This window comes from Schistocerca americana, chromosome 4 (genome assembly GCF_021461395.2).
Source record: "Schistocerca americana isolate TAMUIC-IGC-003095 chromosome 4, iqSchAmer2.1, whole genome shotgun sequence".
Taxonomy (NCBI): Eukaryota; Metazoa; Arthropoda; class Insecta; order Orthoptera; family Acrididae; genus Schistocerca; species Schistocerca americana.
Window position 1 is genome coordinate 549,166,642 of NC_060122.1, and position 272,857 is coordinate 549,439,498.

At 40.9% G+C, this 272,857-nt stretch overlaps 1 protein-coding gene across 2 annotated transcripts; it reads left to right on the forward strand.

The window, feature by feature from the left end:
- The first annotated feature begins 109,939 nt into the window (after window positions 1-109,939).
- LOC124612999 (piwi-like protein Siwi) lies at window positions 109,940-243,573 on the forward strand. Of its 2 annotated transcripts, none has more exons than XM_047141551.1 (17): window positions 109,940-110,062; window positions 146,548-146,788; window positions 168,781-168,883; window positions 169,096-169,209; window positions 169,297-169,508; window positions 181,815-182,009; window positions 182,100-182,267; window positions 182,399-182,554; window positions 182,640-182,891; window positions 196,022-196,172; window positions 200,479-200,620; window positions 213,279-213,433; window positions 216,412-216,539; window positions 218,090-218,258; window positions 229,782-230,052; window positions 239,357-239,504; window positions 242,736-243,573. In XM_047141551.1, the coding sequence occupies exons 2-17, from the start codon at window positions 146,549-146,551 to the stop codon at window positions 242,850-242,852; spliced, it is 2,721 nt and encodes a 906-aa protein (XP_046997507.1). In that variant the 5' UTR covers window positions 109,940-110,062; window position 146,548; the 3' UTR covers window positions 242,853-243,573. The 2 variants fall into 2 exon arrangements, with proteins under 2 accessions (XP_046997507.1, XP_046997505.1); XM_047141549.1 differs by lacking the exon at window positions 109,940-110,062 and adding an exon at window positions 110,397-110,422.
- Window positions 243,574-272,857: the final 29,284 nt, after the last annotated feature.

Genomic DNA, 272,857 nt, shown 5'->3' on the forward strand with positions numbered 1-272,857 from the left:
ATTTTAGTCCTCAAAATGCTTTTATATAATGGGGATCTTCCCATCGCGTCGCGTCTGCGTCACCCAGTTAATGTATCATTCTGGTCTTATGTCTTTCTGCACTGAAGCTCGCTGTTATCTTGTTAGATGGGGTTTTCCGATGTCATGAACTACTCAGTTTGTCTCCAAAATGTGTTTCACTTTAACTTGTTTATTCATGCCCCTGTCCATATATTGGTAGATATTGTTTTGTTAGTTTTTGGTACATGAGATTACTGCAATTGCCTTTTGTTGATATAATAATTTTTTCTGAGAATCTCATACTGTATACTACTGTTATTATGGATCAAGTTCATGTAAGGTCCGTAAAATCCGTATGCCTTACAGAGTAATTTGAGTGTTATACTGATGTCACATGTCTATGTAAATAAGAGCCAAGTCACCTTCTGGGCTGTGCACACGTCTTCACCTAACCACTGTGGTTGAGGCATACCTGCCAGTCCAGAGCCGAGAGAGATGTTTGCATCATGTACCAAAAACTAACAAAACAATATCTACCAATATATGGACAGGGGCATGAATAAACAAGTTAAAGTGAAACACATTTTGGAGACAAACTGAGTAGTTCATGACATCGGAAAACCCCATCTAACAAGATAACAGCGAGCTTCAGTGCAGAAAGACATAAGACCAGAATGATACATTAACTGGGTGACGCAGACGCGACGCGATGGGAAGATCCCCATTATATAAAAGCATTTTGAGGACTAAAATTGCTAGATGTCTCTCTCGTCTCGCAGAGGACCACACAAGTGTGTGGAAAATAGCGAGCGCATTGAGAGCTTTGCTTTCTGTTAAGTGTGGACACAGCTAAATGGTTCTCAATGTTATGCTGATGTCAGGTCGTGCTATAGAAATCTGTGCCAATGCTTCCCAGAATAGCACAGGATGCATTGTTACTAGCGATCCTAATTGGACATGCAAGGTGCATCTAGCAATACAAGGCATTTACCTGCCCAGTATGGTTGATGCATCGCTGCGAAATGTTCGCATGGTGACTCACCATCGCAGGCGCAACTAAAAGGTTCTCAGTATAATAGTGACATCACATGGCTGTGTAAATAAGAGCCAAGTCTACACCTCGGAAATAGCCCAGAATAATGTCGAATGCATTCCTCCTGATGGTCCTAACGTGGCACCCCGTCCATCACGTGTTATCCTTTCTGGAAATCATTAAATCTTGCTTTCAACATGATGCACGCACCACGTTCGATGTCCCTTCAACTAAATAAAACAGAAAACAGAGCAGACGCACAGCAAATGTGGAATATGTGGGGAGGAGGCGAATGGATGCAGTCGAGTACAGTGCTATACTACGGATTCCAATCAGAAAAATAGTGCATTTGCGCTTGGTGTTGGCAGCTGTACTACATTTACAAGCAATTTTAGAACATGGACCGAGAAGTGATGTCATGATCACATGGGTAGAACTGACATAAAATCCATAGAATTGCGAGAAATGATGGAAAATATGTATAAATTGAGGGAATATACATCGAAATGCTGGGAAATTGAGGAAATACTTGTGTGTCTTCTGGTAGGTGCAGAAAAATTTGTACATGGGAACAAGTATGTGACAGCAATAGGACTCCGAGAAAATGTCGACATGGAAGCGAAGGGAACCAGGGCAGCATTCTACTGTATGTCTATTCAGGTAACAGTGATACACGCGAGTTGTCTACTGTATTTGTCGCTTTTCAGGAAAACAGAGAACCATCTGCCTCTAAACTTACATGCATCTGCATTGAAGGACAACAGTGGACGGAGTGATCGATTGAGATAGAGCTGTAATGAGGTACGATTTAATGGTAGGCTGATGATGCATTCTAGAGAGGGACATGTTGGTGCAGTTCGTTTGACAATTTTTTCCACTGTTCTGTCAGACTGCATCAGTCGCGTGACATAGCCTGTGTTTGACTCGTATAAAATCACATGTCCTGTACGTTATGACGCTGAGCACTGTCTGCTTGTGATCATTAACAGAAAACCTCTTGGTCATCAGAGGACTTCCAATTCATGTGTGATGAAACGTGACCATCCTGCTTTGACACATTCCTCTATCCGAACGAAGACTTACGTGATGTATGCCATTCCACTATCGTATCTTGGGTATAAAATCGAGGCTTTAGTTTCATAACTAAGATGATTCTAAGTTAGCAATGGGTGTGTGACAATGGGTGTGAGACACTACAATCCCCATGTACATATCTGCTTGACAGATGTGCTGTTTACAGTGTTAGTGGAGGCATGACGCGTAATTTCACATGTCGGACACCACTGCTATGCGTTTATCTGTTGTCTTGTAAGAGGTATTCTCCATTACAAACGATTGTTTTATATAGGACTGATGCAGCCACAGTAAAATATCTGAACTGTGATCGACTGTGATCAGATGTAAACAGTGGACGCTACACATCTCTGGAAAGCTATATTGTGCACATATCACACAGAATCGATATTTTAAGGAAGTAGTTTTGTCATTTTACAGTTTGTTGCCAGAATAGCTTTTGTGATCACGTGGAAATTTTAGAAGATTCAATATGGACGTGTGTTTCTGCTGAAACATTATTCCCTCTGAGGTAAATTGTCAAGTAGATTGCTTCTACACATTTCGCGCCTTTATTTAGTTGAGGAGACATCGAATGTGGTGTATGCATTTAGCAGGTGAAAGACAGGTGGAGGACACATTTGCAGGTTCTCTAGACATGATAATCGCCTTCGTTGACTTTGTAAATTATAGGGATGATTTGGAATCTGTTCCATCACCGACACTGGTATTTGCAAGTGGAAATATTTCCTCTATTTCTTTCGAGTTTTGACGTAAAGGTCTTTGCAGATGGGATAAGTTTCTGGTTAGTTGTTTACAGCATTCTCCACGTCGCTAAAGTTTCGAGTTTCTAGAGAAATAATTTCGAGTCTATATCTTCAGAATTATATTGTGTTGGCGATACTGTTATGCAAGCGATATTGTTGTGTGTTTGATATCGAGAAGTATGGCAAACCATGTGAAAATACATGTGTTCTTTTACTCCCAGAGTCCGTAGAGCGGTGTAGAAGGCAAGCAAGCAAGCAGATTGGGACCAGAAACAGCAACGCCTTTATGCCAAGGGGAACGAGCCCGAATTTGTACAACAGTTCTGAGAGTGACTTCGGTCCGCTGAGGGCGCTCTGGTCACGTGTTGGGAGAAGATGACTTGTGACCATCGGCTACACTGGATGACCGCCCCACCTCGCAGAAAATATCTAGTGCTGCGAGGAGTATACCTATGAGTAGTGGGGCTACAGGGGTGCCACCCTGGTTTACGATTATTCAAGATGGCGGCCGTGACATCAGCTGATGATGCAAGTATGTGACACCACATGGCATCAGTTGATGATGTCATCCTAGATGGCAGCCGTGATGTCAGCTGATGACCCAAGTACCATTATCCAAGATGGCGGCTTTTGGTGAGAAGTTTGAATTTTGGTGGGAAGATAGGTCAATTTGGCTTCCACTAACCTAAGCCCCTCCCCTTCCCCAGAAAATGGTGGGAACTTAAAATTCTATCAGGACAATGCAACACACCATGGCTACCTCCACTAATCTATGTCACTCGACCTCTGCCTCTTACTAGGAATTGGTGGGAAAAGGACTCAGCCTGTGCTGGAGATAAGTCTTTATTTTGCATGCATTCTGTATTTAAGCAATTAGAGGCAGTACCACCATCAAGTGTGTTCTCCAAGAGGTAAGAGGTCTCGAATCCAACTGACGTTGTGCACAGTACACCACCAGAGAGTGCTGTCATCCCTTCAGTGACGTAATCATAGCTGGTGGTCTATGTGGAAAAATGATTTAGCCTGTGTTGGGCTGCTGGAGAGAGGAAGGAGTGTACTTTATTTATTTTCGAGCAATTTATGTAGCTACGGATCTCACATAGTTTATTTATTACACTGATACAAAACACGTGGTTGGAGTCACGCCACAAAGACTACAGACCTGCAAACCACTCGTAAATTAGAGAAATAACGCATGTTAAACGCTCTGCAGACACGCAAACAACTCCTAAATTACCGAAATAATGCACTACAAAGCACACAGACATTCAAACTACTCGTAAATAACGCAGTACATTGATGTGCAGATACTAAGTCAACTCATAAATTGTCAAAATAATGTAGTACAGAGCATACAGACCTGCAAAATACTCGTAAATCACCGAAATAATGCGGTACACTGATGTGCAGACCTGCAGACTACTCGTAAATAACTGAAATAATTCATACATAACGCTCTGCCAACATGCTCACAACGCTTAAACAGCTGGAAATAATGTAGTGCACAAACAGTCATTGCATGTAAAACGCTTTTGAACTACTGTCAACATATCATAGGCTCCAAGGGCGTCCATGCTTCGACGCCGCCGGGAGCCACCACCCTACACCAGCCAGCGCGAGTCATCACTCTCACGCCACTGCCGCCTACAGCAAGCAGGTGAAAGCCGCGTCTATTTTCGGGCATATATTTACGAGTTCTTCGAGTGTTATACTGACGTCACAGAACTCCAAGGCTCTCTCATACTGGTTCCATATGGGAAACACCTCTGGGCAGCACATGTGTTTACTGTTGCTGACGCTATACCTATGGATACTGACGTCACAGATGGCGCCATAGAAATCTGTTCCAGAATAGCACAGGCTGCTTTCTCCCTAGCGATCCTAACAGGACATACAAGCTGCGTATATGATAGTTCTACATGGCGACTTACCGTCTAAAATGTTCTCAATGTTATACTGATGTCACATGGCTATGTAAAAGAAGAGCCAAGTCGACCTCTTGGAAATTGTATAGTATCCTATAAATAGTTAATGTTCGCTTTTGTACGAGCTCTCGTGATGTCTCAGTTTGTCTGCATGAAAATTCTTACCCTATAAGAACCTGTTTACGAAAATAGCCCAGAATTTCATCTTTTCCGCTGTACACCATTCCTAAATACTAAAATTCTCCGTTTTATCATCTCAAGACTTTCTCAATCATTTGCTTCAGCGTTTACGAAGCTAAGCTAAATGTAAGAAACACTAGTCTTGATATGCGATCTGAAGTTTTCACGGCGTATTTCCAATTTCAACAGTTCTCGGGTATCCGACCGGGTAGAGTCGTAATTTCTCCACAATATTTCGGCAGACGTACATGCTGCCATCTTGAGGCAGATGGCAGCGTGCACATATGACGAAATATTGTGGAGAAATTACGACGCTACCCGGTCGGATACCCGAGAACACTAGTCTTAATACCTGTAACTAGAATTTCTCGTATATAACATTCACCTTCGAAAATCATTAAGCTTGCAGACTTTGAGTGAGATGCAATAAAAATACCTCGCCGGCCGATGTGGCCGAGAGGTTCTAGGCGCTTCAGTCTGGAACCGCGAGTGGAACCGCGTGACTGCTATGGTCGCAGGTTCGAATCCTGCCTCAGGGCATGGATGTGTGTGATGTCCTTAGATTAGTTAGCTTTAAGTAGTTCTAAGTTTTAGGGGACTGATGGCCTCATATGTTAAGTCGCATAGTGCTCGGAGCCATTTGAACCATTTTTGAAAAATACCTCCCTTCCTTGATCAAGAATATATCTAATTGCATTCTCCACAGCTGAGCTTGTAATACACATAATGACTCCAGATGCAAAGGCTAAAATCAATATCATCCAGCGTGTATTTCAAATAGCATCTTCACTCATAGTATGAATTCTTTTGCTTTAAATCCATAAATTGTCAGAGACTCAGGTCTACTCTAGGTACTGGAAGCATCTGCCTAGTTTAGCTTTCAGTCACTAGGACTATTAGTAAGCACACCCCCAATCACAACTCTCCCCCAAAGATGCTCACCACCTATTCGTTTACACTGAGATCATGTGATCCTGTGTCATCACATCTATATAAGGAATCGCTTTCCAACAGTCTTTCTCACTCCTCTTTAGTTTGTCTCAGCATTCGTTCGTGTGTGAGTGTGTGTGTCTCTGTTCGAATGGTTCAAATGGCTCTGAGCACTATGGGACTTAACATCTGAGGTCATCAGTCCCCCTAGAACTTAAAACTACTTAAACCTAACTAACCTAGGGACATCACACACATCCATGCCCAAGGCAGGATTCGAACCTGCGACCGTAGCGTGTGTGTCTCTGTATTCTTACACCATGAAGAGTAGCAGAAATGGTCTTGCTCACGGTTCCAATGAGGTCAAACGCGTCTGCTCATTCGAGAGCCCCGGAAGTTATGCATATCTTTTTTTTTCTGTGCGATCAATCTTCAGCATGTGGAACTGGAAGTTGTTTTAGTTCTTGTGTGTTTGTGTCACGGAAATTTTATTTCTCTCTCTTTCTCTCTCTCTCCCTCTCTCCTACACTATATTCGCTTGTTTCATTTCAGCATTCGGACTAGATATGTTGACAAAAATAAATCCAAAGTTTGCGGAGCAGATGAGAGAGCAACAGAAGTCTTCCTCACTTCAAAGAATTTATCTTGTAATATTGTGGTTCTGTTTGTAGATCCAACTTTAGAGTAAATGCACAGACATCAGGTGGAGATCATATTACCTTGCGCAGTTATGCTTTAGAGCATGTTTGTTTAACGAAGTTCCTTTGCTGAATTTATGTGCTTCACATAACAGAGACTATTGATGAGGATACGTCTGTAGATTCGCGTCGATCCACCCAGTGCCCGAATGGGTACATGAAATGGCCGAGGAGTGGGGATACACAGCTCCAAACCGGATGCAAGTCATCCTCCTGGAAGCAGATATTTGGGAGGAGATGCAGTCCTGGCAGCAGGGTGAATCAGGTAATTAGCATTATTATTATTATTGCTATTATATGAACATATGTTCTCTTCCTCATATAATGTGGATGTGTGCACTTATTGCTTCCATCCTATCTTTACAGAACCACCTTCTCAGCACACTTTGTGTGCTCCTGCAGCCTCCACAGACGTATGTGGGGCTGTGAAAGTGACAGGTCCCCGCCGGCATGCATCGCCATCCCTCACCCCTTTGCCGGCTGCTCAACAGAGGTTGCAGGTGGCTGCAGGCACCTCTGCAAGTGGTTGCAGGCTAAGTGACACTGGGACGAATCAACAGAAACGAGATAGCGTCATCTGTTATGCTCCGCCTGCACGCAGCCCAGTTTGCTCTCACTGGGAGGAGGACAGAGCCGCTGTCCCTGACACCGCCACCGCCACTGCCTCTGGCACCAACCCTGACCCGGCTGCAGCCTCCACAGCATTCCTCTGGTGTCCATGGGCCACCATCTCTCAGGTCAGCAGGTTAGGGCTGCAGCAACAAGGCTTCTCACAGCGGTCCGATTCCGCAGCGTCTCCTCCTCCACTGTCACATCCTCACCAGTCATGTGAGGTACAGCATATACCTCTGTCCACCTTGCCAACTCCATCAAGTAGTTGTAGTTATAGTATTAGTAATTGAGAAGATCCTATGGCGAGTGGCAGTTCCCTCTCCCGTCCTTTTAGTGAAGGGCATCAGATCAGTGATACCCTACCGTAGTTAGAGTACTTGGTGATTGCAGATGCTTTTGAGGAGCAAACCTCGTTCACCAGGATCAAGCACCCGGCAGGAAGGTACCGCGACACTGTTGGATTTCTAAGGGTGTGCCTTCCTGTCGTGGAAACGGAGCTCCTCACCATAGTCAATGATCTGCAGTATCCTGCCATTAAATGCAGTGCAGTGCTTTGCATCGAATTATCGCACCCCCCCCCCCCCCCAAAGCTGAGTCAACTGTTGAAGAGTCATCATTATCTTTGGAGGGAAATGGCGTGATAAAGTGGAGCACATCAACCACCGAGTGGTTTCGTAAGTCCGCCTTGAGTGCTATATTGGGCTGGTTTTCCGAGATGGAAGTGAGAGGCTCAGCCAAAGCTCTCAGCAGAATTCTACACCTGGACATTCACACATGTCTACAATCTGGTAAATGAAGGGTCTAGCTGCATCAATCTCCCTAAAGATATAGCTAATAAGCAGGCATGTATTAATGTCGAAAATTGATATGATCAGGCTTGTTTTGTATGGTCAATACTGGCTAGTGAAAGGAAGTACAATTACAGAGATCATCCTGAGCATCCAAATTTATATGATTTAGGTGATAATGTACGTGGGTGTTATAGAGTGGCATAGAGTTCCCTGTCAAGATCCAGGACATTCCTAAATTTGAGGCGCAGAATACTGCTACATCAGTTCATGTTGATGGCCTGGAGAAGAAAAGCAAGTCAGATGAGCAATACAAGCATATCGCTGTCAGCCCCCTCCATTTCTCAAAATTTTCCGGTGAGCCTGAGCTGCTTGTGATCAACGACATGTCCCGACTTCTTTACAGCCAATTGAATAACTATAAATGTAAAAAGCATATTTGCTTAAGATGCCTGAATTATTTCTCCTCAGACAAGTTATTAGCAGCGTATCTAGTAGACTGCACTTCCAAGGATCCGGTACGTGTTATTATGCCTAATGAGGGCAACAGATTCGTAAAGTTCAAGAATGCTCACCACCAGCAGCGATGCATGATTGTATTGTATGCCTACTTTGAATGCGTCCTTGCTCCTGTGACCCACTGTGAAGGTGAATCTACAGCCTCACATACCACCTTTACAGAAAAACACGTACCATACGTGGCAGGGTACCAAACTGTATTGTCATGTGATTCCAGCCGTAACTGCTCCAAATCTTACGTCAGGAACAGCCTTGCAGTTTGGCTACTCACTGAGCTCGAAAAACTTTCATGGGAGATTGATACACTTTACAGCAGCAACGTGCCCATGACCAAATCGAAGGAGAATGAAAATTTGTATAGTAACTTGCTTGATTGTCGTATTTGTGGGTTGACGTTAGATGAAAACTTGGAACTCCTTGTAGGGACCACTGTCATCTTAAGGGGGAAGTTCCATAGTGCAGCTCACAACACAAGCATTTTGAAGTACAAGCTACCTAGACACCCGTTTTCTTCTACAATTTAAGTGGGTATGACGCTCACTTTCTAGTTGAGAACTAGTCTGATTTCGGTTTGGAGAAAGATCAGGTTAGTGCCCTACCTGAGAGCATCGAGAAAAACATTTCGTTCTCCAGACGAATGACGCCAAGAATTATGCTCCCCTTTCTTAATACGCTACGTTTTATGTAGGCACCACTCCAGAAACTCGTTGAAACTCTACCTTGTGTGGATATGCATATCACTCGAGCTGCATTTCCCAATGAGGAGAAGTTTCAACTTGTGAATAGGAAGGGGTTTTCCCATATGAGTATGTGGATAGTATGGCGAAACTCAACGAAACCAGGCTGCCCGACATAACTGCATTCTCCAGCAACTCTACAGGCGATGCCATATCGGATGCTGTGAATGTCTGGTGGGAATTCAATATTTCCACTTTAGGAGAGTACACACGGCTTAACATGGAGACAGAAGTGCACTTGTTTGCGGACGTTTTCGAGAAATTCCAGAGTTTATGTATGACCACATATTCCCTGGATCCCACATTTTATTACACGGCACTTGGGTTGTCTTGGGACGCAATGCTCAAGAAAATGAAGTCCAGCATTGCATTATTGACCGATACAGACATGCTTCTTATCTTTGAGCGAGGGATCCTTGGGGGACTTTGCCAATGTGTCCATAAGCACACGAAGGCAAATAACCCGCAGATGGGTGTCAGATTCAACGTGTACCTGGACGTGAATAACTTATACGGGCACGCCATGCAGCAATCACTGCCGATTGGTGAGTTTCAATGGGTACCTGAAGACGAATGCAAGGGATTAGGTGGAAAAATTATGGGGATATGGCAGCTGATTATGATGTAGGGTATGTGCTGGAGGCAGAACTCACATACCCTGTTAGTTTGCCTGATGCGCACGCCGATTTGCCGCTGTGTCCAGAGCAACTAGTTCCACGAGGAGGCCCCATGCCAAAACTTATGACAAAGCTGAGGTATAAGCGGAGGTACATCATTCATTATCGTAATCTCCAGAAGTGTCTCAGTTTGGGTATGAAGCTGTTTAGAATCACCTGGGCTATCTCCTTCAAGCAGTCCCCCTGGCTGAAGGAGTATATTGATTTGAATATGAGACAGAGAACTTCCACGACGTGTTACTTTGAGAAAGATTTTTATAAATTAATGGATAATTCAATTTTCGGTAAAACAATGGAGAATTTGAGAGAAAGACGTGAAATTTTGTTTAGAACCGAATGGAATGGGCGTTGTGGCGTAAGAAAATGCGTTGCCAGACCAAATGTTAAGTGGGTCACCATTTTCAATAAGAACTTTGTTGCTGTGGAGATGGCAAAGACTGCAGTAGAGTTTATGAAACCTATTTATGTGGGGATGTGTATACTAGACCTATCCAAACTCCACATGTACCGCTTTTATTATGAGTTTGTGAAAACTCATTTCGCAGATCCTAAATTACTTTATATAGATACAGATAGCTTCATCTATTGGATGAAGAACTGTGATCCATATGAAGTAATTATGTGCCATGATAATGACTTCGGCACATCCTCATACATGGCCGATAATCCTCATGGTATTATTCCACAGAACAAGAAGGTTATCGGTCTTATGAAAGACGAGGCAAATGGATTGCTCATTGTGGAATTTGTAGATCTACGCTAAAAAATGTATGCGTATCGCACATTGGAATGTGGCACCCAGAGGCGGGCTAAGGGTGTGTGTCATATGGGATCAAGAGCCCTCTCTATCAAAGACAATTTGCAGTCGTGTTCGCAGTGCTGCACCACAGCCACCTCATGTGGTACGGCAGACCAGTATTTGATTGAGACGGCATGAGGTGTACACTGTGCTGCAATCTAAAATCGGTCTGTCGCCTCATAATGATAAAAGGGTCATTTGTGATGATGGGACTGAAACTCTCCAGTACTTACTCTTATTGGGTGACAGTGAGAGAGAGAGAGAGAGAGAGAGAGAGAGAGAGAGAGAGAGATTCTGCAGAGTAGTAATATGACCCTTTAATCATAGTGTGTGTGTGTGTGTATGTGTGTGTGTGTAATGTGAATATTTTTGTGTACTATGTATATATGGATATACATACATAAAAAGAATGTGTGGAAAAGAAGGGATAAAAATAAAACGAACAAAATTTACTAAAAAAGAAAAAAAATAGTAAAAATATTTATATATTGATATATTTGTTCATACACAACGTATGTGTAGCCTGTAAATAAATAAATATATATATATATATATGTCTCTACATACCATGTGCATGTTGTAAATAGAATAGCTTTTAAGTTTTTTAGCTGCCGCTACCCGTCCAAGTCAGAATAGCTTTTAAGTGTATATAGCTCACTGTCCATCAGAATTGTTATTGTAAAAACTTTTGATAATGTGGACTGTTGAAATTAGATTCTAAGCTTGCACAGTCCATCAGAATTATTGTAAAGGCTATGCTACTTGGGCTGTGGAGTTTAGTTGTAGTAGTGAAGAAAGTATCTCCACATTAGTTTTTAGTGTAGATTTATAAAAAAAATTTCCTACCAGTGTCGTCAGTGTTATAGCATGTAAGTTAAAAGTATTTCTGCATTGGAATAGCAGAGTTAATTTGAACCTCAAGAATACTATATTGTACCTCAAATAAAAACTTCATCATACCTCAAGAATTATATTGTACCTCAAGAACTATATTGTTTTTGTGTGAACTGAATAAACCAAGAAAAAATTAGTCACCATTCATCTTTGTTGTTGTTATTTACAAAAACCCTATCCCCTATTGCATTATATATATATCTGGGATATATATATATGGGATCTGGCCGCGTGGCAGCTGCCTTACCCCTTTCCAACAGGTACGGGGTGCTTCCTAGTGGTGATGACATCGTTTCCGAGCCACCACAGGGTGCCTCGCCTGTTGGGCCAGTGGCCGATTCTCCGGCAAGGTCCCGACAGTCACAGAGGGCGGGCCTATTAGTTATAGGGAGCTCCAACGTTAGGCGGGTTATGGAGCCCCTCAGGAAAATAGCGGGTAGGTCGGGGAAGAATGCCAGTGTGCACTCGGTGTGCTTGCCGGGGGGTCCCGTCCGTAATGTGGAGGAGGCCCTTCCGGCAGCTATTGAACGCACTGGGTGTGACCGGCTGCAGATAGTAGCACATGTCGGAACGAATGACGCCTGCCGCTTGGGTTCTGAGGCCATCCTTGGTTCCTTCCGGCGGCTGGCTGATTTGGTGAAGACAACCAGCATCGCACGCGGAGTGCAAGCTGAGCTTAATATCTGCAGCATAGTGCCCAGAGTCGATCGCGGTCCTCTGGTTTGGAGCCGTGTGGAGGGTCTAAACCAGAGGCTCAGACGACTCTGCGACTATAATGGTTGCAAATTCATCGACCTCCGTTATTGGGTGGAGAACTGTAGGGCCCCCCTAGACAGGTCAGGCGTGCACTACACACCGGAAGCAGCTACTAGGGTAGCAGAGTACGTGTGGCGTGCACACGGGGGTTTTTTAGGTTAGAGGGACCCCCCCTTGGGCGAAACGATAAAATACCTGACGGCTTACCAGAGAGGACATTATCATCGTTGATAAAGAATGTCCGTCCTCAGAGACCAAAAACAGGAAAAGTTAACGTAATATTGGTAAACTGCAGGAGTATCCAGGGCAAGGTTCCTGAATTAGTATCTCTTATTGCAGGAAATAGTGCGCATATAGTATTAGGAACGGAAAGTTGGTTAAAACCGGAAGTGAACAGTAACGAAATCCTAGACACAGAATGGAATATATACCGCAAGGATAGGATAAACGCCAATGGTGGAGGAGTATTTATAGCAGTAAAGAATTCAATAATATCCAGTGAAGTTATTAGCGAATGCGAATGTGAAATAATCTGGGTTAAGTTAAGTATCAAAGGTGGGTCAGATATGATAGTCGGATGCTTCTATAGACCACCTGCATCAGCAACCGTAGTAGTTGAGCGCCTCAGAGAGAACCTGCAGAACGTCGTGAAGAAGTTTCGTGATCATACTATTGTAATAGGGGGAGACTTCAATCTACCAGGTATAGAATGGGATAGTCACACAATCAGAACTGGAGCCAGGGACAGAGACTCTTGTGACATTATCCTGACTGCCTTGTCCGAGAATTACTTCGAGCAGATAGTTAGAGAACCAACTCGTGAAGCTAACGTTTTAGACCTCATAGCAACAAATAGACCGGAACTTTTCGACTCCGTGAATGTAGAAGAGGGTATCAGTGATCATAAGTCAGTGGTTGCATCAATGACTACAAGTGTAATAAGAAATGCCAAGAAAGGAAGGAAAATATATTTGCTTAACAAGAGTGATAGGGCACAAATCGCAGAATATCTGAGTGACCACCATCAAACGTTCATTTCTGAGGAAGAGGATGTGGAACAAAAATGGAAAAAATTCAGAAACATCGTCCAGTACGCCTTAGATAAGTTCGTACCGACTAAGGTCCAAAGCGAGGGGAAAGATCCACCGTGGTATAACAATCATGTACGAAAGGTACTACGGAAACAAAGAAAGCTTCATCATAGGTTTAAGAGTAGTCGAATCATAGCTGATAAGGAAAAGCTGAACGAAGCGAAAAAGAGCGTAAAGAGAGCAATGAGAGAAGCATTCAACGAATTCGAACATAAAACATTGGCAAACAATCTAAACAAGAACCCTAAAAAGTTTTGGTCATATGTAAAATCGGTAAGCGGATCTAAATCCCCTATTCAGTCACTCGTTGACCACGATGGAACCGAAACAGAGGACGACCGAAGAAAGGCAGAAATACTGAATTCAGTGTTCCGAAACTGTTTCACTGCGGAAAATCGTAACACGGTCCCTGACTTCAGCCGTCGCACGGACGCCAAAATGGAAAATATTGAAATAAACGATATCGGAATTGAAAAACAACTGCTATCACTTAGTAGCGGAAAAGCATCCGGACCAGACGAGATACCCTTAAGATTCTACAGTGATTATGCTAAAGAACTTGCCCCCTTTCTATCAGCAATTTATCGTAGATCGCTGGAAGAACGTAAAGTACCTAGCGACTGGAAGAAAGCGCAGGTCGTTCCCATTTTCAAGAAGGGTCATAAATCAGATGCGAATAATTATAGGCCTATTTCGCTTACGTCAATCTGTTGTAGAATAATGGAACATGTTTTGTGTTCTCGTATTATGACGTTCTTAGATAATACAAATCTCCTTCATCATAACCAACATGGATTCCGCAAACAGAGATCATGTGAAACTCAGCTCGCCCTATTTGCCCAAGAAATTCACAGTGCCGTAGACACTGGCGAGCAGATTGATGCCGTATTCCTGGACTTCAGGAAGGCATTTGATACGGTTCCGCACTTACGTTTAGTGAAAAAAATACGAGCTTACGGAATATCGGACCAGGTTTGTGATTGGATTCAGGATTTCCTAGAAGAAAGAACACAACATGTCATTCTTAACGGTTCAAAATCTGCAGATGTAGAGGTAATTTCGGGAGTACCGCAGGGAAGCGTGATAGGACCTTTATTGTTTACAATATACATAAATGACTTAGTTGACAACATCGGTAGCTCCGTGAGACTATTTGCAGATGACACGGTTGTCTACAAGAAAGTAGCAACATCAGAAGACTCGTACGTACTCCAGGAGGACCTGCAGAGGATTAATGCATGGTGCGACAGCTGGCAGCTTTCCCTAAACGTAGATAAATGTAATATAATGCGCATACATAGGGGCAGAAATCCATTCCAGTACGATTATGCCATAGGTGGTAACTCATTGGAAGCGGTAACGACCGTAAAATACTTAGGAGTTACTATCCGGAGCGATCTGAAGTGGAATGATCACATAAAACAAATAGTGGGAAAAGCAGGCGCCAGGTTGAGATTCATAGGAAGAATTCTAAGAAAATGTGACTCATCGACGAAAGAAGTAGCTTACAAAACGCTTGTTCGTCCGATTCTTGAGTATTGCTCATCAGTATGGGACCCTTACCAGGTTGGATTAATAGAAGAGATAGACATGATCCAGCGAAAAGCAGCGCGATTCGTCATGGGGACATTTAGTCAGCGCGAGAGCGTTACGGAGATGCTGAACAAGCTCCAGTGGCGGACACTTCAAGAAAGGCGTTACGCAATACGGAGAGGTTTATTATCGAAATTACGAGAGAGCACATTCCGGGAAGAGATGGGCAACATATTACTACCGCCCACATATATCTCGCGTAATGATCACAACGAAAAGATCCGAGAAATTAGAGCAAATACGGAGACTTACAAGCAGTCGTTCTTTCCACGCACAATTCGTGAATGGAACAGGGAAGGGGGGATCAGATAGTGGTACAATAAGTACCCTCCGCCACACACCGTAAGGTGGCTCGCGGAGTATAGATGTAGATGTAGATGTAGATATATATATATATATATATATATATATATATATACACACTCCTGGAAATGGAAAAAAGAACACATTGACACCGGTGTGTCAGACCCACCATACTTGCTCCGGACACTGCGAGAGGGCTGTACAAGCAATGATCACACGCACGGCACAGCGGACACACCAGGAACCGCGGTGTTGGCCGTCGAATGGCGCTAGCTGCGCAGCATTTGTGCACCGCCGCCGTCAGTGTCAGCCAGTTTGCCGTGGCATACGGAGCTCCATCGCAGTCTTTAACACTGGTAGCATGCCGCGACAGCGTGGACGTGAACCGTATGTGCAGTTGACGGACTTTGAGCGAGGGCGTATAGTGGGCATGCGGGAGGCCGGGTGGACGTACCGCCGAAATGCTCAACACGTGGGGCGTGAGGTCTCCACAGTACATCGATGTTGTCGCCAGTGGTCGGCGGAAGGTGCACGTGCCCGTCGACCTGGGACCGGACCGCAGCGACGCACGGATGCACGCCAAGACCGTAGGATCCTACGCAGTGCCGTAGGGGACCGCACCGCCACTTCCCAGCAAATTAGGGACACTGTTGCTCCTGGGGTATCGGCGAGGACCATTCGCAACCGTCTCCATGAAGCTGGGCTACGGTCCCGCACACCGTTAGGCCGTCTTCCGCTCACGCCCCAACATCGTGCAGCCCGCCTCCAGTGGTGTCGCGACAGGCGTGAATGGAGGGACGAATGGAGACGTGTCGTCTTCAGCGATGAGAGTCGCTTCTGCCTTGGTGCCAATGATGGTCGTATGCGTGTTTGGCCCCGTGCAGGTGAGCGCCACAATCAGGACTGCATACGACCGAGGCACACAGGGCCAACACCCGGCATCATGGTGTGGGGAGCGATCTCCTACACTGGCCGTACACCACTGGTGATCGTCGAGGGGACACTGAATAGTGCACGGTACATCCAAACCGTCATCGAACCCATCGTTCTACCATTCCTAGACCGGCAAGGGAACTTGCTGTTCCAACAGGACAATGCACGTCCGCATGTATCCCGTGCCACCCAACGTGCTCTAGAAGGTGTAAGTCAACTACCCTGGCCAGCAAGATCTCAGGATCTGTCCCCCATTGAGCATGTTTGGGACTGGATGAAGCATCGTCTCACGCGGTCTGCACGTCCAGCACGAACGCTGGTCCAACTGAGGCGCCAGGTGGAAATGGCATGGCAAGCTGTTCCACAGGACTACATCCAGCATCTCTACGATCGTCTCCATGGGAGAATAGCAGCCTGCATTGCTGCGAAAGGTGGATATACACTGTACTAGTGCCGACATTGTGCATGCTCTGTTGCCTGTGTCTATGTGCCTGTGGTTCTGTCAGTGTGATCATGTGATGTATCTGACCCCAGGAATGTGTCAATAAAGTTTCCCCTTCCTGGGACAATGAATTTACGGTGTTCTTATTTCAATTTCCAGGAGTGTATGTATATATATATATATATATATATATATATATATATATATATATATATATATAAAGGGTGTCCATGGTTACATGGAATTGCACCTATCATGCAGCACGAGCTGGTTTACGGGAGCAGGAGGTACGTGACCATGACCGTGTCTGCTTCCAAAGATATGTAGCTGACATGTTTAAAATTATATCTCCTGTACTTGAAGAAAACCACAGACATAGCATGTTTGAAAAAACTATACACTGTCACAGCAGGAACAGGGTTGAGAAAAAAGAGCAAAGAGGTTGTAAGGTAAAAATTCATTTATTTCTCATCCAATTTAAAAGTAATTTTACATTTTCATAAGCAGATACAGCAACCCTTTTTTCATACATGTTCTTCAGTCAATGGAGAGAGCGCACCCGTAGAATTCCAGGTCTTGAATAGCAGCAAACTTAAAGATTCGACGGATCTGTGAGATCTCCTTCTTCCCCTTCACACAGACGATGGTATCTGTGTGATCGAATAATTTAAGCACAATCACCATATCTTTATAGGGTATGCCAGGATCATCCCAGTGAATTCCATGGTAGAAATGTGTTAACCACTTTGCACTCTTCCGTGTCTAAGCACACTTCACATACTTGAAAGACCTCGGTGATGCAATGTTTGCTGAGAATGTCTCTATTATTCAAGCATCTTGTGTGTACGTTACAAACGCAACATCTTTAATTATGAACTGTCTACATTCACCATCATAGAAACCCTGAGCGTCTACAATGATTCACACCTTGAGACGCCATTGTGAAATGCTCTAGGTGTGATGCAGCACCTATTCATTTATACAGCTCGTTGCACAACACCAGTGAGAGGGCAGTAGTTGATCACACGGTCATGTAGAACTAGAGCATGCTTAGCAGTGTGTTATGGGAAATTTATCGAAGATTCAAATTCAATTCGCACACCTATATGTCCACACTCAATTACATAGGTCTGTTTCGAGCAGTCTGTTATGATGATCAGTGAAAGCTCCTTGAACTTACATGGACTGAGTCGACACCCTCCTCCCTCTCCTTTGGCAATTTCATAGTAAGAAGCATGAAACCTTGCATACATGTCATAAGCTAGACTTATACATTTTGATTCTACTGCAGATGTAAATTGTCATATGGGTAGAATTCTGCATTGAGGTAGACTTTGGCATTGGTTAACTTGCAGTTGTCCAACACAGTGGAAGCATTTGCTATATTACCTCTTTTACCTGTCTGAAACACGAGTTTGATGAATCTCGGTGTCTCTACCTGCGAAGAGGTTTTAATAGCCCATGTTTGTCCGCTCACAGTCAGTAACACTGTGTACTCGAAAACCTTCCACGAGCGAAATGTCAGTGACAGAAATGTACCAGAATTCAGAACTTTTAAAAGCTTCAAACACTCCTTTTCAGATACACTGATGTGAGGCATTTTCCATATTATCTTGCTGATTGTGATCATATTCTCCTCTTGAGCACCTTGAATGTATAAATTATTGTCCGTCGCACTCCGCACAAGAATGAGTTCCTGTTTAGCGTTCACAATAATCTGTCTCAAGTCCTCAAAGTATCCCATAAGCATTTTTAGAGGTATGCATGCAGTAAATCGCTTGTTCTATCCTCTGGATCGTCTATGAACCATCCCGCATTTTCAAAACTATGCAAATCTGCGGGTGATGCAGAGACATACGTTTTAAGAGTTGATGTTATGCCAACATTGCGTGTGTTGTCGATCTCAGACTACTGAGTTCATAGTGTAACTCTTGGAACAGGAATGCCAAAGCATTACGTGTAAGCTTGGATCCCACTGTATCGCTGCCGTCGGTTTTCTTGAATGACCCCTCTAGATATATGAAACTTTTGCATCGAAGCGTGAGTGCGTCTGGGTACTGGATGACAATTCTGATTTCATCGTTCTTGCTAAATGTGGTTCAAGCGTAACTTTTATGAGAGAAGTATACCTGACGTATAAATTTCTCATCATACTCTACCAGACTGGTTATACTGAGTGAGGACGTCATTGCGCGGTTTCAAGCCAACTGATTTAAGAAACTCGTAGTTTGCGCATGTTATCACTTTGCTGTTCGGTAGCGAAGTGAAATGCTGTGGATTGCGTGCACTTGTTTTATACTGTACACCCATGCTGCCTTAGATTTTATCGTACAATGATTTCCTCATCATGAAAGTCAGCACGTTGGTTATTCTTTTCCACAATACGCAGCTCCAAATAATCCAATGTCTGAGCTGTCACTGGAAGGTATATTGCATTTCAGGGGTCTCAACCATCTTATACCCAGTTCCAACTGAGGGGAAGAATCCGTAAATAGTATGAATCGGACTATCGTTGAGATAGGAGTTCGTTGCCATGTGACAATCAACTCGGATCGTGCTGAGGGGAAGTATTTCCACGGTCTGATCTGACTTGTAAAATTTACTTGGATCCTTCTTCAAAACCTGCCCTTTTGTGAAACCCCGCAAGCGCCCTATTGAACCTTTCTAGTTAAAGTCAATCGTCCATTTACAGTCCTTATTTCAGATTTACGTGTATTGATGTTTGCACGTAGTTCAATACCTTTTCCAGGCTGTTTTAAGACTTCGTTTAAATCGGCAATATCATATGCATCCGGTTCTATTTCCACAATGTCTTTTTGACCATTAATATCCAGATGCAGTTTGTTGTTAGTCTCAGTGATATTTGGGATGCTGTTGTGCATCTCCAGTCCAATCAATGCAATACTCCATTCATCAACGCTCAAATCAATTAGCGGGAAGTAATTTGCACGCAATACAGATGATCGTTCTTTTAACGTCAAAGTGTACGACATTGCATCTGAACCTCAACTGATGAAGGAATGTTTAAAGCTCTTCCTTATATAGCATGCTCCTTCTTCTTTGCAAACGTCAAGATAAACATGATGCATAGATGTCCACAGAGGTATGTATTTAAGTCCTGATAGCGCCGATAATTGTAGAACACACGTCTTCTGTGAGTGAAGTATCGTTGTAATTCTTCTGGCGGTTGCAGATCACCAAATGAGTCGAAATAGTAGACGGTATCCGCATTTTTCATAGCATATGATACCCAGTCCAGCAACATCTAAATTCACAATGCCACATTCACCAGTTTTTCACATAGTCTTCTGTAATGTATCCCGCATAAACACACCACGGAATCTTGGTATGTTGAATTTGTTTCTAACAAACTTAAGATCAGTATTTGTGAGTGGTCGATCTGGTAGGACCGCTAATGAGCTTTTTTTATTTATGAACAGACCAAGCCCTTTGCTGAACTGTTTCAAGTATAGTCCTTTTCCAATAGCTGCGGCATCCATCATGCGGTTATGTCTTCTTGCCTCTTCTAACTGCGCTTGGGAGTTTTGAGCGTTCTTCACCGTTCGAGCGATAGCTGCAGCACCACCAGCGAGGGACCCTACTGCCGAGAGCGCGGAATGAGAAATGGAAGAAAACCGCCAGCTGTCTTGGGTATTGGTAGAACTAGAGGTACTTTAACCGATCCTCTTCTTCTTCTTCCCGCATCTTTGTACTTCAGTGCGTTTTTAGCTGCATACATCGCTGTCAGGATACAGGTCTTCAAACAGCTCTGCTTCCCGCCTTGTCCTTCTTCTTGGTTAGTGCACAAAGTGGAGCATTCATAACTTGCTTGAAATTCATCACTCTTAAACCCAACTTGATTTTTCCTCGCATGGTTTTATCAACTGCAAATGCTGCGATGCGTTGACCTATACCAATATCCTTTCTCCTCCGTATCGCCTTAGCCTTATCAGCTAAAATTCTTTCTGCAATGTGACGACTTGACGGATCTTTCTTCGCAGCGTACGCAATTTCATGTTCCACACACGCTTCGTCGAGCAGATTAACCCCCGTATCACCTTGTGCCAAGCGTTTCTGAAGCTTTGTCCCAGGTCCACAGTAGCTACACTACTGGCCATTAAAATTGCTACACCAAGAAGAAATGCAGATGATAAACGGGTCTTCATTGGACAAATATATTATACTAGAACTGACATGTGATTACATTTTCACGCAATTTGGGTGCATAGATCCTGAGAAATCAGTACCCAGAACAACTACCTCTGGCCGCAATAACGGCCTTGATACGCCTGGGCATTGAGTCAGAGCTTGTATGGTGTGTACAGGTACAGCTGCGCATGCAGCTTCTACACAGTACCACGGTTCATCAAGAGTAGTGACTGGCGTATTGTGACGAGCCAGTTGCTCTGCCACCATTGACCAGACGTTTTCAATTGGTGAGAGATCTGGAGAAGGTGCTGGCCAGGGCAGCAGTCCAACATTTTCTGTATCCAGAAAGGCCCATACAGGACCTGCAACATGCGGTCGTGCATTATACTGCTGAAATGTAGGGTTTCACAGGAATCGAATGAAGGGTAGAGCCACGGGTCGTAACACATCTGAAATGTAACGTCCACTGTTCAAAGTGCCGTCAATGCGAACAAGAGGTAACCGATACGTGTAACCAATGGCACCCCATACCATCACGCCGAGTGATACGCCATTATCGCGATGACGAATACACGCTTCCAATGTGCGTTCACCGCGATGTCGCCAAACACGGATGCGACCATCATGATGCTATAAACAGAAGCTGGATTCACCCGAAAAAATGACATTTTGCCATTTGTGCACTCAGGTTCGTCGTTGAGTACACCATCGCAGGCGCTCCTGTCTGTGATGCAGCGTCAAGGGTAACCGCAGCCATGGTCTCCGAGCTGATAGCCCATGCTGCTGCAAACGTCATTGAACTGTTCGTGCAGATGGTTGTTGTCTTGCAAACGTCCTCCACTGTTGACTCAGGGATCGAGACGTGGCTGCACGATCCGTTACAGCGATGCGGAATGATCCCTGTCATCTCGACTGCTAGTGATACGAGACCGTTGGGACCCAGCACGGCGTGCCGTATTACCCTCCTGAACCCACCAATTCCATATTCTCCTAACAGTCATTGGATCTCGACCAACGCGAACAGCAATGTCATGATACAATAAGCCGCATTCGCGATAGGCTACAAACCGACCTTTATCAAAGTCGGAAACTTGATGGTACGCATTTCTCCTCCTCACACGAGGCATCACAACAACGTTTCACCAGGCAACGCTGGTCAACTGCTGTTTGTGTATGGGAAATCGGTTGTAAACTTTCCTCATGTCAGCAAGTTGCAGGTGACGCCACCGGCGCCAACCTTGTGTGAATGCTCTGAAAAGCTAATCATTTGCATATCACAGAATCTTCTTCCTATAGGTTAAATTTCGCGTCTGTAGCATGTCGTCTTCGTGGTGTAGCAATTTTAATGGCCAGTAGTGTATATCCAGGGGTGTGTAATTCCACTGGCAGTTTGTCTAGAATACCACCACCTCCTCTAATGCATCTCCTAGCGCACAAGTTATGCTACTGCAGTGGTTCTGGACTATGCGCGCCCATTATATAGCAAATCATCGACACCAATCCAACTGTTTTGTGTGGCAAAAAAACCAAGCCATTTGACTAGTGCTTTATTTCCACGATGCTTTATGCCATTTGACTAGTGCTTTATTTCCACGATGCTTTATGCCTCTCTCCACGAGAAAAACATCCTGTTCTGAGCTTTTCCGTAAGTCCTCGGTGTAGAAGCAGCCTGCAATTTCTTCACCTTTACTATCCATCAATATATAAGACCTAGGATTTGTTCTTTGCACCTCTGTTGACCTGTTCGGTAGGTATGATTTCTCAAATGCCATCTTGTGTTTTGAGATACGTGCCAAATCACCTACATTAAAGTTCTGTCAGCGTGGATCCCGCATTTTAATGCGATAGTACACCGTATCCATGAGTCCATTATCACCAACATCGATTGGTCTCATTTTTGTTGTGGTATGTTTAGTTCGATTATACTGATCAATTATTTCTGGGAGGATATCTGTCCATTTGTATGAGCCACGAAGGCTAAAACGCATCCACATTCGACCTTTTACTGTTCTGTTCAGACGCTCCACGATACTTGCCTTCAGGTGAATGAATGTTGAGTAGTGATGTATTCCATACCGCTGCATCACGGTCTTGAAATACCTATTGTAAAACTCTCCGCTGTGATCGGTTTGGAGGTTGTCTGGGCATCGATTCGTCCCTGTCTGTAGCAAACACTCAAAAACATCCGCGACATTTCTACCCGTTTTTGTACAACAGGTAAGGCCCAAGCAAATATGGAGTATGTATCATTAACCATTAAAATATATTTGAATCCATTACTCTCATGTGAATATTCCCCCATATATACAACATCAGCTTGCCATAAGTGATCCAAACCTTTAATCATAACATACCTACGAGGGTATGCTTTGCATGCTGGTTTGTGCAGTTCTCGAACTACTGTCTCCATACTTATTCGATGATACCTCTCTCTCTAAGTTGAGAGATCACTGAAACAACCTCATTCGAATGAGCTGTATTACCTGCAGAGGCTGATCCCATGAGCAGCCGCAGTCCATCTGTTAGCTCGTTGGGGTCGTCATAATATATACAGGGGTTTCGATTGTTCACTGCTTTATGCTCAATGTCAATACCATCAGCGCTGCTGCTGCTGTTGTTGTTGGTGTTTTCGCCATCAAGTATTGGTTTTATAATGATTTTATATTTCTTGTTGCTGAGGCTTTTCGCGATCTTATGTACATCAGTCATGTGCAGTATTTCACGGTACGTTTCCCTATCATTAACTGAATTATTTATAGGTTTTTTGATAGGTCTTAGGAAAAGAAGATTCATTAAGCCAGGTGTTCTCTCAAACCGCCTATTACCAGTCTGTATTGTGTCATCAGTTACAGTTATAGGATGCATACCCAACATGTACGGTCTTCCCCTGCTAAGGCCGAATCTGACCAGGGGCCTGACGGATAATGAATTCGTCAATGGTGTTTTTGTTTTTGTGGAGAGCTGTTGGAGAGATTCAGTAACCGGCTTAAAGGTCTCTCTTAGTGTTTGCTGTCGATCCACATACCCTAAACTCAGCAACCGTAATTTCTCACGAACTACTTTCCGCGCTTGAATCACTTTCCGCTTCGTTGACATATCGGTGTATACCAATCAGACATTTCTGCAGCGTGAGACTTTATATATCCGCTCATTTTCTTCCTCTTACTCTGTACCTGCTCTCCCTTCTCAACAACAAGGAACTCTACATCTATTTTCCCCTCAGTAGCCTTGACCTTTAAAGTTAAGTTACTTTCTTACCGACTTTATTAACTAACTCATTCAGCGCATTCACCATTCTCAGAAGAGTCTGTTAATAAGTCTCTAGTTCCATGCGCGTACCTTAACTTTATGCTCAATAGCCTGAATTTTCGCATTCATGTACAGGCGAATATCCTGTCTGTGTACATCCATTCTCTCGGGTTGAGAGCTAGACGTGCCCTCGAATTTGTCCAAGGTGCAGCTTATACTGATGTACCGTCCTCTCTTACCGTGCTATAGTCCGCGGCTCGTCGTCTTGCGGTAGCGTTCTCGCTCCCCGCGCACCGGGTCCCGGGTTCGATTCCCAGTGGGGTCAGGGATTTTCTCTGCCTCGACATGACTGGGTGTTGTGTGTCTTTCATCATCATTTCATCCTCATTCACTCGCAAGTCGCCATAGGGGCGTTAAAGAGCTTGTGGAGCGGCGGCCGAACCGCCCCGCGAGGGGTCTCTCGGCCACCAATGCCATACGCTCATCACTACCGTGCTATATATGCAGAAGCTCTTGAAAGATTCGCCTTTACCTACCGTCACTCAGTTTTCTTGTTTCATCAATAACGAGAAACTCATACTGTGAATGAATAATTCCAGCAATCAGCACATATCTTTACAAAATCATTGAACGACATGTCAGTTCCGAAATGTGCCTTGTAAATGTGTTTTAAATTCAGATTGTCTTGTTTGAAGGCAATAATGAGGTTTGCATTATCCCTAACCAAATGTTTTGGGATTCTGGAAGATGTTTAGCTTAGATAAAATACATCACCACTCATACAACGACCGAAACAGAAATATTTTCGCATTTGGTCTTGGTTTTCCACAGCAACATTGTCAAATATGAAAACAGTGTTTGGCTTTGCTTTTTCAGGTGGAGGGATATCACCGCTTTCACTGAATGTCGACTATGTAACACCGTCTACACCGCACAATATCTCCTGCAATAGCAAATAGTTGAGTTGAAACGTGTTTTTGAGAATACACAAACATGTTCAAATCATACTTCATCTACATGTCTTAGCAGCGTCATGAGGAGATTATTCTTCCTGCAATTCGATGGACCTACAATAATTGTTTGTATATTATCAGGAAGGAGAATTCCATTCTTCTTCTTCTTCAGGTCTTCATTTGCATCTTCACAGGACCAGTCACCGACAACGAAGTCCTTTTGATAAGGATGTTTCACCCACCCTGCTATGTCACTAACTATGCAACATACTGACAAGTAGTTGGCATGTATAGAAAGATACACTTGAAGGGACGGTAATACAATGTGTAGCCACTATAGCTCCATCACTTAACCAACTGAGCTATATTGGCTACACAGAGAAATCATATATATATATTATATTTACATATCATACATAGGATGTAGTATTTCAAGACAATCATCAAACTTCATTATGAGGCGAAATTTTTCAATGCCATACCCATCAGTTCCACACAGATCTTCCAGGCTTTATCTGTTACTTTTGTTAACAACAGTTTAAAACAAGAGGCTGATGAAGGCTTTCATTCCAATAACATCTATTTATTTTTCCCCACTCTCACGCTCTCTCTCTTTGACGCTCTCAAAATGCTGATTTGAATACAAAACTACAATAGACAAAGTATCGTCATCTATGAGACAATTACAGCTCACAAAGGCGCCTATTGGTCCAGGTAAATTTCGTATACTATTATCCTCATCGAGCAATGTGCTTTACATTTCTTCAACATGATCTAGTACATCTCATTTAAAATAATAAAATTCCTATAAAATAACGCAAACAGGCGCAGTGTATTAATTTGATATCTGACATTCAGACAGTGGACACTGACGATTAAACAGTTCAAAAAGAGTTTAAGTGCATTTTACATTCTGGATTAGCTTTATACTACTTACTACGATGATAAACAAATAAATTAATTGTTGAAACGAAATACGTAATGGTGCAGTGGATAAAAATGAGCAATCAGCTCGTATCTCATCAACAGAGCACTAGCGTCGATACTGAATCATACAACAACGAAAAGCATACAGAGGAAGGAAGCTATAACGAGAAGGTGACAGTGCTGCTAATTGTTGACAAGTAATCTACAGAAAATTTCGACGTATATCAATCTGAACAGCTGTGCCCGATGGAAGGATAATAAAAACCATGATGCCTCCCTGAGACCTCTCAAGACCAAAAAATAATAAACAAAGCACAGCACTACATCTGCAAACAATGAACACGTGAACTGCCGGTTTTAAACACTCGGCAAGTGACGCCAGCGTAGCAGTTACAATAGTAGTAGCATCAAAGCTTCTCGCTGTAGCATCAAAGCAAATGACAACATGAGCTGCACTTTTTGGGCGGCGTGAGCCGCCTCGTATGAAGGCGCCCGCCAGCGCTGCATTTCGCTCCTTGACCTGCCGCTAATGAGCATACGCAATAATACTACTCACATTCATGCGAATAATCATTATGTTCGTTCAGTCAGAGCTCTTGTGCAGTCGGTGCCTGTTGTGAGTCGATGCTGTTGTGTAAGGGATATTTATGAACCGTAATACCCATAAAAATTGAAACGTCTTCTCAGGATGGAGGAATTTAAAGTGATCGGTGATGGAGGCATTCATTTCCCTACGTCTCATCTGGTCTTCCAAAAACTGTCCGTTGCCATGGCCGACATCGGCTCGAAAATGTCTTCAAAACATATTTACACAACAATTAAAGAAGATCTTCATGTTCTTCTTACTTTTGTTAGAAACACCTTCAGGCTGCAATGTTTCGTTGTAGAAAAAGATGACGATAGCAAAGATGAGTCGTGGAATGTTCTTGGTTCTTCGTGCAACAAGGACATGACAAAGCAATTTGACCTTAAAAAATGGTTTACCATAAAACCAACAAACGGGAAGCTTGGGTAGCCTTCAAGACTGAAAATAGGGAAATGGACCGATTTGATGGCTGATAAAATTTATGAACATCACAAAATTCCATGTGCCTTTTCTTTCAAATACGTGGAAGTGTGTGAAAGCTCAAGTTCAAAGTACTTCTTGAAGATCAAAGGGAGATGTACAGAATGCGGAGCCACTTTCGAAGGGATTGCTCTGAAGAAGCCAAAAAAGGACAACGAATTATTCTAAACTGCAGACTTTCAAATTTTTCAGACGACAGTAATCACCTGGAAACAAGACACTTTCGTGGCACGAGAAGAGAACAATTAGCTGCTAAATTGATTGATAACAGGATGCCTGCAGCTCTTTGGCGAAAGGATGAAGCGAAAAATATGTCTTTCAGAGAGATGATTCCTCCAAATTTATCAAATGCTGGTGTCTTGAGAAAGGCTAAAGAAGAGGAAAGGGACAAACGATTTGGTATAACAACTAGTAAGCCTGTTGAAAACCTGCAAATCGCCAACATAGAAGCCATCGGGACGAAATTCACACAATCGGATTGGACCCATTCTTCTGTACTTATTGGCTGAAAGATCAAAGTCAGTTGTACGAATATTGTCATTAAATCAATAGCGGTATGCAATTCAGTAGATGCTACAGGTGGCATTGCATTTCGAGTTATTTCACGATTCGGCGATCTGTCAAACAGAGCTGACTGTTTGGAAATTAAGTTAAAGTACATATACCTGCATCAGTACATGTGCATCCGCGAAGTAAACGTCACTAGTAAAGATCCAAATATCGTCAATCGATCATCAATCAGTTGCCCAACTTATCAGATGATATCCTTTAGGCATGAGTATCATTCTTGTCATTTTTCTTTATAGAAATCGTCAGATCTGGAGCTCCCAGACCAAAAGTCATGGTAACTGATTTTCGTGAGGCGTTGTTGGTTGCCATTTCTAGAGCAATAGCCAATTGCTCGGACTTAACAGATTATTTAAATAGGTGTTATATTGTTTTGCATGAAAGAGTAATTCTACCCTCGTGTTGTTTGAGAATAGATTTAAACCATTTTATGGTCATGATAGCGAGGTGGAAATACTTCTCAAGACTAAATCACAAGTCAAACAACTTTATCTTCGCATTTTGGCCCATATTTACATGGTGACAGATTTTCGTGATATCGAAAGTGCTTTGTGCTCACTTTTGGTTGTTGCATTGAGTGAATATCTTGGTATTGATGAAGAATATTCATCAATGGAACATCAGTGCCACCTTGATAATATTATCAGAGGTGGTCCACGTCATTCATATATTGACGAAATGGAAGATGATGACAAGTAAACTGATGATGTTGAAAACAATGATGACAGTCTTTTGGAATCAATTTTGAAGTCTTAGGAATCTGCTGCAATCGCGTTTACTGATAGGGCAAAACGTATCTAAAATGAAGCTGAAGTCGTCGTGAATCAGACTAAGGATGACAATCTCTTTGATGTGAATCCGTACAACATTCCTAATGCTGCAGAGATGCTGAAAGAATTGATGTACTATATACCACTGTGGACAGCTGTGATGTATCCTTCTTTCCATATTCCTTTATCTATTCGTTCGTCAGCAGCGACTGAAGGAAAATTTTCAAAATTAGAGACAATGGGCTTTGACAAGCTACCTTTACGAGTAGACAAATTCATTTTTCAATGTCTGAACTGGCTGCATGAGGAAACAAAACTGTTAGCGCCACTTATGATGGAAAAACGAGATTCAAAGCAAGCTGTGAAGCACAAACCAACTGAAGCACCACTGCCTTGCCATGAAGAAGAAAACTGGAGAGCAAAGAATAAGAAGTTGAAGATAACAAATCCCAAACAATACCTTACAAAGTAAGACCCAACACGAACATGGCAATGAGACAGAGTTAAACAAAATTTTTAATAGTTTTGAGTACAGATTTTATCCTACTTCGAGCTCACTTGTTATGAATGGGGAGAACAACAGTCTCTCAGTCAAGAGTGACAGTGTGTGTTTTCAGCGCTCTTTAGATGATAATTTACTGCCGGTTTGGTCTATAAAGAGATATTTAATTCCACAAAAGACCATCACGAATTATACTTTACCAGAGGTGTCACTGAAATTTCATCCTATGGTTCGAAAACAGATGAAAACCGAGAGACCTGTAACAATAAAATGGAGGAGAGTGCAATGCTGAAAAAGCTTCAAAATGAAATCATTGTCAGATCGAGCATGCAAACTAAGAGCAAGAAAAACTACTTAGATGATTGCCCAAACTGGAAATTAACAAATTCATAGACATTAATTGGCCACTTTTCCCAAATGGGTCCTCAAGCAAATTCAGACCTGCTACCTACAACTTGAAGGGAACGTGCGCTTTCGATTCTTTGATGACCTTATTCATGCAAACAATATCACTCAGCGATGATTTCAAAAGTACTATTCAAATGATGAGCCATCCATTTTTGGATCTGGCTTTGGATGTTTTGGACAAAAAAATCATAAACTCCCAGCATTTTAAGCAGAGATTTGATATTTTGTATGTGATACTGTTCCTAAAAACAGTAGAAATCTCTCGAAATATATTGTCTCTGAATACAGAGTCGAATGTTGGGGAATTATGCGAGACAATATTAAAAGATATCCTGATTTCCAACAAAAACATATCGTGTGTGACGTGCCTAAATTTACGCTGTGTGAAACTACATTGTATTTCAGTTGATACGCGTGTGCTTTTCAGACTTGGTTATAACTTCATGAAAGAGGCTGTATATGCAACAAATGGAGGTCTAAAGACTATCATAAAATGCAAGAAATGTAAAGGAGAAGCAGTCGAAGAAATGGAATTCGGATGCCACTTGATGGTGGATACTACTATAACAACTTGTCCACTAACTAAGAGCAGTTTCCTCCGAATCAAAGGAAGAAATGTATGTTGCAAACAGTCACGAAAGAAATCGTAGTCAAAAATCAAGAGTAGGCCTACAGTCTCATTGGTGCCATTCATTATAATAGCTCCATCAAACACTATACGGCATATGTCTTTGATGGAAGCTCCTGGAAGCAGTACGATGACCTGTATAAAGATGTATAGAGAGTTTCAAGAGAAACGATAATTTCTCCACACCTGTTCGTGTATGCCAAGACAGGAAAATTTTTACTGGCACTTTGAAATTTAGTAATGCAAGACTGTCAATACATTCAGGAATGAAACTTTTATCAAACAATTAGTACATTGTGAGCTGTAGGTGAAAAAAATTGTAAATCTGCTGAATACTTTCTACTGTGAATATTGATGTTTTTCTTACATACTTAATTACATGTAATTGTTATTTTAGGTTCAATGTTCTTACACACTGTTCCAAATAAAAAACTGAAAACAAATTTTGTTCTTTGAATTATTACATTGTTGAAACAGTAAACTAGTATTATTTACCAGTTTTATGTTTAGTTTATTTTTTAAAAAAATGTTTTATAAGAGTCTATTTTTTCTCCCAATAATTTGAGACAATAATATGACATGCTATAGCTTAAAATATTTAATCCGTTGTTGAATAATGTGGTTTAGTGTGTAGGCAAGCACTATATTATTGTTCATCCATAACTTTGTTGTAAGGGGTTCATTACTATTCACTAGCGCACTTGAGTAGATGTAATTTCGATGGATTGGTCATGCGTTATCTGCGATATGGAATATCTATGCTACAATAGAATCCCAGGTCAGAGCAGTGTTGGCAGTAAGTTGAGTTTAGTAGCTCGCAGAGAGCAGTCATATTTTGTAGCTCGCAGAGAGCACTTGAGTTCTGGAGTTCGGACAGGGCAGTCGACAGTTGACTTGTGTTGGGCCGGTCGTGCAGAACGATGGCACTGCCTGAGCGATGTAGTATAAGTTAAAAAAAAAATTGTTCTTTGTTGCTGCGCACATATGTTAATTGGCACAACTGATTTAACCACAATTTTAATGTTAAAGTCCCGTGTAATTCCTTGCAGAAATGTTTCAATAATAAATTTTGTTCTGGAGAAAACTTTTGCCAGTCATTTATCTGGGTGTAAAGATTTTACGAATTTTTCCCGTGCATTCTTATGTTGATGAAGCAAAAAAAAAAAAAAAAAAATCAGTTGTTTTCCTACAAATGAAAATCTAGTGGCCAGCATTGCACTGGGCTGTGCCAAAAATTTCTTATAGGAGCAGATATATAGATAGCATTATCCGGCAAGATAATTGTGAAGTAAGAATTTTTCAGTTTATTCAGTATGATTTCACAGGGCCATGGCACAGCGCTGCTGACGTCAAAACTTATTAATCTCGATATGCAGTCAGTCTGTAATGGAAGGTCACATTAAAACTTGAAATTTTATTATTGTAAAGAAATTTTTCTGTTGGGAACGTAAACGAGATTTTTTTCTGTTGGGAGGCTATACTAAATGTGAATATTATAATTGTATTTTTTTCTGTTGGGAGGTTACATTGTTTATGTATCTTTAATAGTGGATGATATACCGGTAACAATATCTCTGTATGCAAACACGTTGATTACAGATAACTGAAACTGAAGATTTGTATGTCTTTTCTTATCAATCACGATATTTCAAACCATTCCTGCTCCATAATATTGTTGATTACTTTCGTGTCCTTTTCATTTTATTTAGTATTACTTCTTTTCTTTGTTATTCTGGCCTCCTTTTTCATGCTTTCAGCAACTTTTTCAATTTCTGTGACAAGTTGCCTGTCCGCTCATAGCGGCACAATTTCCATGTTGTTCCTAGTTTTGATGCCTGGTCTGCTCATTGTTTTTAATCTTTTTACTCCATCATTAAAACATAATATGACAGCCATTCCACCAATGTGATAAGCTGCAATGCCAACAAAAACATATTTCAGTTAGTGTTCCCAAATGCAATTGTTGAAACACATTCTGATTTTGCTTTATGGCGGGCAAACATTTATCCTGCACATACGACAGTCGACAGGTTCTTCAAAGAAATTATATAAACGAGTTTCTACGGAAATTGCGGCACCCAAATTAAACAAAATGGCATTTAAGCACGAGAATGACGACGTCCTGTACACGAAGTGTATATTTTTGGAATCAGGAAGAACCAGAAGAATTTTATTAGGTAAAACTGTAATTTCTTTGAACTCTCAGGACATCTAGGACCCACTAAATTCTAAATATATGCCCAGAACCCTCATGGATGAAAGTCAGGTGGCAACATCAACAGACTCTAGGATACAAAAAAACATGTGGTGTGTGTAACGAGTAAATTTGAAGTTGCTATCGTTTATATTGTTGCAAACATTTGTTCTAGTTAGAAAGGAAGTATGGAAGTTTGATGAGTTACGCTACAGCGAGAGTCAAAAGTCTGTACAATGTATAGAAATATAAGTACATTTAAATGAATATATTGTACAAACGAACTAAGTAGTATGTTAAAATCCTAATTCAGTACATGACTGATAGAGGTGTTATTATGTTGAGGGGATACAGTATTAACGTTAATAAGGAGTTCGAAATTTGTAAACAAGAACCTCGTTTATTTGGCCCTCACTATTCCGGATTTCCGGTTTATCTAGATTCATATTTTGTGTCCCTTGGTCTTTTGTTCTTATAACACGAAGATATGTAGTCGGTGGGGTACATAGGCTGCTTATCACTAGGCCAGTAATTTAGTCTAGTGCCGAGTGATTAAGGAGCTCAGAGTGTGTGAATGACATTTTTTCTCAAGTGTTGTACATTAATATAACGGTTTATTGGGGCCCATCAAGTAAGTTGCATAGCAACGACACCAACAGTTCTCCCACCACAGCTCATTGTACCTCTAGTGCGCTTCTCAAGAGGTGTGACACCATAGGTTAGTGGCGTATGTGAATGTATCCGCTCTCTCATCCACCTGTTTGTTTTGCACTGACGAGCCTTCTCTCTTTGAATCATCTAAGCATGCATATCCCACGCTTCCACCTACAGTTACTACAGTCAGTGATAAGAAGCTGTACCGGCATTTGTACTTTGCTGAGCATTTAGACTTTTTGTATTTAGTAGAATATTTCCGGATTTTAGGTAATCTGGATTACATCCGGTCCCAGCTAGTCCGAATAAAAGAGTTTCTTGTGTACTGCACTGCACATTGTAGCACTGTTTATGTCTCACATAATTCCAAAGTAAAAGTGAGAATTCACGATCTGTCCTCACAGCTGTACTTGCGGCAGTACCTCATCTCATGCGTTCCAAACTTCACGGAAGTTGCCCTACGAAAATCGCAGAAGTAGCACTCCTGGAAGAAAGGACATTGTGAAGCTATTGCTTCGTCACAGGCTGGGGTTAGAGACCCGGTCCGGCACACACTTTATATCTGCCAGCAAGTTTCACATCGGCACACACTCACTGCAGAGTGAACAGGCAATCTATTTCACAAACTATTGACACCACAAAAATGTGGTGCTATCCAGAACTGTCAACAAAAGGGTTGTGCCAATTTGTTATAATGTAGACCATGTGGCTCTATCGTAAATGATATTATCTCATTAACTATCCCCGCAAAAAATGTTATTACAGTTTTCGGTAAACCTCTTAGGGTCCTATTAAGAAATGCCATCAGACCTTTTATACGAATTTATTACTTTTACTTAACAAAAGTTAGTCCCACATTAAAGTAATTACCTCATGTAATGTTATCGTCACAAAAAATGTTATAGTTTTCGGTAGAGCTCTGTGGGTGCTATTCAGAACTGTTATCAGAACTGCTCTACAAATTTTGTTTTCGTAGAGAAAGTGAGTATCAGATTAAAAGAATTATCGTACAAACTATTAGCACCACATAAATGTTCTTAACATTTTCAATACAACTCTTCGCGTGGTGACCAGAACTGTTATACAAATTTATTTTTTTCCAAACTGACAAATTATTTTCTACTATACCAAAATTTTGCAGAGTTATTGTTTCCTTCCCGCAATTCTGCAGAACGTGTTTTGAGCGGGGAACTCCAGAACTATTGCATAAATATCAAGAACTATGAAAAAAATGTATATTTCTCGTAAAAAGTGTACAAACGTCACAGGAAATGCTCATAAGCATTCCTTATTAAATGTAGTTACTTCGTAAACAATTACCTCCACAAAATATGTTACTAGCATTTCCGATAGAACTTTTACAATGCTATCCAGAGCTGTCATCAGAAATCAGAACTGTTGTACGAATAGATATATTTTTATTCTTGTAGAGTAAGTGAATCCCACAATTAATAAATTATCTTACAAACTATTATTACCACAAAAAAATGTTATTATGATTATCGATAGAAGACTTGAAGTGTTATTCAGAACGCTCATCAACACTGTTGTACGAATTTCTATGGAGATAGTGGGTTTAACATTAAAGCAATTATCTTATATACTATCATCGCCACAAAAAGATGTTATCAGGATTTTCGATAGAAATCTTGGTGTTCTGTTCAGAACTGTCCTCAGAACTGTTGTACGAATTTGCATTTTACGGAAATCGATAAAGAATGTTTTCGATACGAAAATTTTTTTGAATACTGTTGTTTTCATCGCTAAAATCTGCAGAACTACGGAAATTTCGTACAAAGAAATCTAGAACTGTGGCATATCGATCAAGAACTCTGAAAAAAATATACATTTCTCAAAAAAAAGTGCCAACTTCACAGTAAGTGAAAAGATTTCCTCACATTGCAATTATCTCTTAAACTATTAGCTGCAGAAAAAATGTAATTAGGATTTTCAATAGAACTCTTGGAGTTCTGTTCAGAACTGTCCTCAGAACTTTTGTACGAATTTGCATTTTGAGGAAATTGGCAAATAATGTCTTCGATACGAAAATTTTTTTCGAGTATTGTTGTTTTCTTCGCTAAATTCTGCAGAACTATTGAAATTTTGTGCAGAGAACTCAAGAACTATGGCATATCTATCAAGAACTCTGAAAAAATATATACATCTGAAAAGAGGGTGCCAGCTTCACAGTAGGAGCTCTTATGAGATTCCTAATTAAGTTGCAGTTGCCTCATTAACTAATACCTACACAAAATAATGCTACTAGGATTTTCGATAGAATTCTTCACGTGGTGTCCAGAACTGTCATCAGAACTGTTGTACCAATATACACTACTGGCCATTAAAATTGCTACACCGCGAAGATGACGTGCTAAAGACGCGAAATTTAACCGAAAGGAAGAAGATGCTGTGATATGCAAATGATTAGCTTTTCTGAGCATTCACACAAGGTTGGCGCCGGTGGCGACACCTACAACATGCTGACATGAAGAAAGTTGCCAACCGATATCTCATACACAAACAGCAGTTGACCGGCGTTGCCTGGTGAAACGTTGTTGTGATGCCTCGTGCAAGGAGGAGAAATGCGTACCATCACGTTTCCGACTTTGATAAAGGTCGGATTGTAGCCTATCGCGATTACGGTTTATCGTATCACGACATTGCTGCTAGCGTTGGTCGAGATCAAATGACGGTTAGCAGAATATGGAATCGGTGGGTTCAGGAGGGTAATACGGAACGCCGTGCTGCATCCCAACGGCCTTGTAACACTAGCAGTCGAGATGACAGGCCTCTTATCCGCATGGCTGTAACGGATCGTACAGCCACGTCTCGATCCTTGAGTCAACAGATGGGGACGATTGCAAGACAACAACCACCTGCACGAACAGTTCAATGACGTTTTGCAGCAGCATGGACTATCAGCTAGGAGACCATGGCTGCGGTTACCCTTGACGCTGCATCACAGACAGGACCGACTGCGATGTTGTACTCAACGACGAACCTGGGTGCATGAATGGCAAAACGTCATTTTTTCGGATGATCCAGGTGCTGTTTACAGCATCATGATGGTCACATCCGTGTTTAGGGACATCGCAGTGAACGCACATTGGAAGCGTGTATTCGTCATCGCCATACTGGCGTATGACCCAGCGTGATGGTATGGGATGCCATTGGTTACACGTCTCGGTCACCTCTTGTTCGCATTGATGGCACTTTGAACAGTGTACGTTACATTTCAGCTGTGTTAGGACCCGTGGCTCTACCCTTCATTCGATCCCTGCGAAACCCTACATTTCAGCAGGATAATGCACGACCGCATGTTGCAGGACCTGTATGGGCCTTTCTGGATACAGAAAATGTTGGACTGCTGCCCTGGCCAGCACATTCTCCAGATCTCTCACCAACTGAAAACGTCTGGTCAATGGTGGCCGAGCAACTGGCTCGTCACAATACGCCAGTCACTACTCTTGATGAACTGTGGTATCGTGTTGAAGCTGCATGGGCAGCTGTACCTGCACACGCCATCCAAGCTCTGTTTGACTCTATGCCCAGGCGTATCAAGGTCGTTATTACGGCCAGAGGTGGTTGTTCTGGGAACTGATTTCTCAGGACCTATGCACCCAAATTGCGTGAAAATGTAATCACATGTCAGTTCTAGTATAATATATTTGTCCAATGAAGACCCGTTTATCATCTGCATTTCTTCTTGGTGTAGCAATTTTAATGGCCAGTAGTGTATATATACAGAGTGGTCCATTGATAGTGACCGGGTCAAATATCTCACGAAATAAGAATCAAACGAAAAAACTACCAAGAACGAAACTTGTCTAGCTTGAAGGGGGAAACCAGATGGCGCTATGGTTGGCCCGCTAGATGCGCTGCCATAGGTCAAACGGATATCAACTGCATTTTTTAAATAGGAACCCCCATTTTTATTACATATTCGTGTAGTACGTAAGAAAATATGGATCTTTTAGTTGGACCACTTTTTTCGCTTTGTGCTAGATTGCGCTGTAGTAGTCACAAACGTATAAGTACGTGGTATCACGTAACATTCTGTAAGGGCGGTCGGTATTTGTTTCGTGGTACATTAGCCGTGTTAAAATGGGCCGTTTACCAATTGCGGAAAAGGTCGATTCGTGTTGATGTATGGCTGTTGTGATCAAAATGCCCAACGGGCGTGTGCTATGTATGCTGCTCTGTATCCTGGACGACATCAACGAAGTATCCGGACCGTTCGCCGGATAGTTACGTTATTTAAGGAAACAGGAAGTGTTCAGCCACATGTCAAACGTCAACCACGATCTGCAACAAATGATGATGCCCAAGTAGGTGTTTTAGCTGCTGTAGCGCCTAATCCGCACATCAGTAGCAGACAAATTGCGCGAGAATCGGGAATCTCAAAAACGTCGGTGTTGAGAATGCTACATCGAAATCGATCCCATCGGTATCATATTTCTATGCACCAGGAATTGCATGGTGACGACTTTGACTATTTAGCGACGAAGCGTCATTCACCAACAGCGGTAACGTAAACCGGCATAATATGCACTATTGAGCAACGGAAAATCCACAATTGCTGCGACAAGTGGAACATCAGCGATCTTGGCTGGTTAATGTATGGTGCGGCATTATGGGAGGAAGGATAATAGGGCCCCATTTTATCGATTGTAATCTAAATGGTGCAATGTATGGTGATTTCCTACGTAATGTTCTACCGATGTTACTACAAGATGTTACACTGCATGACAGAATGGCGATGTACTTCCAACATGATGGATGTCCGGCACATAGCTCGCATGCGGTTGAAACGGCACTGAATAGCATATTTCATGACAGGTGGATTCATCGTCGAAGCACCATACCATGGCCCGCACGTTCACCGAATCTGACGTCCCCGGATTTTTTTCTGTGGGGAAAGTCGAAGGATATTTGCTATCGCGATCCACCGACAACGCCTGACAACATTTGCCAGCGCATTGTCAGTGCATATGCGAACATTACGGAAGGCGAACTACTCGCTGTTGAGAGGAATGTCGTTACACGTATTGGCAAATGCATTAAGGGTGACGGACATCATTTTGAGCATTTATTGCATTAATGTGGTATTTACAGGTAATCAAGCTGTAACAGCATGCGTTCTCAGAAATGATAAGTTCACAAAGGTACATGTATCACATTGGAACAACCGAAATAAAATGTTCAAACGTACCTACGTTCTGTATTTTAATTTAAAAAACCTACCTGTTACCAACTGTTCGTCTAAAATTGTAAGCCATATGTTTGTGACTATTACAGCGCCATCTATCACAAAGCGAAAAAAGTGATCCAACTAAAATATTCATATTTTTTACGTACTACAGGAATATGTGATAAAAATGGGGGTTCCTATTTAAAAAAAACGCAGTTGATATCCTTTAGACCTATGGCAGCGCTATCGTGTGTATTTTCTGTAGAAAAAGTGTGTGCCACATTAAATCAATTTAGCTCATAAACTATTATCGCCACAAAAAAATCTTATGGGGGTTTTCGATAGAGCTCCTGGGGTTGCGTTCTGATCTGTTCTCAGAACTATTGTACGAATTTGCATTTTGCGGAAATTGACAAAGAATATTTTCGATAGGAAAATGTTTTCGAGTATTGTTGTTTTCTTCGTTAAATCTGCAGAACTATTCAAATTTTGTGTAAAGAACTCTCGAACTACGGCACATCTATCAAGAATTATGAAAAAAATGTATATTTCTTGAAAACGGGGCGCTAACTTCTCACGACTCTTGGTGCTGGACGTTGACCGAAGCAAGAGGGGTCCAGCCCAACCGCGTGGCTGGGAACCTAGCCATACAACGGCCTGACCACGTGGCTGGGAATTCCATGATGACACTGTAACGAGGATGGTGCTTTGTGTCAATGAAAGAGGCTTGTATATCGAGAGTGCCAAAGATGACGGACTTTGTGAAACCATCATGGCAGACATTTCACAGATCGTGTAGAAATTAATAGTTGCCAAATGAATCATGATACCCCAAAAAGAAACATGTACATTACTATTATTTGGACGACGATTCTGATGGTGTAAGCAGATTTTTAATGTCTTTATTAGTTTAAAGTTTAGCACCTGACAGTAAATTATACAAGTAACACCCAGCAACGAATTTCCAAAATTTAAACGCTTCATCCACTTTCGTAGATCTACGTGTCTTTAGAAAGCTATTAGTGTAAACCTAAAATGGTATGAATTACAGGCATGTAACTTGAATAGTACATAAGTTATTGGAGGTCAAAGTGGCCGATTACTATCGGTCGCGTCAGACCATGAGTACTCCACAGTTACACGAAAAAACGGTAGGAGCATGCTTATAAATATATTTATTCACATATGACTTTGTTTATATCCGATATATACTATTCATGAAGAAATTTGTCAAATAATTACTGTGTTTTAGAAAGCACAGAGACATTAGGCTACTGGCCTACCTTTTGTTCTATTCCTTTGATATATGTTTATTTAATTTATTTATGTATGTAATAATGCGTGTTAGAGCGTGTTTATGGTCCAGCCGTAGGTATATTTATTTAATTTCAAGTTATTTAAATGTAAATCCAATATTTCGAATCTGTTTCATATGTTTGTGAATGTGTGTTGGGTTGAAGAAATGGCGGGACCGCTCTAGCCAATCACATCGCTCATGAATGGAGGTGATGGAGGTGATAGCGCGACGGACGCACGTGGGAGACTGATTTGGAGAGTGTGGAGCGGCTTGCGCGTGGTCGCGGCAGATAGAAATATTTCGTAGTGCTGACTTGTGCCCTTGTGAGATTTCCGTGGCTTCTTCAGTGAAGACGTAGTGTGCGTTTAGAAGTGAATATCTCACGAGCTATGTTGTCATTCATAACTAATTACGTGCAGTAGGAATCTATTGTTTCCTTGTTATTCAACTTATATTTTATTTAATTGCTGGACCATCGAAACCAATAAGTGTTTGCAGAAATATATGGCATTTTCAAAAGTACTTCTGCTATCGTACTCATCATTTAAATTCGTTAAAATAGCACCTGCGGATTTTATTTAATTGCAATCTTTCATTTATAAATTTCTGCATTAATTCCCAATTGCCGAGTGATAGAAACCTTCAACCATTCAATTCATGTGTGTATTCTTATCGCATACTGTAGATTTGGCCTGTAATGTGGCAACTACGTATCCTAGCCCCTCGACAACGAAACCAGGGAAAACTTTTAATATCGCAACTCTGAGACGGAGGGTACGTAGTTGAGAGCCGTTTCATCATTTAATTCTGTTTTAATTTGAAAGCCCACAATTGGGGGCTCTTCCAGGATTTGAATTCTGGACCTCTCACAAAACTCAGTGTGAGATCGTTTTTATTTATTTTATTTTATTTTTTGCAAATAGGTTTCTGGAAATTGCGAAATTACGAAGTAATTTTCACAACTAACACATGTTATCGATAGAGGTCCTAATCTATCACGTTAAAGGCAATTTGTGTGGGGGCTCAGAGTCTAAATAAGTTGAGTGCAGGGAACAGAAGCGGTTAGCGCGTTTAATCGAAAGTGGTATCGGAGACGGTTGGAACACGCGGTAACCGTCGGCAGCTAAAATTACTTCAGGCGACTTCAGTGGCGGACACAGATCAACAGCTGTACAGTGGCACCTTCTTCGAGTACCCCAGTGCAGTCTTCAATGTCGAGTTCCACTACAACCGACGGCATCACCATGGCAGAGGGAACCATCTCAAATCAGATAAGTGCCTGCACAAATACTGAAACACTGTTTAACTCTGAAATTCAAGCTCCACTTACAGATGTCGCAAACAAAACAATCACCTGAAAACGGAAGTGAGCCGATTAGTCCGAAATCAGAGCGTGGAACTGTAAATAGTAGGAATTCAGGCAAGGGGAATGAATGTGGGGGATATATGATGTTTCAGCTAAAGCAAATGATCCAGGGAGTGGCAAATAATATCAGCACTATTCGAACAGATATTGGTACAATACGAACTGAAATAGGTTCCGCTGTGAAAGAGGAAGTTGCAAAAATTATGGGTAACCTTGAAAAAGAAATTGACGATAAATTAAAATGTGTCCGAGTGCATATGAGGAAAATTACAGTCGAAGTTGTAATAGTAAAATCTTAAATCGAATCAGTGGAAAAAGATCTTGAGGGAAAAATCGATAAGATACAGACGGAACTTTTGGGACAAGGTAAGCGACTGTATAAAAGCACAAGATGCTCATAAAATCAATATAAATTTAGCAATTAGTGACACTACCAATCGAGTAGGGGGGGGGGGGGAGAAAGAAGTGGGCAAAATTAAAGATAAAATAGAGTCCAGTATCACTAGTGAAAGTGAATTTAAAAAAAAAACGCAACAGATAAAAAGTGAATTAAATTCGTTATCTTCCTAACAGGCCACGGCGGTTAAAAATGTCCCATGGGCAAATACCGGATCTGTGAAATGTTACTCAGATGACGGAAGATATCACCCAGTAAACTTCTTGGCTGTGTGTAGGGACGCTTTTGTTCACGGCATGTCGGACGAAGCGAAAATAGAATACGTTAAACGGCATTTGAAGGGAGACCCACAGTCTTGGGCAAATGTTAGATGTAGTTCATGCAAATCGTTTGAAGAGTTCGAAAACTGTTTTTTGAACAAATTTTGGAGCGAGGCAAAACAGACGCTGATCCAAAATGAATTCTTAAACGGGCCGAGTTACAGGTACGCTAATGGTCTAACATTCTGCGTGGTGTCTGTCTGTTCTAAGTCGTGTCTCCCTACGACGCCCTGAGCGTGTTTTTTAGGGAATTGACTAGTCTGAACCTGGGACCTGTTGCTGGTAAGGAGACGCCAGACCACACATGGCATGTAGAGTTCAGAAGAGTTCAGTGAGACTAGCGATGATATAACCAAATACTTAATGATTTCAGCGTCAGCTCCACTACACTCCCTGTAAAAGAATCTCAATACTAACTAAATTTAGTGGAAGGGGTTCAAGGCTTTCCTATTTTTAGTTAGCTGGTAAAATAACGTCGAAAAATCAGTTAAGTTTACCATTGGAAATTTTATTCCACTCACAAAACATAGTTTATAAATTGCACTATTGATAAAAGGAAATGTTTTAATACAGGATGATAAAAACCAACTGCGTTCAACAAAAATGTGAACAAATATTCCCTAAATGGGTTTCCAAGTTCTACAATGCCATATCACATCTATAATCTAGGTTTAAATTAAGTTTCACAAAAGAGAAAACTTTCAAAATGGTCTACAGTGATCCTCAATTATCTTTAATTACTTATCTAACTTGTCGTAAATTACAGTGGCTGATGTGGCTTCTCAATAATTATATAACAGAAAAATCATCACGTTTCAGATTTTAACTTACATAGCAAATGTGAATACCATGAGCTTTAATTGACGATCGACACTAGTATTACGCAAAACAGCGGTGTAACAGATGAGACTTCTGCAGTTCTGAGTGAAGCCTTATGGGCTCAAAAATGCGGCATCACGTGCGTTCATTACCTTGTCGGTGTTCGTCAGGGGGTGGCGGCCGGCACAGCTTCATCCAGCTCGCCGTCCGGAAGCAACACTTTTCTAACTACTCCTTACTACAATTTACCGAAGTTGGTTTAAAAAAAAAAAAACTGTCAGGCTGTGTTTTCATCTGACCCATCAGGGTCTCAATGTTAACCTTAAGCTCCGCCTACAAAAATTCTGTCCATCCAGTGATAAACGTTATACTTTTAGTGGTGGGGCAATGTTTTAAAGGTTGCAACGTAACAGAGACGCGAAAAAGTCTCACGCTAAAACTTGCAGCTGGTGTGGCCCTTTTTGTGTTATTGTAAGATCTGTACTGTCCTTCTGGAGGGCTCTAGCTTTTAACATGGGCTGGGGGGTGGTCCTGGTGGTTAGCTGGCGACGTGGGTGTCCGTCCCTTATCGTAGGGCCTTCTAGCTAAACACGGTTCTGCTCTCGGCTTCTGTTCTCGTTTCTCCCCTCGGAACTGCGTCTGTCTCACGGTGGGAAGGTATGACATGCATTTAGGCATTCTTGTGTTAGTCTGTGGTATTCCATTTGCTCACTCATTACTCGTATTAATTTGGTTAATTTAATGTCACGATTTATTCAGAGGTATGTGACACATTTTCTAAATATCATGTACAAGTAAAATGTTTTTGTTTCTAGACACTCATTTCAACATTGTTACACTAACAAATAAGAATTATTTCCAAGAATTGCTTTGACAAAGAAATATACATACAGAAGTATTGAGATATTATCCTAACAAATGGTACAAATGTTTAAAAAAAAGGGAAAACATCTAACATGGTAATTTTTTATTCTTTGTTTTTATAAGGAGAAAATAAGTAAAATACAGTTATTCTTTTATTTTTATGAGGAGAAAATAAGTGGCATATAGTTTTAGTGTTTATTATGCCTTACTTTTGTTCTTTATATACTGTCCATTTCAGAACTAATGACTTATTTTTATCGATAGTCTATTTTTTACTTAAGTCCATAGTGAATGACTGTTATTTTGTAGTTTACTACTGTCTGGTGTGCTTAACTTATTTAGTTTTTCACACGTTTCTTTTGCACAATTCCTACATCACATAATTTGATTTTACACATTCACACAATCCTATGAATGTTTAAGCATAAGGTTGGCGAATGTTTTTGCACGAAGGTGATGGACTTGAGCGAGATGGATGTGGGCAAGTATTTGATGTACAGCTTCGTTCGTCGTTCCTTGTTGGCTTTGCAAGTTTGTGTGGCTGTTGTGGAGGTCCCATAATGGAATGGAGCTGTGAGTGCAGAATCTCGTGGTTTACTGGCTTTGTATGTGTGAAAGTCATGGTTATGTGCCGCTGAAAGTGGTCGTTTTTTGTAGTAATACTTCGCAGATGACTAGTTTGCAATAGGATAGGGATTTGGGAAGGTATGTCATCTACTCTTCACCCATCTTCTTTCTTGGTCTCAATCTTGCGAATCTTCAACTTCTGTTCTTCCTGTTTTCTCTAAAATGGTTCAAATGGCTCTGAGCACTATGGGACTCAACTGCTGTGGTCATCAGTCCCCTAGAACTTAGAACTACTTAAACCTAACTAACCTAAGGACATCACACACATCCATGCCCGAGGCAGGATTTGAACCTGAGACCGTAGCAGTCGCACAGTTCCGGACTGCGTGCCTAGAACCGCGAGACCCTGCTTTCTCTCTGCTTCTTACTTGATTCTTAGTTCTTCTCTGGGCAGGATATGGAAACATTTATTGATAACTAGTCGCTTTGAAGTTCTCCTCTTAGTAACAGTTTGATAAATTGTTTGGGCGTGTCATTTTTACTTTGTGGAAGGTTTCTCAGTTTCGTGCATCAGCGTGCTGTTTAATAGCAGTATTGTGACTTTTACACATATTTTTTTGCCAGTGGTGGCTTGCCCAAGCGGTCTTCTCGTCGGGCCGTTTTTTGCTCGCTCCGCTGAGTCGGGGCGTCCCAAGACCCTCTTGACTTTCGTGTTCCACCACTCTGTGGTTCTGTGCTCTGTGCCAGCATGATTCCGCCACCCTGTGGTTCAGCAGATTTACTGTGCCCACTTCGGCTACAAGGGCCCTCTGTTGGTCTCGCTGTCCTTTCCCTTCTCTCGACGCTTCTGCTTTGTGGGAATCGTGTCTTGCTAATTACGTCCTTTTCTTTCTTGATACTTCTTGCATTGCAACTTGTGGGTTGTTGCATCTGCTCTTTGCTGGAGTTTTAACAATGGTTCTTACAAAAAGTTTTACTTATAATCATCTAACATTTGTCTAGTACCTACATTGTTTTACACCTTCTTAAAAAGCTTTACAAATTTCGGCGCCCTTTCCATGTTACAATTCTAAGATATTTTGAGTCTTAACTTCTACAAGAATCCTCAAATTAGTTTTTATTTTTGTGTAGTGTTGTGGTGTATAGCATTTTAGTATTTCATGCTGTTAGACTATCTACGCTTTATCCCTTCACCTTAATCTATGGTACTATTGGTGTTATTTTTGTTTTTGTTTTTATTGAAACTACTTTCTTTTTCCCACCTTCCTCTATCTTCATTCTTCTTTCTCCTGACGATCTTATCTGCAGCATAATCTTGAAATATTGTGCTGATGATTTACCAGTAATAAAATTAATCTTCAAACTTGTACTGAAAGTGTTTAATACTGCCAGTCTTAGGTAAAAATACCTCTGCTTTATCTCGTAAAATACCCTCTAATTCTCTTTTACTGTCTTCCAAAATACCTTGAACTTCTTGCAATTTTTCGTCGATTTCTTTATGGATTTCTAACATGAGTTGAGGCGATTCCCCCTTTGGTGCATACCTTTCTAATTCTTCATCCTCTTTATCTCACGTCATTCTTAATTGTTTGTTTATAACTGGTATTTCTTCTAATTTTAGCTTTTGCTCAAAGAGAAGTGTGACATTCCCGAATGTTACGCTGCCTTCCCCATATCTATTATTGCTCGTCTCTCATTTAAAAAATCTGCACCTATAATCAAATCTACAGTTAGTTTAGATATAATCACGAAGTTGGCTTCGATCTTTCGACCTTGACACGAAGGAGTTAACCTTGTTTGTCTCGTAACTTCCGCAGCATTGTTTCTAGCAGGACTCTCTTATTTTAATCTTACATGTTTTCAGAACTGGCAATTCCTCATTGGCATTACACTGCATGAATAAATTTTCTGAGATCGCAGTCAGTTCACTTCCGCTATCAATTACAATATTGACTGGGATATGCTTTAACATGGCCTTCACAATTGGTTGAATTTGAAAGGGTTGGTTCTGTTCTTCTTCTTCTTGCATCAATGAATCCTCCACTGAATCATACATGAGTCTTTTCAGGAATTTCCCTTGTGAATTCGGACTTTCTATAGGATAAGCTTCGACTGCTACTTCTCTTTTATTTCCTCTTCTCTATTTCTTCCTTCATTTGCGCTTTTTTCGACATCCTCTACATTTTCCTCATCCTCGTCTATCTTCTTCTTCGTCCCAACTTCCACATAATCGCATCTAAATGCTCTAATTAGCGCTTCATAACTTCCTCCATTATATACGTTGGGTTGTGTGCCCACTAGTAACTTATTTTCAACTTCTGTCGACTGTGCATTATCCTCATTGAATTCGCTTTCCCTGGTTTCCATCTCAAATAGCTCTGCAATACTCATTACTTCGTCCTTTCCTCCTACATTCGTTGTGCATGCCTCTGGTAATTCATCTTCCTTGTCAGTATTCTCCCAATTAATTTCGTCCCAACACGATATTGTTATTTTCCTGTCTTCGTTTTCATCTGGTCGCTGTGGATTTGTTTCTTCCTTCTTCCTTCTTCTCTTCTCGTGATAAGGTATTTACTTCTCTGATCAAGGTGCTGCAATTGTCATGGGTCGGTGCGTCACATTCCCTTTGGCATGGGCGCTTAGCTGTCAATTCGAACGGTTTTCGGGGTTTGGTGGTCTTACCTCCACCTCTTCTATCTGTATTCTCTTTTCTTGCTCCGCTTGTTGATATTGGTTTCTTTGTTGATAATTTGTCGGTCTATTGGCGCTCCAATACCCGTTCTGGTTGTCGTTATTCCCTCTGTAATAGTTGTTGCCGTTCCTGGGTGAATTGTAGTTATTCCATATTCTCTTCTAAATCCATAACCGGTTCTTTGGTGAAATCTATTGTTTCTTGGTGCGAAGTTATCACGTGGTTCGTAATTATTGTTTCTTCGTACTGTGTCTTGTGGATTCCACTGCTTTTTGCTTTCGTTTTCACGTGCACTTCGTCTTTTTCTTGCATCATCTTCAGAAAATATGAACTCTAGTTCCCTTAGAATACCTTTAAATGCTTCGACGTCATTGCCTCCGCGACCGACTAATGATTGCTGGTAATTCAATGGTAACTTCATCGCGCATAATTTAATCAACTCTCCATCACTGTGTGGTACATCTAAGCATTGATTTTTCTTTGCCATTAATTCGAAAAATTTCACAGGACTCTTCTCTCCTGAATTTTCAAAATATGGGTTCTGTAATAATTCGTACTTCACTCGGTTCTGTGCTTCGCTGGACCATCGTGAGAGAAACTTCTCTCTGAGATCTTCGTACGATCGGCACGTCGCTGCAACATTTTGCATGGTTTCTGCGACTGTTCCTGACATGTGTGCACATACACTCCTGGAAATGGAAAAAAGAACACATTGACACCGGTGTGTCAGACCCACCATACTTCCTCCGGACACTGCGAGAGGGCTGTACAAGCAATGATCACACGCATGGCACAGCGGACACACCAGGAACCGCGGTGTTGGCCGTTGAATGGCGCTAGCTGCGCAGCATTTGTGCACCGCCGCCGTCAGTGTCAGCCAGTTTGCCGTGGCATACGGAGCTCCATCGCAGTCTTTAACACTGGTAGCATGCCGCGACAGCGTGGACGTGAACCGTATGTGCAATTGACGGACTTTGAGCGAGGGCGTATAGTGGGCATGCGGGAGGCCGGGTGGACGTACCGCCGAATTGCTCAACACGTGGGGCGTGAGGTCTCCACAGTACATCGATGTTGTCGCCAGTGGTCGGCGGAAAGTGCACGTGCCCGTCGACCTGGGACCGGACCGCAGCGACGCACGGATGCACGCCAAGACCGTAGGATCCTACGCAGTGCCGTAGGGGACCGCACCGCCACTTCCCAGCAAATTAGGGACACTGTTGCTCCTGGGGTATCGGCGAGGACCATTCGCAACCGTTTCCATGAAGCTGGGCTACGGTCCCGCTCACCGTTAGGCCGTCTTCCGCTCACGCCCCAACATCGTGCAGCCCGCCTCCAGTGGTGTCGCGACAGGCGTGAATGGAGGGACGAATGGAGACGTGTCGTCTTCAGCGATGAGAGTCGCTTCTGCCTTGGTGCCAATGATGGTCGTATGCGTGTTTGGCGCCGTGCAGGTGAGCGCCACAATCAGGAATGCATACGACCGAGGCACACAGGGCCAACACCCGGCATCATGGTGTGGGGAGCGATCTCCTACAGTGGCCGTACACCACTGGTGATCGTCGAGGGGACACTGAATAGTGCACGGTACATCCAAACCGTCATCGAACCCATCGTTCTACCATTCCTAGACCGGCAAGGGAACTTGCTGTTCCAACAGGACAATGCACGTCCGCATGTATCCCGTGCCACCCAACGTGCTCTAGAAGGTGTAAGTCAACTACCCTGGCCAGCAAGATCTCCGGATCCGTCCCCCATTGAGCATGTTTGGGACTGGATGAAGCGTCGTCTCACGCGGTCTGCACGTCCAGCACGAACGCTGGTCCATCTGAGGCGCCAGGTGGAAATGGCATGGCAAGCCGTTCCACAGGACTACGTCCAGCATCTCTACGATCGTCTCCATGGGAGAATAGCAGCCTGCATTGCTGCGAAAGGTGGATATACACTGTACTAGTGCCGACATTGTGCATGCTCTGTTGCCTGTGTCTATGTGCCTGTGGTTCTGTCAGTGTGATCATGTGATGTATCTGACCCCAGGAATGTGTCAATAAAGTTTCCCCTTCCTGGGACAATGAATTCACGGTGTTCTTATTTCAATTTCCAGGAGTGTATAAAGTCTAATTTGTGTGCTAGCGTCTAGTGTTCTGGTAATCCTACTCGGAATTGATCAATAAAAGTCCGTGGATGTAATGAGTTTCCTTCTCGAAAGTGTTGAAATTTTCTGACTGTGAGGAAATGATCGTTGTCGTACTTCGTCATAGTTCCATATGAAATTCGCGATTCTTCGCCACTTTTGTTTCTGATCATTTCTCCCGTCGTTCTTTCCGGTTGTGGTAGATCCATTGGATATTTTCCACTGTAACTTTCGCCTACCCTTGCCTAGTATCGTTGGAGTGGTACCCAATAATTTTCTTCCATCGGTTGTGAACGTGTAGCTGAATGCATTGCACTGTACTCTTCGCGACCTGGCTCTCCATTGTTACGTATTGGTTCGGAATCTTGTCTGGCTAGCCTTGCTGCTTCATTGCACGATCCAAACTGTCTTGAAACATACATTTGTGGTTCCGCATGTGTTTGTGATGACGTTTGTTCATCAAGAATTTCGAAACGTGTTTGTTGCTGTGCAGGCTGTCTGATTTAACGTATGTTACTTTCCGCCTGTGATTGGAATCGAAAATGCATGATATCTTCGTTAATTGCTTGTTTTTCCGGTGCTGTTACAGATACGAATGTGGTTGTAGACTCAGTGCTTGTTCGATCTTGTTCACTACGCTCTTCAATGGTTTGCAACAACTCTGTTCGCAATTTCCGAAATTGTCGCTTCGTTTGCGCTTCTATTTTGATTATGCGGTTATCATATCTTTTCAGCGTTGCTTTTGTGATACGTTTGTGTAGCACACTGTTTTCAACAATTTCACGCGCTGTACCTGCTGCTTGTCTAGTAATAACGTTTATCTGTTTCTCTAGTTTCTTGACTTCTCCCTGGGTGTTGTTACGTAATGTTTTGATCTCGTCCTGAATGTCATTACGAAATGTTTGTACGTCCACTTGTACCTTGTCAATGTCTGTTCTCAATTGATAGTGACCTGATACTAAGTTTCCTATCACTTCTCGAGATTCTTTTGCCTCGTCTTCAATATGACTTAGGTGTAACTAAATATTTTTGTTTTGTTCTTTAATCTCACGCATTTGTCTCGTGGTTTCTGCAATTTGTTTCGTCGTTTCTGCATTCCGAATTTTAATTTGGTTCGCAATTTCTTTATTTTGTCTTGTCATGGTTTCCGTCATTAATTGTAATAATTCTGCCAGATTGGTGGGTCCTATTGCGTTTTCTTCCGACGTCCTACGCTCTGTGTTTTCGCCCAAGTGTTGGTTTGCAACCGATTGCATTGAACTGTGCGGTGACACGTTTCTGCTCGAATTCCTTGTACTCTGTGGTAAGGGAGCTCTGATTACTTGTACTATGGGTTCTACGTATTCAAGACGTAAGTTATAATTCTCATCGGCTGTCTCTCTACTTTCCTGCTCCTCTGTCGTATGCTGACTTATGTTTTCTATGCCGTGACGTACATTATCCTCGTTATGGTGCGTTGTCTGTCCTATTTCTCGCGATACTGCATCGTCTGTTGTACTGTCGTCTATTCTCTGTCCGTCTTCATGTTGGGTCTCTACCTCAATTCGGTCAAGGTCTCGATCTGCCATTGCTAATCTTTCCGAATCCCTTATTTTCTGTTTTAAAAGCAATCCACGCGGATTACTTCGCGTCAACATGCGCTCATACGATCTCACGCGTTTCATAACCTTTTTGCACACATGACTTGACAATCAATTCACTTACTTGTTGGGTCAGAACCAACTTATCAACGATGTATCCGCCACCTGTGCGCTTGCATTGGAGAGAAAACTTAATTCTAACAATATTAAAATTCATAACTTAATTATGCTATTGTCTCTGCCAGAATGTCTCACTTTCTATTGAATACTTTATTACTATCTATCGCTGCAGCTACTGTTTTCAACTATTTATGCCTTTAAAAAAATAATTTTCTTCAACAGGATATTTTTCTGACCTAGTTAGGCATGTGGTCGACCTTCAGTCATGGTATTTTACCATCCTGGCAGGGTCGCCATTCTCTAACATTCTGTGTGGTGTCTGTCTGTTCTAAGTCGTGTCTCCCTATGACGCTCTGAGCGTGTTTTTTAGGGAATTGACTAGTCTGAACCTGGGACCCGTTGCTGGTAAGGAGACGCCAGACCACACATGGCATGTAGAGTTCAGAAGAGTTCAGTGAGACTAGCGATGATATAACCAAATACTGAATTATTTCAGCGTCAGCCCCACTGCACTCCCTGTAAAAGAATCGTAATACTAACTAAATTTAGTGGAAGGGGTTCAAGGCTTTCCTATTTTTAGTTAGCTGGTAAAATAACGTCGAAAAAGCAGTTAAGTTTACCATTGGAAATTTTATTCCACTCACAAAACATTGTTTATAAATTGCACTATTGATAAAAAGAAATGTTTTAATGCATGATGATAAAAACCAACTGCAGTCTACAAAAATGTGAACAAATATTCCCTGAATGGGTTTCCAAGTTCTACAATGGATCGAAGGATGACCTATGCCATATCACATGTATAATCTAGGTTTAAATTAAGTTTCACAAAAGAGAAAACTTTCAAAATGGTCTACAGTGACCCTCAATTATCTTTAATTACTTATCTAACTTGTCGTAAATTACAGTGGCTGATGTGGCTTCTCAATAATTATATAACAGAAAAATCATTGCATTTCAGATTTTAACTTACATAGCAAATGTGAATACCATGAGCTTTAATTGACGATCGACACTAGTATTACGCAAAACAGGGGTGTAACAAAATGGTTCAAATGGCTCTGAGCACTATGGGACTTAACTACTGAGGTCATCAGTCCCCTAGAACTTAGAACTACTTAAACCTAACTAACCTAAGGACATCACACACATCCATGCCCGAGGCAGGATTCGAACCTGCGACCGTAGCGGTCGCGCGTTCCAGACTGTAGCGCCTAGAACCGCTCGGCCACCCCGGCCGGCAGGGGTGTAACAGATGAGACTTCTGCAGTTCTGAGTGAAGCCTTATGGGCTCAAAAATGCGGCATCACGTGCGTTCATTACCTTGTTGGTGTTCATCAGGGGGCGGCGGCCGGCACAGCTCCATCCAGCTCGCCGTCACGGAAGCAACACTTTTCTAAGTACTCCTTACTACAATTTACCGAAGTTGGTTAAAAAAAAAACTGTCTGGCTGTGTTTTCATCTGACCCATCAGGGTCTCAATGTTAACCTTAAGCTCCGCCTACAAAAATTCTGTCCAACCAGTGATAAACGTTATACTTTTAGTGGTGGGGCAATGTTTTAAAGTTTGCAACGTAACGGAGACGCGAAAAAGTCTCACGCTAAAACTTGCAGCTGGTGTGGCCCTTTTTTTTTATCGTAAGATCTATACTGTTCTTCTGGAGGGCTCTAGCTTTTAACATGGGCTGGGGGGTGGTCCTAGCGGTTACTTTTCGTGGTGGGGCAATGTTTTTTAGGTTTGCAACGTAACAGAGACGCGAAAATGTCTCACGCTAGAACTTGCGGCTGGTGTGGCCCTTTTAGTGTTATCGTAAGATCTATACTGTTCTTCTGGAGGGCTCTAGCTTTTAACATGGGCTGGGGGGTGGTCCTGGTGGTTAGCTGGCGACGTGGGTGTCCGTCCCTTATCGTAGGGCTTTCTAGTTTAACACGGTTCTGCTCTCGGCTTCTGTTCTCGTTTCTCCCCTCGGAACTGCGTCTGTCTCACGGTGGGAAGGTATGACATGCATTTAGGCATTCTTGTGTTAGTCTGTGGTATTCCATTTGCTCACTCGTTACTCGTATTACTTTGGTTAATTTAATGTCACGATTTATTCGGAGCTATGTGACATACTACTGGATTTGCTTATCATGTCAGGGTTTTCATGGAAGGTGTTGGATTTGCCTGACACCTTACAATGGGACGAGGAGAGATTTTTGCAAACGCGAACTTGGCAAACTTGTGCTAATGAAAAATCCGTTGGGAGTTTTAATGGAAATCACCACATTAAAAAGGCGATTACCCGAAGATTTACAGTGGGATCTTGTCCATAGTCCATGTGATTCCGTGGACGAATTTCTAGAATTTGTAAAAAAATTAGAGAGGGCTTTGAAGTTCAAACCTCAGAGGAAACTGGGTGGTAGTTATCAAAATCGGAATCCAAATAATCACCACCAAAATACTAATCGAAAGCGAAGTCAAAGCAATTCTCAGGGAGATAGTAGCTGGCATGAGCAGAATGGTCGGAGAACGAACAGGAATGATAACCTCTTGGAATGGGACCCAAGTAAAGAACGTAGATTTGACGGTGGAAATTCGCGCAAAGTGCAATCGCGTAACAACCGGTCGGTAAACTGATGTTCGCCACATCTCAGCTCTGGGGATGGCAATCTGAACAGGCGGTGAAAAGGACTGGAGATAATGGTAATGGTAGAAATGATGATAGGTTTGGAGAAAGGCAACCAATATGTAATATGGAATATGTTAAAGAGGAAGGCTATACAGATGGCTCTTTCAATAAAAGCAGGCACGAACGGCGGAAGCATAGATTTGTGAGAGATTTAAGTAATGGGAATAAATTTGCGGGGAATAATGTAAGTTATGAATGTGTAACGAATTCGTGTGTGAATGGTGACGAATGGAAAGATTCAGCGGTTCAAAAAGAACTTAAAGAGGAGATGAAATTTGTGAAAGCAAATTGTGTGGAGAGTTCTGAAGAGGTATCAGCAAACAGTAGCAATTGTAGTAAGGAAGACGTTGTCGTAGCAAGTATTTGTGAGTCGGCGAAAAGCGTCGATGTTAGTGACGGCGGCGTAGCTTTGGTCTCGCCAGTTGCAAGTGAGGATGATTGTGTTTCGGCGGAAAGTGTCAATGTTACTAAGGGATGCTTAGCATTGGTCTCGCCATCAGTTGAAGTTAAAAATGTATCTGCGGAGGTAGATGATTTCTGTTTAAAGGAAATGAAACTTATTGATGAATGTGTGGATCTAAAACATTTGTCAGAGTATGAATGTTAAAATATATGTAACGTAAGGTCGGGGGTTAATCTGGATGAAAAGTGTGTAGAAATTGCAGAGTGTGCTGATTTTTGTCCGATCAAAGCGGAATGTAGCAAGTCTGGAAGTTCCAAAACTGTACGACAAAGTAGCAGCAATTTGTATAATGTAGCGGCGGAGGATAAAGTTGTGTACGATTCACGTAAAGTTAAGTTGCCGACGGAGGAAAGTAAGGTTTCTGACGTGAATTTATGTAGTGATTTAAATGGTGAATCAGCAGATAAGGTTGCTGAGATGAATATTTATGGTGATGATGGCTTAGGCATCGATGTATTATTTCAGGAAGGTAAAGTGTTTAACAGTGAACTGATGTGTAATTTTGTTGACGCTGCAAGTGTCGATATTTTGGAGGGGAAAAACTGTAAAGTTGTGCATGCTGTGCGTAGTGAATCGGTGAAATGTGTGGAAGAACTAACAGATAATTTAGAGAGGGCTGAAGTGAATAGTGTGGATGGGGATAGTTTGTGTGATGAAATTCATACAAATTGGTATGTGAAGTGTCACGGTATAACTGTATATGGATGTGTGGCCTTATCAAGGGATAATTATATATTTTATGATATTAGTTAGGGTGTCTTTAAATATTGTGGGTTAGCATGAGACTTTTAATTAACTTATACCGCCATAACGATCGTACGGACATCAACTGCCCCGATGTACGTATGATATAATATGCTTAAAACACAACGCGCCTTCTAATAAATAGTTTGCGTGAGCGCTGCTATTTAAAAAAGAAAATATGCGTATTCTTACGCAAACTGAACTATTAATATGGGTCTCCGGGGTTACTGGTTATTTATGTACCAAACTGCACAAAGATTAACTGAAATATTGCTGAGCTTGCTGAATGGAATGATTTTCAATATTTCTTGTTCATTATTTGCAAGGCAAAACTGGAAAGAACCTCATCTGTCATTAGGTGGCCAAAATGAAACATACTGAACTCATTCATAGCTGTGAATTTTAGTAAATGATATCTATCACTACTCTTGCTTGCACAGGATAGAGTAGCATGGAGAGCTGCATCAAACCAGTCTCAGGACTGAAGACCACAACAACAACAACAACAACTCTTTTTAACCTTGAAATTAATGAAAGATCAAAACTGAGAAGTCTCTCGCATTTACATTTAATATTATGACATGAAATTTTAATTAAATAATAGAGTCAGCGTAATGGCCGACTAAATCCTGCTGGGGAAAAGATGAGCTCCCTGCACTACGAAATTCTGTAAAAACTTTGTTAATTATAATTAATGGTTGCGATCATGGGAGGCGACAAATAAGTCAATAATACACACTTTTTAATAACAATTATAAGTATATTTTACTAAATTACAACCAAACTTAGATTAAAAATTATCCAGCGCTACAATGGCGGCCTACCTATAGACGAAACAAAAACAGGTGAGAGAGTTCAATCAAAGCATTGTCTCTGATCTTCGTGGCCTATGTTACACAGAGATTATACAAAAAATGTTCTGTTTTTAATATCGCACCACTGATTGTGATTTTTGGTGATATTATTTAACTTTTTTTAAATTTTTCTTATACAACGCGCACACATACACAGTCTCGAAATGAGTTACAATTCACAAGTGACACAAGCAAAAACCTTTTTTCTTTTACTAAAATGTCAATTTATGTGACGTACCGTCACATGGGCCCCCTAGTGAGGGTGTATTTAATGTGGTTTACTACTTTATGTACAGTCTCACTACCGTCTATCATCTTTGTTTAAGTGTTCATGTTTGCATGAGTAAGGTAGGTACATTTGTGTTCAAGTCACAGTTACATGTATGGTTATATTCGTACTATATCGTTCGTATGTTTTAGATATGTTTCTATCTCACTATTACAGGTGAGTTCATCAACTAGTTCCAAGTGTCGGCAGCGGCGTGAGGGCGATGGCTTGCGTCCGGCGGTGCCTCACAGCGGCGTCGACGCACGCGCGCCCTTGGAGCGTTTGACACGTTGACGATAGTTCGAAAGTTTTTTTACGTGCAATGAGTGTTATTTCCGGCTTGGATTACGTCACGGAACGGACGACACTGCCCGAACATGTTTGGCTTAGATAAAATACATAAGCACCCATATGACATAGGATTGTCGGGGGGCAGGGAGTATATAAAGACCATTCTACCCCCAGTCGTCCTCATTCTTTGGTCAACCACCGTAGTGTCGTCTTGTTCTCGCTCGTGCACGTCAGTTTGCTCCTTTCTTGCGTGCTTGTTACCAGTTTAGGTACAAAAAAATGAAATGTTCAGCAGCATGATCAAGCACCGTCAGTATCGCCAGTGGCGGTAAACGGCAAAGACCGTTAGAGCATCATGGGGAATTACCTGGTAAGTATAGATTCGAATCGGTAGCTGTAACTTATCTCTTCCACAAAGAATTTCATAGTATTGAATCCATTTCTTCTTCTTATTGTTTCAGTGCATATCCACTAACACCAAAGCCTGGATTATATAAACCCTGTCGTGCAACAGCAAACACAGTGGCATCAGCTGCTCCATCAGCAGCAGCAGCAGCAGCAGCAGCATCGGCAGCATCGTAAGCATGTATACCACCTTGATAGTAGTGGTGTGATAGAGCTGTAGATGATTTGGAGAGGGATCAAAATCGATAACGATAACTTTTTTCACTAAGAATTTCGTATTGAATACATGTCTTATTGTTTCAGCTTATATCCACCGAGCAATTGATGAAGCTGAGAGGCAACAGCAACAGCAGTGGCAGCGACAACAGTGGCTGCATATGCAGCAGCAACACCAACAGCAGTGGCATCAGCTGCACCAGCAGCAGCATTCGCATGAACTGCAGCACCAGCAGTAATATCATCGTAAGCAATATAAATGTCTTTCATTGTATATGTAATGTATTGTGACCAACGAGTCTGAGGTTGTTGTAGATGATTTAAAGGGGTCAAAATCGATAAATGTTACTTTTTCACTAATAATTTCCTATTCGTGCAGTATACGTCCTGTATAAGTAATTTCTTTCTAAAATAAAATTATCGTTTACGTAATGTGTTGTAGATGGTTGCGAGGATCAAAAACGATAAAACGTTCTTCTTTTCTTTTCACTAGGGAATTCGTATAGTACTCTGTACACGCAATTAAACTGCATCATATACGTTATATGGTGTATATTCTTTGTTGTTGTAGATGATTTCCTGACATACGAAGAAGGGGCACAGCGAGGAGTATGGGCTGGAGATATCTGCCATCGCAGATCTCATGTAAGCGTGTATTCTAAAAATACAGGGTGGTCCATTGATAGTGACCGCGCCAAATATCACACGAAATAAGTATCAAACGAAAAACCTATAAAGAACGAAACTCGTCTAGCTTGAAGGGGGAAACCAGATGGCGCTATGGTTGGCCCGCTAGGTGGCGCTGCCATAGGTCAAACGGATATCAACTGCATTTTTTTAAAAATAGGAACCCCGATTTTTTATTACATATTCGTGTAGTACGTAAAGAAATATGAATACTTTAGCTGGACCACTTTTTTCGCTTTGTGATACATGGCGCTGTAATAGTCACAAACGTATAAGTACGTGGTATCACGTAACATTCCGCCAGTGTGGTCGGTATTTGCTTCGTGGTACATTACCCGTGTTAAAATGGACCGTTTACCAATAGCGGTAAAGATCGATATTGTGTTGATGTAAGGCTATTGTGATCAAAATGCCCAACGGGCGTGTGCTATGTATGCTGCTCGGTATCCTAGACGACAGAGTGTGGCAGATATGATACGCGAGTTGGGATGGAAGTCATTAAAGCAAAGACGTTTTTCGTCGCCGCGAGGTCTATTTACGAAATTTCAGTCACCAACTTTCTCTTCCGAATGCGAAAATATTTTGTTGAGCCCAGCCTACATAGGTAGGAATGATCATCAAAATAAAATAAGAGAAATCAGAGCTCGAACAGAAAGGTTTAGGTGTTCGTTTTTCCCGCGCGCTGTTCGGGAGTCGTTCGATGAACACTCTGCCAAGCACTTAAATGTGAATTGCAGAGTAATCATGTAGATGTAGATCATCCAAGTGTCCGGACTGTTCGCCCGATAGTTACGTTATTTAAGGAAGCAGGAAGTGTTCAATATGTGAAACGTCAACCACGACCTGCAACAAATGATGATGCCCTAGTAGGTGTTTTAGCTGCTGTCGCGGCTAATCCGCACATCAGTAGCAGACAAATTGCGCGAGAATCGGGAATCTCAAAAACGTCGGTGTTGAGAATGCTACATCAACATCGACTGCACCCGTACCATATTTCTATGCACCAGGAATTGCAGGGTGACGACTTTGAACGTCGTGTACAGTTCTGCCACTGGGCACAAGAGAAATTACGGGACGATGACAGTTCTTTTTAGTGACGAAGGGTCATTCATCAACAACGGTAACGTAAACCGGCATAATATGCACTATTGGGCAACAGAAATCCACGATGGCTGCGACAAGTGGAACATCAGCGACCTTTGCGGGTTAATGTATGGTACGGCATTATGCGGGGAAGGATAATAGGCCCCCATTTCATCGATGGCAATCTAAATGGTGCAATGTATGGTGATTTCCTACGTAATGTTCTACCGATGTTACTACGTTTCACTGCATGACAGAATGGCGATGTACTTCCAACATGATGGATGTCCGGCATATAGCTCGCGTGTGGTTGAAGCGGTATTGAATAGCATGACAGGTGGATTGGTCACCGAAGCACCATACCATGGGCCGCACGTTCACCGGTTCTGATGTCCCCGGATTTCTTTCTGTGGGGAAAGTTGAAGGATATTTGCTATCGTGATCCACCGACAACGCCTGACAACATGCGTGAGCGCATTGTCAATGCATGTGCGAAATTTACGGAAGGCGAAGTACTCGCTGTTGAGATTAATGTCGTTACACGTATTGCCAAATGCATTGAGGTTGACGGACATCATTTTGAGCATTTATTGCATTAATGTGGTATTTACAGGTAATCAGGCTGTAACAGCATGCGTTCTCAGAAATGATAAGTTCACAAAGGTACATGTATCACATTGGAACAACCGAAATAAAATGTTCAAACTTACCTACGTTCTGTATTTTAATTTTAAAAACCTACCTGTTACCAATTGTTCGTCTAAAATTATGAGCCATATGTTTGTGACTATTACAGCGCCATCTATCAAAAAGCGAAAAAAGTGATCCAACTAAAACATCTTTATTTTTTACGTACTACACGAATATGTAATAAAAATGGGGGTTCCTATTTAAAAATACGCAGCTGATATCCGTTTGACATATGGCAGGGCCATCTAGCGGGCCAACCATAGCGCCATCTGGCTTCCCCCTTGAAGATAGACAAGTTTCGTTCTTTGTAGTTTTTTTGTTTGACGCTTATTTCGTGAGATATTTGGCCAGGTCATGATCCATGGACCACCCTGTATATATATATTTTGTTCCCCATAGTTTCTGTGTGTGTATGTTTTGTTATTACTAGATTATTATGTTTCAGGTGATATAGGGGAAATGAATCGATGAACCTTCCCAAATTCAGGCGAGGACGAAATGCCATAGTGGATGGAGGAGATGGAGAGAGTCCTTCGTCGTCGTGAGGAGATGAGGGAGATGTCAAGGAGCCAGAGCCAAACAGGTAAAATATATATTGACTCTGCTTACAAATAATCAGTATCCTTTCTTTCCTTGTCGCAGTACCGACACCTGGCGATGTCTAGAACGTTTTATTTAATTTTTATTTTTTCATTATTCTACAGCGGCCGAGTCTGGGGAACAATTCCCACACGCCGTGGCTCGGGCACCGTCACCGACTCTGCCCCGGCCGCCGCAGTATAGCTCTGGTGCCCATCTGGCGCCCTCCCTCAGGCTAGCGGTTTAGGGCTGCAGCAACCAGGCTGCTCGCAGTGGCCCGATTCCACAGAGTCTCCTCCTCTGCTGTCACGTCCCCGCCGAACACGTGAGGTACAGCACACGTCCTTGTCAACCTCGCCAACTCCATCGACTAGTTGTAGTTATAGTATTAGTAATAGAGAAGGTCCTATGGCTAGTGGCAGTTCCCTCTCCCATCCTATCAGTGAAGGATAACAGGTCAGTGATACCATACCACAGTTAGAGTACTCGGTGATTGCAGATTCTTTTGAGGAGCGAATCCCGTTAACCAGGATCGAGAACCCAGCAGGAGGGTACCGCTATACTGTTGGTTTTCTAAGGTTGTGGAAACTGAGCTCCTTAAGGTAGTCAATGTTCCGCGGTAGAGCCGGCCGCGGTGGTCTAGCGGTTCTAGGCGCTCAGTCCGGAACCGCGCGACTGCTACGGTCGCAGGTTCGAATCCTGCCTCGGGCATGGATGTGTGTGATGTCCTTAGGTTAGTTAGGTTTAAGTAGTTCTAAGTTCTAGGGGACTGATGACCACAGATGTTGAGTCCCATAGTGCTCAGAGCCATTTGAACCATTTGTTCCGCGGTAACCCACCATTAAATGCAGTGCGGTGCTTTGCATCGAATTGTCGCACCCCCCTCCCCCAAAGTTGAGTCTCGTGTTGAAGAGAAGAGCCTTCATTCTCTTGGGGGGGGGGGGGGGGGGTTTCTCTGCAGAAACCTTGAAATCACACAAGAGCACAGGTCGGCACTCCGAAATATTTCTATTCTCCACGACCACTCGCAAACTGCTCCACTGTCGAAGTCTTTCCGCCAACTGTCCGTCCGTCGCACTGTCGAGTCCAGCACTTCCCGTGTCCAGGGCCGTACTCTCCGTGTCCAGCACTCACTCTCGTAACCTGCGCCGTACCCTCCGGAACTACCTGTGAACTGCCTCATGTCCTCTCCGGAAACAATCCTCCTTCCACACTTCCATACAGTCGCACCATTAACGAGCGCTGTGATTGGCTAGAGCGCTCCCTCCATGTCTCCAAGCGAACGTACACTCACAAACACAGTTAAGCACATATGAAATACTGGATTTACACTTAAATATCTGAAATTAAATAAATATCCCTATGGCTGGACCAAAAAACACGCTCTACCACACATTATTAAATATATAAACAAATTAAATAAACATATATCAAAGGAATAGTCCAATAGCCTAGTGTCTCTGTGCTTTCTAAAACACAGTAAATATTTGACCAATTTCTTCATGAATAGTATATATCGGATATAAACAAAGACATAGATGAATAAATATATTTATAAGCATGATGCTACCGTTTTTTCGTGTAACTGTGGAGTACTTATGGCCTGACGCGGTCGAAAGCAATCGGCCACTTTGACCTCCAATAACTCAGATACTATTCAAGTTTCATTCCTGTAATTTATACCAATTTAGGTTTACACTAATAGCTTTCTAAAGACATGTAGATCGACGAAATCGGATGAACCGTTTAGATTTTGGAAATTCGTTGCTGGGTGTTACTTGTATAACTTATAGTCAGATACTAAACTTTAAACTAATAAAGATATTTAAAATCTGATTACACCATCAGAATCGTCGTGCAAATAATAGTAACGTACATGTTTTTTTCTGGTATCATCATTCATGTGGCTACTATTAATTTCTGTACGAACTGTGAAATGTCTGCCATTAAGGTTTCACAAAGTCTGCCATCTTTGGCACTCCTGGCATAGACATCTCCTTCATCGACACAAAGCACCGTTCTCGTTACAGTGTCATCATGGAATTCCCAGCCACGTAGCCGATGGACCACGTGGTCAGGCCGTTGTGTGGTATCACGCGATTGCTAACGAGCTGCAGCTTGCCCAGCGGCCCGAGTGGTAGCCACCAACTCTGAAGCTAGAATATTTCCTGGGCGCCACAACTCGTCAGATACCTCAAACACCTCCACTTATTAACATTCTGGCTTTCCAGAATGTCCAGAAGTAGCACCCTTCAATTCACACTAGTACGTGTAAACAAATTACAAAGAATGGAATTAAGCGATTAAAACGCCAGGCCTATAGTGTTTACGAAATTTTTGTAGTGGTGTGGGAGCAGCATGAATTTCGAAATAAACTAACACAAATTACGAACGAAACTGCATATTGAATAAATGCCTGCATGTAATTTTTTTTTTGGACAAGAAATAAAATTTTTACATGCACTTTCACTTATGTGCCATTTTGTAAGCACTTCTTATGCTACTCACTCAGCGCTAAGGCGCCTTTTTGCACTAATATTTTTTTCGTCGCACCACCAGGAGTGATGCACGTTTGTAGTGTACACCGACTTCGAATGCGTCCTTGCTCCTGTGGCCCGCTGTGAAGGTGACTCTACAGCCTCACATGCCACCTTTACAGAGAAACACATACCATATGTGGCAGTGTACCAAATTGTATCGTAATATGAGTCCAGTGTTAACCGCTACAAATCTTATGTCGGGGACAGCCCTGCGGTTTGACTTCTCACTGAGCTCGAAAAACTTTCATGGGAGGTTGATATGCTTTACAGTGGCAACGTTCCCATGACCAAATCGAAGGAGAGTGAAGATTTATATAATAACGAGACTGATTGTCATAGTTGTGGACTGCCGTTAGATAGAAAAGCGGAAACTCCTCGTAGGGACCACTGTCATCTTATGGGGAAGTTCTGTGGTGCAGCTCACAACACTTGCAATTTTAAGTACCAGCTACCTAGACACATACCCGTTTTATTCCACAATTTAAGTGGGTATAACCCTCACTTTCTAGCTGAGCACTTGTCTGATTTCTGTTTGGAGAAAGAGCAGGTCAGTGTCGAGAAATACATTTCATTCGCCAAATGAATGACGCCAAGAATTACTCTCCGCTTCCTTGATACGCTAGATTTTATGCAGGCACCACTCCAGAAACTCGTTGAAACTCTATCTCCGGGGGATATGCTTATTACTTGAGCTGCATTTCCCGATGAGGAAAGTTTCAGTTTGTGACTAGAAAGAGGGTTTTCCTATATGAGTATGAGGATAGTATGGTGAAACTCAACGAAACCAGGCTACCCGACATAACTGCATTTTCCAGCAACCTTACAAGTGATGCCATAACACATGCAGAATATGAGCACACCATGAATGTCTGGTGGGAATTCAATATTTCCACTTTAGGAGAGTACGCACGGATTTATATGGACACAGATGTGCGCTTACTTGTAGACATTTTCTAGAAATTCCGGAGTCTATGTATGACCACATATTCTCTGGATCCCGCCTTTTATTACACGGCACCTGGGTTGTCTTGGGTCGCAATGCTCAAGAAAACGAAGTGTAGCATCGAATTATTGACTGATGCGTGGTGGAGGCAGAACTCACATACCCTATTAGTTTGCCTGATACGCACGCCGATTTGCCTCTGTGTCCAGAGCAACTAGTTCTGTGAGGAGACTCCATGCCAGAACTTATGACAAAGCTGAGGTATAAGCGGAGATACATAATTCATTATCATAATCTCCAGCAGTGTCTCAGCTTGGGTATGGAGCTGATTAGAATCCCTGGGCTATCTCCTTCAAGCAGTCCCCCTGGTTTGGAAAGAGTATATTGATTTGAATACGACACAGATAGCTTCCGCGACATGTTACTTTGAGAAAGATTTTTATAAATTAATGAATAATTCAATTTTCGGTAAAACAATGGAGAATTTGAGGGAATGACGTAAAATTGTGGTTAGAACCGAATGGGATGGGCGTTATGGCGTAAGAAAATGCATTGCCACACCAAATTTTAAGCGGGTCACCATATTCAATAAGAGCTTTGTTGCTGTGGAGATGGCGAAGACTGCAGTAGAGTTTATGAAACCTGTTCATGTGGGGATGTGCGTACTAGACCTATACAAACACCACATGTACCACTTTCATTATGAGTTTGCGAAAACTCATTTTGCAGATCCTAAATTACTTTATATGTATGCAGATAGCTTCATCTATTGAGTGAAGAACTGCAATCCAAACGAAGTAATTAGGTGCCGCAGTAATGAATTCGACACGTCCTCATATACGGCCTATAATCCTTATGCTATTATTCTTCAGGACAGGAAGGTTATCGGTCTTACGAAGGACGAGTGGAATGGATTGCCGATTGTGGAGATTGTAGGTCTACGCTCAAAAATGTATGTGTATCGCACAGACGCGGGCTAAGGGTGTGCATCTCATGGCATCGAGATCCATTCCTGTCGAAGACTATTTGCAGTGCCTAAGCAGTGGTGTTTGCGGTGCTGCACCACAACCACCGCATATGGTACGGCAGACCAGTATTCGATCAAGAGGACACGAGGTGTACACTGTACTACAGTCTAAAATCGGTCTGTCGCCTCATGACGATAAAAGAGTAATTTGTGATGATGGGATTGAAACTCGCTCATATTCATACTACTCACTTGTAGCGAGAGAGGGGGTGGGGGACTCTGATTGAGTAATAGTGAAAGAGAGAAAGAGAGAGAGAGAAAGAAAGAGAAAGAGAGAGAGAGAGAGAGAGAGAGAGAGAGAGAAACAAAAAGAGAAAGAGAGAGAGAGAGTGCAGAGTATGAGCCTTTACCATAGTGTAGGTAGTTGTGTGTGTGTATGTCTAGTAAATAGTTTTATGTACTATGTACATGTGTCTATACATACATTGAGAGAGAGAATGTGTGTAAAAGAAAGGATAAAAAGAAAAAAATTATGATTATATATGCACACAACGTGTATGAAAAAATGAAAAAAACGTAAACAAAAAATATTAAAAAAGCAAAAACAGAAAAAATTATATATTATTTGTTGATACATATACGTGTTTTAAATAGAATAGCTTTTAAGTTTTTCACCTGCCACTAGCCATCTAAGTCAGAAGAGTATTTAAGTGTATACAGCTCACAGTCCATCAGAATTGTTATTGTAAGAATCCTTTGCTATTGTGGACTCTAGATATTAGATTCTAAGCATGCACAGAACATCAAATTATTGTAAAAGCTGTGCCGCTGGGGATGTCGAATTTAGTTGTAGTAGTAAAGAAAGATTCTCCACATTAGTTTTAAGCAGAGATTATTTTAAAAAAATTTCCTACCAGTGTTACTGTTGTAGTGTGTAAGTTAAAAGTATTTCTGCATTGGAACAGCAGAGTCAATTTGTACCTCAAGAATACTATATTGTACCTCAAAAACTGCACTGTACCTCAAGAATTATATTGTATTTGTGTGAACTGAATAAACCAAGGAAAAAACTATCCAACATATGTCTTTGTTGTTGTTATTTACAAAAAAAAACCTGTCCTCTATTGCATTATGTATGTATATGTATATAAAGGCTGTTCATGTCTCAAATGACAATAGTTATGCTGAAGATGAGTGCTATTAGGGAGTTGAAGTTTAAGCAGTCGTAATACTTAATTGTAGGTACACTGGTAAATATGTTCCTGGCTCCCAATATTCTTGTGAGTCTTGTGTGTATTTGATCATCTGTAGACAACTTTTGCAGGGTTTAACTGTCGGTGGAATTTAGCAATCTGCACAAAATAATTTTGCCGCTGAAAGTCTTGTCTGCAGAAAATAATGGCGGACGACGCTCCCACACCATCAGCAACAGCAATTTGATGTGATAAACGGGTTGTCCCTTTACGATTTCTAGGTACAATGTACTCTGTGCTATTCTGTGATGTCAGTATCTGCAGGTACAGCGTCAGCAATGGTAAACACACGTGCATCCCAGAGGCGTCTCGCATATGAAACTGGCGTGAGCGTTCCTTGAAGTTCTGTGATGTCAGCATAACACTTGAAGAACTCCAACTGTATACCCGAAAACAGACCAAACTTTCACCTGCTCGCTGTAGGCAGCAGTGGTGTGAGAGCTGACTTGCGTTTGCCGGTGGCTCACGTTGGCGTTACTGTGCGTGCGCCCTTGGAGCGTCTGTGTTCTGCAAGTAGGTCTTAGCACCCGTCCGGTCGCGTCAGCAACATTATCTAGGTGATCACGTATTTCGAGAGGAATTTCTCAGGTGTCAGGTGTCACTTCACGAGGCCACTGGTGCACCCCGACTCCAGTGTCAGTTCAAATGGTTCAAATGGCTCTGAGCACTATGGGACTCAACATCTTAGGTCATAAGTCCCCTAGAACTTAGAACTACTTAAACCTAACAAACCTAAGGACATCACACACACCCATGCCCGAGGCAGGATTCGAACCTGCGACCGTAGCAGTCCCGCGGTTCCGGACTGCAGCGCCAGAACCGCTATCCAATGTCAGTCTCGGGCACTGAGTGGCAGGATGTGTTTTTTTACTAGCGATCTTTTGTTTAAACTATATTCCATCGATTTCACCGACCAATAGGATGCTGTGAATTAAAAAAAATTAGCCCATACACGTGAAGAATATCGATTAAATTAATTTGCATAATTTTTTTATATCAATGTGGTGTTAACGGTACAGCAGTTAAGGGGAGGGTGTGTGTGAGTGGGTGAGATGGAGCAGAATAGCAGGTTAAGTGCAGAACACTGTGTTAGTTTGCATAACTTTTGTGTAAAACGCAGTACAATAGTTTAAAAGAGTTGGTGACAAAGAAGATTGCACCAGAAATTGCGTTGAAAAGCATGTGAAATTCGAAAATTGTGTCAGAAAATGGTGGGAGGACATAACTGATTACTTAATTTGGTATCAAAAGCGGTACAATAGTTTAAGGAAATGGGGGAGACAAGGAAAACCAATTAATAGAACAATAGGTTAAGTGCCAACAAAGGCTCAAACATTATGTTAAGACACCCAGAGTACAGAGTCGAACATTAGGTTATGCAACATCTTTGCCTCATTTAATTGCTTCTTGCAGGACCTACACGTTTGCAAACAGCAGAGAATGATGAGCAAGAGAAATCCAAGCCCACAAACTGAATTTTTTATAAATAAACAATATACCATTGAATTTCCTGTTATGAGATCCTTCCTCTCCACCAATTTTCATATATTCCATACACTGCCTTGAACCCCCTAAAACAATATTCCATACACAGCGATCGATTTCCCTCCAAATAACCGATCAACAGAGTCTTTTCCCGCCAATTTCCGGGAGGGAGGATGGGAGGGGAGGGAACTTACCAGAGGACGAGAGGTTAATTAATTGAATAATTTAATTAAGTAGTGAATGAAATTGATAAGAGTGATAGGGACCTATTCCAATAACTCAGACCTGAAAGTGTACCTGTAGCAGTGAGGGGGGAGGGGAAGAGGGAGGTGCTGGGGAACAATAGGTTGAGTGCCTGAGAATCAAAAGGAAGGATTCTTTTAGCAGAACAATAGCTTAAGGACCTGTCAATCAAAGGAGAACAATAGGTTTGCCCCTGAGTGCGTACCTGCCCCTGATGTAGGCAACCCATACTAACAAAATGCGCCACAAACCAACTTGCCACACTACTTATATATATTTGTGGTTTGTGTGTGTGTGTGTGTAATTTGATGTGTAGTTTTAAGAATTTTGGATTACTTCTATTTTGTGTAAAGCATTGACGAATTTAAAATGCATGTGATAGAGTAGAGAGGCACAACTTTGTTCAAGGAAAGTGTCGATAATGGCAGCGCAAATGTTGGTCCAAGGAGATCGGCAAAACGTAAATAAGTTTCATCATTTGTGAAAGAGAGAAATATGAATTGTTTGTACATAAGGTCCAGGGGGAAATTTCAAGGGGTTATTTAAATGTTACTGTAGTATTTTGGATGTGTTTCTCATCTGCTACGTCCCTATGACTATGTCGAGCAATTCATTTTAAACAGAGCCGTGCATAGCCCAACTGCCTAAGACGCAAGCAACATCGGGTAAAGTCGCAACTGTTTTGCTCATATGTGATGCTTTTTATAAGAGCAACTACTTAGCAGAAAACAAGTAGGTAGTGTCCCATACATCGTAACCTCCCTGCAACTGAACCAGTTTCTGCAGAGTCAAGCGAACAGGACTGCTTTGTAACCTATGTTTTGTGATTACGTCAAATGACTATAAACACTCAATCAATTGAAATACAGATTCTAAGAAGAAAATCTCTGATTTTAATATCACTAGCATGGTCTCTGAAAGAACAAACACCTCAAAATATACAGCTAATAAGGAACTTGTCTACACCATCTGTCAATATCGTAAACAATAACGAGAAGGCAGCACAAAGTATTAGTAGTGCCTACCAAGACTTTATAGATGTATTGATGTTCACCCATGTTGTTATGTGGTCACGGAGTGATATTTTGTAAGTATCAGTAGGTATAAAGCTGTATTTAAGATACAAGTGTAGTCAGCTATCCACATGTTGTTTTTTGTAGTGTACATAAAAATAATGGTTTTGGTAGCCAATATTGTCTTCGTTAACATTTGGAAGAAGTACAGTTTATTGATACTCTGTCTGGATAGTGAGATTTTCAGTCCACACCAACAATAAGAGCATATACATTTACAATATAGACAGATATTCAAGGTGTTTATCAATGAACAGCGTGTGCACTTACAGAAAATATCATTATATCTTTAGTCTGTAGTAATTCCGTTTGTTGCCCTTATCAGAATCGACAGCAAACTAACACCGACAATAATAGTTCAGGTATACATGCTGATGACGCAAGCTGAAGATGAAGAGATAGAGAAAGTGTGTGAGGATACTGAAAAGGTAATACAGTATATAAAGAATTACAAGAGGAGGTGGTGTACTTGGAAAAGGCTGGGCGATACGGGAAGATTTCAGTTACCAGAATGAGATTTTCACTCTGCAGCGGAGTAAGCGCTGATATGATACTCCCTGGCAGATTAAAACTGTGTGCCGGAGTGAGACTCGAACTCGGGACCTTTGCCTTTGGCGGGCAAGTGCTCTACCATCTGAGCTATTCAAGCACGACTCACGTCCCGTCCTCACACCTTTACTTCTGCCAGTACCTCGTCTCCTACCTTCCAAGCTTGACGGAGAAATGAGCTACTTCTCACACATATACTTCTAGAGGAGGGCACTGAAACAGGTTTTCCATTGATAGACGTATTTCATGACACATGAGTTGGAAGTCCTCTGACGACTGTGGTTTGGAGAGGTTTGCCGTCGAGTCTTCATTTCATATAGGTAGGAAACGACTGTTACTATGCTTTTCATATTTGTCATATCCTAAATGAATGCAAGTGGACCATTGGGGAGAGGGCAAGTCACACACACCTGGAAATCTATATGGTGGTTGTATTACAAAGAATCGATATTTTCTTTGGTGTGGGAGGTAATAGTTTTAGCACTTTAGATTTGTTGCCATAGTTTACTGTAGAGAAACTTGCATGGAGTATGTATGCACTGGGGGTGTGCTTCTTACATTGGAGTATTGACAGCATTGAATTCAGCATGACTAACAGGTCAGAAGCCGCACCGCCCTAGCGTTATAGCATGTTTTAAGTGCTGAACTTTGTATGCTTAGGAATTCGTGTGTGTATGTTCTCTCTTACCAATACCTCCTTGGTACAGACCTCAGTCACTAGAACAAAACTTCTGAATTGATAGTACTGTAGATTTATGTAAAATGCTTCAAACTATGTCCTTCTGGAGCTCCATCATGCATAAATCACACATTCCTTCTTCATAAGCGTCTGTTATATCATCATAACACTTTCATATCTACTACACACCGATAAGGGACGCTAATCTACTCAACATGCGCGCATCTGGAGAGATCTTGTGCAGTGGATGTATTCCGTGAGTAAGATTGGGCGTAACAGCAGTTATGGACTCGGCACCTTCTACTCCCGCACGAGACGTGGAATATAGTGGTCTACTTCTGGTCAACTGTAAATTAAATCGACGATTATCCTAAGAATGTGAGAATGCTCCGTGACTCCCATCCATACAGTGAAAGACGGACAATTGTAATCGTGAATTAAGCACTATGATCGAAGTGCTAGAAAATATGTAGATCGCTGTATTGTATATCTTGGTGTATACGTTCGAGAATTATCAATGAACGGACGTACTGCACAGCCATCTATCTACTACTACAATCTAGTATATGGTACTCGCAAAGTAATGGTGGGACGCTTTAGCGTTGATACAGAAACTGGGAAGCATGCTGCAGCATCATTGATTGGTGCAGAAATTTCGAAAAAACTGGTAAAATTGAAAAATTGGTCACAGTATCAACTGTGAGGCTTATTACAGTACAACAACGGGGCCTTTTCCATCCCATCTGTCCACTGGTACACTTTTGATTACCACATATTGATGGACCAACATCAGTTGTCTGAGATGGAGAAAGAGTCTTAGTGGAGGGGCGATACCTTCCAGGGATGGCTAGCACTGAAACAGTGATTACTACATGACTGCAATATGAGGAATCAATCGAAATGGAATATTGAGCCATCTGCTATCCTGTCACAGTGAAAGACGAGTTTGAATGTAGAGGTCGTCAGTCACCTTCGGACAGCTGTTTGGAAACGCTATACAATGCCGCAAAAGTCTCCCAGTTTCCACATGTTGTGACTGTCTTTTACTTAAAATCATCGTGTGCGCGTGTTGTGGGAGCCGCAGCATAACTTACACTGTGCAATTTCCAGCTTTTAATCAGAGCCAATGGATCAAACCTTGTTACTGCCACTTTATAACCTGACACAGACCTAGAAGTCGTGGTGGAGAAAACAAAATGTATGGCAGTGTACAAAGCTGTGTCATATGCTACGTGCACGTTTTACAGCAGGAAAAAAACATTGTATCAAACAACAAAACAGGGACCCCTCTCTTGTGACTGATAGTCTGCGGGATATGGCCCTCCTACAGTACGGGCGATGACACTTTACACTAGTGGTGTTTTTATAGTTCATAGTTTTTTATTCTCTGTTAAAAAACTAAACGCTGCTCAAACAATCCATGAAGGCCCTACGGCACTGACCAGGCGCCCGCCGTATCATCCTCAACCCCCAGACATCACTGGATGCAGTTATGCAGGGGCATGTGGTCAGTACACCACTCTCTTGACCATATTTCAGTTTACGAGACCGTTTATTCTCTGTTGCATGGTGCAAAATACCGAAGAGAGAGAGAATGCACCCTGATGGACGCAGATCTCCTTCAGACTGCAATACCTGTCTGTAGTTAGAGACACACTGCAATGCGGTAGCTAATCCTCATCCTTATTCCAGTTCCCATACTGTCTTTTCCTACTACTATTCGTGTTGCGGGAGAAAGCTTCATTCAGCGTTGGCCTTACACATCGTAAAGTGTTGCTGGAGCTACGACAACAAGTTCTCATTTCCACCAAATGTTCAGAGCATGGTTCTGTCACATTAACTCAACTTACCCTGTTTTTACACAGGATGCAGAAGGTGGTAGATATAGCATTGTCCAGTTTCTGTTCAGTTCCGACTTAAATTGGAGCGATCACATGCACAAAGCTGCAGGGAATGCAGGACAGAAACTGACGATGCATAGGGGCTACCTAAAAAACCGTGTTGGAGTTTTTCTGTAGCAGATAGGTTCGAAAAAGGTGACTCGATTCGAGATATGAGAGTGGCACGAATATGATTCACTAGTGGCTGTAATCATTAAGAGACATCTTCATAGGATCCAACGCAGGTGTGTGGTTGAATGGAGAGACTTGATTCCAAATTGCAGACAGCATTTCTGCAAAAAATCCTAACGCTATCAGCGACTCTTGTGTGTGCCTGTGGAACTAACACTGCTTTTTATGCAGGGTGATGGTAAAATAGTCGTTGTGATCGTGTTTGTTGGTTCAAATGGCTCTGAGCACTATGCGACTTAACTTCTGAGGTCATCAGTCGCCTAGAACTTAGAACTAATTAAACATAACTAACATAGGGACATTACACACATCCATGCCCGAGGCAGGATTCGAACCTGCGACCGTAGCGGTCGCTCGGCTCCAGACTGTAGCACCTAGAACCGCACGGCCACTCCGGCCGGCTCGTGTTTGTAATAGTGTGGTCCTTACGTGAAATGTATGTTGCTGGCAGCATAATCCTTCTGTGGTCAGTTTCAAATGTCGGTCCTCAATAGTGTTCCTGAAAAAGAACATCATCTTCCCACCAGGGATTCCCATTTCAGCTACGTGGTGAGTGTAATCCGACTACTGACATAGAAAAATTACTCGCCATGCAAAGTGATTCTCGTGATCAATTTAATTAATTAGCCTATCAATTTGATATCAGTGACATGTCACCTAGTAGGTGGAGGTGATGGACAGGGCACCACAGATACAATTCTTGACTTTGCATTTTTTTCATTTGCGGCGATATCTTTCAACAATATTTGAATCTCTCACCTACAAAATGAGAGACGACCATCGTAATAAAATAAGATGCATTACCGAATTTATAATGTGATACGTATTATAAATCTTATACTAACAATTCCTCTGTGCTGCTACCTTGAGAGAGAGTCCAAAAGTGAGGAGGCGTCCTGTGACGGTGGTATATCTTAACACTCCATCATCAGCCCAAACTCAGGTTAATATTCTAGTCCCATGAAGCAGGACATGAGAGATAAGATATGACATTTTTCTGCCTGATGAGAGAACACTTCGAAGGAATATAGCCTATGAAATAGTCCTGTACAGGATTTTCACAACAAGTAACGATACGTTATCGATGTCAAAACGTGTATATTGTGCAATTTCTTATATCTTCGAAAATAACTCGTATACAAAGGAGAAACCTACAATTCGCATGAGGAATTTCAGGTATATGGTCAACAACATCGCTGCCTTGGATTGGGTAAAGTAGATTTTTTAAACTGGTGGGTCTATGTCAGAGTGGAATTTTTTAGAACTACTGTATACGTCCAGACTGCAGCTGCTTGTTTCGCACTGCACTGCAACTGGCTGCAGCGTCAGTCACGAGGAGTTGACAACTGGAAGTAACGGGTTAGCTCAGCCTGGGCAGGGAACAGGGTATGCGCCGACCTGTCTGATCTTGGCCATGGCAGCAGAGGCTGGCGAACTGACCAGTGTGCTGGATGAGATAGAAGCGGACGTGTGTAAGTTGCGAGAGAGAAGACTCTAAATGATGGATGTTTGCACTGAACGCATTGATAACATCCGAATTCCTACCACTGCAATCATTCCCGGATGCTCTCGATGGCCGGAGTTGGTGCACTCTGACATACACACGTGTCCACGACTGCTGCTGTGGCCACGGCTGTAGTTTCCTCTGGTCTTAGAGCATTGGCGCTGGCGGGGTATGAGTGGAAGGTGGGCTGTGTATGGACGTCTGGGAGGTGACTGTGCAGGATGTTTGAGTGTCTCAGCGATCTTTGACATGTACCAACGGCAGCTGCTGCTTGGACTGGGTTGTGGTTAAAGTGTGTCGTGTTTAACGCTTCTCAATACATTGCACTGGACTATCTCTTGCAGTGGTATTTGCTGTTGTTCTATGAGGCAGTAGAACCATCCTCTCTCCTTGTGAATGTAGCAGAGAGAACCAATGTAGGAACTCTACTGTTCCCTTAAAAACCCAACAGCGCTGTCAAATTCCCAACTGATCAATTTATTCTTTGTGGTAGTTGTATTGCTTAGACACATGCGTTCGATGTGAGCGGGCATGGCCGGCGCGAGTGTGGGTCTCCCCCTACAGTCGGCGGACGGCGCACGTCGTGATCACCAGTTTGTGTGATCATCAGGATTATTTTTTTCACCAGATATGTTTAGTAGAAACGTTGTGGTGGAGGAGGGAGCGTACAAGGTCTCAGATATATTGAAACACGTATGTAACATAGCAGCGATGGCGAGGCATTGTAGCATCTGTGACCAGAGAGTATGCGCTTGACCGCGCGAGTGTTGCGAGCGGTTCTCAGTCTGTCAGTCAGTCGTTGCGAGTCTGTAGCTCCGTCTAGTTGAGAGCAGTATTCTGTCAGTAGTCGTCGCGAGCAGTAGCTCTGTTCAGTGGCGTGCAGTACGCCAGTAGTCGTCATGCAGAGCGGTCGATCAGTGGTAGCAGTCCAGTGGGATTGCGTGATGTGGTCTGGCGACAACACTGGTCAAGATGCTGAATGAGGTATACTGTTAATTAAGATAATCATCGGATAATGTAAAGTTTAACTATTGTAACTAATTTTCAACAAGTGACCCCAATAATAACTTTGATTTCAAAAGCAATTTTACATAAAATTTTCATTTAATTGAAGTAACTATTTCGTTCCACTTCCCTTAAACAAAAGTTTCAGTTTTCAATTAGATTACAAAAAAAAAAAAAAAAAAAAGGAATATTAGTATTTGCAATGCAGTTCCTCCAAGCGGTGCGCAAGAACAAGAGCAGAAATTTGATTAGGTGTTGTAATGAGGTAAGAATTTTAATTTTGATTTTTTGCACAGGGCCAAAGACCGATATTTCGGTTTAATTGAATCATTATTATCAGTGAGATTTTCTTATCACTGAATGGACTTTAATTTTTTGTGAAGAGCTTACACCAGAGTCAGATTGCGAATTTCACATTTTTGTTGCCTTTGTCAGTACATTTCATTGCAGGGAGGTTACGTTTGGCTCCTATTCATTTATTATTTCTGTCTTTAAAATTTCAGTGGAGAGGTTACACTTAGCGCAATGTCCATTGGCATTCCTAAATAATATTTCTGTCGTATAAATTTTTTGTGGGGAGGTTACACTTGGCGACACCCAGTCCAGGATCGTATTTCGTTGAGAATCTTTTGAGCGACAGTCAGATATCTGCTCTTATTTGCTTAGATATAATTAGGATTTAGCGCAACGCTTTTATTAACTTGTGACTTTCTTTCTACAGGTCAACGGCAATTCGTTGCTCTATTGTATTTGTGTGTTGCTTTTGCATTTGTGCTTATTTATTTTGTGAAAAATTGTGACTATTGTAAAAATGCCGCGAAAGACTGTGAATAGTGTATCGCGAGGTATTTTGAATGAAATTACCGACTTAAACAGCGTGACCGATAGTAATTGTGACACGCAGTGTAATGATGACAATCCTGCTTTCACTGACAATCAGTGCATTCCAACCACTAATGATGATTTTTGTCTTAATGACGAACAAACGAACTCGGTTATGTCCTCTGTTGATTTGTCGACAATCGATGACGCGGAACGCACTATTGTAATGAGCGCTGCCCAGCTTAACACAACTGGTTTAATAAATTCACGTGAGGAACAGACAAATTTGTCTAACGAAAATGGACAGTGTTCTGAAAGTACGACGGATCCATTTAATTCAGAAATAATGACCGACAGTGTACATTCGTCTGGCAAACCTTTTTGTAAATCTCAGAATAACCAAATGGTTACAGAAAGCGAGAGAATTCCAGATCCACCACTAAACAGCACAGAGAGTATAAACGCTAATTTTGGCTTTGATCGATTTTTGGCACTAGTGTTGCAACGACTTGACCAAATTTGTGAAAAATTTGATGAGCAGCACAAAGAATTTATAGAACGGAACAAACAATTTTCTGAAAATTTTAAACAGCAGAACGAAAAACACGACAACGTTAATGAACAGAAGAAACAAGTTAGTGAACAGATTACAGCTGTTACCGTTCAATGTCAGGACAATAAAGAACAATTACGTGAGGATACTGAGGATTGTGCTAAAAACAGTAATAAAGAAGTTGGCACTTTTGCACAAGAATTAAGTAGCACACGTGTAGACACAACAGAATCACATAAAGACGAGATTATTGCAGTCACCGAACAATGTTCGGCAAACGCAACATTGATACACGAAATTAATGCAGTCACCGAACAATGCCGTAAAAACGCAGTACAGATTCGCGACGAGGTTAATTTAGAGTCAGTGGAAGTTTCACACACTCCGAATACGGAAGTTGACGAGAAATTTGCACGACAGATCAACCAAATTGACGAAAGTGTTACAGTAACAGAGTTGAAAACTATTCCAGTCACCAATACGTCACAGAATCCGCCAGTTTGCGAACATTTGTCTGACTCACGCAGCGTGTATAATGCGAACAATTTACAGAGAATACGCGAATTAAAATCCGGAAAGCCACGCGACTTAAAATCTGAAAAGCTATGCAACTTGAAATCCGAAATGACACAGACGAACAGATTCACTCACAAACCCGAACGTGTTATCAAACCGAGTGACGAGAACGTAGATTTCAAGCAATTTGCATTTGTAAGAAAATGTAAGGAATTTAATAATGACAGCGTACAGGTACACGATTTGCACTGTATACGACAATTTATCTTTGTACATTCACCGCTATTACCTGTAATGGAGAAGCTAGCTTTGAACCAGATGCGACAATTTATTTTTGTATTTACAACAGCATTGCCTATAATGAAGAAACTAGAATTAGCATGCAGACAGCAATTTATTTCTGAATTTGTACCGCCATTTCCTGCAACGCAAAAGCTGAAATTGATTTGCAGTGCGTAAAGGACCTCAGGGGATTCATTACGCTTTAATGAATATGTGCCGTAGCGAGCATAGGGCCCCGAGCTGTAGTAGTGCTATTTCATCTTTAGTTTTCTGCACTGCTGCCTTTTCTTCTACTATCCTTTATATCTATCAAAACTGCTCTTTAACTATTGCTCTATCTAGGATTAAGAATATGTAAAGAAAACCCGATGTGACAAATTTTTACTGAAAGTGACAACATTCTTTAGGCACTCCAGAACCAGCGTAATTTTAATAACAAATAAAATCGTAATCATCAGTATGTACAAAATTCTCGGCAGTCGCAACCACATTTTTGTAACAATAGATGTTTTTCACCACAATAGCATGAAAGTCAACCGCTTAGCATACCTAACCAACAATGCAGTCTACAAGGTCAACCAGGCTTTAATGTTTTGCCGCGTGCACGTATAGTACCAGCTCCAACAAATAGTAACGTACGTCAGCAAAGAAATAACTACGTACAGACAACACTCTATTTCAACTCGTATCGCAATACACCGTATAGGAATGACTATTACGACAGACGTAAAAATAATGACAATTTTCAGCGTACATCTAACAACAGTCGGTCATACCAACAGCAAAATTATGCACGAGAACCTATTCTCATGAACGAACCCGACAGTAGGTACCATCCAGAGCGTAACACGTCTGGAAGAAGTAATAGAACAGTTCAAATAGTAGAAATGCCACAGAATCCTCCTAATAATAATAACACGTCAGATAGAATCTGACTAAATACTGCACAGGACGCATCTTCCAATAACACAAGCACTACCTTTGACACGCAAAATGTTGTTCACGAAAACGTAATTACTTTTGACGACATCAGAGACACTCTCTTGCAGGAAAGACCATTTGTTCAGAAATCTATTTCACATCCTGTTATCGAAATTAAAATTGATTCATCGAAATTCTCAGCAGTAATTGATTCCGGCTCACCTATATCAGTAATAAATGAGGAGACTTTCAACGAGTGCAACAAAGAGAATATTTATCCGACATTACCTTTAGGCAAAACAAAAGTGAAAGGAGCAGTATCGAGTAAAGGAGTAGACGTTAAATTACAGACGCATTTATCATTTTGTATTGGTGGTCATACTTTCCACTCTAATTTTTGGATTGTTCCTTTATTGACAACAGACGTAATTTTAGGTACTAATTTTCTCGTACAACACGATGCAGTGGTTGATTTTCAAAATTCTTATTTAAGGTTAAAGGATGAAAATATACAATTGGCTTTAGAATTTCAGTACTCACTATCTGCGGAAGAGCAAACAATTAACCGCACAAAGGTCATTTCCGCAACACGTAACATAGCCTGTAATCCCACATTGTTCACAGATACGTACGTACACAACTATAATACTCCAGACGAAGTTGACTACGACGTAATGCAAATGATTTCCGATAAGGTTAAAGAGAGCAGTGCAACTACAGACGACGAACGAACGCAGTTACACAAAATTCTTTTACAGCAAGCTCCAGTTTTTGACAATGTTCCTGGTACTATGTCCGGATTTATGTATGAATTTCAAGTGAAACAGCACGATACATTTAAAGCAAAGCATTATCCTATTCCATATATCCACAGAGAACAGGTTAAAAAAGAATTGCAGGATATGCTTGACCAAGGAATTATAGAACCGGCAGTTAGTCCGTACATAAACCCGTTGCATATTGTTAAGAAAAAAGGTGGCTCACTTCGCCTTGTACTTGATTCACGTCACATTAATGACATTATTATTAACGAAACAGATCGACCACAGACACTAGAGGAACTTTTACAGAAATTTCATGGTACAGCTATTTATTCTACACTAGATTTGAAATCGGGATTTTGGCAAATTCAACTTCATCCGAATTGTAGAAAATACACAGCATTTCTCTGTTTTGGCGACTGTTATCAATTTTGCAAATTACCGTTCGGCTTAACTATTTCTTCTGCAGCTTTTATTCGCGGTTTGAACACAATACTTCCGATAGAACTTAAAGACAGAATTACGACGTACGTAGACGATATTCTTATCGCAGAAGCTAACTGGTCTGAACACAATCTGATTCTTGAACAACTGTTACAAACTTTCCATGCACAAGGACTTACAGTTAATCTTAGTAAATCGCACTTTGGTAAAACTTCTATAAAATTTCTTGGACACGTGATTTCAGCAGAAGGCATTGCACCTGATCCGGAAAAACTTCAAGCTCTACGTGACATTACTGTTCCTACAACAAAAAAGCAATTACGCAGTTTTTTGGGCTTAATTAACTTTTTTCGTAAATTTATTCATTATTCCGCTTTAGACACGCCTAGACTATGCCAATTAACAGGTAAAAACACTATTTGGTCTTGGGATAAGCAAGCACATTCTAAATTTGTGAACCTGAAACATGCTTTGTTGAATGCTCCACTTTTATCGCACCCAGATCTTACTAGAAATTTTTCCATTGCCACCGACAGTTCTAACACCGCTTTAGGCGTACATATTTTCCAGGAAATTGAAGAAGATGGTTCAACAGTTATTAAAAACATCGCGTTTGCAAGCCGCATTCTGTCACCTGCTGAACGAAATTATTCCGTTACAGAATTGGAAACATTATGTGTTGTATGGGCTTTTACGAGATTTAGGCACTTTCTTTATGGCAGACATACCACCGTCTATACAGACCACAGAGCAATACAATTTTTACTTTCAGCTAAATTTACTCACGACAGATTAAGCAGATGGAAACTTTATTTGCAAGAATTTAATTTTACGATTGTTCACATTCCCGGCACACAAAATGTTATAGCAGACGCACTATCGCGTTCTCTCGGCAACAATCAACAAGACGTAGCAACTAACTTCTGCAAAACAAATTTCAGTGTCATGTACATTCAGCAAGTCGCATTTGAAAACTTTATTTCATCGTCACTACAGGACATAGCGCAAGAGCAAAATAAGGACAATGTGTGGAAAGAAATTAAACACCTTTGGCAAGATAGGAAAAATGTTACGATTAGGAACCACTACACTGTACGCAATGACATTCTGTTTCGCCGCTCTCATCCTGACAGCAACAATTGGTTATTATGCATTCCTGACGAACTGGTTAACAAATTAATTTGGTACACTCATTTAAGTTACGCACATTACGGAGCACGAAAATGTTTTCTTATACTGAGACAGAACTCTTATTTTACTAACATGGAGAAACGTATACGACGAGTTTTAGCGTCTTGTAAAATTTGCCAGAAAGCTAAATCAGACACCACTTCACATATTCCTCCATTATATCCCATTATACCTGTTAAATTAAGACACATGGCCGCAGTAGATATTTTTGGTCCGATTCCGAGAACTAACAGAGGTTTTTGCTACATCTTTGTCGCTGTTGAACTCACTTCAAAATTTGTTACTTTCACTCCGTTACGTAAAGCTACTGCTAAAACTGTTTCGAAAGCATTTGTAAAACATTTTCTATTTCATGTAGGGCATGTGATGAAAGTAATTTCTGACAATGGATCTCAATTTCGTAGTAGCGTATGGACACGCATGTTACGAGCTAGAAACATTTCTCCGATTTATATATCCAAGTACCACGCTTCTTCGAACCCCTGTGAAAGATTAATGAAAGAAATTGGTAAACTGTGTAGAGTATACTGCCACAGAAGACATATTGATTGGGCTACACACATACTCTCATTCCAAGATGTAATTAATTCCATTCCAAATGAATCCACTATGTTATCTCCGTCTATTATACTGAAAAACGTTGAACCACCAAACAAAATTAAAGAATTAGTAAACTTCCCTAAAGGTCGTCGACTAAGACACCACGAAATAATTGACATTGCGCTGAACAACATCAAACGTGCCGCAGAGCGCCGGAGAAGACGGCAAAAACAGGTTTGTAGACGCCGAGACTTTCACGTTGGACAGAAAATATTAGTACGTACACATTATTTATCCAGTAAATTAAAAGGTAAGTGCAGTAAATTTGAACTTCTATACGCAGGTCCATATCGGATTCGCAGCATCCCTCACCCCAATGTTGTACACGTCGAAACTTTGAGAACTAGAAAATCGAAAGGCAACCACCATATCTCAAACATTAAACCGTTTATTGAATGAAGACACTTTATGATTCAACACACTATGATGTCATTTATTAATGCAATTATTTCACTTGACTAGTTACTGATGATTATCGCATTTTTTCTTGGCAAGTGCCCGGCAAGGTAAGGTTAGCAGGTCGCTTTTCTTGTCGTTACACATCAGACCGTGCACATTTTCCACTTTTTTTGTGTATATGATTGTACTCCAGTTTTGTTTGTATGCACTGTGAAATAGTTAAGATATAACACACCTGTTGACTTTGACATTTTTTGCCTTATGACATCTCAACATCGTGACTGTTTTACATTTTTTGCTGCTGCATTGTGATATTATCTGTACATTTCGCCTCTGAACACTGTCAATGCCTTTGACATATTACGTTTTCTGTCATGTTATGCTGTATGGTTAATTATGTTACCATAAACCAGTCGTTATTTAGTGGGTATATGATTTAAATGCAGGACATTAATCTCTGTTCATCAATTTCAGAAAGAAATGATGCGTGTAAGAAATAAATTCAACAGAAATGGGAATTTCACCTACGGAATAAACGATAGAAGATGCAATAACTTTATGAGGAAGAGTAAATGGATCAGGATTAACAAGCATTAACAAGAATATACTATACTCATCGTAGAATAGCAGTCTTAACTAATTTTTTCTTTCAGAATACAAGGTGATTGATGCAGGCTGTCAGACTGAACTACACATCTTAGTTTTAGTGATGAAATATGCTAGAGATAAGGAATAGTTGTATAATGAGTAATGAAGTGATTTTTTGCAGATGATAATGAATACTGATGAATAATGATGAAGGATATGGTGTTATGAATAATGAAGTTTTTATTTACAGGTGATGATAATAGTGAAGTTATGATAATATGGATAATGAAGTGATTGATAATGAAGTTTTTTCTTTACAGATGAGGATAATGTTGGAGTTTTATATTTATGCTATGTAGTTATTTAAGTATTTGTTGCAGTTTGTTTTGACAGCAGGTGTTATATTGCATAGTAGGATGACGGAAAGTTTTGGAAAGGACAGCTATGGAACACATTTTATACACATTTCACTACTTGTTAATTCGAATTTACTACTTTTCAGCATAGTGTGCATTTCTTCTTTCAGGTCAATAATCCATTTTGTATTTTTTCCAGGAGAAGCTTTTCATGATACTTACTAAAACTGTTACTTATTATACCTGTTCTAGTACTTGCATTTTTATTTTTTACCCATTTGTGTTTACCATTTATAAATGTAATCACATATACTGCCTTGTTACATAACCTTGCTACAGCTGACTCATGACGAATGATGTTACCTATCCTCATTGGCAGCAATAGGTCAAAAGCAAAAAGTGTTATGCCTCATCAATTAATTATCGATCCCAACGCAATGCATTGCTAACAAAAAGAAATGTATTAACAGTCCCAAATAGTGATACCAGTTTGAGAAAATTCTGAATAATACTGATTAGCTCTGAATAGTATGTCACTTGAGTAATGACTTCTTAATGAGACAACACAAATACACATATATATAAAATAACGCTTAGTAACTGGCTAGTAATTGCCACTGTTATTGTAATGAGACTACTTATAATCCCCATGATTATTAATGCTATGACTATAATTAACTGATTTTTAATAATGACTTCGTAATGATCTGAATAATACTGAATGAGGAACAATGCTTTATACTATTCGATACCTGATGGCCACTGAGTGCCAATAATTAATGTCACTTAATGAATTGTTAATAATTATGCCATTAATTAGCTCTTGTTTTCAATGTTCATTCTTTGTAATTGGAAATGAATGTGACTGTTTAGGAACAATGCTTTATACTATTCGATACCTGATGGCCACTGAGTGCCAATAATTAGTGTCACTTAATGAATTGTTATTAATTATGCCATTAATTAGCTCTTGTTTTCAATGTTCATACTTTGTAATTGGAAATGAATGTGACTGTTCAATAATGCTTTGTAATTAGAAGAAGGCTAATGATTCTTACTAGATTGGAATGACACATAATTAATTAACTATGCTATTGTTTCATAATGCTTTGTGATTAGGAAAAAGCTAATGATTATTACTATTGGAAGACAAATGATTAATTAATTATGCTATACTTTATAACTGGAAATGAATGCGATTGTTTCATAATGCTTTGTAATTAGAAGGCTAATGGTTCTTACTATATTGAAATGACAAATGATTAATTAACTATGCTTTATAATTGGAAATGAATGTGACTGTTTAATAATGCTTTGTAATTAGAAGAAGGCTAATGATTCTTACTAGATTGGAATGACACATAATTAATTAACTATGCTATTGTTTCATAATGCTTTGTGATTAGGAAAAAGCTAATGATTATTACTATTGGAGGACAAATTATTAATTAATTATGCTATACTTTATAACTGGAAATGAATGCGATTGTTTCATAATGCTTTGTAATTAGAAGGCTAATGGTTCTTACTATATTGAAATGACAAATGATTAATTAACTATGCTTTATAATTGGAAATGAATGTGACTGTTTAATAATGCTTTGTAATTAGGAAAAAGCTAATGATTATTACTATTGAAATGACAAATGATTAATTAACTATGCCATACTTTGTAACTGGAAAAGAATGCGATTGTTTCATGATGCTTTGTAATTAGGAGAAGGTTAATGATTAATACAATATTGGAATGACAAATGATTAATTAACTATGCTATGCTTTGTAATTGGAAAAGAATGCGATTATTTAATAATGCTTTGTAACTAGGAAAAGAAGATTACTGATTCTATGTAAAACAATTAATGAACATTTTTCTGTAATACTACATACATGGTACAGAAATGTTCAATAACTGGGCTATGAATGCCGCAAACTACTACTGTAATTGACAATATTATGTGACTTAATGTCCTTCACCTCATGAGCTAACTACCCTGAATTACTGCGATGTCCATTTGTCCTGTTTATCCTAGTGATCATGGAGCACTATATTTGGTTTTGCACTAATTCTACGTTGATGTGCCGTGTAAGAGCGTGGTGTTGACACGACATGCTGTCCACCACCGTGAGCGATGAAGACGTTATTATGGTCCCACTGTTTGGTGTACCTAATATACTGCCGAAATAAAAAAAAAAAATGGAATATTACTACGACAGTTCAGTGTCTTGGCTACGCTGATAAATTCTGAGGGGAAAAGAACTTCAAGTTGTGTCACTTGGTGTTGTACTTCTGTGGAAAGATATGGACTTTCAGAACAGCTGTGTGCAATCTAAAGTGCTACAACCATGATGCAATCCTTCCCTTTCCTATCCTAATTCTTGTCACATAGTGAAAATCATTTTTGCTAACATTATTTATGTTCATGGCTATACATTTTTTTTCGATTCGCTAAACTCCAGTGCGAGTACACTTATGTCACTGGTCGACATGATATTTTTTTGCTATTATGTTTATTTATTGCCAAAATGCTAAAGACATTTTTTTGATTTGTTCTGAAGTACAGTATATGTGCACTTTTGTCTTTTATATTGTATATACATTTTTTATTTTCTGAACTACAGTGCATGTGCACTTCTGTTAGGTGTTAATATGTTTTCTACTGAACTTCAGTCCCTGTACACTTTTCTTATTTTTCAATATGATTTCTACTATTCTGTATATTCAATACTTTAATGCGTATGCACTTATGTCATTTGTTACTAATTGTACATACATTTCATCAATTACTGATATGTTCTCAACTGCAGTGCATGTGCACTCATGTCACTTGTCAACATAATATTTTGCCAGTCTGTTTATTTGTTCTGAATATGCTAAAGAATTTTTTTTCAGTGCCTGTGCACTTTGTTATCTGTCAAATAATTTGTATATACATTTTTCTGATTTGCTACTATGTTTTGTACTCACATTTTGTCTTTGTCTGATATATTTTGTACTTAGTGCGTGTGCACAACATTTAAATATTCTGTAAGTTGTAGAATTTTGTTAATTAAAGAAAAATTTTGCCGCGCTTGGCAAGTCCAAATGACTCACCATCGCTGCCAAATTTTTGCCCCCCCCCCCAGTGGAGGGTTATGAAACATGTATGTAACATAGCAGCGATGGCGAGGCATTGTAGCATCTGTGACCAGAGAGTATGCGCTTGACCGCGCGAGTGTTGCGAGCGGTTCTCAGTCTGTCAGTCAGTCGTTGCGAGTCTGTAGCTCCGTCTAGTTGAGAGCAGTATTCTGTCAGTAGTCGTCGCGAGCAGTAGCTCTGTTCAGTGGCGTGCAGTACGCCAGTAGTCGTCATGCAGAGCAGTCGATCAGTGGTAGCAGTCCAGTGGGATTGCGTGATGTGGTCTGGCGACAACACTGGTCAAGATGCTGAATGAGGTATACTGTTAATTAAGATAATCATCGGATAATGTAAAGTTTAACTATTGTAACTAATTTTCAACAAGTGACCCCAATAATAACTTTGATTTCAAAAGCAATTTTACATAAAATTTTCATTTAATTGAAGTAACTATTTCGTTCCACTTCCCTTAAACAAAAGTTTCAGTTTTCAATTAGATTACAAAAAAAAAAAAGGAATATTAGTATTTGCAATGCAGTTCCTCCAAGCGGTGCGCAAGAACAAGAGCAGAAATTTGATTAGGTGTTGTAATGAGGTAAGAATTTTAATTTTGATTTTTTGCACAGGGCCAAAGACCGATATTTCGGTTTAATTGAATCATTATTATCAGTGAGATTTTCGTATCACTGAATGGACTTTAATTTTTTGTGAAGAGCTTACACCAGAGTCAGATTGCGAATTTCACATTTTTGTTGCCTTTGTCAGTACATTTCATTGCAGGGAGGTTACGTTTGGCTCCTATTCATTTATTATTTCTGTCTTTAAAATTTCAGTGGAGAGGTTACACTTAGCGCAATGTCCATTGGCATTCCTAAATAATATTTCTGTCATATAAATTTTTTGTGGGGAGGTTACAATATTTAGCACTACGTTCTATTTGTGGCGGAAATTTCATTACATGATTTACATAATGTTTGCGTGTGACACCCAAACGTTGAAAATACGTTTTATTATCAAGAAGTATCATTGTAAGGTGGACGTGAGCGCTTTAAGAGACCTATTTGACTCCTGTAAAATGTTAAACAATTAATTTGAGAGGGTAGTGCAAGTGGATTATTTAACTGTATTTTTGATATCGAAATTTTTCCAGCTTTCCCTTTGTCTCCAGCGTTAGCCAATAGGAATACAGTATTCTGAGGAGAGATAAAAACCTCCATTTTCGTGTTTGAAGACGTTGGTTCATGCAGGAAAGCAGGGAGTGGCCTCTTGATAGAGACAGAGACAGGAAGCAAATCTGGCATTTGCTGATCAACAGAATGCCGCCACTTGATGCTTTGTTTGGGGAGCACAAGATTAAAGGAGGCCTCTATCCAGGTCATGGTTGGCAATCTGTAATTAGGACATTGGGCTGTTTTGGCCTTTGTGATCGCGGCCTAATGGTAGCCACCCATGTGGCTAACCCCAAATGGTGGCTACTATACTGCATGTCATTCAATTCCCTGGTGATTACAGTTATTACGCGATGGGGAGCAAGGGTGGGGAGGGGTGCAGACACGATGTCTACCCAAGTGAGGGGACGCTGTCTCCCGCAAACTGATGTGTAACAATATTTTATTGACTTTGATTTGAATTGCGTGTCATGTGATCCTTCCTCTCCGGCACAGAGTGAGTCTTTTTCCTACCAATTTTTTCTTGGTTAGTGGGAGGGGGCGAAGAGTAGGAGTGTTGGAATAAAGCAGGCACAGCCCCACTTTCCATTGTTGCCAGATGTATCCAAGATGGCGGCGATGACGTCATCCAAGAAGGTAGCGTGTAGACTTGGCAACAGCACATCGTTCAAGATGGCTACCATAACGTCATTCAAGATGGCTGATTTTGGAGAGAAAGTGTCACACCCCCATCCCCCAGAAAAATGACAGGAAGTTCAAATTCCAAGAGGATAATGCAACACACCACAATTATCTCTACTACACTAAGAAAATCGCGGGAAGATAGGCCACTTGGGCTAACCTAAGTCATTCGACTGCAACTTTTTCCTTGGAACTGGCCCCAAGTTTGATTTTAGCAGTAAAGAAAGCTCACTTGGAGTTTTGCTACCAACCTAAGAAAATTGTGGGAAACAAAGCTCACTTCCATTAACCTAAGTCACCCAACCACCACTTCTTCCTATGAATTGGCTCCAAGTTTGAATTTTGCTCGTAAAGAAAGGTCAATTCACGTATCTCTACTAAGCTAAGAAAATGGCGCCAAAGAAAAAACACTTGGACTAACCTCAGCCACCTGACCGCCACCTCCTCCTTGGAACTGGCGCCAAGTTCGAATTTTCGCAGTAAAGAAAGGTCACTTGGGGTTTCGCCACCAACCTGAGAGAATTGCGGGAAACAAAACTCACCTCTACTAACCTAAGTCATGGAGCTGCCACTTCTTCCTAGGGGTCGGTGGGAAAAGGATTCAGCCTGCACCAGACAGATGGAGAGAGGAAGGAGTGTACTTTATTTATTTTGGAACAATTTATTTAGGGATGGATTATATTTATCACAGTGATACAGAACACACACTCTGACATGCCCCATGGCATACAGACCTGCAAACTACTCCTACATAGCTCATGTATAATGCTCTACACACGCGCTTGCTAATTGTAAACTGTCACAAATAACGTATTGAACAGCCTACAGACATACAAACCACTCTTAAATAATGCAATACGTTTATGTCCAGAGAGCCAAACAACTCGTAAATTGTCAAAATAATAATGCATCTAAAGAACTCTGCAAACATGTTTGCTAATCGTCAACTGTCGAAATCATGCACCAGCCTTTATTTAAACAGCATGCAGTGTGTTCGCCACGAGGTCTGCACTCCAGCTGACCTACTACACACAACCACCTGCAGAGGGCGCTGTCCTCCAAGATGGCGGCCATGGCATCAAGTACAGACACAAGTACAGTTATCGAAGATGGCGTCAAACAGTGTGTTCACCACAAGGTCTGGACCTAGTACTCACTATCACCACCAGAGAATGCTGACGTCCGTTTCATGGCAAGATGGTGGGGGTAAATGGAGGAACAACAACCCTGCCTGTGCCGAACATGAGGTTTTAATTTTGCAGGCAGTGTCTCCACCACAAGATCTACACTCCCACTGACCTAGTACGCCTGCTGCGAAGAGTAAGGAAGGGGTGTATTCTATTTATTTTGGAACATTTTATTTAGGGATGGAGTATATTTATCACACTGATACATAACACACGCTCTGACATGCCTGGGGTCACGCCACACAGCCTACAGATCTGTAAACTACTCCTAAATAACACTCTCCAGACATGCAAACAACTCCTAATTTACCAAAATAATTCCAGTACAGACATACAGACTCCTCCTCAAAAATGCAGCACAGTGATGTGTAGACACGCTCAGTACTCATAAACTGTCCAAATAACGCACAGCGCAGCTTACAGACCTGCTCTCAAAACAATGCAACAGAAACACAATCAACGTGCATAGACACCATCCGCCACCCCCTGTCCAGTAGTACGCACAGGAGGTTAGCGGTAAGCCCTGCGAAGTGACGTGGCCGTCAGCTGTCAAACTACATGCAGGTGCCCTCACGCATCAGATGGCGATATCCTTTTCATACTTGACACCAGAGAAATTCCTATTCAAATGAGTGTTTACCTTGACACAGGTGCTGACATGATCAGGCGGGAGCGTACCCGCGAGCCGCCGCCAGACGCAGGTGAAAGTTGCCTCTATTTCCGAGTATACAGTCATGGTTATACTGACCTAACAGAACTTCAAGGCACAGCCCCCATATGCGAGACACCTCCGCGGAAGACTTGCCTTTACTGTTGTTGACAGAATAGCACAGGCTACTTTCCCCCTGACGGAACATACGAGCTGCGTTCAGTAGCGCGTACCCACCACGAAACGCCCACGTGGCGACTCGCCATCTAAAAGGTTCTCAATGTCATTCTTACGTCACATGGCTTCGTGAAAAATAGCAGCCAAGTCGACCTCTCGGGAATTGTATAGTGTCCCAGAAACAGTTAACGCTCGCTTTCTTGATGTCTCAGCTTGTATGCACGTAAACAGAACCTGTTGACGTAAATAGCGCAGAATAACATCAAATGCACTCTTCCCAGTGCTCCTAACGTGATAGCCTTCCTGCTGTCAACATACTCACCGCTATGTAGAGGCTCCTATATCCCAGCACAAAGGATGTGAATGAATCTAGCGTTATGATTGGCTCTTATCGAATTTGCGAACCGAATTACTGATGCCGCCGGTATCGAAACACCGTCCGCCTTTTTTCCTTCTGCAGACGAGACTTTCAGCGTTTATTTTACACTGATCAGCGTATTGCACCAACAACTAAACCTCGCAAAGTGCCATACATATCGTCAAATACAGAAAGACTCTTACTCAATTACGCTGCTCTCACAATGAGGACAGAAGCTTGAATATTGAACTACAATGGCTACACGTTAGAATGAACTCCAAGTGGTATATCTCAAGGGAAGAGTGTCACATACATTAACGTGTACTAACGTGTACTAAAGCGTACTAACGTGCACTAACGTGCATGCGTTTCCCCTCGGCACAAACACATTACTGTTTCTGGTCCGAACCTGTTTCTATGCTTGCTTGCTTTTCTACGCACATCTCCAGACTCGCGGATTACAAGAACATACGTATTTTTGCATGGTTCACCATAATATTATACCATTTTCGCGGAACTTCTCGATATCAACCAATAGGCGGCATCCTACCGATCCCTAGCGCAACATAATTCCCAAGATATAGACTGCAAATTATTTATCTACAAACCCCAAACTTTAGCGAGGTGCAGTGTGCTGTAAACCACTGAGTAACTAGAAACAAATGGAGGGAACTGTTATTTCCGCTCTCGAATATCGGAGATGGTGATGTAACAGACTTCAAATCATGCCTATAATTTACAAGCCAACTAAGGTCTTCCCCATGTCTAGACAACAGGCAAAGGCGTCTATCGCATGCCAGATGCACGCACCACAATCGATCTTCTCTCAACTAAATAATGGCGCGAAATGTGCAGAAGCAGTCAACGGAACAATTTATTTGGGAGGGAATTACAGCCCAGCGCAAACGCACTTCCATACATAACCTTCTCAAATTTCCTCTTGATCACGAAAGCCACCCAAAACATACAAGTATTAGTTCGCTATTCGGTCGTCTAGAGGACGGCATAGTTAACTCAGATACATTCCTACACTCCAACAGGCCTCTGCATTCGGACAGCTGCTGCCGTTAACGGAAAATGTGAATCATTCCCACCACAGGCTATGCTTACACGCAATCATTCCTGAAAACCGGTGACATATATGTTGTATCATTATACTTACAATTAAATGTTATGATCGCGGTCTCAATTGAACGACATTCGACAATGAGCGACGTATCGGAAATACACCCTGCTGAACGCTGTGGCTCCAGAAATGGAAATATATGTACCTTCCTTACGACTGGACATAGTCATTTCCTTTACACAAACACATACTTTATAAACCTGATGCTCAAATGCGAACATATCATGCATCCCCTACTATTAAGTATAATACTTCGTCAATAGCTGATTGCCTACGATACGAAATAATACCGAACGAAAATCAATGATGAGTGTGCATGTCTCCTAGATTTCTTCCTGCGAGTGCTACCACTGTCTCTTAGAAAGAGGGACTAATCGACCAGACGTTAAAAAAAACCCGGTCGCAACAACTGCTGCATGTTATTGTCACAAGAGATCTTGGTTCTACAAGTGCACACAAGTATCCATGTTAAAAGCTATACCCTCTTTACGAATCGGGGTACGACATTACCTCTGAATCAGATGGTTTTTTCGGGACAAGTACCGCTTCGGTCATCGTAGGAATGAGTATTATCAGACCACGATGCAACCTCGTGATAAAATTACCACATTTTGAAAGTGTTTTGGCTAAGGAACATAGTATGTAAGCGGTATTTGCGACTCCCTCAAACCGCCCCCAGCTAGATAATTCTATAGTATTTGTAGCGCATTCTGTCTCGAGACCATATCAGAGGTTCCGCGATATATCAACTGAGTTCAGGCGATGACTGATTGGGAAGGAAAACAAACAGTAGTAGTAGATGATGTGCCGATTGAAGTCGTAAGAAAAATAACAATGTACACCAGCTTCTCAGATCTCTAGTGTTACGCTATCTGCTAGAAATGATGTCCATAATTTGGAATCGAGTCTTTCCATTCAAGCACATGGCTGCATTGAATCCAACTACAGTTCCTTTAATGATTATAACAACTACTCAGTCATATTTCTGGCACTATCACATCTCGAAAAGATACACCTAGCTGCTACAGAAAAATTCCAACGTGGTTTTAGTCACCCCCTTCGCATCTTGCAACTACTCCAATTTCTACAGCTTTCTACAGCTTTCCGCATGTGATCGTTCCAATTTAAGTCGGAACTGAGCATAAGTCGGAGATAGACAGCTCCACCACCTTCTGCCATCCATGTAAAAACAGAATGATCTGAGTTACTGCAACAGGACCGTGTTTCGATCATTCGGTAGAAATGCACGAAATATGATAAATCTCCAAACTAGATACAGATACTACAGCCCGAAGCAGATCCGTGTCCATTCTAATCAGTCAGCCCAACATGCTATCATCGTTATTCTCTACTCCCCAACAGAGAAAAATTACGAACTATAAAAGCTCAACTAACTTCATCCGATATAGTAGTCACCTAGGCATCGATGCTGGCGCGATGATGCAAAGTTGCGGCGGGGCTCCAGCGTGGAGAAAGAAATTTCGCAATACTCCCCAGAATAGAGCAGCGTGCAGCCATCCAAGCATTCCTAACGGTATACACAGTCCCTCACCGTATTTACACCTCAAACTGCTGCTGCTACTGCCTCCTGTGTGGCACTATCCTATTAAATATACAGTCACTGCAGAGGCCACTTTACAGTTTGATCACCTATACTCTAGGCGAATTATCGTATCACACAGACTATACTAAGTCGCAAAAGACGCTCCCCCTGGTCCTGTTTACCTGTTTGAAACACTGTTTTCTAACACGCTTTTGTACGATGACAAACACTTCGTTTTTTTGCCATGAATTCGAGGCCTGTGCCAGCTTCTAAACTGACATTAAGGAACTCTGATCCACGGCCTTTCGCAGGAAACTAATGTGCTCGTCATTTACGACGGCGGCCGAGTTTAGGTTCGTTCTGCGCATCTGACGTCACAAAACACAGTCAGCCAATGAACAGAGAACGACTGCAGTGCAGAGCATGGAGTGTCTTCAGTATTAGAAATGTTAAGACTATACTCCCGGTTTCCAGGGAGTATAGTTCAGCTGATCAAGAGCTATCTCACCAATAGGACTTTCTCCGTCAAAGTAGAAACTGCCACCTCCACCAGAAGGCGTATTCGTGCTGGGGTGCCACAGGGATCGGTCCTGGGGCCCGTACTGTACAGTTTGTACACTGTGGACACTCCAACGGCCCCCACTGGTGCACACTGCACAGTACGCTGACGATACAGCCTTCTACACGAGAAACGCGAACAAGGACCTGGTCATTCGTAGGCTACAAAGGGTTTTAGATGACACAGAAACCTGGGCCCGTCGCTGGCGCATCACCATCAACTCGGAGAAGACACAGGCAATGCTGATTACCCGCAGGCTCGGAAGGTGCGAACCTCCTCAACGTCCCCCCCCCCTCCACCTTCACCTAAATGGAACCCAACTCTCCCGGCGCAGAACCGCCAAGTACCTTGGTGTAACCTTGGACTCTCGTCTTACATGGAAACCCCACATAGACGAGGTCCACAGGAAGGTCTGCGCCAGAATGTCCATCCTATACCCTATCCTGAACACAACCAGCTCCCTTCCTTGCCCAGTAGCAGAAAATGTATACCAGGCCCTGATCTGGCCGGTAATGGAGTATGCGTGCCCTGTCTGGGGATACGTGGCAAAGCAGCACCTGGACAAACTCCAGAGGCTGCAGAACTGCGCCCTCAGAAGGGCACTGCATCTACCTCTTGGATTCCCCACAGACGACCTGCACGCCGCAGCCGAAATGCCATTCCTGAAAGAGCGTTTCCAGGATCTGGCGAGGGCCTTCTATGAAGGTTTTTCCAGATCCGGAAATGCACTCATCCACTCCCTAGGTCGGTATGACATGTCCTGCGATAAGCATAAGCGCCCTATGACGATCTTCGACGATTAAGTCGAAGAGAAAATCCCAATACCCAATCCCTAATCCAGTTCCTTCTCATATAGCACCAATCTTTTCGCCTACCTCAGGCAAGTACCAGACTCACTCACAACAAACATCACAGTCACAGACACCAAAAAACTATAGAAAAATCACACACACACGTTCACAGGGGAGTAAAAGCTGAAAGGCTACAAACTCCCCCTCACACTTCCCCAAAGAGGGGAAAGTAATAGATGTGAGCAGCAGTCAGACATAAATAAAGTAATTGAACAAAAGCAATGTCTTGATAGCAGACTTTCTTTTATAGAAAGTTTCGAGAAAGCATTCTTTATACCAATTGCTTCATATTCTACTAATTAATTAAACCAAACAAGCAATAAGCATCCTAATTCAGGCGATAGCAAGGACAGGGGTGTTTGCATCATTCTCACTAACTGCTTTTTCGCAATAAAGAACAGCGATAATTGTTTATTTCCTATCGTACTTCGACGAAACGTGACTAATTCATAGTCATACCAACAGTGTATGTCGGTATTTTACGTAATATTTTAAAGTCCTCCAGGACGACTATTGAATGATGAGCTGCGTTAGCATAATGGTTAAAGTGTTGGGATGCTACCTGAAGGGTTCTGAGTTCACACCTTGTTTGGTGTTTAATATTTTCTTTATTGAAAAACAATATCGAAGTGTCTTACTTCATGAATTTTATTCGTTTAGATGTAATTTTTTGAGATTTCTAGTGGCAACTAAAATCGACCATGCAGAAAGTATACGCTATGGACTTTTACCTCTGCAAACTCTTCAAAATTGCGTGCAATGGTTTACTACATTTAATGCCGCACAATAACTGCGTTGAACATCGAAACATAATTAAGTCATTTATGGGGGGAAGGTATCAGTCAAGAAGATGTGTAAAAATCAAATTTTTGGGTCAAATAGTTTTTGTGAAATCGAATGATAAAGTGTGGCAAAGCAGTTGGAACACCATGTGTCTGCACCGCGAGCAGTGCAGTGATGGCAAAATCGCGCACAGCGCGGAATGCGGGGAGCACGTCTCTGTAGCAGCGAAAGGGTTAATGCGGCCGTGGTAGCTTTACTTCATAAACTGCGCGCTCTCCTCTAAACGTAAGTTTGCGAATTATACTACACTGTGGCGCTGCGTCTCTTGGCGCGTGCAACTGGCAACGCAGCAATCTCCCGCGTCTGGGTGGGCATGCGCGAACCGCCAAGATAAAAGAATTCAACTATAGACGTTGCACAGTGTAAATCGTGTTCTTATAGCGGATACCAAAACATGCAACACATCGGCTGATTTTAAATAAAATGTGCTTACAACAAAAGGAAACCGGAAGAGCTTGCTCACGTTGTGTAGAGTCACCAAACTACAGTCCGAACGTGATTCACGAGCTCTACATTTAGACTCACAGCGTTCAGCAGGGCCGGCCGCTTGTTCGAATCCTGCCTCGGGCATGGATGTGTGTGATGTCCTTAGGTTAGTTAGGTTTAAGTAGTTCTAAGTTCTAGGGGACTGATGACCTAAGATGTTAAGTCCCATAGTGCTCAGAACCATTTGAACCATTTTCGTTCAGCAGGGAGTATTTCCGATACTTCGCTCATTGTTGAATGCCATTCAATTGAGAACGCGATCGTAGCATTTAATTGTAAGTATAATGATAGAACATACAGGGTGTTTCAAAAACGACCGGTATATTTGAAACAGCAATAAAAACTAAACGAGCAGCGATAGAAATACACCGTTTGTTGCAATATGCTTGGGACAACAGTACATTTTCAGGCGGACAAACTTTCGAAATTACAGTAGTTACAATTTTCAACAACAGATGGCGCTGCAAGTGATGTGAAAGATATAGAAGACAACGCAGTCTGTGGGTGCGCCATTCTGTACGTCGTCTTTCTGCTGTAAGCGTGTGCTGTTCACAACGTGCAAGTGTGCTGTAGACAACATGGTTTATTCCTTAGAACAGAGGATTTTTCTGGTGTTGGAATTCCACCGCCTAGAACACAGTGTTGTTGCAACAAGACGAAGCTTTCAACGGAGGTTTAATGTAACCAAAGGACCAAAAAGCGATACAATAAAGGATCTGTTTGAAAAATTTCAACGGACTGGGAACGTGACGGATGAACGTGCTGGAAAGGTAGGGCGACCGCGTACGGCAACCACAGAGGGCAACGCGCAGCTAGTGCAGCAGGTGATCCAACAGCGGCCTCGGGTTTCCGTTCGCCGTGTTCAAGCTGCGGTCCAAATGACGCCAACGTCCACGTATCGTCTCATGCGCCAGAGTTTACACCTCTATCCATACAAAATTCAAACTCTCAGCGCCGCTACCATTGCTGCACGAGAGACATTCGCTAACGATTTAGTGCACAGGATTGATGACGGCGATATGCATGTGGGCAGCATTTGGTTTACTGACGAAGCTTATTTTTACCTGGACAGCTTCGTCAATAAACAGAACTGGCACATATGGGCAACCGAAAAGCCCCATGTTGCAGTCCCATCGTCCCTGCATCCTCAAAAAGTACTGGTCTTGGCCGCCATTTCTTCCAAAGGAATCATTGGCCCATTTTTCAGATCCGAAACGATTACTGCATCACGCTATCTGGACATTCTTCGTGAATTTGTGGCGGTGCAAACTGCCTTAGACGACACTGCGAACACCTCGTGGTTTATGCAAGAAGGTGCCCGGCCACATCGCACTGCCGACGTCTTTAATTTCCTGAATGAATATTTCGATGATCGTGTGATTGCTTTGGGCTATCCGAAACATACAGGAGGCGGCGTGGATTGGCCTCCCTATTCACCAGACATGAACCCCTGTGACTTCTTTCTGTGGGGACACTTGAAAGTCCAGGTGTACCGCCAGAACCCAGAAACAATTGAACAGCTGAAGCAGTACATCTCATCTGCATGTGAAGCCCTTCCGCCAGACACGTTGTCAAAGGTTTCGGGTAATTTCATTCAGAGACTACGCCATATTATTGCTACGCATGGTGGATATGTGGAAAATATCGTACTATAGAGTTTCCCAGACCGCAGCGCCATCTGTTGTTGAAAATTGTAACTACTGTAATTTCGAAAGTTTGTCTGCCTGAAAATGTACTGTTGTCCCAAGCATATTGCAACAAACGGTGTATTTCTATCGCTGCTCGTTTAGTTTTTATTGCCGTTTCAAATATACCGGTCATTTTTGAAACACCCTGTATATGTCACCGGTTTTCTGAAATGATTCCACGTATGGATGGCCTGTGGTGGGAATGATTCGCGTTTTCCGTTAACGGCAGCAGCTGTCCGAATGCAGAGGCCTGTTGGAGTGTAGGAACGTATCTGAGTTAACTTTACCATCCTCTAGAGGACCGAATAACGAACTAATACCTAGTATGTGTTGGGCGGCTTTCGTGATCAAGTGGAAATTTGAGAATGAATATGGAGGTGCTTTTGCATTGGACTATTATTCCCTCCCATGTAAATTGTTTGGTTCACTGCTTTTGCACCTTTCGGGCCTTTATTTAGTCGGAGAAGATCGATTGTGGGATGTGCATCTAGCAGGTGAAAGAGACGTTACTTTGTACTCTAGACGTGAGAGAAACATCTTAGTTGGCTTGTAAATTATAAGAATGATTTGGATCTGTTACATCAGCGAGATCGGTATTCGCGGGCGGAAATATCATTTTTCATCTGTTTGTTTTTAGTTACGCAGTGGTTTAGAGCACGCTCCACTTAGCTGAAGTTTGGGGTTCGTAGGAAATAATTTCTAGTCTATATCTTCGGAATTATGTTGCGTGAGCGATCAAGAGACTACTGCTGTGTGCTTGATATCAAGAAGTACCCCGAAAATGATATAATATTATGGTAAACGATGCGAAAATACTTGTGTTCTTGTATTCAAGTTCCTGTCATCGGTGGGAGAGCAGTTTAATTGAGTAAGAGCCTTTCTGTATATGACAATGAGTATGGGAGGTTTAGCTGGCGCTGCAATATGGCGATCTGTGTAAAATAGTTTATTGTCGCTGAAAGTCTCGTCTGTAGAAAGAAAGAAAAGGTGGATGGTGCTTCCCTAGGACTGAAGAACATCGTGACATATAGCCGGTGTGAGTGTAGGTATACCATAATTTTTTCGGGTGCTTTACAGATATAAAAGATAACTGTACTGTTCGTGTAAAATGTGTATATATTGCATTGTAAAGTTACTGTGGTTTATGTTGTGGCGTGACTTGAGAGGATGACTGTGTGTCTTATCGTGAGGTATGTATAGATTCAGCACATCGATAACCGCGAGAGATTTTTTACGTGTAAAATTATGTGCAGCATAGATACTGAGATTCGTTCCAGAAACACGGCCGTCAAGAGGAGACATTACCTGTACATGGATCGGTGTCAGACTGTAGCAGCAATCGTAATATTTAATTGGACTTACACTGGTAAATATGTTCCTGGCTTCCAAGATCCTTGTGTGTCTCGTATGTATTTGATGTTACAGGTCTGTGACTAAAAAACTGCATAGGATTTTTTAGCATTTTCTTATAGAGTTTGACCTCCCAAAAACAGAAAAAATATTCAAAAAATTCTATCACATAGGTTTTTATGTATATTGCAGTATTTATTTTCATTAGTAATAAACCTATGTGGTTTTTTAAAATTTGATAATTATTAAAATTACATTAATTGTAATTGATAAAATAAACTTAAATTTAAAAAATTTACAATGTTAACTATTCTTTGTTACCACTTGCGGGTTTTATCTTGAACTCCTGGGTGCCAGAAGCAAATGCAAACAATCTTATTGTTCAGTTTTATCATGTTGCGACAAGTCAAATGACGATTTGTATCTCACATGAAATGTAGAGAAACTCTCAGTAGACACATTGCTATTTAAGTGAACAGTGCTGTTGTTTCTGTCTAGTCATGGCTATGAGAGGTTGTGTTATTTCTCCAAACAGTTTTTGTTATATCTGTGGTGAATACACTATTAAAAGTCAACAGAGAAACATAAGTGATTTTGTGAGGAATAATTATTTTGCTTACTTTAAATTAAAATTTGGTGATCAACATAAACTATGGGCCCTGCATAAGGTGTGTAGAAGATGTGAAGAAAATTTTCGTTTGTGGTTTAAAGGTAAGAAAAATGCATTTCGATTTGGGATTCCTATGATATGGCCTGAGCAGAAAAACCATACCACTGAATCCTACTTCTGTTCAGTTGATGTAAAGAGATTCAATTCAAAAAGCAAAAGAAACATAAATTATCCTAACCTTGATTCAGCTACACATCCAGTGCCCCATATCTCTGAAATACCTATCCCACAGACACCTTCCAGTTTGGATGAATACCTGAGTGAGTTGGAGGACGAAGTTACATTACCTACATTCACCAATCAAGCTCAGATTTTTCTACAAACGAAGATGAAAGGCCTCAACTATTTTCTCAAAGTGAGCTCAATTATCTAGTAAGAGATTTAGGTCTTTCAAAAGATGCAGCCGAACTGTTAGATTCCAGATTAAAAAATAAAAACCTTTTATCATCTGCACCTAATTTTCATGGTACAGCTAGAAAAAGAATTTACCCAGTTTTTCTCAAAAGAAGGAAATTTAGTTTTTTTCAATGTTGTGGATGGACTTATGCATTGCTTTGATATGCAGTATGACTCATCTGAAGGGCGCCTATTTATATTCATCCAAAACTAGTCTTAAAGTAGTATTATTGCACAATGGAAATAAATTTGCATCGCTTCTGATGGGACATTCTGCGCATATGGACGAAAACTATAACGATTTGGCCATTATCCTGGAAAAAAATCAAATATCAGGAACATCAATGGATAGTTTGTAGGGACTTGAAAATACTATGCTTTTGGGTCAGCAGGAAGCTATACTAAATACTCATGCTTCTTATGCTTATGGGATAGTAGAGCCAGAGAACAGCACTGCATTAAAAGTGATTAGCCACCCCAGGAAACTTTCAGACTTGAAGAGAAAAATGTTATCAATACTACTCTGTTACCACCAGAAAAGGTTTTGTTGCCCTCTCTCCATATCAAATTGGGGTTGGTGAAACAATTTTTAAAATCGCTGCAAAAGGATGTGGACTGTTTTCAATATCTATGTACAAAGTTCTCGAAGTTGGGAGAAGTAAAGTTGAAAGAAGGAGTTTTCATTGTCCCTGACATAAGAAAACTTTTAACCGACACCCTCATAGCGGAAAGTATGTGAAGGAAAAAGAAGCTTGGGTATCGTTCAAGGATGTATTGCGAAAGTTTCTGGGATATACTACGGATCGTGACTACAAAACCATTTTTCAATGGATGCTAGCAGCTTATGAAGCTCAAGGCTGCAAGATGAGCTTGAAGGTCCATTTTTACACTCCCACAAAGACAGTTTTCCTGAAAACCTGGGAGCTTACAGTGAAGAACAGGGGGAGTGGTTTCACCAGGATGTCCATGATATCGAGAGATGGTACCAAGGAAGATGGGATGTCACTAAGCATGCTGACTACTGTTGGATGCATAAGTGGGAGACTACAGATGGAAATCGGAAAAGGACTCAGCTAAGTATCAAGGAAAAGAGAAAAAGGTTTCACAAAAAACCTGAATGAGTATAATATTGTTACTATATGTCTCAAAATAATGTTTCATTGGTTGTAAAAAATATTGTGTTTAAAATTTTGAATAAATGAGTGCTTTTACCAATCTTTTGTGTTTGAACTTGCAAAAAATCTTATGTGATTGAAAAAAATGGATATCACTTCTGAAATCAGCGCATTCTAAAACATAATTCAGTAAAAATATCTCATGCAGCTGACAAAAAGAATTTTTTTGCAGACCTGTGTGATCTATAGACAACTTTACAGGCTTAACTGTCAATGCACTTCAGCGATATGTGCAAAGTAATTTTATCGCTGGAAGTCCAGTCTGCAGAAAGAAAGAAAAGGTGGATGGTGCTTCGATAACGACGACAACAGTAATTAGGCGGGTAAATTCGATAAGAGCCAACCATAATGCTCCATTCATTCACATCGTTTGTGCTGGGATATAGGAGCCTCTACATAGTGGTGAGAACATTTGCGTATGTTGAGAGCAGGAAGGGTAGCACATGGTGGAGTGGGTACCACGTTAGGTCCGAAAGGAAGACTGCATTCGACGTTATTCTGAGTTATTTTCGTGAACAGGCTCTTTTAGGACAGGAATGTTCGTGCATACAAGCTGAGACATCAAGAAAGCGAGCGTTAACTGTTTTTGGGACACTATGCAATTTCCGCGAGGTCGACTCAGTTCTTGTTTTTTACATAATCACATAACATAAGATCGAGGACATTGTTAGATGGGTTTGCGAAGGTTTGTAGCTACTCTGTCATCAATGGTAAAGACAAATGCTGTCCGGAGGTGTCTCGAATATGGGGGCTGCGCCTTGGAGTTCTGTGACATCAGTGGCTGTATGCCTGAAAATAGATGCAACTTTCACCTGCGTTCGGTGGTGGCTCATGGCTGTGTTCCCGCCCGACCACGTCAGCACCTGTGTCTAGGTGAACACGTATTCGGATAGGAGTTGCTCAGGAGTCAATTATGAAAGGGATGTCCCCACCTCATGCATCTGGGCATCTGTGCGTGGTTTGACAGCTGACAACGAAGTCACTTCGTAGTCCAGTGGACAGGGTGTGGGGAGGTGGTGCTTGCGTGCATTGATTGCATTATTTTGTGAGCGGACCTGTAGGCTGTTCCACACGCTATTTTGACAGTTTACGAGTACTGAGCGCGTCTACACGTCACTGTGGTGCATTATTTAGCAGCAGTTTGCAAGTCAGCACTGAAATTATTTCGGAAAATTAGGAGTTGTTTGCGTGTCTGTAGACCATTATTTAGAAGTAGTTTACAGGTCTGTGGGTTGTGTGGTGTGACCCCAGCATATGTTTTGTACCAGTATGATAAAAACAGTCCATCCCTAAATAAAATGCTCCCAAATAAATTGAGTGCACTCCTTCCTCACTCCCCACAGCACCCCAGTGCAGGCTGAGTCATTTTCCCACCATTTTCCCCCTACAGACCACCATCTGGGGTTAGGTAACAGGAGGGATGACAGTACCCTCTGGTGGCAGTAATGTGTACTAGGTCAGTTGGGACATTGCCTGCAAAATAAAGACTCATGTCTCGCACAGGCAGAGTCATTTTCCCACCATTTACCCCAACCATCTTGGTTTACATCACGAAACAGTCGACAGCGCTCTCTGATGGTGGTACTGAGTACTAGGTCCAGACCTTGTGGTGACCATGCTGTTTGAAGCCATCTCAGACAACTATAGTTGCATCATCAGATGATGTCATGGCTGTCATCGCGGACGACAGCGCCCTCTGCTGGTGGTTGTGTGTACTAGGTCAGTTGGAGTGTGGACCTCCTGGCGAATGCACGACATTGTTGTGCTGTCTCTAATTGTTTAAATAAAGACTGGAGCATGATTTCGATAGTTGACAATTAGCAGGCGTTTTTGCAGAGTATTTTAGACGGATTATTATTTTTACAATTTACAGGTTGTTTGGTTCTCTAGACGTAAATTTATTACATTATTTACGAGTGGTTTGCATGTCTGTGGGCTGCGCAATGCATTATTTTGACAGTTTACAATTAGCAAGAGCACATGTAGAGCATTATACATCAGTTATTTAGGAGTAGTTTGCAGGTCTATATGTTGTGTGGCATGTCAAAGCGTGTGTTCTGTATCAATGTGATAAATGAACTCCATCCATAAATAATTGTTCGAAAATAAATATACTCCTTCCTCTCTCCAGCAGCCCAGTGCAGGCTGAGTCTTTTTCCCTCCAATCTCTAGGAAGAGGTGGCGGTAGGGTGACTTAGGTTAGTGGGGATAGCCCAAGTGACCTATCTTCCCGCGATTTCCTTAGGTTAGTAGATGTAACTGTGGTGTTATGCATTATCCTGTTGGAATTTGAACTTCCCGCTTTTTTTAGGGGGGGGGGGGGGGGAGTTGGCAGTCGGGTGACTGAGGTTAGTACAAGTGTCTTTTCTTTCGCGCCATTTTCTTAGGCGAAACCCCAAGTGATCTTAGTTTACCGCCAAAATTCAAACTGGGCGCCAGTTACAAGGAAGAAGTGGTGGGCGGGTGACTTAGGTTAGCCCAAGTGGCCTATCTTCCCTTGATTTTCTTAGCCTAGTAGAGATAACCATGGTGTGATGCATTATCCTGCTGGAATTTGAACTTTCCGCCATTTTTGGGGGGGGGGGGGTTAAGTTAGTGGGGGTAGCCCAATTAACCTTCTTCCCACCAAAATTCAAACTTCTTGCCAAAAGCCAGCATCTTGCATGATGTCATAGCCACCGTCTTGGATACATCTGGCAACAATGGAAAGTGAGGCCATACTCTCTTCGTTCCAATACTGACTCTGACCGAGAGAGACGGAACCTGCTGGTTATCTGTGGCTGCTAGCAGCATCCTCCTCTCTTGGAGCAGCATTGAGATTTTGCAATACTCAGTGGCATGATCTGTAATCTGAACAGTACACTTCTCATATGCTTGGATGTGCAGTTTACCTTGCTGGCTTAACTGCAGCTGAAATTTAGTTTCTTAAAGCTTGCATCAGTAAGCTGCAGGGGCAAGGAAATATTGGTAGTGTTACTTCCATACAATCTTCCTTCCATAGGTGTCCTTGTAGTGTTAATTTCGAAGTCAACTGATTTATTACTTTCATTGTCAAAGTTCGTTTAATATTTGCTCAATTTAAGAGCTAAATCAGATTCTCCCCAATGCAGATTAATTGCATACTTCATTATCAATGTTTGTGTAATACTTGTTTAATTTAGGAGCCAAATCAGATTCCACTAAGAGTAGAGTGATTTTAATTAACCTCTGTTTTGTAAAAAATAAAACTAGAAATTCTGTAAAAGGGAAATAGTAAAAAAATTGTTTTAAAGTAGATCTGACTTACATTGCAAGACCCTTAACTTGTCCTATAGCTTTCCTGGTCAGGTAGGATGATGATAGTATGGTGTACTATCAAGTTGTCTTTGCTATGTCAGCATTATCCTTTGTGCACAGTACCCAAATTTAACACTAGGACATCGTTATTTCACCAGCTGCAGCAGAACTTCCTTGAGCACACACGGTCTACTAAGCATGTAGTTCTTTAATTTATAAAGTTCCAGTAACCTTAGAGACACTCAATAGCCAATGTGTTCTCAAACCATACTGCATCTTTACAGCTTTTTCCTGTACTGAAAATATGCTCACATCAATATGAAATTTCAATCAACATACGCCACAGAGCAAGAAAGTGCTGAAGTTAAAGTTTGACAATTTTTGATCAAGCTGTTCATGATGTAAGACTTTTCGTTTCTGCCAGTGTGTTACGAGCTCATATAGTGTCTTGAAAAGATGTTTCCTTCTTACCAAATGGAATAACAGTGAAGACAGACATGGCTGTCTCTGTGCAGCACGAAAGATGATTTTTTAAATATGAAGAATTTTTAAATATGAAGTAGTAATTGTAAAAAAAAGTTAATTATATCTTGTGAACCTTATGTCACACTGACATGATTAGGAAATGTTGTATTCGTGATCTATGGAACAAGAACTTGCCAAAACTGATTAATTATTTTCCCAATCATGCCATTGTAATAGGGGGTAACTTCAACTTGCCTAATATAGATTGGGAGTGTTAAGCTATCAAAACTGGTGCCAGAGACAGGGATTCCTGTGACATTGTTCTGGATGTCTTGTCCGAAAATTACAAAATTGCTTCAAGCAGAATCAACTCGTGAGGGTAATGTCTTAGACATCCTAGCAACAAACAGGCTAGAACTTATTGCAACAGTTAATGTAGAGGAAGGTTGTGATAGCATCTATGACAATGGGTCTCAGAAAGAATTTAAAAAAGGTCAGAAGATTTTTACTCAGCAAGTATGCCTGCTCGATCCAGTGAGATTTGGCGTCTGTTTCCCTGTGAACAAACATAACTTTAGAGACACCTTTGGTGGCATACTGCCCACCATGGCGACTACAGGGATGATTTCTCATACTGCTCAAGTATGCTCATGAGATACGTGTGAAATAACAGCAGAAAAATGACATAATACTACATAGTCATATGTGACAGTATCATCACATTGTGACAATAACGTCATGACTTGGTATGTTTAATAGTCACAGGATGTTGTGCTAATTTACTATTGTATGTTTGTCCTGCATTAATTGTTGATCAACATGCATATCTAAAATTTCGCTATATCTAAATATGCTATGGTCTCATTATGTATGTAGTTTAAATCTTCTGTATTAGATGTTTTACTTTTAAAAGTTCGTGTTATTAGTGTTTTTTAAAATTGATTGTTATCACTTTGTTTGTTGACCATTTGTATATTGCCATTGGTGCCTTGTCAGCTTTTACTCCTAACATCTCTGGTACTCTATCTATTAATTAGTATATGATTGTTATGAGCTAATAACACTGTTCCATGTTATGTGATAGTCTGTGGTAAGACTGTAGTATAGATAAGAAACGATATTGGACCTAACGTAATACTTTGAGTGAATCCAATATTTAAATATTTTGGATCTACTCAAAAACTGGGAGATCTTTACCCACTGCTCTCTGTTTCCTAGGTAAGGCCTAAACAGTTATTTTACAAACCTCTTCCTCCCCCCTCCCCTCTTACTCACAGTGCTTCAAGTTTACATAGAGGTATTTCATAATCAACTGTGTCAAGTAATTTATTGAGGTCTATGAAAAGAAGCTGTTATATTCTGTTTATCCAGGAATTTTAAAACTGCTTTTGAAAATTTTGCTATAGCAGCTTCTGATCCCTTTCCAGATCTGAAACCAATCTGTTCTTTAGGCACAGATCTGTATTTGTTTAAATAATCCATAAGTCTGTTTATCATAATGGTATCTATATTTTTGGAAAAGAAGACACTACTACAACTGGTCAGTAATTCTACATACTTTCTGTATCATCTGTTTTGTTGCTGGGAAGAACTTTAACATGCTTTGGGTAATCTGGGATATATTTGTTTTTGTTTATTGGTCCTGTAAATCGTGTTTAGGTACATATTTTGCTCAAACGATGTAGGACAAGTTAGGTTGGTACAGTATAGACATCATACACATTGTTATTTTGAAATGATAAATAATTAAAAATTATTTAATACATGTCGAATATTGATGACAAAATTAATATAATGAAATAAAATGATAGATTGGTTAAGAATATTTGAGCAGTTACACTATATTTTGCTGGTAATTTAAAAACTCAGAAACAGAATAGAAGCAGTGGTTAAGCAAGTACTCTTTCAGTTTCACTTTAAACTGTCGTAAATTTTGCTCCTGTTTCAAATAGGATGACATGTGATTGTACAGCATTATGCCAGTATGATACACTCATCTCTTACAAATGTTTGTACTTACTGTATTTACATGCAAATAATGCTTCTGTCTAGTATCATGAGGGTGGCAATCACAGTTATACTTGAAGATATTTCCATCTTTTAAAATGATTTGTTTTGTGAAATTTAGTATTTCATTCATATATAAGCAAGGAAGAGGCAGTATATTGAGATTTTTAAATATTGGTCTACAGGAGTCTCTGTATTTAGCATGTTTTATTGTTATAACAATCCTATTCTGTAGCCTAAATGTTTTTTTGTACCTACAGAGTTCCCCCAAAAGATAACACCGTACATCAACAGTGACTGAATACTGCCATGGTACCTTGTGATTGCTGATGAATGGCTTGTATTTTGTGAGAGGATTCTTACTGCATATGTAAAAGTGTGTAACTTTTTATATACATTATTAAGATGTGTCTCCCACTTTAGGTTTTGCTGAATATGTATACCTAAAAATTTTGTGTCACTCACATATCAGACAGGTTTTGCATCAATTTTAAAATACGGTCTTGCAGGATGTGGTTTCGGTGAATTGTGGAAATTGACTGTCACTGTTTTTTCATTATTTATTATTAGATTGTTTGTTCTGAGCCATTGTGTTAAATGTTGTATTATACCTGTAGCTGTTTTTTGTAGGCTTTCCTCATCACATGATTTGATTAGGATATTTGTGTCCATTTATTTTTTCTGACAAATTATTAACATAAAGAATGAAAAGAATTTGCCCAAGGACTGATCCTCGAGGGACTCCATATGTAATGTTTTGTGCATTACTATAAAAAATTACAATTTTTGTGTTTTTATGTCTTTGTATTTTATTTGTGTGATCTGTAGACGGCCATGAAGGTAGTAATGTATCCATTTGTTTGACAGGCCTCATATTCCATAATTACCTAGCTTCTGCAACAGGGTGTTATGAGCAGTTACATCGAAGGCTTTACTAAGATCAAGAAATTTGCCAGACACATGTTTCTTATTATCTACTGCAGTTAAAATTTCATTTAAGAAGATAGAAATAGCTGACTGTGTTGATGTGCCAGTTCAGAATCCATGTTGCGCATCACTTATTATGTTTTATTTATTTAGAAAGGTTGGCAGCCTTCTAAGAAATAATTTTTCAAGAATTTTGCCAAAGACTGACAATACTGCTACAGGTCTATAGTTTGCAGCTTCATGTTTGTCCCATTTCTTGTACAGAGGTGCCACTTTCACTATTTTCAGATTTTTTGGGAATATGCCACTCACGAATGATGAATTGAAAACATCCAAACATCCGTTTATGGATCTACGATAGATGTTACACTTGCTTTGATGATAATATCTGGTATTTCATCAGTACCTACTGAATACTTATTGGGTAACCTTTTTATAATGACAGATAATTCCTCAGGCGGTGTAGGAGACATGAATAACGTTCTTGTAAGAATTTTTGTTTGTGACTGGAGTGTATTGCTGTCAGGTTGTGAGTTGTAATGTTTGTTAATCAGGTGGTGTGCTACGTTAGAAAAGTAATTGTTAAAATTATTGGCCAATACTGTGGGGTTGATTATTTTATTGTTGTTTCCATGAAGTTCTGTTTTTTGTGGGCTAATGATGTAGTACCTGTTTCTCTTTTTATGATACTCCAGGTTGCTTTAGTCTTATTCCTGGAATTTTTTATTTGTTTGTCATTTTCCAGTTTCTTTGCTATTGTTATAACTTGTCTAAGTATTTGTTTATATTGTTTAAAGTAGTTGATAAATATAGGATTTGTGATTTGCTTTGAGTATTCATATAAGTTTTTTTTTCTGGCATGATATTTTTTATTCCTGTTGTGCTCCATTTATTTGGTTTGTGTACTGAATTTATAAGAGACGTTTCTTTAGGAAAAGCTATTTCAAAAAAACGTTTGTATATGGCCATAAATTTATCAAACTTGTCATCTGTGTTGTTTGAACTGTAAACATCAGTGCAGATTTCTCTTCTCAAGAAAGAACAAACGTAATCTATGTTTTCATAATTTAACTTCCTGACAATAGCTCTAGTTTTCTGGGCTTTTGTGTTTCCTGGAATAGCGATTGTTAGTATTTGGGCATCATGATCACTAAAACCAGTGTTTGCAGTCTGTGTGTTGCAGATATATTTATCTGTATTTGCAAACACCTGATCTACGGTTGTTGCAGAAGTAGTGGTTGTATGAGTTGGGTTAGTTATAGTTGGTTTCAGGTTAAAGGACTTCAGTAAGTCTTTGATTTCATCTTTAAATTTACTGGGTTTGGAGAAATCAACATTGAAGTCTTCACATATGATAATATTTTTTTTGTGGGTGTTGAAATCCTCTAACAGCTCTTCCATATTACTATAAAAAACTTTTTTATTATCATCTGTTGACCTATACACACAGATGATTACAGAATTTCTAGTTGGCAGTTCTTCTATTGGGTTCTATGTCTCTTTCTTTAGATAAGCTGTCAAATTTGGTTATGTTAGTGAAGTCTGTATCTTCTTGAACATATATGCACCAATTACCATGCCTGAGCACTTCTCTAGAAAATGTGGCAGCTAGTTTAAACTGAGGTAGGTGTGTTACTTCTATCATGCCTTTATTTAGCCAGTGCTCAGTAAAATATATTAAAGAGAAATATCACTCATATCATTTAACAGGATTTGTATTTCTTTCAGTTTATTGAGAAGAGACTGAACATTCTGATGGAACAATTTGAAGTATGAAGCAGTGACTATATTGTGTCTTGCTTGACCACTTATGTATTTTTTACATCTACTATTGTTAGCTGTAAAAAATCCTCCTTGTTTTGAGGTGTGGGTGGTGTCTTCTTGCTAGCTGGTTTGCTGTGGTGCTTCTAATGGTAATCCACTTGTCAAATAGAATTTGTTTGATTTTAGGCAGGTTTTCACTGTTTTCACTGGTTTTCACATTGTATTTGTTTTGGTGAAACACTGATGTCTTCAGGTAGACTGGTCGATTCAGAGATAAATGCATCTCGTTTCTACGATTGTTAATTTTAATTAACGAAGACAGTCTTGCTCCTTCCTCTGTCTGTTCAAGTGGAATCCATGACGTGTGAATTTATCATGAGACAGTCTTTCCATTTCAAAGTTTATGGATATTCCACCATTGTTGCAAGATTTTGAACAGTTCACTTTTTGCACTAAATGATGATTAACCACATTGATTTATTTGTTTATATATCCTTTGTCGAATATCTTGGGAACTGGATGCAAAATGATATTTGTCTTGTTACTGAGTTGGAGAACACTTGGTAAAACGTTATCAATACTTTCCATAATGTTGTTGTAGGACTCTTCAGTATCGTTCGACCCAGCCATTAATATAATAGTTTCACTCGCATTCAAGTCTTCTGCTAACTAGTCAATTCGATTAAAAACTTCACGTAGAGGAGCATTTGGTTTAATAAAACTTTGAATGTCATATTTTGTGTCTAGTTTTGTCTCCAGAATCTTTCTGCAGTACCTGCCTTGTCTGTCACTCACCATTAAAACTTTCGGATTCCGTACTGCATTCCTTAACTCGTAACTTTGTTTCATATGTTCAAGTGCTTTATCTTCTGGAACACTATTGGTATCGTTCATTACAGTTTCGTTTTAGCTGATTGGCATGTAAACACTGTCTTCAGTTGCACGTACACATTGCACTGGCTTTTTACCAGCTGACATCAGAACAGTTTCTTTGTCTGAAAGTGCACTTACTTGTTAGACGCACTTTTTCTGGATACCGTTGACGTTGCATATACATTACAACAAGAGTGCATCTGTAGTTGCGATTTGAAATTGTGAGTGGCCGACGCACTTTTTACTGTACACCATTTTTCACTGCTTACAAATTTGCTTATTTCTTGTTCTAACTCGCTGATTCTCGCTAACAGAACGTTTCTATCCTCTTGCAACACTTTAATTATTTCGTCTTTCGATACTGAGTCCGTTACGAGTTTGTGATCGCCATGTGGCACCAAAACACATTTCTTCGTTTTTGTTCGTGTAAACATACCTTTACAGTTATTTAATTTTACAGCACATGAGTAGCACAGATTGTCTTTATCACCACCATTTTTTACGCATTTCGCGCATAATAGTCGCGTATCTATATCAGTTTTCGTGAGCTTTGAATACGTTACAGTTTTACTCTGCGCCATCTCGTAATTGGATGTAAACAGCGTATTTATTGTAACTATCAGGGGTTCTTTTATGCTGCTAATGGATGATCCCCCTGGTTTCCTCTTCAGTGTTGCATAGCAGCAACTAGCAACTTTTGTATTGCACATTTTTATTTGGAGCTGTGTAGTTTTTTCAGGGAACTTTTCTTGAAGTTTGATTTCTATACTACTAAAGTAATAGGACACATGGTTGACCAGCTCATTCAGGTTATCATTAAGGCATATTTACATCTGACTTCTGTGTTTATCTGTTTCGGCTTTGTTGCTGTATTCCAAAATGCATTGTTCTCCATTTTTGAGATCGTTGTGGGACTACCATTGTACTTGCAATGTAATAAAATACAGTCCAAATTGCAACTTCTTTATTTTTCGTTCCGGTAATCAGTTTCGGTCTATAGGGCGTAAGGAGTTGTGACATGTAGCAATAGGTACTATTCAGCATCTGCACGAACCAACTCTTCACGTCGTCTAGAACCTCGGGTCTGAAGTTGGTGTTATAGTCCTAAACTCGTCCCTGAAATTAAAAATTTAGAAATTATTGCGATTTGGACTGCTTTATGTTGAAATTGCCATGCTGTTATTTTATGAGTTTCGTATTTCTTTCTTATATTGTTTCATTTTTTCTGAGTCCTGCATAAATTTCTTGTATCGGTATATCTCTTTGTGCCTTCCATCCTTTTGGATAAATTATGGCTGAAGTAACTTATGATGACCAATTTTGGTTTTCAGAAGGAAAAAGTGAGATTATTCAAAGAGCCAGACAACTGTAAATGGAAAAAAATAAGAAAATAAATACTGCGGGTTGAACTACTGTATATCTGTTGTACGTGTATTTCTTTAATAGCAGAATACTAATTCAAGTTAATTGTACATTGAGGTCTGCGTTCCTGAATTTTATTCTATGGGAGAATTGCTAGTGAAGTAACGTAGTGGAATGGACTTACGGAAGATTTTTGTATAGTTGAGAGTTACATCGGTTACGGTTATTTTTAACAATCGATTTTTTGTCGATTCGCGAAAAGAAACTCATTTAGTCGGTTTATATATGTAAACGGTGTGTCTAAAATTTCCGCTACGTAAAATGATTACAGCTTTGTTACTAAAATCAGTGAAATTATTTTCTATTATTTATTATTCTACTTTGTAGGCTTTTCATGTCTCTGATTTTAAAGCGTGAAAAGAATGAAGTAGTACGGTTTACTGTGGCCATCTTTAGTCAGTGTTACCGCGCGGGATTACAGAGTAGAGTTGTATTTTACCTTGAGGTTGAAGGGTGGAAGTGGTTGAGGTATGTATTTGTTGAAATGTGTGTACTTTTTTTTTTGTATCAAACGTTGTCTTGTCATTATTGTTGCTTTTATCGTCTGTCACCGATTTAGTTTCTCCACTCCAATAAACTACAATACATACATATATATAGATACACATCGTGCGCCATTGTATTCTAGTGAGTTGTAAGGGAAACAGGTGGAGGTAACTGCGTAAGCGTGTATGTTGATGATCGGAAGTGATTGTAAGTGCTGTCAGAAATTCGATGCGGAATTTACATGTAAGGAAGACTGTTGTCTGTTCGTTGTGTACTTATATGTGTATAGGAACTCTTGATGTGAACGCCGGGTGTATTTGGCGTGCTGTTGATGGACGCAAGGTTTGCAGCAAGATTTGAATATTTTTATTTACATTACATTTAGGGCGTAGCATACAAATGATCGTACTTGCATGGAGCTAGAAAGCCGAGAACCATCAACTATTTTTTTTACCTTTGCAAGAACAGTTTCATTACTTAGTGTATCTAATAAATAAAACTAAAAAAAACTGTTGCTCTGTAATAGGTGAGATAAAAATTTGCAATGGCCTTTTCCATTGGATTCTTCGTAAACGACTGTTAACTTCAAACATTGCAGAACTTCGAACATTGCAGGGCACAGGATAGGTTAATAGGCTACTTGCAGATGCAGAATAGTTCCTTATATGGCCCATAACAGCAATTATTTTAAAAAAATTGCTGTTCGTGTGTTTTCTCCTGTTATATTTACCAAAGAGATGCAGGTCTGTGTGGTGGTGGTGGTGGTGTTTGTGTACTCAACAGGTACACACATACATCATACATACGTACCAGATACTTTTATTTTTGGTGAGTGTAACATGAGGGTGCCTGTGCTAACCATTTAATACCAGGATATGAAATCTGAACTCTGAAGGCACAGAGTACTGAAGTCCATTTAGTGTGAAATATTGCATGTACTCTGTCTGTAATCATTGTTTTCATAATTTCGAGTAACTGTGTGACTGTTTTTTATATTTTATTTATTTTTTATGTTCATTGCATTTTATGAGTCAGACTCCTGTCGTCAGTAGAAATATGCCTGTTACTTAAAGTGTCTCCAATTTGTTTTGTTTCTGTGTAGGGGCAGATGGAAAAGCTTGACTTGCTTTTGAGTTTGCCACCAAAAACTTCTGTTGTTGGTGTCTACAATCATCAGGAGATACAGTGGAACATAACTATACTTTGTGTGGGGGGACCAGATGTTTAACATAATTTGAGCTCTTGCTTGAATGTCCGTGGGAAAATTTTACATGGGCATGAAGACTATTTCAGTTTGTGCACTGATAAATTCATACACATACAAGCCCCGTGTCATACTGTGTGAAACAAATTAACTGCACAGTGCAGGAAAAGTTTATTCAAAATGTCTGAAAGCTAGCCTTACTGCAGGAACATTAAATGGAATGTGTGTTACACTAAGCCAAAGAGATGCATATACCTTTTTTTAAGATACAAAGCAATTATCTCTATCACCCTTCTATTAAATTTACCACAACCAACTAAAGGAGCCAAAATATCAAAGGTATTCACTAATCTGGGATAGGGAGAGATTGCAGATACGTATATGAGGTTTCATAGCCGGATGAGCTTGGGAGAAATTGCGGTATAATTTTCAGTCGTTGGTGTGGTGGCACACTTTTGCCGATGATGATGATGATGATGATGATGATGATGATGATATACTGCTTATTAAACAGGAGTGTTAAAGAATGATAGGTCCAAATTTCGTCCATTAATTTGGAAATACCAATAACTATGCCAGTCATGTAGATATATCTTCAGTTCAGTTTAGTTTGATGTTTTTCCTGTCATCTACCAGTCTGTCCACCATGCACAATGCTTATTTATTGTTCCTTCCCTGCATCACAACAGAAACAAGCATATTGTCATCCTCAGAGCACCACATATTTGAATCGCATATTAATGCATGTACAAGCAAGCTTGGCTTGTGTGAAGACGAATGGGATTCATACAGGCTTGTCGAGCTTGTGGATGCCTTTAGAAATTAGAGTGGATACTAAGTTTTGCCTGTGCTGCGCATTTCTGAAGATTTTTCAAGCCATTTGTGTCAGTTGCATCTTCCTGTATAGGCCTAAGACATTTTTCGAAATATACTAGTATGTGAACACATGTGATTGAAACTTCCTGGAGGGATGACTGTGTTCTGGACTGAGGCTTGCACCCAGGGCTTGTGCCTTTTGGGTACTTGTGTTCCACCAACTGAGCTACCTGAACATGACTCATGACTGTTCTCACAGCTTTACTTCTGCCAGTACTTTATCTCCTACTTTCCAGACTTGTAACTCTTTCGTGATTGTGTAATTTCAAACAAGGGCTTCTTGTCTGTTGAGGACTTATTGAAGTCAACCAACAAAAGGAAGACACACTGATACACTCCCAGGATGATGGCTAAAGATGCAATGGGTTCTGTGCCAAAAGAATGAAGGAAACTTTCAATGAAAATGGAATTCTACATGTTGGGACCTAAAATTAGGATGTAAGCCATTCCATGCCAAGTTGTGTCGGAACATTGGTAAAGTTTTACTTTGATCTACTTAATATTTGCAGGGATATAGCCAGTTGTTAAACTCCTAAACACAGTTTTCAGCAGTGCACCCTTAAATTTTAGGCAGCTTCGAGACGTAATCTCAGGCAATATTTTTTTGAAAGGGTTGAAACAGTGCCACCCTGTAAAACTTCTTACATGTTCTGATGAGATATTTTGTGATCAGTTTTCACATGGATGATCTGAAACTGGCCGAGAAAATAGCAGCTTAGCAGCTTTTTTTTAAAAAAAAGAGAGAGAGAGAGAGAGAGAGAGAGAGAGAGAGAGAGAGAGAGAGAGAGAGAGAGAGAGAGAGAGAGGGGGGGGGGGAGGGGTGGTTAGGATTTCAATGTTCTGGAAGGAGGTGTGGAGGTGTGCGATTCCGTCACAAGGCCCTGGAATATAAACTGCTTTCCAAGAGTATACAAGCTGAGGGCAATGTTGACATTTTTGTAGAAATGTCGGACATTCTTCGCAGACTTTTACAAAAACATATTTGCTGCAAATGCTTTTCAGTGATTTTCACTATTAACGCCTTGCTTTAAACCACCTAAGAAAGTCATTTTGTTTTGAATTGCGAGCATATAAGGCACTGAAAACATAAGATAAAGACACAGCGAAAACATGACTGTGTTACACTGGTACTGAAAGTAAATCTAACACATTTTATTGTGTTTTGAAATTATTTAATAATGTTAAGGGAAAAGTAAAGACAGAAGGTGTAATGAGTAGGAAGTCAGCTGGAAGGGTCAATCTGTACCAAGTGGTCAGCACTGGTTGTTTGACCATCCCAGAAAAAATCGATATTCATTGGGTGAATTCCCCAATGTTTGTTGGACTTGACCAATAAAATTTTTTTTAAAATGTTTTTGAGCCCACTAGACATTAGGGAATCAAATATCAGAATTTTCTGAGATGGTCGAGCTGTCTATTATTTTTTTCTGGGATCACTTGGTATGAAATGACCCTGACGTATAAAACCTGAAACACCGTAAAGAAAGTAGTAGGCCTATTTCTTCATTGAAGAAGTTGGAACAAAAATTTGTAGTTCAGTCCATCATTACATTGTTAAACATCAGTGTTAGTGTCTCAGTCTTTAAATTTGATTGAAAGAAGGATGAATTTTTATCCCAATGGATTTCATAGAAAATTATTCATTTATCTTTCAGGATGGTGAGTGAGGTTTCCACAGGTTAAATAGTCAAGCATCATTCCTTATATATGTCATCTATTTTCTTCAGAATCAGAAGATAGAATCTGAATTTTTTTCACTGTTGGTGACATGGCACAATTACGCTGATGAAATATATAAAGCAGCTCATACAGATTTTCCACCTGAATTATTCCAGTGATGACTCCAGTGTCCAACACCAAACTTATCAAAAATTTTGTTGATTTATGCCGTAATAAGAGAATCTGGAATGACGACAGAATGAAATTTTTTGCTAGAAGTCAAGCGATGGGATAAAGTGATGTTCAGTACTGAAAGCATTAATGGTGGTAGAGTGGCTTTCATCTGCAAAGAGGGTATTGAAGGAAATGAAGTGCCACAAGGGGAGAGATTTAAACATGGGCATAGTCTATCAGGAACTGGAGAAAACCATTTTTGTAAACAAATGAAACAGTAATTCAGATTAAGAGTTAAAATGATGCAGCATCAATTCTGGCCAAAAGTAGTGATAGTGGTAAAGGAAGTACAGGGTGTTTATAAATGAGTATCAGGGTTTTTAACACTTTATTATATTTATTATATTAAACTTGCAGTTATAAATGAAATGTCAAATGAAAGAGCAACTCAGCTTTACCAAGAAACTTATAAATGTTCAATGTGAGCACCATTTGTCACATGGCACACATCAAGTCTATAGCCGAATTCTTCCCAAACATTGATAAGTGTGTCTTCAGTGATTGTAGCAACAGCTGCTTCAATCTGGTTTCTTAATTCAGGGAGGTCTGCTGGTAGCAGAGGCACGTATGCATGATCCTTGATGAAGCCCCAAAGGAAAAAAATCGCATGGTGTTAGGTAGGGTGAATGTGGACACCGTGCAAAGCTAGCTCTGTCATTGGGCCCCTTGCGGCCTATCCAGTAAACCCTGACATTCATTTATAAACACCTTGTATATTAACATCAGACTTTAGCAGGATGGTTTAATGTGCTTTACGAACTATCGTAACTGAACAAATTCAGATTGCTGCCCATCAAAGAGTAATGAGTGTTGGGTTCTAGAACAGCTCGTTGTTGCAGTTACTCTAGCTTCACTGGTAACACTGTATGGCTGTCGGTATAATTTTCTGTGTGATATTCAATAGCAAATTATTGAAAGCATTAAAAATTTCAAGTAGCTTGGAGTAAATGTAAGCTTCAGATCCTAAAAGAAAACTCTTCTAGGTTTGACATGGGACCCGTAAATAAATGTCACCAGGTTTGAGACCCCATGGAAACAAACCCTTAAGGCATAGTCCATATCAATTCATGCAGGCTAGGAAACAATGTTACTTCTATAGCCCCGGATATTATTGAATGTAGCGTATGTTAAAATGAAGGAGTAAGTAAGGAACATGTATTTTGTTTTCTCCAAAAAAATTTCTGCTCCAAGATACAGCCCTCCAAAGATAACACTGCTCATACCATTTTGAAGATGTGAGATTTGGAAACAATTTTAAAATGCTGTATCTCTGGAACAGTTCTAGATATTTTGTTTTTTTATTTTTTTTATTTTATTTTATTTTTTTTATTTGAAAGATAATTGCTTTATGGTTACAAAGAAATCCTCCATTTGGACTTTTACAGAAAAGTTCCTTTACTATAGCTTTCTGAATTTTTTTGTAATTTATGGAAAAGCATTTTTTTTTAAAATGCCAATCCATAAAATTTTGAATTTTTTTCAGTTGATTAGTACCCTGTAGTTCTACATTCCCTGGAAAGGATAGCTACTACTATAAGATTGAACAGGTTTTATAAACAATTGAAATTTTTGCCATACATAAAACCTGTTTCATTGCCACATTATCATCTAACAGGCACATAAAAATCAAAACCTAGCCTTATTTAACATAATTTTAGTTTTAAAAGATAAGTAAGAAACTCATTTTTCAAGCATTTTAAATGGTTCCAAAATGTATGTGAAAGGACCAAAGACTTAGATTTCAATTTGTACAACTTCTGTGCTCTCCGTTTTGTACTGAAGTTCGCCAGTCAATGAACTAAACATGTGTTCCACTGCTTCAGTATGTTCCTTTGATGTAGTGATGCCTTCCTGTTGAACCAATAGGAACTGGAGCAGTTACAATCTTCAAAACATTGTGAACAGGAAGTGAGCACTGATTGGGTTGTTGCTGTCCTATAGCTGGAAACCTATATCCAGCAGCTGGTCCATGTCTTAGCATAAGTTCACTACAATTTCATTTAACTCGTAACTGGTGTCTATAATCTCTGCAATCCACCATCAGTCACACACACCTGCCACAAACATCCCCCTTTTTTCAGGTTATGAATCTGAATATTATCCAGCTGTTTCTGAGGTGTTGGCCGAATGAACGGAATTTCTTCTTTTTTGCTCTTTACAGTGTGTGCAATATGAGTTCGCCCATCACTTTTGAGTCCAAAAATGTGTCTTCTGACTTCCTTTAACAGTAGTGGTTTGTTTGGACCATTCTTCATTTTTCTGCTCATGGAATTCTTAGACTTCCTCTTTAGACAAAAGAATGAGGGCTGTGGAAGTGTAAGATTTCAGTAACTCTCTCATGAAAATCCTCGGCATTTTGAATCGCAGCTGTATTTGATCTGGAAAGATTGTTTTGTAGCTTGGTGCTTCACCAGGCCTCCAGTACCATCACAAGGCCCCTTCCTGTGACCAGTAGCACTGTATATTCAGTCAGTCGGCACAAGCGACATACTCAGTTTGAACAGCTGGTACAATTTTTAAAAATGACATGGAGCACCGTCAGAAATAATGATCTTCACTACCCCTGTTTGCAGTTGAAAAATTTTGCGATTGCTAGCAAAGCATGGGCTGAGTCGTGTCCTATGTCATCACTTATAACTGCAACACTTGTGGTCTTGTTTTGAAAATGTGTTACTCTTGTAAAAATTGAAACCTGGTCGTTACTCCAATGATACCCTTGTACTTCTTGTGGGAGAATTACGTAGGAGTTCTCAGCAAAATTACAGTGAAGCACTAAACACCCTTTCACTTCTGCAATGTGGTGTTGTTGCAATTTTTGCAGATGCTGGGGTGTTACTGCTTTCACTGACCATTTACCAAGTTCATTGATGAAACTGTCAAAGGCAACAGTTTTCTTAATTAGTTTATATTCCTCCCATGTCACATGTGTAATTTCTGCAGAGTTATCTGCCACATCTTCCAGGCCAACTGTCTGCAAAGACAGCCCTCCATTTCCAGGGCAGTCACCACATTCTTGAAACAAACAAGTCTCTTGCTTTACATCACAGACTACTAATGAATTCACACACCCAGCCAAGGTGTCATACATCATGTGCTCCAGTAAGTTCTTCAAAGTTACCACACAAAGTTCAAAATTCATGCAGGACTCACATAGACATCTCTAGGTGGGTGTTGAACCCACTTCGCTCCTAGTGCATAAAATTTTGATCTTCCAATATGTGAAGTTGTATAGTTGCTCTAATAAATTGCAGAAATTTCTTTAATACTGCAAGTCATATACCTCTTCACTTTCACAACTTTTGACCTTCATCTGTTACACTTGGTGTCTTTTTTGTTGGCCTTCTGGTTAGAACAGTCCCATTTATCTTCCAAATAGAATGACTGCACTATTTGAACTTGAGCTGCTTCTTCAGTATGACCATAGTTGGGATCTGGTCTTCCCAAGACTCCTTTTACAGACCTCACATTTCTTGATATGTCCACCATGTACTTCTGTAGTGATGGAATGAGGTTTAAAGTTGTTTTCTTTGAAAATGTGTCTGGGGAATAACAGTTAAAACTTGCACTTTTTCACTTTAGGGTGTACAATACTCAACAGCTGAATTGATATTTGGCAAAAGGAGCATCCATCTTCTGAAGATGGAATTTGTACTTTGAAGAGTGTGGTCAATTTCGCTGTAGTATATTCATCCATAGCTTTAGTGAATTCTCTGATTTCTTGATGCATGACTGGACTTCACTGCCGGTTCCTTAACAGGACTAGCACCTGATTCAGGGTATTTAATTCTTCCTCTATTGATGGAAAATCTGTATTATCTCCACCACAGGAGGCTTCACCTTGTTCAGATACTATCATTGCTGTTATTCTCTCAAAACATTTAGAACACAAAAAGTTGTCACTGGAAACATCTTCACTTTGAAACAAGAGTCTTCTAATGAGAACACTTGTTCCCAATGTGAACAAAGTCTGTTTTTTTAATAGATATCACTCTTTTATGGATATGAAAATAGTCGGCTCACTTCACTCTCCTGTGGCCCCAGTCAGAAGACATTTCAAACAGTCCTTTTCACAAAACACACTGCAACTGTGTCAACAGGCAAATTCCTCACGAAAACACAGAACTCACTGGATGGTCTCAATTTCTTAGAAGCCTCTTCAGTAAACAAATTAGCACTGAACAATTACAATACAGAAACGTGCAATGAACAACCACAACAAAGAATCTGACAAGCAAAGTAAAAAATATCTGGCAACAGTGAAAGTGTAAGAAATATCTGGCAACAAAGAAAGTGAAAAGAAATAACTGCAGAGACAATGGAAATAAACACTGTAACAAAGAAATTAGTAAGAAACAACTTCAGTGAAGACATAAATTATCCTTGAAAGTTTAAAAAAAATGATTTTTTAAAAATAAAACCTGTCCAACTTAAAAGTGCAAGCTTTGCTTTACAGAGACTGTAGTACTACATGGTACTAATCAACAGAAAAAAATCTAAATTTTCTGTATTGGAATTTTCGAAAAAAAAAATTTCTCTAAATTATAAAAAAATTCAAAAGGTGACAATAAAGAACTTTGGCAGAGATGTCTAAAAGGAAGATACCATTGTAATCATGAAGCAATTATCTTTCAAATAAAGACTCTAACAAAATATTCAGAACTATTGCAGAGATGCAGCATTTTAAAAAAAAATTTCCAAAATTTGCATCTTCAGAATGGTGTTCACAGTGTCATCGTTGGAGGCCTGTATCCTGGGGCAGGAATTTTTTTTTTGAGAAAATAAAAAATGTGTGTTTCTTAATTATTCCTGAATTTTAACATGTGCCAAATTCAATAACATCAGAGACTATGAAGGTAACCCCCCACCCCCGCCTGAAGTGATACGGATTGTGTGTTAACAAGCTTGGAATCCCTGTGGTTAAGAAACCCACCCTAGGCTGCTGTTGCACACTTCTGCGGGCAGGGCCCCTATGATATTGAGATTCCTCATTTTTAAAGAAATCAATAGTGGTTAAGCCGCTATTTACCATAACAATAAATTTGTATCATTTTTAATTGGTGCACTCATGTTTCACATAAACCATGTTGTTGTTGTGGTCTTCAGTCCTGAGACTAGTTTGATGCAGCTCTTCATGCTACTCTATCCTGTGCAAGCTTCTTCATCCCCCAGTACCTACTGCAGCCTGCATCTTTCTGAATCTGCTTAGTGTATTCATCTCTTGGTCTCCATCTACGATTTTTACCCTCCAGTGCTAAATTTGTGATCCCTTGATGCCTCATAACATGTCCTACCAACCGATCTCTTCTTCTAGTCAAGTTGTGCCACAAACTCCTCTTCTCCCCAATTTTATTCAATATCTCCTCATTAGTTATGTGATCTACGCATCTAATCTTCAGCATTCTTCTGTAGCACCACATTTCAAAAGCTTCTATTCTCACGTAAACCATACGCTAATTTTGAATGTGAAGAATTTGAAAGTGGCTTCTTACTTTGCAATATTACACACATGCTACTGTAATTCCAGTATTAAGTTCAGCATAACGTAAACCATATGCTAAACTTTACACTGGAATTAAAGTAGCACGTGAGTAATATTGCAAAGTAAGAAGCCACTTTCAAATTCTCATTAACGTGAATTCTTTTTGAAAAACTATCACACACTGCTACGAACTTCATCAAAATTTACACATACGACAATGGTGTAACACTCGATGGCACTTCCTAGAATTGTTTTGCAGCTCTTCTGCAACAACTTTACTACCATGTTATCTCCAGTGCCTTGGTAAAGTGCAGTTAAATTTTGAAATTTATAACTAGCTTGATTCGGAAGTTACCACAGCAGGAAAACTGGCTGGAATATTTAATGAGACACAACAAAAAATGTCCTTTTTTGTACTTGTCAAGTTTTTTGATTTGAGCTCACTTTATGTTCATTAGGAGACCCGATTTTACTTTCCCCTGACACATCTAAACAATTCTAAAACATATTAGGTTTAATTTGTGCCAGTGGATCGTGGGTGTATTTGCACTCCTTGTCGTCATTGGGCCTTATACTCGTATCCCAAAGAAAGCCGGTGTTGACAGGTGTGAAAATTACCAAACTATCAGTTTTATAAGTCACAGCTGCAAAATACTGACAAGAATTCTTTACAGACGAATGGAAAAACTGGTAGAAGCCGACCTTGAGGAAAGATCAGTTTGGATTCCGTAGCAATGTTGGAACACGTGAGGCAATACTGACCCTACGACTTATCTTAGAAGCTAGATAAGGAAAGGCAGACCTACGTTTATAGAATTTGTAGACTTAGAGAAACTTTTGACAATGGTGACTGGAATACTCTCTTTCAAATTCTGGAGGTGGCAGGGGTGAAATACAGGGAGCGAAAGGCTTTTTACAATTTGTACAGAAACCATATGGTGGTTATGAGTTGTGGGGCATGAAAGGGAAGCAGTGGTTGGTAAGGGAGAGAGACATGGTTGTAGCCTATCCCTGATGTTAATCAATCTGTATATTGAGCATGCAGTAAAGGAAAAAAAAGGGAAATTTGGAGCAGGAATTAAAATCCACGGAGAAGAAATAAAAACTTTGAGGTTCACCGATGACATTGCAATTACGTCAGGAACAGCAAAGGACCTGGAAGAGCAGTTGAACGGGATCGACAGTGTCTTGAAAGGAGGATATTAGATGAACATCAACAAAAGCAAAACGAGGATAATGGAATGTAGTTGAATTAAATCAGGTGATGCTGAGGGAATTAGATTAGATGATGGTCGAAGTAGAGGCTATAAAATGTAGACTGGCAATGGCAAGGAAAGTGTTTCTGAAGAAGAGAAATTTTTTGACCATGAGTATAGATTTGTCAGGAAGTCGTTTCTGAAAGTATTTGTATGGAGTGTAGCCATGTATGGGTGTGAAACATGAACGATAAATAGTTTAGAAAAGAGAGTAGAAGCTTTCAAAATGTGTTGCTACAGAAGAATGCAAAGATTAGATGGGTAGATCACGTAACTAATGAGGAGGTACTGAATAGAATTGGGGAGAAGAGGAATTAGTGGCACAACTTCACTAGACGACAGGATCGGTTGGTAGGACATGTTCTGAGGCGTCAAGGGATCACCAGGTTAGTATTGGAGGGAAGCATGTAGAATAAAAATAGTAGATGGAGACCAAGAAATTAATACACTAAGCAGATTCAGAAGGATGTAGAGTGCAGTAGTTACTTGGATGTGAAGAACTGCACAGGATAGAGTAGCATGGTGAGCTGCATCAAACAAGTCTCTGGATTGAATACAACAACATACTCACATTGTCAAACCAAATACAGTTTTTTTAGGTGGTTAGCAACATGGTCTGTCTAATGAAAATGGTAAAAAGAGTTTACAGAAATTAGTTTTTCTGTAAAGGTGGGTTGAAAAATACCCATTTCTGGCATTTTTATGAAAATTGTCAACTTTGCCCTGTATCTGTAAACTATCGAAAAGTTGTAAGAGAATGAAATGTAGTGTTCTAAGCTGTTCTGATGGTTAGTTATGACTAGACCACAGATTTTTAGGTCGTAAAAAAGTGTGTTTTAGGCACCTAAAATAGGATCCTTCAGTAGTTCATTTAGGCTACATAAAACCTAAAATAGGCTCTAATAAAAATGATGCAGAGAAAATAAAAATAAATTAAAATAAACTGTGTTGACAGTATGAACATCTTATTAGTCATTAAAACAAGAATGAATATTTACACAGTTAAAGAGCACAGCAATCTACAACATTAATGTTGAACATAATTCCAAATATTTTTGAGTTCCTGCAAGTAGAAAAAAGATGTGGCTAAGGTTTAATTAATACATTCGTAGTTTCACATATTCTGACCATAGTCCGCTTCACAATAAATAACCAAATCTTTTCTAGGTTTTCTAGTGAAAAACTGTGGCGCTTGTCAGTCAGAATCAGTTTATACGCTGAAAAAGAACGTTCTGCATCAACAAATGTGACAGGGGCATACTTCATTTTCGGCACATGTTGGACAAGAATGCTGCAGTTAGGAGTGCTGGATTTTCCACTAAGAATGTTGGCAGCTGCACACAACTCCTTCAGGCCAGTGTTCTTCTGCAAAAAACGTTTGCATTTTTGTCCCTACTGTTTCCCCTACTTCACCTGGCGCTTCATTAATTTTCATTTTGACTTCTTCAAACAAAGAAATATTGTCGTAGATAGGTCTCCCTGAGCCTTCTAATTGTGAAATTATTCTTGCCATAAATGTGTAGTGGGCCCTAATGTAAGATAAGTCCCGTTTTAAAGAAGAATTTTTGAGTAACCCCATTGCTGCAGTTACAGATGCAGCATCCTCCGGTATATTTTCAACCACCTTCTGGACAGCTGAGAGATGCGTACTATAGTATTCTGCTGCTATCAGCCACGTGCCCCAGCAGGTGACAACAGGCTCTGGTGGCAATGGGACATCTGGAAGCTGTTCTTTGAATGCCTGTATTCTTGATGGTGCCTTAACAAAAATTTTCTTTACCATAGAGATTACTTTATTTACTTTAGGAAATTGTAGCCTTACTTGCTCTGCTACGCGGTTGATCCTATGCACTACACAAGTTACGTGCAGCATCAATGGGTAGAATACTTTTAATGGTTGAAACGCTGCTATCATATATGCAGCAGCATCAGTGACAGCCAGAAGCACCTTATTCTCATCCACTCTGTTTGGGTGTAGCACCTTAAGCCCATTGTTCACAAACTGTGCTGTTGTTTGTTGGTTAGTTTTTGCAAGCTGTTTTGAGTAAATCAAATGAGCCCTGGATGGAGCATCTGGATCTAGCTTGCCAATAATCAGGTTTGCAATGTAACAGCCAAGACTGTCAGTAGTTTCATCCACAGAAATCCATATGCAAGATTCTCCAACATCTTCTCGGATTCTGTGCAATGCAGCATTGTAAGCTGAATCCACATAAATCTTACGTCAAGTTGACTCTGAAGGAATAGATTGATGGCAGTACCTCTCAAGAAAACCTCTGAAAATAGGGTTTTCTAGTTTCCGAATGGGGATGTTTGCTGCCACAAGTGCAGGACACAAATCACTGCAGAACTTGTTCTTTTTTTATTTTTTTATTTTATTTATTTTTTTTTTTTTTCGGAGGATTCACCAGATTTATTGGTTAAGAGTTTGCTTCAATTTTGACTTTCCTTCAACATTAGCTTTATGTGCGATTCCATCTGCATGCTGAGTTAAGTGAGATTTCTTAACACTCAAACCTAATAAGAGAGAAAAGGGAAATGCAGTTTAGAATCGTATATAAAGAGTATTTAGAGTATTTCGTATTACTAAAGGATAGTGATAAAAAAGAATACTAAGTGACTGGAAAATAAGAAGTCTAAGAAAAACTTCAACTAACCTCCTTGTTGCATGCTTGGCAAAAAATAATTTTCCCATCTGTTGTATAATGCGCGGAAAATCTTGCAGCCACTGCCTTATATGAGTAGACTTTGAACTAGCTGTTTTCGGCATGGCGTAGTATTCTCACACAGAAACTAGAATTTATTTTGCACTTACAACGTCGGTCGCTACACAATGTACTGATTTGTTTTCGCTGGGAAAAAGTGAACAATGACCTGTCCTCCCCCTGCCCCCCCTCCTGCGGTGCATGGGAGCGGTAGGGGAAGTACTGTACTCGTTGCTGGACATATGGCACCTGACAGATGGCCACCCCTTCTGAACAAGTGAGTGGAATCTACCGGTGCTTCAGATGAAAACATCTCACTACTGGCAAATTATTTTTCGAACCGGAAAATTCACGTATAATACCTTTCACGAAACGGAGTAGTTTGTTAGGACTGCCTGTAGATAGCAGTGAGAAAATGCGCGCAGGGCAGTAATTTAGCTATAGAGGGCGTCTACGATTAACATTGTGATTTTTTAATCCGTGCTCAGCTTAAGGCCTATGAAACCGTTTGTTTGTGAAAATATACAGGTGGCCAGAATCCTATGAACGAAATATTTTCAAATATAACATTTAGTACTCCCATGTTTGATTCTAATGTGTAACTCAAATCTTTGAGTTACGCACTGTCGCGCTCGGCGTGTACTTGGGTGGATGACCATTCAACCGTGCCGAGTTGGTGGTAAGGCAAGCAAAGGAATTGTAAACAGTCTCTGACGACCTTCGCCTTCGGCGAGACGTAAAGCCGTAAGTTTACTTCCTTTTTCAGATCCTTGAAAAGACAAGAACTGTCAGACTAACGAAATAGGTACTTTTTAGAATTTTGATGCCGAAATAGGCAAAAGTAGGCGTCAACGTCGAAATAAGCAATTTTAGGTCCTATAGAACTAACGGTTTTCAGTTTAGTTAGTCATGAAACGCATAAGTACCTATTTTTATGCAAATAGGAACTCAGGAACAAAATAGGTTTTTACCTAAAATCTGCGGTCTAGTTATGACAAAGTTTTGTGATTATTAAACACTTAGTTCCGGAGATATAAAAATCTAAACGTCACTTTTTTTCATGTGGCTATTATTTTGCCTGACTTCACTTTAAATTATCTATATGAAAACTGCTCATGAAATATTTTTATTACTCCTAGTAGTAGAGTGCAATGAGTTGTAAATGAAACCTCAGTTTTGGTTCCTTCAAGATAATGTTGATGGAGATATTGTCTGAGTTGCCAAAACCTCGCGCACACACACTGTTTAAGCTGTGTTATGGGGTCAATCAAATGACTGCCTCCAAAAATTCTGAATAGATCATGAAACTTAACTACTGTCTATTGGGCACATGGGCTAATGTTGATGGGCCATTGCTTGCCAGGAGGCAATTCCCACACGACCTTCACAAATTTTTCTCAAATTTTTGTGAACATTTGCACATGGTCCCATAAATGTTGGTAAGATTTCGCAATTACTAGTGCAATACTTGCAGAGATAGTCATTTGTTTGACCACATGGTGGAAGGTGATTTTATCTCAAATCATACAGGTCATGTAAACTCGCGGTCATGAATTTCACTGGAAAAATTATATATTAGACATCTGTATCATAAGTGTTAAAGAAATAAAGTATTTTCATTTTACCTTAATTTTTGTAAATGGTGCGGCTCTTTGCAAAATGTATATTTTGTAAACAATTTTTAAAACAGTAGTAAACAAAAAATATAGCTAATAAGCCAAAAGTAATAGAGACCTGGCAGATCTTTTGCGTTAAAAAGACGAAAATATGAAATTTGAGTTAATTTTTCCGCTTAAAATTTTTTTTCCTCTGATTTGAAAACTCACAGAATACCATCTTTTCTGTCATAGTATTAGATACTAGTGATGTAATTATAAACAGCATCTTCTGTGCTCCAGCTATCTGTTTACTAAAAATGTAAAAAACTGCACTTTTATGAGTTTTTATGAATTATTTACTTGAAAACCCTCACCTGAAAACTTTTGAGAACTAAACAAAATATTGTTTGGTTAATATGTTACACTGACTAGTGTAAACACAGTGGGCAGTATTTTTCTGTGTGAAGTGTTAAATTTTTCAACATTGTACTATTTCCCAATTTTGCATCACTGAATTTCTAACGTAAAATATGTATGGTGGCAACACTGAGTTCAGTGCTTTTGTGTTTATAACAAATGAGTGAGAACTTGTACATAAACCAATCTGAATTGAGTTTTATGTTTGGTTTGAACTCTTTGTTAGATACAATGCCAGTGAGAAAATACAGTAGTGGAAGAGTGAGGCATGTGGACTATGAAAGAAGATGCAAAAATGTGGTGTTAAAGAAAAGTGAAAAATATTTCACAGTTGTTGGAAATCTGTCGGAGGTATTGCAGAAATATCTTGTTCTCAGGTAACGGAATTAGCATTACATCCATTGCGCAGGAATTGCTACACTCACCACAAGAAGAAATTTTGTTACAAGCCACCTGAATGATCACCATCACCCGAATGTGAAACTGATGATGATTTTTATATTCCTGGGTGTGAAGTTGTTGATGTGGTGAACGTTAGCACTTCTGCTGTGGTGCCTAGAATATCTACCCTTGATCGTCCAGGAAAAGTAATTAGCAGAAGAAGAAAATAGCATGTAAAAAGAAAGTGGGAGGTACAGTTTACCGACACTGATAACCAGGTAGCTACCCTAAGCAGCTGATACAGGAATACACACTTCTTCACATTATTTGATTTCAGAAGCTCATAAAATAAAGAATCGGAAAGGTATTTGGTCATGCCCAGATTCTTACTATGGGTGTCCATTGCAGGATGATACTCTGGGATTTTACCTAAGATGACAAAGATTACAGCAAAGTCCTAAGAAGGTTGATGTTCTCTGTTAGCGAAAATTGTGAAAACGTTATAAAGGTAAAAAGATGTATGACAAGATCAATAAGAGAAGCATATCTCCCAATGTAAAAGGAGAATCGGTATTTAAAAGCGGGTCTCACAAAATTCTACTCCTTACCACCAAAATGGGTAAAATGCCAGCCAATGAAGGAAGTCTGCACATGTGTTTACAGCATTAATTAGAAACTTGCTTATTTTGCCATAACCAGAGTGACAGGAAAGAAGTACAAAGAGGTGGACCTGATGCTTCTGTGTATATGTCGAGCCGCAAGAAAAATGTTGGATGCATGAGGGTGCAAATGTGAGCTGGTGCTCAAGTGACGACTGTTGAAGCATTACACCTTCAGGGTACCGCCAATGACAATAATCTGTGTATTGTGGGAGGGAGGAGAGTTGAAGACAGTAGCCAGAGAAATTTGTTAGAGGTTAGGCATTGGGTCATGAAAGGAGTCACTCACCATCATATCTGGAGGATTCAGACAGGCAACATCAGATTTAAAATCAGCAATGTCCCAGAATACTGACACGTTAGTTCTTCACATTTTGACTTTGCTGAGAACTGACCTGTTGTTTTGCGGAATGAAATTCAAAGTTATCTCTGGCATACTTCACAGGTATCAATATTAATGTGTGTTGCTCACATCCTTGGACCATTACACTGTTTTCCTATTGTCAGAGATGATGTCATTCATGACAGTGCACGTGCATGCTATGCTGTCAGCATGATTTGATGACATAACATCTAGAGGTCATGCATTTCATAAATATGTGTATGTGACTGATGGAGCAGCATCTCATTTTCAAAACTGCTTTCAGCTTTATCTTGGTCATTTGGAATTATGACAAAAATTTTCAGCAACAGGTCATGGAAAAGTGCATGTAATGGGTAGGAGGTATATGCTATGGGGTAGGAGGTACCTGTAAACATCTTGTAACAGGGTTTACTCTCCAGCATGAAGCTGTTGATGGTATAAGAGATACTACTGGATATGTACACACCATATCAACATTAGTACCAAACATGAAACTCTTAGTTCTAAATGAAAGTACATTAAGGGAATTGCATTTGAAGAGTGAACAGTGGTTTGCTATAAAGCCTGTGGTAGGAAGTCAATCAAGTCACTACTTGATTGCATCCTGGTGTGGCACATACATTCCAAGAATGGTTCTCCACGAAATGCAGCATGTTGCTGTTTGTGAAATGCAGAGACCACAGTGTACATTCGAAGACTTTGTAGTGAGCCACTTCATTTCTTGTGTGAATGACAATCGGTGGTGGGTGGGGCAGATAAGTGTCTCTACTGAGCTGCAAGATGGCAATCATCAAAAGATAAGTGTGCAGTTCCCATTTCCCAAGTACTGCTCTTGTTGGACCATTCTCATCCATGTGCAAATTCAGCTCGGCTATACAGCTTCAAAGAGAAGCAGATGAAAAAAAGAAATGAACACTTTTCAACAGTGCAGTGTTATTTGTTACATTGTTGGCAATTTTAAATCCTATAAGTCATGAAGAAGTAAAATCATGACAGAAGACTATAATAATTTGCGGATAATATAATAATAATTTGCGGATAATGTCAAAAAAGAAAAATGGGTATAAATATTCTATCTCATTTTTGTTATAAAATTCTTTCAAACAAAATTATGAATTGTTTTCCTACTTATAATGTTTTAATTATTTTGATTCAGAAATATCAGTTTTGCATGACATTCACTTAAAATCAGCAATCAATTTAATTTTTTTTTTTTTTACCTTGAGAGTAGAGCTAGGTCTACCTAAAAAATTTCTCACATCTTGTACAGACCAGTATTGCCACTCTGATTGCACATTCTGTTAAGTACAATGACCAAGCAACGTACCATGAAATTTGTAGAACGTTTAGGATGGGGGTTTGGGAGAAAATAATTTCTAAATAACCAAAAAATTTCAGATCCTTTCACGTTTATGCACGAATATTTTGACAGTTCAAGAATTTCATGCATTAATGTCATAGCTGACAGTTAGCAATCCTTCCACTCTTTTAGTTCTCAAGATAGTTAATGTCCTATGACAATTCATATTTTCAAAGCATGATTTTGAAATTCACAAAAAGTTACAAATTTTCATGTATTAGTCATGTCTCATAGTATTGGGAATAAATATTTATTGAAAATAAATTCAGATTTCTATCACTTTTGGTTTCTTTATTACAATTGTTCAATTTTCCATTTCATCTTGACATTTTCACAAGCATTTAGAGGTCTGTAGCATTTTAACAAATCATCAGAAAATCAAAATATTGTAGTTTCAGAGAACTACCATGTGGAACTTCAACATATATTTTTTTCAGCAAACTTCGAAATTTTGATGTGACACATTTAGTCTTGACCTGTATGATTTGAGATGAAATTGCCCTGCAGCTGTCAACATTACAACCATGAGTTTTCAACAACTTTGAGACATAAAGTCTCTGGCAATAATTTCGTGAAAGCAATGAAACTAGGCCATCTTGTACAATGTTTCGCTCTCTCTGTAGCAAAATAATAAAGTTTTGCTGAGCAATTTTCATGTGGGTAATTTGAACCAAAGTTGCTCAACAAATTGACACAAAAATTATTGAGTTTAGCTTTCTGTATCTCCATAAGTAATTGCAGTGTAAACCTGAAACTTTGAATGTGATAACTTACCAATACAAGGTCTCATAATGTTAAAATTTTGTTCTCTTACTGCCTTTCTGTAGTTGAGAAATTGAGGGCAAAGTTGACAATTTTTCTTAACATCCCAAAAATGGCAATTTTTGGCTCACTTCTGAGAAAGTCTTCTTCAAACTCATTTAAATTTTTCGTTAGAAAGTCAGTGTTCTAAACCACCCAAAAAACTGGATCTGGTTTTGAAGTGGAAACAAGTAGGACCCTAAAAAATGACAAGGTGGCATTATATTGAAAATGGGCGTATATTTTGCTGGTACTTGTATTAAATGTGACACCTTTTATTATGTTCTGTAATTGTTTAGTACACTTCCCAGTGGAAAATATTTGAAAGTGCTGATGACTAGTGGAAGAGCATGTGTCAGAAAAACAACAAGTGGTCTTTTTTGTTTTTTAGGCATATCTAAAGCAATCAGCCCTACAATTTTCTTATAAAAATGGAAAGGAGTAATGAATCTAATAACAGAATAGTTTTCTTTTGCCTCTAATAATTTTAGGCAATCACAATTTAAAAGTGTAATTTTTTGCTTTCTATCTTTTCAAAATTTCTTCCCAAGCGATCCCATCAGTGACATCATATGGCTGGCAGTATTGTTTTCTTAATAACTGTCTACAGCAAATTAATGAAACCTGTAAAAAGAATTCAAATAACTAAAAGATTAGGATCCTAAAAGAGATTTTCTAGCTTTGGTCTCATTACACTTTTAGAAATGTCTCGTCAAGCTTGGGAACTCAGGAAACCCTTATCAGGCTTGGAACTTGTGATAAAGAAATGCACCCATGGCTGCTGTTGCACAGCTATCGGGAGTGGCCTCCGTGATGTTGATTTTCTCCCTTTAAAAGGAACCAAACCCGGTTAAACTACCATGGACAAGCAACACATTTATACATATTTTCATTGGTAAATTAAGGTGTTGCCAACACAAATTATGCTCTCTCTTAAATTGGAATTCAACTAACACATCAATAGCGTACACACTAAAGATGTACTAATAATTCTTTGTAACGTGCATCCATTCCAAAGAAATGTCAGGGAGACTGCTGTGAACTTGACCAAAATTTACACAATGGGCAATTCCATGTCAAATCAACAAGTGCTACAACCTGACCCTCTCAGATTTTTTGAAATTAAGTATGCATATGTTACTCATAAATCATGACACAAATTAATTTTTTCACATTTTTCTGACGAAAAGTTACAAAGTAATGGACCTTCAAAAATTGAAAAAATGTCAAATTTTTGACTCTCAGAACAATGTTGTTTTCTTTACAACTAGTGCTCTAGTTAAGCTAGAACAATAAAATTTACTTCATTGGAAAGCTCTTTTAAAGAGCTTTGATGTGATACCAAACATCATTAGTTTAATATACAGGGTGTTACAAAAAGGTATGGCCAAACTCACACACAAATAAAGAAAATATGTTATGTGGACATGTGTCCGGAAACGCTTAATTTCCATGTTAGAGCTCATTTTAGTTTCGTCAGTTTGTGCTGTACTTCAGTTCACTGCCAGTTGGCTCAATTGAAGGAAGGTAATGTTGACTTCGGTGCTTGTGTTGACATGCGACTCATTGCTCTACAGTACTAGCATCAAGCACATCAGTACGTAGCATCAACAGGTTAGTGTTCATGATGAACGTGGTTTTGCAGTCAGTGCAATGTTTACAAATGCGGAGTTGGCAGATGCCCATTTGATGTATGGATTAGCACGGGGCAATGGCCGTGGCGCGGTACATTTGTATCGAGACAGATTTCCAGAATGAAGGTGTCCCGACAGGAATACGTTCGAAGCAATTGATCGGCATCTTAGGGAGCACGGAACATTCCAGCCTATGACTCGCGACTGGGGAAGACCTAGAACGACGAGGACACCTGCAATGGACAAGGCAATTCTTTGTGCAGTTGACGATAACCCTAATGTCTGTGTCAGAGAAGTTGCTGCTGTACAAGGTAACGTTGACACGTCACTGTATGGAGAGTGCTACGGGAGAATCTGATGTTTCCGTACCATGTACAGCGTGTGCAGGCACTATCAGCAGCTGATTGGCCTCCACGGGTACACTTCTGCGAATGGTTCATCCAACAATGTGTGAATCCTCATTTCAGTGCAAATGTTCTCTTTACGGATGAGGCTTCATTCCAATGTGATCAAATTGTAAATTTTCACAATCAACATGTGTGGGCTGACGAGAATCCGCACGCAATTGTGGAATCATGTCTTCAACACAGATTTTCTGTGAACGTTTGGGCAGGCATTGTTGGTGATGTCTTGATTGGGCCCCATGTTCTTCCACCTACGCTCAATGGAGCATGTTATCATGATTTCATACGGGATACTCTACCTGTGCTGCTAGAACATGTGCCTTTACAAGTACGACACATGTGGTTCATGCACGATGGAGCTCCTGCACATTACGGTCGAAGTGTTTGTACACTTCTCAACAACAAATTCGGTGACCGATGGATTGGTAGAGGCGGACCAATTCCACGGCCTCCAAGCTCTCCTGACCTCAACCTCTTGACTTTCATTTATGTGGGCATTTGAAAGCTCTTGTCTACGCAACCCCAGTACCAAATGTAGAGACTCTTCATGCTCGTATTGTGGACGGCTGTGATACAATACACCATTCTCCAGGGCTGCATCAGCGCATCAGGGATTCCATGCGACGGAGGGTGGATGCGTGTATCCTCGCTAACGGAGGACATTTTGAACATTTCCTGTAACAAAGTGTTTGAAGTCACGATGGTACGTTCTGTTGCTGTGTGTTTCCATTCCATGATTAATGTGATTTGAAGAGAAGTAATAAAATGAGCTCAAACATGGAAAGTAAGCGTTTCCGGACACATGTCCACATAACACATTTTCTTTCTTTGTGTGTGAGGAATGTTTCCTGAAAGTTTGGCCGTACCTTTTTGTAACACCCTGTATATACACAAATTGTTAAAAAAAACAACAGTTCAATTTACTGAATTTTGAAAAAACTGTATTTTTAAAATTCTTAAAGTATATGTGAAAGATACACTTTACATCTACATATTCTGGAAGTTTCAACTTTGGATGAGCATAAGATCACTATCAACAGAAATTTTACGTTAAGGGTGGTGCTTTAAAAATTCGTAAAAAAACAATTTATTTTAGATATTAGGCCTACTTCTCACCACCTGTATGTTGTTGTAAAATGTGGAAATTAAAAATAACGTATAATTGACAAAAGAACATATGTTTTATGCTTCTGTAATTAATAAATGCAAAAAAAACCACACAGAAAGATGAATACCTGAGATCAGACCTAAATTCAGTTAGTAATTACTATTATTTACAAATAGGTGTCCTATTAGTGCACTTCTTCATACTTTGAACTAATCAGTCAGTCTGTTACACATCAACATTTCTGCACTGGATAACTTACATGTTCGCCCTGTAGCAGTTGAGGGTTCACGATTGCCACTACTTCCCTACTGCTCATGGAAAGATTGTCTGGATGACTTGGAAATGTAAAAGATGGTGGCGGTCCATGTGGATGTAAGAAACTGTGATTTCATCCTTCTCCTGATTTTTTTCAAGTACACAGGTTAACCACCAGTGTCCATTATAATCACAAGCAACATATCCTTTTATGTCAGTAACTGTCACCAGTTAAATTTTACTATCAACAGTGTTTGAATACACTTCTGTTATTATTTTGTCCTTGCTAAAAGGAATAAAAGTGAAGTTTTTGTGTCCCTACAATTTTGCAGCATTTCTCAAATCTCTCCATACATTTCATTTCTTCATTTTTGTGATCTTCTTTAGTAGCATACTTAAAGTTCATTCCTTCTATGTTATCCTTGGCAAACATATAAAGTTGTTTTGGTATCATTATTTGATCACTGTATGGCCGTTGCAGACTTGCTTGAGGTGCAAGTTGTTTAACTGTTCCACCAACACCATCACTAGCTCCCTTCCCATGCGAGGTGGCTGAAAAATGCCATTCAGCTTCAGTTTGGAAATCATCTTCATGATGGCACAGGTTGATAAAGTTCTTCCAATTTTTATAATGAGCTGCTGCTCATTCAGAGAAATAATATATTTTTCTTGGTTTTCTACCGCGTATAACAGTCAGGAAGTCCACAAGTACGATTGGAACAAATGTACAGCAACAGTGTCATGTGTTAGGCATTCTGATATGATTACAAGACTTGGGTGCTAGAGTTTGTTCCCATCCTTGTAATAAGCAACAATGGGATGAATTGTTGCTTGCATGTTTGTCCAGTGATAGCCTTGAACTGCATCCTGGATGACATAGGAGTAATTCTCAAAAAAAGTCACAGATCGCTAAGACATCGCCTTCTTTAAGTTCATTTCTCAGTGTCTTTTGGAAGGTTGATTGTTGACTAGCAACAAATGAATGTCGTGTAAGCAATTTTAATTTATCAAAAAAGCAATCAATAAAGTTGTCAGATGATTTTATGATTGTTTCTATAGAAGTGTGATCAACGGAAACCCATTGCTGGTAAGTTATATTATCAATATCATTAGTATTAAACAAATCTTGTAACTACATCTTAAATGTTTCTGGGCCAGGGCAGAATTTACTTTCACCAAAATTACAAGCAGATAATGACGGGTTACATACAACTCTTGCAATAGTTTTTATTGGATTATCTTCATCCTTCGTCAGCTGAGGAATGTTACATCCAGTCAGCATGAGTTTGAAGTTTTGATGGGTAGTACACACACACACACACACACACACACACACAGACACACACACACACACACATACTTATGTGTACCACTACTTCCAGCTAAAACACAACTTTTGGGATGTAGGTCTGCAAACTTCGAAAATCCAATGTGGAGCTCTGGGTTGTTGTCTTTAAAGTTCGTGTGAATTTCTTTCAAATTACTTAAAACTAGCCGTTTTTGTACTTGCAGTTTATCTCCGTTATCTCTCACAAGCACAAAATCTTTTTTCCCAGGCATTGCCCTGCTTATCTCATCAGAACAAAAGTTTCTAACAAAATCAGCAGTTGTTTGATCAAGAGTCTTGGCAGGTTTTGGGTTTAGTGAAGACAAAATTCCCTTAGCCTTCACCAAATCTTTTACTCTTTGAGCCATGTAATTTGTTACAGTTAAATTCATCTGGAAGCTTCTTAACACGCCAGCTTTTAGGAAAAATGGTAAGAATTTCCATCTGTTTACTTCGAGATGTACATGTAAGAAATTTATCTTTTAGCTGTCTGATCATCTCAGATACTGCATGATCATGCACCTCTTCTTCTTTTTCGGAAGGAAGTAATAATACCTTTGTTTGAATTGTTGAAGTTAATTTAATTAGTTTTTGCTAAGGATATTTTGCTTCACACAGTTGTTTCTTCTTAATTGGCGATTCACCAACGGACTGCAAAGAAGCATTCAACCTTTCTAAGGCCTCACTTGCTGCAATGTCTTGTACATCACTATAACATGAAACATTTTTGCTTTCTTGTTTCACCACAGAATACAGTAGATCATCATTTTCTGTGCTAGACGTATCACAAATTTCTACTCGTGCAATTTTTTTATGGTGGTTGTCACACACTTTTTTATTTAAAGTTAAGGAAGGTTTTCTTGTTATCATCCATTGTGAAACAGGCCTTAAGTTTTTCTTGTGGTTGTTGTGGCCCTTTTCATTAAATGGATTACAGCACAAAGCTGAAATTTTAGGCATTTTATATTTCTCAAGTGAACAAACTAATTTAAAAAAATGTTTTTGAAGTTGAATGCCCCAGCTTTCTATATTTAACACTACACAATATTACTTCTCTATTCTTTCACTTTGTGTAAAAAAAAAAAATTCATTATGTTAATAGTATGCAAACATTAACTGGTTGTAGGCATACAAACTTACAGACTCTTGTGAGGTTTGTACAAAAGTACCTTTAAGCTAGATTCAAAACACATTTCAGAGTTAATCATGTAATTTCACTACAGCTGTCTTACAACAAAGAATGTGTGGCTCACTTTCAACAGTAGGTGAAAATTGCTGAAAATATTAACCAGAGATAAAATACTGAACAGATTGCAGATAGTAACACCAAAGAATCATTTTATATATAATCTTTAAAAGAGAGATAGCTTCCTTTTCTCTTTTTTCCTGTGGTTTTACAGCTATTAATGAATAGTTAGTGCTAAAGTTTAATAAGCAGTTACTCGTTTCAAAAGTACAATTTGTGGACCATGTAACAAAATCTAACAGTGTAATATTTTCATGTGTAGCAAAATAATAGAAATTCACCTATCTGACTGTGATTTTGGAGAATCGTGGTAAACATAAAATTGCTTTTGATAGTGATCCCATGTTCATCTAAAATTGAAACTTTCAAAACATGTAGATGTAAAGTGTATCTTTCACATATATTTTTTGAGAATTTTAAAAATACAGTTTTTCAAGAAAAATTCCACAGGAGAAAAATATATCTAAAACATAGATGATGTAACTTACCAAACGAAAGCGTTGGAATGTTGATACACACACACACACACACACACACACACACACATATCCATCCCATCCGCACATATACAGACACAAGCAGACATAGTAAAGGTAAAGAGTTTGGGCAGAGATGTCAGTCGAGGCGGAAGTACAGAGGCAAAGATGTTGTTGAATGACAGATGAGGTATGAGCGGCGGCAACTTGAAATTAGCGGAGGTTGAGGCCTGGTGGGTGACAGGAAAAGAGGATATATTGAAGGGCAAGTTCCCATCTCCTGAGTTATGATAGGTTGTTGTTAGTGGGAACTATCCAGATAACGCAGACGGCGTAACACTGTGCCAAGATGTGCTGGCCGTGCACAAAGGCAGTTTGGCCACAGGGTGATCCTCATTACCAACAAACACTGTCTGCCTGTGTCCATTCATGCGAATGGACAGTTTGTTGCTGGTCATTCCCACATAGAATGCGTCACAGTGTAGGCAGGTCAGTTGGTAAATCACCTGGTTGCTTTCACATGTGGCTCTGCCTTTGATCGTGTACACCCTCCGGGTTACAGGACTGCGGTAGATGGTGGTGGGAGGGTGCATGACAGGTTTTACGCCGGGGGGTGGTTACAAGGGTAGGAGCCAGAGGGTAGGGAAGGTGGTTTGGGGATTTCATAGGGATGAACCAAGAGGTTACGAAGGTTAGGTGGACGGCAGAAAGACACTCTTGGTGGAGTGGGGAGGATTTCATGAAGGATGGATCTCATTTCAGGGCAGGATTTGAGGAAGTCGTATCCCTGCTGGAGAGCCACATTCAGAATCTGATCCAGTCCCGGAAAGTATCCTGTCACAAGTGGGGCACTTTTGGGGTTCTTCTGTGGGAGATGCTGGGTTTGAGGGGATGAGGAAGTGGCTCTGGTTATTTGCTTCTGTACCAGGTCGGGAGGGTAGTTGCGGGATGCGAAAGCTGTTGTAATGGTTCAGGGATTCAGGACAGGAGCAGAATCATTTGCCACGAAGACCTAGGCTGTATGGAAGGGACCGTTTGATATGGAATAGGTGGCAGCTGTCATAATGTAGGTACTGTTGCTTGTTGGTGGGTGTGATGTGGACGGATGTGTGAAGCTGGCCTTTGGACAGATGGAGGTTAACGTCAAGGAAAGTGGCATGGGATTGGGAGTAGGGCCAGGTGAATCTGATGGAACCAAAGGAGTTGAGATTGGAGAGGAAATTCTGGAGTTCTTCTTCACTGTGAGTCCAGATCATGAAGATGTCATCAATAAATCTGTACCAAACTTTGGGTTGGCAGGCTTGGGTAACCAAGAAGGCTTCCTCTAAGTGACCCATAAATAGGTTGGCGTATGAGGGGGGCCATCCTGGTACCCATGGCTGTTCCCTTTAATTGTTGGTATGTCTGGCCTTCAAAAGTGAAGAAGTTGTGGGTCAGAATGAAGCTGGCTAAGGTAATGAGGAAAGAGGTTTTAGGTAGGGTAGCAGGTGATCGGCGTGAAAGGAAGTGCTCCATCGCAGCAAGGCCCTGGACGTGTGGAATATTTGTGTATAAGGAAGTGGCATCAATGGTTAGAAGGATGGTTTCTGGGGGCAACAGATTGGGTAAGGATTCCAGGCATTCGAGAAAGTGGTAGGTGTCTTTGATGAAGGATGGGAGACTGCATGTAATGGGTTGAAGATGTTGATCTACGTAGGCAGAGATGTTGTGTGGGGGCTTGGTAACCAGCTACAATGGGGCGGCCGGGATGATTGGGTTTGTGACTTTTAGGAAGTAGGTAGAAGGTAGGGGTGTGGGATGTCGGTGGCGTCAGGAGATTGATAGTAAGGTGAAAGGTTTTGTAGGGGGCCTAAGGTTCTGAGGATTCCTTGAATCAGGAATGGGATTACCTTGGTAAACTTTGTGTGTAGTGTTGTCTGAAAGCTGACGCAGTCCCTCAGCCACATACTCCCATTATCAAGTACCACGGTCGTGGAACCCTTGTCCACTGGAAGAATGACGATGGATCGTTCAGCCTTCAGATCATGGATAGCCTGGGCTTCAGCAGTGGTGATGTTGGGAGTAGGATTAAGGTTTTTCAAGAAGGATTGAGAGGCAAGGTTGGAAGTGAGAAATTCCTGGAAGGTTTGGAGAGGGTGATTTTGAGGAAGAGGAGGTGGGTCCCGCTGTGACGGAGGACGGAACTGTTCCAGGCAGGGTTCAATTTGGATAGTGTCTTGGGGAGTTGGATCATTAGGAGTGGGATTAGGATCATTTTTCTTCGTGGCAAAGTGATATTTCCAGCAGAGAGTGTGAGTGTAGGACTGTAAATCTTTGACGAGGGCTGTTTGGTTGAATCTGGGAGTGGGGCTGAAGGTGAGGCCTTTGGATAGGACAGTGGTTTCGGATTGGGAGAGAGGTTTGGAGGAAAGGTTAACTACTGAATTAGGGTGTTGTGGTGCCAGATTGTGTTGATTGGAATTTTGAGGTTTTGGAGGGAGTGGAGCTGGAAGTGGGAGATTGAGTAGATTGTAGAGACGGGGTCTGTGTGCGATGAGAGGAAGTTGAGGTTTGCTGGAAAGGTTGTGGAAGGTGAGTGAGTTGCCTTTCTGGAGGTGGGAAACCAGGAGATTGGATAGTTTTTTGAGGTGAAGGGCGGCATGCTGTTCTAATTCGTGGTTGGCCTGTAGGAGAATGCTCTGAAGAGCCGGTGTGGATGTGGGAGAGGAAAGATTGAGGACTTTTATTAAGGATAGGAGTTGACGGGTGTGTTCATTGGCTGAGTTGATGTGTAGGTGAAGGATTAGGCGGGTGAGGGCAATGGATTGTTCAGTTTGGAACTGGTATAGGGAGGGACTGATGGAAGGAAGGGTTGCAGCCAGAGATGGGAACTTTAAGTGTGAGGCCTTTGGGGGTAATGACAAATGTCAGACAAGCCTGAGTAAATAAAATATGGGAGCGTAATCTGGCTAGGGCGAAGGCATGTTTGTGGAGGGAATGTAAATAAAACTTAATGGGGTCGTTGTGGGGATGTTGTGAGGGTGGCATGGTATTAAGTGTAACATGAGGCTGAAATGAAAATGAAAATAATAATATATGGGGAGAGATAAAGGTGAACTGGAGAGCAACTGGAGATCTGGTGTGAAAAAAGTCGAAAAAGAGTAGGTTAAAGCTGAGCTATGTTGATCCTGTGGTGAACTTGGGTTGGTAAACAATGATGTGCACAAAGGTTAGGTAGTTGTGTTGCCGCCAAAACACGTAAAAGGTGGAGAAATTTGGGAAAATTTCGAAAAAACTGCGTGTAAATATATTAAAAGGAGAGCGGTTTTGTGGTGGCAGATAATGAAAATGAGGCTGACAATTGTCTGACGAAGAAATAATGACGTTAAAACCTGTGGGGAGCGGCTAAAATGATCGATGATGTGGGAAAAACAGAAATGGAAATAAAGCAAAAGTTGTTAGAACTATCCGAAATGGTTGTTTAATAGGTGAAAAGAACTGTTTGTGAACTGGGAACGGTGGATTTTATAGCAGCGGCAGTGTTGAAAGCGGAAAAAAATTTTTTGGTTATGGTTTGGAAGTGGGTTACATATTATTGAGTATATATAGACAGGATAAAATTGTATGGTCGATTACGGTGAAAAGGAGAAGGTGAATACAAAGTGAAACTACTTGCACAAACAGAAAGAGAAAGTAAGATGACAGAAAAGATTTTGAAATGCAACAGTGACAATAACAAACGTACGTGTTGGGTTCATATTAATGATATGAATATAATAGAGGGAAACATTCAATGTGGGAAAAATATATCTAAGAACATAGATTATGTAACTTACCAAACGAAAGTGTTGGTATGTTGATAGAGACACGAACAAACACAAACACACACACAAAATTCAAGCTTGGCAACCCTGAATCCCTGAACCATTACACCAACAACCTGAAAACAGCTTTCGCATCCCGCAACTACCCTCCCGACCTGGTACAGAAAGAAATAACCAGAGCCACTTCCTCATTCCCTCAAACCCAGAACCTCCCACAGAAGAACCCCAAAAGTGCCCCACTTGCGACAGGATACTTTCTGGGTCTGGATCAGACTCTGAATGTGGCTCTTCAGCAGGGATACGACTTCATCAAATCCCGCCCTGAAATGAGATCCATCCTTCATGAAATCCTCCCCACTCCACCAAGAGTGTGTTTCTGCTGTCCACCTAACCTTCGTAACCTCTTGGTTCATCCCTATGAAATCCCCAAACCACCTTCCCTACCCTCTGGCTCCTACCCTTGTAGCCGCCCCCGGTGTAAAACCTGTCCCATGCACCCTCTCACCACCACCACCACCACCACCACCACCACCACCATGTGGGAACGACCAGCAACAAACTGCCCATTCACGTGAATGGACACAGGCAGACAGTGTTTGTTGGTAATGAGGATCACCCTGTGGCCAAACTGCCTTGGTGCACGTTCAGCACATCTTGGCACAGTGTTACACCATCCATGTTATCTGGATACTTCCCACTAACACCAACCGATCAGAACTCTGGAGATGAGAACTTGCGCTTCAGTATATCCTCTCTTCCCGTTACCCACCAGGCCTCAACCTCCGCTAATTTCAAGTTGCCGCTGCTCATACCTCACCTGTCATTCAACATCATTGCCTCTGTACTTCCGCCTCGACTGATGTCTCTGCCCAAACTCTTTACCTTTACTATGTCTGCTTGTGTCTGTATATGTGCGGATATATATATATATATATATATATATATATATATATATATATATATATATATATATATGTATATATATATGTATATATGGTTATAATAGAGGGAAACATTCCACGTAGGAAAAATATATCTAAAAACAAAGATGATGTGACTTACCAAATGAAAGTGCTGGCAGGTTGACAGACACACAAACATACACACAAAATTCAAGCTTTCGCAACAAACTGTTGCCTCATCAGGAAAGAGGGAAGGAGAGGGAAAAGACAAAAGGATGTGGGTTTTAAGGGAGAGGGTAAGGAGTCATTCCAATCCCGGGAGTGGAAAGACTTACCTTAGGGGGGGAAAAAGGGACGGGTATGCGCACGCACACGCACACGCACACGCACACGCACACGCACACACACACACACGTATCCATCCACACATATACAGACACAAGCAGACATATTTAAAGACAAAGAGCTTGGGCAGAGATGTCAGTTGAGGCAGAAGTGCAGAGGCAAAGATGTTGTTGAATGACAGGTGAGGTATGAGTGGCGGCAACTTGAAATTAGCGGAGATTGAGGCCTGGTGGATAACGGGAAGAGAGGATATATTGAAGAGCAAGTTCCCATCTCCGGAGTTCGGAAAGGTTGGTGTTAGTGGGAAGTATCCAGATAACCCGGACGGTGTAACACTGTGCCAAGATGTGCTGGCCGTGCACCAAGGCATGTTTAGCCACAGGGTGATCCTCATTACCAACAAACACTGTCTGCCTGTATCCATTCATGCGAATGTGGGGCACTTTTGTGGTTCTTCTGTGGGAGGTTCTGGGTTTGAGAGGATGAGGAAGTAGCTCTGGTTGTCCTACTGGAAGTATCACTTTGCCACGAAGAAAAATGATCCTAATCCTACCCCTAATGATCCAACTCCCCAAGACACTATCCAAATTGAACCCTGCCTGGAACAGTTCCGTCCTCCGTCACAGCGGGACCCACCTCCTCTTCCTCAAAATCACCCTCTCCAAACCTTCCAGGAATTTCTGACTTACAGCCTTGCCTCTCAATCCTTCTTAAAAAACCTTAATCCTACTCCCAACATTACCACTGCTGAAGCCCAGGCTATCCGTGATCTGAAGGCTGACCGGTCCATCGTAATTCTTCCGGCGGACAAGGGTTCCACGACCGTGGTACTTGATCGTCGGGAGTATGTGGCTGAGGGACTGCGTCAGCTTTCAGACAACACCACATACAAAGTTTGCCAAGGTAATCCCATTCCTGATGTCCAGGCGGAGCTTCAAGGAATCCTCAGAACCTTTCACCTGACTCCATCAACCTCCTGACCCCACCGACACCCTGCACCCCTACCTTCTACCTTCTTCCTAAAATTCACAAACCCAATCATCCCGGCCGCCCCATTGTAGCTGGTTACCAAGCCCCCACAGAACGTATCTCTGCCTACGTAGATCAACACCTTCAACCCATTATGTGCAGTCTCCCATCCTTCATCAAAGACACCAACCACTTTCTCGAACGCCTGGAATCCTTACCCAATCCGTTATCCCCAGAAACCATCCTTGTAACCATTGATGCCACTTCCTTACACACAAATATCCCGCACGTCCAGGCCTCGCTGCGATGGAGCACTTCCTTTCACGCCGATCACCTGCCACCCTACCTAAAACCTCTTTCCTCATTACCTTAGCCAGCTTCATTCTGACCCACGACTTCTTCACTTTTGAAGGCCAGACATACCAACAATTAAAGGAAGCAGCCATGGGTACCAGGATGGCCCCTTCGTACGTCAACCTATTCATGGGTCACTTAGAGGAAGCCTTCTTGGTTACCCAAGCCTGCGAACCCAAAGTTTGGTACAGATTTATTGATGACATCTTCGTGATCTGGACTCACAGTGAAGAACAACTCCAGAATTTCCTCTCCAACCTCAACTCCTTTGGTTCCATCATATTCACCTGGTCCTACTCCAAATCCCATGCCACTTTCCTTGATGTTGACCTCCACCTGACCAATGGCCAGCTTCACACGTCCGTCCACATCAAACCCACCAACAAGCCACAGTACCTCCATTACGACAGCTGCCACCCATTCCACATCAAACGGTCCCTTTGCTACAGCCTAGGTCTTCGTGGCAAGCGAATCTGCTCCAGTCCGGAATCGCTGAAGCATTACACCAACAACCTGACAACAGCTTTCGCATCCCGCAACTACCCTCCCGACCTGGTACAGAAGCAAATAACCAGAGCCACTTCCTCATCCTCTCAAACCCAGAACCTCCCACAGAAGAACCACAAAAGTGCCCCACTTGTGACAGGATACTTTCTGGGACTGGATCAGATTCTGAATGTGGCTCTCCAGCAGGGATAAGACTTCCTCAAATCCTGCTCTGAAATGAGATCCATCCTTCATGAAATCCTCCCCACTCCACCAAGAGTGCCTTTCCGGCGTCCACCTAACCTTCGTAACCTCTTAGTTCATCCCTATGAAATCCCCAAACGACCTTCCCTACCCTCTGGCTCCTACCCTTGTAACCGCCCCTGGTGTAAAACCTGTCCCATGCACCCTCCCACCACCAGTTACTGCCGTCCTGTAACCCGGAAGGTGTACACGATCAAAGGCAGAGCCACGTGTGAAAGCACCCACGTGATCTACCAACTGACCTGCCTACACTGTGACGCATTCTATGTGGGAATGACCAGCAACAAACTGTCCAATCGCATGAATGGACACAGGCAGACAGTGTTTGTTGGTAATAAGGATCACCCTGTGGCTAAACATGCCTTGGTGCACGGCCAGCACATCTTGGCACAGTGTTACACCGTCCGGGTTATCTGGATACTTCCCACTAACACCAACCTTTCCGAACTCCGGAGATGGGAACTTGCTCTTCAATATATTCTCTCTTCCCGTTATCCACCAGGCCTCAATCTCCGCTAATTTCAAGTTGCCGCCACTCATACCTCACCTGTCATTCAACAACATCTTTGCCTCTGCACTTCTGCCTCAACTGACATCTCTGCCCAAACTCTTTGTCTTTAAATATGTCTGCTTGTGTCTGTATATGTGTGGATGGATATGTGTGTGTGGGCGCGCGAGTGTATACCCGTTCCTTTTTTCCCCCTAAGGTAAGTCTTTCCGCTCCCGGGATTTGAATGACTCCTTACCCTCTCCCTTAAAACCCACATCCTTTTGTCTTTTCCCTCTCCTTCCCTCTTTCCTGATGAGGCAACAGTTTGTTGCGAAAGCTTGAATTTTGTGTGTATGTTTGTGTTTGTTTGTGTGTCTGTCAACCTGCCAGCACTTTCATTTGGTAAGTCACATCATCTTTGTTTTTATATATATATATATATATATATATATATATATATATATATATAGACACACACACACACACACACACACACACACGATGTGACTTACCATACGAAAGCGCTGGCAGGTCGATAGAAACACAAACACATACATACACACAAAATTCTAGCTTTCGCAACCAATGGTTGCTTCGTCGGAAAAGAGGGAAGGAGAGGGAAAGACGAAAGGATGTGGGCTTTAAGGGAGAGAGTAAGGAGTCATTCCAGTCCCGGGAGCGGAAAGACTTACCTTAGGGGGGAAAATGGACAGGTATTCGCTCGCGCTCGCGCGCACACACATCCATTCACACATACACAGACACACATATATTTTTCCCGCGTGGAATGTTTTCCTAATATATATATATATATATATATATATATATATATATATATATATATATATATATATATATATAATAGAGGGAAACATTCCACGTAGGAAATATATATCTAAAAACAAAGATGATGTGACCTACCAAATGAAAGTGCTGGCAGGTCGACAGACACACAAACATACACACAAAATTCAAGCTTTCGCAACAAACTGTTGCCTCATCAGGAAAGAAGGCAAGACTGATGAGGCAACAGTTTGTTGCGAAAGCTTGAATTTTGTGTGTGTGTATGTGTTTGTTTGTGTGTCTGTCGACCTGCCAGCACTTTCATTTGGTAGGTCACATCATCTTTGTTTTTTTTTATATATAATCTGTGTGTGTGTGTGTGTGTGTGTGTGTGTGTGTGTGTGTGTGTGTGTGTGTGTGTGTACCTGTCCTTTTTTTCCCCCCTACGGTAAGTCTTTCTACTCCTGGGATTGGAATGACTCCTTACCCTCTTCCTTAAAACACACATCCTTTCGTCTTTCCCTCTCCTTCCCTCTTTCCTGATGAAGCAACCTTGGGTTGCGAAAGCTTGAAATTTGTGTGTGTGTTTTTTATTTTTATTGTCTCTATCAACATACCAACACTTTCGTTTGGTAAGTTACAGATTCTTTGTTTTTAGATATATTTTCCCACGTGGAATGTTTCCCTGTATTGGTATCGTATAAAAGCGCTCTAAAAGAGCTTTCCAATGAAGTAAATTTTATTGTTCTAGCTTAATTAGAACACGATTTACAAAGAAAACACCATTGGTCCGCGAGTCAAAAATTTGTCATCTTTTCAACTTTTCAAAGTCCATTACTCTGAAACTTTTTATCAGGAAAATGTGAAAAAATTAATTTATGGTACTATTTATGAGTACTATAGGCATACTTAATATCATTTAAATCCAAGAGGGTAAGGTTGAAAACGATGGTTTCATTTGTTGATTTGACGTGGAATGACCCCAATGTAACAGTAGTGTAAAACTTGAAGGCTATTTACATGACGTGTGCTGCAGCTGTTACGCAATAATTTTACTATTATGTTCGCCACAATCTTGGTAGTACAGAAATTTATTGTGAAGTTTATTACCAGTTTGATTGTGAAGCTATAGCAGAAAAACAGACTGAAAAAATGTCACTGAGTTGTGACAATATACCCCCATTTCTTTTTTTAAGTTATTAGTTATTTGGACTTTACCTCCCTCCTAGTCATCAAGACTTTTGACATTGCCTTCCACAGGTAGTACAAAACAATTGTAGAACACAAGAAAAGATGTCAGATTTGAGTACCAATGGAATAAGATCCCATTTTCAATGCACCTCAAACTTGTCATTTTGTATGGCCTTATATGCCCACATTGCAAAACCAAATCTAGTTTCTAGGTTCTTTAGAACATAGTCTTTCTTGTGAAAAGTTTTTAAAAGATTTTACAGAAGACTTCGTGTAAAAGTGGACCATTGGTGATTTGTAGAAAATCTTCAACTTTGCCCTCAGTTTGTAAACTATTGGAAAGCTGGTAGTAGAATGAAATTTTATATTAGTAGATTGGTTGATTTGAGGGAGGGGATAAAACAGTGAGGTCATTGGTCCAATTGGGTTAGGGAAGGATGGGTAAGGAAGTTGGCCATGTTCTTTCTAAGGAACTATCCCAATATTTGCCTGAAGTGATTTAGGAAAGTGATGGAAAACCTAAATCAGGATGGCCGGAGGCAGGTTTGAACCGTCGTCCTGCCGAACAAGAGTCCAGTGTGCTAGAAATTTTATATTGTAAGGGCTTGTATTGGTAAGTTATTACGTGCAATGTTTCAGGTTTACCTGGCAGTTATTTCTATAGATATAAAAAGCTAAACAATTTACTTTTTTGGCCAACTTTGCTTCATATTATCCATTTGAAAATTGCTCGACAAAACTTCATTATTTTGATTAAGAGAGGGCAAAAAGTTGTAGAAGATAGATAAGTTTTGTCTCTTTTAAGAAAAATTACCACAGCTATCATGTCTCAAATTTCCTGAAAACTCAAGGGTGTCCTGTTGGTAGCTGTGTTATGGTGTCTAACAAATGACTATGTCTCTGAAGGTATTGAATTAGTGATTGTGAAACTTAATTTACATTAATTGGGAACATATGCGAATGTTTGTACAAAATTTCATCAAAATCCATGATGGTTTTGCAGGAATGTTGAGACCACGTGGCATGGAATGGATTCCAAACATTTTAATGTGCATTTGATCTTTCTAATTTTAGTGTGTGTGTGTGTGTGTGTGTGTGTGTGTGTGTGTGTGTGTGTGTGTGAAAAAAGGTATTTGCCACCACCTGTTGGCCAATGAACAACGTGAAAAGTTCATTGATTCAGATCTGAAGGCCAATTCGGTGAGGTTTGGGCCAAATGCTTTTAAATGTTAGTTTTACTCTCACATTAGATGTTTGTAGATATAAACATTTTAACACCACATATCTGTGGACTGAAAAAGGTTTCAGTGTTTTTTATGACATAGTATTGATGTCTGACAGTAATGAATGAGTTTTTACAGTTATATTTCATAACTGATATTTGTGTTACTTGAACATAATTTTGTGCTTAAAATAGTGAATATATACTTTCCTCAGGATGGAAGGTACTGGGAGACGTGGAAGGGCCCGAGGAAGGGCAAGGGGCCAGACACAGCCACAAGAAGGAGGTGTGGGAAGGATGCAGCAGGCACGTGGCCCAGGTGAAGGGCCTCCACAACCAGCACCTTCTCAGCCTGGTATTGGTAGAGCGGCTAGAGCTGCTGCAACCATGCATGCTAGGCGCCCTGGGGAAGGCCCTGTGCAGCCACCTGAGACATTCACTCCCCCTGAAACTGGAGTAAGTAGAATATCGATGCCTCCTGTCTATTATTGAACTGTACTGTAAATGGTTTGATTTCAGGTGTTTTTCTCTTCCTCCAGGATGTATATGCCCCAGGACATGTGGTAAATCCAGTAAAATGTGGGAATTTCTTCGGCGGGGAACTTTTTAGAATTACATGAATTTTACATTGTTTTGATTTTCAGTCAAATTTTCATTATTTTGTCTGGTAAGAAGTGATACTCTAACCAAGACTTTCACTTCAGCTTGCTGCTGCGGACTAATACTGCAGCAATAAAGACATAAACGAGAGAATAACACCTAAATAAAACTTCAGTTGTAAAGAAAATGGACCATGTACTACTACAAGCCACAGTGGACATACAAGCATCTGCCAACAGCAAAGTGTGTCAAAATCTTTAGGATGAAGACCGCACAATACTTTGTAACAACAAACTGCTTTCGATGAGTAAGACATCACAGCTGTCTACATTTCTAACAGGTTGTGGGAAAATATTGTGAATGGTGGTTTAAAAAGTGTTAGTTTCAAAGTAAATTTCCTTTAATGCAAGATGAATTGTTACCTGTGAAAATGCGCGATGAATTTCTCGAATCGTGGAGTGTTTGACTCTGAATGTGCCGATTGGTCCCTCCGTCTGTTCCTCCGGAGGTGTGACCTGAGGTGTCGATAATAACTTAAGGCGGTAGTACTTTCAGAGAGGGCCTCCACTAGGAAGTAGTGTGCCATCAGAGACGCCGGTAATCATGGGGGATACTTTCACAATGGTCTCTTCTACTTCTAAAACTTATGCCCACAAAAGAAACCTAGATGAGTCTCAGCCACAGAAAATTCTTCTCTGTGTTGAAGTTCCTAGTTGTTTCTCAGTCCAACGAAGGTCAAGACTTCCCAACAGTAAACCCCTTTGATGCAATTGCAGGTCCTGTAAAGTCTTGTTCCCAGTTACAAAATGACAACGTATCATTATGAACGGACAGTGACCTCCAGGCACAAAAATTTATTTGAACTACACTGCTACACACCATCCCTGTCCATACGTTAAACTCGCCATTGTGCGGGGTGGTTTATATCAAATCACTCGATGGATTATCAAATGAGGACATTCAAAATTACCTGTCTGATCTGGGAGTTACGGTCATACATAGAGTAATGAAAAGGGTTTAAAGGGAATTGGTAGTGACCCGCACTCTCTTCTTGACGTTTGACAGAGTGCAACTTCCATCCAGCATTAAAGCGAGATATGAAATAATTTCAGTTCGCTCTTGCATCCCCAACCCTATGCGTTGCTATCGGTGTCAGAGGTTTAATCATACCAGCCATTCGTGTTCCAATACAGCCAATGTGTTACTTGTGGCAGGGATGCCCATGCGGGTGATTGTCCACCCCCATCCTCTCACTGCATCAACTGTATGGGCGACCATGCTGGTTCCTCTCAAGATTCATATTCTTGATGAGAAAAAAATGTAGTTTTATGAAGTGCCTAGCATTCATTGCATGTTGGTCTATCGATTACTCATATGATTTTGATGCGCATCCCTGTTAGGTTTTGAGCACACTTTGGAAGTTGATTTCTGAATGAATCATAAGCCGCACGGGGTAACCGTGCGGTCTGGGGGCGACTTGTCACGGTTCGCGCGGGTGCCATGTCGGATGTTCGAATCCTCCCTCAGGCATGGGTACATGTGTTGTTCTTAGCGTAAGTTAGATTAAGTAGTGTGTAAGCCTAGGGACCGATGACATCAGCAGTTTGGTCTCACGGTAAAAAAATTAAAAAAAATCATAAGTTGATTCTTGAATGCGAGCATAGTGTACGTGATGCAGGCAAAAGGGTACCGGGCTATACAAGCTGAGCAGAGTAAAGCCGAATGAGTGAACACCAATCGCTGTCTGATTAAGTGATTGATTGAGTTTGCAAATGGTCAGCATTGTTATAATTACTAGGCAAATCCATAGATTCAGACTACCATAGTGGAAATAAACGACTAGCAGGAATAACAGGTAAGAAAGATTACGTATTATCTTCTCTGTGTATCGAGGAAAATTAAATTTCGTCGAATTTTTGGCCAGATTGGCACACAAGAAAGGGCCAGTTGTACAGTCCCCGTTTAGCAGCTGCGGAAGTTCCACTCTGGAAGTAGTGCGGAAAATGGTTTGTATGAACATAAAAATGTATAATCAGGGATAACTAAACTGGTGATTCTGGCAGGATTAGTGAAGTTAACTGGCGAATAAGTTTTGACAAAGGCAGGAATAGTTCCAGAATTAGTCATGACAAGATTGCTTGTTAGAACGAGGAAAGAGAAGAAACAGGGACATCACACAAATTAGGGTAGAATATGATGATTCCAAATTTATATAAAAATCTCGTACTACTACTTTTAGATCTACATCAACATCCATACTCCGCAAGCCACCTGATGGTGTGTGGCGGAGGGTACCTTGAGTACCTCGTATCGGTTCTCCCTTCTATTCCAGTTCCGTATTGTTCACGGAAAGGAGGATTGTCGGTATGCCTCTGTGTGGGCTCTAATCTCTCTGATTTTATCCTCATGGTGTCTTCGCGAGATATACATAGGAGGGAGCAATATACTGCTTGACTCCTCAGTGAAGGTATGTTCTCGAAACTTTAACAAAAGCCCATACCGAGCTACTGAGCGTCTCTTCTGCAGAGTCTTCCACTGGAGCTTATCTATCATCTCCGTAACGCTTTCGCGATTTCTAAATGATCCTGTAATGAAGTGCGCTGCTCTCCGTTGGATCTTCTCTCTCTTCTATCAACCCTGTCTGGTACGGATCCCACACTGCTGAGCAGTATTAGAGCAGTGGGCGAACAAGTGTACTGTAACCTACTTCCTTTGTTTTCGGCTTGCATTTCCTTAGGATTCTTCCAATGAATCTGTCTGGCATCTGCTTTACCGACGATCAACTTTATATGATCATTCCATTTTAAATCACTCCTAATGCGTACTCCCAGATAATTTATGGAATTAACTGCTTCCAGTTGCTGACCTGCTATATTGTAGCTAAATGATAAGGGATCCTTCTTTCTGTGCATTCGCAGCATGTTACACTTGTCTACATTGAGATTCAATTGCCATTCCCTGCACCATGCCTCAATTTGCTGCAGATCCTCCTGCATTTCAGTACAATTTTCCATTGTTACAACCTCTTGATATACCACAGCATCATCCGCAAGAAGCTTCAGTGAACTTTCGATGTCATCCACAAGGTTATTTATGTATATTGTGAGTAGCAACGGTCCTACGACACTCCCCTGCGGCACACCTGAAATCACTCTTACTTCGGAAGACTTCTCTCCATTGAGAATGACATGCTGTGTTCTGTTATCTAGGAACTCTTCAATCCAATCACACAATTGGTCTGATAGTCCATATACTCTTACTTTGTTCATTAAACGACTGTGGGGAACTGTATCGAACGCCTTGCGGAAGTCAAGAAACACGGCATCTACCTGGGAACCCGTGTCTGTGGCCCTCTGGGTCTCGTGGATGAATAGCGCGAGCTGGGTTTCACACGACCGTCCTTTTTGAAACCCATGCTGATTTCAGACTAGATTTCTAGTCTCCAGAAAAGTCATTACTCATGAACATAATACGTGTTCCAAAATTCTACAACTGATCGACGTTAGAGATAAAGGTCTATAGTTCTGCACATCTGTTCGACGTCCCTCCTTGAAAACGTGGTTGACCTGTGCCCTTTTCCAATCCTTTGGAACGCTACGCTCTTCTAGAGACCTATGGTACACCGCTGCAAGAAGGGGGCAAGTTCCTTCGCGTATTCTGTGTAAAATCGAACTGGTATCCCATCAGGTCCAGCAGCCTTTCATCTTTTCAGCGATTTTAATTGTTTCTCTATCCCTCTGTCGTCTATTTCAATATCTACCATTTTGTCATCTGCACGACAATCTAGAGAAGCAACTACAGTGCAGTCTTCCTATGTGAAACAGCTTTGGAAAAAGACATTTAGTATTTCAGCCTTTAGTCTGTCATCCTCTGTTTCAGTACCATTTTGTTCAGAGTGTCTGGACATTTTGTTTTGATCCACCTGCCGCTTTGACATACGACCAAATTTTCTTCAGGAATTTCTGCCAGGTCAGTACATAGAACTTTACTTTCGAATTCATTGAACGCCTCTCGCATAGCCCTTCTCACACTACATTTCGCTTCGCGTAATTTTTGTTTGTCTGCAAGGCTTTGGCTATGTTGATGTTTGCTGTGAAGTTCCCTTTGTTTCCGCAGCAGTTTTCTAACTCTGTTGTTGTACCACAGTGGCTCTTTTCCATCTCTTACGATCTTGCTTGACACATACTCATCTGATGCATATTGTACGATGGTTTTGAACTTTGTCCACTGATCCTCAACACTATCTGTACTTGAGACAAAACTTTTGTGTTGAGCCGTCAGGTACTCTGTAATCTGCTTTTTGTCACTTTTGCTAAACAGAAAAATCTTCCTACCTTTTTTAATATTTCTATTTATGGCTGAAATCATCGATGCAGTAACCGCTTTATGATCGCTGATTCCCTGTTCTGCGTTAACTGTTTCAAATAGTTCGTGGCTGTTTGTCACCAGACTGTCTAATATGTTATCGCCACGAGTCAGTTCTCTGTTTAACTGCTCAAGGTAGTTTTCAGATAAAGCACTTAAAAAAATTTCACTGGATTCTTTGTCGCTGCCACCCGTTATGAACGTTTGAGTCTCCCAGTCGATATCCGGCAAATTAAAATCTCCACCCAGAACTATAACATGGTGGGGAAATGTACTCGAAATATTTTCCAAATTATCCTTCAGGTGCTCACCCACAACAGCTCCTGGGCTAGGAGGCCTATAGAGACATCCAATTACCATGTCTGAGCCTGCTTTAACCGTGACCTTCACCCAAATTATTTCACATTTCCGTTCTCCGTCAATTTCCTTCGATACTACTGCGCTTCTTATCTACTATCTTAGTATTGTCCCGGTTTGGAAAGTTCGTAAATCCGAGGCTGATGCGCAGAGCAGTCTGACTTATAGTGGGGAAATGTGTAGTCTCCACGTGACCCGTGTTTACATTTAGTGACTTTGCTGTTTCCTCTTCATTTACTGCTCTCAAGTCAAATGAAAGCAAAATGGATTTTTGTGGCTGGGAGCTATCAAGTGAATTAAAATACATTCATATAATTACGGAAGGCTAATATACGTTATTAGTTTCAGATTTTATTTTATTTCCACTTTTCTGACAGCCAAGCATTAATCACCTTGTAGAACAATGAAGTTATTTTTGTCAGTTTGCTAAAGAAATTTGTAATCTTTTATGCTGAATCAGTCAATGTGTTTGAAACAAAGTGTTTACCGTATTTACTCGAATCTAAGCCGCACTTGAATCTAAGCCGCACCTGAAAAATGAGACCCGAAATAAAGGGGGAAAAAAAAAATTCCCGAATCTAAGCTGCACCTGAAATTTGAGACTCAAAATTCAAGGGGAGAGAAAAGTTTTAGGCGACACCTCAAAATCGAAACAAAGTTGGTCCATTGTAATATGAGACACAATTTAGTTCGAATGAATGACGATACACCTACAGTAGTTTGTTCAAGTCGTAAGCTTAGCAGTCAAGCTTTACCAGGTAGCCATTGCTATGCATCAGGCACTCCGTTCGTATTTATAAGCATACCTTTCCTTTTGTACGTGCTTCGTCTGGTTTGAATCGATTGCTTATTTTGCTTTGATCTGATAAGTGCCGTTTTCTTTGTAATAGGTGTTTACGTCACTTTAAGCTGAAAATGCATTACTGTACTGTGTCATGCATTGTTTGTCGCATTCTGATAGTGTGTGTTTATGGCCTGTCGCCGCTCACGGCATGACTTGCTTTTGTGCACACTAAAGCCGCTTAAAATTAAGAAAAAAAAGAGAGGAATCGTCTCATTAGCGAAACAATGGCAAGAGACTGCTATTTGTTGTTACTTACACTGCTGCTTTCTTTGATAATGATCAACAAGAACCAAATAATAGACCGCGTATGATAGAACATGTTCTGAACGAGAGTTAGGTGAAAATTTTTCTCCATTTGAAAATCTTTGCGGCCGCTTCTTTAGTACATCAAATTCTACACAGAAATTAGAGTAATCTTAGATTTAAAAATCTAGTCAGTTGCCATGCTTCATTTCTGACTGTATCACTACTAGGCAAAAGAGCAATACAAATATAAACATGACACGATACGTATATTCTTCCGCGTTTGCTGTTGTCTCACTCTAGCTTCGTAGTTTATTAGGCAGGCAGGATTTAAATAGCAGCAAACACGAAAGAATACATGGCAAAATGTTTATATTCGTATTATTCTTATGGTGAAGAGAATACTGCCTGTGACTCACATTTCATCAGGTTCCTATTAGCAAGCATCTCTTCTCACAGGTAGGAAAAAATTCAGAACGTAGAGTTGGCCATGTTGACAAACATCCCGAACAGTCTTGCCAGTCAGATTTTCGTAGTACATTGAATTTCTGCTACATCTGAAGATGATCAATACGGAGTTTGTATTTACTTCGTTGGATAATGTACGAAAATGTAGTGGTCGAAACTCGGAACGGAGAAAAAAAAGCTCGTTTACCACCTTTTTTTAAAATTTATTTACTGACGCAGAGGTTTTGGCGCCAGTATTTATCTTTGTGCCTACAAAGCATGCGTGTGTAGCGCTACATATATTCGACGGCAGAAGTTAGTGGTGGCACCTACCAACATTTTTCAGAACTTCCGCTTGCTTTGCACTAGATTCTAAGCCACAGGCAGTTTTTTGGATTACAAAAACAGGAAAAAAAGTGCGGCTTAGATTCGAGTAAATACGGTAGTTCCACACTATTGGCTAATTTCAACTGCTCGCTGCATTTCAAGTGCATGTTTTCATCTTCTAGCACATATGGCATTATGCCTTAATAAAGAATCAAAAATGAGTTAATACAGTACTGGTACTCCAAGAAAATTTACATCCCAAAATCCACACTGAAAAGCTTAATGTCAGGCCGATGTCTACTTCATTGGGAATTTGGACATATAAATGTGCTCTTCAAGTATGCACTTTCAATGTGCCATTTTAGTATGGTTCACGAAATTCCGATGTTCTTGGAGTATCCTCTGATGTCTCTTTTCTTTTATGACATAATATAAGATCTTTTAATGTTTTACACGTACGAACATACGAGCTTCTTGCGTCATAGCTGCTTCCGAAGTGCGGTGGCACCTGTTATCTGGCACTTTCTGACGACTACTGAAACGAACCTGTTTCTAACAGGTCGCGGGAAAATATTGTGAATGGTGGTTTGAAAAGTGTTACTTTCAAAGTAAATTACCTTTTACGAAAGTTGAACTATGTGCGAGAATGTACAATGAATTTCTTAAGTCATAGAGTGCTTGATGACGAGCCATTTAGAAGTATTTAGAGCCCAGAAGATCAGACATTCATGTCGTTATTATGAGCAAATTGATGTAGTACTACGGGAAGCTCGCTCTCCTTTGTGGTAGCTAATTTATTTGTGGAAAACTTTGAGGACAAGTCACTGGACTCGGCTAAAATTTTTACGAGCACATTTGTGTGATATATCTTAAAGTGTAACACGCGCAAAAAATATCAACATTATATGTGAAAACTTTGCTTCTCTTGCAGCTTATTAACCTTACAGACCAATATTATACATGAAAGCTTTGCTTTTGTTGTAGTAACACTATGTACATTAATTTAAAACATTAACTTTTCCTGTATGTGTATCTGAACTACTTAATAGTGATGTTGCTATTAACTGGCTATAGCACGTGTCCTGTGTTCTGAATATCCGCTGTCATTGGCTGGCGGGATCACGTGACATGAACTGTGACTTGCTTACAAAAGCGGCATTGCAATCTCGATTACAATGGTTCGGAAAGTAACATGCGGTGTTTGGTGAAATTCGAAGTTATACTTTCGTAATACGAAAATATGCAGCGTACATGTTGCTGCACATCAAAAACCTTTCCAAAAGGAGTTTTCATCCATGAGTTTAGTTTCCTAAAGTGCCGGGAAATTCTAAGCCCTTTGTACAAAAACATAACCATTCAAACAATTGACAAGTTTTACAGTTCCAAGGGAAAATATTCTGTCTCTTAATAACACAGAAAAAGTGTGTTTTCATCCAGGAGAAAGTGTATTTTTAACCGGGAAATCTGGGAATTTTTTTCCTTGTCCATGTATACACCCTGAATATCCGCGGAATTCGCTTCAATCGGTATGAACTGTCGATCTTACTATGATCTTACTTCCTGGTCATCTATCTTCAGGAAACAAAGCTTTGTCCCCAAGATCACTTTGTCTTCCCTCATTTCCAAACAGTCCAGTTTGATGTCTCCTCTGTTGCTGAAATTCTGGCACATGGAAGATTTATGATTTTCCTCCGTGATACTATCCCTTATCACCCAATCCACTTACAGAGTTCCTTCCAAGCTGCTGTTGCTGTATGTCTCTCCCTTTCTGGATTCACCTTCTTCTTTGTACCATATACATTCCGTCACCCACTCGAATGGCAAGAGCCGATCTCCTTGGTCAGCTCCATCCCCCCTATTTGCTGGTTGGCGACTTCAATACCCGCCACTCGCTTTGGGGATCTCTGCGTCCTTGTCCAAGGTGCTCCCTATTGATTGACCTCTTCCACCAAGCAGATCTTGCTTGCCTCAACACTGGGGAACCTAGATTTTTGTCTGCCTCCACGTCAACCTGTTCTCATTTGGACCTTTTGTTCTGTACTGTTCAGCTAGCTTGGCAATTTGAATGGTTCGCTCTTGCTGATGCACCCCAAGTGACGATTTTTCACATGTCCTTAGATTACAGCCACGACTGCCATCTATGCGCCTAAGACTCCGGAAGTTATTCCAAGCCGATTGGACACTTTTCTCCTCTCTGGCAACATCTGATGACTGTCAGTTTCCTAGCATCAACGATCAGGTCACTCGTGTTACGGGAGTTATTCTTACAGCTGCGGAATATTCAATACCCCGTACCTCCCTTTTGCCCCGGCACTCTCAAGTTCCTTGGTGGAACGAGGCATGCCATGACACAATATGCAAGCAAAGATTTGCTCTTTGTGTTTTCCACCTTCATCCTACGTTGGCCAACTGAATCCACTATAAGCATTTTTGTGCGCAATGCCATTGTATCATACGCGATAGCAAGACGACAAGCTGGGACTTCTGTACCAGCTCCATTAATACCTTCACTCCCTCATCAGTTGTTCGGAGTCAAATCAGACAGCTATCTGGCACACTTAGTTATTCCCAGATCTTTGAGCTGTTGCGCAGGATACCTTAGAGGACCCAGTTGCAATCTCTCTCATGAGTTGACACTTTGCTGAGATTTCGAGCTCTTCTAATTACCCACCAGCCTTTCTCCCAAAGAAACGGGTAGCGGAAAAGCAACCTCTTGCTTTCTCCTCTCAAAATCGTGAAAGCTATAAGCCGTTTTTCTGTGCGGGAACTCAGACATGCACTGTCCTCCTCCTCGCTTTTCTGCTATAGGACCGGATGGTATCCACGTCCAAATTTCGCTGCATCAATCATACCCTAGTCTGTGTGCTAGCTCCTTTGCCTTTATGACCGACTTTCGGTCGACGGTACCTTTCCCAGAATGTGGCGGGAAGTTATTGTCAATCCTATTCCGATACCTGGAAAGGACAAACATCCCTCCTCCAGCTATTGCCCAATCTCCCTCATGAGTATTGTTTGTAGGGTTTTGGAGCATATGGTAAATTGCCGTTGAGGCTGGTGGCTGAAGTGCCGCAACCTTTTAACCACTCCCCAGTGCGGTTTCCGAAAGCATCGTTCTGCAGTTGACCACCTTGTTTCTCTCTCCACTTATATTTTGAACAACTTTTTCAGGAAATGCCAAACGATAGCGATATTTTTTGTTCTGGAGATGGCATAAGATACCTGTTGGGGACAGGTATCCTCTGCACACTGTTCTCTTGGGACTTTTGAGGCCGGCTACTCCTTTTCATCTGTGAAGCACAGAGCACACATTCAAGGTGCTGGTGAACACTACTCTGTCCCGTACCTTCTCCCAAGAAAACGGGGTGCCCCAGAGCTCCGTGCTAAGTGTTGTACTGTTTGCCATAAATCCAATTATGGATTGCCTCCTTTCCGATGTCTCAGGCTTGCTCTTTGTCGTCAATTTTGTGATCTTCTACAGCTCTCAGTGGACCAGCCTTCTTGAACGATGTCTTTAAGGGTGTATAGATTGTCTCCACTCATGGAGCATCGAAACAGGCTTCAGGTTTTCTCCCAGTAAGATCGTCTGTGTAAATTTTTGGCCTTGTCTGAAGTGTTATCCACCTTGCCTACATGTAGGCCCTGTTGTCCTTTTATTCACGGATGTTGCCAAATTCCTGGAACTTAACGTTTGACAGAAAACTGTGCTAGTCTTCCCATGTATCATATCTTTCAGCTCGCTGGGTGGTCTCTCAACACCCTCCAGTGTTCTGAGCGATACCTTCTGGGGAGTGGGCAGAGTGGTCCTCCTCCGCCTATATTGCGCCTTAGTGCGCTTGAAATTGGACTATGGAAGCATAATTTACTCCTCTGCACGGCTGTCTTTCCTTCGGCGTCTAGACTCTGTCCACCACCGTGGATTGTGTTAACCATCTGGAGCTTTTTGCACCAGCTCCGTGGAGAGCCTTTCCACTGTGACTGCTGAACCTCCGCTGTCCAATCGGCACGCTGTCTGAGTCAATACGTTAAACATCTGTCTTCTGTGTCTGCTCGTCTGACCCATGCCCTTCCTTTCGGCACCTCCTTGGATTTAGGGCATGCAGGGTGCCCTTCCTCTCTATTGCCACCGGGAGTCCACTTCCGTCAACTGCTACATTCCCTTTCCTTCCAATTTCCTAAAAATTTCTTGACAAGTGGGCGTACGACGCCACCTTGGCTTCGCCCCTGGACCTGCCTTCTCCGGGTGACCATTATCAGCTTCCCAAGGATAGTAACCCCCCCCCCCCCCCCCCCCCAATAGTTTCTCGTCGGGCATTTGCTGCTCTATGCGCACAAATGGAAGATGCCACATTTATTTACACTGACAACTCCAAGACCACCTTAAGTGTCAGGAGCGGCTATATTGTTCGCAACACCCCTATTAGATTTCGGCTTCCCAACCAGTGTTTGGTTTTTACTGTGTAGCTTTACGCTGTTCTCCAGGCTGTCCAATACATCTTCACCATCAGCGGATACAGTGTATTATATGCTCAGATTTGCTCAGCTTTCTTCTCAACTCAAAGCTCTTTATACTGTCTACCCTCTGATCCACTAGATTCAGAACTGTCTCCACATGTTCCACTTGGGGGGGGGGGGGGGTGGCGGCATCTCTGTGGCATTCCTCTGGATCCCAGGGCATGTTGGTATACACAAAAATGAGGCAGCCGATATAGTGGCAAAGGCTTCTCTCTCTCTCTTTCTTTCTCCCGGCCCATTGTTCACACGGTTCCTTTTGCCGATCTGCAGAGTGTTTTATGTCATCGTGTTCCTCTTTTATGGTCTGCGCTTCCAATAATAAATTATGGGACCTGAAACCTCTTCCCTGTGCTTGGACCTCTTCCTCTTGGCCTCGTCGAGAGGAGGCAGTTTTAACTAGACTCCAGATTGGGCGCTGTATTTTTAGCCATTGACATCTTTTAAGTGGCAATCCTCCCTCGCTTTGCCACCACTGCTTTCAGTTGTGGACAGTGAAACACCTTTTACTTCAGTGCACCTATTTTAATCCACTACTTGCCCATTTACAGCTGCTGCCTGATACATCTTTCCTTTTAGCAGATGACGTGCTCAGCCGATCAAGTCCTTGAGTTTACCAGTGTCACTGAGATGACATCGGTCACTTGAAGCTCTTTTTGGGGAAAACAACCTCCCTTCAATAGCAATTTTCTAACATTTCCTTCCACTTTTAGTTTCCGTCTTCCTTGAGTTTCGCTCCCATTGCTGCTGATACCAATTTCGATTTTTTACCCTTCACTAAGCCACAGAATGGGTGCTTATGATCGTAGCAGTTTTGCACCCAAAAACGGTGATTTAAAAAAAAAAAAAAATCACATGTCCTATGCTCTGAATATCTGCTGTCATTGGCTGGTAAGATCACGTGACTTTAGCTGTGATTGTCTTGCAGAAGCATATTGCTTAGTACAATCTCGATTTCAGTGCTTTGGAAACCAGTGTGCTGTATTTGGTGGAATTCATATTTATAGTTCTGTTATATGAAAATGTGCAATGTACATGTTGCTGTGCATCAAAGATTTTTACAAAACAGTTTTTTTGCTGGGTTTAGTTTCCTAAAGTGCCGGGTAGCTCTAAGCTGGTATATAAAAGTTTCGCCATTCAAAGGAGTAGTAAGTTGCACAGCTTTGAGGGATAGTACGTTGTCACTTTCCATGCAAATAAAAGTATTTTCCCTCAGGGGAAAGCGTGTTTTTAACATTTATATCTGATGAGTGTTTTCCTTGTACACAGATACACCTTGTTAAAGCAAGCTATTAGTATTGATAATCGGTTTTCATTACTTTAATCTATTCTTAATGTTGTGTTGACCTCCAATTTCATTCTCTCTTTGTTTTAGTTACTTAGAATTTAGTAGTCTTCTCGTCAGTAGATACATTCCTGCATGAGAATTGTTATTCTTGATGCAGGAATAAATCTTGTGATGGGAGAGACTGACAAAATTTCAACTTGCTAAAGCAAAGAGATAAAGAAATTGGTCAGTATCTATAGACTGAAGAAAAAAATTAAAACACCAAAAAATAATTAATGTACAGTAATTAAATTTCAGGAATACATTTATCTAGGTAACATATTTAAGTGATTAACATTGCAAGATCACAGATTAATGTAAGTGCAACATAAGTCATTGCACATATGAAATCAAGTGCTGATACATTAATAACTGGTGTAATTGTCAGAATGTTGAATGCAACCATGCAAACATGCATGAACTGAATTGTAGAGGTGCCAGTTGTCAGGTGGGATTGGGTTCCATGCTTGTTGCACTTGGTTGGCCTATACAGTGATGATGAATGTTGTTTCTCTATGTCACTGGAGTTATTGTCCAATGATGTCCTATGTGTGCTAAAGAAGACAGATCTGGTGATCAAGCAGGTCAAGTCAACATCTCGACACTGTTGCATGTTAGGTTAAAACAGCGGTATGTGGGTGAGCATTGCCCTGTCGGAAAACACCCCATGGAATGCTGTTCGTGAATGGCAGCATAACAGGTCTAATGACTAGATTGATATACAAATTTGCACTCAGGGTTCATGAGACAACAAAGAGACTGTTCCTGCTGTCATACGAAATTGCATCCCAGATCATAACTCAAGGTGTAGGTCAAGTGTGTTAAGCACGCCGACAAGTTTGTTGCAGTCCCTCAGCTGGTCTCCTCCTAACTCCCCCCTGCGGGTCCGGGGGTTAGAATAGGCCCGAGGTCTTCCTGCCTGTCGTAAGAGGCGACTAAAAGGAGTCCATCCCCCTCAAGGAGGTAGTTAGCGCCTGTGTCCAGAGACGGACGGTCCCACGACCTATATTTGTGGTCTTTTTGGTTTTTCACTTCTCGTTTCTTCCTTCTTTGGTTGGTTCCTTTCTTTGTTCTTCTCCATCTCAGTGTCTTCCTTACTCTTTCCTTTGCCTTCTTCTCCTTGCCTTCTTCTCCGTGCCTTCTTCTCCGTGCCTTCTTCTCCGTGCCTTCTTCTCCGTGCCTTCTTCTCCTTGCCTTCTTCTCCTTGCCTTCTTCTCCTTGCCTTCTCTGGTCTCTGCCTCGGCGTTTGAGACAGTCTGTCCTCTCTCTCTCTCTCTCTCTCTCTCTCTCTCTCTCTCTCTCTCTCTCTCTTGTTTTCTTCTTTTGCCTTCCTCCCTGTGCGCGCCTGAAGGCCGACCCACGCGTTCGCCCGCGTAGCCGGTGACGGGGTAACGCGTAATTCCCTGCCCTGGGTAGACAAGTAAGGCACGCACGTACCCCCTGGTAAAGGCCAGGCCCAGGGAGGGGTGATTGCCTGAGCTGATACCTTCTGACCATGCCGATTGGTCCCTACGTCTGTTTCTCGGGAGGTATGACCTGAGGTGTAAACATTCACCTAAGGCGGGAGTGCCCTCTGAGAGGGTCCCCATAAGGAAGGAGCGCGCCATCGGAGACGCTGGCAATCATGGGGGATTCCTCCGCAATGGATTTCTCTTCTTCTCTCTCGACTTCTGCCCACAAACGGAAACATGACCAGCCCGCAGTGACAAAAGTACTACCGCCTACCCCACAGTTCCTCGTCATTTCTCGATCTGAGGATGGAAAGGATTTTTCCTCTGTCAACCCTTCCGTTATCCAGAAGGGCGTAGATGCCATAGCCGGTACTGTTAAGTCTTGTACGAGGTTGCGTAATGGTACCTTGTTACTAGAAACTGAGAATGCCTTTCAGGCACAGAAACTACTTCGAGCCACACTCCTGTACACGTTCCCTGTCCGGGTGGAGGCTCACCGAACTTTCAATTCGTCTCGTGGTGTGGTCTATATTAGATCCCTCGACGGATTGACTGACGAGGAGATTCAATCTTTCCTCGCTGAGCAGGGCGTGACGGCTGTCCATAGGGTCATGAAAAAGGTCAACAATGACCTTGTACCGACCCGGACACTTTTCTTGACCTTTGATAGTGTTAACCTGCCATCGCGCATCAAGGCGGGCTACGAGGTTATTTCTGTTCGCCCCTGTGTCCCGACACCTACGCGCTGCTACCAGTGTCAGCGTTTCAATCACACTCGACAGTCTTGTTCCAATGCGGCTAAATGTGTCACTTGTGGCAGGGATGCCTGTGAGGGTGACTGTCCACCTCCGTCTCCTCGTTGTGTGAACTGTCAGGGTGACCACGCAGCTTCCTCCCGCGACTGTCCCGTCTATAAGGAAGAACACTTTATCAAGAAATTCGGGTCAAAGAGAAAGTGTCCACCTCGGCTGCTCGCGAGCTATTGGCTAGTAGGAAGCCCACGCTGCTCCCAGCGGGGAAATACAGTACTGTCCTCGCCTCTCCTCGGACTACCAGGGAGGTGGCAACCCAGACGTGCGATCTGACCTTCAGCACCACGGTCGTCCGTTCGGCCAGTGCTAAGATCGCGCGGTCGATGTCTCCTCTTCCTCCCATCACCCCACAGACACCAGCCCCTTCATCAGCTTCTGCTAAGACGAAGACCCAGAAGTCAGATGCACGGGCCTTCAAGAAGGAACCGTCCCGTGCAGACTTCCTACGTACCTCGACCTCCCAGCCTTCGACCGGTACTTCCACCAAATGTCCTTCCAAGAAGGCTCATAGGAAGCACAGTTCTCCTTCTCCGCCACGGCGCATTTCTTCTCCTGCGCCACCCAGCAGTTGCCGCCCCAGGCCGTCATCCGTTTCGCCTGGCCGCACCGCTGGTAGCCGAACATCTGGGCGTTCACTGGCAGGGGAAGCTCCCCCTCCCGGCCATCTTACCAAGATGGCCGATGAACTTATATAACCAATGGACGATGACTGTCCGCCTACTGATAGCGGCGGCAGTGCTCGCTCGAAGCCAGGCCCTCAGCGGCCTTCGAGGTGACACCTTCTTTCATCTTCCTTTTCTTCTTACGATGGCACTTATTCACTGGAATACTCGCAGCATTCACTCCAACCGAGAGGACTTGAAGTTGCTGCTTCGCTTGCACCGTCCGCTCGTCGTAGCCCTCCAGGAAACGAAGCTACGCCCATGCGATCAAATTGCCTTGGCACACTACACCTCTGTGCGTTTTGACCTACCCCCTGTGGTAGGTATCCCGGCTCATGGAGGGGTTATGTTGCTGGTCCGGGATGATATTTACTACGATCCCATCACATTGCACACCGGCCTGCAGGCAGTTGCCATCCGAATTACTCTCCCCACTTTTACATTTTCCATTTGTACCGTTTACACTCCATCGTCATCTGCCGTTACCAGGGCAGACATGATGCAACTTATTGCTCAGCTACCTGCACCATTTTTGTTAACTGGAGACTTCAATGCCCACCATCCCCTTTGGGGCTCTCCAGCATCCTGCCCGAGGGGCTCCCTGTTAGCAGACCTTTTCAACCAGCTCAATCTTGTCTGCCTCAATACTGGCGACCCTACTTTTCTTTCGGACACATCTCACGCCTATTCCCATTTAGACCTCTCTATATGTACTCCCCAACTTGCACGCCGGTTTGAGTGGTATGCACTTTCTGATACATATTCGAGCGACCACTTCCCGTGTGTTACCCATCTCCTGCAGCATACCCCCTCTCCGTGCTCATCTAGTTGGACCATCTCCAAAGCAGACTGGGGGCTCTTCTCTTCCAGGGCGACCTTTCAGTATCAAACCTTCACAAGCTGCGATTGTCAGGTCGCACACCTCACGGAAGTCATTCTCACTGCTGCTGAATATTCCATCCCTCACCCTACTTCTTCTCCACGTCACGTACCGGTCCCTGGTGGACCGCAGCATGTAGAGACGCTTTACGTACTCGTCGACGTGCTTTACGCACCTTTAAATGCCACCCTACAGTGGCGAATTGTATCAATTATAAACGATTACGTGCACAGTGTCGTCGTATTATTAAAGAAAGCAAGAAAGCCAGCTGGGCTGCTTTCACAAGCACCTTCAACAGTTTTACTCCTTCTTCTGTTGTCTGGGGTAGCCTGCGCCGGCTATCTGGCACTAAGGTCCACTCACCAGTTTCTGGCTTGACGGTCGCGAATGATGTCCTTGTGGCCCCTGAGGCTGTCTCCAATGCCTTCGGCCGCTTTTTCGCAGAGGTTTCGAGCTCCGCTTATTACCACCCTGCCTTCCTCCCCCGCAAACAGTCAGAGGAGGTTAGGCCACCTAACTTCCGCTCCTTGAATCGTGAAAGTTATAATGCCCCATTCACCATGAGGGAACTCGAAAACGCACTTGGCCGATCACGGTCCTCCGCTCCAGGGCCTGATTCTATTCATATTCAGATGCTGAAGAACCTTTCTCCTGCGGGTAAAGGTTTTCTTCTTCGTACTTACAATCGCATCTGGATTGAGGGACATGTTCCCGCATGCTGGCGCGAGTCTATTGTTGTCCCAATCCCTAAGCCGGGGAAGGACAAGCACTTGCCTTCCAGTTATTGACCCATCTCGCTTACCAAATGTCTGTAAAGTGATCGAGCGAATGGTTAACTCAAGTTTGGTTTGGCTGCTCGAGTCTCGACGCCTACTTACCAATGTACAATGTGGATTTCGTAGGCGCTGCTCTCCTGTTGACCATCTGGTTACTTTGTCGACCTTCATTATGAATAACTTCTTGCGGAAGTGCCCGACCGCGACTGTGTTCTTTGATTTGGAGAAGGCTTACGACACCTGTTGGAGGGTGGGCATTGTCCGCACCATGCATACATGGGGCCTTCGCGGTCGCCTCCCTCTTTTTATTCGTTCCTTTTTAATGGATTGACAGTTCAGGGTACGTGTGGGTTCTGTCTTGTCAGACACCTTTTGCCAGGAGACTGGGGTGCCACAGGGCTCAGTTTTGAGCGTCGCTCTCTTCGCCATAGCGATCAATCCAATAATGGATTGCCTCCCAGCTGATATATCAGGCTCCCTTTTCGTGGACGATTTTACCATCTATTGCAGCGCGCAGCGTACATGTTTTCTGGAGTGCTTTCTTCAGCGTTCTCTTGACCGTCTTTACTCCTGGAGTGTCGCCAATGGCTTCCGTTTTTCTGCCGAGAAGACGGTCTGTATTAACTTCTGGCGCTACAAAGAGTTTCTCCCACTGTCCTTACGACTCGGTCCCGTTGCTCTCCCATTCGTGGAGACAACAAAATGTTTAGGTCTTACATTTGACAGGAAACTTAGCTGGTCTCCACATGTGTCATATTTGGCTGCCTGTTGTACCCTTTCTCTAAATGTCCTCCGTGTTCTCAGTGGTATGTCGTGGGGAGCGGATCGAACCATCCTACTTCACCTATATCGGTCGATCGTCCGCTCCAAGCTGGTTTATGGGAGCTTGGTATACTCCTCTGCACGGCCATCCATCTTACGCCGTCTCAACTCCATACAACATCGGTGTTTACGACTTGCGATCGGAGCGTTTTATACTAGTCCTGTCGAGAGTCTTCATGCTGATGCTGGTGAATTGCCACTCACCTACCGGCGCGATATATTGCTTTGTCGGTATGCCTGTCGGCTATTGTCAATGCCCGACCACCCGTCTTATCGTTCCTTTTTTGACGACTCTCTAGACCGTCAATACGGGTTGTATGTCTGCCCTGCTACCCCTTGGAGTTCGCTTTCGTCGCCTCCTTCAACACCTTAATTTTTCACTCCCTGCAACCTTTTGAGTGGGCGAGAGCCACACGCCACCTTGGCTCCAGGCTCAGGTTCGCGTTCACCTTGACCTCAGCTCGCTCCCAAAGGAGGTTACCCCCGGTTCAGTCTACCACTCCCGTTTTGTCGAACTTCGTTCGAAGTTCATTAATATGACCTTCATTTATACAGATGGCTCTAAGACCAATGACGGGGTCGGGTGTTCTTTTATTGTCGGGGCACAAAGTTTCAAATACCGGCTCCATGGCCATTGTTCTGTCTTCACAGCTGAGCTCTTTGCCCTCTACCAGGCTGTTCTTTACATCTGCCGCCACCAACATTCTGCATATGTCATCTGCTCCGATTCCCTGAGCGCCATCCAGAGCCTCAGTGATCCGTACCCGGTTCACCCTTTCGTGCACCGGATCCAACGCTCTCTTCAGCAACTGGTGGACGTCGGTTCTCCGGTTAGCTTTATGTGGGTTCCTGGCCATGTGGTATCCCTGGGAATGAAGCTGCAGATGCCGCGGCCAAGGCTGCGGTCCTCCAGCCTCGGACAGCTTCTTGTTGTGTCCCTTCGTCAGATTGTAGCAGGGTCATTTGTCGGCGCATTTTATCGCTGTGGCATGCCGATTGGGGTGCACTTACAGACAACAAGCTTCGGGCCTTGAAACCTCTTCCCGCGGCTTGGACGTCCTCATGCCCTTCTCGGCGGGAGGAGGTAGTTTTGGCCCGGTTACGAATTGGACACTGCCGGTTCAGCCATCGCCATCTGCTGACGGCTGCGCCGGCGCCGTTCTGCCCATGTGGGCAATTGCTGATGGTCCGCCACATTTTAACGTCCTGTCCGGATTTTAACACACTGCGTCTTGATCTTGGCCTGCCATGTACTCTAGATGCCATTTTAGCGGATGACCCACGAGCAGCTGCTCGCGTTCTTCATTTTATCAACTTGACAACCCTCTCTAAGGACATTTGATTATGCTGTTTTTTTTTTTTTTTAATTCTATGCCTGTCAGTCTGTCTTTTATCGTGTTTTCCGTTTCGTTGCTGTTTTAAACTTGTGACTCGCGGTGCATTCCTAACGTAGTCTGAGCGCTAATGACCGTTGAAGTTGTGCGCCCTAAAACCACAAAAAAAAAAAAAAAAAAAAAAAAAAAAAAAAAAAAAAAAATCCTCCTAACTAACACACGGCCATTATTGGCACTAAGGCAGAATCAGCTTTCATCAGAAAAAAACAATGGAGCTTCACCCTACCCTCCAGTGGGCTCTCACTTGACAGCACTGAAGTCAAAAATGCTGATGGATTGGTGTCAGTGGAATGCATGCTACAACGCCTCTGGCTTGGAGCTGTCCGTTTAGTAACAGATTTGTAAGAGTTTGTTGTGTCATTGTGGTGCCAAGTGCTGCTCAAATTGTTGCTGCAGCCATATGCCAATCACAGTGGTCTTCTCTCTTGTTAGTGCCATTTGGCCGTCCAGGGCCCGGTCTTCATGCACCCATACAATCTTGTGACCATTGCTGCCAGCTACCGTAAACAGTGACAACATTCCTGCCAAGCCTTTCTGCAATATGACAGAAGGAACATCCAGCTTTTCGTAGCCCTTAATACATGACTTTGTTCACAGTGAGGTATTGATAATGGTGTCTTTGTTGCCTTAAGGTATTCTTGACAAACAAAAATTACCAAGTCCAGTCTCACACGTAATTAATGCTGACAACCATTGTGGTGTGTATGTAAAGCAAACCTGATTTGGATCCTCATAGTGGTGCTACTAGTTCCACTCTTGTGCGGGTGGCGGGAAATCCGAATAATCATCATCTTTCAGATATAGAAACATAGTTGCCGACTCAAGTTGCACAATTCCTTGGTAATATGATTTTTTTTTCTTTCAGTGTATAAGGAAAATACACCGTTATAACAATAGAGAAAGAACTGTGCAATATAGACTTTGAAAGACTGGCATAATAAAGCTGAAGATGTATGGAAAAACCAGCCAAGTTAGGAGTAGTTGGAAAATTGTTCAAAGTTATCACTTCTCCTTCCTTGGTTGCTTTGTCTTTGAGTCTTGTAGCTTTGTTGTGCCAGTCTCACCAAAGTCTATATTGTACCATTATCCTGTATTGTAACAACAGTGTATTTGCACTTATTTTTAAACATGTTGAATCCTCTTTACAACCTGAGCCACAGGAAATAAGGGGACATCTGTTTTCTTTTCTTTCTTGAAGTACTCCCTCACTAAGTGCACAGATTCGTGGAGTTGGCTGACAATGAGTACCATGCTTTTTCTTCCCGATTTTAATTTCAGTTGCTTGATTTGGATTGCAGTGCACTTGATTTGAAATGGATTGAAATAGAATAGAAGTGAATAAACACAGTAAACCGCAAACTATAGTTAAACGAAGGAAAAAAAATTAGCCAAAATTACATGGCAGGAACTAACTATATTTCACACACATTAGCACTTGGGTTGCAGTACGGCAATGTGGCTCGAGTTGACTGCTAAAGTGCCATCTGTCATTGGTTGCTTTCCTACACTTTAGGCAGTTAAACAATGCGACTAAACTGTCCGTACCAAAGTCTTGTCTCCCGGGATATATAGGTATCTCTAAATCTTGTTTCTGCCAATCCTAATAAATTTTGTCTTTGTTTGGTCTACGTATTGTTTGCTCATCAGACTGTTTATTTCATTCAACAGAACCTATGATTATTCCTCACTTTCAGTGAGGATAGAAACTTACATCAATGAATCTTATTATTAATATCCTTTCTCCCAGAAAGTGAACCTCACTTTTGGTACTTCCTTTATTGCTGTCATTACTTCTTCGATGTACAGGTTGAAAAATTAAGTACCGACTGCATCCCTGTCTTACACTATTTTTGTCAGAGCCCTTACAAAAAGAATAAAATAAAGTTGATGTTGCACTTGGTAATCTATTATGGTGTTATTGGATGAACTTGTTGTTGAAACACAATGTTTTGTTTCCTTCTGCAGAAGATATCTTCAACAGTATTGTAACTTCGACTCCCACGCAAAGGCGTGATGTCATATGTTCTGAATAGTAGAGTGCAATTGGCTGTTGTTGGCTGCTGTCGCACGCTGTTGCTATCACTTCATGGTGGAAGTCTGGGACATATCTTCAGCATAGGAATCCAGACACCATTAAATTTCACATTTTTCTCCTCCTCTTACTCTTCCTCCTCCTTCTCTTCCTCTTCCTCCTCGTGCTGAAGAAGGTACATGCTAATCTTCCACGATGGAGTGACAGCAATAGCAGACAATAGCAGTGGTGCTCGAGCACTCAAAACCTGTGAAGTAACACCTTTTTGTAGGAGCACACAGAAACTGAATTTAACTTCAGTTAGTAGCGAGCCTGGATGTGCATCAGACCTGTGAAGAAGCTACACCCTCCCTTGAAGATCCCCTCCACAGAAGGGGATGTAACATTCTGTTTCAACAAGAAATTCATCCGCTTAAAGCATAATAGCCCAGAATATTTTAGTGTGATGTGTCCACGTGTGAAAGTTTACGTTTTACATTTGTGTTGGCTGATTTATATTTTATTCTTGTAGTGTACAGCGTAGTTATGGACAGTAACCCAAATACAACTAATACTCTTGACATGTAATATGTTCTGTTTTGTTCGGCTCTTATTAACTAGGGCCGTGCGTTACTGCGTGGTGCAACCAGTAGGCCTGGAGGTGCTGCTGCTGGGGATGGTGAAAGAGCACTGCTGGAAAAGAAGATGGAGGAATTGGCTATAGGTGAGGTATTTGAAGTATCTCCAATAAGGTTTTCTTTCCAGCTGCATGTTAAAAAGAAATTGAGGTTATTTTTAAGTCATTTATGTGTTCATACTTAATATGGTAATGCTGTTCACTTATGTTTTAGTGAGCTGTACATAACAGCAATTAGATAATTTAGTGTGAATTGGTGAATCTTCCTTCAATAACAAAAAAATTGATGTCCCTTTTAGGAGGAGACGGTAATGGTGCACAAGTTTCAGTGGGAAGAGGGGTGATGAGAGGAAGGAAGGTTGTGAGTTCAGAAGCTTTGAAACTAAGACCAGAGCATCTGCCAACAAAGAAAGGTATGCAGGATTTGTCATGCAAGAACATTTGAATTTAACATTTTGTAGTGGGTTAGCTGATGAAATGTTATCCATTGCAAAATGCAGGTACATCTGGTATTCGCACAACGATTCTGACAAATTACTTTAAGCTCGAAACTCACACTGATTGGAGGTTATTCCAGTATAGAGTTGATTTTGCCCCTGAAGAAGACAACACTTTTGTGAGGAAAGCATTGTTAAGGGTTCACAAGAAGAGACTTGGAGGATTCATTTTTGATGGGACAGTGATGTTCACATCAAGCAGATTATCTCCAGATGTGAGTATATCCTATCCTTTTTCATTATTGTGGAGTGAAAATTTCAGGTTACTTATTACACTTCATATTCATATAGCATCTGCAATTGTAATTTAGTTGTCAAGTGATTTATTGAAGTCAAAGGAAAATCAAAATCTGTATAACTTGGCTTGAATCCAAATACACTATCTTAAATTGTGCAACTTTGCTCAGCATTTGGTTTAGAAAAAGAAACTAATATAACTTATTGGACTAAAGTAGCTTACATTGTGCTCAAAACAATAAACAGTTACTGGAATAAGAAAACATTATTCTTTTAAATATCAAAATGTAAACATATGAACTGTTACCAGTGCCATTCATAAATTTCACATATTAGACTTTGTTGAGATGCAGAATATGCAACTGCTTTTGGAAGAGGAGCAGAAGCCCAGTGGCATAGACTTTCTTCTGTAAACACACATGCAGTAAAGACAGCTCACCTGTTCTCAGCATACAAATACGTATAATTCCAGCATGTGAGAAGTATTTTAGTGGACTAATATATTCACTTACACAAGAAATGCTCTTATTTCTGCTGTGAAATCCCTTTCTCTTTGTTCTGGTTTGTAAATAAGATTTGTACCATATTTTTATCCTTTGAAATTCTGGAAGGCTTTAGAAAGATTTGTCTCCCTCAACACCTTTGTTATTGTGTGTGTTTCCTATTTTATATTTGTAAGCCATTATTCGTTTTTCAGTACTTCTTTCAGTTCGAAAACTGTTTGTTACTATTTCGTTGCTTGCATTGAAGTATGTGGTAACTTGCTGCTTAAATAATCTCTCTGTCATTGGAGAATGTTGAGAAGAATGTTAGTGGTTGATAGTTCTCAACTTTTATTGTTACTACTTTCGAAACTTCTGTTATCTGGGAAAATCTTCCTTCATTAAATTATTGATGAAATAAGATTGCCAATGGCTTGATTATTTTTGAAACAGTTTGATTAAAAATGACATGAATAATTCTATACCTATTGAGTTAAACAGTGGGATTGCGGTTGCTACTTCAATGACATATTGCTTAACAAGAAGATAGTCGCAGACATAAAGTCTGGCTGCTGGCTGGCCATCACAGGCTAAGTCAGTCATTCACTTACATAGACTATAAACTTAGCTACCTTCCAAAATCCCAAGTCTGGTCATACACGTGTGAGTTGGAACACTGTAGGATGCAGATGTTTGTGGATAGTGCCTTTTATTTAAGCTATATCCACATGTAGCCTAATGGCAAATGTTAGGAGTGTAAAAGCAAACTCGAGAGTTCAGACCCACTCCTGTGATTTTAACCCTGATTTATCTGCGTGGTAAAAAATCAGTATCGTGGAAGCACGAAGATAATTTCTCTTTCTGGCTCACCAGTTGTAGCAAATCCATCCAAAAACATTTATGGAAGAACTTGTGGTAATGTGTTTGGATTGATACTTCATGTTAGAGTTGGCCCTTAATGCAGCAGATGCCAGATGTTCTTGGGCAGCTGTAGTGTAATCATTGTTAGACGATAACACTAGACAGATACTGTACAGTACATTTTTTTGTGCTCAAAATTGCACGTTTCATTAGAGATGTGTCACATCAACCATGAAAGGGTTAAGCATGTTATTGTTGTGGTCTTCAGTCCAGAGACGGGTTTGATGCAGCTCTCCGTGCTACTCTATCCTGTGTAAGCTTCATCTCCCAGTACCTACTGCAACCTACAGCCTTCTGAATCTACTTAGTGTATTCATGTCTTGGTCTTCCTCTACGATTTTTGCCCTCCACGCTGCTCTCCAATACTAAATTGGCGAGCCCTTGGTGCCTCAGAACATGTCCTACCAACCGATCCTTTCTTCTAGAACACCAGTTTTCTTTCTCCTGATAAAGACATCCTCCTGAGTAGTCCCCACCTGGAGATCCGAATAGACTATTTTACCTCCAGAATATTTTACCCTGGAGGACGCCATCATCATGTAACCAGACAGTAAAGCAGCATGACCTTGAGAAAAATTACAGCTGTAGTTTCCCCTTGCTTTCAGCCGTTCGCAGTACCATCACAGCAAGGCCGTTTTGGTTAGTGTTAGAAGGCCAGATCAGTCAATCATTCAGACTGTTGCCCCTGCAACTACTGGAAAGGCTGCTGCTCCTCTTCAGGAACCACACGTTTGTTTGGCCTGTTAACAGACCCCTCCCCTATCTGTATCGCTGAGGCACGCAAGCCTCCCTACGAACGCCAAGGTCCATGGTTCGTGGGGGAAATGCCAGTAAATAGTTTTAATAAATGTGCTGACAATTAATTTGAAACCTTCGGTGTACTCAAGTTTTTAATTTCGTGAACTCGTTAGTTTATAGGTTTTTGGCAAAATCCAGAATTATCGTTAACAATGTGCGTGCAAGCAAGCTCACCACGCGGGTGCGCGCGCGCGCATACACACACACACACATACACACACACACACACACACACACACACACACGTGCCAACTCCAGTATCTCGGGCCGGAATACAGCATCAAGTGGGATGCAAGCAGCAACCTGGAGTGGGCGCAGAAGGGAATGGGTGATATAAGGTTGGTGGGGGAGAGATGAACTCTGTCTGGTGGAGCGTTTAGGGACGAGAATGTCAATAGGGGCAGCATTTGGAGGCTGTGGGGCAGGGAGGTGGGGGAGGGGGGGAAGAGCAAAAAAGGAGAGGAGCAGGGAAAGATGGGCTGATGTGTTGGTAGAGGGCTGCAAATAAACAGGGTGGGAGATGAGAGTAGAGGTAGAAGGGATGGAAACTGGTGGTGGTGGTGGTGATAAGTCCCATACTCGTTGACAGAGGGTCGATGCGGGAGACCTGCACCGCTATACTAGGCAAGGTCCTAGCAGAGGTGGTTTGCCATTGCCTTCCTCCGACTGTAATGGGGATGAATGATGATGAAGAAAACACACCACCACCCAGTTATCTCGAGGCAGGCGAAGATCCCTGACCCCACTAGGAATCAAACCCGGGACCTCATGCTCGGGAAGCGAGAATGCTACTGCGAGACCACGAACTGCGGACTCGGTTAGTGAAGCAGCGATTGCGATAAAGTGTGCTATGTTCAACTGCATGTTGTGCCACAGGATGATATACTTTGCTCTTGGCCACAGTTTGACGGTGGCATTTTGTCCTGGTGGAGAGCTAGTTTGTTGTCATACCAATATAAATAGCTGTGCAGTGATAGTAGCAGAGCTGGTAAATAACATGGCTGGTTTTGCAGGTGATGGAGTAGAATAAACCTGTGACACGACTGAAATAGCAAGTGCTGGTTGGGTGGATTAGGCAAGTTTTGCTCCTTGGCCTTACACAAGGATTGGAATTGGGGGTGGCATAAGAAATGACCAGGATGTTGTGGAGGTTGGGTGGATGACAGAACACAATTTTAGGAGGGGTGGGAAGTATCTTGGGTAGGATGTCCCTCATTTCAGCACTTGATATGTAGTCAGTCCTTGCGAAGGATGGGGTTCGGTTGTACCAGCCTGGGGTGGTACTGGGTGAAGGGGACACTCTGTTGTGGTTGGTTCTTGGGGTTGGAGAATTGGGCGTGTGAGGGGGAAATGGCATGGAAGATCTGTTTGCAGACTAGTTCTGAGGGATAGTGCCTGTCTGCGGAGGTCTTGCTGAGACCCTCAGCATACTGAGCACGGGAGTTTTTGTCAATACAGATATGCCCTCTCTGGATTGCCAGGCTTATTGTCAGTTATTTTCTGTTTGTGGTTGTATTCTACATGATATTGTCATTCATTAAAAATACTTGCAAGTTTTTATATCTACATAAAAAAATTTAGCAGAAGTCCAAAAGTGACTCAAAGACCTACGTGTGCATGTTATCCAAGCTGTTAGACTATTGCAGGTACAAATTCAAGGGGCAGATAGAGGAGAATGAAACCAACAGATAATCTTAATAAACATAGATCTGGAAACGAGTAGTTTCCCCTGTGTGATGTATTAAGCCTTGTACATGAAAAACTTTTGTTATAAGTTCCTGAGGATTGAAACTGCAGATATGCACTTGGACAAACACAATAAAAGTGTACCACATGGCCGCCATTAATGTGCAAGCAAGTTTCAGCATGTCTTTTCATCAATGGCTGTACAAGACCAAAAATCCAAGCTGTTTCGAATGCATTGCCATCCATCCACAATTTGTTCCTGCAGTTACACTGTCTCCACAGTTGGAATATACTACACAATAATCCAATGGGTTCAAGTTGGGGGAAGTGAAAGGCAAAGCAAGGTATTGGCGAGCCACAATTCATAGACGTGCCAAAGAATTATGCTGCATATTCCAGAACAGCAACATGAAAGTCGGCAGTGCACCATTATGCATGAACCACATCAGCAACCTTTGCCACATGCAATATGATCCAGAAAGTCCATTAACATATGTTGTAGGAAAAGAAGGTATGAGCAAGTAGAAAATATGGTCCTATCAATTGATAATCTTCACCTGCCCAAATGTTGATGGAAATCTTTGCTGATGTGATGTCTCAATGGCAGCATATGGTTTCTCATAAACCCAACATGAGTGAAGTGAAGTGCATGTTCTAAATACCTACAAAGCTGCTTTGTCTTTAAACAACATGCACAAGGAACTGCGGACGATTCCTACATTGTGTAAAGATCCATTGGTGGAAGGCAAGCTAAGTTGGAAAGGGCTTGCACACTTTTTACGACATAAGAGTATAACTGCCCCGTATGTAATATCTGCCACATGGGGGGAGATGCATTCTGCTGCAGCAATCATGTTACTGGTGCCACCATTGTGTCCACTTGTAATACATGCTCTTCTGTTCATGGTGTTGACATTGTTCTTAGTCTATGTGATGGTGGATTTAAATGAAAAAGTCTTGTGCACCCACTGATGAGATATAGTGAAGACTCTGCTGCCTAACTACATTTTCTGAGGATATCCTTCATGATACAATTATGCTGCCTTCTGTGCATTGCCATTAGCATATCAGTCCATGTAATTGACATCAACTATTTCTTCATTGAAAATGTGTGTGGATGCATGGTGACCACTTCAGATGCTACAAGTGCACACTTTATACTGCTGTCTGTGGGAACTGGTACTTGGAACATACGTGTGTCTTTATGTTGCAGCTCTGCTGCTCACGTATTTCTGGCATGGCTCAAACTTCAATTCACACAAATGAAACACATACCATACTAACAGACAGTGATGTCAGGATTCAAGCTGCAGCATAGACGTAGACATAGCCTTAGACATTAAATGTTGTGACTGCAGTTGTATGTAAGTCATACTGGGTAACAGACCTAGGTTTATTAGGATTATTTGCTTGTTTTATGGTCATGTACTCACACTATAATAGTCAATCTCCGTTTATATGTACGTACATACTATGTACTACATATGTACATACATACATACATACATACAACCCCAACTGTAGAGAACTAGTATATCCAACTTCAAATCATAAAACTTGCTACATTGTTCACTAAAATGATTTTTTAACAAAAATGTGCAGGATACGGGATAGTAATTTTGAACAGTTGATGGTGACTGATTATATAAAGTGGCGGAACCATAGAGATAATTTGATTTTGTGAATGTCATCATGACATTATCTGTATGTAGGTATGGCAGTATTCATGAAATATAATTATTTGCTGTTATGTACCGTTAAATTTTAGCTGTGCTGCCAGGTCCTACCCTAACCACCTCCATATTGGAAAACAGAACTTATTCTGGGAAAAATACTTTGTTTGGTAATGTCTCACAGTGAATAAATTTTTACAGTTGTTTCTTTTTATGAAATAACATGCAAACAGTTGACATGTTGGTCATACACTTTCCTAAAGAGATGTCACATCTGCAACAGTTTGAAATGAGTTGATATTTCATCTGGAAGAGGAACTATCATAAATCATGACCAACTTTCCTCCTGGTTGGACTAAAGCTGAAGTTTAGCCCAGCTCAACACTTTATGTGATAACACAACTAGAACATTACTACTTACAATACGTAACAGTGGACATTGCTGGCTGGACTGATATATAAAATGAAAGGCAACCACTTGCCTATAGCCAGCTGATCTATGGTGCATAAAAACATGCAACAGTAAGCATTATATACACAAGCATTCAAGGTCTTGCTTTCTCTATACTAGAAGTACACACATTCATATACACAACCATAAGACAACCAAATATACACCCCACGTGTCTGCTGTGTGACTGCTGATTTTGATAGCATATGCCTGGGCGTATGGTGGAGATTAGGAGGTAGGGAAGGATTAACGAGTTTGGGAGGGAGTAGCGGGATAGTATGAGGCAGGTCTTTAGACAGATAGCTTGGTGTGGCTGCACAACAAAATGAAAGGAGTTTAGAGGGCAAAGTTTATAAGAGGTAGAGGCTTGAAGAGAGGGTGGGGGGGGGGGGGGGGAGTAGAGAAAGGCAAAGATGAGGAGGGAGAAAGATGGAGATGGGTGGAAAAGGGGGGGGGGGGGGTGTAGCTGGAACTAATTTGTGTTTCGGTATGCAGTGTGTTGGGCAACTGGATTGTTGAGTTTGTCCTGTTTGGCAGTGGCCATTCATGTGAGTACACAGTTGTTCACTTAAAATTCTGCATAGTAATTGCAGCATAGCTGGCACGTAGTGTGGCTGCTTTCACACACTTGACCAGATTGTTGTGGGAGGATGTATGGTACAGGTCCTGCAGATGGGTTGACTACAGGGGAATGACCCATGAGTTGCAGGATTGAAACAAGGATGGACAAGGATATTCTGTAACTGGAGTGGGCAGTGGAACACAACTTTGGGTGATGTGGGGAGGATATCCATCTCAGGGCATGGCAAGGTGTAGTTGAAGCCCTGGTGAAGGATGTGGTCGAGCTTTTTAAGGTGATACTGGGCAATTCGAGGAGTGCAAGTCAGTGGCTAGTTACTGTGTATATTGGCATTAGAGGGAAGAGAAAGCATGGAATATCTATTTATGATTGAGCTGGATAGGGTACTGTCTACCAATAAAGGCTGTGATAAGGTTACAGGTATATTTTGATGACTTCTGCTAGCCACTGCAAATGTGGTGTCCATGGGTGGCAACACTGAAAGAATTTTTGACATGGAATGAGTGACAGCTGTCAAAGTTAGGTATTGTTGGTGATCAGTGCACTTGATATGAACTGACACATTATGAAGAGGTGGAGAGATTATGAAGAGGTAGAGAGAGATAACTAGGAATGTGGCTCGTTGAGTTAAGAAGGATCAGATGAAGCAGGTGTGGGAGTAGCTGTTGATGATGTGGAAGAAAGAGCTAAGGTCGTCCCTGCCATAGAGCCCAGATCTTAAAAATATCAGTGAATCTGGACCAGACAAGGGGTTTTTAAGTGTTCGAATAGGAAGAATTCCTCCAAATGACACATAAGTTGGCATTGGATGGTGCCATGCGAGTACTCATGGCACTGCCATAGATTTGTTTATAGATGTGCCTTTTAAAAGGGAAAATATTTGTGACTCGGGTGCGATTGTTGAGGAGGATTATTAAAGAGGTGATGAGTTTGGTATCAGAATGACAATGGGAATGGTAATGTGCCATGGCCATGGGTGTGAAGATGTTTGTCTTTATATAAAGACAGTGCATCCACTGTGACAAATAAGGAGTCTGGTGGTTATGGGACAGGAGATAGGGAATGGTGGTGAAGGGAGTGAGTGCTGTCTAGATTGTAGGATTGGAAGTGGGGTTACAGACAATAGTTAAAAGTTGTTGGTCAACAAAGACAGGAGTTCATTCTGTGGGATCATTGTACCAAGCCATGATGGGACAATGAGTAAGGAGACCTGTGGGGTTGGATTTGTGAAGTTGGAGAATGGGTAAACAGTAGGAGTGAGGTGGGAGATGGATTCAGGTGTCAGGTTTTGGGATGGACCTAAGGTCTTGAGCAGCTGAAGGTCCTGATGGACTTACAGGTTAGGGTTGTGGTTGTAAGATTTGTATGCAGCTGTGTCAGAAAGTTGGGGCCTTCAGTCACAGCCACTAAGACAGGTAGTCTGTGGGAGGATGATAAGATCTGGACTCGATTCATTATCAGGTTATGATTAGCTGTGTGTTCTATAGTGAGATTTTAGGCTGCCTCAGGAAGGATTTAGGAAAGGAAGGTTAGGCCACATTAGAAGTGAGTAATTCTTGCAGGGTGTATATGCCCCAAGAAATTCGGGAAAAACCTGGGAATTTTTTATCCATGAGAAAACCAGGAAAAACTTGAACTTTTCGTTGTCTTAGTTTTCAGTTAAATTTTTGTGGTTTTGACTGGTAACAACTGATACTCTAACAAAGAATTTTACTTTACCCTGCTACTGCAGAATAATATTGTAACAATAAAACTTAAACGAGGGGGGAGAAAACCAAAATAAAACTTAAGTTACAAAGGAAATGCACCATTTACATCATCAAAACACAGTGCGATGAAGACTGTGCAATACTTCACAACAAAAAACAGCTTTCGATGAGTGTGACGTCATAACGGTTTACATTAGGTTTGCGTGAGCATTTGCCAGTGGGCTCAAGCACATGCGCAGTTGAATCGCGTATGAGCAGTACCTTGTCCCACTTCTGGCTGCTTGAAGTGCGGCTGTTAGCTGTATCAGCAGTAGCAACAAGTAGTGAGATGCGATCTGGAAAAATTTTTCTTGAGCAGCCAGATTAGCATATGCGCAGAGCAATCCGAGTTGGAGGGGGGAGGGATGTAGTCTCCACATGACCTGTGTTTATGTTTAGTGATATTGCACCTTCCTCTTCATTTACAGCTGTCGTCAAATGAAAACAAAATGGATTTCTTTGACGGGGAGCTATCAAGTGAATTGAAATACATTCTCATAATTATGGAAGGCTAAAATATGTTGTTAGTTTGCTTTTTGATTTTAGTTTCAGGTTTGTGGCAGTCAGGCATTGATTGCCTTCCAGAACAGGGAAGTTATTTTTGTCAGTTTGCTAAAGAAATTTGGGTTTTGTTAATCTTTTCTGCAGAGACAGTCTGTTTATTTGAAACAATGTTGTCTAGTGTCAACTATTTGCTGGATTTAAAGTGCACATTTTTATCTTCTGGGATGTATATTATCCCATAATAAATAACCAAACATGAGATAATACAGTAGTGGTACTCCAAGAAAATTTGCATCCCAAGAAACATGCTGCAAAGCTTAATATTAGGTTAGGGCCTACTTCTTTGTAAATCTGGACGTACAAATGTGCAAGTGAAGCTGAATTATGCATTTTAGTATGGCTTATGAAATTGTAGTGTCCTCTGAGGTCCTATTTCGTTTATGATGTAATGTAAGATCTCTTAATGCCATATGCAGATGAACATATGAGCTTATTACGTCATCGTAGCTGCGCAAGCACTGTAACACTGTTCTATGGGCTCTCTGACAACTGCTGAAAGGAATTCTAACAGGTCGCAGGAAAATATTGCAAATGGTGGCTTGAAAAGCATTACTTTCAAAGTAAATGTCTTTTTATAGAAGATAAAATATGTTACATGAGTGAATGTGCTTTAAGCTTCTTAAATCACAGAGCGTTTGATTCTCATTTAAAGCTTAACACATTGAGAACCAGCCACTTAGAAGAATTTCAATCCTAGAAGACCAGACATTTATATAATTATTTAATAATATTGTGAAAAGGAAAGGTGCTACTCACCATACAGTGGATATGCTGAGTTACAGAAAGCCGCAACAAAAAGACTCTCACAATTAAAGCTTTTGGCCATTAAGGCCGTAGTCAACAATAGACAACAGTCACACATGCACACACACTTGCAAACGCAACTCAAACACACATGACTGCAGTCTGTCAACTGAATCCACCAATGTAATTATAAAAAAAGTGAAAGCTTACCTTTTCTTCATATCACTTAACACTGATGTTGCTATTGGCTGACATCATCACGTGTTCTATGCTCTGAATACCTGCTATCATCAGCTGGCAAGATCATGTGGCATGAGCTATGACTGGCTTGCAAAAGCACATTGCAATCTCGATTTCTGTTCTTCAAAAACTGATGTGCTGTGTTTGATGGAATTAGATTATCTATATTCCTGATATGATAAAACACAGTGTACATGTTCGTATGCATCAAAAGATCTTTTCAGAACGCCGTTTTTTTCTAAAGTGGTGGGAAGTTCTATGCCGGTGTGTAAAACTTTAACCATTCAAAGGATTGATAAATTTTACAGTTCTGAAAGATAATACACTGTCATGCAACACAGAAAAAGTGTGTTTTCACCTGGGAAAAAGTGTTTTTCATGGGGCAAACGGAATTTTTTTCATTGTCCACGTATACATGCTGTCCTGAAATGTTACCAGAGAATGACTGGCTGGAAGGGGAGGAGGATCATAGTTGGAGGGATTGAAACTGTTTTAAACAAGGTTCTGTATGAGGCTCTGGTTACTGGTTGTCAGTGGGATGTGTGGCATAATAATGTTTCTGATGTAGAGATTGACTAAAGGACAGAAGGTTCTTTACGAGTCTGGTAAAGTTGAACTTATGTTTAGGGCTGGAGATGAGATCTTTAGAAAGTACTGAGACTTTGCAGGGGTTAGGAATTTGAAAGGAAGGTTGTCAACAATGTTACAGGATGAGTGTTTATGAATGTGTGTCTCATGGAGGGTGGAGGAAGTTGTTGGGGAGCTGGAAGATGGAGTAAGTGAAAAAGACATGGTCGGTGTGTTTTGAGGAGTTGAAGGTGTGAGAGGGCATTAGATCAGAGGAGTATGATCTTTCTTCACTATAGGTAATCCCATGTGGGTGTAGGACAGGAGTAACAGAGACAGCTTTCTCGGATGATGCTGGGAACTCTGTTCCAACTATCAAAGGGCAAGCATTTCTCTAGCATTCAGGAAGTTTCGTCACAGAATAAAAAGGATTTTGTGAAAGAAGTTGAGACAGTAAAGTATGTTGTGAGCCTGGATAGTATGGTGATGAGGAACCAGATAGGTGAGAGTGAGGTACTCACGGAATTGGGAAGGGTGAATGTTTCTAATTGTACACCTGGGCGCAGACTGTTCTCATCATACTCTGAAGCGAAGGATATCTTACCCACATAATCCAAAGTTGTGATCTGCTGCCCACCCAACCTACAAAATATTACAATTATGTTCCCAGTCCTACACCTCGTAGGTTATTCCCTCGTGATTGACACAGGTGCAAGACCTGTCCCATAAACCATCTCCCACATGCCCCATAAACCATCTCCCATCACAGTCCAGTCACAAGCATTTACTGCACTATAAAAGGGCACATGTGAAAGCAGCTGTTATATATATCTGTTAAGCTGCAACTACTGGTGAGCAATCTATGCGGGCATAACAAGCAATCGTTTGCTCGCAGGAATGGCCACTGTCAAACAGTGGCAAGCAGCAAATTTGACCATCCAGTTTCAAACATGCTGCACACTACACGTAAAACTTAAACAGCTGCTTCTCTATGCGAGCCATTCGTTTACTTTCTTCCAGCACTAGTTTCTCTGAACCACACAGGTGGGGATTGTTTACAGCTTATATCCTGCACTCCAGCAATCCCCCTGGCCTAAACCTCTGCTAACCTGTTTCTTATGGCCCCCCTTAGCCTATCCCTTCTGTCCACACCGCTCCTTATCCACCCTCCTCTCATGTGGACATTGACACCCTTTTCTCCACTTCCAACCCCCCCCCCCCCCCCCCACCTTCAATTTCTATTCCTCGTACTTCCTCTCTTCCCTCTCTGCCTCCTTCCTTACCTCCACTTTCATCTACTTTCTGCATCAGAGTAGCTTACACAGAAGACAACTCTTACTCTAGAACTTCCACGTCGTACAGTTTTGAGAGTTCATGCAGATTGTTGGATGTGGGATCCTGAGGGACGTTTGTTATTGTAACTATTCATACTTCGTCATTGTAGCGGCTAGGTTCCATGTCAAATACTTCACTGAAACAAATGTTTTATTGCCTTAATATTGCTGTTTTCTGTCCGCTTAAGATTAAATGGAGAAAACTTGCTAAATATGTTGGTGACACATTCCTTACATCTCTGTATGGGCCCACATACCTCTCCTGCTTAGTCAGAAAGAAGTTCCCTTCTCTTCCCTGCCTTCCTCCTAGAGTCCATTTTTGTCACTTTCTTTGCATCAACATTCCTGATTTCTCCACTTTTACATCCTCCCTTCTGTTTTCCCAACTGAAGAAACTGTGCTTCAGGTTTTCTTTCTAATACTCTTTGACACGTAGACTCAACTGTTACATCAGAAGAATTATTTTCCTAATGTATGTCTACTTTTTTTGTTGTAGCCGAATGCGGTTTTGGAGTTGACTTCAGAGAGAAAATCGGATGGAGCCAAAATACAAATTCATATCAAGTTTGTGGGGGACTTAGCCTTAGGAGATTATCATTATCTCCAATTTTTCAACATTCTGATGCGTAAATGTTTGGGGTCGCTCAAACTGCAGTTAGTCGGACGGAACTACTTTGATGCAGCTGCCAGAGTAAGTAGCACTATGTGGTAAGGACAGTATTTAATCATCTGGATATAGTAGTTACAATATTACCTTTCTTTCTTTCTCTCTTTTTTTTAGATAAGTGTCAAGGAGTATAGATTGGAACTTTGGCCTGGTTATATCACGTCCATCCGACAGCATGAGAATAGTATTCTCATGAATTCAGAAATTAATTTCAAAGTTATGCGCCAGGATACGGTTCTCCATATTTACACAGAAATATGTGACAAAGAAAGGGATTACCAGGTTTGTATAACAAGAAGATAGAAATGTAAGTTATTGTAACTAGAGCAGCTTTAAGAAAGTGAACTGGTTAAAATTTTTTTTTAATGATCTACATAAGGGTGAACTATACTATATTCTTGTTTTGTCTGTAGGCAGCTTTCAAGAAAGCCATTGTTGGAGTCATCGTTATGACACCTTATAACAATAGAACATACAGAATTGATGATGTTGACTTTTCCAAGACCCCTACACACAGGTTTGCAAAGAAAACTGGTGAAGAGATTACGTACAAAGACTATTTCAAACAAGTAAGTCTGGTAATTTAACTGCGATGTTAAAGTAATGACAATATACAAAAACAGTTTTTACTGCAATCCTTCACTACTTCTGTAGAAATATGACCTAACTATACGTGGAGACCGCCAGCCTCTGTTGGTGTCCAGATCGAAACCGCGGGAGAGAAGAGCTGGCCAAGCAGACTTAATATATCTTGTACCAGAGTTGTGCAAAATGACGGGGATCAGTGATGATATGCGTGCAAATTTCCACCTCATGCGTGCTCTTGCAGATCACACGAGAGTAGCACCAGAGGCACGTATACAGAAGCTGCTTCAGTTCAACGAGAGATTGTATAAGGAGCCAGAGGTAATATTTGTTTATTAGTTATGTCTGTTAAGAAAATTTACTAAAATGAAAGCAGATTTTTGAATGCTAAACACTTACCCTTTGACTGCTGCATACATGTTGCTACTTTGTGTTAAATGGTATGTCATTGGGTCATATGAATGAAAAAGAGAATATACTCCAGAGTAGATTCTCAAAGCAAAAGAACATTGTCTGAGAAAGTTCTCAATTTCGTACGAATAAAAAATTTGAAGCATAGTTTCTGATGAGGCGATTCCTCCTTACTGCCTCCCCTCCTTTTCGAGCAGGTTTCTGGTGTGTCGTCTGCCGTATCCGGCAAACGATGCATGCGTAATGTTACATTTCATTCTACTCGGTCAAACAGGCAAACTATTCAGTGCACAAATACTTAACTGGCATCAGTGTGTTATGGAAGAGTTGCAGATTTACTTTTATGCGCAGCAACAAATTATTAGGGAGATTACGGACATTTTGCAAAAATGTGTTTTCTTGCGATGTTACCAAATTTTTGACGTGAGGGGAAACTTTTTTGCTATTGAAGTTAGGAGAATACATGCAAACAAAATCTTAAAATCGCTTAACATTTTCATCTTCTACAAACTGGAACTCTCGGTTTTCTAAAATGAGATAATTTTTGTTAAATATGGTGCATAATGGTCTGCTTGCGTGTCAAGTACGTAAGTGGTCGCCCCTGCTGTTTGTTAAGAGAAACAGATAGTTACATCTGTAATAAATGTAAAAAACCGAGGTATCTGACTCGGATGCCAAGCATCCAGCGCACATTGGTATATCGATTATTCATATGATTTTGAAACGCGTCCCTGTTGGTTTCTGAGCATTTTTGAATGCATTCTAAGTTGCTTTCTGAATGAATCATAATTTGATTTTTGAATAGTGCATAGTGTATGTGATAGCTCTGTCGGGGGAATCCTCGTCACATCTACAAATATACTTTCCTGCAGACAAAAGGGGATGGGGCTATACAAGCAGAGTAAAGCAAATGGATGTTTTATGTAGTTGATTGAGTTTGCGATGCCAGCGTTGCTAAAATTACTAGTGAAATCCATAGATTCAGACTACCAGAGTGAAAATAAACGACTAACAGGAATAACAGATCGGAAAGATTATGTATTATCTTCTTGGTGTGTCCAAGAAAATGAAATTTTGACAGAAAATTTTTGGCCAGATCGCTGCACTAATAAGGGCGAATTTTTCAGTGCCCGGCTAGCAGCCGCTTAAGTTCTACTCTGGAAGCAGCACGGAAAATGCATTGCACAAACATGTAACAGCACCTAGCTGGCGAATAATCCCGAGATAACCAAACTGGTGATTCTGGCAAGGTTAATGAAGTTAACTGGCAAGTAAGTTTTGACAGTGGCAGGAATAGTTTCAGAATTACTGATGACAAGATTGCTTGTTAGAACGAGGAAGGAGAAGAACGGGGACATACAAAAATTATGGAAGAAAATGACGATTCCAAATTTATATAAAATTTCGTACTATTACTTTTCGATCTCGTGCTAGAGAAGCTGGAGCATATGAATGAAATGTGAAACTATTTCCTAACATGAAGCCTTTTGCTTGTAGTAGGCTTAATAGGCATTTTATATTGGTAATTTGTGAATTGTCAATCTGTCGTGTTATAAAAATGACCATTAGTGCCAAAACAGTCTCGTTTATTTGGTGTGTGTTAAAATTGCTGCAATATTAGAAAGGCATATTTTGTTTTATGTAGGAGCCAATGACAAAATAGACGTAATCAGATTGAGAAACCACACCAGCCTTGGGTACTATTTGTACTAATAGCTTTTTCAGTATTAGACAGTGATATTTCGATTTTTCATTTAGCAAAACATTTGAGGAATTTTGATGTGATAAGATTCTTCTGCCGAAAGGAAAGCAGACCATGTAAAGCTGGTGCAAGATTAGAGAGAAAGAAATGCTGGGTGCTAGGGATTGAAGAAATGTGTACTGTCTTCCTTGTCTCTTAAACAGCAAGTCATTAGCTAATAGGCAATAAAAAGTGCAAATTTTCTGAAGAGTTATTGTTCTCTCGATCACAAATAATTCCATCCAGTATTCATTGCGAGTTTTCTTTTCCTTTTAAAGAAGGAGGGCAGGATGTGAGCCTAGACTGGGAGCAGGAGGGGCACGACAGGACATTTTAATTTCCACTGTTGTGAATATAGTTTGATGGCATCCATTACAAAATATGCACATACACGTTTCAATTCCACAGAGTGAAATAGTGATGTGCGTTAGAAGAATGCTGTGTGAAAAGGTGTGGCACTGCACTTTGGCACACTAAAGACCAAATAACATGTCGTATGTTTCCTTGAACACATATGTTTTATGTATCAGACTATTCAGAAAGATGTGCACTACAAAATAAACATATTTTTGAAAATTAGATTTTTTTAAAATTTAGACGCCCTGTGTCAAATGCTCGAGGGAGGGGGGAGGGGGGGGTGCCCCTATCTAGTATTACCCGAAGTATCGTCGATCCGGGGCTGACGCACAGAGCAGTCTTGAGTTACAGTGCGAAAGTGGGTAGTCTCCACATGACCCACATTTAAATTTAGTGATTTTGCTGTTTCCTCTTTGTTTACTGTTCTCACGTCAAATGAAAACAAAATGGATTCCTGTGGCTGGGAGCTATCAAGTGAATTAAAACACACTCACTTAATTATGTAAGGCTAAAATATGTTATTAGTTTCAGATTTTATTTTATTTTCACCTTTCTGACAGTCGAGCATTAATTGCCTTGCAGAACAATAAAGTTATTTTTGTTGATTTGTTAAAGAAGTTTGGCTTTTATTAATATTTTCTGCTGAGGAAGTCAATGTAATAAGTCCTGAAAGTCTTTTCGGGTTTGCTACCGGATCCTAAAATCAACTCTATTCTATATTTTTCAAGGATATGGCACTTGAGGACTTCGACTTTGCAACCAACATGCCTCTGGAGGTATGTAGATGTTAGGTTTTTCGTCTGGCCACATGGACTTCCTACTCTGCACAGGTTTTTGAACCACTTGAACTGTCTTCATCCCAGCATTAAATTTACTGTGGAGTTTGAAAGTGATGGTATGCTTCCATTCTTGGACGTCATGGTTTACAATAAACCATATGGTATTCTGGGACATAGTGTTCACTGAAAGCCAATGCACACTGATCAGTATGTGCTTGCTAAGTGTTTTCATCCACCACACGAATGCAGTGGCGTTCTTACCTTGCATATTTGATGGCTGTTTTTTAGGAAAATGGATACTCTGAATGGAGTTTGCACCATCCCCGGAGGCGCATGAAGAGGAGCATAGATCGCTGGCCTTTATTCCTTATGCAGGGGGCATATTGTTTAAGACTGGAAGAATTTGAAGGAGTTTAAACATTGTGTGTTTCATCCACCTTCCAAGATTAGGTCACTACTCAGGTCTGTGAAAGGTGGTTTGGGGCTTAGGAAGCCTGGCTTATATAAAATTCAGTGTCAGTGTGGGAAGGCTTACATTGGCCACTAGATTCACAGGTTCAGGACAGGTGTGTGGAACATTGCTGTCATACGAGGCTGCAATGGCCAGAAAAATCAGCAGTAGCAGAACATTGCTTAAATGAGTGACATGGGATGAAATTGGACAAAACTGTGATAGTTGCTAACACTTCTGGTTTTTGGAACAGTATCTATAAAGAGGCAATTGAAAAATTGGGTCGGCAGATTATTTTATTAATACAGACAATGCGTTTCCTGTTAGCAGGACGGGGAACCCTGTACTATCCTGCATCAACACAAAATCTTCTTTGGTGCAACCTGTCAGAGTATTGGAAAATAGTCTAAGTGCAATATGTCTTCGCTGCAGGTGTTCTATTTATGGCGGTGTCACCTGCTCCGTCTTGGAGGCCAGCAACTGTGGTGAGCGGCACAGGTGCCATGTTTGGTATGGAGGCCTATACAGGACATCAATTTGCAGCCTTGGCATCAATTCTTGGCGGGACCCAGTGGCAGCAGCAGCAGTAGCATTATCCTGAAGGTGGTGAACAGTTGAAGCTGCGAAATATTGAATTGAGTTGATTTTAGGATCCAGCAGCAAACACGAAGAGACTTGATAGACGAAATATACCATGTTAGGTTTGCAAAGTCGACATGTCGAATACTTGCTTTGTTTGTGTCAGCCAGTCAGCCCTTGAGCTGGCCTACAGATCTATCAGCCTGTCGCCATGAAAATTATAAAAATGTCATAGAGTAAACATGGAGATAAAAATTCTCACAAGGGAGGATCTGATATGCGGGTCACAGATTTCGATCAAGTTTTGCAGTGACGTTCTACATTGAAAATAAAGAGAAATCTTTGAGCTTTTTGCTAGACAATCCATATTTTTAGAGGAAATAAAAAATTCGAGGTCATGTCTGATAACGAAAAACAGTATTTTCATTGCTACATATTGAAAGATCCTCTAAAAACATTTTTTTATTAATTCTGTAGAATATGGTGTCTTGAGTTAAACCTTTCACGGGCCGTGGGGGATATATTTCCCACCAAGTCTGTTTCTTTATAGAATTTAAAGGAATATATATTACCACTTCTGTACACTCCTGGCTTCTAGTGGCAGTGAGCTGCACCAGCTGTAGTTTGTTTGTTGTGAAATATAGCAGTCAGGACTGTGAGAAGTATATATCCCACCAAATGATAGTGTTTTAATGGTTCTTGGTACATACGGTTACCATCAAAGTGGTTTGTGGAAGGGGCTTGGGAAGTACATTTAACACAAAATTAATCTGTCATTTATGGTCCTTCGGAATTATACTTACCACCAACTTAGGAGTATCCCAAAGCTCATGGGAATATGTCTTACCACCTCTGTCTATGCCTGATGTCATGTGGTAGTACACTGCACCAGGTGTATTAAAACTGCTACAACTGTTGTTGGAACACATCACTTCACTTCTGCAATATCCATTGTGTCCTGTATCAAATGGCTCTGAGCACTATGGGACTCAACTGCTGAGGTCATTAGTCCCCTAGAACTTAGAACTAGTTAAACCTAACTAACCTAAGGACATCACAAACATCCATGCCCGAGGCAGGATTCGAACCTGCGACCGTAGCGGTCTTGCGGTTCCAGACTGCAGCGCCTTTAACCGCACGGCCACTTCGGCCGGCCTGTCCTGTATCAGCGCATAATTATATTGTGTGACAAAGTTTTCGGGATTGCAGAATTGTTTTCACTTTGTAGTAAGTAAATTTAAATATGAGTAAAATATTTATTTTAAATAAAGTAAAAAAAAAAAAAAAAAATCGAGAACTGTTCATTATTTTGTACATGTGTGGCAACACACAACAGCTCACAAAATGGAAGTCGGAAATCCATTTGCCACCATAGTTTTAATACCTCATAAAAGTGCAAAGTTTTTTGGTCCTAAATCACAAAAATGAAATTATCAAACAATAAATACTGCCGCAGAAGTAGTTGAGTAGCACAGTCACTGTGGTGTAGTGGTTATTATACTAGACTATTGAATGGAGGGTTGTGAGTTCAAAACTCACCTGAACTGTAAAATTTTAGTTTCTATATTCGGTTCGAGGACATTCTAGAAGTATCTGCAAATGTCAAAAATCATTGTTCTGGAATGTTCTGTAACTGTGTATATACCGTATGTGTTCAGGCCGGAGGCAGTTCACTCTGCGCTCTTGTATCTGCAACTGCTGAATAAACCTTCATTATGTGAAGTTAGTGTTTGCCATTCATCTAATTAAACCTACTTCTACGTGACATTATTCTTGTAGAGACGCTGGTTAGTGGAACTTGTGATAGTGCACATTGATGACCCAGTGGCTCCCATCAGGCCACGACAGAGCTGCCATTTGCGTGGCGCAGAGTTCGAGCCATATTCAACAGATCGCAATCTATCAGAGACAGAAAAAGACATTACGATGACACCAACTGTGTGCCACCACATGAGACATTCTTCCGATGGCCAAGATCCGATGGTTGAAGATATATGAGCATGTAGCCAAATTTAACAAATGGGATGACACCGTGTGTTTGACTAATGTATTTTTCTACTTGGAGGGCACTGCCAAGCAATGGTATGAAAACAAGGAGGAGAAGTTAACAAGCTGGGAAGTATTCCAGGCGGAACTGCACAAGTATTTTGCCGACACAATATGACAGAAGTGCTAGGCTGAAGATAAATTACAGTGCAGGGCATAGTATCCAGGAGAAAGTATAGCATCCTACATTCAAGATGTCTTGGACCTGTGTAAAATAGTGGATGCTAGAATGGAGGAGGAAGATAAGGGTGCACATCTCATGAAGGGTGTTGCTGAGGACATGTATCAAGCCCTACTGCTGAAGGAGGTTCCGACAGCAGACGACTTCATAAAATGGTGCCAATATATCGAGACAATGCATCGAAAAAGAACTACAATGTAGAAGTTTGAACTGCTTCAAAATGTCGTATCCGTGTCTATGATGGAAGATGATTTCGTAAGTGTTCTTAGTCAGATAGTGAGAGAGGAAGTTCAGAAGGCACTTGGATTGCACGATGAGCAAAAAACCGAGATGCTTCAAGAGGTCGTAAGGGAAGAAGTGGAACAGAAATTGAACCCAATCTCTCATCCTTCATTTTCCTTTGAAACGGTGAAAAAGTAGAGACGCAGGTGGAGCTACATTCCTACAAAGCCGCATGAGGAACCTTCTTTGGGCACCAAGGAAGACTGACGTCTGGAGAAACCAGGATAACCAACCACTATGTTTCCACTGTGAACGACCGGGACATGTGGTGCGCTATTGTCGAGAAAGGCAGCGGATATTTGATGACGCCTGCTCGAGAAGACAGCAGACCGATCTTAGCCGACGTCAACTCCGGGACGACGAAGATGAACAAGATGATGTGGGTGCAGGATGATGTAGGTCACCATTGCCGCAAGCTAGCCGCTGGAGAGGATGCTCCCCAACACACCGATCAAGGTCTTCATTGCTGTTTAGAAGCTCCAGCCAATCACCTAGCCGCCGTAACCTAGAAAACTAAAGGGTGCGACCGTCCTTGGAAGTGAGGCCACTGAAGAGAAAAAATCCTCCGCCGTTGATCACTAAAAAAATGATAGGCAACCACATAGATATCCTTATGGATGGCTGACCAGCCCAAGCTCTTGCAGACTCTGGAGCATCATATTCAGTCATTTCGGAGAAGTACCATTGCCAGTTGCAGAAAACCGTATTCATAGACAACAAAACATCTCGGCTGAAGGTGGCTAATGGGAAATACGTAAAACCTACAGTAAGATGTGTCATTTGTGTGAGTATAAGTGGCCATACAGAGTACTGAGAATTCATCTTCTTGCAAGAATGTAGTCCTGACGTCATTCTTGGATGGGACTTTTTGATAGCTTCTCAGACAATTATAGAGTGCGATCGCTTGAAGATTATGCTAGATGAAATGAGATACTGTAGACAGGAAGATGCTCATCCGAGTGCGGAGACTGTGCTGGATGAAGCGGTCATTCCTGCAGTCAGCACTACAAAGGTAACTGTCATCTATCATGCCATGCATCAACACATGGATCTTGTAGTGCAATGCAAGAGAAGCATACCACTGAAGAATAGCTTGGTCATCCCAGCCTCTGTCGTCTCATTTAAGAATGGATTCGGTGAATTGTGGGTAGTTAACTGTCGCCGAGAACCATAGAGCCTTCCAAGACGCATGTGTGTAGTAAACGCAGAGCCGTTAATTGCCAAACAGGTGAGCATCATAGAAACATCCCATGCTGACTCTGTGGGCGAAATTGGCTCTACCACTAAGAGACAAGATCTCCTAGCTCGACTATCACCAGATTTCACTAAGCAACAGAAGCAGCTAATTGCCATTCTTCAAGAGTTCTCTGAATGCTTCAATCCACAGGTGAAGAGCAAATTAGACAAATTGACAGTGAAGCACCATCTTAGCATTGGAGACCATCAACCAATGAGCCAGAGAGCATACCATGTGTAAGCAACGGAACGTCGAATAATTTGCGACGAGGTAGAGATGATGAAGAAGGAAATCATTCAGCCTTCACAGAGCCCATGGTCGTCACCAGCAGTTCTAGTCGGGAAGGAGGATGGCAGTTGGTGCTTTTGTGTTGATTACAGGAAGCTTAATAAGATAACTAAAAAGGACATTTACTCTCTTCCATGAATTGATGATACACTAGATTGTCTGAAGGGTGCTAAGTTTTTCTCAACCATTGACATGTACTCGGGATACTGGCAAATTGAAGTAGATGAGGCTGATCATGAGAACTGTATTCATTACCCCTGAGGGCCTGTTTGAGTTTAAGGTAATGCTGTTTGGTTTGTGTAATGCACCAGGAACTTTTGAATGGATGATGGATAATCTTCTAAGTCAGCTGAAGTGGACAATGTGTCTTTGTAATTTAGATGACATTATAGTGTTCTCAGAGACATTTGATGAACATATAAGAAGACTGAGGGCTGTTCTTAAGTGTCGCCAACAAGGCAGACTGAAACTTAATCCAAGAAAGTGTCTCTTTGGAGCAAAAGAAATCAAAATACTTGGACACCTTGTGCCAAATGAAGGTGTGCGGCCAGACCCAGAAAAGGTGAGATCTGATGCTAAATTTATCTCGGGTGGTACTCAACAAGATTCTTTAGATGTGCTGCGAAAAGCTCTGACAGCTGACCCTGTACTTGGTCCGTATGATGAGAGAGCACTTACAGAACTACACACAGATGCCAGTGGGTATGGGATCGGTGCTGTTCTGGTGCAAATTTTGGATGGAAAACAGAAGGTTATAGCCTATGCTTCCAAGACACTTACAAAAGCAGAGAGAAACTACTCAACTACAGAAAGAGAATGTCTTGCTGTGATCTGGGCCATGTGCAGATTTCGACAGCATCTCTATGGAAGGCCATTCACAGTTGTCACAAACCATCATACACACTCCGCAATTTCTCTGGCTTCGACGAATCTGTCTAATGTCCATTTATAGATAGCTTGTAAGTTGTCAACTCCATCTCTTCCATTTCGGATGTCTGCTTCCCACCTCCTCAATATGTCCTTTCTAGTTAACATTTAAGCTGCTCCCTTGGTCTGCAGTGTTTTAGAGTCCGATTAAGATGTTGTTTTGCCATTATATCTGTAGTTATTTTGACATTGAATAGTACTTGCTCTAAAACTTTACATCTCTTTTATACAGGCTCATATGCGAAATCTTCTTGTCCTGATTTCACAGGTGATTATGTTCATGCGCTTGGAAGTTTTGGTGATATTGCTACTTCCAACAAAATTTGGAAGAGTATTGGTTTCATTTTCATAGGCAACCTCTTAGACTTCTACTAAAGTCATTTCTTGGTGCATAATTGAAAAGTGTTGATACAGTTCATTGCTAATTGAAAGAGATCCGTCAGAAATAATGCGCTCACAGCTGGTAGTGCAAAGCCGTGGCTTTGAAATAAATTTGAGAACACTTGCACAGCGTCAGTGAGTTTAGTTTGCTCTCTTCACTCGTGTTTTCACTGGTATCTGTTAAATCATTGTCATTTTGAATTTCCTATTCCACTGCTGAACTTGAAGTTGTTGATTCTCTGCCATTTTGTAAGGTCATTTACACACTCACATCGTCTATGATGTGAAATAGTTTGATAAAGTTCTATTCGCTCGCCAAGGAGCTCTCAATGTGGAATCTCTTGATTTGTGAATTGCACTGACAGTTTAATTGGATAGCGGACTGCTCATCAGCTGAACTTGCTTGCTAGACGTGTAGAAGACACAAGCTACAGCATGAAAGTGCAACTCGAATAATAATTTTGGGCTCCTTATTATACAGGGTGCGGCAGAACCAACTAATCAGTTTCTATTGATTACCGCTGGGGCTGTGGTGGGAAAGGGCAGCGGCACGTGTTCTGCCTTTGTTCAGTCGTTGACCCCATTTCAGCAGCCAGCATGGTCTGGACCAGCGCACATTGTAGTTTCGCCGTTCACACTTATGAAAACAACAGATCTGCGATTGCTACACAACGAGCTTTTCGGCAACAGTTCAACATTCCACGCAACAATGCCATTCCTAATGCAAACACAACTCGGTCCTGGATTTGGCAGTTGGAGGAAACTGGTAGCACACTAAGAATAGATACACATGGCCAACACAGATCCATCAGAACGCCAGAAAATGTGCAGCAGGTGAGAACAGCAGTTCAGCAATCGCCGCAATGTTCTGCTCGATGACATGCTGTTGCATTGGGGATTTCAGACTGCGGCTTGAGAAGGATTCTGCAGTGCGATTTGAAGTTCCATCCTTTCAAAATAATGATTGCTCAAGAGTTATACCCAGCAGACTACGCCAACTGTCAAAATCTCTGTGAGCAAATGCTTGCTCAGATCCCTCTGAATGCAGCTTTTTTCAGTGGTGATGAGGCATATTTTCATCTTAGTGAATGCGTAAATAAGCAAAACTTCTGCTACTGGGCTGAAAATAACCCCCGAATCAATCATGGAAGACTGGAACATTCTCCTAAAGTGACAGTGTGGTGTGCCATATCACAATTTGGCGTTGTAGGGCCTTAGTTTTTGAGGAGGAAGGAGTGACCGTGACAGTGAATTCCACACGTTATGTTTCAATGTTGCAAAATTTTCTGCAACCCAGAATGGATGAGATTGTTGAAGAAAATGGACTGGGGGACTTGTGGTTCCAACAGGATGGAGCTACTGCTCACAAAGCTCTAATTTCACTTGATGTTTTGAGAGAAATGTTTCCGGGACACCTTGTCTCTTTGAGGGGTGATGTCGGGTGGCCTGCGCGGGCACCAGATTTGAGCATTTGTGACTACTTTTTTTGGGGATAACTGAAGGAAAAGGTTTTCAAAACCTGCCCTGACACCCTACCAGAGTTAAGAGCAGATTATTGACGAAGTGAATGCCATACCTGCGATATGTATGCAAGAGCTGCTCAAAACTAAAGGGATCATCTACAACAATGTATTGATGCTAATGGTCGGCCGCCATCTTGAGGACATTATATTCAAAACTAAATGAATGTAAAATGGTATATTGTACTAATTTAGAAAATAAAAACATTTTTTCTCTATATATCCAGAATTACTTTTTATTGCTCCTTAAAACTGCTTAGTCAGTTTGGCTGCATCCTGTATTAATAAAAGTTTGTTTTTGGATGATCTTTTAATTAATAACTTTGAAAATACAATTTTCTGTCACCAATTTGGTCTTGGTTTTTTTCCCAGAAACTAGGGACTGTCTACCTGACATGGGAGACAGTGGTGGAAAAATAACAGTAAGGGAATCATCTGAGGCCCTGTAATTAGAAAGAGTATACTTTAAATACTTTAAAGAGTTTAGATTTGAAACAGTCAAGTGCCAGCAGCCACGGTAATTTGAGCTCCAATTGTGTGTATTGTAGTTATTGTGGTTTAAAAGTTCATACTTTGACGTGTGTCTCATGGTGTTGGTTCTCTGTCCATCAGTGTTTTAACTGGCATGTATTGTCCTGATGAGGGTTCGCGGCCGCCTCACGCGTGCCTATGCACATGACTGACCCTGTTGAAATCCCACCACGGTTCTCTTTACCAATTGTTGAGATGGGTTGGCATGTTTACTTTGAACAAATTAAGAGTGCTTAAAGTGGGCAAACCTGTCTGAATACCATGTGCATGGAATAACGACTCCATTCTATTTTGTTTTTAGATCTTTTAATACATAGCATTGAAAATAAGAGTTTCTTTTATCAACTTGACCTCGATTTTTTTTTTTCAAAAACCAGCGGGTGTCCAGCAAAAAACGAAATGTCTTTTATTTTTCAATATAGAACATCCTTCAAAAACTTGATCAAAATTGGTGATCCACGTGTTAGATGCTCCCAGTGTCAGTGTTACTTTTTACTGTCACAAACACTTTTGTGTGACCTGATGTGTGTATTGTGATTGTGTGACAGAAGGAAACAAAGCAGGCATCATGCTGATTTACATGTTTGCAAAACTAAAGTGCATGTTTCGTGGTTTCTGTACTTATCTATGCAAATCGTAAAAATGTTCAGTTAACACTGCTTTAAGGTTCTCTTGAAAACTGCTTTTGGTACCATTTGATTTGTAAATGTTTCGGAAAATGAGATGCCAGCGGATGAAACTGTTAATGCCATTGAAAGTTTATTTTTTAATGGAAAAACACATTTTTCATGAGGAAACTAGCAAACTTTTCACTAATGTGAAGACAAGTTCTTCAGGTGGAGTTGAAGTAAACATTCAAACATTTGACACTGTCTGTAATAGCAGGTCTCTGCGGTGCAGATATTCTGAAGGGATGCAAATCTGTTCATAATTTTGTGGAACAGAAACTTTCAATACCAGCAGCAAATGTGGATGTTGTCAGATGTCTGGTGTTGAGATGAAATCAACACATTCTTTTGACAAACTTTCAGCATTGTTTGGTTGCAGATTTCTGCTGCACGTTAACCTACACATAAGCAGCTAAACACACACACACACACACACACACACACACACACACACACACTCACTCTTTAACATCTACTTTTATGTTGTCCAAATATCTAAATCCACTCCTGATTTTTGAATATGTAAACCTGCACACAGTTATATGACGTCGGTTAAACATGCTGTTTTCTTGGACTGGTATGTATGGACTTCAGCAAATTCCATTCCAAGAACAGTACTGGTGGTTTGGGTTACACTACTAATAGCAATGTATTTTCTGAGTGACAGCACATTGTGCAAACCGTAAGAATTGATCAGCAGTTCCATTTGGCTTAATGTCCCATGATTTATCTTTCAGACATAACACTAATTTGTTAATTGCCATAAACATTACACCAATTTTGTTCATTGTTTTTGCAGTAGTATTTGGAGATGTATTTAGCATTATTATTATTATTATTATTATTATTATTATTATAATTAGGTATAACAAAATTTGAAGTTAAGCGACAAGTGCGTAATATGATTTAAAATATTGTTGACAACATGAAGGATGAAGAAAATTAATGTAGCACTTCATTAACTCCAGATATCAGTAAATTTAACCAGCCACTCTGTATGGTTACTTTTGCACCAAAACAATTGGCAACTTACTATATCACTTTAATTTTTTAATATTTTTATTTTGTTTAGGTTGTTAGCAGTCTGACTGAATGGAACATGAAGCTAGGAAGGAGTTTAGTAGATGTAGAAGGTAGAATTTTACCTCAAGAAAAAATAATACAGTCAGCTACTATTAAGTATGATGCAGGGCACGAGGCAGATTGGACGAGGCAGTTACGGTGTAAGTAAACTTTCTGATCTCACTTCTAGATTTCAAGGTACCATAGTCTGAAGACTTACATTTAAAGACACTGTAAGGTGAATAATCTCACAAGTTTGTAAGTGGCAGAACTATTTAACAGGCTGAAATTTTGGAGAAGCTACATTACATCAAAGATAAGCAATTGATGTGCTGTGAATGCACATTTATTTTAGACAAAATCACATTCCAATAGCAGTCACGGAGCAACAGGACTTCCTTTGGTTTATATCCTTGGACATGATACTTAATGAAGACAACAGTAAAATTAGAAAATTACTTGCATATGATTGTATTAACAGTCTTTCTTCCCGAGTACCATCTACAAATGAAACAGGAAAAATTTGGAGGGGGGGGGGATTCTAGTTTAATATGTATACACAGGTGCACACATTTTATGGTGACTTACAGGTTATGGAAATGGATGTATGCTATGCCACAACTTCTTTCATGCAAATTTTTGAATGAAATACGTATATAATGTTCTGTTAAGTTCAGAGAACCAGAGGTTGTTGAGAATTCTGAAAGTAGCTTTGGGCAATTACGACTAAAACTGGAGAAGGGAATACAGTAAACAAGTGGGTAGCATTGAGAGATGAAATGTGAAAACAGAGGATCAAATAGGTGGAAAAACAAGACCTAGTAGCAATATGTGCATATCCCAACAGATATTGATTTTAATTGATGAAAGGGGAAAATATATAAATGAAGCAAGCAAAGGGGAATATAAATACCTCAAAAATGATTGTCAGAAAGTGTGAAGTGACTGAAGTAAGAATTGTTAGAGGACAAATGTGAGTCTACCAAAGCAAATATAAGGGGTGGGGGAAGGGGGAGGGGAGACAGTACCACCTATAGGAAAAATGTGTGTGTTTGGAGAAAAGAGAGGCGATATGAGAGTACAGATGGAAAACCAGTATTAAGCAAAGAAAGAAAAGCTGATAGATGGAATGAATATATGCAGGGCCTAGACAACGAAAATGAACTTCCAGGCAACATTTTAGAAAGGGAAGAGAAAGTAGTTGAAGGTGTGATGAAGGTGCGATACTGAGAGAACAACATGGCAGAGCACTGAAAGACATAAGTCTAAACCAGGACACTGGGAATAAAAGACATTCCATCAGAACTACTGATACCCTTGGGAGAGCCATCTATGACAAAACTATTCCACCAGGTGGTGCAAGATGTAAGAGATGTGGGAAATAGCCTCAGATTTCAAGAATGTAATACAGTGCACTCCCAATTATTCGTGTGTAGGTTATCAAGTTTGCAAATTATTTGAGCCCCTAAAAAAATACTTTTATTAGGAAAAGAGCAATAAACAACCCACTGCTTGGCAAGTGCCATTTCCATTGTTTAAACGACTATCACATGACAACAAGGAGCAGTTTACATTATCAGCCAGCCTGTTCCGTGTAAATCGGAAACAAACTAAGTTTTCTGATGTTAATTAATGTGTGTCAATGAACCAAATCTAGAGATTTGTAAGAAGAGATGTCAGAGAAACAAAAGAAGCTTGTTGACATTAAAACAAAAATTAGAGGTGTGATTTCCCTAAATCGTTTCAGGCAAATGCCGGGATGGTTCCTTTGAAAGGGCACGGCCGATTTCCTTCCCAATCCTTCCCTAACCCGAGCTTGCGCTCCGTCTCTAATGACCTCGTTGTCGACGGGACGTTAAACACTAACCACCACCACCACCACCACCACCACCACCACCACCACAAAAATTAGATTTAATTAAAAGATTTTAGAATGAGGAAACTGTTGCAAGACTGTGCTGGTTATGGTTTTGGAATGCAGACTGTTCAGGACATCAAAAAGAATAAGCAGAAAGTACTGGATTTTGTCAGGAGATGAGATCCTAGTTCCAGGCCATCTGTATGAAAAAGCATGGACAGATCTACATTTGATGGATGAGATGCTGCTCTTTTGCAATGGTTTAGAGCCGAAAAGACTAGAATGTGTCATTATTTTGGGTAGGATGAGTGCCAGAAAAGATAGATTTTTTTCATGAAGCTGTAGGGTTCGAGGAAGAATTTAATGACATCATGAGATTTGCGAACCTACTGTGCAAGGAGAGTGGCTTAGTTCAAATTTTGCAGCAGCTGGTTCTACTGGAAAATGGTTCCAGATTTTTGTGGAAGAAGAGAATTTCGCACCAGGTCAAATTTATGATACAGGTGAAAGTACACTCTATTGGAAGTGTCAACCAACCAGAACCTTTAATTTTAAGAGCAAAGTTCATGGTCATGCATATAGGTTGTCTAAAGAAAGCATTACAATTTTGTGCACCACTAATGCTTCTGGGAACCATAAAATGAAACTGCTAGAGATTATAACATAAAAAAAGAACATTCAAGGATATCACAGCTAAGGATCTTGTGCATTATTGCAACCAGAAAGGAGTGTGGATGGATACTGAAATTTTCACAAACTGGTTACACAAGCATTTTGTACCACAAGTTCGACAATTACTAGAAGAGAGAGAATTGCTGCAGGATGCTGTTCTATTGCTTGATAATGCCACTTCACATACCAAAAGGATAAGTTGTATCTGATGGTGGTCTCATTGTAACTAAGTTTTTACCTCGTAATATGACTGCCTTATACAGCCAATGGACCAAGGTGTAATTGCATCGATAAAAGGGTGCTACTGGGCTGGTATACCATTCGATGGGGATTATTTGGTGCCATTCTCGGAGAAAGTTGACAATTTTGGATTCCATACACGGGATTTCTGATACCTGGCAGGAAATCGGGCTACAGATGCAAGTTTGGTCATGGAGAAAAATTCTTAGATATACTGAAGAAAGTTATTTTCAAGGTTCAGTGATGAAGAAATAACAACTACACAAATAATGAATCTGGTAATTGATTTAAATGGCTTCAAAGATGTTCATCAAGAAAACTTGAGTGAGAGGCTGAAGCTCGGAACAGTGAACCCTGCTTCCAGTACCTGAGTGACTGCTGCTTCACAGCAAAACAAAGAGGACACTGAATGTGAAAGTGGAGATGAAGACAACATCACAGATTATTTAAAAAAAATAAACGTGCTTACTTTACCTATGCACAGAATTTGGATAAACTTTTGGACAAATAATACAGGTTTGAAAATTGGTAGATTATTCGTGTTTCTTGATTATTTGTGGATTTTTCTCCCCCATATTAATCCAATTAATTGGAAGTACACTGCAATTCCAATTCCAAAGAGGCAGGTGCTGGCTGTCATGTGCGAATATTACCCAGCTATGAGTTACATAATTTAAAATCATGGTTGCAAAATACTGATACGAATTATTTACAGACAAATGGAAAGTCTAGTAGAAGCTGACCTCGAGGAACATCATTTGGGTTCTGGAGAAATGTAGGAACATGGGAGCCAATATTGACCCTACAACATACCTAGCAGACATGTTGAAGAAAGGCAAACATATGACTATAGATTTTGTAGAATTAAAGAAATCTTTTGACAGTACTGACTGGAATGGGCTCCACGAAATTTGAAAGGTAGCAGAGTAAACAACTTCTACATTAAGCAGAAAGCAGCTATAAAAGTCCCAAGTACATGCAAGAAGGCTGAGAAGGGAGTGAGACAGGGTTGTAATTTATTCCTAATGATGATTGTATACATTGAGTTAGCAGTAGAGGGAACTTAAGAGAAATTTGTGGAGGGAATAGAAATGCAGGAAGAAGAAATAAAAGCTTTGAGGTTTGCTGATGACATTGTAATTCTGAGACTGCAAGGGACTTGCAAGAACAGTTCAGTGGAATGGACAGTTTCTCAACAGCAGGATATTAGATGAACATCAACAAAAGCAAAACAAGGGTAATGGACTGTATTCAGATTAAATTAGGCAGTGATGAGGTAATTAGATAGGAGGAAAATGACACTAAAAAGTAGACGTTTTGCTATTTTGGGCAGTAAGATAACTGATGAAGGCTGAAGTAGAGTGTATATAAAATGTAGACTGACTAGACAAGAAAAAAATTATGAAAAGGAGGAATTTCACTAACATTAAATGTGAATTTAATTTGAATTGGTCTGCTGGAGTGTAGCCATGTATGAAAGCGAAATGACACATCAGTTGCATCAAGGAATCAATTTAATATTGGAGGGAAGTGTGTGTGTGTGTGTGTGTGTGTGTGTGTGTGTGTGTGTGTGTGTGTGTGTGTAAATAACAAAAAATATTTGGGTGGAATGAAACATGAATGCTTTTCACATGATGTAATAGTACACGGAATATAGTGCGAAATCTTCTAAATGTTCTGTGTATTATTGTTTGCAGCAAATCCAATGTTTGTGTGTTGCACTCTAAAGAACTGGGTTGTCATAAGTCCCTCAAGATGTATGAGGGATGCAGGATCATTTGTGCAAACACTTCAGCGAGCTGCCGGTGGTATGCGGATCAACATGCCAGAACCCTACTAGTGAGTACTTCTGTAATCTCTCTCTCTCTCTCTCTCTCTCTCTCTCTCTCTCTCTTGTGCGCGTGCATGTAGGACACAAGTATGACCCATTCTTTAGTACTACCGAAGTGTTTGAGATCACAACTATGTCAGATTAAATGAAGACATTAAAGCATTCCTGAGTGCGTGTTTTTAATGACAAAATTTTTGTCATTACCTTTTCGAATTCATTTTGAAGTGTTACTCTTTGTTATATCACATTCACTGCTCTAGAATACACCTAAAAAAATTACAGGAAAAATTTACACAAATGTTTTCTCTCCCTGTGTGTGAGTGCGTGCATGCGTGCGTGTGGGCGTGTGTGTGTGCTTCTGTAATTTTTTTGTGTGTACTCCAGAGCAGTAGAGCAGTGAATGTGATAGAACAAAGAATAACACTTCAAAATGTATTTGAAAAGGTAATGGCAATTACGTCATTAAAAACACATACTCAGAAATGCTTTAAGGTCTTCATTTAATCGGACTTAGTTGTGATCTCACACTTGGGCAGTACTAAAGAATAGGTCATACTAGTGTTATACATGCAGTTTCCTTTACAGATGAACTACATTTCTCCAATAAAATTATCCCATTAAACTGAAGTTGACCATTTGCCTCCCTACTACAGTCCTTAATGCTTTTTCGATTTCATATAGCTTACCAACATTATACCCAGTTATTTATTCAGTGTGACTGTCTCAAGCAGCATACTTTTAATACCGTATTCAAACACTGCAGGATTGTATTTCATACTCGTCTACATCAATTTAAATCTTTCTACATTTAGAGCAAGCTGCCATTCATCACAACAAATAGAAATTTTGTTTCAGTCACCTTGTATCCCGTTACAGTTACTCACTGATGACATCTTCCCTTTCATCAATGCATGATCAGTGTACAACCGCAGATTGCTGTTCATCCTGTTGATCAGTGCATTTATGTATATGGAGAACAAGAGCAGTCGTATCACCCTACCCAAGGACACTCCTGATGATACTTGTCTCTGAACACTTGCTATCTGGGACAGCATGCTAGGTTCTGTTACTTAAGAAGTCTTGGAGTCCATCGCATGCCTGTTAACTTGTTCCTTTCTTTTCGGTCTCCCTCCCCCGTCTGCATTGGGACACTGTGTGGAATGCTTTCAGGATATGTGGGAATAGGATCTGCCTGCTGTTGCCTATTATCCATTGTTGGCAGTGTACCATATGGGGAAAGGACAAGCTGAATTTCAATGGGTCAAGCTTTCTAAATCCTTGCTGATTTTGTGTATAAAAGCTTTTCCTTCTCAAGGAAATTTAGTTTATTCAAACTGAGAATGTGTTAAAGAGCTGGCCACTGTGCCAAGTGGTTCTAGGTGCTTCAGTTCGGAACCGTGCTGTTGCTACGGTTGCAGGTTCAAATCCAGCCTTAGGCATGGATGTGTGTGATATCCTTAGGTTAGTTAGGTTTAAGTAGTTCTAAGTCTAGGGGACTGATGACCTCAGATATTAAGTCTCATAGCCCTTAGAGCCATTTGAACCATTTTTGTGTTCAAGAATTCTGCAGCAGATCAGTGTTAAAAATATTGGCCTGTAATTTGGTAAGTCCTTTGTTTTACCCATCTTATATACAGGAGACAGCTGTACTTGTTTTAAGTCACTTGGGCTTTGTGCTATGCAAGAGATGCACAGTAAATGCAAGGTAAGTGGCTAAAGCTGTAGAGTACTCTCTGTAAACTGAACGGGTATTCATTCTGGACCTGGCAGCTTAATTGTTTCCAACTCTTCCAGTTTCTTCTCTACACCAGGGATGTCCATTACTATTTCCATCATACTGGAGTGCATGCAAAAGTGTGTTTGCATGATTTTCTTGCACAGATATGAGAAACTTAAAATTTCAGGTTTCCGCTTGCTGTTTTCTGTAGCCACATCAGACTGGTCAAAGAGTGGGTGGATGGAAGCCTTCAAGCCACTTAGTGAGTTTACCTAGGACCAGAATTTCCTCAAGTTGTTGGCAAGATCTTTTGCTAAGGTATGAGAGCAGAGGTTGTTGTCTGCTTGGTGCATTGCTTTCTTTACAGACCAGCAAATTCTGTATTAAATTTTGCCTTTTGTCTTTTGCACTGAACTGAGTGTGCAGCAGTCTCTGCTTCCTTGACGTTTTCCGGATTTTGTTATTTAACTACAATTGGTCTTTTCTATCCTTAATCCACTTACTCGACGCATGCAGTCTGTTTAAACTTTGCCTGTAATTCCTCTATGTTCATTTACTGGAACTAAATGATGTCAATCCATTGTCTAAGTGATTTGCTAACTACTCCTTATCTGCTCTTTCTAGCAAAACTTCTCTCCTAGCCTTCTTGAGCGATTTGTTAACTTCAGTAACCATTGTCAATATATCATGACCAGTGATCCTTGTCAACTGACATCATCCATAAGGTGAGCCTGTTTGCAGCTAAGAGACTTAAAATATTTCCATTGCGCATGGGCAGTTGATATAGCTGCTCAAGACACATTACAGAAAATATCTTAAAAAATACTTCACCATCTGCCTGTCTCTACCAACTGCAAAGGATCCATAGACAGCCCAATCTGTAAGTGGTAGGTTAAAGTCACATCCAGCTAATACCGCTTGATCTGGGTATTTATGCACTATGGAGCATAGATTTTCCGTGAATGACAATAAAAGTTTCACAGCAGAATCGGATGACTGGTAAAGACATTAAACAATTACCTTGATTTCACCTGTACCTGTTAAATCTTTAGTCGGACCCTGTTTCATCCTTGATAGACAACATTTTTGTCAACTTCAGTGAAAAGCCCTCCCCTCCTATGGCATCTAATCAGTCTTTTCTATGCATGTTCTGTGACTTCCTGAATATATTTGAGCTTTGTACTTAGTGTTTAAGCCAGCTCTCGGTTCTGAGAGTAATTTGAATGCAGCAACTTTCCTAGAGGGCAATAAATTTAGGAACATCATTATGAATACTTCAGCAATTTACGGTTATAGTACAGTAATGTATTTAGTCTCCACGTGGTCAGATTTCGCTATCAGTGTGTCAACTGGTGAGTGTTCATCGGAAGACTTCCGACTATAGTGTAGCCTAAGAAGTCCCCATATGCACTCCACAAGCACTCGGCTTCTCAAATAACTGCTTTCTTTGTATACTGCATCCCTGTGCTATCAAGGGGAATCCTGCAAATTCTCCACCCCATAATGCATGTACAGAAATTTGCAGTCGAGATGGTCAGCTGATGAAGCCTTGAGACCTTCCACTCGACTTCAGACCAAAGGACCCTGGTCAATTCTGGGAATGATTCTGCAAATTGTAAGATCTGCTTGCACCCCATATACGAGGCCAGCAGTCTTCACCCCTTCTGCCAGCTGCCTGTATGAACTGGCAGTGCCCTCTGAATCCAAGTGACCAGAGTTGGTGGTGCTGATGTGTGCCACAACTTGCAGACAACTTCATACTGCATGCTTCGTTGCCATAGAGGGGGTCACCTCCACATCTCGTATGAGGCTTCCAGTAGACAAACTGAGCGCAAATCGGCTTTCTTAATGGCTTTAGATGCTATTTTCCCAAGGGGCTCCATAAGATCCCTAACATTAGAGCTTGAAATAAGCCTTAATCAACATGAATGAGTTACCACTTGCCACCCTCACTACAGTGAGGGCTGATCTAGTTCTTTGGGTACACTAGATGATGCCTCGGCATCAGAGTCTGTGGGTGAAACAAGTGACACCTTAAATGTCCCATGTGATACAATGATTCTCCATGTGATACAATGAATCTCCATTACTGCTACACACTGAGGCAGCAACCTGGAGACAGATGATCATGGCCAAAAGTGTCAGGCTTTTTGTCAATTGGCCAACTCATCATGCATCTGCACTCAGCATGCACGCATCCTACCCATCCTAGTATGACCAACTCAAGAAGTAAACTATAAAAGTACACCGAAAAGCTAAAAATGCATCTTGCTACCCTCCTGACGTGACACCAATGAAAGTTGATAGCTTACTGATGTGTGTGGCAGGCCATTCAAAGGAAATGACAACTGTGTTACTGATTGCATGACTACACTTTATGGTTATTAAAATATGAAATTACATCTCATAAATACAAAAACAGAGGGAATTTAAGAATTAAACTATGAAAAATATGGAAAAAACTAAATACCAAACATGATGCTCTACCGGTGCATCAGACACAACAGGGTCAGTTTTTCAACCCCTCTGCATAGAAGTTCTCACTAGGGAATTGAACCAATTGACACTGGCAATTGTATATCTTCAGACTGTCATCCACCAAGTTGTTCAAGGTGCAGGAAGAGATATCATTGTTTGGTGTGAGGTTTAGACTGTTTGGTGAGTGGTAGAAAAATTCCCACCAGGGGTTTTGAATCATATGCTGGGTATGGGCAGGGGAGTGTAGACTCAAATCGTTATATGTACGGGAAGCTGGCTAAAGCTGGAAATAACTTCAGAAGAAATTTTTACAAAGGACCTAACTGTGTTCAGATACACTGAAGTGCCAAAGAAACCTATATAGGCACGCATATTCAAATACAGACACACGCAAAGAGGCAGAGTATGGTGCTGTGGTCGACAATGCTTATATAAGAAAAGTGTCTGGTGCAGTTGTTAAATTGGTTACTGCTGTTAAAATGACAGGTCATAAAGATTTGTGAGTTTGAACATGGTGTTATTGTCAGCGGACGAGTGATAGGACACAGCTTCTCGCAGGTAGTGATGGAAATGCGTATTTTCCCATACGACCATTTCACAAGTGTACCGTGAATATCAGGAATCCAGGAAAACATCAAATCTCCGACATCACTGTGGTCGGAAAAAGATCCTGCAAGAACGGGACCAATGACGATTGAAGAGGATCGTTCAGTGTGACATGTGCAACCCTTCCTCAAATTGCTGTAGATTTCAGTGCTGAGCCATCACGAAGTGTCAGCATATGAACCATTCAACGAAACATCGGTATGGCAGGGTGTATATGACCCGGGACATCCGGGAAAAACCCGGGAATTTTTTCGCCCGGTAGGAAACCTAGAAAAACCCGGGAATTTTTTAGAGTTCCGGGAATTTTTCATTGCTTGAGTTACCAGTTAAATTTTTGTGATTGTGAATGGTAAGAACCAATACTCTCATGAAGGATATTACTGTATCCCGCTTCTGCAGAATTATACTGCAGCAACCATACATGAACGAGAGAGAGAGAAAAAAAAGAAAAAAAAAAAAGAAAATAAAACTTAAGTCGCAAAGGAAATACGCCATATACAACAACAAAACACAGTGCTCTTACAAGCGTCTGCCAACCAAAGTGTGTCAAAGGCTTTAGGAACAATATACAGTGCTTACTAACAACAAATTGCCTCTGATGAGTGTGATGTAACATAATCTTTTGCGTTGAGGCAGTCAATTTATTTGAAACGAAGTGTTTAATTTCACACTGTTGGCTAGTTTCAACTGTTCGCTGCATCTGAAGTGCAAGTTTCCATCTTCTAGCTCGTATGGCATTATGCCATAATAAAGAACCAAACATGAGATAATACGGTACTGGTACTCCAAGAAAATTTACATCCGAATGTGGACACACGATTGTGCACTTTAAGCCGAATTATGCATTTTAGTATGGTTCACAAGTTTCATGACATAATGCAAGATTTTTTTAACGTTTCACACGTACGAACATGCGGCCTTTCTGCGTCATCGTAGCTGCGCAAGTGGGGTGATGCCTGTTATCTGGCGCTCTCTGGCGACTGCTGAAACGAACCAATTTCTAACAGGTCACAGGAAAATATTGCGAATGGTGGTTTGAAAAGTGTTACTTTGAAAGTAAATTTTCTTGTACGCAAAATGAACTACGTGCGAGAATGTACAATGAATTTCTTAAATCACAGAGCGTTTGACTCTCATTTAAAAATCAACTCTTTGAGGACGACCATCTTAAAGGATTTCGAGCCTAGACCAGACATATACGTCGTTATTAAAAATTTTACTGACACATTTGTGTGATGTATCGTTAAGTGTAACACTCGCGAAAAGATCAGCATTTTATATGCTCTTGCAGCTTATTAATCTTAGAGACCCATATTATTTGTGAAAGCTTTGTTTTTCTTGTAGCAACACTATGTATATTAATGTAAACCATTAACTTCTCTTTTTTGTGTGTTCGCATTGTTTAAGTGATCTTGCTATTGGTTGACTACATCACGTGCCCTATGCTGTCATGAGGTGGCGAGATCACGTGACATGAGCTATGACTGGCTTACAAAAGCGTATCGCAATCTCAATTTCATTGCTTCGGAAAATAACATGCAGTGTTTGGTGGAATTTGAATTTATACCTCCGTGAAAAATGCAGCGTACATGTTGCTGCACATCAAAGATCTTTCCACAACGTGTTTTTTTCCCCTGGGTTTCGTTTTCTAAAGTGCCGGCAGATTCTACATCTGTGTAGAAAACCATAAACATTCAAAAGACTGATAAAAGTTTTACTGTGCCGAGGAAAAGTATACTGTCACTTAACACGGATAAAGTGTATTTTCAACTGGGAAATCCGGGGAAAAATCCGGGAATTTTTTTTCCTTGTCCATGTATACACCCTGGTATGGACTTCCAGAGCCGAAGGCCCACCCATGTACCCTTGATCACTGTACGACACAAAGCTTTATGCCTCACCTGGGCCTGTCAACACTGACATTGGACTGTTGATGACTGTTGCCTAGTCAGATGAGTCTCATTTCAAATTGTGTTGAGTGGATGGATGTGTATGGGTATGGGGATGACCTCTTCAATCCATGGACCCTGCATGTCAGCAGGGGACTGGCTGTTCAATCTGGTGGAGGCTCTGTAATGGTGTGGGGCATGTGCAGTTGAAGTGATATGGGATCCCTGATATGTTTAGATACGATGGTAACAGATGACATGTACTTAAGCATCCTGTCTGATCACCTGCATCCATTCACGTCCATTGTGCATTCTGACAGACTTGGACAATTTTAGCAGAACAATGCAACACCCCACACGTCCAGAATTGCCACAGAGTGGCTGCAGGAACATTCTTCTTAGTTTAAACACTTTTGCTGTCCACCACACACCCAGACATGAACATTCTGAGCATGTCTGGGATGCCTTGTAACGTGCTGTTCAGAAGAGATCTCCACCCCCTCGTAGTCTTACATATTTATGCACAGCACTACAGGATTCATGGTGTCAGTTCCCTTCAGCACTACTTCAGACATTAGTCATGTCCATGCCACGTCATGTTGTGGCACTTCTGTGTGCTCGTGGGGGGGGTCCCTCCACGATGTTAGGCAGGTGTACCAGTTTCTTTGGCACTTCGGTGTAGTTGCTGATGGAGTGTTTATTGCTTTCAGTAGTAATTTACCATGTAGGCTATTCAAGCTGCAGTGTATTGGGCTTCACGTGGGATATGAAAGTCGCTCTGTTTCGCATCCTTAGCGCTTATCATTATATGTTACATACTTTTCTATATTATTGTAGTTAATTTACCTTATAACCATGTATTATTGTATTATAACTGCTTCTCTTGCATTGTAATATAATTTTTTTGTAAAATGGTGATGTCTTGGATACGATAAATAATAAATAATGTAGTGAAATTGAAGTAGATGGTTTCTGTGACTTAGTGTGGGTAGATGTTATGCTTGATAACTGGAATAAATTAATTACTGGTTTCTGTTACCAAACCCTTGATCAAAAAACGCATTTGACCACCTAGCAACAAATAATCCTGACCAAATAGATAGACACGATAGACACGGGGATTACTAACCACAAGGTTGTTGTAACTTGACTGGATGCAGTAACATTTGAACCCACCAAAAAGAAACACAAAATACATGTATTTAAATAAGCAGATAAAAATTTGCTTGACCCTTTCATAAGAGAGCATTCACTCCTTCCAATCTGAATATGTAAGTGTAGACCAGATGGGGTTTACATTAAAGGTACTGCTATTGATGGCAGTTGAAATATATATACCAAATAAATCAATAAGACATGGTTCTGATCCCCATTGGTACACAAAATGGATTAGAAAACTTTTGCAGAAGCAGTGAAGAAAACATGATTTAAAAGAAGGCAAAATCTCAGAGGTTGGATGCAAGATGCTTTAAATGGTATCCTCAACGAAACTCTTACTCGAAATCTGGTGTAAAACCCAGAGAGATTCTGGCCGTATGTAAAGTACACCAGTGGGAAGACGCAATCAATACCTTCACTGCATGACAACAAAGGTGCAGTGTTTGAAGAGTGCCATTGAAGCATAGTTAATAAAAACATTTTCCAGAATTACTCCACAAAAGAAAACAAAGTAAATATTTCAGAATTCGAGTCAAATACAACTACCAACATCAGTAACATGAAAGTAGATAGCCTTGGTGTAGCGAAGCAGCTAGCCCTCGGTCCAGATTGTATACCAGTCAACCAGTCAGGTTCCTTTCAGAGTATGCTAATAACAATAGTTCCATACTTAGCAATCATAGACCTATATCACTAACGTTGATTTGCAATAGGATTTTGGAACTTACACTGTGCTTAAACATTATGAATCACCTTCAGGAAAAGAATTTATTTACAAACAGACAGCACAGATTCAGAAGATAACATTCTTTTCTCACGAAGTAATGAGTGCTCCATTTTTTTAGATTTACGGAAGGCTTATGACACCGTTCCTCACAAGCGATTCCTAATCAAATTGCATGCTTCCGGAATGTCTTCTCAGTGATGTGACTGGATTCGTGATTTCCTGTCAGAAAGGTTACAGTTTATAATAATTTACTGAAAATCAAGTGAAACAGGAATGATATCTGGCATTACCCAAAGGAATTTATAGGTCCTCTGCTGTTCCTGATCTATGTAAATGATTTGGAGACAATTGGAGTAGCCATCTTAGATTGTTTGCATGAGGCTGTCATTTACCATCGTACAAAATCATCAGATCATCAAATAGAAGTGCAAAATGATGCAGACAAGATATCTGTATGGTGCAAAAACTGATAATTGATGCTAACTAATGAAAATTGTTAGTCATCCACATGAGTACCTAAAGAAATCCACTAAATTTCGGTCACACAATTAACCACAACAAATCAAAATGCTGTTAATGTTTACACTAACGAATAACTTAAACTGGAACGATTGCATAGATAAGGTTATCGGGAAAAGCAAACCAAAGACTGTGATTTATTGGCAGAACACACACAAAATGTAACAGGTTACTAAAGACATTGGTTACAGTAAGCTTGTCTGCTCAGTCCTGGAACATTGCTGTGTGGTGTGGGAACTGCATCAGGTAGGATTGAAAGAGGACATCGCAGAAGTTCGAACAAGGGCAGCTCGCTTTATATGACTGTGGAATACGGGAGACTGTGCCACAGATACAGTACACAAATTGGGCTGGCATTCATTAAAGTGAAGGTGTTTTCCACTGCAGAAGGATGTTCCCACGAAATTCCAATCACCAATTTTCTCCTCAGTGTGTGTGAAAGTTTTTTGGCACCTACATAGGGAAACATGACATCATAATAAAATAAATCGGAACTCGCATGGAAAGAGTTAAGTGTCTTGTTTTTCCTAGGTGCTGTTAAAGAGTGGAACGGTAGAGAAGTAGATTGAAGGTGCTTCGATGACCTGTCTGCCACTCACTTTACTCTGAATTACAGAGTAATCATGTAGATGCTCATTGTTCTGAAGGAAAATTATCGTGGATGACATTTCCCTGTGCTGTTCATTTTAGATGGCTTGTCTCAATTTGGTGAGCATTTCACAGTACATGTCGGCAATGATTGCCGACTCACTTGGCGTGAAATCAACCGAAACACTACTCTTTCCATCCCAGAAAATGGCAGGCATCATTTTATTCAAACTGAGTAAGGAGATTCATTACATATTTTTGGTTTTGGCAAAATTGAGTGGCGTCACCACATTGACTGCTGTTTGTATTGTGTTTTGATGTAGGAATTGTTGCCTTTAACGATGTTGGAAAATGAATCATCTCCGTGTTGTCGATAGCAATTGAAAATCAGATGTCTGTCTGTCATTCATTCCCTTTTGTGTTTTTCAGTAAGCATTTAAGATACTCATTTTCCACATAATTTGTGATTCTTTCCTGTAACAGTTGTGCAAGTAGTGGTGCACCAAGCGTGAAGAAATTTTTCAGCTGGATGACCAATTGTTAGATGGCAGTCAGATTGCAATTTTGGTCAAGTTCTGCACGATTTCATAACTGGGCCTGCCAGTCTGCTAATCATCCTCATTTTCACGGTGACCAAAAAAGTCTCAACATCATTTTCTAGCCTTTCTTGCCCTATTGCTGTAGATCCACAGTAAAAAATCATGCAGACAAGTCGAATCACAGCACATACTTCGCAACTGGTGCAGTAATGATTTATGATTTTCTTTCAATCACAGTTTATGACTACTGAATCAAAGCAATGGCATGTGTGACTTTGCAATCAATCAATTGATTGCATTTGTGCATCTTTGTTCTCAGCAGCCAACATTTATATTGCAATAAACTGCCCTTTTTTCCAAATATACCACATGCATTCTGTGACATACATTAAGTATGTATGGGATTCTAAAAAAATTCTTTGTGAAAGAGTATGCTTATATTTATCTCAAACATTATTTGTTTCCAATGTTTGTCATTGATGTAAATTTGATGAAACTGTTTAGAAGTTGCCAGTTCTTTAAAGTTTTCTCCTGTTTGTAGCTCTTGCTCATACTGAGATGTGAAAAAATTTGCAGCAGTAAAAATTATGGGATCTCAATATGTGCAATTAAAACCATTAGCTGGACCAGAGTTCAAACATATACTGCTGCCTTTTGTTGCCTAAGCTCTTACCTTCTCAACTATTATGAACCCTCCTAATTGTGGGTGAGGAAAAAAACTGTTGCATAATATTAATAGGAAGTAATGGCGAATTAACAGTTGGGATGTGTTTCATAATCCAGTAATGTTCTCCTGGTATCACTTTTCTGTGCTCTTCATGAGTTTACTTACTTTTCCAAATGGTTGAAAATGACCACTAAACTTGTGCGCTGAACACTTAATGCCGTTGTAATGAGATTTTCATAATGATTCTCAAGCCTCTGTGACAGCATTGAATTTGTGTATACTTATTTTCACGTGATTGTAGAAAATAAGGCTGAGTAATGCGGGATGAAATTCTTGTACAACACAATATAGCTAGATTGTTAAAAGTGCACTCCGTGAAGTTTACCATTTTGGTTAAACTTCGTTGGTTGGATGGCTGATTCAGGGGAGATCATCCAACATGGATATCACGATCGCATCGGATTAGGGACAAAAATAAACAATTGAATGACAAAAAAAAAGGAAGAAGTGTGTGTAAAGAAAGAAGTCAGTTACATGACAACTGCTTATTACAGTAATTAAAGCAAGTCGTAATTCAGGAGAGTAGTTGAAGTAGAAAATATGCCAGAAACTATTTGTTAGCTGTGTGAATGTAAATTTATTGTTAACTTGTGTGTCCCATTCACCTCTTGGGTTTTATAGTCGTGGCTGGTTCAAGAACATTTTTCCATAGAAACAGTTTATTATTTCATCCCCACCTCCTTCCGTGGGACACTTCGACCCATGTCAGTTAAGTTTTTGCTTCTAATTGTGATAAGCACTGTATACAAATCTTCCATTTTGGTGCCACTGATGCCTCTCTCAGCTTGGTGCCCCAAGCAGTGACTTGGTCACTGTTAAACTGGCCCCGAGTATTGTAAAAATGCGGGGATATTTTAGTTCATCTTGTTTGGTTTATTGTTGGTATAAAACTGAACAATACAAATTTTGAGTTCTGATGTTGATTAAAAAAAAAAAAAGTAATCCCAACACGTAGATTAAGAATTTCGTTGACTTAAAACTGAGATATATTTCTTGCTTCTACTCACAACCCATCCTTTTAATGGCATTTTCATTTTATGCGGCTTCAAATTACTTATGATCATTATTTATCAGAGGATAAATTTTCGTACATTTAAATATGGGGGGATGTGGGCAATATTTACAGAAGTTGATCGAATTTTTGTCTTTGGTGGTGGCATAATCTGTTGGCAATCAAAGGATCTGAAATATCAGGCTGCAGATTTGTCAGTTTTTAAAACAGTCTGCTTTTTATTTGAATAATCTTGTTAATATCTTCTCATTTCACCACTATGAACACATCGTAATTTTTGCAACCTGGGTTATTGCATAAGCACTACTCCGAATGCCCCAAACTTACTTTGGTGTGTTTTGAAGTTTGGTCCGATTCAGTTCTGTGTATAGCTCTGTTAGTTGAAAAAACATTAGTAGTTGTGTTTGAAAGGCAGGTAAGGTTGGAAGAGTCGTAATCTGCAGTATTGTGTGATATGGAAGTAGAAAACTTTAGTTCGTTAGTTAGTTACGTGTTCCATGGATCAATCTCACGGTAACCGTTATGATGTGGAATGTGTGAAGTACATAAGAAATGCACACATGAATGAAGGTTTCTTTTTTCATATTATTGTTCACATTATCTCTGCTGATATTAGAGTAATTACTGTTGTTTGTAAATTTCTGTAAGTTAATTGATAATATATTAATTTCCCTTTTCATTACACGCTTTTTTCTTTTTCCTCCAGCCAAGAAATACAAGATGATCGCCAGGGCACATATGTGGAAGCTCTAGAGTATGTAATAAACTCAAAAAATCCGCAGCTGATTATGTGTGTTGTAACAAATAACAGAACAGATCGTTATGGTGCAATTAAAAAAAAGTGTTGCATTGACAGAGCAGGTGAGTTTATTTACATTATTACGTATTGGACATACTGCTTGTGGTAGTATTGAAATATCTCTCTCTCTCTCTCTCTCTCTCTCTCTCTCTCTCTCTCTATCTCTCCATTATTATGTACCGAGTGTATATGCCCCGGGACAACTGGGAAATGTAGTAGTGCCCCGGTTCGGAAATATTGTAAATCCAGGGCTGATGCGCAGGGCAATCTGAGCTGTAGTGGGGAGGTGGATAGTCTCCACCTGTCCTGTGTTAATGTTTAATAATTTTGCTGTTTCCTCCTCGTTCACTGCTCTCGCATCAAATAAAAACAGAATGGATTTCTGTGGCTAGTAGCTATCAAGTGACTTAAAATACATTCACATAATTATGGAAGGCTAAAATGTGTTATTAGCATTAATCACCTTGCAGAACAATGTTTTTTGTCGGTTTGCTACAGAAATTTGGCTTTTATTAATATTTTCCACTGAGGCAGTCAATTTATTTTAAACAAAGTGTTTAATTCGACACTATTGGCTACTTTCAACTTGAAAGCCTTATCATGCATTTTAGTTTGGTTCACAAAAATGTGATGCTCTTAGAGTATCTCTAATGTCTTGTTTCTTTTATGACATAATGTAAGATTGTTTAATGTTTTACATGTATGAACATACGGGCTTCCTACGTCATTGTAGCTGCGCAAGCGCAGTGACGCCTATGTGCCACTCCCTGATAACTGTTGGAACAAACATGTTTCTAACAGGTCACTGGAAAATACTGTGAATGGCGGTTTGAAAAGCATTAATTTCAAAGTCAATTCCCTTTTACGTAAGATGAAGTATGTGCGAGAATGTACGATTAGTTTCTTAAATCTCAGAGCGTTTGACTCTCGTATAAAAATCAACTCTTTGATGGTGAGCCAGTTAGAAGAATTTTGAGCTTGGAAGGTCAGACATTTATGTCATTATTAAAAATTTTACTGGCACATTTGTGTGATGTATCTTAAAGTGTAACATTTGTAATAAAGATCAACATTATATGTGAGAGCTTAGCTTCTCTTACAGCTTATTAATCTTACAGACCAATAATATATGTGAAAGCTTTGCTGTTCTTGTAGTGACACTATGTATCTTACCTAAACCATTAACTTCTCCTGTTTATGTGTTTCCACTACTGAACAGTGATGTTGCTATTGGCTGACTACATCATGTGTCCTATGCTCTGAATGTCCACTGTTGTCTGATGCAGAGTTCACGTGACCTGAGCCACGACTGGCTTACAAAGGTGCATCGCAATCTCGATTTAGATGCTTCGGAAAAGTAACTTGCTTTGTTTAGTGGAATTTGAATTTAAAAAATACGAAAATATGCAGCTTACATATTACTGCACATCAAAGATCTTTCCAAAACGTGTTTTTCCCGAGTTGCGTTTTCTAAAGTGCTCTGAAATTCTACACCGGTGTATAAAACCGTAAACATGCAAAGGATTGATAAGTTTTACAGTTTCAATGGAAAGTATACTGTCACTTAACATGGAAAAAGTGTATTTTCACCTGGGAGAAAGCAAATTTTAAACCGGGAAATCTTGGAAAAATCCGGGAATTTTTTTTCCTTATCCATGTATACACCCTGCAACAGCAAAATGTGTCCAAGGATTTAGGACAAAGACTATACAATACTTCATAACAAACTGCTTCCAGTGACCGTAACGTCACTACTGTTTTCATTCAGTTCCTTTGAGCATTTGCCAGTGGGCTCATGCATATGCGCACTTGAGTCGTGTGTGGGCAGTACCTTCTCTGGTTTCCGGCTACTTGAAGTGTCTCTCTTAGCTGTATCAGCAGTAACAACAAACAGCCAGCCAGATGCTACTTGGAAAAAGTTTTCTTGTGCACCCGTGCTCTGTCACGTGTATGCAGAGCTGTCTGATAAAAAGTGGGAAGGGAAGTAGTCTACACTTGACCCTTTTTTGCGTTTAGTGAATTTCCTGTTTCCTCTTCATTTACTAATCTCACATCAAACGAAAACCAAACGGATTTCTGTGGACAGGATCTGTCAAGTATATTAACATACATAATATCTGAAAGCTAAAATATGCACATGGATTGCACACTCGTTTACAGGACTTTAAAGGAGCATATTGTTTGGGAACCTTTACATATGGAGACAAATGGTATTATGTAGGAAAATAGCAATAAATGTCATGGAATATGATTAGATAGATAAAAAAACTACTCACCGAAGTGATGGCAGAAGGAAACCTGCATACAAGTTCAGGAAATGTGCAAGCTTTTGGATCCAGAAGCTCCTTCTGGTCAAAAGGTTGAAGGATAAAGGAAAAGGACTGACAACAGTTACAGAAAAGTTGTGCAGATTCCTAGGTCAGGGGAGGCTTGCTTGAGTGTATGAGGGGGAAAGACTGATTGTTGAAGATGCATCAGGTAAGATTTGTAAACCTGAGAACTTCAAGGTGGAAGATCAGCAGTAAGCAAGACAAATTACTGACAAAACATCATGGGAGTGGCTCCAAAATCTCATGCATTTGCGTAACTCTTATAAGTATGTTCTCCTGCCACCACTTAGTGAGTAGATTTATTTTAATCCATCCAGTTTTCAAAAATGGGTTATGTGCATTAAATGTCGTCCAATGCTGTTCAAGAAACTAATTTGTGGATGTTTGTCACAGTGTGCTGTATAGAATAAAAAGGAATATTTTCAGAGAGAAGATGCATTTCTGTTGTTTATATGGATGACTTGATAATTGCCATGTTTTGCGAATAAAAATTTGTGGAATTTTATTGCCTAAGTATGTTCTTCCCGGTCATGTCAGTCACTGCCCCTGGTCAGGTCAGTCACTTCCAGTGAATACTAAAGAAAAGTTAATGGTTTATTTAAGTCATTAATAAATATTGCTAAAATAAGATTGCCTTATTTCATTATTGTTTTGGAAGAGCACAGCTGTAGTGCCAGAACTGTGTATCTACTGTGTACTGTATTTTTCAGTTCCGACACAAGTGATACTGGCCAAAAATTTGGCAGCGAAAGGTGTGATGTCAATTGCAACCAAAGTTGCAATTCAGATAAATTGTAAACTTGGCGGTATACCCTGGACTGTAGAGATACCTCTCAGTGTGAGTATGCATTTATTGTTCAGTAATCAAGACAGTGTGATGATGATTCAAATATGAAAGTGTAATTTCTTTCCTTGATACTGTTGTTGAAGTAGATTCATTCATTCATTCATTCATATTTCGGTTTCAGTTATAATGTCTGGAAATTCGCTACTAAAGCAGTTGCAGAATATATAGTAGTTTTTAACAATGATCTCTTCCTTTCTGTTCAAGGAATGTAGCCTTTCTAGTCCATTTGAGCTTGTGTATTCTGATCTTGAGGAGTCATTAAATAGTGTTTTGAATTGGTGGAGCATGCTAGTTACCTGTTTACCTTCTTACATTATTTCTATCCTGTGTAAAAGTCTTCTTCTATTTTCTCATGTCATGTTGCGTTTTTGTGGATGTTAAAAGTTTAAACAAAGCTGAGACTAATTTGTGTGTAATGTGTGGCACTTGGTGGCATTGAGGATAACTTTCACATAGAAATTCAAATATTTGGTGTTTGATCCCCAATCAAAACTTTTCCTCACATTAAGAAATATTTTTCGAGTGTGAGAAATGCCAAGTTGCATAGCATTATAGATTTCATTCTAAAATGGCTGGGAAAGTTCACAAGTTACAGGAAGACTGGGGCATAACAACTCCAGTAGAATGATGTCCCATAAAAGTCTGGTATTAAATAAGTCAGTCTTTAAACTGAGAAAAATTCTTAGTTACCATATTCTGTAACATAAACTCCTGTGCCAGTTTTGATAGCTATGAAGAGAAGGATCTGTAGACAAGATTGTAAATTCTGCCTCCTTAAATGATTATTTCGCTAGAATCACTTTCAATGCCAGCATGTTGCAGCACTACGTAGTATATGCCACAGAAGGTGTCTTCACTGTAGTGACCTCTTGTTAACTAGTAAACGCTGTGATAAAAGGTTATCTGCCATCTAATCTCCTCCTTTGGTGGGCTAAACCTGTCAGATACAGCAGTTCGTTTTGTCAGCCTTGTTCAGACTGCTAAGCTCATTTATTGGTGATTCTGTGTGCATGTCCCATTTTATGTAGTTCCTTCTATCCTAGTGGTAATTACAAACGGAGTCATAAACATACTGTTAGAGCACGAGTGATAACGACAGATTTGATCTATTATTTACTGACCTGTCAAATTATTTCTGCTCTTGCACTTGCTATCTCAAGTTTTGCAAACTTAGAAATACCTTTATTGGTAGGAACTTCAGACAGAAGTTGGCTGTTTCTCTTGTAGGATGTTGTGGAATTTTAGTTTATTATGTGTATTTGGCATGGGTAAGGATTTGTTGGGGTATTGCAATCACAGGATGTGGGAGATTGTTGCACCTAATTTTAATAATTTTCTTGCTGAAAAAGATCTAGTCACTGTTTTTGTAAGCATACACCAACGTCTTCAGATTAGAAGTCCTTAGTGCATTATACACAGTGTATCACTTGTGCTTTAATGACAAGTTTTTTTTAAATACCAGAGTTGTTAGTTAATTTAAAAACCTATGTGAAATCAGGTTACAATATGGTTTTGTCTTCATATTTGTCAAATATTTTTAGGGTATGATGACTATTGGATTTGATGTTTGTCACGACACGACAAACAGATCACGCTCATATGGAGCTCTAGTGGCTTCCTTGGACAAACAAATGTCTAAATACTTCAGTGCAGTTGCACCACATGCTTCGGGTGAAGAGCTGTCAAATGAAATGACAACCAATATCATAAGTAAGTACCTGTGTTCAACTTTAATGTTTATGCAGTTGTTGAATTAGAACAGAGCTCATTGCAAAGGTGTAAAGGCAGTAAAAATGACTATAGAAAGAATTTTTGGCGACAGAATTTGCGAGACTCCTTGCCTTTCCAATCTGCTGAACCACAAACCATTACTGTCTGTTACAAAGCATAACAGGGTAGGATACACAACCTTTCCAACATTCCTTACAAAAACAAAAAATAAGATGCTAACTGGACCAAAGTTAGGAGATAACAGAAATGAATTATAATTAAAAAATTGTTTGAGGAGAAGGTCCATTTGCTTCAGCCATAAAATGTGGCAGGAAATCGGGCATCTATGAGCATCATAGCCAGTAACATCAACATTCTCTTTGATGCGCACAGTTTTGTGTAACATGGTGTGCAACCCGTAAATGAATGTAACTATAACATGTTAATGATTGCTTAGTGTGGGCTAGGATTCTGTACTGAAGAAGGATGAGATATGAAGCTGAAGGAGGTCCAGACAAAATTACAGTAACTTGTTATTGTAGCTTGTTTACAATACTGGGTTGGACGGCAAGTAACGATGATGAGTGAGGTGAATACAGTGTATTCCAGTGCAATGGCCCCCCAGCTACTGACTGCATACCCCTGTTGCTGTTGCTGGTGGTGGTGGTGGTGGTGGTGGTGGTGGTGGTGGTGGTGGTGGTGTAGCAGCATGGCCATATTCGCAGATTCCCGTTGGAGACATTGTTACCAACGGAAGTTGCTGTGAGGACATCAGGCTGCGTTAGCTTCCAGTGCCCAGAGTGTTAGAGACCTTCCATTGATATTCCAGTCAGGGCAGTGATGCCGTTTTTTTCCATGCCATACTTCAGAGACAGTGACAAAGTATGGGGTGAGGGCTGCTCCAATGCCTTGGTGCTTAGGCAGTAGGCAGCAGTTTGTGGTGGGTGGTGGTGGTTGTCTCTGTGTCATTGGCACAGAGCAACAGTGTTGTGACATCACATAGTGACCCTGCTGCCTGAGTGCTGATGGGCGGCTCACTGACTGGGAGGTAGCCACGGTGTTAGTGTGTCAGGCCAAATTATCTGCAAAGAAGACAATGACTTGTCATCATAATTGGCAGCAGGTCAGAGTGCTGGTCTTCCTGGTAACTGCCCTGATTTTGTCACCCAGAAGGGTGTGTTGTGGAAGGTGTATGAATAAGTCCACTCAGCATGAAGGTTAATGACCGATTCTTGGCTGACTCCAGAACTGGCCTAATTACTATCCTGCCACTCCATCACTGGCTCAAATTCCTGTTATAACTTTTCGCTTTTCATAACTAACCGATCTGCAATTTTAGTTTTCCCGCAGCATTTGAAGTTGTGACACACACACACACACACACACACACACACACACTCTCTCTCTCTCTCTCTCTCTCTCTCTCTCTCTCTCTCTCTCTCTCTCTCTTTCCTACATCTGTCATTTAGTTTCAGTGGATGGAGACAGCAATGAGACTTCCCATGCTCCAGTTATTACTTTACATTCATGATGCACTGGAATAAAATGGAATGTACATCACATGGAATTCTGTGCTCTTTAATGATGACTAGTTCATGTATAGTGATGTTACTGCTCCACTGTAACGTTCATTATGGGTGATATAAACTTACCATAACCTATCTTAGTAACAGCGATGAAATCATTCATAGACAGGTATATGAACTGAGATGAAAGACAACGTTAAATGTTTCATGCATGGTCTGATGCACATGCTACAGGCAAACGCAGCAGAATGATGCTATTGGCTGGAGTGTCACATTGTACACTGCTTCTTGCCACTGTGCATTGCCTCACCATCCACTGCCTTTGTGCAAGCTGCTATAACTGGGCTGACTTTGTTTGGACTAGAACATGACAGAGGCTTGTGTTGCACCAAATAAAAATTGCTAAACATGAAATTTAGTTTTGTGCCATTATTGGGACAATTTTTTCATTCTTTGTGTGTCACCTTAAAGGATGGGAATAAAGCTGCTTTTGAACTTAGTTGCACAGTTAAGTTTCTTTTCGTAGTATTCAGGTGCTTTCAGGGTTACAGAACAAGGCTGTAAGTGACAACCATAATATCTCTGTAGAGTTTGCAGTCCTTCAGTATTCTTAAAATTACAACATGGTTGTTATTTGTGATGGCAAAGTCAAAGTGAGCTGTATAATGAAATGTGACAAAAACTTGACAAGTGCAGGTTATGAACCAATGAAAGCCTTTGGTTTATCAGTGTTGTCAGCTGGTCTGTCCACAACAGATTGTCAACATGTTGAGCTTGTGGGTATTATTCTATAGGAACTGCAAACAAGTACCGGGGGGAAGTTTGGCACCCTCATTTCAGAAATAAAATAAATAAATAATTTAAAAAAAATTCTGTCATATCGTACCTTCAGACACACTATTAAAGAAACTAATAACCACTGTAACCTGCAACTCGGTGATTTATTGTTTATTGGGGTTCTGTTAGAATTGTTTCCACACTGATCCCACTGCCTGGTAGTTTGTGTCATATGTAAAGGAAATTATCATCAACCACATCGCAGCTGTCTTACATTTGTTGCATATTTATATTGATATTTTAACTGCTACTTCTGTGTGTGCTAAAGACTAGTTGAGACTAGTATTTAGCCATCCTTGCAACAGATAGGGCTGGAAGGCAAAAACTTTCATGTGACCAATCCGAAAATGGTTTGGCCATGTGGCGTCTACTAATTCATAAAAGGGTGTAAAGAAAGTCCTGCCTTGTCTGACTGCCAACAAATATGTTTTGTTTGATCCAGCTGGTTTGTGACTTCCATTTTAATTAAGTGTTTGAGAATTGGGAAGACCAGGAAAAAGTTGTCTGTATCTTAGTAAAACTGAAAGGACTATGTTGAGACATCACTTTGTTTTTATATAGGTATAAACTCATGCTAATACTGATAAAAAAATTATGGTTAAAATTTCTCTCTCCCTTCTCTGAAGTTATCATCAGTATCTTAGCAGCCAAATGAAGTCCATCCCCCCCAGGGGATCCACAACTCTTTTGTGGATACGTGCGTAGCGAGCACGGGGCCCCGAGCTAATGTGGCCTTCCTTCCTTTCCGGGCTGCATACCTTCCCTTTCCGCATCCTTCCCCATCCCCTGTCTTCACCCCCCCCCCTCACCTCTTGCTCTTTCCTTCACTTTCTCCCCCTCTGGGAGTATGGTTTGCGCCTACGTCCGGAGACGGACGCTTGTAAATGTACCGCATTCTTCTTCTTCCTTGCTTGTATGTCTTCTTCCTTCCTTTGTCCATCTCCTTTCCTTACCTCTTCTCTTTACCCTTTTCTCCGCTGCGGCGTTTGAGACCCCCTCTTCTTTCCTTTCCCTTTCTCTTTCTTCCTCCCTGTGCGTGTCTGAAGGCCGACCCACGCACTTCAATGCGTAGCCGGTGACGGGGTAACGCGTAATTCCCCGCCCCGGGTAGACAGGTAGGACACGTACGTACCCCCTGGTAAAGGCCAGGCCCAGGGAGGGGTGATTACCCGAGCTGATACCTTCCGAAAGTGCCGATTGGTCCCTCCGTCCGTATGTCGGGAGGTGTGACCTGAGGTGTGAACAATCACCTAAGGCGGGTGTGCCCTCGGTGAGGGCCCCCACAAGGGAGGAGCGCGCCATCGGAGACGCCGGTAATCATGGGGGATTCTTCCGCAATGGTTTCCTCACCTTCCACTATGTCTGCTCACAAACGTAAGTTCACTGAGTCTCAGCCACAGACGGTTCTTCCATCGTTGCCACAGTTCCTTGTTGTTTCTCGGTCTGACGAAGGTCACGACTTTTCCACGGTCAACCCTTTCATTATTCAGAAAGGTGTCGACGCAATTGCGGGTCCTGTAAAGTCTTGTTCCAGATTACGGAATGGTACCCTGTTGTTAGAAACACACAGTGCCCTCCAGGCTCAAAAATTGCTGCGTACTTCTCTGCTCCACACCTTCCCTGTCCGGGTGGAACCGCACCGTACCTTAAATTCCTCGCGTGGAGTCGTTTATACACGCTCCCTCGATGGATTGTCTGACGAAGAAATTCAGCACTACCTGTCTGACCAGGGCGTCACCGCTGTTCATCGGGTTATGAAAAGGGTTGACTCGAACATCATTCCAACCCGCACTGTCTTCTTGACTTTTGACAAAGTTCAACTCCCATCAAAAATCAAAGCAGGCTATGAGATAATTTCCGTTCGCCCTTATGTCCCAAACCCTACACGTTGCTATCGATGTCAGCGGTTTAATCACACCAGCCAGTCCTGTTCCAATCCGGCCAAATGTGTTACGTGTGGCAGGGATGCCCATGAGGGTGCTTGTCCACCTCCATCCCCTCGCTGCATCAACTGTATGGGTGACCACGCTGCTTCCTCTCGAGATTGCCCTGTTTTTAAGGACGAAAAGCTGATCCAGGAAATAAGAGTGAAGGAAAAGGTGTCGACCTTTGCTGCTCGAAAGTTACTCGCCAGTCGACAGCCCACCGTGCCTCAGAAAGGAAAATACAGCGCTGTCCTTGCTTCTTCTCGGCCAACAAAGGAGGCGGCCACGCAGACTTGCGACCTCACATTTAGTACCACGGTCGTCAGATCGGCCAGCGCAAAGATCGCCCGTTCAACCTCACCTCTTTCGCCTGCCCACTCTATGGCTCACCCTTCGTCGGGTTCTGCTAAATCTCGAGCCCAAAAGTCAGACGCCAAGTCTACAAAAAAAGAGCATTCTCGTGAAGAGTTTTTACGTACTGCAACTTCACAACCATCGGTTCCTCCTTCATCTAAACATACCTCCAAGAAGGCTACGAAGAAACACAGTTCCTCTCCTTCTCCGCCAAGGCGTGTCCCATCTACAGCACCACCTGGCGGAAATCGCCCTCGGCCATCTTCTGTGTCGCCGAGGCGCACTGTTGGTGGCCGGTCAACTGGCCGATCGTTGGTGGCAGGAGCTGCTCCTGACCAACCTATGGATCAGGATCTTCTGCCTTCGACTGAATGCCATTCCATGCTGTCGGTCGCAAGCTCTGAGCAGTCGTTGAGTTGACAGCACCCTTGGTGCCGTTCCTCCATTTTCTGTTCACCCTATGTCCATTATCCACTGGAATATCCGCGGCATTCGCGCCAATCGGGAGGAATTGTCGATCCTCTTACGATCCTACTCGCCGGTCATCTTCTGTCTTCAGGAAACAAAGCTGCGTCCCCATGACCGCTTTGTTCTCCCTCATTTTCAGTCCGTCCGATATGACCTCCCCTCAGTTGAAGGCACTCCAGCCCATGGAGGACTCATGATTCTGCTCCATGATACTCTCCATTATCACCCAATCCCCCTAAACACTTCCTTCCAAGCTGTCGCCGTCCGTCTTTCCCTTTCTGGATACACGTTCTCTCTTTGTACGGTATACATTCCATCGTCTACACCAATGGCACGAGCTGATCTCCTTCATCTTCTTGATCAGCTTCCACCCCCCTATTTGCTGGTTGGGGACTTCAATGCCCACCACCCGCTTTGGGGATCTCCACATCCTTGTCCACGTGGCTCACTATTGCTAGACGTCTTCCACCAAGCGGATCTAGTCTGCCTCAACACTGGGGTCCCTACATTTTTGTCTGCCTCCACGGCAAATTTATCCCATTTGGACCTTGCGGTCGGTACTGTTCCGCTAGCTCGGCGCTTCGAATGGTTCGCCCTTGATGATACACACTCGAGTGACCACTTTCCATGTGTTCTTCGACTGCAGCCTCAACTGCCATATATGCGCTCGCGACGCTGGAAGTTTGCCCAAGCCGATTGGACACTTTTTTCGTCTCTAGCGACATTCGATGACCGTCGCTTTCCCATCGTCGACGATGAGGTCACACATTTTACCGACGTTATTCTCACAGCTGCGGAACGTTCAATACCACGCACCTCCGAATTGCCCCGGCGCCCTCCAGTTCCTTGGTGGAACGAGGCCTGCCGTGACGCAATACGTGAGCGGCGACGTGCTCTTCGCATTTTCCGTCACCATCCAACTTTGGCCAACTGTATCCGATATAAGCAGCTCCGTGCGCGATGCCGTCGCGTCATCCGCGATAGCAAGAAGGCAAGCTGGAAATTCTTTACTAGCTCATTTAACAACTTCACTCCCTCCTCGGAAGTTTGGAGTCGGCTTCGACGGTTCTCAGGCGGGCCCAGTTTCTCCCCGGTCTCTGGGCTCACTGTCGCGCATGATACCTTAGTGGACCCCGTCGCAATTTCTAACTCATTGGGTCAGCACTTTGCTGAGATTTCGAGCTCTTCAAATTACCCGCCAGCGTTTCTCCCGAAGAAACGTGCAGCAGAAGTGCGGCATCTTGCTTTCTCCTCTCAAAATCGCGAAAGCTACATTACTGTTTTCTCCATGCGCGAACTCCAACATGCACTCTCTACTTCTCGCTCCTCCGCCCCAGGACCGGATGGTATCCATGTCCAAATGTTGCTGCATTTATCAACCCATAGCCTGCGTCACCTCCTTCGCCTTTATAATCGAATTTGGACCGACAGTACCTTTCCCAGGCGATGGCGGGAAGCTATTGTCGTTCCCGTTCCGAAACCTGGAAAGGACAAACATCTCCCCTCTAGCTATCGCCCCATTTCTCTCACGAGTAGTGTCTGTAAGGTTTTGGAGCGTATGGTGAATTACCGTTTAGCTTGGTGGCTGGAGTCCCGCAGTCTTTTAACACCAGCCCAATGCGGATTCCGAAAGCATCGTTCTGCTGTTGACCATCTTGTTGCTCTCTCCACTTATATCATGAACAATTTTCTCCGGAAACGCCAAACGGTAGCAATATTTTTTGATCTGGAGAGAGCGTACGATACCTGTTGGAGGACAGGCATCCTCCGCACACTGTTCTCTTGGGGCTTTCGAGGCCGGCTGCCCCTTTTTCTTCGCGAATTTATGGCAGAGCGCACATTTGGGGTGCGGGTGAACACTACTCTCTCCCGTACTTTCTCCCAAGAAAACGGGGTACCCCAGGGCTCCGTGCTGAGTGTTGTACTGTTTGCCATCGCCATTAATCCAATTATGGATTGTCTCCTTCCTGATGTCTCGGGCTCCCTCTTTGTGGACGATTTTGCGATCTACTACAGTTCTCAAAGGACCAGCCTTCTTGAAAGACGTCTTCAAGGATGTCTCGATCGCCTCTACTCGTGGAGCATCGAAACCGGCTTCCGTTTCTCACCCAGTAAGACCGTTTGTGTTAATTTTTGGCGGCGTAAGGAGTTTCTTCCGCCCTCCTTACATCTAGGTCCTGTCAACCTTCCGTTTTCCGACGTCGCTAAATTCTTGGGTCTTATGTTTGACAGAAAACTGTGCTGGTCCTCCCACGTTTCCTATCTTTCGGCTCGCTGTCTGCGTTCCCTTAACACCCTCCGTGTCCTGAATGGTACCTCTTGGGGAGCGGACCGGGTGGTCCTTCTCCGCCTCTATCGCGCCTTAGTGCGCTCGAAATTGGATTATGGAAGCATAGTCTACTCCTCTGCTCGGCCGTCTATTCTTCGGCGTCTCGACTCTATCCACCACCGTGGATTACGTTTAGTGTCTGGAGCTTTTTACACCAGCCCTGTGGAAAGCCTTTATGCTGAGACTGCTGAACCTCCGCTGTCCAATCGGCGGGCAGTCCTTCTGAGTCGTTATGCTAGCCATCTGTCTTCCATGCCTGCTAATCCAGCCCATAACCTTTTTTTCGACGCCTCCTTTGATGTCGGGTATGCAGGCCGCTCCTCCTCCCTACTACCCCCGGGAGTCCGCTTCCGTCAACTGCTCCATTCTCTTTCCTTCCGCTTTCCTAAAACCTTCTTGACAACTTGGGGTACAGCACCGCCTTGGCACCGTCCCCGGATCGACTTGCTCAGAGACCTATGTCAATTTCCCAAAGATGGTACCCCTACACTTGTTTACCGTCGGGCATTTGCTGCTCTATGTGCACAAATGACGGAAGCCACATTTATTTACACCGATGGCTCGAAAACATCGTTAGGTGTAGGGAGTGCCTATATTGTTGGCGACACCCCAAATCACTTTCGGCTTCCCGACCAGTGTTCGGTTTATACTGCAGAGCTTTACGCTGTTCTCCAGGCTGTCCACTACATCCGCCGCCATCAGCGGATACAGTACGTAATCTGCTCAGATTCTCTCAGCTCTCTCCTAAGTCTCCAAGCTCTTTACCCTGTGCACCCTCTGGTCCACCGGATTCAGGACTGTCTGCGCTTGCTCCACCTGGGGGGCGTCTCAGTGGCGTTCCTCTGGCTCCCGGGACACGCTGGTATCTGTGGAAATGAGGCGGCCGATATAGCGGCCAAGGCTGCAGTCTCTCTTCCTCGGCCAGCTCTTCAGTCTCTTCCGTTTACCGATCTACGGAGCGGTTTATGTCGCCAAGTTACTCATTTATGGCATGCGCATTGGTCAACACTTCCCCACAATAAATTGCGGGAAGTGAAAGCCGTTCCTTGCGCTTGGACCTCTTCCTCCCGAACGCGTCGTCGGGAGGAGGTAATTTTAGCTCGACTCCGGATAGGGCACTGTCTTTTTAGTCATCGACATCCTTTAAGCGGTGATCCTCCCCCACTCTGTCCCCACTGCTCTCAGCTGTGGACGGTCAGACACCTTTTAATTGAATGCCCCTATTTTAATCCGTTACGCTCCCGTCTACAGCTATCGCCTGATCTATCGTCGATTTTAGCAGATGACACGCGCTCAGCTGACCGCGTTCTACAGTTTATTAGTGACAGTGAAATGACGTCAGTCATTTGAAGTTTTTTTTTGTGGACAACCAACCCCTTTCTATAGTGGACTTTTAAGCATTCCTTCTGCCTTTAGTTTCTCAAATTTTATGACTTTGTTTCCATTGCTGCTGATTTTAAATTTCGTTTTTTTCCTGTTTTCTACGTCACGGGCTGGGCGCTAATGACCATAGAAGTTTTGCGCCCTAAAACCACAAACAAAAAAAAAAAAAAAACAAAAAAAAAAAAAAAAAAAAAAAAAATGAAGTCCATCACCTCCTGTGGGTGTGATCGAGGGTTGGCATCTCACTTTTTGTTTCCTGTAATGCACACTAGACACATTAGTTGACTGTATGTTGGTCACATACCAGTTACACTGTGTAACAGCTAGGAAAGTTTCGCAGAGTGATTCAACAAAAGGGCAGAGGTCTCGCGAATACTATGACTGACTGGCTGACTACATATAAATATCTGAAGCTTTATGAAAGGTTTACATGATTACTGAAGATATTTTGGTGTGCAGTGTAAAAACCTACACTTGAGCTATTGCCATTGAGGTTTCCTGTGCTTTTTCCAAAATTTATCCTTGTGAAAACTGAATGACCACAGCTCATGAATTAAATTGCGTGCACAGTTGTCAGTTTCAGAAGAATAAATGTCCAAATTTTTTGAATGGAAAAATTTGGTGGTGGGTTTTAGTCTGTATTATAAGTGAGAAGATCAAACATTTGGAGGACTTTGTAAATATGTAGCAGTACCAGTGAAGATACTAATACGCCAGTGCATTGTAAAAACCTCGAACAAACAACTACTAGCAGGAAATTGGGCTTTAATCCACTCAACTACACAAAAGTGGAGACAAATCAAATCCAGACAACTATAGAGGAATTTCCTTTTTTGATATCACATATAAAGTAATGTCAAGAATTTAACAGAATCTAACAGAATATCAAGGAGGTTTAGACTCTGGAGAAGCAGCCCAAAACACACAGTTATTTAGAAATTGGTAATGGATCAGTCCCAAAGGAGGAGGCAAAACAAGAAGTCAGACCTCCGTGGTCTTCAAAAAAGCTTATGATTGTTTCTACAGATCTTTATTGATGAAAATACTAATGATTTCGGTCTTTATTCCAAATGAATAAAAATGATCTACTTTACTCAGACAAACAACAGACGTAAAGTAAAGTTTAGAGGAAAAATATCTGAGGTGCTTACAGTTAAAACAGGGTTAAGATTGGGAGATTACGTTTCAGTTGTGCACGGAGTGCGTGATGGGGGATGTTACAAGGAAAATCGTAAAAACTTAAAAATTGGAACCAAGAAAGATTAAATAAACTTAAATTACTTGGAATTCACAGATAACTTTGATTTACTAACTGATAACATTCAAGAAGCTAGAAATCAAATAACTAGCATACAAAATATAGCATCAAAAAAATTGGTATCCAGATATCATTCGAACAGACTGAGGTAAAGGTAGCGGACCACTAGTAATTAACCACATAACAGCAAATAACAAGAAAGTAAAACTACTGAAACAATTTAAATACTTTGGAGAAATTATAATATACAAATTGGATAAGAAATGTGCTTGACAAGAAATAACTAACAAAATTCTGAAGCTGAAAAATTAATATGACCTACATACAATAAAAAAATGTCCTAGCAATCTAAACTGAAACTGGTGGAGTGAAAATCTTTTCTGAGTTGCCCAGAAAAACAGAATTGACAAAATCCTAAAATTAGAGAAAAGATTAGCTGTAACATTCCTAAATAAGAAATGTCGGGAGGATGGACAATGGCAGATAGTGCCAAATGAAGTGGTGTGCAGTGGACTAGAGGCCATAGAAACTACTACACGAGAAAAAATGATCATCTCCTGACACTGTCATTCACCTTGTGTTGCTGTAACGTTTTCAGTTTAAACACAGCGCTGGTTATGTAGTTTTTTCATGCTGAGCAAAACATGTTTTGAGAATTTATTTGTGTTATCAAGTGCAGCATTTACTTACATATTTTTTGTAATGTGAGTGATAGTTTTCATGTGTGTGGGTTTCCATATACCTGAGGAGGCACAGTACTTGATAACCTTAAAAAGATGACTTCAGTGGAAGGGACGCAGAATGACACACATTCAAACACGACACAAAATACGTATGTACATACTTGCACTTGACAGTGAGAAAATATTCTCAAAACACTTCGTGCTAAGCATGACAAAATACGTAACTAGCGCAGTATTTCATTATTTAAATAATGAATGACAGCTGCAGGCTTTCAAAAACATGATGTATGAAATTGAGTCAAACGTTCCTACTTCCTAGACAGTTATCAGTTCCAGTTACATAAACTGTTATTAGATAATTAACCTTTATTACATAATAAGCAAGTCCCTGATAAGTCTTTTGATGCCTGTTATGTACACATATCATACATGAAGTGCAAAAATGCAAGGGGGTATCCTAAACACAACATTAACAGCTTAAAATGTTACTTCTCACGTTTTACATTTTCCCACTTTTTGCACACTTTTTGTTTGAAGTTCCTTTCAAAAGTAAAAGTGGGGTTTCACTGTATTGCATTTAGTTAAGATACTATTCAGGTGTGAAAATAGATCTAATTTGTACCAGTAAGGTAGATATGTGCATTCATGGTTGCTTTTTTTTTTCTTCTCATATGATGTTGAGAAAGTAAACCCTAATGAATCAATGGTTTTAAATTGTCACACTTGCTTTATAGCGCTTTTCTTCCTTTGTGAATTACAGAAGCTTTGCGGAAATACCAGCAAGTGAACCAGGGTTCTCTCCCACAGCGAATATTTCTGTATCGTGATGGTGTTGGAGAAGGACAATTGCATTACGTTTTTGAACATGAGGTGGCCTTGTTGAAGCAGAGGCTGCAGGAAGTATATGGTTCTGCAGCTTTCAAGCTGGCTGTAATCATAGTGACAAAAAGAATAAATACAAGGTTGTTCCTGAAACAAGGAAATCCTCCACCAGGAACAGTTGTGGATGACGTCATAACAAATCCTAGCTGGTATGTTACATCATTTCTAAATAGTGGTGGTGGTGGTGGTGGTGGTGGTGGTGGTGTGTGTGTGGGAGAGAGAGAGAGAGAGAGAGAGAGAGAGAGAGAGAGAGAGAGAGAGAGAGAATGGTGTGCAAGGAATTGCTTTGAAATAGGACAGTTCATGCATCTCTCTCTAAAAATGATACTCACATGTCAGTGGTTAAAGAATAATACATGTCTGTTGTATAATACATTTATATTCTTTACAAATGTATTGCACTGAATGAGCACTTCCTAACTTGTCGCACGGTAGATATGCAGGCCATATACATCTGCGATACAGACCTTCAGTGCTCAACAGCTAAGCATCCAAGACTCACATAATATGCACAGGGCTGATGCGACAGGTTCTTTGTATCTGGAAGCAAACAATTGAACTCCAATCAAATGTTTGGAATAATAAGATTTTAACAGTGTCCAAATCTACATATTTTTTACTAGTTCTAATGTGACAAGCTGACAATGGTAATATTGCAACAAGGAGAGGTCCCCAGCAGTGGAATCAACTTTTTGAAACCAAATATATGGTGATGAGGTTTAAGATCTCATGTATCACCATTCATCCTGGTTGACCCAGATTTGCAAGTAATTGACAAACAATTTTTGAAATTTTGCATGGCACTCAGTAGATCAAAAAAGTTCCATTATGAAGACGGTTTGCGTGGCATGATGGATGGGATAAGGGTTTCACATAGAAGAGGTTGTGGGCTCAAGTCTCATCAGGCACGTGAAATCATCTTATTTTTAAATGTTTATTGAAATGATTTTTATCATTATTTGTATTAATTGGTTTAAATGTAATATTTTATTTCTAACATAGAGATAGAGGGGCTGGCCAGTACTTACCTCAGCTCAGTACAGCCGATATATACACAAAACAGAACAGAAAATTTACATTCGTAGCTTTTGGAACTTTGTTCCTTCATCAGGGATGAGAGAGGGGTGGAGGGGGGGGGGGGGGGGGGGGAAGGGAAGAAGGGAAAGTGGATTCAGTTACAACCCAGGTTATGAAGCAACAGGGAAAGGTAAACAGGGAGGGTAGCAAGGATGGAGGCATGGTTGTCAGAGGGAAGCCAAAGATATTCTACTGTTAAGTACTGTGCCAGCTTCAAACCAAAGAGTATGCATGCAGAAGTAAAGAGGTATATAGTATAAAGATAAACACAACTATGTAGGATGAAAAGATGCATGAATGGCTAAAGAGGAGAGGGAAAAAGGACAAGACTGAAGAGTAAATGGGAGTGAGGTTGGTTAACGTAGGTTCAGTCCAGGGGGATGGCGGGATGAAAGGATGTGTTGGAGTGCAAGTTCCCATCTCCTCAGTTCTGAGGGACTGGTGTTTGGTAGGAGAAGCCAAATGGCACATATGATGTAGCAGGTTCCTACGTCCCTAGAATTATGCTGGAGGGCATGTTCTGGTACTGGGTATTGGACATCTCCTTGGCGGACAGTTTGTCTGTGCCCGTTCATGCGCTCAGCCAGTTTAGTTGTCGTCATACCGATGTAAAAGGCTGTGCAGTGCCGGCATGTCAGCTGATAAATGACATGTGTTGTTTCACATGTGGCCCTGCCTTGAATTGTGTATGTTTTACCAGTAGCGGGGCTGGTGTAGGTGGTTGTGGGGGGATGCATGGGGCAGGTTTTGCAGCGGGGTCGGTTACAGGGGTAGGAACCAGTGGGTAGAGAAGGTGGTCTGGGAATATTGCAGGGTTTGACAAGGATGTTACGGAGGTTAGGGGGGTGACGAAAGGCAACTCTGGGTGGTGTGGGGAGAATATTGTCAAGGGATGATCTCATTTCGGGGCTTGACTTGAGAAAGTCATATCCCTGGCGGAGTAATTTGTTGATGTATTCTAGGCCAGGATAGTATTGGGTGACAAGGGGGATGCTTCTGTGTGGTCTGGGGGTAGGAACATTGTTGTGGGACGGGGAGGAATGTATTGCTCGGGAGATCTGTTTGTGGACAAGGTCTGCAGGGCAGTTGGGGGAGAGGAAAGCACTGGTCAGGTTATTGGTGTAATTGCTGAGGGATTCGTCACTGGAGCAGATACATTTGCCCAGCTCAGTCTGGATGGAGGGAATGGGATCCTGGGTAACAGCTTCGTAGGTTGAGGTGTTGGAGAGTTGATGCAGTCCTTCTGCCACATACTCCACACGGTCAAGTACCACAGTTGTGGAGCCTTTATCCGCCGGGAGGATGACAATAGAGCGATTCTACTCCTTTGTCACGCCATTTTGATCACCATATAACTATTTCATTTTTTCTTTATATCATTCATTCTCTTCTCGGAATTTTTGCTAATGTGAATTTAATTATATTTATCTATTATAATATTCACTTATTTAAAATTCTGATCTCTCGGTTAAAAAACAAGATACAAACCAAGCTATTTACATTGACTGTGCAATGATGTGAAAAATGTATTTTTCATTACAAGATGTGCACGGTAATCTCACAAACATTTAAAAAGGAGTCTAAATTTCTATCGCACTATGGAAAAAATAACGCCGATGAAGATCTAAATGAAGGAAGGGTTTATAAGTAAAATGAAATTCAAGCAAAATGAGGAATAGATACAATAAGTGCATGAACTTGAAACAAATAGGATGATAAAGACAAAAGAAATTATACCAAAATCAACACACAAAATTAATTAAAAACACATGAACAAAGATTTCAAGTGGAAAGAGAATGATAGGAAGAAAAAAGAGAGCAAATGAAGAAGTTAATATTATGATTAAAATTATGTGACAAAGGAATAGAAATAAAAAGTACATTTAAATAAATTAATTGAATATAAATAAAGATCAGTCATTTAGATCAAGATTTAAAAATAAAATAAAATTTAATGCGTATGACAAGATTTGAACCCACAACCTTCTGCATGTGAAGTCTTTACCCTGTCCATTAAACCACACAACCAATCCACGTATTACAACTTAAACACTAATGAGCATCGTGCAAAACTTTGAATATTTTTATCAATGATTTGCAAACAAAAGCCCATCAGGGTGAATGGTTGCAGTGTAAGATACGTGGGATTTTTAACCTACGTAGCAGTATAGGTGGTTTCAAAAAGTCGATCCCACCGTTGGGGACTTCTACTTGTAAGCAATAATCACATGTTGGTGGTGTTTCCTGTGTGAAGACTGATTTGATGCAGCTCTACATGCTACTCTATGCTGCACAAGCTACTGCTTCTCTGAATAACTGCTGTAACTTAGATCCTTCATAATACGCGTACTGTATTCATCTCTTGGTCTCCGTCTAAGATTTTTACCCCCGCGCTTCCCTCCAGTACTAAATTAGTGATTCTCTTTAATGACTTAGAATGTGTCCTGTCAATTAATCCCTTCTTCTGGTCAGGTTGTGCCACAAATTTCTTTTCTCTTGAATTCTATGCAGTACCGCCTCATTGGTTATGTGATCTATCCATACAATCTTCAGCAGTCTTCTGTAGCACCACATTTCAAAAGCTTCTATTCTCTTCTTGTCTAACTATTTGTCATCCGTGTTTTACTGTAATACATGGCCACATTGCATACAAATACTTTCAAATAAGACTTTCTAACACTTACTTCAATATTCGATGTTAACAAATTACTTTCCTTCAGAAACTTTCTACTTGCCATTGCCAATCTACATTTTATCTCGTCTACTTTGGCTCTCATCAGTTATTTTACTGCCCAAATAGCAAAACTCATCTACTACTTTTAGTGTCTTATTTCCTAATCTAATTCCCTCAGCATCACCTGAATTAATTCTAGATTCCATTATCCTTGGTTTGCTTTTGTTGGCTTTCATCTTATACCTGCCTTTCAAGACATGTCCATTCTGTTCAATTGCTTTTCCTTTTCTTTTTGGTGTCTCTGACAGAATTACAATGTCATGGACCAATCCTGCAATTTGTTTTCCTTGCATTGAACTTTAATTCCTTCTCCAAATTTTTCTTTAGTTTGCTTCACTTGCTTGCTCAGTGTACAGATTGAATAACATCGGCAGTAGGCTACAACCCTGTTCACTCCTTCTCACTCACTGCTTTCTTTTCATGCCCCAAGACTCTTATAGCTGCAGTCTGGTTGTTGTACGACTTGTAAATAGCGTTTTGCTCCCTGTATTTTATCCCTGCTACTTCAGAATTTCGAAGAGTAATGTGTTTCTGTCAACATTATCAAAAGCTTTCTCTAGATCTAAAATTGCTATAAATGTAGATCTGGCTTTCCGTAACAAAGCTTCTAAGACAAGTTGTAGGGTCACTATTGCCTCGCATCTGCCCACGTTTCTCCAGAATCCAAACTGATCTTCCCCAAGGTCAGCTCCTACCAGTTTTCCCGTTCTTCTGTAAGGAATTAAACTGATAGTTTGATAATATTCACACCTGTCAGCACCAGCTTTCTTTTACTTGGAACTACTGCATTCCTCTTTAAGTCTGAAGATATTTGGCTGTCTCCTATATCTTGCACACCATATGGAAGAGTTTCGTCATGGCGAGCTCTCCCGAGGTTATCAATAGGTCTGACGGAATGTTGTCTATTCCCAGGGCCTTGTTTCGACGTAAATATTTAACAGCTCTATCAAGTTCTTCTCGCAGTATATCATCTCCCATCTTGTCTTTACCTACGTCCTGTTCCATTTCTATAAAATTTCCTGTAATGTCATGTCTCCCTTGTATAGACCCTCTATATACTTCTACATCCTTATATTTGTCCTCTAGTCATTCCTGCTTAGCCATTTTGTGCATCATGTCAATCTATTTTTTTTTAGATGTTTGTATTCTTTCAGCTGCTTCATTTGCTGCATTTTTGTATTTCTCCTTTCATGAATTGAATTCAGTATGTCTTGTGTTATCAAAGGATTTCTACTAGGCCTTATTGTTTTACATATTTGATCCTCTGCTGTCTTCACTGTTTCATCTGTCAAAGTTACACATTCGTCTTTCACTGTATTCCTTTCCCCTGTTGTAGTCAGTAGTTGCCCAGTGCTCCATCTGAAACTTGCAACCACCTCTGGTTCTTTCAGCTTACCCACATCCCATCTCCTTAAGGGGCGTAGTACGTCAAACGGGACGACTTGAAGCAGGAGAGACACCACAGGAATTTTTAATTTCCACTGTCTATAATTTTGAAAATAAATTCATAAAACTTTGTCAGAATGACCAGAAAGGATTCAGGATTTACACTTATAGTGGTGGAAGTTCAAAAATATAAGAAAATTATTATTTTTTTTTCATTTATTTCACCTTTTTTCACTTACCATTGGCTGCATTTGTTGTTATAGGTACAAATTTCTTCATAAGTAAGGGAGATTCTTCAATGAATTTTGCACAGTGTACAAACCGTACTTACAGGTGTATGAAACTCTAGAATTTCCCAAATCTATTAAAAACTGTGGTAAAAATCAAGATAATTAACTATAAAATTTGAGTTTTTTCTAAACATGAAGTTCAAAATGTAACAGCACATTCATTTTTTTCATAAATTAAATAACTTAATAGAGTTTCATACACCTGTAAGTATGGTTTGTATGCTGTGCAAATTTCATTGAAGAATCTCTCTTACTTATGAAGAAACATGTACCTATAGCAACAAATGCAGCCAATAGATGCGAAAAAATGAACTATCACATGTACAAAAAATTATTTTGTTATTTTTTCGAACTTCCACTGCTATGATTGTGAATCCTGAATCCTTCCTGGTCAAGCTGACAAAGTTTTATGAATTTATTCGTAAAAGTATAGACAGTGGGAAATTAAAATGTCCTGTGGTGTCTCTCCTGCTCCAAGACGCCCGTTTGACGGCCTACCCCCCTTAATTTCCTAACAGTTTCCTTTGGTTTAATCTGCGAGTCATAACTGATAAATTGTGGTTAGTCCACATCTGCCCCCTGGAAATGGCTTAAAATGTAAAATCTGGTTCCGAAATCTGTATTACCGTTAGATAAATCTGTCTTACCATTAGATAATCAATCTAGAACCTTCAGGTGTCTCCAGGTCTCTTCCACGCATACAGCCTTCTTTCATCATTCTTAAATCACATGTTAATGATGATTAAATTATACTCAGTGCAGAACTCTTATCAGATGGCTTCCTCTTTCATTCTTTTCCCCCAGTCCATACTCACCCACAATTTTACCTTCTCTTCCTTTCACTATCGAATTCCAGTTTCCCATCATGATTAAATTTGCGTCTCCCTTAACGGAGTAATTTCTTTTATCATCATACATTTTTTCAATCTCGTTACCTGCAGAACTAGGTGGCATATAAATTTGTATTACTGTGGTGGGTGTGGGCTTTGTGTCAATCTTGGGTGTGATAATGCGTTCGCTAAACTGTTCCAAGTAGCTTACCCATGATCCTCTGTTCTTGTTCATTCTCAAACCTACTCCTGCATTACCTCTATTTGATTTTGTACTTACAATCCTGAATTCACCTGACTGGAAGTCCTGTTCCTGGTGGCACCAAACTTCACAAATTCCACTGTATCTACCTTCAACCTATCAATTTGCCTTTTTAAATTTTTGAACCTACCTGCCCCATTGAGGAATCTAATATTCCATGCTCTGATATGCGGAATGCCAGTTTTGTTTTTCCTGATGACCATGCCCTCTTGGATGTAAAAGGAACAGATATATCAAATGTTGCTGCAGACTGGGTGCAAGATTCAAAAATTTGTCATGCATCACTTGCACGCAATAGGCCTGTACCAGGGTAGCCAATTCAATGTGTGTCAGGTCAATTTCAGTTAAGTTAAAATTGACATGGTTTGAATTTGGAAAGGAATTAGCTAATGGATTAGTTCAGTGTATTCACGGTTATAGCTCTCACTTGATTTGATGAAGCATTTTGTGGAGACACCAACTTTCAACACTATTTAAAATCATCATTTGTGTATGAATAAAGGAGTTATAGTATTTATCAGAGTGAGTTTCCAGAGATTCGTACAGTCTGAAAAGCCCTCTTATAAATGGTCTTACTTAGCAGCAGATATTCAGTGTTTCCTGTAGTTCATTTAAATAACTAGGGAGTATACAGGGTGTTGAACTACACAGTGTTTCAAAGATTCAGTACCCAAACTAACAGGGGTGGTACAGGAAACAAAAACAAATACATTTCGTAAAGCAACCGTGTGTCGGACACAGATATTGTGTGAGCACTGAGCCTGGATAGATAATGCACAAGTGGAGCAGGTGGTAGTAGTAGTAGTAGTAGTAGTAGTAGTAGTAGTAGGTGTTGGTTTGAGATATGTAATATGTTCAAAGGTCATGTTCTTTGACACTGAGTCAGTCAACAGCAGATAGCACTAATACTTGTATGACTGTTGCATTGTCAACAGGGAGTACGACACGTCGGGAGAAATGAGACACATGCACTTTGTGTACGGTCTGCCTAAAGATGTTTGTCTGAGCCGAGTGAATGTATCGTAAACACTTCCCTGACTGCAATCTCCACAGTATCGCAAATTTACTGTAGTACACAGTCGACTGGAAAGAACTAGTGCACTGATGATAAGCAGGGCTAATGCGGACAGACCATGAACAGTGTATACACCTAATGTCGAGAAAGTCGTGCTGTTACAATTTGAGAACAGTCCAGAGACAAGTACTCAAGTAATTGCTGCTGTGCTTGGTATTCACCATAGTTTAGTAGGGGATGTGTTGCATGAGCAGCTGCTTCATTATTATTGTCCAATGAGAGTATAAGCCATGGGACCAGATGACTATCCATCTTGTCTTGAGTGCATATGCTGGTTCCTGCAATGAGCCAGTGAACACCCTTGTTTTTCTGAAGTCACGTTTACAGTTTACTCGGGTAGGCATTTACAGTAGTCACCATTTGCATGTATGATCAGATGAAAAACCATGTTTTACAGTTGTGTGAGGTTATTAAAGACATTTTGCAGTAAGCCTGTGGATATCGTGGGTAACTAATTATTTGGTCCCTACATGTTGCTTATCAATGTTATTGGATGGGTACCCATAGATATGAAGAGGAGAATGTGGGTTTGGCACGATGAAGCTCCAGCGCACTTCGCGGAACCAGGCTGAGCAGTGATAACCAGTACCTTTTGTAAATTGTTGGATTGGCTGTACATTGGCCTGCAAGATCCCTGGACCTCACCCCATTAGACTTCCTTCTCTGAGGCAACATGAAAGGCAAGGTGTATTCAACCATTGTTGCCTCAGAGGTGGAATTGTTTGCAAGAATTCTTGCAGCATGCATACAAACACAGAGCACACCACACTTTTCCAGTAAACACCGGACAACCTGCCTTGTTGATACTGGCTCTACACTGTGCTTAATGGTGCTCATTTTAAACATCTACTTTAATGTAATAGTGATCAGAACAGTGATGCGAAGGAAAACATTTACGACAGTTTAATTCTCAATCAAACACAATAACCTCCTTGCGTACTCGGTACTGTAATAATATGCGTTTCCGACACATCGGTGCTTTACAAGTATATTTTTTGTTTCTCTGTCAACATCCCAGTTAGTTAGGACCCTGAAATTTCAAACACCCTTTCTATGTGGGGCAATGGTCCAATCACCGCACCCAATGAGTTGTAAAGGCAGATTGCCAGAGTCAGATTCATTGGAAGAATCCTGGTGTGAAGCTGTCAACTCTGATGTTGCTTTGAACACCTTAGTGCTTTTCTAGGCATGGTTCTATCAAAGGTCGTTGCCCTTGCTTTCCTCCCGCCCTTAAGCTGACTTAGCCAATTGGATACAGGCAAACAAACAGTTTACTATTGGTCTTCAACAATTGGGGGGTGGGGGGAGACTTACGCAGAAGCGAAAAAGTAAAGGAGCTTTGAGCAAGTAGATTCTGCGTCATTAACATTTCTGTGATACTGTAATTGACTAATGCTTCATCGACATGAAAAAATATAAATTGTAGTGTTTGTATTTTAGCTGGTAGTCACCATTTATTCTGCAAATACAGTTGCAGGAAGGTGCATGGATCTGTCATGTTAGTGTCGTGTACAGCACTTCGATGTTGCTCTTGAAATGGATAATAGTTCTAGTAACTGAAGAAAAAGTAATGGACGTTCAGAGTATTTGTGAGGAGATTTCCTTTTGTACCCCTTTTTAATAGCTGTAAATAACTTTTCAGTGTAAAGTTTTCAATGTTTACTCCCACATTTCAATCTATATTCATAAAAAAATATAACATATATAGAAATATGTAGAATGTCAAGAAATGTTGCTTTCTGGTGTGCCACCCATTTTGTGGTACGGCTTTAAATTTAAATTTTTTTTCCCCCCACCAGGTACGATTTTTTCATAGTATCACAGAGTGTGCGACAAGGTACTGTAAGCCCAACAGCATACAATGTCATCTCTGATAATAGTGGACTGGATGCTGACAAAATGCAGCGACTGACATATAAACTGACACATCTGTATTACAACTGGAGTGTAAGTAATAGTAACTGATTTTTTAAATTAAATTGCAGTTCAGTGAAATATAAGCTACTACCTGTTAGTATGAAAATATTTAATTTATAACTGTATAATGGAAGAGTCCATAGTATGCATTGTGTGCCGCTCTCTTTGTGGCAAAAGATGATCCATGACATCCAGCTGTGCTTTTGTCAACTTTGTCTGGCAGTGCAAGTGGTTGCTACAATGCTTAAAGATGTTTGTAGTTCTTTCAATTAGATTTAACCTTAAGCATTGATGCTATCAGCCATCTGATTCTGAACTTAAGTTCTATTAAAAATATAGGAGACATCTTTCGTCATGTCTAAAGGATTTCATGAAGCTACTGTGATTCTTATTAAGAGCTGAGTGTAATGTCTGTGTGAATTCGGTAAGTGAACACAATGAGAGTTGGCCAAATGATTTATCTGTAACATGCAATGGAATACAAGTAAATGATGTCAGGACAACTGACAGGGTATTAATTCCATCCATAATTTAGGAAATTTTTCAAACAAGACAGCTATTATCACCAATGACTGAGGTGGAAATGGTGGAATGCACGTAGATGAAAAAACTGGTAAATTATACTCCAGGGAAAAGGACATTTATTAACATCGTCTCCTCAAATTTTGGAATCGTGTAACAACGCAAAAATCTTCTTATTATTGAGGTTCCTTAAGGGGGGTTGATTTCATAACACTCTCTGGACGTTAGTTTGTTAGCAAATGATTGTGCCATCAGAAGAATGGGACACTGTTGCTCTTGTGAACGCGTTATAACACACTCTCACTAGAGCCGGGAAAGGAAATTCCTCAGTCACAGAAAATTCTAATAATTCCTATGAATTGTGAGCTGCTGCTGGTAACCATGGCTTGTGACCATTCATTGTGCTCTAGAAAATCTGCAGAGCACAATGGAAAACTCCTAACGTGGACGGATAGTGAAAGCCATATCCTCTTATTTTGCCTGTTCCTCTTGCTGCTCTTTAGTTTCCTTGAGTACATTTGGTAGCTAAAGTAAGAACTTCTTCCTTTCCTTGTAAATTATAGATTGCAGTGATCAGTCGCTCTTTATAAATTTTATTGGCAGGTCTAGATTTGCAGCTAGAAGCTAGCCATTCTCAATGCACTATTATTTTCACTCAATGAATGTGATGCCTGTTGGGGCTTCATCCACAGTTCATTGAATACTTTCCATTTTCTTGTTCTTTACTATTTGGTAGATGATCATGCATTTTTTTGTTGCCATGTCCAGGATGTTGTAGCAGACATGCATTGTCCATCTCCTATTTGTGACCTTTCTAGTTCATTTACAGGTAATTTGATCAACCACTTCCAATTGATACATTGTTGCACTGTAGAATGTTAGGGTTCCAGTCTGCTACTTTGCTTGTTACTGTTTCAGTTTGCAGTGTAATTAGAAGAAAGACATCTTAATTCTTCTTTTAAGGGTATACTGTCACAGTGGATGCAGCATGTGCTGCCAGTATTGTTCAGGATGCTCGTGAAGTGTATTTTAGCATATGGCATCTTTACCTTGTCAGGAATTCTATGATGGATCTTCTTCGTTGTACCAGCTAATGAAGTTTGCCGTTCTCGGAGCTTCTTATCCAGTTGTAGAGATGTGAAGAAGTTGTCCGTCATTACATTTCTTCCTTGATTTGGAAGTGGCTCCATGAGGTGAACGTCAATGGACTTTGAGTGGTTGCTTCTTTCTGTGTGTCCTCTTTTTCCAAGGTATGGGAGGCATTACGTATATACTTCATTGCTATATTGGCGGCAATCCAAAATCTGAGACTGTATTTGTCAGGTTTGTGAGGTAGGAATTAAGTGAACCTGAATCTTACTTTGCTTGGTAATAATTGCTTGTCTATAGTTGTTTTTTTTTTCCAGGCTGGTAATAACCAATACTGACTTAATGAACTTTCCCTAAATTTTGGATACAAGAGCAAATTTGTTGGCTGGCAGGCATTAGGCTCGGATTGGATTTTTATCAAAACTCCTGAAATCTGTTTCATGCCATAACATTGCTATTCAAAGTAGGTCTCCATGATTGCAACTGAATGTCATTCATTGATGTATGGTTGTGCAAATGACACCCTGAACGTACGACACCTATTGATTTTTCCTGTTCCTAAAGTGACATGGTTAACTGTTTTTAATACTTTATGAGCATTTGATTCTGTAGATATAGCATTGCATCATCACAAGTAAGACAGAAAGCAGTGATGGCCATCATTTACTCTTTTGCAAATGTAAATAGTGGGACCTCCTCTCTCCTGTAGAATGTTCAAAACTGATCTTCAAGGAGATGAAAAATTAGCCATCTTCGAATTGGTTCCATCACTAGCAGTCTTCTTTTTAGAGATATGCAGCTGGTTCTGCTGTGATGAGTTGGGTAAGGATTGACACAGACCACCATCTGAATCCTCCTCCAATAATCCTTCCTCACTTACAATGGCTTAATCTTTACTTGCCCGATAAAAAATCCTCATCTGCATTGGGGAAGTCAGTTACCGATTAAACATCAGAATAACAGTTACTCAGGCAGTCCCTGCTGACAAGACGCATTTGAAAACTTCTTACATGGACAAATAATATTACTTGAATGATATGATATAAATTGTGCCAGATTGGAATGTGTTCGTGTGCGCAAAGACTTACCAATGACTGCAACAACTTAGCGCGATTGTTGCCAGTTGATTAATTTACATGCATTCAGAAGACAAATAACAGTGGTGTTGATTGACCCCTTCTGCCATTCTAGGTAATGTCCAAGAAAACAAATATTGTTTGAATAGTAATACATCATTGTAAATGGGGAAAAAATTAGGAAAATTCATATGACAACATAAAAAGAAGTTGGATGTGATATGAAAGAAAGCAGTGGCAAGTTCATTTTGACGCTTTTCTGCTGTTCTGGTGTTTGCCAAACTGTTAAACTTAAAACAACAAAAATGCCAGAAGAGGCATACTGAAAGTAGTTTGTTTTTGAGACAAGTTTTGCAAAATGTTTGATTCTTGTTTTAATAGTGCAGACCGAGTGGATTGTATACAGCATTGACATGGTTTTCAGTTTGTTAAATGCACTGTGAATAACATTCAGTACAATGTGGCAATTGAGGAAAGGTGAACAGTTTGTGTGTTAAGCCCCAGTAAACAAAGATCTTTAAGACATTGTAAATTTATTCTGAGAAATCGTCTGAACAGAAAATTTATTTTTCAGGGTACTGTCCGTGTTCCGGCCCCCTGCCAATATGCTCATAAGCTGGCATATCTTGTTGGACAAGCATTACACAGGCCACCACAACCAGCACTGGAAGACTTGCTGTATTTCCTTTAAGCAGTAGTAATAGTACATGCTGAAAAGAATAAAAGGCTTTTATGTTGTCTTGAGTTTTACAAACTCAGTAATGCCTTCTGAAGAGGATTTTGTACTTTCATTGAAGGAAGCATTTATCACTTTTAATCTTTTATTTTTTTAAATTAAGTTCATTATTTTGCTTAACCGTTGGTTTGTTAAATGAATGTGAAAATGTAAGTGCATAATTTATTGTAGGACCTTTTGAGTTCCTTATGAGTATTTCTGTTAAAATACTGGAGATTTGAATATAATGAGCAGATCGTTTATATCGATGATATTTGTTTCATAGTGTTTCTGACAATTGAGATGCTGTAGACTCTCTAGTACATGATGTTAACATGAAAGGAGGCTTTCTGGATTGTACAGTTGTTGACACACTGTTAAGAGATCTCTGAGAATCTCAGGAATTTTCCTTTTTTGTAGTATTGTTTTTTGTATATAAAATGTTCCTATAGAGCAAGAATGTTCTGTGTGATCTGGGAGTCATTGTGTTTAATGTTAAAATATATTTTTGTAATTTTGTAAAATATTTTCTTGCCAATTCGTCCACATGTATTTTCCAGTTTTGTGAGGTGTACAAAACAAATGCGCGAGCATGAAACACTTTTTCAACTTACAATGTAAAAGAATTTTACTGAGAATATAGCTTGTGTGTGTGTGTGCGGGCGCGCACGTGCGCGCTTTTTTGGACTGACCAATAGCAAAGCAGTTTACTGTCTTAACAGTGAGTTGCAAACACGTCTGTCCTCTGCTGAGTAGCTACTCATATATTATTATGTCCAATAACAGTCCATGTTGGATTTCAGATCAACGTCAGTCACCCTAAGTTTTGTATGGAAGGTATCGGGTGCTTTCTTCGAAGTAATTTGAATGGAATAGGTCACAGAACTAATACTGCATTCTGGGTGATGTAAGGAAATTGCTGCCTGCCCTGGACTGAGGGTCAGCAAACACATTTTATTAAGGGCCAAACATTACTTAGGATGTTGTGCTGAAGTTTCTTAGGTAGGTCTACTAATAACAGGAAGAAAGCTTCCATATTGATAAAAATGCGCGCACACACACACACACACACACACACACACACACACACACACACACACACACACACACACACACACACACACACCTGACATTTGGCGAAACCCCCAAAGGCCTCACACTTAAAGTTCCCGTCTCTGGCTGCAACCCTTCTTTCCATCAGTCCCTATACCAGTTCCAAACTGAACAATCCACTGCCCTCACCCACCTAATCCTTCACCTACACATCAACTCAGCCAATGAACACACCCGTCAACTCCTATCCTTAATAAAAGTCCTCAATCTTTCCTCTCCCACATCCACACTGGCTATTCAGAACATCCTCCTACAGGCCAACCGCAAATTAGAACAGCATGTCACCCTTCACCTCAAAAAACTATCCAATCTCCTGGTTTCCCACCTCCGGAAAGGCAACTCACTCACCCTTCACAACCTTTCCAGCAAACCTCAACCTCCTCTCATTGCACACAAACCCAGTCTCTCCAATCTACTCAACCTCCCACTTCCAGCTCCACTCCCTCCAAAACCTCAAAATTCCAATCAACACAATCTGGCACCACAACACCCTAATTCAGTAGTTAACCTTTCCTCCAAACCTCTCTCCCAATCTGAAACCTCTGTCCTATCCAAAGGCCTCACCTTCAGCCCCACTCCCAGATTCAACCAAACAGCCGTCGTCAAAGATTTACTGTCCTACACTCGTACTTTCTGCTGGAAGTATCACTTTGCCACGAAGAAAAATGATCCTAATCCTACTCCTAATGATCCAACTCCCCAAGACACTACCCAAATTGAACCCTGCCTGGAACAGTTCCGTCCTCCGTCACAGCGGGACCCACCTCCTCTTCCTCAAAATCACCCTCTCCAAACCTTCCAGGAATTTCTGACTTCCAGCCTTGCCTCTCAATCCTTCTTAAAAAACCTTAATCCTACTCCCAACATCACCACTGCTGAAGCCCAGGCTATCCGTGATCTGAAGGCTGACCGGTCCATCGTCATTCTTCTGGCGGACAAGGGTTCCACGACCATGGTACTTGATCGTCGGGAGTATGTGGCTGAGGGATTGCGTCAGCTTTCAGACAACACCACATACAAAGTTTGCAAAGGTAATCCCATTCCTGATGTCCAGGCGGAGCTTCAAGGAATCCTCATAACCTTAGGCCCCCTACAAAACCTTTCACCTTACTATCAACCTCCTGACGCCACCGACATCCCACACCCCTACCTTCTACCTACTTCCTAAAATTCACAAACCCAATCATCCCGGCCGCCCCATTGTAGCTGGTTACCAAGCCCCCACAGAACGTATCTCTGCCTACGTAGATCAACACCTTCAACCCATTACGTGCAGTCTCCCATCCTTCATCAAAGACACCAACCACTTTCTCGAATGCCTGGAATCCTTACCCAATCCGTTATCCCCAGAAACCATCCTTGTAACCATTGATGCCACTTCCTTATACACAAATATCCCGCACGTCCAGGGCCTCGCTGCGATGGAGCACTTTCTTTCACGCTGATCACCTGCCACCCTACCTAAAACCTGTTTCCTCATTACCTTAGCCAGCTTCATCCTGACCCACAACTACTTCACTTTTGAAGGCCAGACATACCAACAATTAAAGGGAACAGCCATGGGTACCAGGATGGCCCCTTCGTACGCCAACCTATTCATGGGTCGCTTAGAGGAAGCCTTCTTGGTTACCCAGGCCTGCCAACCCAAAGTTTGGTACAGATTTATTGATGACATCTTCATGATCTGGACTCACAGTGAAGAAGAACTCCAGAATTTCCTCTCCAACCTCAACTCCTTTGGTTCCATCAGATTCACCTGGTCCTACTCCAAATCCCATGCCACTTTCCTTGATGTTGACCTCCACCTGTCCAATGGCCAGCTTCACACATCCGTCCACATCAAACCCACCAACAAGCAACAGTACCTCCATTACGACAGCTGCCTCCCATTCCACATCAAACGGTCCCTTCCCTACAGCCTAGGTCTTCTTGGCAAACGAATCTGCTCCAGTCCGGAATCGCTGAAGCATTACACCAACAACCTGACAACGGGTTTCGCATCCCGCAACTACCCTCCCGACCTGGTACAGAAGCAAATAACCAGAGCCACTTCCTCATCCTCTCAAACCCAGAACCTCCCACAGAAGAACCACAAAAGTGCCCCACTTGTGACAGGATACTTTCCGGGACTGGATCAGATTCTGAATGTGGCTCTCCAGCAGGGATACGACTTCCTCAAATCCTGCCCTGAAATGAGATCCATCCTTCATGAAATCCTCCCCACTCCACCAAGAGTGTCTTTCCGGCGTCCACCTAACCTTCGTAACCTCTTAGTTCATCCCTATGAAATCCCCAAACCACCTTCCCTACCCTCTGGCTCCTACCCTTGTAACCGCCCCCGGTGTAAAACCTGTCCCATGCACCCTCCCACCACCAGCTACTGCAGTCCTGTAACCCGGAAGGTGTACACGATCAAAGGCAGAGCCACGTGATCTACCAACTGACCTGCCTACACTGTGACGCATTCTGTGTGGGAATGACCAGCAACAAACTGTCCATTTGCATGAATGGACAAAGGCAGACAGTGTTTGCTGGTAATGAGGATCACCCTGTGGCTAAACATGCCTTGGTGCACGGCCAGCACATCTTGGCACAGTGTTACACCGTCCGGGTTATCTGGATACTTCCCACTAACACCAACCTATCCGAACTCCGGAGATGGGAACTTGCTCTTCAATATATCCTCTCTTTCCGTTATCCACCAGGCCTCAATCTCCGCTAATTTCAAGTTGCCGCCACTCATACCTCACCTGTCATTCAACAACATCTTTGCCTCTGCACTTCTGCCTCGACTGACATCTCTGCCCAAACTCTTTGTCTTTAAATATGTCTGCTTGTGTCTGTATATGTGTGGATGGATATGTGTGTGTGCGCGAGTGTGTACCCGTCCCCTTTTTACCCCTAAGGTAAGTCTTTCCGCTCCCGGGATTGGAATGACTCCTTACCCTCTCCCTTAAAACCCACATCCTTTCGTCTTTCCCTCTCCTTTCTTCTTTCCTGATGAGGCAACAGTTTGTTGCGAAAGCTTGAATTTTGTGTGTATGTTTGTGTTTGTTTGTGTGTCTGTTGACCTGCCAGCATTTTCATTTGGTGAGTCACATCATCTTTGTTTTTAGATATATTTTTCCTACGTGGAATGTTTCCCTCTATTATATATATATATATATATATATATATATATATATATATATATATATATATATATATATATACACCCACGTTTTAACTTTTTATTAATGTTATCAGTCATTTAACATTAATTTTCATACAGATTTCTGCAAAGAAGTAAATCGTGTTGCTGCTCGAAGTCAGCCTTAGAACGAAGCAGAAAACACAAACTATATTCAAGGTTATTGATCATATAATGCAGCATTAGCGCAGTACACAAAATTTTCATTGTTTTCATGTTGGGGCCATAGCTTTCTGCTTCACAGGTTCACAGTGTTTGGAAGGGGGAGAAAGTATGTCGAGTCACTGCCTTAACAGTGATCATATGGTGATGATAGTGACATGCTGATGATAATGACTATAGCAGGAACCTTTCTTCTGTTCATTGCAAGGAATTAAAAGAGCTTTAATTTAATTTCAGTTATTTATACCAGTAAATATTGCTTTTGAAGACAGCCATCACTACAATGGGCGTTCACAACTTGTTACTTCAGCATGAAATACGCTAATCCGCGCTAGATGAGCAGTCTTAGGTTGGTACGACCTGACGTCAGATATAAACATCCCCCCCCCCCCCCCCCCCCAAGGTACTCCATAACACCATGACAATTTTCGTCCTTGTTCTTGCCCAGGGCATCCCTTAGTGAACGCCTTGTCGGCAACAAGCTGTAGATTTCATGCCTGTTCTGTTTTTGTGCATCAACTTAAGTGTTTTAACCAATATTGTGTTAAAAGTTATATTTAGCATAATTTTATGATAGTTATCAATAAGAAGTCTTGTTGTTGTTGTTGTTGTTGTTGTTGTTGTTGTTGTTGTGGTCTTCAGTCCCGAGACTGGTTTGATGCAGCTCTCCATGCTACTCTATCCTGTGCAAGCTTTTTCATCTCCCAGTACCTACTGCAACCTACATCCTTCTGAATCTGCTTAGTGTATTCATCTCTTGGTCTCCCTCTCCGATTTTTACCTTCCACGCTGCCCTCCAATACTAAATTGGTGATCCCTTGATGCCTCAGAACATGTCCTACCAACTGATCCCTTCTTCTGGTCAAGTTGTGCCACAAACTTCTCTTCTCCCCAATCCTATTCAATACTTCTTCATTAGTTATGTGATCTACCCATCTAATCTTCAGCATTCTTCTGTAGCACCACATTTCGAAAGCTTCTATTCTCTTCTTGTCCAAACTATTTATTGTCCATGTTTCACTTCCATACATGGCTACACTCCATACGAATACTTTCAGAAATGACTTCCTGACACTTAAATCAATACTGGATGTTAACAAATTTCTCTTCTTCAGAAACGCTTTCCTTGCCATTGCCAGCCTACATTTTATATCCTCTCTACTTCGACCATCATCAGTTATTTTGCTCCCCAAATAGCAAAACTCCTTTACTACTTTAAGTGCCTCATTTCCTAATATAATTCCCTCAGCATCACCCGACTTAATTGGACTACATTCCATTATCCTTGTTTTGCTTTTGTTGATGTTCATCTTATATCCTCCTTTCAAGACACAGTCCATTCCATTCAACTGCTCTTCCAAGTCCTTTACTGTCTCTGACAGAATTACAATGTCATCGGCGAACCTCAAAGTTTTTATTTCTTCTCCATGAATTTTAATACCTACTTCAAATTTTTCTTTTGTTTCCTTTACTGTTTGCTCAATATACAGATTGAACAACATCGGGGAGAGGCTACAACCCTGTCTTACTCCCTTCCCAACCACTGCTTCCCTTTCATGTCCCTCGACTCTTATAACTGCCATTTGGTTTCTGTACAAATTGTAAATAGCCTTTCGCTCCATGTATTTTACCCCTGCCACCTTCAGAATTTGAAAGAGAGTATTCCAGTCAACATTGTCAAAAGCTTTCTCTAAGTCTACAAATGCTAGAAACGTAGGTTTGCCTTTCCTTAATCTTTCTTCTAAGATAAGTCGTAAGGTCAGTATTGCCTCACGTATTCCAGTGTTTCTACGGAATCCAAACTGATCTTCCCCGAGGTTGGCTTCTACTAGTTTTTCCATTCGTCTGGAAAGAATTCGTGTTAGTATTTTGCAGCTGTGACTTATTAAACTGATAGTTCGGTAATTTTCACACCTGTCAACACCTGCTTTCTTTGGGATTGGAATTATTATATTCTTCTTGAAGTCTGAGGGTATTTCGCCTGTTTCATACATCTTGCTCACCAGATGGTAGAGTTTTGTCAGGACTGGCTCTCCCACGGCCGTCAGTAGTTCCAATGGAATATTGTCTACTCCGGGGGCCTTGTTTCGACTCAGATCTTTCAGTGCTCTGTCAAACTCTTCACGCAGTATCATATCTCCCATTTCATCATCTACATCGTCTTCCATTTCCTTAATATTGTCCTCAAGTACATCGCCCTTGTATAGACCCTCTGTATACTCCTTCCACCTTTCTGCTTTCCCTTCTTTGCTTAGAACTGGGTTTCCATCTGAGCTCTTGATATTCATACAAGTTGTTCTCTTATCTCCAAAGGTCTCTTTAATTTTCCTCTAGGCGGTATCTATCTTACCCCTAGTGAGATAGGCCTCTACATCCTTACATTTGTCCTCTAGCCATCCCTGCTTAGCCTTTTTGCACTTCCTGTCGATCTCATTTTTGAGACGTTTGTATTCCTTTTTGCCTGCTTCATTTACTGCATTTTTATATTTTCTCCTTTCATCAATTAAATTCAATATTTCTTCTGTTACCCAAGGATTTCTATTAGCCCTCGTCTTTTTACCTACTTGATCCTCTGCTGCCTTCACTACTTCATCCCTCAAAGCTACCCATTCTTCTTCTACTGTATTTCTTTCCCCCTTTCCTGTCAATTGCTCCCTTATGCTCTCCCTGAATCTCTGTACAACCTCTGGTTGTTTTAGTTAATCCAGGTCCCATCTCCTTAAATTCCCAGCTTTTTGCAGTTTCTTCAGTTTTAATCTACAGGTCATAACCAATAGATTGTGGTCAGAGTCCACATCTGCCCCTGGAAATGTCTTAAAATTTAAAACCTGGTTCCTAAATCTATCTGATACCTTTTAGTATCTCCAGGGTTCTTCCATGTATACAACCTTCTTTCATGATTCTTAAACCAAGTGTAAGTTATGATTATGTTGTGCTCTGTTCAAAATTCTACCAGGTGGCTTCCTCTTTCATTTCTTAGCCCCAATCCATATTCACCTACTATGTTTCCTTCTCTCTCTTTTCCTACACTCGAATTCCAGTCACCCATGACTATTAAATTTTCGTCTCACTTCACAATCTGAATAATTTCTTTTATTTCATCATACATTTCTTCAATTTCTTCGTCATCTGCAGAGCTAGTTGGCATATAAACTTGTACTACTGTAGTAGGTGGAGGGCTTCGTGTCTGTCTTGGCCATAATAATGCGTTCACTATGCTGTTTGTAGTAGCTTACCCGCATTCCTATTTTCCTATTCATTATTAAACCTACTCCTGCATTACCCCTATTTGATTTTGTGTTTATAACCCTGTTGTCACCTGACCAGAAGTCTTGTTTCTCCTGCCACCGAACTTCACTAATTCCCACTATATCTAACTTCAACCTATCCATTTCCCTTTTTAAATTTTCTAACCTACCTGCCCGATTAAGGGATCCGACATTCCACGCTCCGATCCGTAGAACGCCAGTTTTCTTTCTCCTGATAACGACATCCTCTTGAGTAGTCCCCGCCCGGAGATCCGAATGGGGGACTATTTTACCTCCGGAATATTTTACCCAAGAGGACGCCATCATCATGTAATCATCATCATGCATGCCCTCGGGAAAAATTACGGCTGTAGTTTCCCCTTGCTTTCAGCCGTTCGCAGTACCAGCACAGCAAGGCCGTTTTGGTTATTGTTACAAGGCCAGATCAGTCAATCATCCAGACTGTTGCCCTTGCAACTACTGAAAAGGCTGCTGCCCCTCTTCAGGAACCACACGTTTGTCTGGCCTCTCAACAGATACCCCTCCATTGTGGTTGCACCTACGGTACGGCTATCTGTATCGCTGAGGCACGCAAGCCTCCCCACCAACGGCAAGGTCCATGGTTCTTACATATTAGAATTCGGAATATCTTTCTAATGTGGTTTCACGAAAGAGTATAGCTAACTGCTGTTAAAAAATTTCAATTTTTTATAAATAGGCAAACTTTAAATTTATTTTTACTTTGAACAGTATAAAGAGAGTGGCAGTAAGAGGAATTTATGGTTTTTGCTCGTGTTTCCTATCTTTCACACTTTCCTGCACTTTACACATTTTCAGGTCAGTTGACTGGAAAGTGTAAAAAGGGGTTTCTACCGCGTGTGTGCGCTTGTGTGCGAACATATTGGAGATCAAGTTAATGCTCCCTCTCATCAAAATGGATTGTAAATGGTCATCTGTTAATGCTGACCTATAATAAGATTTATGTATTTCATCTTTGAAAATGTTTTCTCACATACCGTATTTACTCGAATCTCAGCCGCACCTGAAAAACGAGACTGGAAATCAAGGGGGGGGAAAAAAAAATCCCGAATCTAAGCCGCACCTGAAATTTGAGACTCGAAATTCAAGGGGAGAGAAAAGTTGTAGACCGCACCTCCAAATCGAAACAATGTTGGTTCATAGTAACATGAGACACAGTTGAGGTCGAATGGATGAAGATACAGCTACAGTAGTTTGGTGTGAGTCGTAAGCTTTACCAAGGAGCCATTGTTGTGTGTCAGGCACTCCGTCTGTATTTATATGGGTACCCTTCCTTCTTCACATGCTTCGTCTGGTTTGAATCGATTGCTTACTTTGCTTTGATCTGATAAGTGCTGTTACCTTTGTTACAGGTGTTTACGTCGCTCTAGGCTGAAAATGCATTATTGTACTGTGCCATGCATTGTTTGTCACATTCTGATAATGAGTGTTTACGTCCTGTCGCCGCTCGCGACATCTCTTGCTTTTGTGCGCGCTCAGCGGCTTACAATTAAAAAAAGAGGAATTGTCTCATAAGCGAAACAATGGCAAGAGTCTGCTATTTGTTATTACTTACTCTGCAGATTTCTTTGATAATGATCAACAAGAACCAAATAATAGACTGCGTATGATAGATGTTCTGAACGATAGTTGAGCGAAAATTTTTCTCCGTTTGAAAATCTTTGCAGACGCCTCTTTAGTACATTACATTTTGCACAGAAATTAGATTCATCTTAGATTTAAAAATCTAGTTAGTTGCCGCCGTGCTTCATTTCTGACTGTATCACTATTCAAAATAAGAATAATATGAATATAAACATGACATGATATGTATATTCTTCCGCATTTGCTGTTGTCTCACTCTAGTTTCGTAGTTCATTAAGCAGACAGGATTTAAATGAGATAGCAGCAGACACGAAAGAATGAATGGCATAATGTTTACATTCTTCTAACTTGTCTTCTAATTTATTTACTGACACGGAGGTTTTGGCGCCAGTATTTATCTTCGTGCCTGCAAAGCATGCCTGTGTAGTGCTACATATATTCGATGGCAGAAGTTAGTTGTAGTGGCACCTACCAACATTTTTCAGACCTTCTGCTTACTTTGCACGCGATTCTAAGCCGCAGGCAGTTTTTTGGATTACAAAAACCGGAAAAAAAGTGCGGCTTAGATTCGAGTAAATACGGTAAATAGGCTCTACCACATAGAGATCTAATGGTCGGCGTACTACATCCCATTCATCACTTGGAACGCAAATACAGAAGTCTGGTGGATTTTTCTCTTGAAATTTGGCTTTTAGCATATTGTCACAATTCTGAGTGAGTGGTACAGTCAACAAGTTGATTATCAGATTTAGAGATGCCTTCTGCACTTGCACCAGGATGTAAAAAGACAGTCGTTGGAACTGTTGTTTGAGCTTTGAAAATCTATCATTAGAGATTTTTGAGGCAGTGGAGATTTGACTTCTGGCAATGTTTGACAGCACGGGAAATGCACGTAACACCTTGACAAGATTTGTGACCCAAAGCCAGTTGTTGTCGAAATTACTTTATCATAGTGCAGGTCTCCCTTATTAGAACTGTTTTTTGCCTTGTAATTTCAAACTGAACCCATTTAGAAATCTCAAGATATTGACAGCAAAAGATAATTTCAAAAGCCATTCTGTGTTGGATAATAGTGGTTCAGGGCGGCTTTTCTCATGTAGAGGGGGGAAAAAAAAAAAATACCTGCCCTGAATTCAAAAGATCTTCACAAAATTTACCACAACTGCTAAGCCATTGAAATGATTTTCAGGAAATTTAGATTCCACTTCTGATTGTGCTTCAGTCCACAAGAACGAATGACATTCACTGATGACACAACTGATTCAAAAATACAATAGGTTCAAATACTTGCCACAGAGTACCAGCTGATGAATAATCCAATGAATAACTACAGGCTTTGAACACCCTGTATTTTAGCACGCCTTGTAAATGTGTCCAACTAAGCCTTTGTTCCTTCCACACACATTTTTACCACCAGCATTTGTCACACATCTTGCAGGTTGTACTTCATTAATGTTTTCTCAAAATCTTTGAAAGTATTTTTGCTTATAGTTGTTCCATGCAGGCTACTCGTACAACATTGACTCCTTGAATAAACAGCAGTCGGATTCAACCCCTGGGCTGTAGTTTGCGGATACCTATTCTAGACAAGGAGATAAATCTGCAAAGGTAAGTGAGTATTTAAAATACTATTTTTACTGATTTGAGTTTTACCATTTATCACCATTAAGGGAAGGGGGGGGACTTTCAGACTTTCTCTTCAAAATAACATATGTATGATATCTGTACAATGTTTGGTTCTTGTGCAATAAATGATTGAAAGTGTTCTCGGACTTTATGTACGTCCTGTACTTTACTATTTGATCAAAACCATTGAAATATTGCTGGTTTTGTGGTAACGGTGAAAACAGAAGCAGTGCAGTAACAGATTTGCTGTGAATCGTGCAGTTTGTTTCCTATATTTCTGGTGCCTGCCTCGTGTTGGCATCTCTTGTGCTGTGGTTTGTATGAGGTTAATATTCGGCTATGTGGAGTGTGATTGTGAATCTGAACCCAATTTACAGTTACTGGTGACGACATTGTATGGAATTTTAAAGGCAAAATGATACCGAGCGAGGTGGCGCAGTGGTTAGACACTGGACTCGCATTCGGGAGGACGACGGTTCAATCCCGCGTCCGGCCATCCTGATTTAGGTTTTCCGTGATTTCCCTAAATCAGTCCAGGCAAATGCCGGGATGGTTCCTCTGAAAGGGCACGGCCGACTTCCTTCCCCATCCTTCCCTAATACGATGAGACCGATGACCACGCCGTCTGGTCTCCTTCCCCAAAAACCAACCAACCAAAGGCAAAATGTTGTTGAAATGAAAAGATCACTTCTGAGAAGAATACATGACTCATTCAATGCATGACATGGAACAAGTGAACATGAGGCTTTTCATAAAATGTGTGGGTAAGTAAGTAAAATACATCAATTAAAAAGCACAATTTATTTTCATATCAGTTCAGATTAACAAGTAACATATGATTGCAAGAGATTCACGTTACTATTAAATGATCGAGCAAATTGAAACCGAATTGCTGGTTGGTTTACCAGTTCTGTATACCTAACCTGAGTTATTTATTTAAAATTGTTATATTTCAGTCTCCAGTGGACGGAAATCAGTTCTGAATGAAAATTTTACAAGCATAAAACGTGAGCTGTGAATTCTGATTAAACTTCCAGACAGTTGATCATTTCTTTAGTGATAATCAAAATACGACTGCTGCAGCATAAGCCACATTAGTGTTTCATGCTGTGAAACACCACCCTTCCTTGATTTTTAGTAATTCATAGGAAGCTGTTCAGTTTTAAAGTTTAGGAACTAAAATGGAGGCAAGGTAAAGTAAGCATGGAAAAAGTTTCCTGTTCTGGCCCAATATTTTTATATCTTGGGAAGTGTTCAAAGTAATTTCTTACATCAAAGTGAGTGTGACAATGGACCGTCCGGACAGCCTTGGCGGACGGCCTTGGCGGACGGCCTTGGCGGACGGCCTTGGCGGACGGCCTTGGCGGACGGCCTTGGCGGACGGCCTTGGCGGACGGCCTTGGCGGACGGCCTTGGCGGACGGCCTTGGCGGACGGCCTTGGCGGACGGCCTTGGCGGACGGCCTTGGCGGACGGCCTTGGCGGACGGCCTTGGCGGACGGCCTTGGCGGACGGCCTTGGCGGACGGCCTTGGCGGACGGCCTTGGCGGACGGCCTTGGCGGACGGCCTTGGCGGACGGCCTTGGCGGACGGCCTTGGCGGACGGCCTTGGCGGACGGCCTTGGCGGACGGCCTTGGCGGACGGCCTTGGCGGACGGCCTTGGCGGACGGCCTTGGCGGACGGCCTTGGCGGACGGCCTTGGCGGACGGCCTTGGCGGACGGCCTTGGCGGACGGCCTTGGCGGACGGCCTTGGCGGACGGCCTTGGCGGACGGCCTTGGCGGACGGCCTTGGCGGACGGCCTTGGCGGACGGCCTTGGCGGACGGCCTTGGCGGACGGCCTTGGCGGACGGCCTTGGCGGACGGCCTTGGCGGACGGCCTTGGCGGACGGCCTTGGCGGACGGCCTTGGCGGACGGCCTTGGCGGACGGCCTTGGCGGACGGCCTTGGCGGACGGCCTTGGCGGACGGCCTTGGCGGACGGCCTTGGCGGACGGCCTTGGCGGACGGCCTTGGCGGACGGCCTTGGCGGACGGCCTTGGCGGACGGCCTTGGCGGACGGCCTTGGCGGACGGCCTTGGCGGACGGCCTTGGCGGACGGCCTTGGCGGACGGCCTTGGCGGACGGCCTTGGCGGTTGTGGTGGGGATAACACTGACACTAATTTGGAGGTTTTAGAAGGAAGGGTGAAAACAGTGTGTTCAGTAAACTTGAAAACACACCAAACAGGTCAATAGAAAGGATAGGTTGACCTGTTCATGTATTACATAATGCAGTCCAAAGTGGAACAGACATACTTCCACAAAACAATTGAAGTATAACAAAGTGTGTAACTCGTTTTAGATTTATTCTCATGTTGAAGTACTGAAGGATTTTTGTGATTTCCTGTGTATGACACACAGGTCTACTCTTGCATGTGAAAGTAGGTAGGTGAGCTATTTCCTGCAACTTTCCTTGAGAAGTGTCCCTTTCAAAGGGTAGTTGTCAGCATTGAGAAAGAGGCTATACGTATAGATTAGGTGATGAAGTGGAGTGAGTGTCTATACCATTTTCAACATTGACAACACTATTGAAGGCTGTACCTGATTGAGAAAATGTAGGATCTACACTGAAGTGGATGCAAGAAAATACAGCTTAGAAACTGGATGAAAGAGTGCTGTTTTACCAGGTAGCGAAATTGAAATGTTTCCTAGGAGAAGCAAAGAATCATAATTTGGAAGTTATGACTCATAAGAAATGGGTAAAATATTTTGAACATTGTGTTTCTGAAGAGCAATATTCAGAACTGCTTGAAGTTGTGCAATACTATTTTGTCATCCCAGAGCATAATGCTAATGCGGAGAGTATTTTCTTAAGTGATTGCACAGTGGACAGAAAAAAGGAACAGGCTGGCATTAACTTGAGCCAGTGAATGCTCTTAATCCACTATAACATGAGAAATATGTTACAAATGTTACCATGGTTTCATTCAGAACTGGACCAAGTTCCTTTCTTCTGTTCAAAGCTCAAAGAACAAATATGACTTGTACAAAGCTTAGTGTAAAACAGATCTCAACTGTAACAAAACCACTATGTAAATTATAGTAATTTGTGTTCACTTTTTTAATTAAAAAGTTCTTTAATGCAAACTAAAAGTAATTTACTTTGTTAATGACTACTCCTTTGTCGACAGTGTTAATGCGAAATCCTCCATGTTGGATCTTGGATTGTGGCAACCCTACTCATAGACATCAATATTACAAGATAATACTCCCGACTGACAAAGCATTGTCCTGCACAATTACTTAGATGCATGTCAGAATTAAAAAATCAAGATGATACAAATATATAGTAAGCAAAATGTGAAGTCCATTCAACTATCACCTGTATGATTAGCAATAAGGCAAATAAGTACTACTTAATGGGTATTATTTCTACTTGTACGAGGATTTGGAGCCCACCCAAAAAGTGGCAAAAAAGTGAAGATTTCCATGTCAAATATTTGACAGACTAGTCCATCAGTGAATACCAAAAAAAGTTAAACTAGGGGGGAAAATTTGTGTAACAGCAAATTTTTGTTAAGTAATAGCAGTGAGTGCTGCGAAAAAAATACTAAATCCTAACAGGTGGGGTGTGAACATGAGGGTCATTTTTTTCGTTTTTCTTGAAGAATGACTCAGGTTCTTCTGGAAATATTTCCAAGCACAAATTATATTGAATTTGCTACAAAAAGTTCCTGTTCATTTTTTCTGTAGGGCAAACAGATTCCATGTTGCAGGGAATGAAAAAAATTACAGATTATTAAAGGTGGTGTTTTAGTGGTATGAAATTGATTATTTTTTAAATGAAATGCATTAGGAACAAATGTTAAATGCGTGGATCACATCTTAAGTGCAGTAGAGCTGTATTAATGGATAAACTGTATTCTGGGTAAGGGGGAGGGTGTAACCGGATGATTCAGGCAGTTGGGGGGGGGGGGGGGGGGGGGGGGGGGGGGAAGGAGGAGGATTGGGTTGAAAGTGGATGTGAGAGGGGAGGATGGTAGGTTGTCAGATTATGGTGTTGCACTTCCCTCCTGCGTAGGTTGAATGAACAGGCAAGTTTTCTCCCCTCTCTACTCCAACATGTCACAAGAAGCAACTACTGGGTGTTTCACAAAGCTATACCAACCCTGCCACAGCTTGACTTGGGAATCACTGGTGACACGGTGCACAGCAAGCTGGGGAGTGTTTATTTTCCACTAAGCACAATAACACTACATGGAATACATGAAAAAGTTACTAATGATACTAATGCAAGAAACCCATATGGACAGGTTCTGTGTAAATCTCTGGAGACTATTCTACACTGCCAGAGGGAAAATTGATTCTTAGTCATCTTGTACAGCAGTTGCATCACAATTACTGCTCAATTTTCAGTGTACTCCCCAGCATTTACTGTCCATTTCTCATATCTGAGTAGAGCTCATGTTTATGAAGTTGAGTTAAATTCAGTTTGTTTATGGAGTACTTATTTGCAATTGTTAAGTGAGCTTTTATGTAAAACATGTTCTTCTAATCAATGGCTGAGAAATGTGAAATTTGTAAGTGTGATGATGTCTGTGAACAATTTAGTGTTGGTGGGAGAGAGACTGGATTGATAAATGTGGCACCTAGCTGCTGTCTTGTCATTGACATCACATTGTAAAGCTATGTAAGTTGCTGTCATCACTTGATAATGAATTAATGAATGACCAGAATGTTGCTGTACTTCTCTCACTATTAATTGTGTTTATTGTTGTTGTTGTTGTTGTTGTTCTTGTTCTTGTTGTGGTCTTCAGTCCTGAGACTGGTTTGATGCAGCTCTCCATGCTACCATATCCTGTGCAAGTTTCTTCATCTCCCAGTACCTACTGCAACCTACGTCCTTCTGAATCTGCTTACTGTATTCATCTCTTGGTCTCCCTCTACGATTTTTACCCTCCATGTTGCCCTCCAGTGCTAAATTTGTGATCCCTTGATGCCTCAGAACATGTCCTACCAACCGGTCCCTTCTTCTCGTCATGTTGTGCCACAAACTCCTCTTCTCCCCAATTCTATTCAATAACTCCTCATTAGTTATGTGATCTACCCATCTTATCTTCAGCATTCTTCTGTACCACCACATTTCGAAAGCTTCAATTCTCTTCCTGTCCAAACTATTTATCGTCCACGTTTCACTTCCATACATGGCTACACTCCATACAAATACTTTCAGAAACGACTTCCTGACACTTAAATCTATACTTCTTCAGAAACGCTTTCCTTGCCAATGCCAGTCTACATTTTATATGTTCTCTACTTCGACCATCATCAGTTATTTTGCTCCCCAAATAGCAAAACTCCTTTACTACTTTAAGTGCCTCATTTCCTAATCTAATACCCTCAGCATCACCCGACTTAATTCGACTACATTCCATTATCCTCGTTTTGCTTTTGTTGATGTTCATCTTACACCCTCCTTTTAAGACACTGTCCATTCCGTTCAACTGCTCTTCCAAGTCCTTTACTGTCTCTGACAGAATTACAGTGTCATCGGCGAACCTCAAAGTTTTTATTTCTTCTCCATGGATTTTAATACCTACTCCGAATTTTTCTTTTGTTTCCTTTACTGCTTGCTCAATATACAGATTGAATAACATCGGGGATAGGCTACAACTCTGTCTCACTCCCTTCCCAACCACTGCTTCCCTCTCATATCCCTCGACTCTTATAACTGCCATCTGGTTTCTGTACAAATTGTAAATAGCCTTTCGCTCCATGTATTTTACCCCTGCCACCTTCAGAATTTGAAAGAGAGTATTCCAGTCAACATTGTCAAAAGCTTTCTCTAAGTCTACAAATGCTAGAAACGTAGGTTTGCCTTTCCTTAATCTTTCTTCTAAGATAAGTCGTAAGGTCAGTATTGCTTCACGTGTTCCAATATTTCTACAGAATCCAAACTGATCTTCCCCGAGGTCGGCTTCAACCAGTTTTTCCATTCATCTGTAAAGAATTCGCATTAGTATTTTGCAGCTGTGACTTATTAAACTGATAGTTTGGTAATTTTCACATCTGTCAACACCTGCTTTCTTTGGGATTGGAATTATTATATTATTCTTGTTTATTGTCGGCTGCATAAATGTCTTCCATTCAGAAATTACTAGTGGGATATACTGATCCTGCAGGGTTGTTCTCAATATATTGGATGAAGCAGCACTGACCATGTTTAAGTGTAGAATATTAACCTTCTGTGATGCATTACTTGACATGGGTAGAAATTCTGAGGTATAACATCTAGGTGGAATACTTCTGTTGCAGAGGGAACCAATTTTAAGTCTCTAGGACCTTCAGATAGTGGGAACTGCATTTGACACCTGTCATGCTGTGGAAAGTATTCCAGCCATTGATAGTGGAGGCAATGAAATCAGCCTTGTCAAATACATATTGACAGCATTTTACAATATGGGCAGACTCTTCCATATGATTAACAGTTGATAGCTGTTGAGCTTTGTTACAAAACAGCTCACTTATGGGACGCATAGTCAGTGTATAAAGCAGACCAGCTCATATGGTGGATGAAGTTGCCTTTCCCAGAAGAATGCTGCAGGTGCAACTGGCGGAATGACGAATACTAAATTTCCTCTTTCACTGTTTAGAACAGCGTGCAGGCAGAGATTTACATAGATTCTGCCCACATGTATTTCTTGTGTTAGTATTATTAGTATCTCTTATCTGTATTCCATGTAGTGTTAACACACTTCGTGGATCATAAATACCCCAGCTCATTTTGTGCACTGCACTGCCAATGATTCTTGAGGCACGCTGCAGAAGGGTTGGTATGTCTTTTTGAAACAACATGAACTAGCTTCTTGTGAAAAAGGGGGGGGGGGGTTAGAGTGGGGGAAATGCTTGTCCGCTCTTCTGTGTGCTGACCTATGAAGGAGTGAAACCTATGACCATTATCTGGCGATCTGCCTTCCGTCACGCATTTTCCTCTTTTGCCCCTTTTCATTCAAACCTCTTGTATACACATCCAGTATTTGTTCTTAACCCACTTCATTTAAGAACAAATATTAATTTTATAACATTAAGACACTAATTTTAATAATTTAAGATTTTTCCATCTGCTGCAATGCACAAGCTATAAGTTCCAGAGAAAAAAAGAAATAGGTCCTTTTTTTTGAAGGAGATTTATTGTATTTCAGTTTTGCAGTTTTGTACTGGGAAAGATTTTCTCTCGAAACTGTGATTTTTAGTTACTCAAGAGAAACATAAGTGACTTTAAAAATAAGTGACATCAGGATCCACTGCAAGTACTATGACAGTTAGGCAGGAGGTGAGAAAGGTGAATTTCATGGTCGAGCAGCTGCTCATAAGCCACACATCACGGCGGTAAATGCCAAATGACGCCTTGCTTGGTGTAAGGAGTATAAACATTGGACAATTGGACAGCAGAAAAACGTTCTGTGTAGTGATAAATAATGGTGCACGTTGTGGCAAACAGATGGCAGGATGTGGGTATGGCAAACGCCCTGTAAACGTCATCTGCCATCATGTGTAGTGCCAACAGTAAAATTTGGAGGTAGCGGTGTTACGGTGTGGTCGTGTTTTTGTTGTTTTGCATGTCACTACCACAGCAGAGTCCTACATTGATGTTTTAAGCACCTTTCTTTCAACATGATCGAGCGCCTGTTCGTAATGCACGGCCTGCACAGAGTCCTGACCTGAATCCTATAGAACACCTTTGGAATGTTTTGGAATTCCAACTTCATGCTATGCCTCACTGACCGACGTAGGTATCTCTCCTCAGTGCAGCACTCTGTGAAGAATGGGCTGCCATTACCCAAGAAACCTTCTAGCACCTGATTGAATGTATGCCTGCGAGAGTGGAAGCTGTCATCAAGGCTAAGGGTGGGCCAACAACATAATGAATTCCAGACTTACCAATGGATGGCGTCACAATCTTGAAAGTCATATTCAACCAGGTGTCCAGATACTTTTGATCACATAGTGTACTTAATTGTTGTCAATTGTTTCTACAGTTTACTGTCAATATGTATGCAAAAATATTCTATCTGTATCTCTGTCAAAACCAAAACAAATTGCAAAAGGTTGAAGACATTAATTTAAGCGTTGCGGTAGCCGAGGACACAAATGTTGAAAATCGAGGATGATTCAGTAATTTTGCCTTATAAATTCACTGTTGGTCCCAGACATAGGCATGAGTATCCACAAGATGTCATGACTTATGTAGAAAAAACAGCCGTCCCAATTTGTTTATAATATTTATGAGTAATTTATTGCTTCACAATATAGGCATTTATAGAACTACTGACAGAAAAGCAAAACCCCAGCAAAGCAGGTTATCATCAGCTAGTAAAGAATAAAAAGTGTGTTTGTCAGGAGTGGTCCCGGTACAAATGGCATGGTTTTCCTTTCTCTTCTGTATCACCTCTCTTAGGTTATCAAAAAGTCTGCAAATTGGGAATTTTTCTCACAGTACTTTCATGGAACATGTTTATTTTGCAGGTTAATAAAATTTTAAAAAAAAATGAGAAACTTGTTTTATTCATTAACGTACTCAGATTGTAAATTATACCTAATGACAGAAACCATAATACAATTTTTTAAAATAAATAATTACTACTGTCAAAATGTTGTGAAAAAAACCACCTTGTTATGAATAGTTTTTCACGGAGCGCTTACTAAAGTATTCACCAGTGTTCTGCAGAACACAATTTGGGAAACCCTGGCTCCGAAAACTACAGCTTTTTGACTGGTGAGAGAGGCTTTAAGTATATATTTGCAGATCTACAAAAACTGAACAAGATGAGTGTCATGTAATTTTATTCTAGCTTTCATCACATATTTGACGCACAGTATTTGTCTAATCTGTATCAGAAACAGACATTTCCAATAATGGTAAAGGCAACCACAGTAATGTTTCTGTTGCATGCAATGTCTGAATTTTGAATTTCTCCTGAGACACAGAGACAGCACTCTTTCACTGCTCGTATAATCTACAATTAATAGAAGATAATGACAGCTGTGCTGTGCTGTGCTGTGCTGCCAGATACCAGTGATACTGAAATGCTTTGTACAATTAAGTACAATTTTGCATTTCTGGGCGCAAAGTGTGTTCTAAATGAGATGTTGGGGTCTTCTGTTACTTAAACATACCTCTGTATTGTTGTACATAACGTTACAATGACTTTTCAATTTATGCACATCTTCTGTCATGTTTACGGAGACGTGACTCTTCAGTTCAGTTTAATAGAGCTGTGATAAGTGTGCCTGTCCAGGTAAAGAATCATATACGGTGGCTGTGTTCAGTAGCAACAAAGTTTTGGATCGCTGTGACATCCAGTGTGCTTCTACATAGCTTGCTCGTACATAGTGAATCCACTGTGAGAACTGTGCTTCACAAAGTGAAATCAATTTGAAAACCTGCTCAATCTTCAGCTAACTGTAGAATGATCAGATCTCATTCGTAGGTAATGGAAAAATTGCTAAGCCGTAGGATTGAGCACCACAACCAACAGCGCATGCCTCTCTCTGGAGCTGCTATTCAAGTTAAAGATAAGAGCTTGTATACAGATTTTGCGAAAGAAGAGAATGATTCGGCCCATTTCTCGGCGTCCTCAGGTTGATTTGTTCACTTCAAGCAGTTTTCTCTTAAACAGCGTTAAAGTGACAGGAGAGGCAGCTGCAGCAGATGAAGTTGGAGCTGAGAAATTTAAAGTTTAAAGGAAGTATGACAGAGGAAGACTAAACTGCGAAGCACGTTTTAAACTTCCATGACCTGGGCTTATTTTTGAAACAAATGCCTAGCCAAATGATTTCTAATGAAGAAAAAAAGCAGCATCAGTAAGTTGTGACAAGTGGGCTGGGAGTTCACTGGAGACTGAATATAAAAGATTGAATGACTTCTGCTATTTACATTGACTAATGTTTAATAAACTGCTTCGACAATGACCTACACACACACACACACACACACACACACACACACACACACACACACACACACAGAGAGAGAGAGAGAGAGAGAGAGAGAGAGAGAGAGAGAGAGAGAGAGACACTGGCGTTTTCAAAATTCTTCTTCTTCTCCTCTATATTATTTCAACCAACCACTTTCCACCATTGATTCACATCTATCCTGCAACCCATGGGCCACAGAGTTATTTATACTTTCAAGAAATAATGTCTAAAATTTTCTCGTCAATGCACACACACCCAGAAATTTCGAACATTTTGCTTAAGCAACTGACTTCTGTTCAAAGTCTATATTTATCAGTGGTGGTATGCCATTTACTGTGAAGTATTGTATACCCTGTGTTTCCTCAAAATTCAGCAAGTCCATTTGCAGAGTACCACTTAACAATCTTCTGAAAGACGTTATTTACAATTTCCTCAACTAATGTTTGTGTGATTACTATACTTTTATCATCGGCAAAAAGAATGAGCTTTGTATTTTGATGAATATAGAGTAGCAAGACACTAATATAGATTAAGAACATTAAAGGACCTAAGGCTGAACCCTATGGGATTCCATTATCGATACCTCCCCAGTTAGAGGTATCTGCTGAATTTTCCAGACTGTCTGTACTTTTAATTTCAACCTTCTGCGTTCTTCCAGCTGAATATGAATGAAACCATTTGTGCACCGTCTCACTCACAATAATTAAACTTACCTAGAAGAATTCCATGATTCACACAACCAAAAACCTTTGAGAGCACAAGTATCCCAATGGGTGATGTTTGGTTATTCAGAGCATTTAATATTTGATCAGTGAAAGTATATACAGCATTTTCTGTTGAAAGCCATTTTGTTAGTACTTCAGTTTTACAAATATGTGAAGCTACTCTTGAATACTATACTTTCTCAAGACTCTTGTATAAAGCTGTCAGCATTGAGATTGGTTATTAGTGTCAGACCGATTCCCTTTTTTATGCAATGGTTTAACAATAGGATAATTCAGTCTATAGGAAAAATGCACTGTTGCAGTGAGCTACTACATACATGGCTGAGAATCCTACTTACCCCTTAGGGACAAGCTTTTAGTACTCCGTTGGAAATGCAATCAATTCCATGTGAACTTTTACTTTTGAGTGAATTATTATTTTCCTAATTTCTGTAGGAGAGATGGGTTTGAATTTTAGTTTTCTGCATTTTCTAATTAATAGCTGGATCCTGTTTTCTCTATAACACTTAACAAATTATTATTAAAAATATATTCTACTTCTGGTTTTTTGTTAAACTTTTCATTGAGTCTTATAGGAACAGTCTTCCTGTGCTCGTGGTTGCCCTGTTTCCCTTTCAACAATATTCCACATTGTTTTAATTTTATCATCAGAGATGTTAATTTCAGGCATAGTGCACATACTTCAGGACTTTTAAATAACTTTTCTTAAAACAGTGTTATAATGTTTGACTGCTTTGTGGATCATTACTCCTTCTAGATGTAAGGTACATTTCCCTTTTCCATTTAAAAGATATTTTTATCTCTTCAGTAGGCCATGGCTTTTTAGTTGGTTTCTTAATTTAATGTTTTACTGTTCACTTAGGGGAAACTATTTTCAAATGTGATCACAAAGGTATCATGAAACATGTTAAATTTTGAATTAGCGTAAGGTTCCCTGTACACCTCATCCTAATCTAACTGTTGTAAACTTTCCTTAAAATTTGAATTAAAAAATGCTATTTTGGAAAACTGGTTTGTATTACTGTTTGCAGCTGTGTCATATACTGTAACTAGCCATGCATCCTGATCAGACCGTTCTTAACAGGAAAACGTTTTTATTTGATTAAATTTATCTTGGTCTGTAAAGACATTATCCATCAGTGTGCTGCTTTGCTGTACTACCCGAGTAGGAAAAATCAGTAACTGACATCAGATTGAAGGAACCAAGTAATACTTAAAGGTGGTGAAGCTTTCTGTTGAAATCCCCAGAAACATAATTTGCTTCCCTCTGTTGACAGATAGCACAACAGACTCCAAAGTTCTTCAAAAATAACTGAAAATTTCCCAGTGGGGACCTATACATCGCTACAATTACAAAAGTGCCATTATTTAGTTTAAGATCAAAACACATGCTTCTATATGTTGCTCTAAACAAATTTTTTTAGTTTCTAAATTTTTCACACTATGATAAATTTTGACATACATGGCAACTCTACCTCCTCTCTCTCCATGCCGTGTCTCTACTTATATGTGCTGGAAGCTTTTAGCCACCGACATTTAGGCTACCTTTTCCATATCTGTGACTACATTACAGTCACACATGCCTTGTACTTCTATTCCATCCTCAGTTTCTAAATCTTCTAAACAAACGAGAAGCTCTTCTACTTTGTTTTGGAATCCCCTGATATTTTGATGCAATGTACTAACACTGTTTTTCACTGAGAATCTTGTGAAACTAACTTCTCTATTACGTGCCTGTCTGAGCTTATGATTCAGCTTAATTTCATTCAATGTTGAATCATTGGACATTGCATTGGTCTTAGACTAAAAAAGAAGTCCTCTCTTGAGTTTCAGTCCCCCCCCTCCCAAAGATTTTGCAATCATCCCCACCAATTTGCCCTTCCCTTTCCTACTAAGATGCTACCAATACCATCAACAGGAGTCAATGTATACCTGACAAAGTAGTCACTAGAAGCAGCTGATCTAGTTCCTTATTGACCCTCCTGACAGAGTGTTCATATGGGATGATCATACCGCATGAAAGCAGAACCAAGCCAATGTTTCTACGGTTCATTGCAGAGGATACTTTAGCATGTCACTCTCAATATTGTAACCCTGCTCCCTATCAATGCCGTTCTCTGCTCCACCCACTGTCGCAACATGATCCTGCCTTGTAAAACCCTTGAAAATGATATTACATTCTCTATCACACGTAGCTGATAAGATTTTCATTCATGTCAGTCACTAATGAAAATATCTCCCAAATTTGCAATGACCAGTGTCTTTTGCACTCTGGCAATATTCTTTTGAATTAAGTCTTGCTTTCACATTCACCTATCACACAGTCTTGCGCCAGGATCCTGCAGCGTGCGATGGAGTGGTGATCGGATAATGAGACGGTCAGGCCATTTGAGCACGGGATGCTGGAACCAAGCATGAAGGTAGCAAGGTACAGTTGCTTCCCGGGTTCAAAGCTGCTGTACTGATATCTGCCAGGCAGAACTACATGTACTGTGCAGTCTCAGCAAGCATAAGTGCCAGGTTCAGACATGTACAGATAAATATTTAACTGGGTACTCCTAAGTAAAGGAACTGTAATTGCATAATTCCATACAACAATTGGCTCCTTCCACCTTGTCATATAAATTTTAAAATGGACAGTAAGAATTAAATATAGAACATAAATTCTCACAGATTAAATACTGAATGCAAAAATGATGATAGTAAAATTTCGAGAGCATGAATTTTTTTTTACAGTTATACACAATTTTAAAGTTTTTTAAATGTTCGGTCATTGAGAACCTTATCCAATTACTATCAGTTGTGAAGAACAAAAACAAATTCACATTTTTTATTAAATCTTATCAGCTTTACTTCAAGCATTAGGGCTTCCCTTTGTATTTTGCATCTTAAAATACCCATCACTTCCTCAGTCTTTGTTGACTACTTCTCGCAACTGGCTTAAATCTTTGTATCTTGAGAGTTAATTTCTCTCCACTCATTCTTTGAAGATGTTCATTTCAGTTTCTTCTGTGTTCTTGTACATTGTTGATGATGTTAAGTACAGTATGTTCAGCTCTTCCATAATTTCCCAATTTTGAAGTCTGTCATCTCCTTTACAGCTTTTAGAAACTCCATTTCTGTTGCTTGTATGCGACTTCCTTGACGTTTACTTATAATCTGCGATTCACTTTCATAAACAAGCATTGGAACACTCACTGTCTTATAAAATTTCAATTTTGTTTATTTCCTCGTTTATTTTGTTAGACAGATTTTTCTTGTTCTACATATGTTCCCAAACTTTGATTATTTCTCCACAATACCTTTGTCATACTCATGTGATATCACAACCTAAATAAATAAGATGTTTGACCTGTTCTGTTCTTGTTCACAATTTTTGTCAGAATACGATATTTCATTTTGAAAGCCATTAATTTTGTCTTCTTTTCTGAAATTGTAAAATGGTACTCTTCACAAACCTTACCTAACAGATGTATTCCCATTTATAGGTCATCTTCATTGTCTGCCAGCAGTGTGGTTCCACCTAGATATAAAAAAAAAAAATCTCCCCCCCCTCGGCTCGTTAAAAATTACCTTCAATTTCTGTATTGCGTCACCTAAAAACATGTTAAAAAGTGTGGGATAAATGCTGCACAATTTTCTTACTCCTGTTTGTGACTGTAGGCTGTGTTAGTGCCATTTACGTGTAAAATTACAGGTGTGGTGGACTGACCTTTAAAAATGTTCATTAGGTGCTGTGGGTATCCTCTTTTTCTCATAATTCTTCAGTCAGCATTATCAGATAGCCTCCTTTAATGAAATCAATGAGTGCTAAATGGGTTTCCCTGTTATACTCCTGTTTTTTTGATTATTTTTTATTATAAATACTGCATCTAATCTGCCCTCTGAATTCCCATTTGTTCTTTATCTAATAAACTCTCAGCTATAGTCTTTAACCCCTTGTTCACTTTCTTATATAAACTATGTATGCAATGTCAAATAAGTTGATTCCTTTATAGTTCTTACACCCACTACAGTTTCCTTTCTTGACTAGCGACATCATGTTTGCTTGTAACTATGGATTTGGAATAGCTCCCTTTCTCCAGCACATATTAAATAAATGTAGTAATGTCGTTCGTAGCAAGGGGCCTCCATATTTTAGCAGTTCAGTGTTTATACCAACCGTACCAGTAAATTCTTTTTTTTGTAAGGAGTTAAGAGCTTCTTTTAAATTGATCCATACATAAATTGTTTAACATCCTATTCCAATTTCATCCTCAGTATTCATTGTGGGGCAATTTTCTTATCCATTTGTTTCTTGAATGTTAGTTAATTGAAAACTTCTTTTTCCATTTGATGTAGCATTTGCGTTGTTTTATAAGCAAGCATTTGCTTTCCATGAATATCGTTTTCTATTATGCTTATAAACCTATCCCAAGATTCTCGACAAGCTCTTTCCACTGCTCAATTTGCTGCATTTCTCTCATGTTAGTAGATTTGGTGATTCTCCTGTGTTGTTTCATTGAGATACTTAAGATCAGCATCTTGTTTTTTTTCCCTATAACTTTATCTAAATTCATGTTTAGACAACATGATTATGGAGTGACAGCGATTAATATAAATTAACTTGGTATTAAGAAAAGGGTCTTAATCGCGTTTGTTATTTATTTAGTGCCAGCTCATCGCAGGGGCCATCTTCAGGGCGAGCATACTGTGAAATAACAATATACAGTATATCTTAGATAAAACTAATGACAACTATCTTAAAACAGTAGATCACGTAAATATGTTTTACCCACTCGTCGACTGCTAGTGGCGTCACGTCTACCAAGGTGTGGCAGGAGCCTGTAGGGTATTTACCTAATGTCTGGGTTTATATAGCAAGCTATGAGCATGTGAGCGTAAGCAACGCCTCCAGCGGTGTCCAATGGTAGACTTCTAGGCTTAAAAATTGAAATATAAATACAATTTGTGCTAAAATTACAATGTAAAAAGCCATGTTCATGTTTAAAAAAACACTGTTAGACAAACATAAAGTATGAGAAAAAACTTTTCAACGCCAAACTTATAAAAGAACGTTAGTAAGTTAACTTTTTTTGTAATACACATGGGAGAAGGATAAAAATTTCCTGTCTGTATTCTATTTACTTTCTGCTTATTTATATCCTATTTCTATCATTTAATAATGTAAAGTGTTCCCATCTGTAATCGTATACACAGAGCACTCTACTCCAGGTGCTAAGGACGCCGTTGCCATGGTAGCGACCCAACATGGCTGTCCTCTCTGCTACGATGTTATTTGTTGCCTAGACCAGGCCCTATGGACGTTGTTGTCATGACAACGGCGCAACATGGCTGCCCCCTTTGCCGCGCTGCTGTCCGTCGCCTAGGCAACGACAGGATCGATACCTATTTCGAGGGAATCCATCTTCACAGTGCCAAAGTTGCCTCCACTGTGTATAGAGGCGTCCCCCAAAAATATGAACAATTTGCCTTTATATTGAGTATGTCTGAATAAACGCTATTTAGTGAGTGACGAGGTACTGATTTTTATTTTTACGGATGTCGGTTGTCATATTGCTGTTAGCTGCAGAAAAGAAAATAGTTACTAAATAGTTATGTGGTTGTCAAACAGCACATTATGCTGAGAGAAGTATCAGCTAGGTCCTTACTGGTTTATGGTATGAATATTATCATTAAAGCACCGTCGCGCTACATGTCGCATAGGATTACCATAAAACTATGTAAAACTTACAGTAAATGTCTTAAGGTCATAGTTAGATGTCATGTAACTAGAAGACTTACAGATGTCATTTACAAAGGAATACATAATTGTTATATATATATATATATATATATACATATATATATATATATATATATATATATATATATATAATGGAAGGAAACATTCCACGTGGGAAAAATTATATATAAAAACAAAGATGAGGTGACTTACCGAACAAAAGCGCTGGCAGGTCGATAGGCACACAAACACACACACAAAATTCAAGCTTTCGCAACAAACTGTTGCCTCATCAGGAAAGAGGGAAGGAGAGGGGAAGACGAAAGGAAGTGGGTTTTAAGGGAGAGGGTAAGGAGTCATTCCAATCCCGGGAGCGGAAAGACTTACCTTAGGGGGAAAAAAGGACAGGTATACACTCGCACACACGCACATATCCATCCACACATACAGACACAAGCAGACATATTTAAAGACAAAGAGTTTGGGCAGAGATGTCAGTCGAGGCAGAAGTGTAGAGGCAAAGAAGTTGTTGAAAGACAGGTGAGGTATGAGTGGCGGCAACTTGAAATTAGCGGAGATTGAGGCCTGGCAGATGACGAGAAGAGAGGATATACTGAAGGGCAAGTTCCCATCTCCGGAGTTCGGATAGGTTGGTGTTGGTGGGAAGTATCCAGATAACCCGGACGGTGTAACACTGTGCCAAGATGTGCTGGCTGTGCACCAAGGCATGTTTAGCCACAGGGTGATCCTCATTACCAACAAACACTGTCTGCCTGTGTCCATTCATGCGAATGGACAGTTTGTTGCTGGTCATTCCCACATAGAATGCATCACAGTGTAGGCAGGTCAGTTGGTAAATCACGCGAAAGCTTGAATTTTGTGTGTGTGTTTGTGTTTGTTTGTGTGTCTATCGACCTGCCAGCGCTTTTGTTCGGTAAGTCACCTCATCTTTGTTTTTATATATAATTTTTCCCACGTGGAATGTTTCCTTCCATTATATTGATATCATTAATTTGAATCCAACAATTACGTTTGTTATTGTCACTGTTCCATTTCGAAATCTTTTCTGTCGTCTTATTTTCCTCTTTCTGTTTTTGCCAGTAGTTTCACTTTGTATTCACCTTCTCCTTTTTACCGTAATCTGCTATACTATTTTATCCCGCCTATACATATACTCAACAATACGTAACCCACTTCCAAACCATAACCAAAAAAAAAAAAAAAAAAAAAAAAATTTTTTTGCCGCTTTCAGCACTACCGCCGCTATGATACCCACCGTTTCTAGTTCACAAACAGCTCCTTTCACCTTTTAAACAACCATTTCGGCCAGTTCTAATAACTTTCGCTTTATTTCCATTTCCGTTTTTCCCACATCACCGATCATTTTTAGCCGCTTCCCACAGGTTTTAACGCCATTATTTCTTCGTCAGACAATTGTTAGCCTCATTTTCATAATCTGCCACCACAATACCACTCCTTTTAATATACTACACGCAGTTTTTTCGAAATTTTCCCGAATTTCTCCGTCCTTTAACGTGTTTTGGCGGCAACACAACCACCTAACCTTTATGCACATCGTTGTCTACCAACCCAAGTCCAACATAGCCCAGCTGTAACCAACACCTTTTCGCCTTTTTTCATTCCAGATCTCCAGTTTCTTTCCGGTTCACCTTTATCTCTCCCCATATATTTTTATTTTCATTTTCATTTCACCTCAGGTTACACTTTCCACCTTCTAACACCATGTCACCCTCACAACACCCCCACAATGACCCCATTAAGTTTTATTTACATTCCCTCCGCAAACATGCCTTCGCCCTAGCCAGATTACGCTCGCATATTTTATTTTCTCAGGCTTGTCTGACATTTGGCATTACCCCCAAAGGTCTCACACTCAAAGTTCCCATCTCTGGCTGCAACCCTTCCTTCCATCAGTCCCTATACCAGTTCCAAACTGAACAATCCATTGCCCTCACCCACCTAATCCTTTACCTACACATCAACTCAGCCAATGAACACACCCGTCAACTCCTATCCTTAATAAAAGTCCTTAATCTTTCCTCCCCCACATCCACACCGGCTGTTCAGAGCATCCTCCTACAGGCCAACCGTAAATTAGAACAGCATGCCACCCTCCACCTCAAAAAACTATCCAATCTCCTGGTTTCCCACCTCCGGAAAGGCAACTCACTCACCCTTCACAACCTTTCCAGCAAACCTCAACCTCCTCTCATTGCACACAAACCCAGTCTCTCCCATCTACTCAATCTCCCACTTCCAGCTCCACTCCCTCCAAAACCTCAAAATTCCGATCAACACAATCTGGAACCACAACACCCCAATTCAGTAGTTAACCTTTCCTCCAAACCTCTCTCCCAATCCGAAACCTCTGTCCTATCCAAAGGCCTCACCTTCAGCCCCACTCCCAGATTCAACCAAACAGCCCACGTCAAAGATTTACTGTCCTACACCCGTACTCTCTGCTGGAAGTATCACTTTGCCACGAAGAAAAATGATCCTAATCCTACTCCTAATGATCCGACTCCTCAAGACACCATCCAAATTGAACCCTGCCTGGAACAGTTCCGTCCTCCGTCACAGCGGGACCCACCT

Coding starts and splice junctions, on each gene's coding strand:
- LOC124612999 (XM_047141549.1), top strand. Junction 200,621..213,278: donor AACATGCCAGAACCCTACTA/GTGAGTACTTCT, acceptor TTTTTCCTCCAG/CCAAGAAATACAAGATGATC. Junction 230,053..239,356: donor GTCATAACAAATCCTAGCTG/GTATGTTACATC, acceptor TCCCCCCACCAG/GTACGATTTTTTCATAGTAT.